This window comes from Nymphalis io, chromosome 24 (assembly GCF_905147045.1).
Source record: "Nymphalis io chromosome 24, ilAglIoxx1.1, whole genome shotgun sequence".
In the NCBI taxonomy this organism is placed as follows: domain Eukaryota; kingdom Metazoa; phylum Arthropoda; class Insecta; order Lepidoptera; family Nymphalidae; genus Nymphalis; species Nymphalis io.
Window position 1 is genome coordinate 1669594 of NC_065911.1, and position 202633 is coordinate 1872226.

Consider the following 202633-nt stretch of genomic DNA (forward strand, 5'->3'; position numbering starts at 1 on the left):
CACAAAGCTCTACCATCAGTAAAAATTCTTTTCAGTAGATTCAAAATTCCTTGTAAAAGACTACTCGAATAAAGTATATTTTGATTTTAATAAGCCACCTAAATAAGTCACTACCGCCCGTAGACATTGGCGCTGTAAGCATTCACCACTTATAGCCTTATATATACTCAAAGCTTCGCTCTCATGTGCTGAGAGCTGATGGGTACCCCAACTTTTTCTAACTCTGATAACGTGTATGCAAAATTTCGTAACGATTGATTGAGTATAATTAAGATACGAAAGCGTAACAAACAAACAAACAAACTTAATTTCGCATTTATTATAGTAATAAGGACGAATTTTTGAAGGGAGATTTTTCTTTTCCATGATATATTTAGTATAATTAATAAGAAACCTGAGAATACTTATTCTTTCATACAAATCACGCGTAGTTCTACGCGCACTTCGTAGAGGCCCTACGTTGCTACGATTCGGAACCGTTGGAGATCTACGATGATTTTTATATAATTTAATGAGTATTTCAATATTATATTTCAATTAGAAATAAATGCATTGAGTGTATTAATATCGGTCTCAATAAATCTTAGACGTGTTGCTTATTGAGGAGATATATAATTAAACCTTAATTATAAAGTATTCTTAATCTTTTGAACGTCAACAAAATGAGGTGTCAGTCACTTAAATTTTATTTACGTGAAATTACGGAATGCGAGACATAAATTATTCAAGTCAAATGAACGAGCTTGCTTGACAGCTCAAAAAAAAAACGTGCGTGCAATGAGTGCGTTGCCATTTCGAAAATAATTCATTGCGTTCCGAAATGAGGTCAGGCTTATCGGCTGAAGTTGCAGCGCTGCGCACGCCGCGCGGCCGTGTGAAGTTGACTCGCACTGCGGCTGCGCGGCTCGCTGTGTGCCGCCCAACTTGCGCCAAAAGCACGACCATCGCATCTCCAATTTAAAAAATAATAAAAAAAAAATAAAAACTCCCCGTACGAGGCGTATTCCATTCCAGAAGATACGGGTTTAAATTAAAATAAACATGGCATGTTGTACGCGTTCGCCGCGACCCTGGCCGATCTAGCGACCATCTCAATATGTGTCTTCGGGATTGGACTTAAGTTTTATGAATAGTGTTAGTTGATTTCTTGTGTGCACTGTGTGGTGAAACGTGTGTTTTATCCCTAATTGATCTTAATGAAAACCCTGTGTAAGTACTATTATTATTTTTTATCTGTTACATGTACATATAAAGACAATTGTATAATTTTATAAATAGTGATTATGACGTTTGTTATTCTGTAGCCAAATTATTTCATCAGAACACAATCGTCGTAGATAGTATCATCATTTGAGAAGAGTGATTAATGCTTAATTGCTTCATCGTTAGTTAAGATCATTTAATTAAACTACTACAGTTGTCATAAGTACAATGAATTTAAATATATTTTTATAAGCTCATCTGTTTGAGTTATCTTAACTTTTATTTATGTCCTTTAAGATATTAAATAAATTTAAAATAAAATGTTCTCATAAGATTAATTTAGGTCAACAAAAAAAAAATACAATAGACTAAATTCATTAAAAAAAAATACGTTTAGAAATTTAGAAAAAATTATTATGTATCAATTGTTATTATTGAAATGAATTAACTCTATTATTATAATTTACTAAGTTAATTAAAACTTAGCTTAGTATGAAATTTTATAAATTCTTTATTCGTTTTATATAAAATAATTTATATAACTAGCAGCCCGCTCCGACGTCGTTCGCGGCTTATATTATTGCAATTTACATAGGGATCTCATATTAAAAAAAAATAGCATGCTATGTTATCTATGTCACTGGTTATATAGCTATGTTACTGGCTGATAATGAAGCTTTCTGTAGGTGAAAGAATTCTTAAACCCGGCTTAGTACGTGTTGAGTTTATCTGTTACAAGCAAACAAAAAAAATCGAATATTATTTCTTTATAATATAATTACAGATATAATCTATATATATCTCGTAACTGTGTAAAGTACTTAGTTTTCTTAGTATAGTTGCGAAAACAGTCATTTATGTTTTTTTTTTACAATCTAATATCTATAAAATAACATATTTTGCAATAAAACCTATTTTTTATAATCTCTCGTATTCCAAATTTAAAATATTTATAAATTATTTTACGTATGGCTCTATGCGAAATAAACGTTCGTTTTTTGAATTCTTATAAAATAAAAAAACTAGTTTTTAATTTAAAGCTTATTTGTGATATTCCATATTCAAATTCAAAATATTAATAAATTATTTTAGTTATATTTCTCATCAGAAATTCTTAACGAAGACCGTATACACACTTTCGAAGTATAGAATTTCGCAAACATTAAGCTATTAGTATCGGCTATCAAACACCTTTCTAATCGTTAACGCCTGAGAGGATTTATCGATTTAATCCAGAGTTACTCTTGTGTAAAGATGCTGTAAAATAATTATAAGAAAAACCTTTCAATATCTATATTAATGAAACTATAATAAAGTCTCTACGTAAAAAAAGTTTAATTTTTTTATTGATATTATTTTTAAACACAAAGGCTGAATTCTTATGGCTGTTGTTTAGGGGTGATTTATTAAAATAATATTGTTTTCTTCTTTCGAATGTGAAACCAATGTTATTTATAAATGCTAAATGGATTTTAGTGAAACTCAGAATGTATTATATGGGTATGTATTGGATCAGAATAATTTATGCTGTCATATAAAAAGTAACAGTTTGTAAGTGTCCCACAGCTGGGCAAAGGGGACGCTACTCCTTTGCAGGGTAGACGGATTTTCGTCAAACACATGCAGGTTTCCTTACGATGTCTCACCGACCACGAGATGAATTACAAACACAAATTAAGCACAAAAGAATACAGTAGTGCTCATTCGGGTTCGACCCCAAAATCTTCGACTAAAATTCCCTTGTAATGTCAAATACGAAGGGTGAAGCTCGTTTTAACAAAACCAGGTCAAACAGTCAGACAAATGATAGAACGTTAGCTATATCGAAAACGACGTTTACTGTTAGCAGTATCATCAAAGGAAATTTACAAAACGTTTCAAATCGATTGTATCTTCAAAGTAGCCGCGCGAGGCCTAGGCGACACTAACGAAGCCAAATAATCATTCGATTTCTTCATATATTTTACTATTTATTCTGAAGAATATGGTTCTTATAACGATATTATGATGATACATATATTTTTTAATTACATGATATAAAAAAATCCCTCTGAGTTTCTTTCGCCGGTTCTTCTCAGGGTGTTTCTTTTCCGAACCGGTTGTAGTTTGACTATCAATAAGCAAGTGTAATGCTTCAATGTTGAATATAGTATTTTAATTTTGATAAGCCTTAAATATATAGAGAAAAAAAATAAAAATAGTATAATAAATAAGTGAAATACCACTCATTACGAGATTCTCTAAACTATCTGTCCGATTGAATTGAAATTTATCACAGTTACTCCGTCCCCGACATAGACGCTCACTGAGAACGGATTTTACGCAAATCCTATCAAAAATATTTTTTTCTGATCTACGCGTGCGAGACCGGGAATGTTACCTAGTATGTATATATTTTCAACGCCATTTTTGTAATCTCGCGGTCGGTTTATCGTCGATCACTCAATCACAATTGTCTTCAAATTGAAGCCGATGCTGGCGACAGTATCGGGAATAAATTGCACTCGATTTATTTTATTTTTCATTTAACCATTAACTACATCCGTTCGACTGAATATCGAAAACTAGCTTGATATTATATCTGATATTTTATCTGTGGTTAATATTATGAAACTGTATTATTTTCTTGATATAATTAGTATGAGAAAGTTTATAATCATTTTATATTGAAAAAAATAAAGATATTTTTTTGATGGAACCTTTTTTTAAATATTTCGTATTCCATATTCAAAACGTTTATATATATTATGTATGTGCCTATCCCATAAAGTTTGCCAACGTGCTTTCCGAGGCACGAGAATGTTAATACTGCTAACATCCAAACTATCATAGAATATCTAAACGGAACAATATTTATTACGTTATTTTTACGTTCATCAACGTATTCGAATCCAGGTGTACCTGATCTATGCCCTTTTAACTCCGCCACTAAACCAACGAGGCGATGTGCTAATAACGCGACACTGTCAAGGGTCCTTCCTCTAATGACAGCGTGACCTTCGCACCTCTCGACTGCTACTCAAAGATACCTTTACAATGTTCTTTATGTGTCATAATTATTAAAACGCAATTTTTAAATATTTATCAACTCAAGTAATCTTATTTAATATGTGTATTATATACAGCTGGAAAAGTGTTTTTAATGAATATGTATAAAACAGATTTGGGCAACCTGATGATATGTGGTCACCATAGCAAAGTAATATTGGGCCACTACACTTAGGAACTATGATGTTATGTCCCTTGTAGGCACAAGTGTATAGTTTCACTGCCTAAGAATAATTCTAAATATTGCTTGCTTGGTGGTTGAATTTACAATGAGTTGGTGGTACTTACCCAGGCGGGTTTGGACGAAGACCACCAAGCATTCTACTATTATACATTCCAGAGTTTAAACGTACATAAAACTTATAGTTTTGTTATATTTATTTAAATTACAATGGACGTTTCCAGCAAATGATTGTTGCAGCTTTTTTATCCGTGTTAAACACTTCCTCTTCCGCCGACACTTATCTCTTTATATATTCTGTTTTTATTGGTATTAACTTTTTAATATCATTGTTTACGTAAGGTTATAGTTCCTCTTTGTAAAGGTTTATAGATGTTTATACCTATTAACCGCCTGCGAGAAATCAAACACCACTAGAAATAAATATCTGTATTAAAAGAAAAGAAAATGATATAACAAAACACCGTATGATTCTAACTGGGGTTTGGTTAATTTTTTGGATTTATGTAATTATAAATTATTTCTTGATAACCATTTAATTTCTATGTTTCAAATTTGAAGGCGTGCTATGATGGTTACATTACATATAAATTAATGAATACGGGATAAACATAATAAATACAGAGTATATTCTAATGAGTTACGTTGTAATTTTTTTTTTAAATCATCTGTCTAGCGTTTACCGGCCTAGTAACGCCAGGATTATTCTTCTAGGGGCGCTTCTTTTAAAAATCTATTAAAATAAAATATTTTTTAAATTTCGATTAATCGCTAATCCTAACGCGGAATCTTAGGTCCATAGATGGTATATGAAGATATATGATAAAATTTCCACAATGTACAAAGTTTAAAGTGGTGTAACCTCAGTTTCGAGTGCCCTTCGCATAATAAGGGCTTGCACGACCTGCTTGATGACTTTATCATTCACCCTGAGCATTAAGCACATAATAAGAGTAAACAGGTTTCTTATAGGTAAGCGTGCTACATCCTAGACTGTGTCGATGCTTAACATCAGGCAAGTCAACGGTCAAACGCTGGCCTATTAATTATAAAAAAAAATATGTGTAATTATTAATAACATATTTTTATATTTAATTAACTCATTATTAGATCCAAAAAAGAGCCGAGATGGCCCAGTAGTTAGAACGCGTGAATCTTAACCGATGATCGTGAGGTCAAGCCCGGGCAAGCACCACTGAATTTTCATGTGCTTAATTTGTGTTTATAATTCATCTCGTGCTTGATGGTGAAGGGAAACATCGTGAGAAAACCTACAAAATTTACTGAAATTCTGCCACATGTGTATTCAACCAACACGCATTGGAGCAGCGTGGTGAAATAAGCTCCAACCTTCTCAACAACAAAAAAAAAGGAGAGGAGGCCTTAGTCCATTCACAGGCTGTTACTGTATTATTAGATCAAGAATATATATTATCTGGTTAAATTAATTTTCATTTAGAGAAGCGTGTCTATACCCGGAAAGCACTCTAATTCTTTTTTTTCTTTATTTAACTCGGGGACTTTTGACTTTTGTCCTACACAGGCACGTCAGTCCCATACTTTAATTCTTGATATGAAACATAAATGCTCTTTCCTGTACCTAAGAACGTGTATGCAAAGTTTCATGGCGATCGGCTTAATAGTTAATACGTAAAAGCGTAACACAAATAAACAAATTAACTGTAGTATTTATAAAATAAGCAAGGATGGAATGCGCAAGAGTGTACATTCATAATTATAATGACCACTATCATAAGAAATTTGATTTAAGGCTGAGTCTAGCGGTGCAGATGCAATAGTGCCAGCGTCTTGGGTACAATGCCACAGGACAATCTTTTAGACGGCGTGGTTTGCTATAAATTTGTAATGCGTATTTTGTTTTTTATTTTAATTTTGTATATTATAAAAATGTCTGTACATAGTTTACTAATAAATATAATAATCTACATCAGAAATTTGATCCAAATTCTTATCAATATCTAAATAAGTGTTTAATTATGATAAGTAAGAAATCCATATATTTATAGATTACGCACACAACAACATTCATGGCTGAAAGCTTTAATGCAATGTAAAGAAAAATTCACAACTTTTAAAGTTACTATTTACTCGTTACTCTAACTTTTTAAATTATCGATGTATATTCACGTCGATAAAAATAGAATTTACGATACCGTGGATAAACTTGCACAATAAAAATGAAATCGAGTTTTTAATATTCTGGCAAAAATAATAGACTGGCAATAGATTTAGAGTAAAATACTGTATATATATACTATAAGGATAAACGTTAAATTGTACAATTTAATTTCAAAGTTACAAAAGCAAAGACAAGGTTAAATGTCCAGAAGTAAAACTTCAAAGAATCACACGCTTCGCTGACAGCGCAGAAAATAGTTCGCGATGATTCTTTAAAACTGTACGTTGCTTTTATATTTAATCAAATATTTCATTTAACCTTATAAATTAAATTATAATTGATCGTTTGTATCAAATAAAATTAAACAAAAGCTGCGTAATCTTACTTATATAAAAGTGTGTTCAGATGTTTATGTAATATAATTGATTGCGGGCTGAGATTAATATTATATATATAATCTTAGCTTTAGATCGATTTCAGATATGTTTCAATCGATAAATCGACCTTTAATCGTCGTCCCAATAAAAAAATTGAACTGTCCCATCATTTCTTAACTATATATCTCCCTTTTCATTAATACGTTCATTTATCGCCATATACCGTTAAAAATTGATGATTCTCTCCTCACATCTAGGCAACCATAGTGTCTAGCTCACATATATTTAAATTAAAAAAATCCCATTAATATCACATTTCACCGACAAGAAGCCTTTGTCCCTTTGGAATGCTGTAATGATTCTGTTTGACCCGTCTTTACGTACCCTAAAGTAACATATTCATTCCCAACTTTTTCATTGGCTCGACCTGGTTCGACCCCATGATCTTATGTTGTATGACCTTATGAGCAATATACAGACGAGCAGACAGCTATATACATAAAAGCTTTTGTTTTAAATGTACAAATTATAATGATTTAAAAAAAAATAGCTGTCATCGAATCGATAGATCAGCAAGCTTAAATGGAAGTTAATATACAAAAATCTCTAATCTATCTACACTTAAACATTCAAAGATATCTTCTTAAAATTGATTTTTATATCAAAATATATTTCAACGGTGTTGCCATATTACAGAGACAGATTTCGATTTGCATTTATAAAGAACGTATAATATATGTTTGCGTTCTAATTGAAAAAAATCTTCAGTTACATCTGCCATCTTGTCCTGATTCCAATCGTGAATGGTGACGATTTGAATGAAAGCGTTCCATTAATCATTTACAAAATAACCACCGCTAGTCTTTTATTTATTTAAAATATAATTTAAATATATTTGATATAATTAAATATATACAATTTAATTTTACATTCAATATACTTATTTAAGACTTTAATCATTAAAAATAAAAATAATTAAGCGAAGCAAATGTTATCTGATATGAACGTTTCCCTTGAAACAGAAAATCTCGGACGATTTCGAAGACTTTAACCAATTGGTGTAGTTCAGGTTCGATCCATGGGCTGTTGAAGTACCCATTGCTAATACTAGTATTATGCTTAACGAGGTTGAACCGCTTGGAAACCTTAAATTGAATACAAGAAAACTTTGAATTTAAATGTTAAATCTATATGAGAATCTATTTCAATTTTTATGCAGCGCTTATAAAACGAATGTTTTCCGTGAATTTATTGAAGCGCTAGATGTCTAGCGCTGTATTTGTATACCACACGTTCCGTTACAAGGTGTTAACATTCCCTATAAATATTGCAAATCACATTGTTATATATGTTTACATAAAACTAACATTGCAAATATAAAAGTGAGATTGCTTGTTTGTTACGTTTTTGTCTTAACTAATCAACTGAGCATTTTTTTTTATAGAATAGGAAGGTGGACGAGCATATGGGCCACCTGATGGTAAGTGGTCACCAAACGCCCTTAGACATTGGCATTGTAAGAAATGTCAACCATCGCTTATAGCCAATGCGCCACCAACCTTGGGAACTAAGATTTTATGTCCCTTGTGCCTGTAACACTGGCTCATAATAATGAAATATTGAATTTCTATATCAGATATATAAAAAAGGATAACTAAACCGGTTCTCCTCACACGTTAACGCACGTTTCAAATGCTTAATAATAATAATAATACCCCGGGACATTATTCACACACGGCCATCTGATCCCAAATTAATAGGAGCTTTTACAATGGAAATCAGACAACTTTTGTACTAAATATACTTTTCTTTTGTAAATATTTATTGATAATTCACGACACTCAACTGTCGGTTAATCAATAAGACTGTAGATTTATAGTCATTATTACTTTGTAATTCACAAGCGATATAAATATAATGTGTATACAAATCATGTATTGTGGCTGAACACTATCTCTAAGCCAACCTCCGGATAGAGGTCATTAAATAAAGCGAATACCATGGAAGAATATAATTAATAGAAAACTTATGACTTATTAATATCAATCATGAAAAGAAATATTTATAAATAATTGATCATTATTGCAAAATGATCTGATGAATGAACGATGATGCAAGCTCTAAGTGTTTTTTGAAATCCAATCAGATTGTAATCGATAATATTAGATGTAATACGAATTATTATTCAATATAACTGAAGTGTATCTGTCATTTTTTTATAATAAAAAACAATAATCTACATTTTTTTATCTGGCAACAAAAACTTTGACAGATGCTCTTCGTGGCGGGAAATTACTTTGAATTCTTTTTACGATCATTGCGTGGTAAAATGTTATTATAAGAATATTTCGTGATATGCGAATAATATAATCATTTCATCGAAATCTCATTTTATATTTTATTTGATTTCTTTCACCCTAAATTAGCCAAGACATTGAAATCTATATTGAGTAATGCGTGGCAATGAAATGTCTTCTTCTTTCTAATGTCAAATCAATAATGACAGTAAGAGCGAAAACAGTGTTTAACTAAGCAGCCAGTTAATACCCTATTGGACTAAAGTCTCTTCTCCTTTTTAGAAGGTTTCGAGCTAATTCAACCAGCAGTATATGTTTATTAATAATAGAAAAATCGCCTATAATTTTACTTTCAAAGTTTCTGTAGTCAACATTCAGTTGCCGAAGTTAGACGACACCATTTTTTCGTGAATAAATAATGAAAATCATAGATTATTCAAGATCTCGACCAATGATAACGAGTCAACTCAATGTCAAATTAGTTTATAGGTCTGTATTCCTTTCGTGGTTGGAATTGCTTAATATTTAATATCTATACATGTTAATGTATGCCGAAACGATTTCGTTGTACATTTAAAAAAAATATATAACCCAATATACCGTATTCATTTTAATGAAGTTAGAAAATATTTCATACTTGTTTATTAATGTAATTCAGTGACCCAATATTACATGTACATGTTTATGTATTCATAACAGATATTTTAATACATAAGTAATACAAGAAAAATTACAAGTCATCGATAAAACATGTAACCCAAATGTCTTTAAACCTTAAAAGTTATGGTCATTCAAGGATTTATAATTTAAAAAAATATAGAGTGTTATTTATAAATATAATATAGCATATATACAGCAACGAAGTATATGCGGCGAGCTCACAATTGCATGCCGTTTACCATTACGTCATACGACTCGGGCTTACCCCCAGGCTAGTCAATAGATGTTTCACATCAAATGTATATAATAACTACTTACATACGTATACTTACATACTTGGTGGTAGGGCTTTGTGTATGGGTTGGTCCCACCCACTAATCACGTATTCTACCACCAAATGTCACCTGAAATTTTATAATTCCAATGAATGAATTTAAATTATGATTCAAGTAAAAAGTAAGTGACAGCCAGATGATGTGAAGATGCGTCCATTAGCTGGGTTCCATAGATTTAGAGGTCTGGAGGCCCTAGGGCAGCGAAGGAGGCCATTATATATTTTCCGAATAAATTTTACAAAATATTTCAGTAGTGTTTTAATAATTTGTAACGGAACAATTTTTTTTTTAAGAAATTCATGATGATATAATATAATACAAATATAATTCATGTTGTTGTTCTACAATATATTAAAAGTGTTTACTCGCTGTGGAGACCCCGGGCTGTAGTCCCAAATGCCCTTCCCTAAATTCAGCCCTGGCTCCGTCTTGGCGCGAAGTTTCCAAATGATGTCAATACGATGGTACTGTCAACACTTAGGATTCCTTTAATGACCATCTCCGATACATTATACTGGTGACCCGGTGTACAGGTGCACCTTTTTTGGTACCAGCCACCGCAGAATGGCTCATAGCTCCGTAGCCGATAAAACTTGCTTATGTATTCTATATAGAAATAAATAATTGCATTCATTCATTCATTCATTTCTTCGAACTCGAAATTCGACTTCGAAATTTCCTTCCCATCAAGACTAAGATATAACTAGTGCAGACTTTGGTCTTTCCCATAATTGCAGACGTATGTTATTCCGACCTTAACGAAATTCATCTGGATAAACTTGACCGTCTCTTAAATAACTCTTTGCCTTATCTTTATCTTCTGTCTTCGTAAGTTCGATCATATTTCTCAGTATCGTGATAAATTAATATGGTTTACTATTCGGCAACGTAGAAACTTCCGATTACTTCTCTTTTCTCTATTCTCTTTGACCCTCTCTCTCCTGATTATTTGAAAGTGAGGTTCAAATTTTTGTGCGATAATCACAATCGTCAGCTGCGCTCTAACGATTCTTGCCTTCTTTCTGTTTTCATACTGGTTTCGTTTCTAATTCTTACTTCGTTCAAGCTGTCCGATTATGGAACAAAGTACCTGAGCACATAAGAAAAGCCGCCTCAAGACTCGTCTCCGTGAGCATTTTTGTCAGAAAGTTCCTAGTTCTCTTCATCTTTGACATCTATAATGCATTACATGCATACATACCGCTTTCACGAATTTCTGCTTAGCCTAAAGGTAGACTGGTAGAGAATGCTTTTAGGCATTAAGTCCGCCTTTTGTCCTACTACATCATGGTGGTCAAAAAAGTATTTAAATCAAATAAAAATAATTTATATTTATAAATTTAAACCTTGAATCTTGATTAATGGGCATTTATATGATGTAGAATTGATTACGTTTGACTGTTTGTACAACTATATTCGAAACACGATTAAAATACGGATACCACACCCTACAAATGTCAACGGACCGTCACACTCGAACAACCGGTCGTATTCTAATGAAATTGGTTTTGATACAGTTATATAGCGAAATAGGAAATAAAATAGTTTTTCTATTGCTTTAATTTAAAAAAAAAAGATATCTTTACATACGTAAACATCTTAGTTTCCAAGGTTGGCGCATTGGCGATGTTCGGACTGGTTAATATTTTTATAGCACCATTATTTATGGGCGGCAGTGACCATTTACTTTCGCCTAATTATTTTATAAAAAAAAAACATACTATTAATTTCTACCAATTACTCCCTACGGGAACTAAGTGTGAAGGGGATGTACAATATGTAAGCGTTAATGAGCCATACATTGTACTGTACAACGAATTCGCTACAAATGGGACGATTTATCGGATCTGTTCTGGATGGACATCTATTTCGTGTAATTGGATTAAACCCAGTTACATTTGTAACATAATTTTGCCTCATTATCAGCTACTACCGTCCCAACTTCGTACTGGTAGAATTCATCCAAAGTTACCCCCTATTTCTTCTCCCTTAAAGTTCATCTATTTCGTGTAATTGGATTATACCCAGTTGCATTTGTAAAATATTTTGCGTCATTATCAGCTACTACCGTCCCAACTTCGTACTGGTAGAATTCATACAAAGTTACTCCCTATTTCTTCTCCCTTAAAGTTCGAAATTTCCAAATATATTTTCTTCACGGATACTTATAAACATTTCACGTGCATAGTTTTGACACGTGACCTGATTCAATATGTTACCTTGGACATTTTAACTTTCTGAAATGAAATATACACCAGACGAAATACTTATATTAATTCGCGAGTTATAAAATACATTCTACAATTGGCGTTCACACGAAGATATAGTTTCTTTATTTTTCTCTGTTCTGTATTTCTTTCCAGCCTGGTAGTGATTTTTGCTAATCAACAAGCAATTGTAATGCGTCTATATTGAATAATGATATCAGTCCCGGGTTCACGCTGGTGCAATAAGGGTCAGAATCGGATATCGGTATATAATTCAAAAATAACGCCAGATCATATAAATATCAATAAAACATTTGTAGTTTTATTCTGTAATATAATATCTATAAAATCTAAGTGTAAAAGGTTCTATTTAAAACGTCTGTGAGTGATATTTATTTATATCCCAAGCTATAATAATCATTCATTATATTAAAAGTCCATTCTGAAATTTATATTTACGTAGGCGTTGAGTGGTGTTCGCATTTTTTCCTTGCACCCTTTGTCATTCGGTCTCATTAATATTAACGAACATTAACATATTTAAAAAAAAAAACAATTATCTTATTATTTTTAAAATTAGAATGTTCGTTCGTTTTCATACTGATTGCCGTTTTTTAACCATAATTTAGTTCTTATTTAAATAAAAGAATCTTAACAAAAATATTAATATTGTGATATTAATATGTGATTGTGTGACTTGATCAGCTCACACTCGTTGTGTAATTACGCATAAATAATGATTTCAGTCATTGCGAATGTGTCACAAAACGAGCCTCTATTCCCATACATAGACGGCCTGAAAATGTCAAACTGCTGATCTAAGGCAGTTTCAGAAGTAAGTTAAGAGCTTATTCCACCACGTTGCTCTAATGGAAATTGGTGGCAAACAAATGGCAGATATTGATCAATCCCAAGTTTCCGTCAACGACGAGCACACAACATAAATTAAGCACAATAATTCAGTGGTGCTTGGCCATACTTTTTACTGGTGGTAGTGGTAGTGGCTTTGGCCACTCATCAGATATTCTACCGGAAAACAGCAGTATTTTTTTTCAATTAGTATTGATGTGCTCCAGTTTGAAGGGTGAGTGTAATTACAAGCATAAGGGACATAACATCTCAGTTCCCAAGGTTGGTGGCGCATTGGTGATGTAAGCGATGGTTAACATTTCTTACATTGCCAATGTCTATAGGCGTTGGTGACCACTTACCATCAGGTGGCCCAAATGCTCGTCTGCCTTTCTATTCTATAAAAAAAATCTAGATTTTGAAATACAATCTACATAAGTAGACAAATAATATCAATTGTCTTACTAGTCTTAAAAGTAATTTTTATTATATTAAAATAGGTAGACTGTTTGCAAATTGGTCACCTAATAATAAGTGGTTACAAACGCCCTGACACATTGGCACCGTCGGTGCTATCAACCTTGAGTACTAAGATGTCACGTCCCTTGTGTTTGTAATTACACTAGCACACTCACCCTTCCAACGAAACCAAACCGCAATATTATTTATATCGCTGTTTGATAGTGGAATATAATACCATGAATTACCACTAATAATCCGGAAATCACACATATATATTACAGTTTTCTAATAAAAATTGAAATGGTGAACGGTTATTCTATTAAACAACACATATAATAACATTTTATTTCAATAAAAATTTAAAAAAGTTTTCATATGATATACAAGAAAAAAAAACTATCCATAATCCGTAAACGAAATCCGTTTACACGCTCATCATTTTAAAGTGTGAAATACCGTAAAACCCAATTACAGCGCTCTTTGGATTAACGCTATTTGTTTTGTGTTAAATTCCGCGGTTTTAATATTATTACGTAGACTCATATAGAGTAATAATATCAAGGATATTACGGAGTACGATAACTCGTTCTTCAGTTAATTATTTATAGTACAAAAGATGAGAAGAGTACCGAATCTTCTGGTTTAATATTATTTAATAATTGAATTCACCTTCATTAGAACTAAGGTAGTTTTTGTGGTAGCAACTTCGATCACCGAATCTTAACCGAAGGTGGGTTTAAATATTTTTTTTATAGAATAGCTAACCTTGGGAACTAAGATGTTATGTCCCTTGTGCCTGTAATTACACTGGCTCACTCACCCTTTAAACCAGTGTAATTACAGGCACAAGGGACATAAAATCTTTGTTCCCAAGGTTGGTGGCGCATTGGCTATAAGCGATGGTTGACATTTCTTACAATGCCAATGTCTAAGGGCGTTTGGTGACCACTTACCATCAGGTAAAAAAAAAAAGAACAATACCAAGTACTGCTGTTTTGCGGTAGAATATCTGATGAGCGGGTGGTACTTATCCAAACGAGCTTGCACAAAGCTCTACCACCAGGAAAGTAGTCGTAGTAGTTAGTAATAAATAAAATTATAATTAATTACACCATTTAGTTTAGTTCCATTAACTGATTTGTTAACCTTTCAATAATTTGTTGATAACGATCAATGATGCGTCATGATAGTCCAGTGGAAAAGAGTTACTACCGATTCCTACCGGTTCGTTGTAGAATCTACATCCCGAACATGTGGTAGATTTACGACAAATTAAACAAAAACCGTTTTAAAGTGCTTATAATGCCAACTTTAATAAATTAAATGCAGAATAATAAAACATGTATATACTGTGGCCAGATCTTCGATACATTTCAAAATTTTTAAGTTTGATTATTCCATGATATGGAAGATACTCGCTGCCCAAATCATGATATGGTCTGGGCAGTTCAATAAATGTTCTCAATAAATAAGGTTTCTTATACTGTGGATTATAATAATGATAAAATGCTGTTAGTGTTCGTTCATACATGATATATAAATATCATTTTAAATGATTATTACATGTAATTTTTTTGACTGTTTTTTTATCTTTTAGACGGCGTGTTTTTGCTTTAAATTAGTCGTGTGTATTTGTTCTTTTTAGTTTAATTTTGTATTTTATAAAAATGTCTGTACATAAATATTAATTTCTTAATTTGGATTGTTAAAAAACTAACTACAGAGTTTCTCGGCGGTTCTTCTCGGTAGAATCTACATTCCGAAACGTTGGTAGCTTTATTTTAATATTAAAATTGTGAAATGACGATTCCAAAGTGCTTGTGATAGCATACATGAATAAAATATATTTTGAATTTGACCATAATTACACTCAAACAATTTGAGGCGCTGATTGTAGACGACAGATTTAGCAATTATCATGAGAATACCAATACGCTGGGTTTAATAAATTGAATTTTGTCATTTTCACATAATTGATTAAAGGTAAGTGACTTGTGACTGAATAACTATCGATCCCAGGAACATTTACTGAACGGCTGTAACCTCACAAACCAATAACCCCTGACCTATTTGCTCATTCAATTGAAGTTACTCTATATGTTGGCATTGTTGATAGAAACGCAATCGAATATCTTATAAACATACAGACAATCAACACGTTTTATTGTAATTAACAGAAATAATTTTAATAAATATAAAATAAATGTTTCGTTGTATATTTGTCCTCTATGCTATGACTAAGATTTCATTGTTCTTCTTTGAATATAAACGCTATATTTACACACTACCAGTGCATACAAAATATTAAGAAGCTACGATGCTTTTCTGTAAGAATATACCTCATATTCATCTTCATGGCGGGCCGGTTGGCGTGGTTGGTAGATACTTGCCTTGTACGCCGAAGATTGTGGGTTCGATTTGTTGTGTTGTTTGTGTGTTGTGGGTTCCCCGGGACAGACATTTGTGTGCATGAACATGTCTGTTTTTTTTTTTTATATGCTCCGGGATGGCAAATGACTCTACTTCACCTGATGGTAAGTGGTAGTAGAGTCCAAACGCGACGACGGCCAGTACAGTCGGGAAGAATGTTCTGTACTAGCCGTCCCCGCCTTGCCGGCCCGCAAGATGCCTCTTCACGCCTCGTTTGAAGCACCCCGGGTTGTAAGAGGAGGGGAACACGTGAGCTGGTAAGGAATTCCATTCTTTGGTAGTGCGGCAAAGAAAGGAGTTGCCAAATTTCTTTGTGCGCGATGGAATTGATGTCACAGTTAGGCGGTGACATCGAGAACCAGCTCGCGTGGACTTAAGAAGGAAGGGGGAAGCAGGAATTAGAGAGAATAATTCCTCAGAGCACTCGCCGTGATACAGACGATAGAAAGCGCTCAGTGCTGCTATCTCGCGACGCAAATGTAAAGGTTCAAGGGTGTTTGTGACCTTTACGTCGCCAATAATGCATACTGCACGTCACTGCAACCGGTTCAAGGCCTCCATTAGGTACTTAGCGGAGCCATCCCAAAGGTGCGAGCAATATTCAACGCAAGACCGTACCTGTGTCTTGTATAACAGGCACAGTTGTTGTGGCGTGAAAAAACGCCGCACCTTGTTCAGAACTCCGAGTTTTCGTGAAGCTGTTTTTATAATAGCCTCTATGTAATCCCTTGGACTAAGGTCGCAGCGAACGTCCATCCCCAGCATGGCGATTTTGCTTTGTATCATCAGCGGTGTGCCACAGAGGGAGGGATGAGGGTAAAATGGTGACTTTTTCGCTGTGAGAGCGCACACCTGTGTTTTCTTGGCATTAAACTCAACAAGATTATCAGAACCCCATTTGGCGATGAGCTCTAATGTCCTATCGAGTTCAATGACAAGATTCTCCCGCCTCTCCTCAGTTTCCGCCCGCCCAGCCACTGCGTGTCCGTGGTATCCACCATGCACTGTACTATCATCTGCATAGCAATGTATGTTCCCAAGAGAGAGCATAGCAATGTATGTTCCCAAGAGAGAGATCATTGATATGCAAAAGAAAGAGTGTGGGAGATAGCACAGATCCCTGGGGGACCCCAGCATTCACTACATAGAATTGTGAAGCGCAACCATCTACTAAAACACGAAGGCTACGCTTGTGTAGGAAGCTGGCAATCCAGGTGCATAGCTGAGCAAGCAGACCATATGCCGGTAGCTTGGAGAGAAGACTTCTGTGCCAGACCCTGTCGAAAGCCTTGGAGATATCGAGGCTGACAGCCAACCATTCTCCATGCTTGTCGATAGCTTCACCCCAGAGGTGCGTTACGTACGCTAGAAGATCACCTGTGGACCGTTTTGGTCGAGACCCGTACTGACGATCATTAATTAGACAGTGATCTTCTAGGTAATGGATCAGTTGGTTGTTTAAAATCCGTTCCATCACCTTACAAAGTACTGAGGTGATAGCTATTGGCCGATAATTTGCCGGGTCAGACCGATCCCCTTTTTTGGGAACCGCTTGCACATTAGCTCTTCTCCAAGCCTCCGGCACACATCCCGAAGAGAGAGAAAGTTGGAACAGGCGCGTTAACACAGGAGACAGCTCCGCCGCGCACTTTTTCAGCACAATGGCTGGTATTCCATCGGGACCGCTAGCTTTCCGTATATCGAATGATTGCAGCTCCGCACGCACATCACGTTGCCTGATTTTGATGTCAGGCATCGTGTGGCCACATGAAGGTATTGTTGGTGGCTGCGCACTACAATCATCAATCACAGAGTTGTCGGCAAAGAGTTTAGCCAGGACGTCAGCTTTCTCCTGCGGACTGTGAGCTAGCGATCCGTCCGGATTTCTGAGCGGTGGCAGCGAAGGTTGGCAGAAATTGTTTTACACAGACTTGGTCAGACGCCAGAAGCTACGGGAGCCCCTAGGATGCGAAATAAGGTCATGACCAATCTGTACAATGCGCTGTGCATTCGCTCTCGTGTATGCCTTCCTACAGGACTTGGAATTTTTATTGTAGTTTGCTTTCAGTGAGTCAATGTTAGATGCCCCGCTAATGCAGCCGTTGATCCACGCGCGATATGCCGCCTGCTTAGATGACACAGCGTCGGCACATTCACGAGTGAACCAACGGTTACGCGTGCCCCTATTGATGAGATCTGAGCTAGGAATGTAGTATTCCATTCCTAACATGATTTCATCAGCAACAGCAGCGGCACTAGCTGTCGGGTCATTCCCACTGAAGCAACGTTCCTTCCAAGGGACTGACGCATAGTAATCGCGCATACCGTCCCAATCTGCCGACTTATAGTGCCAAACGCGACGTTTGCATACCGCTGATGGCGGCAGCTTGGCCTGTGGCACTTTGGTAGATATAAGGCCGTGATCCGAAGAACCAAGTGGAGCTTGAACCACAACCTGATATTCCACCGGGTGAGAAGTCAGCAGAAGATCGAGTAGAGAAGGCGCTTGCCCATCAATGTCTGGGATCCTGGTGGGCTGATCAACCAGTTGGGTCAAGTCGTGTGTGAGAGCAAAAGCATGAGCAGTTCTTCCAGCATGGTCAGTTTTGAGGGATTTCAAACATGATTCATGGTGAGCATTAAAATCCCCCAAAAACACCAATTCCGCGTTAGGAAACTGCTCTTGCGCAGCATCTGCCACCGGACTAAGATGGTCAAATAATCGGCTTGTCTCCAAGTCACCATTGTGGGATCTGTAGAGGCACACGTAGACTCGACTCTGACGAACCAGGTCCACACGTACCACCAACATGGAGAAGGAGGGGTCCTCCAAGCAGCGCAATCGGTGACAACAAACATCCGCCCTGACGAACAAGCATACTCCGGCTTTCGCTTTAAAAGATTCTTCAAGCATGTAGCCGGGATAGTTAAGGTAGCTGGTGTCGGCAGGGCGGAGTATTTGCGTCTCCGTGAGAAACAACATTGCTGGCCGTGCTGTCTCGAGATGGTGGTGGACAGCGTTGAGGTTAGCGTGGAGTCCTCGGATGTTAGAGAACTCGACCTCAAACAGCGTGGGTATGGTGGAGGTGTGCACCGCTGAACGACCGTTATTTCTTATTTGCGCTACCATTTGGAAAAATAAGGAAAAGAGACGTGAAGCGAGCGACGTATTTCCACGATAGGGATGGGCAAAGTATGGAGGCGTGTTTTCCCAAATGTTTGCCAAAAAGGAAAATATACTGATCCGCCGGACGGAAGGGCCCCCGAACCCCCCCGGAAGTGGCCGCCGGGACCCCACCTTCCGGTCACCAACCGGCACGACGGTCCACCCCGAGATTATGCGTGGCCTGGTGGGGCAGCCTCGCGAGCTGGTTAGGCACGCTCGGGCCCCTGTACTATGCCACGGGCGGCCAGCGGAACAGCCGTTTCTTCAGGTCTCCCTGTCCGGCAGGTCAATACAGTTTCCCCAGCCGTCTCCACCGGACCAACACCCATCGCGGCAATACTCGCTCGGGCACTGGCTTTTTTTTTTTATAGAATAGGAAGGTGGACGAACATATGGGCCACCTGATGGTAAGTGGTCACCAAACGCCCTTAGACATTGGCATTCTAAGAAATGTCAACCATCGCTTATAGCCAATGCGCCACCAACCTTGGGAACTAAAATTTTATGTCCCTTGTGCCTGTAATTACACTGGCTCACTCACCCTTCAAACCGGAACACAACAATATCAAGTATTGCTGTTTTGCGGTAGAATATCTGATGAGTGGGTGGTACCTACCCAGACGAGCTTGCACAAAGCCCTACCACCAGTACGCTGTACGCTGGCTGACCTCGAAACGCGGCTGCAAGCCACTTCACGAGTTTTTCACCATGCGTACGGTGGTAACAAGCCAGGCGGATATTAGCATCCTACCACCGAAATGTTATTTGTCCTGAGTCTGGATGTAATAATCTACATAAGTATGTATTTACAAAAGAAAAGTAGTATACGTAGTATATCAGTTGTCTGGTTTTCATAGTACGAGCTCTGCTTGGTTTGGGATCAGATGGCCGTGTGTGAATAATGTCCCAGGATGTTATTATTATTACTTTAATCTAACTTGTTAAATGCTTAAAATCGTCTAACAGTGATATTTTATTTCGACCCGCGTAACCCTTAAATATCAGATTTATTATAGTCATTTTTTTATTTATGTACAAGCCTTAAAATAATAAAAAATAATAATTCAAAATAGTAACTGTACAAATGGTGACCGCGTGGAATGGTGGTAAGAATATTAGCAGCTTTCCTCTTGGAATCGCAATTCCTATTCTCTGGCGAAAAATGAACTAGGCCTCCTGTCACCAGTAGAGTCAAAATAAAAATAAAAACAAACAGTATACAAGAGTACAGTGAGTACTCTCATTATCTTATTGTACCAGAATTCCAACACAACCGGAAAGATTCTTAGTTTTTTTTCCATAATTATAAGTTTCTTCATGATGTTCTGAGCGAAATATTAACACATTTTTTCCACTTGAAAAGACCAGTGGTGCTTAACAGTCTTTGAACCCGCGACCTTGAAATCGATGTGATCTATCTCTGGGCCATCACAGTTCAGTTAATGAACCGAATAATTAAACCTATGTTAAATCTTCTTTAAGAAAATGCGATATTATAATAAAAATGCTATAAATATATCTTGCGACTACTTAACGAGAATCGATTTACAAATATTTATTATTTACTAACCATAAAATTGAGTTGTGATAGTAGCTAAAGCAAGTGACTTAACAAAAATTCCGGGTTCCCTCTTACTCGGAATGTGCGAATTCATATCGTGCTTGATTAAGCGCGAGGAAACCTGCAAGCATCGAATTACCGCCGCGTATAGATATTTTATAAATTTTAAACAACTCATAGATCATTAATGTGCGACCAACCTTGCTAAGTAAAATGTCCCTTGTGCCTATATTTACACTGACTCACTCCCAACCGGATCACAACAAATACTAAGTATTGCAGTCTGTTGGTAAAACTTTAAAATGAGTGAATTATTAATTACGCATTCCCTCACTCAAGTTTTAATTATTTAAATGGATTAGAAGTTTAATTACGTCAATAAATAAATATCCACTAATGACGTCCGGAACACATAAATATCTCGAATCCATTTACTTATTATATTACTCGACTATAAATACATTAGTAATAAATATGTATGTAGAGATGTTGTGTTTAATAAAAATGTTACTAAGATATATATACACAAATGAGTCGTGATGGCCCAGTGGTTAGAACAATAATCTTAACTGATGATTCCGAGTTCAAACCTGCTCAATTTGTGTTTGTAGTTAAATTTTGATGAAGGAAAACAGTCAGCCATATTCAATGTCGATTTTCGCAGCATATAGTATATTAACTATTAATAGCTCAACGGTTGTTCATAATCTGTATAAATTACTATTAACTAAAATCCTTTTTAAGAAAAAAGCCGAGATGGCCCAGTGGTTAGAACGCGTGAATCTTATCCGATGATCGTGGGTTCAAACCCGGGCAAGCACCACTGTATTTTCATGTGCTTAATTTTTTTTTTTTTATAGAATAGGAAGGCGGACGAGCATATGGGCCACCTGATGGTAAGTGGTCACCAACGCTCTTAGACATTGGCATTGTAAGAAATGTCAACCATCGCTTACATATCCAATGCGCCACCAACCTTGGGAACTAAGATTTTATGTCCCTTGTGCCTGTAATTACACTGGCTCACTCACCCTTCAAACCGGAACACAACAATATCAAGTATTGCTGTTTTGCGGTAGAATATCGGATGAGTGGGTGGTACCTACCCAGACGAGCTTGCACAAAGCCCTACCACCAGTAAACAAGAGTACAGTTAATTTGTGATTATAATTCATCTCGTGCTTAACGGTGAAGGAAAACATCGTGAGGAAACCTGCATGTGTCTAATTTCATTGAAATTCTGGCACATGTGTATTCTACCAAACCGCATTGGAGCAGCGTGGTGGAATAAGCTCCACAACCTTCTCCTCAAAAGGGAGAGGAGGCCTTAGCCCAGCAGTGGGACATTAACAGGCTGTTACTGTTACTGTTACTGTTACTTTTTAAGATACGATTTAAAGAAATATAATGTTATCGTAATAGCGACGTTACATAGAGAAACGTTAGCATCGAATTTGACCTCGAAATTTTACTCTATTGCAAATAATCTTTTCACTTTTAAAGGTTTATTTTCATTTTTTTAGTTTTCGTCACAGAAATATTTTAATTGGCGCATTATGTGCTTCCGTCTGAATGTCTTAGTTAAAACATTTGCTTTATATAAATCTTAGTTAAAACGTTCCCAGTTAAAATGTCATTAGTTCCAGCAGTAATCATTTCATACTGAAAACTTTGTTATTCTTATCAACTACTACATTCAGCCCGTTTAAAGGGGTTTAGAAATAAGGTACCCTGTGTGATTTCCTATATATCTGTCACCGTGTATGCAAAATTAAATGTTGATCGATCGAGTAATTGACACGTAAAAGCGTAAATAACAAACGTATATCACCATAAGTTGATCCAAGTGACCACTTCATGACTCGGAATGTGTGCCAGTTGACTTCCTTGAACCACCACGAGGAAATCTTAATGCCTCTGATTTGGATGGTATTTGGCTAGTCTTACCATAATCTGGTCATTTCTATTATAGATCGCCATTTAGAGTTGTCGCGATTTGTGCCCTATGTGTGTAACTATGGGTACATATTTTCCGCGTTTGAATGTCTGTATGTATATACGTTGATATACGTACGTGTGAGTAAACTCACAAGCATTGTCCGTTATATATCAGGCCAAAAGGTCTAGATTATTATTAGAGATTACTTTGAACAAAGATACTAAAGGCCGTAAAACTAAATTAAAATTAGCGAGAGGTACAGAATTTTATGTACAATATGGCTCAACTAGGGCACGTAAGCATCCTATACAAATCCTGTGTCTTATTTTCTGGTCGATTCGGATTTCCCATTATACTTATAGTTTGTCCTAAATGCCTAGGTGTAGACTAGTAACATGTTTAAAATATGCATGTGACTTGCAATTATGTATGAACTTTAACCGTTCGAAGTCAGGACGCCCAGCTAGTCTCATATATGTGTCAAGGAATAAAGAATATACTTGTGTTTATGCAGACTTGTGACATGATTACCTCGATTGGAATAAGTGAGGACGATACCATCGTCAGATACCGTCAAGTACCGACTTAAAGCCTTAAAATGTTTTAAACAATCAATTCGTTTCATGCTTTATATATACATTGCACAGCTTTAGCAAGAATAGTGTGCTGATAATAAAATTACTTAGCCCAGTGATATAAAAATCGACAATTCATTTTAAAATTTGCAGTTTCAATCTGCTTTGCTTAACCAAGGTCACTGGCTAACACTCCACGTGCCTTAACCGCAGGGCCATGTTAAAGAATTTAATGTCCATGAAATAAATCCATAACTGGACGCTATCCAGACACGAGGATAGATTTTTGTAATGGATATAGAAAAACATTATTATTTTACGAGTAAATATAATGAAAAAGGCTAAGAGTATGTTTCTTGTCAGCTCGGTAGAAACTTCATTCTGAACCAGTGGTAGCTTGTCAAATGTCAATTCCTAAGTGCTCGCACGAGCTTACTTGAATAGAGTAGATTTTGATTTTAAGAATTTACTTTAAATTTTCGTTCCATTTTCATCCGTTATAAAGTACCCTTATATACTGTATAAAATAACGAACACGTGTATATTGTACGATAGTAGATATTTCATATAAATCAAAACAAATCAATATCTTCTCAAAATCGGAATATTTGAAATTCAAGATCATTTGTATATATAACAGAGTCATCCCATTATTTACTATTCGAAGCATTCATGTTGTCTAATTGTCTATCTTGATCAAAAAAGCCGATGGCCTAGTGGCTAGAACGCGTGAATCTTAACCGATGATCGTCGGTTCAAACCCGGGTAAGCAACACTAAATTTGCATGTGCTTAATTTGTGTTTATCATTCATCTCGTGCTTGACGGTGAAGGAAAACATCGTGAGGAAACCTGCATGTGTCTAACTTCATTGAAATTCTGCCACATGTTTTCTACGAACCCGCATTGGAGCACCGTGGTGGAATAAGCTATAAACCTTCTCCTCAAAAGAGAGAGGAGGCCTTAGCCCAGCAGTGGGACATTAGAGACGGACAGACAGGCTGTTTCTTACTTTTTCTATCTTTATCACGTTATCAATTAATAATGTAACTTATGTAACTTCTTATCATATAAATAAATATTTATATGATAAGTTATAATAAAAGAAGTTACATAAATTATATGTCTTATTTAAGAAGGTTGTCATATTCGTTAGCATTCGACATATTATTGCGCTTTTTAATTTCGATTTGTAATAGGCAAATAATATTAAAGAAAGAACAAACGTTACATCTTAAAGCTGATAATTGGCTGAACAATACCGATGAACTTGCCAAATGACCAAATATCGTGTCACAATGTTTACAAACCAGTATCAATGACACGTATATTAGATTATTCATTATCGAATCGTCATATTAATACTACTATAAAACTGTTGTGTTTCTTTATTTAATATCGAAATCTACCAGTACGATCACAAGGATTTTTTCCTTATATAACCCATTTATAAAGACCGATTGTAGTGTAACACCACACTTCGATCCGCGATGGCGATACAATAATGCTTAACGCAGGCGAAACCGCGAGAACCAATTACCATATTATGGAATTTTATTATGACTAACAATAACGATACAATTTTTATTAATCTGTCTATCTGCCTTAAAGTTGTCTTAATTGAAAGGTAATTAATTGGTCTTGATTTTTTTAACACATTACACATTAAGTGGAGCATTACCTCTCCATGTATATGTTACATATCAGTGTTGTTTTCATTAAAGATCTAAAATAAATATATATATAATGAACGGAACTATATGTCGGTCGTAATGATAGTAAAATTATTGCGTTTAGATAAAATTAAAAGCAAAATCACGAAGCATCCCAATAGCAATGCAATTCAATAACATTTAATTCAAGACCTTCTCCATACAGTTTCTCATAAAAATAATTCCTGAATTGTATAAATTTGATATATTAATCATAATATCAGTTAACTCTCCCTGATGTAACCATCAACTGATAATAAAGCGCCCATACATTATCATTTATCTTCACTATGCATAAAATTTGAAGACATAATACCTCGACCGATATATATTTAACGCGCATCGGAGAATCGCACTTAAAGCTCTATGAATAGCGATCGTAATTCTATCAAAATCAACTTCATATTGTACGCCGTACAAAGAACAATTATAGATCACTGCAGCGCATGCGCAAGATCTATTATTGCATTTCAAATAGGTCATGTACTAGGTACATAAAATGTAATTGTTAGAGTGTATTTTATTTTTATCTCTTTAATATAAACTAGCAAACCGTCCCGGGTCCTCACCTTCGTTAAGTGGGATTTTCAAATTTGTTTCACGGATTATTTACTAGCTTATAGATTAAATACAAGGTGATACAAGTCCATGTGGAAGAAAGTGGAACTAGGTAAGCACATACGCGATGGACCTACCAGCAGTACATTAAAAATGCAAAAATAATAATGGAATGCTGAAAAATCAAATGAAAAATGGAGTGCAGCTACGAGCTCTCTGTAAAAAGTGACTAAGGAGATCAAAATTATAATTTTCGGTTTTACCGGTCCTCGGTTTAAAGTTTCACTTAATTAAACAACCGCGTTTCCGCCCACGCGTGAAGAAGCCCACGTTTTTATTTGATTGATTTGAGTTGAAGCGAGAAGTGATAGCGTAACAAACAAATAAATAAACAACCTCACTTTTACATTTATAATATTAACAAGGTTCCACGTAATTTTAATTTAAATGATAAAATCAACCGAAAAGGACTTTCTTCGATTTTTAGTTAAGGTCACACATTACAATATATAACTTCCAAATGAGATAATATAAGAAGTAAAAATTTAATTTTAGAATAGAAGGTACATCAGTGTAAAAAAAGTTTAACTCGGAAGAAGCAACTAATAATATTAAACTTAGTTTCAGGCTTGGTTTGTTAGTTTAAGCAAATGTGTAAAAAGCTGAAGCTTATGAAAACCGAACGAATTTTTATTTAAAGTGCATCGCTTGCTTTAAGCGCTGCTTTGGGATTAATATGTTTTGTTAGTTTACTCAAATCGGAGTTGGAAACTCAAGTCGTAAGTTTCAACATTAAATAATTTTCTTAACAAAATTAATGGCTTAAAGTTGATGTCATATCAAATATCAAACATTACCCAGAATTGACTGGTAGGTAGAACTTTCTAGAATAAACGTCAATGTGTTTTGTTTTGTAGTCAAGCTGACCTACAGTATGAGATTAAACCAAAAGATTAAGCCAAGGAACAAAATTCAATTAAAATATCCTTATTCAATAATAAAACATTACACTTACCTACTGGTAGTTAAGCCTTCCGCCGCAAAAGAAAACTTGAGAGATGAAGTGAACCAAAATATTTGGTGACACAATAGATTTATCTAAAGAAAAAAATAACTTGGAGGCGATAATTTCTTTTCCAATGAAAGATATCTATTTCTCTAATATGATACTTTTTTATTGAAACCACTAAGGGAGGCTGACAAATGAGCGACCTGATGGCAAGTGCTCAACACCGCCTTTAGACATTGGCACTGTAAATAATATTATCCACCCAATTGTCAATGCGCCACCAACCTTGCTATCTAAGATGTTATGACCCTTTTGCCGGAACACAATAATAGTAAGTATTGCTGTTTGGCCGTATGATAGGGCACCTACCCTGACGAGCATGCACAGGGGCCTACCACCATGTAAAAGACATTCAGCCCATTCACCGGTTTGCCGGGCCTACAGGTGCAAATAAAAAAGTACCATAAATAAATATCTGCGAAGACATACCATTGTATTGATAAGTGATTATCACTAATCCAAGAAACCGCTGACGATACACGCTCGCCGGATAACTTGGCCTCGGAAATTCTAATCCCTTTTGTGAAGATCTTTGGATTAGACTTCGTATTCGTTATTCAGCTTAATCATTGTATTTGCTTAACTTAATTTCTGTCAGTTTATATAATGGTCTAACTTTTTATGTAATATAAGGCCACCTGGTGGTAAGTGTAAGTAAGGTAAGTGTAAGTAACATCTGCCCCGAATAATTTAAAATACTTCATGGCGACCACGACCGCTCTGACAAGAGTGACACGACGAAGAAGAAGAATAGACATTGGCACCGTAAGAAATATTTACCATTCAAAACCATATAAGGAGTAGTAAAGCACCACCAACTTTGAGAGCTATGAAGTTATATCCCTTGTGACTGTAATTAAACTGGCTCACTCACCCTTACGACCTTAACACAACAATACTACACATTGCTGTTTGGCAGTAAAATATATCATGAGTGGGTAATACCTCGCCTCTCCTCAGTGGTAGACACAAATCCCACCAAGTTGATAAAAAAACATGACACGGAACAGTAGTGACAATGTGTTTTTAAAAGACGAGATCAGAAACATCCTGTATATGCCCCATTGCTGGGCTAAGGCCTCCTCTCCCTTTTTGAGAAGAAGGTATGGAGCTTATTTCACCACGCTGCTCCAATGCGGGTTGGTGAAATACTCATGTGGCAGAATTTCAGTGAAATTAGACTCGTGCAGGTTACTTCGCGATAATTTCCTTCACCGTAGAAGAAAGACATAAAGAAACCTTTAAAGAATAAAAGTAACCTATTTGATTTTATAATTTTTTTATTTATTAATCAACAAGTAAATCAAAATAAATGATCATTAATTCAAATAATAATAATAATGTCCTCCAGACCGATTTCGGCCACGGCGGCCAATCTCAAGAGAGATTAGCCAACTACGCAGGAGATATTATATATATTTATATGCGCACAAGTGTGTGCAAACACAGGTGCACTCTCTATTCCCTAACTCTCATAATCCCATAGGACAGTAATCCGAACACGATCGGAAAGAGTTCAGGCGCAGGACCAACGGCTTTACGTGCTTTCCGAGGCACAGGAGTGTACTACGGCACTTCCAACTTCCAGACTCCGGACTGCTACTGAGAATTTTCTGACAGAAAATCTCAAAAACTTTTTATTTTCCTGACCTAGGATTGAACCCAGGACCTCTGGGTCTGCGGTCTTGCATCAAGCCACTAGACCAACGAGGCAGTTTAAAATAATAAACTAAAGCTATGTATAGCCTATGACGAAGTTAATTGTTTGTTCGTAGCACCTTAACTTCGCGCCAAAAAGCTATGCCGAGCCTTTATGCCGGGCCCACTAGGTGTTGAAGATTTTTTGATAATAGAATAAAACACAATACTACTGATTGTGTGTCGAGAGGGGCAGGTGCAAGATATGAAAATATTAGCCCATCTCCTGCCTTAGATTTCATCTAGCTTCTTCCAAATTTCCTCAAACTCAGTGGTTTGGTCAGACAGTCACAGTTACTTTTGCATTAATAATATTAGTATACATATAGACTCTAGTAGTTGTTTTTGCTCATATTCTGCGCGATCGCGGTATACTGATTAAGTTGAAACTTTGCGCAGCTGTTGTTTCCGTTTCAGTGAAGGCTTCGGATATGAGAAGTGATAGTGACGTATAATGGTTAGCGAACCAGTCGTATGCGATAACTGAATTGCAACAAATGCTGAACATTAGACAGTATATAAAACTTTCTACACAGTATATAAAATTTTAGTTACATATTAAATTTATTTAAATTATTTATTTATATGAGTTGAGCAGTTCTGTGCTCTCGAAAGTTGGCAAGACTGTTTGATTATTATGCTGTTCACCAAATTTCCGGATTTAACAAACAACGCATTAGCTTAAAAGGCTATTTGATTATATTGCATTATAAATCGTTTTCTGGCGGAACGTAACGTTATTGAAACAGGACATAGAAATCAAATTATAAACTGCATAATATTTTAACTTTTTAATTCACTTAAGATATGCAACTCATTACGATTTATGTTTAATAGAATTACAGTCGAATCAATATGTTTGTTTTGTTTCTATTATTTTTAATGAAAAATAGACATCTTTTGTTACCAACTAACAAAAATAATGACTTTTAAATCCATTAATTGATTTCATCCTTAAATTCGCCAGTTGTGGTGGTAGGGCTTTTTTGCAAGCACGTCTGGGTACCACGCATTCATCAGATATTCCACAGCTACGCAGCAATATTTAATATTATTGCATTCCATCCAGTTTGAAGGCTGAGTGAGCCAGTATAACTACATGCAACTAATTGATATAAGATCTTAGTTGGAAGCTTGGTGGCGGTGACCACTTACCATTAGGTGGTCTATTTCCACGTCCAAACACTCATTGTGTTCTCCTATAATTAAATGTACAGAAATTTTGTATCTCGAAACATTTTACTTTCTTAAATATAAGTATTTATATATCACATAAAACTTAAAATAAATAACTGGTTCATCAATGTGTGCGTAGTGACTCACAGAGACACACACAGAAAGTTTCAGCAATTATTGATATCGTTCGTAGAAAAGGCCAAAATGTATGGAAACTTCAACGGCATTTGATTTTTGGCGTGATCAACAATTGACGCATTATTTTGAATAATTTAGACGAAGGCGAAGTTAGAAAACATCGCATGGGCTTCGTCTATTCTTAAAATTATTCACTAGTGGTAGGGCAAGCCCGTCTGGGTAGGTTTTGATCTCATCAGATATTCTACCGCAAAACAGCAGTACTTTTTATAGTTGTGTTTCGGTTTGAAGGGTGAATGAGCCAGTGTAATTACAGGCACAAGGGACATAACATCTTAGTTCCCAAGATTGGTGGCGCATTGGCGATGTAAGCGATGTTACATCTTACAATGTCATTGTCTATGGGCATTGGTGACCACTTACCATCAGGTGTCCCATACGCTCGTCCGCCAACTTATAGTATAAAAAAATCTGTTATAAAAAACTTACTCTCACATAATTTTAATTGCATATACAATAAAGTTAATTTGAAAATATTAACAAATTTACTTATTCAAGTATTCAATTTAGATAAGTTAGTCCAGTTTCCATTAGTGGTCTAGTCTTCGATAGCTTTATGTAAATCCATGACATCATTGATTGCGTCAACACTTAGCGGTCCAGCTGTCTCAGCGATGACGAAGCATAGTCTCCGAATTAAGTGCTATTAACTGGTCGCTTTGATCATGTCTCTGTCTAGGGCAATCGTTTTACATTTATATATTACTTTACTTTATACTTTATTGTACACCACAAAGAGAAAATAAAAATACAAAACATGGATATAGGCCTAAATAAAAGTAGCATACAATTTTGGCGACCTTATTGCTACATAGCGATCTCTTCCAGGTAACCAACAGTGTAAGTAATAACTCATAGGATATGAGGTAGGTGGCGCTGTAGTAATAAATAATATAATTTTAATTTATGATTAAAACAAACTAATATATAGATGCCGTGGAGTACCGGCTTAGAATGGTACTCCCCCAATCTCATCCCGTGGGTGTCGTAAGAGGCGACTGAGGGACGGGGAAAAGGGGGGATGGGCAGCAGCGTCCCCCCTCCCATAAACATCTTACCCCCCTACTGCGCTCGCCAACACGCCTGCCCAGCGCGGCGAGTATGGGCAAACCCCTCCCTTAATGGCAGATGCGCCCAAAAAAAAGGCCCCCAGTTACCGGCAAGCCCGCTAGGCCCGACCAAGGTAGCGGTCGCGGTATCGGCAGGGCAGGGGGTGCTCAGAATCACCGGTTCACGGCAGGCTACCGTATAAAACGACTGCACATGGCAACGTATAATGGACGCTCGATGAGGCTGGACTATCACCTCGCCGAATTAGAAGTAGAGTTAAGTCATATAAACTGGCATATACTGGGGTTATCTGAAGTCCGAAGACAGGGGGAGGACACGATAACTCTAGAGTCCGGTAACTTACTCTACTTCCGCGAAGGTGATAACCTCTCCCAGGGTGGTGTCGGTTTTCTAGTCAAAAAGGATCTCATTAGCAGCATTGTGGAAATCAGTAGTATGTCGAACCGGGTAGCGTACCTTGTCCTAAAACTTTCCGACAGGTACTCCCTGAAGGTCGTACAGGTATATGCGCCAACTTCGACATACTCTGATGATGTGGTCGAAGCGATGTACGAGGACATCGCAAAGGCCCTCAACGACACCTCGAAGGCCCACTACAATGTTGTTATGGGAGACTTTAATGCTAAAGTGGGAGTACAAGATAGCGGTGAATCGAAAGTCGGACCTTACGGCTTGGGCTGCAGAAATCACAGGGGGCAAATGCTGGTAAATTTTCTCGAAGCGCAGGGGCTTTTTTTGATGAATTCTTTCTTTCAAAAGAAGCCTCAGGGAGGACCTGGCGAAGCCCCGATAACATATCTCTAAATATCAACTTAAAAGCCGAAAGATCGAGAATGATGAGGTCTACTCTCCGACCTACCATGCTCCAAGCTGCTCAAGGCTCCGAAAAGTTCCAAATGGAACTTCAAAATCAATTCACCGCGTTTGAAACCATAAGCAGCATTGATGAGAGAACCGACACGCTGGTCAAAATACTGCAAAACACATCCCGCAAGTGTTTTCCGCCACAGAGAAGAGACAACGCACCAAAACTCTCTGCTGAGACACTCGAGCTCATGAGAAAACGACGAGAACTACCATCGTTTTTGTCAGATAAGGCCTTAAATCGAATAATAAAAACGCTGACGCGACGCGATCTCCGACGCTCCAATACCCGTGCTCGAAGCGATGTACGAGGACATCGCAAAGGCCCTCAACGACACCTCGAAGGCCCACTACAACGTTGTTATGGGAGACTTTAATGCTAAAGTGGGAGTACAAGATAGCGGTGAATCGAAAGTCGGACCTTACGGCTTGGGCTGCAGAAATCACAGGGGGCAAATGCTGGTAAATTTTCTCGAAGCGCAGGGGCTTTTTTTGATGAATTCTTTCTTTCAAAAGAAGCCTCAGGGAGGACCTGGCGAAGCCCCGATAACATATCTCTAAATATCAACTTAAAAGCCGAAAGATCGAGAATGATGAGGTCTACTCTCCGACCTACCATGCTCCAAGCTGCTCAAGGCTCCGAAAAGTTCCAAATGGAACTTCAAAATCAATTCACCGCGTTTGAAACCATAAGCAGCATTGATGAGAGAACCGACACGCTGGTCAAAATACTGCAAAACACATCCCGCAAGTGTTTTCCGCCACAGAGAAGAGACAACGCACCAAAACTCTCTGCTGAGACACTCGAGCTCATGAGAAAACGACGAGAACTACCATCGTTTTTGTCAGATAAGGCCTTAAATCGAATAATAAAAACGCTGACGCGACGCGATCTCCGACGCTCCAATACCCGTGCCATCAAGGCTGCGATTGAGCAAAATCGGGGATCGAAAGTGTTCGCTCGCAAGTTTGGGAGGCCGCGGCTGACAAAACTTAAAACTGAAAATGGTGGGGTCGTTACCTCTAGGCCTGAGAATGTCGGAGAAGTAGAGAGGTTTTATGGGCAGTTGTTCTCTTCAAGATCGGATAAACCCGTGGGAATCAGTATTGATGACCAGCGCGCCCCTCTTATGCGCCATTACTCCGAGGAGATCCCGGTCGTTGACCAAGGCGAGATTAGGGCGGCTCTAGAACAGCTTAAAAACAACAAAGCTCCGGGAGATGACGGAATCACAACAGAGTTGCTTAAGGTAAGCGGGACTCCGGTCCTGAAAGAGCTAGCAAGCCTCTTTAACTCCGTCATCCAACATGGCAAGACCCCGGAAACGTGGAGCGGGAGTGAGGTGGTACTGTTTTTCAAGAAAGGTGATAAAACCCTCTTGAAAAACTACAGACCAGTCACGTGTATAAGCTGTTCTCAAGAGTCGTCACGAACCGTCTCGCCAGACGACTTGACGAGTTCCAGCCCCCAGAGCAAGCCGGCTTTCGATCAGGCTACAGCACCGTGGACCACATCCATACTGTGTTCGGCAGACTGTGCAGAAGACCGAAGAGTACAATCAGCCGCTGTGTATGGCATTTGTGGATTACGAGAAAGCCTTCGACTCCATCGAAACCTGGGGTGCTCGACTCATTACAGAGATGTCATATCGATTGGAGATATATCGAGGTACTGAGATGTCTGTACAACGCCGCTACAATGACTGTCCACATCCAGGACTGTAAGACGAAGGCGATCCAACTGCGCAGAGGGGTGAGACAGGTCGATGTAATATCCCCGAAACTGTTCACCAACGCGTTGGAAGACGTTTTCAAAACGCTGGATTGGACTAGGTATGGAGTCAATGTAAACGGCGAGTACATCTCACACCTTCGATTTGCCGACGATATCGTCATCATAGCAGAGTCGCTGGAACAACTCACCGAAATGCTGCGTAGCCTAGGCGAGTCTTCCCGGTGTGTCGGTCTCGGTATAAACTTGGACAAGACCAAGGTCATGTTCAATAGGCATGTCGTGCCGGGACCGATATACGTCGAGGGGAAACCTCTCGAAGTTGTTAGTGAATATACCTACCTAGGACAGATAATACAAGTCGGTAGGAACAACTTCGAGAAGGAAGCCGATCGAAGAATTCGCTTGGGATGGGCAGCATTTGGCAACCTTCGTCAAGTCCTCAAGTCGTCTATACCGCAATGTTTGAAGACGAAAGTCTTCAACCAATGCGTCTTACCTGCCATGACATACGGTGCCGAAACGTGGACACTAACTGCGGGACTAGTCCACAAATTCAAAGTCGCTCAGCGTGCTATGGAGCGAGCTATGCTCGGAGTATCTTTGAAGGATAAGATCAGAAATGAGATTATCCGGAAAAGAACCGGAGTCACCGACATAGCTTGCAAAATTAGCAGGCTGAAGTGGCAGTGGGCTGGTCACGTATGTCGTAGGACCGATGGCCGTTGGAGCAGACGAGTCCTAGAGTGGAGACCGCGAATCGGCAAGCGCAGCGTAGGGCGCCCTCCAGCCATGTGGACCGACGACCTTAAGAAGGTGGCGGGCACAAATTGGATGCGGAAGGCGGAGAACAGGGAGCTTTGGCGCACCTTGGGAGATACCTATGTTCAGCAGTGGACAACGATTGGCTGTTGATTTTTTTTTGATTTGAATATATAAATGTAAATATAAAATACAATACATACTATATATCAATAAATAAATTATATTATCAATACATATAAAATTACAAGTATACAATATAAATACATACTATAAACAATAAGAACGATAATTTAATTATATACAAGCATTTCTAATTTCAGTTGTCTGGAAGAGGTCGCTCTTTCAGCGATAAGACCGTCTTTTGTACATTCATAGTTTTTTGTTTGTGTTTCTAACTGTATATTTCTGTAACTCTTTTGGTGTACAATAAAGCATATTCTATTCTATTCTATATATTGTCACGATATATAAATATTATGTAGATAATGAATATTGTTTTTTTAGAAGTGTCATAATTTATGTAAACTAGTAAAGTAATTGATTTTGATAATAACAAACTTTGAGAATGAAATGTTACTTTTCGATTCGGTATAAGCCGTTATGGCGCAGAGGTTAGAAGAGCAGAATTTTAACTAATAGTTCCGAGTTCAACCCGGGCAAGCATCACTGAGTTTTCATACGGTTTTTATTTATAATTTATCTGTTGCTCGGCGGCGAAGGAAAATATCCTGAATGGGTCTTGCTTCTGTCTAATTTCACTGCCAGGGCTTAAACCCGCGATCATCGGGTAAATTCACGCGTTCCTCCATCTCGGCGCTCATTTTCATTTACAAAATTAATTATTAGTTTTAATTCTAAAATATATTAATTAACATGTGCTTTTAATTAATAGTGATAATAAATTACAAAAAATATTAAATATATATAATAATGTGATATTTACCGGCGTAGAACACGAATCAACATCCAACAATGTAGCACATAATTAAATCTTTTAAATTATTTTACACAGGACGTAGTTATCATATAAATTGACACTATTTTTTTCTTTGTTACAGGGGACCAAGCCGATTGAAAGCAGCGACATTCTATGAAAAATAATCCTATATTTAAATTTTTATCTAAAATTTAACATAAACAAATATAATATAATATCTATGCCTTAAGTTTCAGACATCCTATCGTATTAATTCTAAATATTTACGTAACGTATAATTCTACAATAGATAGGTTCTGTAATTTGTGTCAAAATAAATAACGTGTGGATTGAATATTGAATATTCGTATGATAACGTCGTATAGTCGTATGTCGGGAGTGGACACTCTGGTTCAACAGAGTGATATTACACAGGTAAGTCCCATTTTATTTACTATATTAAACAGCAATTGAATTACAAAATTTACTGGTTGACGATGACGACAATGAAGAGCCGGTTGGCGTGGTTGGTAGAACACTTGCCTTTCACGCCGAAGGTTGTGGGTTCGATTCCCACCCAGGACAGACATTTGTGTGCATGAACATGTCTGTTTGTCCTGAGTCTGGGTGTAATTATCTATATAAGTATGTATTTACAAAAAAGAAAAGTAGTATATCAGTTGTCTGGTTTCCATAGCACAAGCTTTATACAAGCTTAATTTGGGATCATATGGCCGTGTGTGAAAAATGTCCCAGGATATTATTATTATTATTACTGGTGGAAGGGCTTTGTGCAAGCTCGTCTGGCTAGGTACCACCCATTCATCAGATATTCTACCGTAAAACAGCAGTATTTGGTATTGTTGTGTTCCGGTTTGAAGGATGAGTGAGCCAGTGTACAGGCACAAGTGATATAAAATCTTAGGTCCCAAGGTTGGTGGCGTATTGGCGATGTAAGCGGTGGTTAACATTTCTTACAGTGCCAATTTCTAAGGGCGCTGGTGACCACTTACCATCATCCTTATTCTATATAAAAAAAAAGAATACGATCAAAGAATCAAGATGGCCCAGTGGTTAGAACGCGTGAATTTAATCGGTGATCGCGGGTTCAAACCCAGGCAAGAAATTTGTGTTTATATCATCTCGTGCTCTGTAATGGAAAACATCGTGAGGAAACCTGTATGTGTCTAATTTCACTTAAATTCTGTCATATGTGTATCAACTACACCACATTGGACTAGCGTGGTGCCTTAGGCCAGCAGTGAGACACTTACTGTTAGTTTACTTTTTTTACTTTTAATGTGATCATGATCAATAATAGCCCAGTTACATTTAGATAAAATAATGTCCTAACATTGTCATCCTTAGGGTTAATAATTTTATTTCAAATTTAAATGGCACCAAATAAGAAGTATACCTTCCCACACAAGAAAATATTTTTCCAAAACATTTCATAAACAACGGAGTTATAAGGTAAAAAAACACTGAATTAGGAAACTCCTCCGTTTTTTAAGTCTCTTAAAAATAGGACGGAATAAATAATCTGCTTCTTTTGAAGTCGGCTGAATATAAAGGCCAGAGCTTTCAATTACCACTTAACCCGAAACGATAAAAGATAAAATCCGAGATTGACCTCCAGTTGCTTAGTGGTAAGGAAACTTGAATCTTAACCGATGATAACAGAAAAGAAGCGTCAGCGTATTTATGTTTATGATCATCATCTCGTGCTACTAACCAGCATAGAAACAGTGTCGTAGAATAAGTACCAAACATTTTCTAGGAGGCCTTAACTTGCAACGGGACCCTAGCTATGGTCACATTACATAAGTTTAATCCTTTCAAATACTTTATACTTATTTATATTGTAGTGTGAATGTCCCACAGCTGGGCTTAGACCTCTTCTTATAAGAACGTTTGAAAGATAACTATTGTTACAATATATCAACTGACAACTCTCACGAAGCAAGTCACACTGGTGGTAGAGCTTTGTGCAAGCTCGTCTAGGTAGGTACCACCCACTCATCAGATATTCTACCGCAAAACAGCAGTACTTGGTATTGTTGTGTTCCGGTTTTAAGGGTGAGTGAGCCAGTGTAATTACAGGCACAAGGGACATAACATCTTAGTTCCCAAGGTTGGTGGCGTATTGGTGATGTAAGCGATGTTTATCATTTCTTACATGCCAATGTCTATGGGTGTTGGTGACCATTTACCATCAGGTCGCCCACATCTTCGTCTCATATCGCTCGTCCGCCTTCCTACACTATTAAAAAAAGTCTTTATTTAATTTGCCCGTTACACGGACTTAGTGTGCAGAAGATGTCATTATTTATCGGTCATGTAGAAAATACAATAAAAACTTTAAAAAAAAAGAAATATCTTAATCCTAAATTATAATAATTATTATTCTTTTTACCTTTATATATGCTACTAATTTTGTGTTCATATTTTAATTTTTTATTAGAATGTATTTTTTATAGAATTATCCTAATAGCTGTTTGACATTTTTGTTTAATTTTCACTCATATTAATTAATTGTTAATTATATGTCGTAATTTACACTTCTTGTTTTCATTTGCTCGCATTTAAATTACGTACTTTCGAAAACTTTATTGGTCGAAGTTTTATCCTTATTTTTTTATATAAATACGTTATTTTGTAGTATTTGTTTCATAAATAAAATATAATAAATATTTAATAATAGACTAATTTGCGTAATGAGAAAAATAAAAGGTTTAAGTATATGTAGAAAAATTAAATAAAAGCCCGTAAGAAATCGAGACGGGCAGCTTGTTAGACTTTCTATGACCCACAGGGACAGCAGTTACGCTCAACGTAGCTAGTACATAATCCGCTAATTAACATGACATTTTAAAATACTTTCTTTTATATCCAACAACTTTCGTATTATACTTTAATTATGAAATACAAGTCCACAGTTGTATGAAAAGCCGGCGGCCACGATTTTTCTATAGTAAACTAAATTTTTCCAAGTAAAAATTAAATTTCGTAACATGTTCTCCTAAATCCTTTCATCACAACGTAGATTGTGAAATGAATTTTAAACAAAAATCTGCATTTTTATTGATACGTATTATATGATCTACTGGACCTGTAAAGTTAGATAGAATTTATAATGAACGGGAGTCGGGACACGTCGCTACGTGTCCCGACTTAGCACTGGTACATAGGGGTCTCGTCACGGTAGCATGCGAAAGCGATCCCGTGGCGCTCCTAGTTAAGCCGGAAAGGGTACCGCTGATTTTTTAGTGGGTATTCCGATGTTCGTGGCGCACTCTGCGCCTTGGACACCGGCAAGCCCCACATACCCTGCCACTGTTCCCGGGGGAGAAACGCGTAAAGCGTTTTTCCAGTGTTAAAAAAAAGGAACATAGGGGTTCATATGAAATGTAAACTACATTGAGACAAACATACAAAAACATTTGGAAATAAGGATGTATATCTATCTATAGTTACTGGCTCACACACCCTTCACACCGAAACACAACAATACTAAATAATGCTGTTTGGAGATAGAATATGTGAGCGTAAGACAGAACCTACCCAGACGGGCTTGCACAAAGCTCTGCCGCAAAGTAAGAATTTGTTAAATATATAAATAATTAGTTTTCGCTCGCGGCTTCACGTGGTAATGGATGGGCAGGTTTTAGGTATAAAAAGTAGCCTATATTCCTTCCTCGGGGTTCAATCTTGCTTCATACCAAATTTCATCAAAATGGGTTCATTGGAAAACGTAACAGACACAGTTACGTTCGAATTTATAATATTAGTAAAGATGTTTCTAAGAAATTACTGGTGGTAGAGTTTTGTGCAAGCTCGTCTGTGTAGGTACCACCCACTCATCAGATATTCTACCGCAAAACATCAGTACTTGGTATTGTTGTGTTCCGGTTTGAAGGGTGAGTGTGCCAGTGTAATTACAGGCACAACGGACATAACATCTTAGTTCCCAAGGTTGGTGGCGCATTGTTGATGTAAGCGATGGTTAATATTTCTTACATGCCATTGTCTATGGGCGTTGGTGACCACTTACCATCAGGTGGCCCATATGGTCGTTCGCCTTCCTATTCTATAAAAAAAAATGACCATAATAGTAGTGAATTCACAGATCAATAAGCTTCGACTTAAACATACCAAGCGATGTTTGAACGCGAAGGTTTTCAATTCACTGAACACCAATCATGTTTTCATAATAAATCCTTTGATATAATAAATGTATCTTCAAACGGAATACGTTTTATTAAAATGTAATTTATATATTATATTATAGCCGAAATGGCCCAGTGATTATAACGCGTGAATCTTAACCGATGATCGTAGGTTAAAATAAAGTTTAAAAAATAAGGCCCGTCTTCGTACGGATAAGATTAAATTAAAGTAAAATTCATACGACGTAACTTTTTAAATTTTTTATTTGTTCCAAATTTTAAACGATCAATCATTTATTTAAAATCCGTTCTTTGTGAGCGTCAACGTCGTGAAAGGAAAAACTGTGCTAAATTTTCTTGTCGATCGAATCATCAATCAAAGAAATAATATTTATATATAGATTACTTGCACCGCGCTCTGGCGTTGCTTGAATATTATTTACACATTATATATATAATAAATATTACGTTTTTGAAACCGTATAAAAACTCAAAACGAATTACTGCCAGCCTCATATAAATTTATAACCAAATGTAGCCTATAGATTGTTCTATGTAGCTTTCAATAGCTTTGAAAGTACTTGTACGGCTTAAAAACGATAAGACTAGGTATATAAACGTGAACCGTATACCACATAAGATTTGAACATGCTCAACCCACATCGACCCACCCGAAATCGGTATCATTCTATAGGCTATTCCAATAAAAGGATTGAAAAACAAAAAACAACTTTGACATTTAATTGCTCGAGATCTTGAATAATCTATGACAATGTTCTTCATTATGGATTCTTGGAAATATGGCGTCGTGCATGTCGGCGAAGTTATCGTAACTTTCAAAGTAAATATAAAGCAGTTAAGCGGAATAGTGTTGTATTACAAATATTGAGCAGTGAATCAATTATTATATAATAAAATAATAAATATAAATAAATAATAAAATTATTATATAATAATAATTGATTGATACTGTTTTAGTGCATAATATAAATCTATTACAAATCGCATGAAATATGTAAATTTATGAATTGTTTATATTTATTCATACTTTGAAAAGAAAAGACTGTAGGAGCGGCTTCACGTGGGCGGATTTCCTGCTAAAAATATTGCTACTGACCACGAAACCCTTAGATAACCCTGCATTGCGCAGTGAGATATAGAAGAACTTGAAGTTAGTATTCGTAGATGTTCGTACAGTATACATATATATAATTGTATATGATTATTACATGTTAAAGCCTAGATGGCCCAGTGGTTAGAACGCGTGAATCTAAACCGATGATCTTGGGTTCAAACCCAGGCAAGCACCACTGAATTTTCATGTGCTTAATTTGTGTTTATAATTCATCTCGTGCTTAACGGCGAAGGAAAATATCATGAGGATACCTGCATGTGTCAAATTTCACTAAAATTCTGCGTGCATTCGACCAACCCACATTGGGGCAGCGTGGTGGGATAAGATCCAAACCTTTTACTCGAAAAAAAAAAGGAGAAGAGGCCTTAGCCCAGCAGTGGGATATTCACAGGCTGTTACTGTTACTATACTGTATGACATGTCTCATTTTTTTTGATTGATAAAAAGGAGTACTACAGAGTCCTTTGCCGGTTCTTTTCCGTCGAATCCACATTCCAATCCTGTGGCTATATATTAAAAAATCGTAAAATGGCGAATAAAGTATTTGTGAGAGCCTCGAATAAAGTATATTTAGAGTTTGTGTTTATCTTCCACATTCAAATATGCCGGCACACCCCGTACGACAATGCGTGCGCCCATGTGTCCCAACGGGATTTCACGTGACGTCACAAAGCTCACACACGGAACTTTGACGATAGCATCGTAAAACTACACTCCATTTATCAAAATATACTACGTAGCTTAGAAGCAACACGGAAATAAACAATTAATCATACTAACATTTTTTTTCTCGCTGGAAAAACACATTTATGTGTTTCCCCCACATGAGGTGGGGGGGTATATGGGACTCATCGGCGCTGAAGGCGCCGGAAGACCTACTAAAAAACCAGCGGTACCCATTCCGTCTTGTCGGGGGAAGTCACGGGATCGCTTGCGCATACTACCGTGCCGTAATCATACCAACATATAATAGACTAAGAAAAGTAAGTAAAAAGTGCTTGCCCGGGTTTGAACCCACGATCATCGGTTAAGATTCACGCGTTCTAACCACTAGGCCATCTCGGCTTTTTTTCTGTGTCCATGCTTAACTCAAATACATAATGGGTATAAGATTCGGTGAAACAATTCAACGAACAAAACTTTTCACATAATATATTAGTAGCTGTACATATTGAAAGCTAAAAATACATCGCGTGTCGAAACACAAAGTTTACTCCGATATGCTACTTACTACTTAATACAAATAGTAACGTTAGTACATAAAATTAAGCCTTCGTTCATATATCATTTTTTTTATAGAATAGGGAGGCGGACGAACTTATGGGCCACCTGATGGTAAGTGGTCACCAACGCCCATAGACATCGGCATTGTAAGAAATATTAACCATCGCTTACATCACCAATGCGCCACCTACCTTGGGAACTAAGATGTTATGTCCCTTGTGCCTGTAATTACACTGGCTCACTCACCCTTCAAACCGGAACACAACAATATCGAGTACTGCTGTTTTGCGGTAGAATATCTGATGGGTGGGTGGTACCCAGATGAGCTTGCACAAAGCCCTACCACCAGTAACATTTAAAAAGGTTGTATTTTGTGTAATGACGTAATTTAAAATATAGTCACGGGCACAAAAAAAATCCACCCCTTAAAAATAATTGAACTAATAATGACTTTTAAAGAACTTGTATGATGTTTTGTAGTTCAAGGTCCTTTAGAAAAGTCAAATCAAAAAGTAACAAAAAAATGGGTAACGATTATAAAAGGTTGCTAGGCTACCAGGCCGTACCTCCTTGGCGCATAAGATGAGTGAAAAATAACTTTATATTAAATCTGGGTATAAATCTCGAGATGATGTTTGTTTTCTGCCAATTTGTTTTGATAAATTGTGTATACAAATGTAATATCATAATTTATAGGTAGATTTTGTGAATTTTTTTTTTAATCTAAAATCTGTTTAAATTTTCACTATTTTTGGATGCCCAAGATTAATAAATGTCGTCAAAAACATAATATTATATGCGTGGGATGTGTCGCGTTGAAAGCGCACCCGCAAATTGTACGTAATTTATTATACAATAACATTTGCATACCATCTTATGGTTGTTGTGGCGGGAAATTAATCATTGTAACATCAAAAATGAACCTACAACTTTCCAAATAAATAATTTGAATTTGAAAAAAAAACACCAACGTTATACTGAATGAGACCAATACACAAACCGTATGTACCCCGTCTCCGCAGGCGGAAACGAGGTCCCGGCTTGACGTCTCGTCGACGGACATGACGACCGCAGGCGTTCCGCATAGCGCCTCCATTCGACGTCGTAAACGAATGTGCATCCTCATAGATTACACAATGAGGGTGTGTTACTTCTCTGAGTTTTAGAACTCGGTCACCGAAACGGCCGTTTATTTTTTATACGAATGACGCGAATGGTTTGACGATATATAAATGTTACGGTTCTTTTAAGTAAGTACCTAAGCGACTTCATGAGTGAGCTTCCCCGGTTCTAATAATAATTAGTTATCAATAGGCCGGTGGACATGGTTGGTAGATACTTGCCGTTCATGCCGAAGGTTGTGGGTTCGATTCCCACCCAGGACAGACATTTGTGTTCATGAACATGTCTGTTTGTCTTGAGTCTGGGAGTAATTACCTATACAAGTATGTATTTACAAAATAAAAGTAGTATATGTAGTATATCAGTTGTCTGGTTTCCATAATACAAGCTCTGCTTAGTTTGAGATCGGATGGCCGTGTGTGAATAATGTCCCAGGATATTATTATTATTATTATATAGATGATATTTCATATATTATGCCCCTTGTGTGATTTTGAGATGTTGAGGGTCGGTGGCCTTTACTTTTATTGTTGGCCGTGGCCTAAGAGAGAAGGGATTTGACAGTCGCTCTGAGTCTTATTTGGCGCAAAGGTTATCCATTGCCGTACGGCGTGGAAAAGCGGTCTGTGTTATGGACAGCTTGAGTCGGGTAGGGATCAGGGGGAACTTTTTGCAATTTTAATATGTGAATTTAATGATATTAGTATGTTAAACATATATTAGCAATAATACCTATTTCATTAATTGCGCAGGAGATATTATAGTGCACAAGTGTGTGCGCAAACACAGGTGCACTCTCTATTCCCTTACTCTCATAATCCGATGGGACGGTAATCCGTCCAAACCAACGGCTTTACGTGCTTTCCGAGGCACGGGAGTGTACACAATTCCAACTTCCACTTCCTTTCTGACAGAAAAACTCAATAACTTTTTTTTTTATTGACCCGACCTGCCAATTGGACTCAGGACTTCCGGGTCTGCGGCCTTACGTCAAGCCATTAGACCAACACGGTAGTCAAGAGCAGAGGCCGTAGCAATAATATTGATTGTTTTGAAATATAGTAACAGCCTCCTCTCCTTTTTTGAGGAGAAAGTTTCGAACTTATTCCACCACGCTGCTCCAATGCGGGTTGATGAAAAACACCTCACGATGTTTTTCTTCTCCGTCAAGCAGGAAATAATTGTAAACACAAATTAAGCACATGAAAATTCAGTGGTGCTTTTTTTGGCTTGAACCCACGATCATCGGGTAAGATTCACGCGTTCTAACCACTGGACCTTCTCGGCTTTGAAAAGTCGAACTTGTAACTCCAAGCTTCCCACTTGACTAAGTCCTTAAAAGTACCTTGGATAACTTTTTTTTTTAAATGGAATAATCGTTAATACTTAAATGGTTTTAGCATTGCCCATTAATACATTAAAATTTCATGTTACAGTACAGTACAGTAACAGCCTGTTAATGTCTCACTGCTGGCCTAAGGCCTCCTCTCTCTTTTGAGGAGAAGGTTTGAGCTTATTCCACCACGATGCTCCAATGCGGGTTGGTGCATGTGGCATAATTTCAATGAAATAAGACACATACAGGTTTCCTTACGATGTTTTCCGTCAACATTAAAATCGCACGTTAAGAAAATATTAATAAAACATTGTCAATAATAGATTAAACATTGAATATTTATTTATTTATCAATAAGCAGTATAACCTAATCTCGTTATTTACATAGTCGATAAAAGGCAACGTGATATTTGTTGATTTTCTTGGAGGATGTCTTATATAAAATAATAAATCAATACTACAATGATGCTAGAACTACACAACTTACTTCAACCACCGGTTTGAAGAGTGAGTGAGCCAGTGCAATTACAGACACAAGGGACATAACATCTTATTTCCCATGGTTGGTGGCGCATTGGCGATGTAAGCGATGGATAACATTTCTTACAATGCCAATGTATATGGGCGTTGGTGACCACTTACCAATAGGTGGCCCATATGTTCGTCCACCTAGATATACAAAAAAAACAACTGTGTTTTATTTCGGTTATATATCCTTTTGAAGATAAGCTAAATAAATACGTTAATAATAACAAATATAACATATAATAGTGAAGTTTATGAGGTAGCATTTCTTCTTACATATTTTTCCTTAAGCTACTCGTACAAATCGCGTCTGCTGGCCCAGATTCCTACGTCTCTAGGACGACACTTGTCTCGCTTTATTGCGTTTCTCATGAATTGTTGTAGATTAATTCAATTATTTGCGTTTTTATTTCTTTATTACGACATCGGAATGTTTTATTTAATTTATTCTACTGTTGGATGTTTTTGTCTCGTCCTCTTTCTTGGTTAACGTCTGCTTAATGAAGTGTGTTCTTATCTATCTATTCGACTATTATGACTATTTGGGATGACGTTATCTTGACTGAATATATCTAGATTTAACAACGAAATATAATATAATTGCCGTTCTGGCTGATTCAACAAAACCCAAGACCGCTTCTAACCGATTAACTTGTTGTAGTGTACAAAACAACGACGATATTCAACAAGTACTCTTCTACATTTTAGAACTGTTATTTGTGAGTATTATTAGTTTAATAAAATTATTTTGTCTGTTCTAGCTACCTATCTCTATCTATCTACCAAAAAGTTAATAGAAAGAAAGAAAGAAAATAGTAAACAGTTATTTAGAATGGGTGGCAAAGAGCTACATTGCTATTCTATAAAAAATAACTTCGTATTAAACTTGTGAAATGTTGAAACTAACGGTGATATGCTATTTTGATGCGCGTATCCTTTAAGTGTTATGATTATTAAAGTTAATATCGCATATCACTATATAAGTGTTCACGATCGTGTCTTTCTGTAATTTTCGAATTTATTCTTACAAAATTTTGGATTTTGTAAGAATAAATAAAGTCATAAATGCCACACAGAGTCCAAGAATCTATTTGTAAGAATCGATTCTGATATGAACTGACATCAAATGCTATTAAACTTATGACGTCATAATGCCGTCATAACGAACGATAATATTTTAGTGAAATTATAGTTGTTTTTTTGGATTCATTTAGTGCTTTAACTGATTTTAGAAAAGAGAGTCCTTGATTTACGGTAAAATTGATATATATTTTTATAATAGTGTCACTGACGTTATCTTCATCATAAAAGAAAACAAAGCCTCCTTTAAAATATTTCTCAAACATACAAAAAGTCTCCGATCTTCAAAAAACTCTGGTCTCAATTGCAAAGTGTAAACGAATATTTTTTTTATAATCTCAGTCTATTGCGTATGAAGCAAAGATTCGTATTAATTCGACGAAACTTGAAATATGTTTACACTAATCTGGCGCCGGCATTTTATAAATATTGCAACAGGTCGCGCCGGAAACACGGAATTACAAAGTTTATTGGTTTCACTTGTAATCGTCTGCATTTATTTACCTCGCCTTGGCTCATTTAAAATGACCTGAACTATTACTGAGCTGGAATCAACTGACCTACTTTTTTTAATTTTTCCGGTTTTTCCTACTCATTGATCATCAGGTGACGCATCTGCAAGCCCTCCGTTGTTCGTAATGGGTGGTTGTAATCACTTTGCATCAGATGAGCCTCAAGTACGCTTGCTCTTACATAAAAAAACAACTTACACGAGTATACATATAATAAGTATGTAAAGCCGAATAAATACCATAATACCATGTATATAAAATGTATATATAAAAACTTTACAGCTTAATATAAAACGTAAATGTATTAATTAGCGAAGTTAAAAACATCGTATGCAAATTTTACTATTTAGTTTATTTATTATAACTTCTCAATATAATCGTATTATACAAATACTCAAAGCGTAAAACACCCTTATGGTTGCGGGAAATCAACCAACCAGAAACAGCATTTCCAATGATCCCTCATGATGTCACACAGACGGCCGCAATGCAAGTCTGAATAAATTTTCTTGCAGTGTTTATTAAAAGCGCCGACCATAAATAAATGAGAGTATACATTATATTGAATCGATTTGACAAACCATTTAAATAATATAAATATTTAAATAAAGAATAGAAGAAGATCAAAGCCGAAAGAAAAGAATTGTAAGGCGTCAGAAAGTGATAAACGACATTGACTATAACAATTATAGCAATTAAAGGTTACATGTGTCAAAATAGCGTGTCAGTGTGAGTCGATTTAAAACATTTCACAAGGGAGATACATAGCGAGTTCATATCACTGCTGATACTTATGAATATTATTGAGTTCTTTTTGAGTATTACATTTATAATTAATCGTGAGGAAATGAATGAATGTTTCAAGTGAAAATATGTCCTATTTGTATCCACCAATCCACATTGAAGTGGCGTGGTGTAATAAGGTCTTATTACCTCCTACCTCCTCTCCCTTTGAGAAGAAGGTTTGGAGCTTATTTAACGCTGCTCCAATGCGGGTTGGTGGAATACACATGTGGCAGAATTTCAGTGAAATTTGACATGCAGGTTTCCTCAAAATGTTTTCCTTCATCGTCAAGCACGAGATGAATTAACACAAATTAAGCACATGGAAATTCAGTGGTGCTTGCCCGGGTTTGAATTAACTTTAATTCAGTTTCACACAATCTATTGGGCTAAAAATTTACACACATTTAACGCTGATGATCATAAAATCAAGTACTTACAATGAATTTTGTTATTTTATAATAATTCATGGATTTAATAAAAGTTATTAAAAACATAATTATCTTTTAACTTCATGTTGTATTAATGTATATAACATAGTAAATCGATTTTGATGTAATTTGATAGAAGCAAGCTTGAAGGAAGAATATAGGCTTTTTTTACCTAATCCTAATCCCTCCACCTAACAAACGAGCGAAGCTATTTTAATATAAAAAAAAACAAATACTATTTGATTACATACACTTCAGTTTAATTTAGAAATTGAAAAAAATGGTTATGTATTTTTTTAAGGAGAAACTTAATCGTACATATGTAATTCAATAATTTATTACATATAATTAACTAAAGTAAGTAATATAAGATTAAGGAAGAGAAGTTTTTTAATTAGTTATTCTTTTGTTTACATTATACATTGAAAACGGATAGATATTTTGCAAGCTCGGGACGTGTTTGATGCCAACAGCGCTATCGTTTCGATTGCTCTCAAACATAACCCGGTCGATGGCTCTTCTAATTAGTTGCATAGGGGATTAGGTTGAACTTAGTTATGTCAGTTACATATATAGCTATCAAATATATGATTTTGACGTCAAATGCAAGCCAATATTTATATTGGAAGTAAATACCCTATATTGATCAAATTTTTTTAATCCTGAAATGTGATTGTGCTGCTGGTAATAAGCGTGTAGCCACATTAAAATAACATTAATTTAAATTAAAGAAAAGATACTAATACAAATAAAAAAAAACAATATAAAATTTCGGGTTCAAACCCGATAACACTACCGAGTTATCATTAAGCTTTATTTGTGCTTATAATTTATTTCGCGATGATGGAACATCGTAAAGAAACTTGCATGTTTCAGATAATATTCTGACACATGTTCGCAGACAAAAAAGTTCGAATCAAGAGAGGAAACCTTAGCCCAGCAGAGGGACATGTACTATTTATTCCTTTATTCGTGACTAATTTCTGACCGGCCAACTTAAATTGCACGTATTGTAAAATATTTCACTCATCTTTTAAATTTGCAAACAGCTACTCAAATTATAGTTGAGCTGTAGATTAATATACGAATGTATCGCGTGATACCTAGATGAGACTGCAAGAAATAATACGTATGGCGTTATACATAAACAAAAGCTTATCTTGGAGGCAACTAGTGCATGGAGGCAACGGTTACAAAGCCATTAAGCAAACTAGTGACTCATTTACTGCCTTAGAAGTATTTTAATAAATAAGGAATGCTTATTACACACTTTACAATATATCTACAACTAGTTACTGGTGGTAGGACTTTGACTGGTGGTAGGACGGAGAGAGCATATGGGCCACCTGATGGTAAGTGATCACTAAAGTCTATAGACACTGGCATTGTAAGAAATGATAATCATCGCTAATGCGCCACTAACCTTTACCTTAGGAATTAAGATGTTATGTCCCTTGTGCCTGTAGTTACACTGGCTCACTAACCCTTCAAACTGGAACACAACAATATCAAGTACTGCTTATGTAGAATATCTGATGAGTGGGTGGTGTCTACCCAGACGAGCTTGCACAAAGCCCTACCACCAGTGAAATTTGCTATTATAATGGTAGTGAGATTTATTATATACCTTATTAACTATACATGTATTTATATCATCAACACAATTATTTTGATAGAAACAATGACAAACATTTTATAAACGCTCAAAGTAAATATAAAATTGCACCGCCGAGTTTCCGATTTTAAAAAGTCAATACATCCTTCCTCTGTTCGATTCTGCACTAAAATATCCGGCATTCGTTGGTAAATTTTACATTTACCAACAAATAGATTTAGAGTTCATATTAAAAATGCGAAAGAGCGAGATTTATTGAGTGGTTAGAACTCGTGAATCTTAAACGGTGATCGCTGGTTCAAAACCGGCAAGCACCAATGAATTTTTATTTGCTTAATTTATGTTTATAAGTCTTCTCGGGTAAGGTGGTGAAGGACAACATCGTGAGGAAATCTACATCTGTCTAATTTAACCGAAATTCTACCACATGTGTAGAGGAGGCCTTAGCCCGGCAGTGGGACATTATTATCTCTTATTTACAATTGAATGATACTGAAAGTTCTCTGTGATTCTGTTGTCAAAGCGTATGTATTTTTTTTATTATTATTTTATTTATTTGGACAAGCCAACAGTACTCACGAAAAATGATGTGTAAAATATAAAGCTGACGTCGTCTGACCCTCGAAATCTCACTCTTATACGTCTTATGCTCGAAGTTACCATGTTCCGTACTATGTTCCGAGCTCTAAGAAGTTTATACCTAAAAATAAATTAAAAAATTAAAACAAAATCACATTATGTGTAAAACACTTTAAACACTTACTGTATATAAAAGAATTGTGTATAATAGATATTTACATAATAATAATAGTATGAAGTATTCATTTTCTCTCTCGTATTGCGATATTTAAAGCAGTAAAGATTCACTATTATCATAAAAGATGATTACAATCCCGTAGTTCATATCTGTCTAGACGTACTATGCATTCAATAACCCATGCTCAATATTTATAAATCACATTACAAGAAAAAAGTTTCTGCTATTACAACGAATTTTACAAAAAATTGAGTCAAACACATGTCGTTCAACATAACATACGTGAAACGTCGTAAGTCGGCTTAGGTGATATGCTATTTTGATGCTTTTGGTAGTTCACTCACCTTTCTAACCGGAACACAATCATATATAAGAAGAAAGGTCCTGATGTGACTGATTTCGGCCATGGCGACCAATCTCAAGAGAGATTAGCTAACTGCGCAGGAGATATTATAGCGCACAAGTTTGTACGCAGACACAGGTGCACTCTCCTTTCCCTAGCTCTCATAATCCGATGGAATGGCAATCTGACACGATCCGAAAGAGTTCAGGCGCAGGACCAACGGCTTTAAGTGCTTTTCGAGGCACGGGAGAGTACACACATCCAACTTCCAGAATCCGGGCTGCTATTGAGAATCTTCTAACGGAAAAACCCAATATTTTTTATTGGCCCGACCTGGGAATTGAACCCAGGATCTCCGGGTCAACGGCCTTATATCTAGCCACTAGACCAACGAGGCAGTCATGCACATGCTTGTACTATTTGCCACAGTTTTTGATTAAACGACAAACAATCACTCATTAGACATGTACTTAGTAGTAATAAGAGTTATCTTATTCGCACAACCAGCAATGCTTAGTATTGTTGTGTTCCTGTTTGAGATGTGAACCAGTGAACTACAGGCACAAGGGACATAACATCTTCGTTCCCAAAGTTGGTGGCGCATTGGCGATGTTACGGATGGTTAAAATTTCTTACAATGCCAATGTCTATGGGCGTTGGTGACCACTTATCATCAGGCGAACCACTTGTCAGTCCGTCTAACTACTACAATAAAAGAACAAAATAAAGCTGCAAGCAATCTTTAGTAAATATTTTGTAGACTTACATTCCTGTTTGAAATATGGAGCTCAGTATACCTAACAAACGGTAACAACATCTTACAAATCAAATCTCTCCGAATACATCATTCAAATAATTATTTATATCCCAAATATGAGTTTAAGACAACATTTAAAACTGATTTGTAACATCTGTTACGAAGTTCCGCGTTATGATTCACAGAGTCTGGTATTACACCGTTTCTGGTAAATATATTTTTAGAGATCATTCAAATATCTTAATAAATAACGAGCACTGATTGGCTGATTAAACTAAAAATAACGTAATGACCAATCATTGCTTATTAAATTCGTTTCCGAAACACAATGAGTGTTTTGCTCATTTTAATGATGCCTTTTTTATAAGCTATTTTAAAAATACTAGTCGGTAATCTCCTCTCAAGGGACAAGTTTGAAGTTTATTCCACCACGCTGCGTTAGAAGGGGTTGGTGGAAACACATGTGCCAATTTACTTTTCGTGATTAATAAACACAAGTTGAGCTAAAGGTGAATTATAAGCACAATATGCTAATCATTGGTGTTTGACCGGGTTTGAATCCACAATCTTCGGTTATGAAGCTACTCAGCCATCACGACTTAGCAATATATACACAATAAATAGCAAAATTAAGTATGAATTTGCTAAATATATAATAATAATACGTAATTTAAGCATGCCTCAAAATATTTTTTTTAATCGAGATGGCAGTCATGGAGGCTCAAGGAACTAAGTTATTAAATCTCTTATGTTTGTAATTACATTGTCTCACTCACAAAATAGAAAAATGGCAACACAGAGTTTTGATGATTTTTATTCAATCTCAACTCACTAAAGTTATTATTGTTTAAAGTGATAGTTTTTATTTTATTTCATTTATAAAAATTTTATATAGTTTCAGACCAAACCATATTCAATTTCATTACACCTCTTCTACGATTTCTGTAATGAATCACAGCTATGGATTCTCTCTATATACAGAAACGCAATCGAGCTTGCATACTGCATAAGTGCTGCGTTATTCCTCTCGTAAAATGGTCATAAAAATAACATAAAGAACTACTGCAGTTAGTGCACTCGTGGATAATAAAAAACTCGACACTAACCTACTTACAACTCCGTACTCCGTACGCTCGAATATTATCACTCTTTATATACATGGCATCGGCCTTGAGTACAATGACATGAACGATGATTAAATATGCACGGGGATCTTTAGGGTCAGTTATATGAGAATTGATAGTTCTTGTTTCATAACAATATTTTAATGTTTACATCTCTTGGCGCGCCTAGGAAGTAAGACCTCTTATGCCGTGACCGCCAACGGCATAAGGCTCTCTACATCCCTGTGTTTGCGCGTCTACTGTATTCTTCGTTGCTTTTATGTTATTATAACAATCGAGACTGCCTGTTTGGTCTAGTTGCTAAATATAATGCCGCAGATCCCAAGGTCCTGGATTAAAACCAGACCGATGCCTTCACATCTGCGGGAAGTCCCGTGACGGCCACGTTTTTTTTTCATATTTATGAACTTGTATAAAAAAGTCTGGGTAGGTACCACGCATTCATCAGATATTTTTTTTTTTTTTATAGAATAGGAAGGAGGACGAGCATATGGGCCACCTGATGGTAAGTGGTCACCAAACGCCCTTAGACATTGGCATTGTAAGAAATGTCAACCATCGCTTATAGCCAATGCGCCACCAACCTTGGAAACTAAGATTTTATGTCCCTTGTGCCTGTAATTACACTGGCTCACTCACCCTTCAAACCGGAACACAACAATATCAAGTATTGCTGTTTTGCGGTAGAATATCTGATGAGTGGGTGGTACCTACCCAGACGAGCTTGCACAAAGCCCTACCACCAGTAAATATTCTACCGCAAAAAAGCAGTACTTAGTACTGTTGTGTTCCGGTTTAAAAAGTGAGTTAGCCAGTGTTATTACAGGCTCAAGGCACATAACATCTTAGTTTCCAAGGTTGGTGGCGCATTGGCAATGTAAGCGGTGGTTAACATTTCTTACAATTCTATTGGTGACCACTTACTATTAAGTGGCCCATATGCTCGTCCGCCTACCTATTCTATAAAAAAACAGATTTATTTTCCTTAAACTATGTATGAACTTATATCTTCAAAAATTTGCTTCATATAAGAACCCAAAATAATAAAAGTGAGATGGGACCCTCTTGGAGCTGTACTGAACCCAAGAATAATCATTGAATTCGGTTCATAAGCAAAAATGTTATCAAAGAACATAATTCAAAATATATATACAGACGCACTGAGAACCTCCTCCTTTGAAGTCGGTTAAAAGATCATTTCAATGTTCATTTAATTTCGTTTCGACGTAACAGGTGCAGACTAGAATTACTAATACTCGCATATTATTCAGAGTTGCGGAACTTCGACGCTAGATTGTTTTAGCATACGCATAAGGATTTATACATTTTCAGCTTATACGGATGCGAATATTGCTATAGTGTAAACCAAGCTCAGAGAAAAGCATCGCGTTGATCTGGTGACACTAGCCTATTGGTTATTTTATTTGAAGCTGTTGTTTTGTTATTTATTTATTTATAAAGGTTCTTCAACGAAGGATACACTCTTACGAGGACATTACATCGTGGGATAATGTTTTAAAATATGTGTGATCCTTCAATTAAAGGAGACCACAGCAAGCACATAAATAATGACTAAACTGAAATTTAAAAAATCTAAAAAGAAATGTTAGATAGCGGTACTCAATAAATAAACACAGGAACTATAAAAAGGTAAACAATGGTTAAACTAAGTTGTGCAAATGTGAGTTAAGTACTAAAAATTAAAATTAAAATAACGAATAATAATAAAACTTAAAAATTAAAAATTAAAAACTCAAAAAAAAAAATCAAAACAAAACAATATGTATTGAGAAACAATTTTTTGAGATATTTTTTAAACTTGGACAACTCTGAGGTATATGTATCTAAGTCACTGTGCTGTTTAGAGAGCGCATTATATAGTCTGCAGTTCCTTGATTATTAAATTCTTGTGGATTTTCTCTTTTATGTTTGACATTCTTGACTATAATATTACACATTTTTCTGCTTAGATTATATCTCAATATTGTTCAAATTAACATTTAATTAATTTCAATTAAAGTTATTATCAATACTGAGTACAATAAATTTCAATTTGATTTCTATTTAATTATCATACAATAATTATTACTATCATAATATGTTATTTACTAATTATTAGAAAATTTAATTAAATTATATATTGTCTTTTGAAAATGTCTGTGAAGGTCGATTGGTGGAGTTTATAATTGATTTTTTTAACTAAATCTTGATGAGAGCTTTCAATTTTTATTAATTAAATTATGTCAAAAATATCTAGCTATAACCGCTAAGCGAACCTAAAGAAAACCATGAACAATCTTCCAACAAAATAGCAAGTTTCGTCAGAATACTGACGTCACTAATCAACAATAGAATGACGCATAAAACTTCAGTGTATTTACACTGCTTCCTACAGTGAAATTCTATGTAACTCGACCGAGTGTTGAAGCGATGACGTGGCTTGAAAATTAAATTTATAAATGTTTTTACAAGAAAATACTGGCAATATTTAATATCCCTTTACATTAAAATATTTAGTATGTAACTTATAAAATTGCTGCTAATTTAACTAACCTATCTGTCGGTATAGAAAATACCTTATAAAGCTGTACATCCTTTCGTTGTTAATCAGGTTTTTTATCTAGAAATTATCAGTAGCAGAAATTGATAGTGCTTACACTTTCATTTACCTCGGATACACTTTTCGGTAATACTGGATTGCCATCCAATCTAATTATAAGGATATTAGGGTGTACCTGTACTTTGCACTCACACTTGAATTGTCCCGGCTACGGAAACCCCGTAGCCAGGACACGGACAGTGGATAATATACTATAAACAACGATTTAACCCTGAGTAGAGAGTAGCCGGTACTGAATAATTAACCTATGACAGCACTAAGGCCAAAGGCAAATACGCGTAAGGTTAAGAACTTAGTTCATTAAGCTTTTGCACTACGCTTTTGTGGATACACAAAAAGAGGTGTCAGGTTTAGTAAAAATTCCACAGCACTAAACCACTGCCGGTTTGTAAATAAGTAACAAAAATTCAAAGCAAATGAAGGCTTGCAAAGACGCTTGCCCGGGATAAAGACGACAATCTTTAGTCAAAAATCACCTGCTAGCAATAAAAATAGGGGTATTATAAGTTTAACGTGTGTATCTGTCTGCCCAGCCCTGGCATCGTAGTTCCCTTACGAACGGACCGATTTTGATACGGTTTTTTCTCTTTGAGACCTGATGTTATCGAGTTGGTTCATATATATAATAAAGTTAAAGGACCAACAAACACATTTGATTTTTAATTTTTTTGAGATTTTTTTTGTGTCTATTTATGTAAATTATTAATTTACTTTTAGTTATAAAAGGCATTATTCATCTACAATCGTATTAAAGTTTATTAAGATAAACAATGAAGGTTATATATGTGGTAATAAATAGTGGACATACGTCATCAGTTAATGTAATTCTGTAGTTAGTAGGCGGTCACCAGGCTGTATGACTCATTGCACTAGATTTTATAGATTTTCATCGAATATTACTTACCACCCACGCTTTTATCGAACTTTATTTTTCATTCTCGTATATTTTATGTATATTTTAATGTGTGTTATTTATGATTATCTTACTACTACACTAATATTATGAATGCGATACTCTGTCTATCTGTTATTTGACGGCTACACTTACACTAATTTTGATGAAGTTTGATATGAGGCAAGCTTGAGCCCCGAGGACGAACATACTTTTTTTACCTAATACCACGAGAAGGACGCCTCCCCTCCTAATATACGGGGGAAGCCGCTGTTTACTATTAATTTATATAACTAGAATTATTCTAAACGATTCATTGCCGATACCTTATACAATGTAAACATTTTGAAGGTAATAGGTAAGCTTTAACATCGTAGTTCCCAAGATTGGTGGCGCATTGGAGGAATGATTAATATTTGTAACGGTCAATGTCTATGGGTGGGGGTGACCATAAACCACCAGGTGGCCCATTTATAAGTGCCTAACTAAATTATAAAAAAATAACTACTTACAGCCGGTTATTCTTGGTATAATTATAAAATAATTTAATCTTGTAGAATTATGATTTTAAAACTAAAGACCCTATTTGAAAAAGAATAAAGTATAGTTTGTTTTGAACAATCAAAGTCTACGCTTGAACAAGGGCGTTACAATTACATAGCAACGAATACTGTGAACTATGTAAAGCAAAACAATTGAAACATACATTTAAATATATTAAAACGTATAAAAATTGGACACAACAGATTGTGCAATCTACTCAATTTTATTGTTGTATTCTAAAAGCTAATTTGAACGTTCAAACATTCAGGTTTCACAATGGAATCCAGTGGGTGGATGTATCACAAATGTATCCATTTGTTTGAGTACATCCGGTTTACATGGATTGAAAGCTCATCGTAAATATTATTTAAACAGACCATCGAAAAGATATGATTATTTATAACATATAACATAAAGCATTTTTATTGCAAATAGATGTTCAAATTTAACGATGATCAAAATTTATTCGACTGTCTTAGATGTTTGTTTAAGATATTGTGTCGACATGTGTCTTAGTATTATTTTATCGTGCTAGAATACTTGAGATCCCTGATTCGATGAAATAGAAAGAAAACTAAGTAACACAAGCCCTTAGGCCTTCAAGAGACCGACCTAGGGGCCAGCTAGGGTACAGCTAAGGTTCTTGTAGCGGGGTCCATAAGTCCAGACCCAAAAATGATATAATTTTACTCTAGCCTACGATCTCTATGTCCGAGTCTGATAGAATAAATGATCAGTTCAATTATGTAAAAGTTAAAAATTACCCCAGAATCACTACCTAAAATAAAATTATTCATTTATTTTTAATTCATTTCAAATATCAAAACATATGAAATAAATTTGTCATGAATTAATTTAACAAAAATCGATTAATAATATTTTTTTAATTATTAACAATTATTTCGCTCTTTCTGTCATTATATGTCAAATCACATTCGAAAGAAGACACGGCATTTAAAAAATATCCGCTACGCAACATTTATAAGTAAGACCGTTTATCACCGATGAAATTTCTAATTATCTTTTAACATTTAATTCACAGCACTATCTTTTATTTCTTCTTAATAGCTTTTGGTTCTGCAGTTTTTAAACATTATCTTATGTTATTTCAATTAATCCCGTCTGACTCTATGACGTTTATGAAGAAGCGCGGCACATGTTCCCGCCAAAAAGTGACAGTGCGATAAACAGATAATAAATCACATTTCTTCTATTTCTGTAATATATGACGTGGACACAAGGGCATTAAACCTCTTGTCTTGCCATAACTAATAAGAAAAAAAACATTTTTCTGATTACTTCCTTAATTATTTAAAACTATTTAATATAAAACATTTAAGAGTTAAGTGCATAGTATGATGAAGAGTTAAGATTATACTTATTTTTATATTATTATGTCTAACAGAATATTACTTAGGCGTAGTAATTATTAAGATTGTTTCCATCTAAAAACACCTGTCTAGTCCATTAGTAATCCTGAAGCTCGAGGATCCCTTCGGGATGTAAAACATCAAGGTAGAATTTTTTATTAGTTACTAATATGTAATGTCCCTTATGTCTTAGTATTTATTCTGGCTCACTCACCCTTCAAATCGGAACACAATAAAAAAATATTACTATTTGGTGCTAGAATATGTGATGGTACCTACCCAGACGGACTTGCACAAGTCTCTACCATCAAGAGCATAATTAGTAAGCATATCGACACGACCGGAAAGGATATCGACACGACGGCAATCCGACACGACCGGAAAGAGTTCAGGCGCAGGACCAACGGCTTTACGGGCTTTCCGAGGCATGGGAATATACACACTTCCGACTTCCAGACTTCGGGCTGCTACTGATAATTTTCTGCCAGAAAAACCCAATAACTTTTCTTTTTTTTATTGGTCCGACCTGGCAATTGAACCCAGGACCTCCGGGTCTGCGGCTTTACATCAAGCCATCAAGCAACGAGGCAGTCAGATAAAAGATGTAGGTATTTTAAATGATCTTAGATGATAAAAATCTTTATAATTTCTGTTTATTTTATTTTCTTTTGGTACCTATACAATAAGCATATTGGTACAACAGAAATAAATTAATTAATATTATAAATATTCATTTATTTAACTCAATCAAATGGTTTAATAAATTAGTTTTAGCTTGTAACACCTTAAATATTATTTTATGAAAATACAGCGAGCAAAAAACTAATAAGATTATATTAGATTATCTTGTATAATTTATTTTTAAGATAAGAAAAATAGTTGGTAGTTTCTGATACATATTTATTTGTGAAACAACACCACATAACAACTAATTTTTATTTTATACCAGTAAAAAAATTATCACTAAATATCGCGTCAGCCGTCAAGTGTTCCCAGCAAACGAACCTTAGACACGCAAGAGCTAATAATTAAAGTTTTCGGGCAAAAATAGATGTCCTATTCAGGGCAACACTTGTTTTAAAATATCGAACGTTAGAAGTTTAAATTAACTGGACAAGTGATGTATGTTTGTTGACTTTGTTACTGGTGGTAGGTACCACCCACTCATTTATTTCATTGCCAAATATAAATACTGTGGTGGTAGGTGCTGTGGTGTAGGTGGTTCTTTTTTGAAGGTCGTGCCAGAGTTGCGTATAACGAACAGCCTTTCTTGTGATTCAAGGTTGCTTTAACCAATCTCCACTCTCCGCTGCGAACTTTGGATCTTAGTCCAGCAGCGGCGTACGCCCGATAGTCTGTGAGACCAAACGGGTGCCCCGTAGAGGGTCACAGATCGCTAGACACCGGCATAGAGACGGCGAACTTCCTCCCTCGGTCTCCCGAGATTAGGCAGCAGTCTGTGCATGGCACCCGCTACCTTCTCGATCCGGGGGACTAGGCGCTCGAAGTGCTCCTCGAAGCCTCAGCGACCATCCAGTGTGAGGCCCAGGTATTTCATGTACCTGGTCACCTGGACGTATGAGCCACCAACGCGGACGTGCGAGTCAGGCGGTTCCCTGCTCCTTGGCAGTTTATGGAACCATAGCGCCTCCGTCTTATGGGACGTGATCCGAAGGACCAACTCGCAGATCTTTTCGACGACAGTATTCACCCCAAGCTCGGAGAGCTCTTTGGTTCTCTCAAAATTCTCCCCCGTTGCCAGCACCAACGTGTCGTCTGATATGCAGACGATGCTGACACCTTCAGGGAGAGTGACGCGCAGGACTGCATCATACGCGAGATTCCACAATAGAGGCCCTAAAACTGACCCCTGTGGGACACCACAGCAAACCTCCCTCCGGGTCCTCGTACCGTCTTGCTCCATATACGAAACGTATCTGTCGCGCAAGTAGCCACCGATGATCACCTGCAGGTAAGGAGGTACACGATGGTGTATGAGTGCCTTCCTAATAGCGTCCCAGGGCAACATGTTGAATGCGTTGATGATATCGAGACTTATCGCCAACGCCACGCCATCCCGGGCCACCGCCTGCTCCGACAGAGTCCGGACGCGCAAGATTGTGTCAATAGTTGAGCGGCCCTGTCGGAAGCCGAACTGACACTCAGCCAGGTCGGGGCCGACACGCGACAGATGCTCACACAGACGAGAAGCGATAATTCGCTCAAAAAGCTTGCCAGCCTCATCGAGTAGGCATATAGGACGGTACGCAGAGAGAGATTCTGCAGCCCTGCCATTCTTCTTCAAGAGAATCAAATTCGCCTCCTTCCAGACCTTGGGGAACGTGGCAGTACGGAAGCAGCTGTCAAACAGCCGCCTCAGCCGACTCCCCAATGAAGCCGAAACTAACACCAGCGCCCGCCCCGGAATCCCGTCGGGCCGGGTGCGGTGTTGCGAGTCCGCATGCGATCAATCGCGCGGTTTAGCTCCTGCTCAGTCACTCCCAGCTCGTCGGACCAGGCCGGTAATGACAGGGAGGCCGGGATAGACTAGGTACTAGCTTAACCCACATTAGGTACAGTTCTAGTATCACTAATTTGTATGATTGATGAGTGCAAAATTAATGGCATTCCGTTTACAGCGCCGGCCATTTGAGCATTGATTAATGACGTTTTGCAAATAAAGCGGGAAATCAAAGTTAACCTTATAAGCTACTATTTATAACAATTATTATACAACTAAGATTACTTAACGATTTTTATGAAATGAATAAACATACATAATATTTACTTATTGATCGAATAAGTTCGGATACTATTTTGCTATAGCTCTTGTCAGGAATATGTCAAATTAAAAAAAAAAACAAATTGTTTATGATCTCGTCCCAATATATTTGATAAGATGACAGTCCACCACAAGGTTACGTGAGAGTAAGGTTCGCAACCGTACGATAATTACCGTACAAGAACGATAATTTCATATCTACGTCGGATGGTACACTATTACGGTACGTAGATTGTACGATAATTTCCATTATGATGCAAAATTTGATAATTACACAACAATCAATAACAATTACAATTGTTGATGTTGTTTACTACTGATTTAGAGTATAATTAAGTGATTTTAAATATATTATTGTGATTTTTTTATCTATTATAATAATTATTCCGTTGTACGATAATTTTACGGCCCTGGTACGATAACTGCCTGGCTTTAGGGTGTGAACCCTGGTGGTAGAGCTTTGTACAAGATCGTTTGGGTAGGTACCACCCACTCATCAGATATTCTACCGCAAAACAGCAGTACTTGGTATTGTCGTATTCCAGTTTGAAGGGTGAGTGGACCAGTGTAATTACAGGCACAAGGGACATAACAAATTAGTTCCCAAGGCTGGTGGCGCATTGGTGATGTAAGCGATGATTAACATTTCTTACAATGCCAATGTCTATGGGCGTTGGTGACTTACCATCATGTGGCCTATATGCTTGTCCGCCTTCCTATTCTATAAAACAATCTATGTCAGTTAGCTCAATGACAATTAACACGAAACTATAGATACACGCCAGAAAAGTTATCTTTTCAATTTTTTAAATATGTTTTAGTATGTTTTTATACAGTTATCTTAATAATTTTATAGATATTGCCTTTAGTTCAAACTTTATAATCAAAATATAAATACTTTTATCATTTTACAGGATTTAATTAAATTTGGAGACTATGATTTTTATTCATGCATATGAAGTTAAATCGCTACATATTATAAAACAAAGATTCGTCGCGTATGTCTGTCTGAACGTGATAAATTCAAAAACATAACTCATAATAGGCCGAAAAGTATGACGATAATTTTTGAAGATAACGTAAACAATTTTGCCGACCGGTAGCATCCCGTTTAAATATCAAATTTCATTATGCGTGGACTTATTCATATATTTACATATTTAGTAATTCTCTAGACTGACAACACAATTTTACTTTATCGTAAATATTTTTAAGAACACGATTCGTGATAAACGTTAATAAATAAAAATAAAAAATCTAGTGTCACTTACATTTCGTAATTTGATATGTGCAATATAGTGTACTACAATACTTAGATATTCCCTTTTTAAAAGAGATTTTCATACAGTTGACATTTATTGTCACTAGATGGCGCCATTTTAATTCATAACGAAGTCAACGTCAACGCAACGATATTGAATAAGTAAAAAACTCGCGCTTAGCGGACTGTATTACTTTGTTAATAATTTAGGAGATCATCCAACAATCATTCATTCCGTGTAAATACGCGGAACTAACAATCGTTACTTTTGTTTTCTGATGCATAATAAAAGGCTTTTATATAAAAAGTTAAATTTAGTGACAGTTCAAGCATAAATTGCTGACACAATCCGACAAAACCGGAGAGAGTTCAATCTCAAGACTAACGGCTTGCGTGTTTTCCGAGGCACGGAAATGTTAACTCTGACAACTACAATCTTCGGGCTGCTGCAGTTTGATTGGCCTGACCTGGGGATGAACTTATACCTCGAGATCTTCTTTACGAGCTACAGAGCCCAAAAAGGCATTGAAAAAAATATGTATGACCTGAAAATGCTTTGTTCTTTTCGTTAAAAAACGTTGAATACATCGAGAAATCTTTTATCAACGTTAACAATGAGGCCCTTGCGTAACAGTCAGTAGCAATATACAGATCGCGACTGAATACTTCATTAAAAAACTTCGAAGTACGTTGTTATGAAGTGATTTAATCTTACAAAAGCACTTTCCCGGCTCACGTCGTATAAGTACAGCGCTACACTTACGTATCAAAAGAAAAAAACGTGGAGCATTTGTTGAGTATCATGGAGAATAAAGAATAATTTTATTGTTGTATTTTTAATTAGCATTCATTTGTTATATTATTGTCGGTAAATAGTAATTACAGAGTTTCTTTCCGGTTCTTCTCAGTAGTCTAACTGTCCAGTTGTAACTTTTAAAATATAATGTAAATTAACTATGCAAAAGTTCATAATTAATAATCATTTACATATTTGGTACTTGTTTTAAAAAACAAAATCACATAAATACATTACAAGGGAAAAGTACAATAGCTTTACTAGTGATTAGAATTAAATATTAAGACAATTGAATTTTAGGGAGCAAAGCTATAAAATAATTAACTTTAAATATATATACTTATATATACTTATAGAACCCAATAAAAAACATGTTGACGTCATACTGCTGGGCAAAGGTTTTTCTCTTCCAGACTTAAAACTTATGTGGGATAAGCATACTGCATGTAGCTGGATACAAATGCGACAGATTTTTTCAAAAGGTTTGTTTTTATTCGCCATTGAGGACCAGATAATAAACACAAATTGAATATTCATCCGCTCACCGGAGATGAAACCGCAATCTTCGATAAAAATTCACATGTTCAACTGAACCAAATCGGCTTTAGTATATCTATCTGACCATAAAACAGTGATCACGTCAAGGTTGTGAGATCTAAAATAAACATTACAAATACATATTTTATGAAGAGTAATAATAATTAGAGTGCTATGTTTAATACACTTCATTTTATGAACCGTATTTAAATACTTCGAGACGTTGTCTCGATTCTCGGCAATTTATCCGTAAAAGCATCGTAAAATGAACATAATCTTTGTCGACTTACCATCGAACTGTCGACCGATTCTGTAAAGAAAAACTCGACGTAAAATTTTATCGTGAAATGTCATAAAGTGATGTCAGACATTGACGACTATAACTACATAGTGGCTATATAAAGCAGCAGATCCAGGGTCCTGTGGTCAATACCCAGGTCGGATCAATAGTTACTGCATTACTGCATTTTTCCGCCGAAGATTCTCAATAGTTTGAAAATTGGAACTGTGTGCATTCCTATACCTCGGAAAGCACGTTTAGCCGTTGGTCCAGCGCGGGAATTCTTTCCGGTCGTAACTTAGTGCTGTCCCATCGGATTATAAGAGTGAGGGAATAAAGAGTGCATCTGTGTATAATATATCCTGCCCAGTTGACTTATCTCCCCCGAGATTTCCGCCGTGGCCGAAATCGGAGAGGAACATACCAAAGATTCAATGGCAACAACTAGCTTCTTTCTCGCGATCGTGATTTAGATTTTTAATTTTGATTTATCATTTTATATTCTTATTTTAAGTCTTCAATGTAAATAATTGTCAATAAAATGATATTATAATTTATACCAATATTATAAATGTGGAAGTAGCTGTGTGTCTGTATGTCTGTGTGTTACGTGTTCACGACTAAACCAATGAATAGATTTGGATGATATTTTATATAAAACAAGCTTGAGCCCCAAGGTTCCAGGCCTATATCCTTCGCCTGGAACCAGGTGTTTGGTTTTACACCTATCCGGACAAAAACTAGTTAGTTATAGATTATAAATATTTAAAGAGTACACGCATTCAAGTTGCGTATTAAGTCGATTTTTAAAGCGAGAACCACCCACTCATCAGATATTCTACCGCAAAACCGCAGTACTTGGTATTGTTGTGTTCCGGTTTGAAGGGTGAGTGAGCCAGTGTAGGTACAGGCATAAGGGACATAACATCTTAGTTCCCAAGGTTGGTGGCGCATTGGCGATGTAAGCGATGGTTAACATTTCTTACAATATGTGACCATTTACCATCAGGTGGCCCATATGATCGTCCACCTTCCTATTCTATAAAAAAAAAATTCGACGCTTTTTATTCGTCTCTGTTTAAGTTGCGTAATTTCAAACATTTATTCTAAGCAGAAAATTATACAGAAAATCTAACTTTGGAGATAAACATTGTTTATAAAATAAATTAAATGGCGTTGGCTGTCCGTTTTGCCGGTTCTTCTCGGACTTAGCGGAACCGGAAATAGATTTAAATTTAATATATTCCCCTTGTAAAAGCCTACTTGAATAAAATACTTTTTCATTTTGTCGTGCATTCTTGCATTATCAGGATTACGGTAATCGATGTTAGGCGATCGAATTATCAAATAAATTAACCTAAAAACTAAGTTCAAATACGAAATGATGGCTACGTAATGCCTTCGTTACATACATTCGTTATTTAAATAAAATTGCGACAATAATTCACACGTACAATCTTTTTCAGATCAAGATGAATGCCACAGATGGTGGTGGCGAAGATGTGGCTGCGACTCCAACCACTCCAGTTGCAAACCCGACGCCAGATGCCGGCCCCCTTATACCGGTACCCGTAGCTCCTCGCAAGCCTGCTCGACGAGGGCCGAAGGTGCAGCAAGAGAGACCGAAAAGAGCTCTCTTCTGCCTTACCCTCAAGAATCCGCTAAGAAAATTGTGCATAGATATCGTAGAATGGAAGTATCCTTTATAAGTATTTTATAAAACATGACAACAAAATTAATTGCTTAAAAACCATGCAAGTATAATAACAAGTAAGTTCCACTGCACATAGATATATTAGCATTGTAAGAAATACTAACCAACCCTTATATTGCTAATGCGCGACCAACCTTGTAAACTAATTTGTTATGTCCCTCGTGCCTGTATTTACTCGCCATACTCGGTGCAGTTACAAATTAAAATATAACTGTTAGAAAATATTAAGTCACCTTAACAGTAATATATTGTACTAGAGCTTTACCCGCAGCTTCACTCGCGTTATAATTACGAATTGCTGAATAACAATTCCATAGCTCGTTCTTTCTTTCAAGTCTCAAGTTTCAACTTTCAAGTTTATAACGAGAAAGAACCCCGTTTATCACTTAGGGGTTCAATTTTCAAAAACCCTTTCTTATTGCTGTGTAAAAAGAACCCGTAATCAAATTATCATGACGCTAACCTCAGTAGTTTCGGCTGTGCATTGATATATAAGTTAGTCAGTCACTTATTCTCTTATATATATAGATTACAATATAATAATTTACAATATCTCATAGAAAACGACTTTAGGAAAGTTTCCGATAATAGAAAGTTAGACAATGTCGAACTTTCGACTTTAGTAGGTTCTCCATTTGACAACAGCTGTGGCCTACATTCATATTATTTCAATGTTATTGAAAAATTGCATTACCTGGCCCGATGGCGCAAAGCCAAATCCATCCGAGCGTGATTAGACCGTTCACTTCAGCCATAGTTCCGGGTTGGCAAAAAGTATCGAAGGTCGTCATCAGGATTCGAGAGAATTCCTATTCATGTATTATGCATATTTTCGAAAACACTACTTCGTAAAATATATATTGTGAAAATATTTTTAGGTTTATATTTCAAATTATTTACTTTTGTTTACAAAAATTAACAAACTTTGGTTATTTTAGCAACTACTACGAATTGTATAGTAAATAAACAATTAAAAGACCATATATTTTAGCATTAATAGCCCAATTAATATATATTTATATCAAGTCCGCTGATATTATGTATGTATTATGGCACAAAGTCTATTTATTTACATTATATTTGAAGATTGCTATCCAATTTTAATGTCCTGACCAAAGGCTTACTTCCCTGTAAAGAAATTCGAACTATCCGATTCTGCTACCATAACCTCATGCTGTGTTAAGATAAGCTGTTAACACTTTTTAATAACATACAAACTTAGTGACAATTTTCATGTGCTTAATTTGTGTTTATAATTCCTCTTGTGCTTAACGGTGAAGAAAAACATCGTGAGGAAACGTGCATGTGTCTAATTTCATTGAAATTCTGCCACATGTGTATTCTACCAATCCGCATTGGAGCAGCGTGGTGGAATAAACTCCAAACCTTCTCCTCAAAGGGAGAGGAGGCCTTAGCCCAGTAGTGGGACAATAGGCTGTTACTACTTAGTGATGGTGGAATAACTTTAAATGCCTAAATTTTGGATATGATACAAATGTTCCATTGACTGATATGAAGTGAAATATCAATTTAAAACGAAGCACATTATCTGAAAATCGATTGTGATGACTTAGTTTATTTCATAATACATATATAACATGTAGTCAGGTGTATATTTCCCTCGTTGATAGTTTTATGCCAGACTATGCCAATCAGTTGCCAGTGCTTTGTTCCTCACGTGCCAACCAATCATCGCGAAGGTTTACACGTCTTTAGATGTTCAAATTGCTTATTTATTTTTAAAACTACATTTTACATATACATTATTATGTAATTTCAAACGTCATGTACACAAACGCTATTCATCACCGGCTTGAATCTATTTTAGTATCGTAACCTAATTGTAAATTGAACTCCCTAAATTTGCCGCATTTCGTGATAAAAATAACTCGTATAACCTCTATGGAATCCGTTATTCGGTTATTATTATGAAGATTCATTATTGCTCACAACTTTTCCATTGATATTTCATTCTGATCTATTGCCCGTCCCATACAAACTAAAGTGTGTTATTACTTCCTGCTATCAATTCTTATTTATTCTTTTCTACTAAACTTTTGCCATATAAATAAATAATTGCGAGTTTCGTAATAAATAATTGCGAGTTTCGTAATCGTTTAGATTGATCATAAATCATCGCACAACTGGCTGAACATTCCACTAAAATGTAATTTTACGTAACACATAAAACATTACTTTGTTACTGATGTATTTCAGTTGATCTTTGATTAATTATCTGTGCCAGATAAATCAAAGGGGTGTCAGTTTTCGAACGAATACTCTGTCAGGTTTATGGGAACTTTTAAGTATCTTTTCTTGTTCTCGTTTTTCTTTAAGCATTTGTTAGGATTTTTTTTAAAAGATGGCTTTTTACAATTTAAAATTAATAGAACTAGAGCTTTGTGCAAGCCCGTGTGGGTAGGTACCACCCACTCATCAGATATTCTACCGCGAAATATCAATACTTAGTATTGTTGCGTTCCGTTTGAAGGGTGAGTGAGCCAGTGTAACTAGAATCAGTGGCATATTGGCGATGTAAATAACGGTTAATATTTCTTACGCCACCAATATCTATGTGCGATGGCGACCACTTACCACAAGGTGGTCCATTTGGACGGGGAAAACTGCCATATTGGGCCTATTTTATAAAAAATAATAGCTTTTATTTTTTTATGTTAAACTCTAAAATATACTTTTCCTTTGTTTATATAATTACCTTAATCTTAAACTATTGCCATATCAGCATTTTACTCTAATTTTACTTTTAAATTCCGAGAAGGAGTTCGTAAATGAAACCATTTCCCTATTTAAAATTTAAGTCCTTAGTCTTGTAGAAGTTAATCGTATGCAGCATATATTGCGATAAACTGTTTGAAATAAAGTTCCGCTTTAAAAAAACAAAACCATTTAATTATTTCAGTTTTTATAACGATTGCGTGTCGAAACTCCCGCACTATATAAATATACTAAAACCCTCGAGTCAAGTTAACATGTTAAAGAACAACGCCCTTTAATTTAAAAATAAACAAAACAACGTAAAACGTATAAAAAATACTGGCAGCGAGCCAAATAACGCCACGTATGTATGAATGAATGGCACAAGCATTTGGAAATTGCCCTTCAGGAAATACCGCAAGTAGGTATTCGCTATTGAGCTGTCGAAATATTTGGAAAACACACTTTATTGATCACAATAAAGACAGAAAGAACAATGACATCAATGCAGTAGATAAAAAAATAGCTTTGTATTTGGAATCGTTTTTCGTTGTATTTGGAATTTATTTTTGAATTCGTTGGAAACGTTTCCTATAAAAAACGCCACATTACTTTCAAGTGCTATTAAACTCTATAGATATACATAACAACGTTAGATATAATACTTATGTTAAAAAGTAGAAGTAATAAATTTTAATGTTTGTTAATTTTAATATCTTTAATATAATATGCTTATGAGATCTTACAAATTTAATTAAAACAAAATATCAGATATTGTTAATTTGGTTGACAGACGTTCAGTTCTCTTTTTTTATATAAGCGCGGAAAAATTATGTTTTTAACTTTATTACCAAATTATAACAATAACGTTCTGAAACCGTTTATATTTTCATGAAATGAAATACAATATAGAAATATGTAATTATTAAACATATAAAGTGAAATACATAAATAAGTATTTCTAACATAAGTAATAACAATAAATTATTTGTGAAGAATTATTTTATTATAACAAAATTGTTTAAATACCTTGATAATGTTTAACAAGCTTACATTAATTGAACTGGTCACGGAATTAAGCGCTTAACGCGATTACTGAGAAATGCTTGTGATTTAACGTTTTTATTGAACATTAAGAATGAAAATTACATTAAATACTCGCTATAATTCCCCCTTATGAATAAAAGTCTTTTGTAGTAAAGGCTTAAGGATGATTTCGTTAAGAGTGGAGACAATAGCGCACAAACCAGCGACTTTTACATCGCTAGGCGACCCGTAAACTGTCACACTATTAATGATAGAATTACATTCGTTTCAACACATATCTGTCAATGAAAAAAATCTATACGATCTTATCATTTACATGCATATCTTGAAATAGGTTCTGAGATTCGCAATCCGTATTATAAAAAATGTTACAATCTAAGATACGTATTACAAATTAAGATACGGAATGAATTTGAATATTTAATATTTTTTTTACGTGGTGATGACTATTTGCCAGACAGCCTAACTATTTTATAAAAAAAAAGCTACAAGTTTTGAAACAAAGTTTTATTTTCTGACAAGATTAACTCCAATAAATAAAAATTTCTTTGACTCATATATCAGACCGTTCGAATGGATGATACTTACAACGATTTTCGCGAACTGTATAGCGTTGGCCGTCTATACTCCGTATCCTGCAAGCGATTCAAACTACACGAACTGGGTCCTGGTAAGTTATTAATAAATATTAAATTTTTTTTTTTTTTTTTATAGAATAGGAAGGTGGACGAGCATATGGGCCACCTGATGGTAAGTGGTCACCAAACGCCCTTAGACATTGGCATTCTAAGAAATGTCAACCATCGCTTATAGACAATGCGCCACCAACCTTGGGAACTAAGATTTTATGTCCCTTGTGCCTGTAATTACACTGGCTCACTCACCCTTCAAACCGGAACACAACAATATATATAATATATATAAATTTATATAATAAATTTCCGTATATATCTTGAATTGTCTTTATAATTTTCAAATGATTTTAGATTATATATTTTAGATTTTACCACAATAGCATTATTATTTGCGCTAGTTTGAATTATGTAATTAAGAATCTCATTAGCTTCCAATATTGATAAAGCAATTGTCATCTATTGTATTTGGATTCATTAATATAGTAATTAACATTTGTTTTGTTATTACAAAACAGTATTATATCAGAAATAACTATATAATATCTATTGTTAAAATATTTAATTATAAATCCATTTAGTTTATTTGTGTAGTGAAACGTGTTTTTTATTTGATTTTATTTGTGTGTGTGTGTGAATTTTTTTTTTTTATTGTTACAGGAAAAAATCGAATACATATTTCTCGTCATATTCACGGGGGAATGTGTAATGAAGATCATTGCGTACGGCTTCGTCATGCACCCTGGCTCATATCTTCGGAATGGCTGGAATTTGCTCGACTTCACAATCGTTGTTATTGGGTAAATATTATTTGAAAACGTACGTAAACCGCTTTGAAACTTAAATAAAGTTTCATGATTGTTCAATATAATGTTTGTTTAAACGATTTTAACTTTAAGTATCATTTATTACGTGTTTATTTATGAAAAACTAAATTGTTATGTACTATTTTAAAAATGTCTGATAGATACTTTATAAATTCGGCTCGCCTATATAATCAATCAGTTCAAAATTTTGATTTTACCGAGAGCCGGCAAGAATCTCTGTTTGTTCTTTTTTTCAGAAATGAAATAACATCAGTCACATAAAATGAAGTTTTTATATCGTGTATGAAAATCTAATACTTGCTCTAAGCTATTTTATTCTTTTATTTATCTTGTATAGCATTTTATTTATTAAATATGTTTTGACATGACAGTTAAATTTATTTATTGAGGAAGTTAAAAGTATCGGTGGGACGTTATTATGAAAACGAATACTTTGTTCAAGTAAAGACGTATCGACATTGCGGAGCCGAAAACTTTGTAGGTATTATAAATTCTATGCTTCTCGTTTTTATACAATGTTTGTCACAATTTTTTGCAACTGTAATGCCTACTTTATTGAATCATCCAAAAGGAAGACTCGAACTACAAAATTATAAATGTATAAAACAGGTTTTGTTTCTTAAGAATCATAATGAATCAGAATGATGAGCAATATATTGCGAAATTCTTCAATTTCCTTTGAATTTATAAATAACAAACAAAAGCTATATATATTTAAGATAGATTCTTATGCAAGCTTCGAAGTCTATTCATATCTGGCAGCCTATTTTTTTTAAGAGATCATTTGACATAGATGAAAAATTTTGTGACAGTTTTACGAAGTAGTGGCCCAATTACGCTTGAAGTGGAAAAATTTAAATTTGACTATCACGTTTATTTCGCGAGAGTAATTTTTATAACAATAATGAAGAAAATTTGCTTGTACACCTTAAACTTCGCGATGTATATTATCCATTTTATATTTTTATGTTATAGCGTACCGTTTTCGGGTCTTGTCTTTTTTTTGTACACACCATTCTAAAGTTTCATCACAATCGGATGAATAGCTTAGGATAGGATAGGTAACAAACATAAAGACATTGATTTTCAATTATAATAATTTTTTTCCGAATTATTTCAATGCGTGAGCTTAATTCTGTCATAATAGTAAAAAAAGCTGTATTCGCAATCAATAACCGAACATAATATATACGTACATGTATTGCAAAAGCTTAAGTGTTTGAAGCTTGTTAAATAATCTATATACATATGAAATACTGGTTTAATCCGGTTTGGTTTTGCGTGAAGTTTCGAAACATATGTATATTTAATTCTTATTATTGTATACAATGGCATACAATTTTTACTTAGTAAGTTGCTTATATTAAAAAAATGTACATTTTTTTTTTTCTTTTTTAAATTATACACCAGCATATGCCTGCGGTTTATCCCGTGCTATTGGGGGGTCAGGTGTAAAACCGTAACACACAGACAGAGTTATAATCGCATTTAGTTGGTCATTACTATTTGTTGGTTTTCATACAAAATAAACACTTAATCCATAATAGATTATTATTTGTTTTTTTTTTTTATTATAGAATATGACGAGTGGACGAGCATATGGGCCACCTGATGGTAAGTGATCACCAAACGCCCTTAGACATTGGCATTGTAAGAAATGTCAATTTGTAAGAAAAAGTAACTATCGAGTTTCCAGAAACTCAATAGACTTCGAACCGAGGATGCGTTTATTTTATCTAGTAGTTATCACACGACTTCCCAAAAACTGATTGTAATATGGCGAGTATATAACAATTGTGTAAAAAACACAGTAACACTGGACATTGGTTGTGACGGGCTCTCATCGTTTATGAAAAAGTGTGATGTATCTTTTAGTTTATAAAGTTGATTAGTTTTAAAAAATAATTAGTTACAAATTTTTGTTTTTTTTTTTTTTTTATTTGAATATTTCTCATATCTGATTTTTATTAAAATTTGTATATAAATTTGTTACGTCTTTTCGTAATTGTGGTTGGGAATGGCGTGTTCTCCTGTAATTGGTTGGTACATAATCAGTTATAAGTAAATATAAAGCACGTTTTAGATGTATGTTACGTACAACTGTTGGAGATCCCAATAAATAAATAATATTGTCATGATTTGTATGTTTTGTTTTTTTACCATAACTTTTAAATGACTGAATATTAAGATTGACCTATAATCATTTATTCATTCAGGGCAGTCGTGTTTAATTTTAAAGGTAAAAATTGTTCGTTGTTTATTTGGTGTATGATGTAGAAAGGCATCAGCGACGAACTAAAAGAATAAGAGCTTAACTCAAATATTCCTGGTGTAGTAAAAGCTGTTGTGTTACAACTACTAAATACAACATGGAAAATGATTATTTATATAATCACAAAACAAAATGATAAATATTACTAACAAAAACGAATGCGTGACCCTCACTTGTTATCTTTTGTAGCATCTGAGTATCATATTCTATCGCTTCGTGTCTTTGTGTATACATCGCTCTCTTTTGCTCCACTGAAGGCATTGAAATATATAGCTCCCTTTCTCCCTATGTCTTATGTTTAGCATATAACATGACGCCTCCTTAAAATTCGCGTTCACTTGTCAATTATTATCGAATCGCCACCTAAGAAATTTCTCTCTGTTCGTACTTTCATGTCGACTTTCTTGGGAAGGATAGTTGCAGTGGTTTCCCCTTGCCTTCTGCTCCAATCCTTTTGGAGAATATTTGTATCCCCAGGCTGCTGAAGCCTCTTCTGTCAGGTTACCCAGCCAGGTCTTAGTGGTTATACCGCCACAGCTCGGTCGCCAGGGCCTCGTCAGTTATCTGGCAGGGGGCACCACGGGCAGGCGAGGTTGGCGTTTGGGGTCGACTAGATGGTATTGTCGTTCTCCCCCTAACCCTCCAATTCATAATACTTCATGGCGACCACGACCACTCTGAGAAAAGTGTCACGACGAACAAGAAAAAAAAACATTATAATAAGCTTTTGTTTACTCTGTTTTTGTGTTTCAATAAATATATTGTATCTGCATTTTAAATCAAATCAACATAACCGAATGAATTCAAAATTTTGCGCTCTAGTGTTTTTTTTTCAAAATTTTGCACTCTAATATATGCAGTTACTTGTTTTACTATGTACTTTTAATGACGTCAGTCGAAATATTGTCGCATTGGATATTGAAAACTTTAACATTAAAATCAGTAAGCAAATTGAATATAGACAATAACAATTTTGAACTAAAATACGAGTTTGGACTATTTACACATTTTTTTTTCTTTCAGTATGGTGAGCACAGTACTATCTAGTATCTTCAAAGATGCGTTCGACGTGAAAGCGCTGCGAGCGTTTCGTGTTTTAAGACCGCTGAGACTGGTGTCGGGAGTCCCTAGTGAGTACTTATAGCTGTTGACACAGAAACGTGCTTAGTAATGTATGTTTTGGAGATGTTTTTAAGGCAACCATTGAATGTCGCATTCATTACATAAAAAGGCCCAACTATGTTTGAATAGACTATCTTAATATAGAATAATTCCTCTTCTTGCATATGAGAAAATGATGGTAAGTGGTCACAGTCTAGTCTAGTCTCAGGTCACGTCTAGAAACATTGACAATGCACATAAAAAACTACTAGTCACAATACACTGACACTGCCTGACTGCCTTCCTATTATTCGAATCCGTTATATCCGTTTATTTGAAGAGCTTACTCACCTATTACCTCAATAAAACTCTCCATACAAACAAACATTTTACATTTTCCACATAGGAACAATAAATAAAGGTGTACCTGAATACGTTGATAAATTCTGAAACCGTCACCCACTTAACAAACTTCACAGAACATAAAAATTGATGCTCCAACAAAAATAACATCCTTATAAAAAATAATTACACGATATTGGATACAAAATGATTTAACAGTTACAGTTTTACAAATTGATTTATAACGATCGTTAAATAATTTATCGGGTTAATAACCGGATCAGCTTCGTGCATATTGATCCCTTCCGTGTCTCCGAGCAGGTGACATGATTGAATTGTAATGGATTATGCAGATGTGTCTATTTCAATTTTGAGTATAAAGTGTGATAAGGGTTATGCTACTCTGGACTAGGCGGAAAGGGTCCTGCATAATTATATGAACTTTACGTCATTAAAAAATAATGGCTGCTATAAATATCTTTCAGCTTCATTTTAATTACAATGCTTTTTCTTCTATATTAATAGTGTCATCTCATTTTACTTTTTATTAGCGTTTGACATCCAATAGAGCTTACTATTTTTATTTTGTATTACACTACCCTAAATAATGATCATCTATAACCAGGGATTCGCTGGCTTCTTACTACGTATTCTAAATGTCGAACTAAGTTAGAGTTAACGAAATCAAACAAAAAAAAGTGTTTTTTTTTTTTATTTAGTCCAGATTAACTGCTTATATTGTTTCGACGAGTCTGTCTAGGATATTTCCTATCCATTTAAATAATAAGTTATCCAGAGTAGAAGAACGAGGAACATAATACCATAGATGCTATAGTTGGCGGTATATTAACAGTGTATGAAGTAGCTTACTTTTGGCAATGCCTGTGATATAGGCAAAGAAGATCACTTATCAAAACCCACACACTCCAAAATAAATTAAAAAGAACCGGCTTAGAGGGACTGTACTGTATTATAAATAAGCAACTTCCTTTCAGGCTTACAAATCGTGTTGAATTCCATCTTGAAGGCGATGGTACCGTTACTCCACATCGCGTTGCTGGTTATCTTCGTCATAATTATATATGCCATCATCGGTCTCGAGTTGTTCTCAGGCAAGATGCATAAAACGTGTTACAACAGACTAACAGGTTACGTTTTAATGTTTTTAATTGTATATATTGTAAGTTAGATTAATGGCTTTTTGAGCCTGTTTTAGCAGCCTTTTAGTAACTGTCTATTTTGAGGTCCTGTCAAGTCTTTTACCTGAAAAAGACTTACTGTTTTTAGTGGATCTTTTCCAAAAAACATAGTGTTTTTTTATAAATACATTATTTAAAATTTCTTCTAACACAAGCAGAAAAAACACTATATTTTCACTGCTGACTACTAAATGGTTTTTCCTCTGAGTATAATATATAGACATACAATCACACAAGACATGAAGTCCTTTCGGGAATTTCTTCTTCCTTAGTTCGAATAAGCACGTAATTTTATTGGCCCAATTCTCTACCCGTGTAATGCCAATAGACAATATATAAATATTTGATTACTGGTCTTACTTACTTTAATGGGGTTTCCCATTTAGGCTTACAGATATATGATATTTCGGATGTACCCGCAATAATAAGTTTACGCTACGTTCTTACTTTTATATAATTGGCTTCGCTGCAGACAGTTACGTTTTTTATATGAAAATATTACATTTACAGTTTAGATTAGTAATGATTATATATGCATATAGTTACAGTTAACAACCTGTGAATGTCCCACTGCTGGGCTAAGGCCTCCTCTCCCTTGTTGAAGAGTAGGTTTAGAACTTATTCCACCATGCTGCTCCAATGCGGTTGGTGAAATACACATGTAGCAGAGTTTCCTGGCGATGTTTTCCTTCGCCGTCAAGCACGAGATGAATTATAATCAAAATTAAGCATATGAAAAATTAGTGGTGCTTGCCCGGGTTTGAACCCACAATCATCGGTTAAGATTCACGCGTTCTTACCACTGGGCTATTTCGCCGACCATATATGCATAATTTAAAGGTAAAAGATGAGAGAATAACGAAGATTCCGGATCAAGTCTATGCAAATACCATTAATTTTTCACGCGGTCAATTTATAATTAATCTCGTGCTCAATAAATTCATTAAATATTGAAAATAAACCTGTGTTTTTAACAACACGTAGTTAAGCAGCGTTGTAGAAAAACCTCAACCAGCAAATGGATATTCTCTTGTCTTAGCTTCTATATAGAAGTGTATTTTTTATCGGTTGTTTTCGTACTGTAAGTTAAAGCTATATATGTTTGTCAATCCAGATGAGATTATGGATAATCCGCATCCATGTGACGTGGACAACGGTTTCAACTGTTCCATGATTGGCGATGATATGGAGTGCAAAGAAGGTTGGATCGGTCCCAACTTTGGTATCACGAATTTCGACAACTTCGGCCTGTCTATGCTCACAGTCTTCCAATGCATAACTTTAGAGGGCTGGACAGATGTCATGTACAATGTAAGTCTGCTGCTGCTATTATTTTATTTGTTTTTTTTTTAACATTTTAAAAGAATCTGTCAGTATACCAAATTGACAAATACTATATTTTTAACTGACTCAAGCTAAAAAAATTAGAACAATATTATCTAAGCCTCTTTTGCTTGTCTCAAACACCATCAAGTGCTGCTTAGCACTTGGTTGAGCAGTACATTTTACACCAGTATAATTAGAGAAATGACATATTCATTTATAGAAATTTATTGAGTAGAGCGAAAAACCTCTGGTAAATAAAAAAATAAATAATATTTTTTAAGACCCATGAAATCATTATATTGTTCTTATTTCACACTATTAATTATAAAACTGGTATTCCAAGTTCTTGGTGATATAAAAACTCTTTTTCAGATACAAGACGCGATGGGGAACAGCTGGGAATGGATATACTTTGTATCGATGGTCATATTGGGAGCATTTTTCGTTATGAACCTAATTCTCGGTGTGTTGTCTGGGTGAGTATTTCACTAATAAGATTATTTTTAGTTAGTATCACACGAACGTGTAATGCTTTAATTGTTTTAGAAATAAATTAAAAAGTAATAATTAAATTAACGTAAATAATAGAAACTGGTTCACGCTTCTGCTGATCCAAGAGCTGGTGCTTATATAGCCCAAAAGCTGAGTCTAGCAGTGCAGAGAGGCAATAGTGCCAGGGTTTTGGGTACAATGCCACAGGACAATCTTTTAGACGGCGTGTTTTTGCTTTAAATTTGTAATGTGTATTTTGTTCTTTTTATTTTTATTTTGTATTTTAAAAAATGTCTTTATATAAACATGTAAAATATTATTTTCATCGAATAGAAACGTGTTGAATTTCCAATTAACGTATGCCAACTACACTGTTTTTATACTAACAACCCGCCTCGGCTTAGCACGGGTACATGATGCAAAATTTATTTACGGATATAAAATCCGTTCTTAGTGAGGGTCTACGTCGCGAAAATGTTTCAGTCAGTTGTATTTCGCTTATATATATTATATTTAGATCTCATATTTGTAATATATTTATGAAAGCGACACCTAGTACTATAGACAGGATATTGATTGGGCATTCTGACATTTTAATTACTTTTCGTTATTGGAGTCAGCTTCCACAAACAATTATCTTTTGATGTTATATTATAAAATATAAACAAATATCTAAATTTAATTTCAGAGAGTTCTCCAAAGAAAGAGAGAAAGCGAAAAACCGAGGAGATTTTCAGAAGTTAAGAGAGAAACAGCAGTTAGAAGAAGATCTTAAAGGTTATCTAGACTGGATCACGCAGGCTGAATACCTTGAGCCACTCGCAGATCAACACGATACTGTAGACCAGAAGAGAGATTATGTCATTGGCAACTTAATAGGTAAACATATAATAATATTGATTTATAATCGCTATAAATATTTATACATATATCTGACATACAGAACATTGACTAAACAGGTGAATCGAGAACAATACAATTTGATTAATGCAACGTAGGGGAGAGGATAATTAGGGGATGAAAGCTTATATGACACTTTTAAGTATTTTTTGTTAACATTTTTTATACGTATAGTAGGCAGACTGATGTATGTATAGTATAGGTAAACAGATGCACGTGATGGTAACTGGTCAACGCCGTTAAAGGACATTGGCGCCTAAAACATTAACCATTCCTTAAATTGCCAATGCGCGACCAACCTTGGGAACTAAGATTTTATGTCCTATTAACCATTCTTTACTTACATCGCCAATGCGCCACCAACCTTGGGAATTAAGATGTTATGTCCCTCGTGTCTGAAGTTTCACTTGCTCACCTAACCTTCCAACTGGAACTCATCAATACTGAGTATTGCTATTTGGCGATAATCCATGCGATGAATTTAAAAAAATAATATAGCAAAGTTATAAAATTGAAAATTTAATGTTTCCGTAACGGCTGTTTTTATTATGTTCATTAATGCTACACAATATTTTTAGGTCAGAACCAAGCAGAAAACGATTCAACGGACCACTTAGGTATAGAACCGGTCGAGCAACAGAAAATTTCTATAGGTAAATTGTGGAAGAAAGACTTTGATAAGGCGAACCGTCGCATGAAGCGAGCGTGTCGGCGCGCAGTTAAGTCGCAGACCTTCTACTGGCTCATCATTGTACTCGTGTTTCTAAACACCGTCGTGCTGGCCAGCGAGCACTACCAGTGAGCATCTCTCCATATCGTGAAATTGTCAGGTTTAAATCAAAATTAAGAGAAACAATTCGTTTGAGTTTATTACAAAATCCATCCATGTTTGTTTTCAAAATCGCGTGATTTTGGACTGTCTTATATTATTTGTTTACAGACAGCCAACATGGCTCGATCACTTTCAAGAATATGGAAACGCGATGTTCGTAGCACTTTTTACATTGGAGATGTTGGTCAAAATGTACAGTTTAGGCTTACAGGTGAGATCCTTACTACCTTACTAAGTATGTAATAAGTTAATTTATACCTTGTACCTCGGAACTTTTTCGTTCAGGGCTACTTCGTGTCACTATTCAATCGGTTTGATTGCTTCGTGGTGGTGGGATCCATCAGCGAGATGGTGCTGACGAAGAGCGAGCTGATGCCACCGCTCGGCGTGTCGGTGTTGCGCTGCGTGCGCTTGCTGCGCGTCTTCAAAGTTACCAAGTATGTGCTTGCAAAATGATAGATATACATATTCTTAAGCTTACATTTTTACCAATCACAGTTTTTATCTTTAGAATAACAAATATTTACTAAAGCGAATAAACATAGGTATTTGTTGTTGAACAGTACTAATATCAATATATCGACTTAACTAACCTAAGCGTTGCATTATTAGTAATGGCTTCGATGTCTTTTAGGTACTGGCGTTCACTGTCTAACCTGGTTGCGTCTCTGCTCAACTCAATCCAGTCCATCGCGTCCCTACTGTTGCTACTTTTCCTCTTCATCATGATCTTTGCGTTGTTAGGCATGCAGGTAAAATGTTCTAACATATATTGCATTTTAAAACTTTTACACTACAATACAAATTGCAGTTATAAAATCTAGATATTTAATTTGCTGATTTGAAAATTAACGGTTTGTTTTGGTTAAAACATCACAAAAGTATAAATCATATGACAAGTTTTAGGTTTTTACAAAGAGTTATAGGTAGAAGGTTCCATCGATTCATACTATTGCTTAATAAAAAAACGGATTTGAATTATTATTTATTGCAGGTTTTTGGTGGCAAGTTTAACTACGACCCAGTGGAGGAGAAAGATCGACACAACTTCGATTGCTTCTGGCAAGCGTTGCTTACGGTTTTTCAGGTAATAACAAGCCTTTCAACATACCTAATAAGTTCATCTTATTCCTTTATTTATTTATTTATTTGACCAATTAATACATGAAAAAGTTTTGAATAGCTACCATAAATGTAAAATTAAAAAACATATTCATCATACTTCTAAAATGCCATAATTTATTTCCAGTGATCAATCTTACAATCTGATCCTTACATATATTTATCGTAAGTATATTAGCTATCTAAATACAAATGTTTTTTCTTTACCAGATCTTAACAGGTGAAGATTGGAACGCGGTAATGTACGAAGGGATCAAGGCATATGGTGGAGTCGGTACATTCGGCATACTTGCCTGTATCTACTTCATCATACTCTTTATTTGCGGCAACTGTATCCTTATATATCTACTTTGTTATATATATACACTATCAATTTCATAATCGTTTACTCACATCGTATTTAAAAAAAACTCTATTAAAGATTTTTAGCACCTTTTAGTATTACAAAAATTAATTTAGTCTATATCGTAAGTAAGTTATAAAAATTATAGTTTTCTGAACCGCAAAACAGACATTCTACTAAACGTGTTCTTGGCCATCGCTGTTGATAACTTAGCTGACGCAGAATCTTTGACCAACATTGAAAAAGAAGAAGGTGTAAGTATTAGTTACAATAACTTAATATAACGAGACTTGTACCGTTAATTGAAATAGTATTAATCAAATGTATTCTAATACATCTTAAATTTGCTATTGTAAAATGTAGCAGGGTGCAGAAGAGAAAGAAGAAGATCAAGGTGAAGTAGAAGGCGCGCTTGCAGATACTGATGATGAGTATATTCACGACGACGATGCCTACACAACTGACAAGTATTCCTCAAAAACTGATATTAATCTAATATTTAATTTAAAAAAAAAGATAAAGGTTTTAATAAATAATTTAAAATAATGACATAGCGTAAGATTAATTATTTATAAAAGACTACTTTGCAGTTCTGATAGAGACTACGAAGAAACAGGATCGGAAGGTGAGCCACAAGAAGAAATAGATGTAGATGCAGAAGATGCTGTAATTGATGAAGAGAGTGATGAAAGAATCGAAGAAGAACAAGAAGGTGAAGAAATTGAGAATCATCAGAGAAACCACATAGGTAATATATGTAATATAACAACTTTAATTAATATTGTTCATAAGCTATTTTGTTTTAAAGTCGAAAGTTCATAGCGACTTATACTTAATGATAGTTTGTTATCAAATTGTATTGTTAAAAAGCTACATTGTAATAATTAAAATGAGGAATAAATAATTTACAATTTATCTCAAGTAACAATAAAGAAAAAAAAAAATTACGTAAATCGATAATGTATTACCCAATGCGTTATCTAAAAGTACAACAAGTGATTTGAACCTAGGATTCGAATCAAATAAACCTGTAAGAATCGAAGAGTTTATTGTTACAAAATTAAATCACCACAAAATTGGCGAGAAGCGTGACGTTAATCAAATCGACATAGTGAACACAGAGTTCGAGGACGAGCCGCGCTTGAAACGAAAGCCGACGACGTCCTCGGCGCGGCCGCGGCGCCTGTCGGAGGTCGACATCCGGGACTCGGCCAAGCCGATCCCCGATGCTACCTCCTTCTTCATATTTTCCAAAGATAACAGGTTAGGGACCGCGGGGGAACGACGCTTTCGATTAGATGTTACTTATCTGCCTCTTTATTTTTATTTTTTTGGCTCTCATGACCACCGCCATTATGTCTATATATCTTAATATTCATTTTATCTTACATGATTGGTGAGTCATTAGAGTCAAATCTTTTTAATATATATATGCCTTTGTCTTAAACGACTTTAATAATTTGAGCTGTTTATGTTATTTATGTAATTAATTTTATTCACACACTTATTAGCTAATCACTTACGTTTATTATATTATAAATTAGGCGTTTTGATATCACAGAAAGGACACACTTAAAATATTTCGGCATGAACACATTGATATAATTTAAATTTAAAAGGTAAACGGTTAAATTTTAAGATAAATATAAGTAGCTAGAAAGTTTTATCAGAGGAATATTGTATATTTCTATCTCACAAAGATGGTGGCGAGTTAGAAGAGGAGGGAACGCTTGTAACCGCTAGACCACGGCGGATATCTGAACTGAATATGCCAAATCAGACGCCGCCAATACCGAACGCTAGTAGTTTCTTCGTATTCTCACCAACGAACAGGTGATTGGTGATTCGGTACCCGTGTCTCATTGTTATCTTATTGGCGTACTGTTTTCAGCATTCATTTATATTTACTTTTACATTCATCATTGTTTACGTCTTAATTGAGTTCATCTGCCATTTTGTTTTTGGTTTGAAATGCACGAGAAATGTACTTCGAAATTTTCAAAATTATTTATAATCGAAATTCTTTTACAATGAGACGTCAGGGTACCTTAAAGTTTCTGATGTTAGCGGCTAGGTTTGTCAGTAGACGTCAGTTAGTGGAGCATGAATATAGACAATGAAAAGTTCATTGAGATAGTTTAGATGAAACTTAGCTGTTTAATTATTTATTTCTAAAATATGCCGAAAAATCTAGAGCATGCTTATTTTTATATTTCAAAGCAGCTTCCAAAATAGCATGCGCGTTAACATGTGTTGTTTTTTTTCAATAGTATATTTATTTATTTTGCATGATTTAGCATAGTGTTATTTTTTATTAAGTCTTAACTAAAGTTTTATTATGCGCTGTAAATGTGTGTCTTAATATATATATATATATATATATATATATATATATATATATATATATATATATATATATATATATATATATATATCTTAATGTTTCCTAAATTTTCGTTTATGCTCTACATCATTCAAACATATTTATAAATATAATTGAACTACGCAAAATTATGTTTTGTCAATTGTTTTGTATAATTTGATTATTGTGTATTAATGTTTGTAATATTCTATTTGCCAATAAGTTTGACAATGAAGTTTTTAAGTCTCTCGTCGTATTTAGATTTCGAGTGTTCTGCTATAAGATGTCAGCATCTTCGACATTTGGGAACATAATCCTGGTGTGCATCATGCTGTCCTCTGCCATGTTGGCAGCAGAGGATCCTTTAGACGCTGCCCAAAAAGGGTTTAGGAATTGGGTAATGTATTAAAATTAACCTAATTATTTTATCAGTTGAATTTAAATTTAGTACAGAAATCTTTAATTTCTCAAGATAATTATAATTGTGATAACGATAACAGTAAGCGTCACAAAAATACACCATACAGCATACGAGTATGTAAGCAATTTTATATGATATAAAAATTTCATATTTTTCTAGTTACTGAGTCAGTTCGACATATTCTTCACTGGCATCTTCACGCTCGAGCTGTTCTTGAAGCTAGTGACATACGGCCTCATTTTGCACGAGGGTGCCTTCCTGCGTTCCGCCTTCAACGTACTCGACATGCTTGTTGTTTGCGTCTCTCTAATCTCTATGAGCTTTAAGTACGAAAATCATTTGACTTTTTTATTTCCGATATATAATTACCTAGATTCGCTAATTTTTAGTACATTTTTAATTCATTATAAGCCAATTTTAGGCCAATTATATTATTGAATTGCTTATTCTTCTATTATTTATTATACAAAAAAAACTTAAATTTTCTCACTGGTAATATAAATTAAGTCCCAATAAAAATATTAACATTTTATTAACCGAGATGGCCTAGTGGTTAGAACGCATAATCATACCCGATGATCGTGGGTTAAAACCCGGGTAAGCACCACTGAATTTTCATGTGCTTAATTTATGTCATGAGACATGTCAGTGTCTAATTTCATTGAAATTATGCCACATGTGTATTCTACCAACCCGAACTAGAGCAGTTTAATGGAGTAAGCTCCAAACCTTCTCCTCAAAAGGGAGAAGAGGCCTTAGCCCAGCAGTGGGACATTAACAGGCTGTTACTGAGAAGAATAGTACATAAACAATAACTTATTTTATTGTATTATTAAGACTTATTTGTATTTTAGGTCTGGAAGTATATCCGTGGTGAAAATATTGCGAGTATTCAGGGTGCTGAGGCCTCTAAGAGCCATTAACAGGGCCAAGGGCCTTAAGGTCAGTAATTGATTTACTAAAATAAACATGTCCATTTATCTTCTTATAAACTAACGTTTAAAATGATAAAAAAGTTATGATATGAAACATTTATTAAAGATTTAAATTATCATTGTATTCAATTTTTCCCTGATTATAGCACGTTGTTCAGTGCGTGATCGTTGCAATCAAAACGATTGGAAACATTTTGTTGGTAACGTCCTTGCTTCAATTCATGTTCGCGGTCATGGGAGTGCAAATGTTCAAGGTAGGGGGCACTTCCATCAGTTTTATGTCAAGACAGCACTGTAAACCCCTCGGGCAATACGACTATGTGTGCCACCGGTTGGAGTGAAACACGAATCACAGTCTTTACTTATCTTTAAATCTATTACACCTTTGGGTATTAAAACAATTTCAAAATTACTTATTTTTTCTTAGTCTTATTAATTCTACTTCTTCCTCACTACTCATTTCTCATGATTTTGTTGTCTTCCTTCCTATATATACTTACGCTTTGCTTTTCGCTTTATTTTCTTCGTGTGCTGTTTTATGTTTTAACTTAAAAAGCTTTTATTATACATTATATATTTATTTTTGACACAAACATGTATCTACAACTCACTCTTTTTATTTTTCTGACATTTCTTCATCTCTTTCTACTTTCAAACTATCACAATAAAACACAAACGAAACAAACATATTGTACACAAGATTCGGTCCGAGAAATCGTGACCAAAAACTAACAGCATGATCTTCTTTAGATATTAACTAATATCTAGGCTATGGATTAAATGACGACACGTCAATGTTTTTCATACAATGTCACTAACATACTATAGCATGAGTAGCTAATGCCTTGGACCCAAAGGTGTAGGTGTTACATAAAATCCAAATCATTTAGAAGACTAATATGAACCTTCGTTACATAGATAACCCCCCCTACCTTGGCGTTTACTTGTCTTCAATCCCCATTCGAAAATGTTTAACAAGATTCGATTGTCTTTAACAATTTATGTAGATTTAAATCAGTTCCCATCATCCTCATGTTAAAATGTCCTATAAAAAAGACTGTTTGCTTTTCCCCTCATGTTCCGATGCTGCCTGGTTACCGGACAATTATGGACATACTTCCCTTGGTAACGTATATACCCACGCAACTAACTCGCACTTAATCCTTCATTGAAATTCTAGTATGTGGTGAAATGTGTGATAGTAGCGATTAAGACAATAGGAAATATAATGTTAGTTACGTATTTGTTACAATTTATGTTCGCTGTCGTCGGTGTACAGTTGTTTAAGGTGAGCACTTTAAAGCATTTAATATAAAATACTAATGGTTGTTTTGGAAGACGTAATAGTATTAACTCGAACTGCAAGTTAAAATATTATAAATATATCTAAGTTTAATAAATGCAAAAAAAAAAACAAATAACATAATAAAAAATACTTACATATATAGAATATAAGTGCATCATGAGAAATGGGTTATTATGCTAACGCTACAGTAATATAAATAACTGCTTCGAAGCGTGGAAGATATAAATACCCACTTTTCATTCGAACATATTTTTATCTAATCACGAAGTTTGTTGCAGGGTAAATTTTTTAGATGTAACGATATTTCGAAAATGACAAAAGATGAGTGTCAGTAAGTAAAATTTCACAATATTCTATATTTCTGTTATATTATTCTAATGTTAGAATAAAATTTCAATTAATATTTCTTTGCAGAGGAACTTATTTAGTATTCGAAAATCGTAATTACGTAGTTAGAGATAGAGAATGGAAAAGAAATGACTTTCATTTTGATAATGTTATGAAAGGGATGCTCACCCTTTTCACTGTATCCACTTTTGAAGGATGGCCAGGGTAAGTAAATAAAGTTATCGTTAGAAGCTTTTTAATTATGTCGAATACATAATCAAAAGGCCGCCTATGCTTAAAAATTAAATCATTTTCACAATTATATAAAACTGAAGTTACTTTATTGAATTTTTAAACGTACTAATCTCAAGATCTGACATAGAGAACTAAAACTATATAAATATGGATTCCAGTAAATAAAATTTGCTATCGTAGCTCGGCAATAATGTACAGTACATAAAACATTTTTGTTGAATTTACTTATCTAATATGGGTACAAAATAATCATTACTCAAATTTGAATCTTAAAGTTCTTAATGTACTCGCATATTTCATAATATGTAACCGTAACCGTAACAGCCTGTGAATGTCCCACTGCTGGGCTAAAGGCCTCCTCTCCTCTTTTTGAGGAGAAGGTTTAGAGCTTATTCCACCACGCTGCTCCAATGCGGGTTGGTAGAATTCACATGTGGCAGAACTTCAGTGAAATTAGACACATGCAGGTTTCCTCACGATGTTTTCCTTCACCGTAAAGCACGAGATGAATTATAATCACAAATTAAGCACATGAAAATTCAGTGGTGCTTGCCCGGGTTTGAACCCACGATCATCGGTTAAGATTCACGCGTTCTTACCACAGGGCCATCTCGGCTTGTAGTATCTTCATCATATTATGTATTTGGTTGTAAATGTCATTGGTAACATTCGTACACAATGTTTTAACCTTTTGTTTTTAAGATTATAAATCGTTTTAAATTTCCAGGTTATTGTATGTATCTATAGATTCGAATGCAGAGGATCGTGGTCCCATTACTAACTTCCGTCCAATTGTTGCAGCATATTATATTATTTACATTATTATAATTGCCTTCTTTATGGTAAGCATTTCTTTTGAAATAATTAACCTAATAATTAACATAAAAATTATTCATTTTCTTCTTATTTTAAATTGTCTCAATTGATAATACTATCATTAATATTGACCAACATTAGAGGCTTGCACTCTAATATCGTGCCAGTCCGCTACCACTTTGAGACTAAGAAACCCCACCTCTTGTTTCTTACGGAGACGCAGATTGGTTGTCCGTCCGACGTATCGTATCTTTCCTACCCAGGGAATACCCTGGAGAACAATTTTAAATCACGAGGAGGCGTGTGCGTTTACGTTCGGAATGACATCTGCTTTCGGCGCCTCCGACGATTTGAAGACACCACATTTTCGGTACTTTGGGCTTTGGTGGACACGGGTATGGTGAAAATCCTGTATTCCTGTATCTACCAATGGCACAGCGGGAATCAGGAAACAACAAGGCTCACAGAATACCTCAGTGTAGCGGCTGACGCGGCTCAACATTTGTACCCCACTGCCAAATTAGTGTTTCTGGAGGATTTTAATGCCCACCACAGGGATGGCCTTATCAGCAAGCTTCCTGCATATGGCCTGCCTGTTAGATTTTGTGCGTGGATTTCAGACTTCCTGAGGAACCGATCGTTACGAGAGGTGGTTGAGGCCACTCGTCGGATCAAATGGCTATAAATGCCGGTGTTCCCCAGGGGTCAGTGCTCTCGGCGACCCTATTTCTGCTGCACATCAATGATCTGCTGATGCCCGGTGTACATGGGTACACAGATGACTGCACAGTTGTCGAGAGCTACAGGTCCAACGCGCGAGCTAGTTAGGCCCTAATTTAGGCTCAGAGAGAGGCCATAGTTGAGCGCCTGAGCGTGACCCTTAAGGCCGTGTCTGATTGCGGCGATGCCAATTTGGTCATGTTCAATGCAACCAAGATGCAGGCGTGTTTGTTTTCCGCCAAAAAGAGGGAATTTCAGCTACTTACCTCTTTCCGAAATGTGACTGTACCTATGACTGACCACCTTAACCTTCTTGGCGTTACTCTCACGTCGACTCTAAATTTCGGGTCTTTTATTGAGTCCAAAGCCCAAATAGCCGCCCGAAAGCTTGATATCCTCTCCAAGGTGAGAGTTATTTTACTCCAGAACAATTGCTCAGCTTACACAAAGCACAAGTGAGTTCTTGTATGGAGTACTGCTCTTACCTTTGGGACGGCTCTACTAAGCACCACCTACGGGCCCTAGAGTTGATTGAGAAGCGTGCAAGGAGGCTGATAAGAGACGACACATTGATCGATTCTAGACTGCAAAGTCTCGAACATGGACGTGTGGTGGGCATCACTTTCAGTCTTCTATCGGATACATTTCGGAGATTGTGCGCAGGAATTACATGAACTAATTCCTTCCTTTCCTTTTACTATCGAACGGCCAGGCAAACGCGACCAAACCGCCATAGGTACACATTGGAACTTCCCCGCCTACGTACGAAGCGCTTCAAAACCACATTTATTATTCGCACTGCGAAACTGTGGAATCCTTTGCCTGAGTCCATATTTCCTGATAGGTACAATGTTGGTGTCTTCAAATCCAGAGTAAACGGGTTCCTTTTAGGCAGGCGTGCTACATCCTAGACCGTGACTATGCTTAAGATCAGGCAAGTCAACGGTCAAGCGCTTGTCTATTATGTGTAAAAAAAAAAAACAAAAGCTAATTTAGATCGATAGCTATAAATATAATCGAAAATACTCAAAAATTAGCTGACAAAATGTAAAGCTGTTATAGAAGATCCTCTAAGATGAATATTAAATAAATTGAAGTATTTATTGTGATGAAAATTATACATAAAAATCATGTAAAGAATTAAAATTAGGAAAGTATAAATATTTCCAATTTGGTAACAGTAAATCTCTAATTATATTTTTGGATATTTGTTTAGGTAAATATATTCGTCGGTTTCGTCATAGTGACATTCCAAAATGAGGGTGAGCAGGAATACAAGAACTGTGAACTAGACAAGAACCAAAGAAATTGTATAGAATTCGCCTTAAAAGCTAAACCTATTAGAAGGTAAGTCAACTTCTATTTCCAATATACAAAACCAATCCAGTTAAGGCAGCTGTTTCCTACGGAATAAAGTAACAGAAGTGCTATTTTCAAAGTCTAGCAAACGCATGAAAAGATAAGGTAACAAAGTTAAGAAAGCATAAATTGGTGTTTACGGGAATTAATATTTACCAAAGTTTTTACATGATGGCATATTTGTATTAATAAATTTCTACTTCATAGATATATACCAAAGCACCGAATCCAGTACAAAGTGTGGTGGTTCGTCACCTCTCAACCATTTGAATACGCGATCTTCGTTCTCATTATGATAAACACTATCACCCTCGCCATGAAGTACCATAACCAGCCCCACGAGTATAGCAAGGCCCTCGATATGCTCAACATGATATTCACTGCGGTCTTCGCTCTTGAATTTATCTTCAAATTAGCTGCATTTCGGTTTAAGGTTAGATTTGGTTTTTATATTTGTCACTAGTTTTTTATTGTTACAGCTATACTTGTTCAATTTAGAACACTGAAAAGCATTAGTATTATAAAGAAAATACTAAGGAATGAACTAATTAATTAAAAGAGAATTCTAAATATTTTTGTCATAAAAAATAATAAAAGTAGTTTGTTTAATATTCGGGTTGACTTTGTTTATATTGTCATAATGAATGAGATATCACTGATAAAGCTAATTTGATATTAATGATAAAAATGTATGAAAGAAATACGTATGGTTAACTTAAACATACAATCTTCATAAGCGTAGCAAATAAATAATTGGGTTTCTTAATTGATATTTTGGAAAATTCATCACAAAACATTATAAATTTGTCAGATAAGCTATATACCATTTCTGAGCGACGTGTAACCGTTGAGTACCTATTAGTATTTTAAAGACTGTTCTATGATTATGTTGTAGAACTATTTCGGAGACGCATGGAACACGTTCGACTTCATCATCGTTTTAGGTAGCATCATCGATATCGTCGTATCACAAGTAAATGAACTCAAAAATCAGGTAATGTTCACTTTGTACGCTATACGCAATACAATCTGTTATTAGTTAACCACTTTCACTTATAATGTTTAAATTAAAATGGTCATCATTTGCATGATAATTAGTGTTTTTAGGAAAATCGAAAATATCAATGGAGAATTTTATCAATTTAGAACGAAGAGCCATAGAACCATTTGTAACTTGAACTTACGCATAGAGTAAGTGCCGTCAAAGCATAATGTGTAGGTTTCCTCACGATGTTTTATTTCACCACTGAGCACGAGATAAACGTTGATTTAGTTCAATAGAAATTTAGTTTGACTAGGTTCTCCCGTCTCTATGTCTAGTATTCTAACATAAAGCACAAACGAGCAGAAAAACTTTAAAAATTAATCAATAACCAAATTTCAAGCTCCTGCTTAAAACAATTGATAAATAAAACTTATTATACTGTACAGGATTACGTAAATGATAGAAGATAAATACAGCATATATAACTACTGAGTTTCGTGACGGTTCTTCTCCGTAGAATCTACATTCCGAACCGGTAGTAGCTTTATGTTAAAATTAAAACAGAATAAAGTACAGTAACAACCTGTGAATGTCCCACTGCTGGGCTAAGGCCTCCTCTCCGTTTTTAAGGAGAAGGTTTGAAGCTTATTCCATCACGCTGCTCCAATGTGGGTTGGTGGAATACACATGTGGCAGAATTTAAGTGAAATTCGACATATGCAGGTTTCCTCACGATGTTTTCCTTCACCATCAAGCACGAGATGAATTATAAAAATAAATTAAGCACATGAAAATTCAGTGGTACTTGCCCGGGTTTGAACCCACGATCATCGGTTAAGATTCACGCGTTCTTACCATTTGTAGTCGAGAATAAAGTAAACTTATAGAATCTGCATGTATTGATAAAATTCTTATACACTCGAATATTTTCATATCTCCACGAACACAATTTGAATGTCCAAGTCTTTTGGAATGACCATTTTAAGTTAGACAATGTAGTTACTGTCCCGAGCATGGACGACATAGATGTTGTAATAACAGCAAGCAGCGGCATTTCGTATAGTATATATGTATATGTAGATGATTGAAGCAATCATATTTATTGCAGGGAAGTGGGTTGCAAAGAACACACGTTGTTAAGGTAAGTGCACGCTTTTGCGAAATACATAGTTTTTATCACAGACATAGAAAATAATAACATAGAATATATAATTATTATATAAAGTAGAGTTATTATATTTCAAATGTTTTTAGAAAATAAATAATATAATAAACTAGAATTTAAACATTCACCAATTAAAAATTATAAAGTTGATATAATAGATATTACTAATCAAATAGCTTTAGATGTTGTCCAGCCGATAATAATAATTATTATAAGATTAGCTTTTGATGTTGAGTATCTACGTATGGGACAGTAACCTGCAAATAGACTTTTCAAAGTAAATATAAAATAAAGTTCATAGAAATAGCAAAAGGCACTAAGTGCACTTCACGATTACACATATTTTTGAGTTAGATCTAGTGTCATATGATATATATAATATAATAGATTAAACAATACACATTCCAAAATTTTAATGTCACAAGTTGTATATACACTATAGAGATGAAATATAGTTGGAACATTTTGATAAATTACTGAATTTACAAGGCATATGTAGTAGGATGGATAAATTAAAGACATACAGAAAGACTTTTAAATACACCTCTAAAAGACATTTATTCTTTACCTCAATTATGGAATACCAAATAAACTCATTTTAGTACACTCACATATATATATTAACTAGAAATTAATTACTCTACAAAACTGACATAAATTGTAAATTATTGATATATTATATTTCTGCTTCTGGAAATTCTTGTAAGCTATGACGTAAGACACAACATTAGCCTTCCGGTCTTTTAAGTATCATTTCTATAGCAACACGTAAATCTCTAATAAATACTTCAAATGATTCAAGTATGTTTTAGATTTCAGACGATACACGTACACTATACATTACGCACGATAATACATGCATCCTTAAATTATTAAAACTACCATCCAAAGGTTCAAATTAAAATTAATCTCGCAGGAAAGTTCGATCCCATCTATAAACTTCTTCCGCTTGTTTCGTGTGATGAGACTCGTCAAGCTGTTGTCTCGCGGGGAAGGCATTCGCACGTTACTCTGGACTTTCATCAAATCATTCCAAGCACTGCCATATGTTGCTCTGTTGATCTTGATGCTATTCTTCATTTACGCAGTGGTCGGGATGCAAGTAAGTTTATTCAATAATCAAAACTAACATTCAACCTAATATTTTGTTAATACTATTATTTTCTACCTTTGATCAAATGTTCTTTCAGGTATTTGGGAAAATTGCAATAGACGACGATACACCTATTACACGAAACAACCACTTCCAGACATTTCCGCAAGCCATATTAGTTTTGTTTCGATCAGCTACCGGTTTGTACCTATCTATTTTTTTGTTTTGATTCTCATTCATTTTATTCAATTCAAATCATAAGCCCAGATAATCTAGTAACTACAAACTACCAAAGGAATATATCACGAGGAAATCTGAATTAATCGGAAGTAATTCTGCCAGAATTCATAAGCTTTCGGACAGTGATGCAGGCTTTTAGTTCCAAGCCGTCTTCTATATCAAATAAGAGTAGGGCCTCCTCTTACCCAGCAATGGAATATTGGCAGTTTTTTGCCTGTAATTTAGTTACTTAAATTAAACAACAATTTTGTTGTTCACAGAATATTACGTGATTTGATTATTCAATTGTTGTTTTACTACCGAGTAAGTTCGTACTATATTTCATCCTTTATAATGTTTTTATACAACCAGGTGAAGCTTGGCAAGATATAATGATGGGAGTATCCCCGGAGCCTGAAGTGCGCTGTGATCGTAACTATGATGAGGAGGGTGAGGAAGACAGTAGCGGTTCCTGTGGCAGCGTACTCGCATTTCCCTACTTCATCTCATTTTATGTGCTTTGCTCCTTCCTCGTGAGTACATTTATTTTGACTTTATATGTTCATTTTATTTTAAAATTTGCTGTAAGTAGGTACAAGTTTCACTCTTGCTGTAATATTTTTCTCTTACATTCTCAATTACTCGAGTAAAAGTCTTTCGATTTACAATTACTAATTACGATCTTAGTTTAGTTTATCTTTATCAGAATTTATTTCATGTTGCTTAAATATTTTGTATATTATAAGCAAGTATTATGTTTGTTATGTATGTATGTTATAGTAAAATTATAATACAATCATCCTTACTAATATTATATAACTTTTAACTACTCTTCTAACTACCGATTATCAATAAATTAGTAGTCCGAGGTACAGACAAGAATAAAGAAAACTCCTTACACGCTGTCGAAACATCGGGCGGAAGCTAGTACATTATATATTAATATTTACTGGTTACTATTTACTTTCTTCTTATTCGTCAATAATTTGAATAATTATTAATTTAATTTCAGATTATTAATTTGTTCGTCGCCGTTATCATGGATAATTTTGACTATTTAACCAGAGACTGGTCGATATTGGGACCACACCACTTAGATGAATTTATAAGGTACTTAACAAATTATCATGTGAATAAGTAAATTAAGTATTATTCTTGATTTTTAATTATTTTTTATTTGTTCACAGGTTATGGAGTGAATACGATCCAGATGCTAAAGGAAGAATAAAACATTTAGATGTAGTAACATTATTAAGGAAAATAAGTCCGCCTTTAGGTGAGCAGTATGACATTATTTTTATGCAATTTCTAGGAAAATAATTTCATCCAAAAAAAACTCAATATTAAAAAAATTGCCTGAATATACGTCTCAAATAAAAACAACAATTTCTAACGTCCAATGCCAAAAAAATTGAAATTGACAATTTGTAGCTATACGTAGCCTAATATAAAAATAATCATTAAAAACGGTTCTTAAACATACCAAAAATATATAAACAGACGAATTGAAAACCTCCTCTTTTTTAAAACAGATTTCAAATACTGACAATGTTTGTCTTCATATATTATTCAACTTAGATAAACGTGTATCATTTTTGAAATATCAAACGATGAGCTCGTGAAACTTTACTGTACTTTATTTATCAGAATGAATTGAAATTTAGGCCCATCTTTTTTTTATAATATAGGTAGGCGGACGAGCATATGGGCCACCCGATGGTAACTGGTCATCAACGCCCATAGACATTGGCATTGTAAGAAACGTTAACCATCGCTTACATCACCAATGCGCCACCAACCTTGGGAACTAAGGTGTTATGCCCCTCGTGCCTGTAATTACACTGGATCACTCACCCTTCAAACCGGAGCACAACAATACTAAGTACTGCTGTTTTGCGGTAGTATATCTGATGAGTGGGTGGTACCTACCCAGACTAGCTTACACAAAACCCGACCACCAGTAAATGCATTACTATCATTGACTGCGACTTTTATCCTTTCAGGTTTCGGCAAATTGTGCCCTCATCGTGTGGCGTGCAAGCGTCTGGTTTCCATGAACATGCCGCTTAACTCAGACGGAACAGTTCTCTTCAACGCCACACTCTTCGCTGTCGTGCGAACCTCACTTAAGATCAAAACTGATGGTTGATACTACATCTGATTTAGCTTCACCTTAGTATAATTTAGTAGTTTAAAGATTTGGCGAATGAATTGCTTTCCTACTAGTTGAGGAATTATTTTTATCAATGTTTTATATTCGACATTGATTTTTGTCAGTCTTTTTCACACTGTATTATTATTGCGTAATTTTCTTTAAGAATAAATAACTGAGTGTCCAAATATTCAATCATCAGAAAAACTTGTAAAGAAAAGAACCCTTCTAATAATAAATGCTAATTACTGATATTCTAAACAGGCAATATAGATGACTGCAACACGGAACTTCGTGCAGTTATCAAGAAAATCTGGAAGCGAACCTCTCCTAAGCTTCTCGACCAGGTAGTACCACCTCCTGGAGACCCTAACGAGATCACTGTTGGAAAGTTCTACGCTACCTTCCTTATACAGGACTACTTCAGAAGGTAGGAGATTGTAGCTAAACTACTAAAATCTGTTTGAAGATTTTATTATATAATTAATAATATGAAAATATAATATGATACCAATTAAATTTCCGATAGGAAATGTTGATACTTATATACTTTAACTCAAGAATACCGAATAATGTTAAATTATATTATAAATGTTGGCTTACGTTCTTTGTTTCTTTGCTAACAGAAACAGATAATACGTCAATAAATAATTGTTGAAAGGATAAAGAGATTGTCAAAGTATTCCTTGTAATAAAAACTATAACTTATTTTATTATTTATATTAACTTGTTGTTTATTTATATTAAGTTCGGTTAAACACTGACACGATGTTTTTGTTCCATAGGAATCACGCGTAAGTAACATCTAAGGAAAAGTATGTTGTTTAGGAGAGAGAATGTATCCCTTAGTGTTTTACTCTTGAAAAGATCAAATATAGATAATATTGATAGTTTTATATATGTATATTATAAACAGAATCTAGCAGGAGACAGTATAGTTGTTTTCGGTCCCGCATGGTCCTACGAAGACAATAATATACCATGATATTAAACGGTTTGACGAAATTTTCCAAGTACCCACATCACAATCTAATCATGTTACGACATTAGCATGCCATTTACACACATTTACAAACAAACGAACCACATAATTGTTTTGCCCAACCTCGAATTCTTTTTAAATGTTGTGTTTTTGTGTTTTTTTTTTTTCGAAGTAACTTAAAAACGTGAAGAGATGTATCAAAATTTAGTTCTCCGTTACACTTTGTACATGTCTAGCCTTACTGTATTAGTCTTAAAGAATTGGAAGTAGATTTATGATGAATTAGATGTTTATTGACTTTAAAAATCCAAAAATCTCAACAAATTTAGTCTAGATAAGAATTTAGCTGCACTAGTTGGCAAAATATTACTATTTACATGTTTACCGTGGCCTAAGTCTGAACTTGTGACATTATCGACATTTTCTAAAGCTAGGTCTTATTAAATAGAATAGTGTACATTTTATCCAAGTAATATCTACCATTGCTCATTTGCTAATGTTCATAACGCATTATGTCACAAGTACCGACCTAGAATGATAGCACCATTTCATTTGAATGTTCTTAACAAAGGTTCAAAAAGCGTAAGGAGCAAGAGATGAGACAGAGTGACGAGCAGAGTCACCAAATGACATTGCAAGCTGGCTTGAGAACCCTGCACGAAGCTGGACCGGAACTAAAGCGAGCTATATCGGGAACTCTTGACGAAATTGTTGCTGATAATGATATTCCAATGCATAGGGTGAGTAATTTCAAATAGCTGCTGTTCTTGGTATACACGTATTAAGTTAGGAGAATCATATTTCTGGTTTATTTTCTTAATAATAACAATTCTTTGGATTAGAGAACATTGACTAATCATTTATCACTAAAATATTCGTACTGTCTGTAATTTTTAATATTTAAAATAATTTACACTTCGAAATATTTTCATATTCCGAATATGTATGCTATTTCTTCAATTTTATGATCTTAAATTGCAGAGAAACCATTCGTTATTTGGTGGAGTGTGGTCAAGTATACGCAGGCATGGTCCCAACCGGCAGTTCCATAGACACAGGAAACATGGAGAAGCCCCTCCCGGTATGATATTTAAATCATAGTGTATTGTTATTCATGTATTTCATATTGATACTTATAATTACACATCTTGATTTCAGTAGAAGGAGTAGGTAACCATTTGAGTTCGATGATGCAGCGTGAATACGGAATGGCTGCCGTGCCACTGGCACCCAACCTGTAAGTACATTCTTAATTAAAATGTATGAAACTGCCTTTAAACTGAACGATTTATATATATTGCAGAGCTAACGGACAGCCAAAGGAACAAATACCTTTGAGACCTCTCATATTCAACGGGGAGTCGGAGAAGATATACCAGGTGCTCGAGTGAGTATACATTTTAAGATACTTCGTCAAAGCAGCTATTTTAGTTTAGTGTAATAATTAATTAATAAAATTCGACGTATTTAATAGTGAATAAATGTATCGCTTATCACATTGCAGAGCGACAACAAACGATCTAAAGAACGCTATTTACAAAGGTAGCTAAACGCGTGATTGAGTGATTTTAATTTATCAATTTTGAATCCCTTCATCACCTACTAACAGATTACCAGCGTGTCACTAACACTAACGTATATTGTCCATCCACGCCGCCGGATCGCGTCGACGCGTAGCAACCAAAAGTCGAACTACCCGGAGATGCTCGGACAGATAGGTCTCGCGTTCGGATGCGTCAACTATCTCTCGACGCCGGAGACGGCCGGAGCCAAGTCGACCTCGCCGTCGAGGCAGAAGATCCACCCGGAAGGGGAAAGCAAGCTCACCCTGCCCCGCAAGGCGTCCCCCGAGGAGCGCACGCCGTCGCCCGGCGAGACCATAGCGCCGAAGATCTCGCTGCTGCTGGCGCGCGAGTGCACGCCGGCGGAGTCGCGGCCGATGACGCTGTACGGGTACAACGCGGCGGCGCGCCTGCCCTTCGCGTTCTCGCACGCGCGCGCGCGCCGCAGCCTGCGCGCCGCGCCCGCGCCCGCGCCGCCAGGTCGGATGGTGCGCAGCGCCTCCTCGGGCGCGCGAGCCCCGCTTGTAGCCCCGCCGCACCCAGGTCCGCACGACGCATGCGGGAAGCTTCCTTCACGGAGCCGAATACTCTTGTCACGAATATACATAAACTCTTGTGTTTTCCGATAGATCGAGTTTAGATCGATGCGAATGTATGAAAATGAAGGAAGCTTTCTCATCGGTATGACGAGCATCATGCACTGAATAATAACTTATGACGCTTTTCAGACAAGAGTGGAAACGAAGTTGCTAAATGGTATAGATACCTACACTGTTTTTATTGCGAGACGAAACCGTCTTCACGATGTTAATTTATCGTAAAAGTCATTGCATCTTTAAATAACACCTTTACACCGACCGAGCACAATTTTATAATGACACTACAAGTTCGAATTCGAATCGATAAACTAAAATGTTATATGATATGTATAAAAACCAGAAAAAAGAATGGACAACAAAATTTCAATAAACTATTTGATTGTAATGGCATGAAAACGAATGTATCATTTGAACGGCTGAATAGTTTTGCATTTAGTATAGTTGAAAAACAATAGAAGCTTTTAGATAACATTAAAAAACTAACAGAATATTCAACGCATTCATTAAAACTTGCACGATCTGTAAGAAATCATAAATTTTCACGAGAGCTAAGTGATAATTAGTTTGTTAAGTTAAAAGTAGATAACGCAACCGCTTCAGAATTACAAAAACATCAAGCTAGCTTTACGAGTTCGAAATTTAGCAATTAGAAATATTACATACGTCACTGTAAATACTTAAAATGAACTAGTTGTAGAGAACAGTCCGTTAGAAATATTAAATACCCATTACAGCAATCAATTTAAGGAAATTGAAAATTATTTTCATAATAACTTTTATCACTAGTATCCATAACAAATTTTATATAAAATGTATTTTAATAATTAAACATTTTAGAATTCTACCTAGAGAGTAAAGAATAGTCAGGATGTTAAGTCAATGTTAATAAGCGAATGATATTTATAATACCAAAACAATCTCTGATTATAATAAATGTAATCCAGGAGGCGATAGTTCCGGACGCGGCGTGGTATCGCTACCCGGAAGCCCTCGGAACAGCTCATCAGTGCCCGTTGTTGGTTCCGCGGAGAGCCTGGTCACGAGGGTAAGACTGATAAGTTTTTAAAAAAGTAGTGGTACCTACTCACTCATCAGCTATTCTATACTAGCAATGCTTAGTAATGTTGCGTTCCGGTTTGAAGTGTGAGTGCGCCAGTGTAACCACAGGCACAAGGAATCTTAGTTTCCAAGGTTGATGGATTGGTGTTGTAAGGAATGATTAATATTTCTTACACCGCCAATATCTATTGGCGATGGTAACCAATTAATATCAGGTTGCATATTTGCCCGTTCGCCTACCTATAACTTAAAAAAAGTTAATCAAATAATGAATTCTTACATAAAAATTATGTCTTGGCCGAATTTCGGCAACAATAGCCTAACTGCACAAGCGTATGCTCAAACGGGTGCACTTTCTATTCCTTCCCTCTCATATTCCTATGAAATCAATACAATACGGCCGGAAAGAACTCTGGTGTAGAATCAATCTCTCAACCGAGGATATCCAAAATACATGATACCTATTTTTTCTACAGGTACTGGCTGAACAAGGCTTAGGCGTTTACTGTGATCCAGAATTCGTAAGAAATACTTCAAGAGAAATGCAGGAGGCACTTGATATGACCCAAGAACAAATGGATAGGTAATAAGCAAAATGGTAAAATATTAGTTGGTTAATGTTTGGTAAGGCTCTGTGTAAGCCCGTTTGGGTGGGTACCGGACTCACATATTCTACCGCCAAACATCAATTTAGTATTGTTATGTTACGATTTGAAGTATGAGTGAGCCAGTGTAATTACAGGCACAAGGGACATAACATCTTAGTTCCCAAGGTTGGTGGCGCATTGGCGATGTAAGCGATGGTTAACATTTTTTACAATGTCAATGTCAATTTACGTTGGTGACCACATACCATCAGGTGGCCCATATGCTCGTACACATACAATAAAAAAAACTTATGAAAAATATCAAGATGAGATCATAGACAATTTTTAGTACTTTTTATATTTTCTAACACAATATACCATGATCATACTAACAATCTCCTTTCAATCAACAGAGCGGCGCACCAACTAATGATTCAAGAGAGAAATATAAAGCAAGTTCAAAACCAACAAGCCCAAGTGGTAAGCATCTCATAGTAATTCTAAGGTTAATTTCACCACCAATTCAAAGACAAATTTAAATATCTTTACGCAAAAAATATGCCCAAAATTGTTATCCGTATGCTTTATCCAAATCAGACAATTATATAATGGTGAAATCAACTTTATATTGATAGTAGAATATATATGCGATGTGAAGAGAGGGTATGATGAATTTATAGGGTAACTTTTGGGGTGTTGTAGGGCGAGATCCTAGCCCGTCAGTACCATCCCTACCACCAGCCAGCCATGCCGCCGCCCACCAAGCGGTTATAGCACCAACACAAAATGGCGTCCAGAAAGGCGTCGACAAATGTCATCCGCAGCATAGAAGAAAACGAAAACGCAAGCCGGTGCTTGTTTAGACAATTTAAAAACATACCTTGCGTTATTAATTTTACACTATGAACAAAAAAAAATATATGCTCAATTGTTTCTCTTATACCTTCGTGTCATAGACCTTAGCCTTTTTGGCAATTAAAGTAGATACTTGAAAAGAAGGATCAATACTAGGTATATACTGAATTTCTTCAATTGTGACTAACGCGATTAAAAGTGAGATCTGTAGTTCAGTAGGTATTTTATAGCAAAATATAGATACTAAGAGCCTGGTATAATATTAGTGTAAGGTTATTGGGTATTGCTCTTTTTACCATGATCATAATAATTATAGCTTACGGCTTAACTAAAGTATTCGCTGGATTTAATATTTGGTACTGAGGACAATTCTGGAATGGAAATTTTGGAATGAATATTAAAACAAAGAAAAAACCTAATGTTATTATAGAAATATTTTTTTTAAAAAAAATATTTTTGTCATAACCAACTGTATGAAATATATATGAACCAAAATTTTAAATTAAATAACAACTATTTTAGATTTATACTCAGATCTGCAATTGTTCGCTAGTATTATATAAGTCGAGTATATATTATATACTTTTCAGCCGAATCGTAGCCATTTCGTTATTGAATTATTCGACTTAATACTAAAACAGTAAGAACAAGGCAATAACAGCTTACGCATTACGCAACGTCGTCATAGCTGGTAGCTAGTCGATATCAAAAAACGTAAAACGAAGTGTTATTTTTTTTAAAAAAAAGTTTGTTCGAGCTTTAAGTTTATTTTAAAATGTATAAAATTGTGTGCAACCATGAAATAAAACAAGTATTTATAAACGTAATCCCACTACGTAGTTCATAAGCAGAAATTTTTATTTGAATAATTGTGTGAAAATCTTAAATCTTTTTCACCTCTGTTTTGAATAACCTGACTGATTAAACAGTTAATTTGTGACAATTATTTTACCTACGGGTAAATTTGTGTACCGACTAAAGAAAAAATTCAACACAATTTTTGCATTTTTACTCACGTATCTTTAATGAACCAGATTGACAATATTGCACTTAAAGACTTGACAAACTTTATAACTTAGTAATTCAATTCGGATTAAATTGTTAAAATATTATAAATCGATCCCAAAATAACGGGAGTTAAAATTACTTTTAAATAATTATTCTGTAAGTTTTATATCATAAAATCACATATTAACCCGTGATCAGAATTCAACAGATAATTTAATAAAACTAAAATAGAACGTCATCAACTTTCATAATCAAAGGAATTGAAATACTTTTAACACAGTATTTTATCGCACGTAATACATTGTAACGAACCGTATTTCGTAAAAGACAGTAGAGAAATAAATAATGTTTATTATTTATCATTATGATACATTATAATATAAGATAGCATTTATAACTAAAATATTTTTCAATGAGGTTATGATGCGAGATATGAAATGAATATGAAAAAAAACAAAAATCAAGATTATTTATTAATAAAAAATAACATTCTAAACTTGATTCAATCTTCCCCGAGGCTCAGTGAGATTTAAAAAAAAGAAAGGACAGTTTTGTACAGCACATCATATATTAGAATAAGAATTTCCCTAGTAAGTGCCCTTTACTCTCGATGTATTTGTAGAATAGTGTCTGAAACCTTATCCATTCAACCATAAGCCACATTCCTCTAGAATTAAGAAATAAAAACGATATGTAAAACTGACTAAAATAATTCAAAGTTTTACTCTACTTTTTTAATCTGTGGTAAACATTTTTAAATAATATAATTAAGTTCCCACAATATGTGGAGACTTAAAATTTTTCAGTATTCTCTTGTGCAAAAAAAGTAAAATGTTTAATAAATAATTTCTTACTGTCTTCTCTTGACTGTTTTCTGTAACTAATTTTTAAACTACTTCACCTTACTACTTACTACCTTATTAAAAATCAATGCAAGGAAAAAATAAAAAAAATATTACTCCTAAAATAAAACAATTGTTATAAAAGTAAAATCAAACTTATATTATTTCACAAGTGCCAATATTGTTTTATCTTAATTTATATGAAATTGTACTTTTTTAATAAATGCACAATATTTTCAAAATTTTTTTCTACCTGCCTGTCGTCTCTATGTTAAACTTGTTAAAGATAAAATTTGAAACATGTGTTGATCATCTGTTCCTACTAGTTTTTTTTTTAATGAAAGGTATGTTTACGCTTTATAATCAACTTTATAAATAAAAAATTGTCATCATTACAATGTTGGAAGAAAAATGTAAATAATGTACAAATTATGAAATCTGTATTGAAATTTTGGTCTTTTTAAGTATGTTTTTTATATTCTAGCTTTGTGGCTAGTTATAATGGAATTTTGATTGTATATAATTATGTAAATAAAAAAATATTGTAATTAAATATATTTAAACCATCATTAATTGAATTTAAAACATTATTAATTATCTATATTTATTGTTTAAAAAACATTGTAAAATTGTTTTCATATAAATAAACTTGAAAAAAGTAAAATGTTGTTTTTATTTATTTCTACAAGGTAGTTATGTACCACGAAGAATATTCCCAATAAGAAATTAACTCTGCATCGTTGCATTTTATCGTTGGGTTACTGGAAAACATAACTAAGCAAATAAATTTCTGGGAATATAACATTTTAGTTTAGAGGGTGGGAAATATGTACTTTAATAATTAATTAAACTGAGCATCCAAATCTGTTCAGACGTGTTTAATTCACTTCTTAGTAATTTAATAAAATATATTTTTTTTAAATACAATTTGGCTCGTCGGATACTTGACTGGCGCTGCGGACAGGATCGCCTTAATTATAGCGCATTCGCGTAAATATTCGAGTATCAAAATTTACTTGGATTGGATTGGAACTCTCTCTTTTTAACTGTTATCTGGTTTTCGTATAAAATCTGTGAAATCGGAATAAAGTTTTACGTATCATATTTGTTATTATATAGGTATTTTATCTCACACATGAATTTTTGTGAATAATATTAAGAAAAAAAAACATTTAAAATATAAAAATCATTTAAAATGTAAAAGGTAATTATAGTGATTTTTACTTCAATAAATAGACCACGATATTAATTATTAAAAATGTCTACTAACGATTATCTTGAGCAAATAGTTCTCATCCCGACTGAAATACTTAAATTAATTCCACTGTTTGGCGGAGACAAACGTCAATTAAATATTTTTATTAAAAATTGCGAATACGTAATTAATAAATATGTAGGGGGTCCGACACAAAATATGTATGCTATGCATTCGATAATGAACCAATTAAAAAACAATGCGCCGGCCCTTATCAGTGAGCTTGAGGATATTGCGACATGCGACGAATTCAAGGAATTATTAACGTTACACTTTGGGGATCCGCGCAACGAGGAATGCATTGCTATCGAACTTGAATCTATGAAAATTAGGCACGGTGAATCGTGCCTAGGATTTAATAATAGAGTATAGGCTGTTCGTACAATTTTAATATCGAAAGTAAATTTAATTACGGATTCTAATCTTTTTCTAAAGACTTCTGAGTAAAATTATCATCTATAATAACACTTCGCAAAATGTTTTCGCTTAAAGAAAAAAAAAGCCGAGATGGCCTAGTGGTTATAACACGTGAATCTTAACCGATGATCGTGAGTTCAAGCCCAGGCAAGCACCACTGAATTTTCAGGTGCTTAATTTGTGTTTATAATTCATCTCGTGCTTGACGGTGAAGGAAAACATCATAATAATGTCAATCATACCCTTTCTGAATATATTGGTTAAAACAATTATTAATGGATAAGAATAGAAACCCTGGCCCTAGAAATAGGGCTTGTGTATAATCCCGGCTATACAAACTAAAAGACGTTTATTGGAACCTACGAGACACAACTCCGACAAAGAGGAAGAGCAATCGTCTTCGGTGACTTCAATATAGAATCTGAAGACTGAAAAAGAAGTAAAACAATATAAAACACTTATGGATGATGCCGGATATGAAATACTAAACAAAGTAAAGATGACTTTTTGCACTAAACACTCAACAACAAGGAAATCTATCATAGATCATATATGCAGTAATTTAAAAAACAACTATTTCCACATGACACTAATTAACTCCTCGATGTCTGACCACAAACAAATTTATCTGGAGTTAAAAGAGTTCAAACTTCCACCCAAGATACATTCTAAATTTGAAACTATCGACTACTCCAAACTACATACAAATCAGACTCGGAGTTTACACGCCTAGAAAAAGTTATTAAAGAAACAATAAGAAGGTGTAAAACAACAAAAAAAAAATATTAAACCTACCGCAGAAAGATTGGATCAACAAGAATGTAATCATCAAAATCAACCAAAGAAACTGCTTGTGGAATGAACTCAAACAAAGACCATATGACAAAAAGCTAGAGGAAGATTTTATAAAACAAAAAGATGATACAGCTAAAATGTTCCAAGATACAAAATATGCGTAATATCTTAAGGAATTTAATAAGTGTAATAACAAACCTGGAAGAACATGGAAATTGATACATAAACTAGCCAATAACAAAATCGAACAAAGTTGCGCAACTCCTAAACTCATAATACACTCAAAGCAAATCACAAACCCCCATGATGTCTGCGGAGCTTTCAATCAATACTTCTCTACAATAGGCTCTATACTAGCAAATCAAATCCCAAAAAGATTTCACCTTGATTATTCACCTACTTTGTCCCACATGAAAGAAACCAAAGAACTTATCACCTTTGAACCATGCAACCACATTGAAATTGACCATATAATCCGTAATCTCAATTCTAACTCTAGTGCAGGTTTGGACGGGATAACCACTAAACTTATCAAATCTTTAAGAATTCTTATACTAAATCGTCTGACATCTTGCTCGGAATATAAGATATCTGGGATTGAGACTGGATGGCAATTTGACGTGGAAAACTCACATAGAACAAATCAAAGAAAAATTTTCTTCATGCATTGGTCCCATTCGTAATGTTGTTCGTTGTATTCCACGACTACGCTATAACATCTATAACTTCCTCGTTAAACCACATCTTTTATACATGGTTGATCTATTACAAAAGGGCGAAATCCCAGTATCTCTAAAAATTGCCAAAATCACTCCTATCTATAAGTCTGGCTCTAAATCTGACCCTAGTAACTACAGGCCAATATCAGTATTACCAGTATTTTCCAAAATTCTAGAAAAAGTTATTTATAAGCGTCTCGAGACATACTTGGACTCGACCAAATTTTTAAATGATAACCAGTATGATTTCAGACCAAAACTTAATACTCTTGGGGCAACAATCAATCTAGTTACCAAAATAAGATCAAATATCGACAATAAGAAAGTTGCCCTGGGAGTATTTATTGATTTACAAAAGGCCTTTAACACTGTGAGCCATGGACTTTTATTGAAAAAACTAGAAGCTGTAGGTGTTGGGGGCAAAGAACTGGGAATGCTGGAATCATATCTCACAAATAGATCCCAAGTAGTCAAAATCAAGATTTTTTTTTTTTTATATTCGCCGGGAGGGCAAATGACTCTACTCCACCTGATGGTAAGTGGTAGTAGAGTCCAAACGGGACGACGGCCAGTACAGACGGGAAAAACGTTCTGCACTAGCCGCCTTCGCCTTGCCGGCCCGCAAGATGCCTCTTCACGACTCGTTTGAAGGAACCCGGTTTGTAAGAGGAGGGGAACACGTGAGCTGGTAAGGAATTCCATTTTTTGGAAGTGCGACAAAGAAAGGAGTTGCCAAATTTCTTTGTTCGCGATGGAATTGATGTCACAGTTAGGCGGTGACATCGAGAACCAGCTCGCGTGGACTTAAGAAGGAAGGGGGAAGCAGGAATTAGAGAGAATAATTCCTCAGAGCACTCGCCGTGATACAGTCGATAGAAAGCGCTCACTACTGCTATCTCACGACGCAATTGTAAAGGTTCAAGGGTGTTTGTGACCTTTACGTCACCAATAATGCGTACGGCACGTCGCTGCAACCGGTCCAAGGCCTCAAGTAGGTACTTAGCGGAGCCATCCCAAAGGTGCGAGCAATATTCCACGCAAGACCGTACCTGTGTTTTGTACAGCAGGCACAGTTGTTGTGGCGTGAAAAAGCGCCGCACCTTATTCAGAACTCCGAGTTTCCGTGAAGCTGTTTTTATAACAGCCTCGATGTAATCCCTTGGACTAAGGTCGCAGCGAACGTCAATCCCCAGCATGGCGATTTTGCTTTGCATCACCAGCGGAGTACCACAGAGGAAGGGAAGAGGGAAAAATGTTGACTTTTTCGCCGTGAGAGCGCATACCTGTGTTTTCTTGGCATTAAACTCAACAAGATTATCAGAGCCCCATTTGGCGATGAGCTCTAACGTCCTATCGAGTTCAATGACAAGATTCTTCCGCCTCTCCTCAATTTCCGCTCGCCCAGCCACTGCGCGTCCGTGGTATCCACCATGCACTGTACTATCGTCTGCATAGCAATGTATGTTCCCAAGAGAGAGCATATCATTGATATGCAAAAGAAAGAGTGTGGGAGATAGCACAGATCCCTGGGGGACCCCAGCATTCACTACATAGAATTGTGAAGCGCAACCATCTACTAAAACACGAAGGCTACGCTTGTGTAGGAAGCTGGCAATCCAGGTGCATAGCTGAGCAGGCAGACCATATGCCGGTAGCTTGGAGAGAAGACTTCTGTGCCAGACCCTGTCGAAAGCCTTGGAGATATCGAGGCTGACAGCCAACGATTCTCCATGCTTGTCGATAGCTTCACCCCAGAGGTGCGTTACGTACGCTAGAAGATCACCTGTGGACCGTTTTGGTCGAAACCCGTACTGACGATCATTAATCAGACAGTGATCTTCTAGGTAATGGATCAGTTGGTTGTTTAAAATCCGTTCCATCACCTTACAAAGTACTGAGGTGATAGCTATTGGCCGATAATTTGCCGGGTCAGACCGATCCCCTTTTTTGGGAACCGCTTGCACATTAGCTCTTCTCCAAGCCTCCGGCACACTTCCCGAAGAGAGAGAAAGTTGGAACAGGCGCGTTAACACAGGAGACAGCTCCGCTGCGCACTTCTTCAGCACTATGGCTGGTATTCCATCGGGACCGCTAGCTTTCCGTACATCAAGTGATTGCAGCTCCGCACGCACATCACGTTGCCTGATTTTAATGTCAGGCATCGTATGGCCACATGCAGGTATTGTAGGTGGCAGTGCACTACAATCATCGATGACGGAATTGTCGGCAAAGAGTTTAGCCAGGAGATCAGCTTGCTCTTGCGGACTGTGAGCTAGCGATCCGTCCGGATTTCTGAGCGGTGGCAGCGAAGGTTGGCAGAAATTGTTTTGCACAGACTTGGTCAAACGCCAGAAGCTACGGGAGCCCCTAGGATGCGAAACAAGGTCATGACCAATCTGTACAATGCGCTGTGCATCCGCTCTCGTGTATGCCTTTCTACAGGACTTGGAATTTTTATTATAGTTTGCTTTCAGTGAGTCAATGTTAGATGCCCCGCTAATACAGCCGTTGATCCACTTGCGATATGCCGCCTGCTTAGATGATACAGCATCGGCACATTCACGAGTGAACCAACGGTTACGCGTACTCCTACTGACGAGATCTGAGCTAGGAATGAGCTAGAATGTCCAAAGTACACCTGAAGACATAACATGCGGCGTCCCCTAGGGATCCATATTGGGCCCTTACTTTTTTTTATTTATATCAATAATTTAAATGACATATATATGGATTACATGGTCATATAACACAATACGCCGACGATACTTGCTTATTCTATTTTGGAAACACAGTAGGTGTTAAATATTAACACCTACTACAAAAATTTATACAGACACTAAAATTATGAATATTAAACAATTATATATTTACAATATTTACATATTAATACACAAACTACTAAAAAGTTCTCTCCATACTGACTTATCATTCACATTTAAACACGAAGTAACAAAGCGAAGTTGTCGCCGAGCTAGTTGGTTGGTACTCCCAAAGACTCGAACAAACTACGGTAAAAAAAATGATTACATTCGAAGGTTATAACAAATTACCTCCAATAATTAAAAATTGGAACTCAATGCAACTGTTTAAATCTAAATATAGCACAACATTTTTTTTTTTTTTATAGAATAGGAAGGTGGACGAGCATATGGGCCACCTGATGGTAAGTGGTCACCAAACGCCCTTAGACATTGGCATTGTAAGAAATGTCAACCATCGCTTATAGCCAATGCGCCACCAACCTTGGGAACTAAGATTTTATGTCCCTTGTGCCTGTAATTACACTGGCTCACTCACCCTTCAAACCGGAACACAACAATATCAAGTATTGCTGTTTTGCGGTAGAATATCTGATGAGTGGGTGGTACCTACCCAGACGGGCTTGCACAAAGCCCTACCACCAGTACCACCACCATGTTATAAAGACCTATTTTTAATTATGTACACACCTACTACCAACTTATTGTTTACCACTTTAATTACTATTTTCTTTTGTTTATACTCGTAACGATACTACATATTTTTTTATAATTAGATTAATATTATATAACATACATAATATTGTATTACTCTCAAAAAATTATTGATATTACAAGAACGACGAACTACCTACATAATATTTTCTTTAAATTGTAAACATTTCTCATGTAAGTGACTGTATTGTCTTTTTTGAGGAATAAATGTCTATAAACTGAAAATAGACAACGACTGACCCCATATATAGACAGACGGAAGTAAAATTGAAATAAAAGTTGGAGCAGAAAAGACGCATGCGATCGCTAGATTAATAAGCTCCAAACCTTCTCATCAAAAAAAAGAGGAGAGGAGGCCTTTAGCCCAGCAGTGGGACATTCACAGGCTGTTACGGTTACGGTTACGGATCGCTAGATTGGAAGACTGCTGCTCGGTCTTCCAAGCAGAACTCATTGCCATTTTAACAAGCTTAAAACTACATAAAAGACCAAGATCACGAGTAATGAAGGTAAATATTTTATTTGACTCAAAATCCGCACTGACAGCCATAGCAGACCCTGAAAATCTCCACCCTACTGTACATGACATTCAAAATACCTTGAGAGAACTGGCGGAATTGGGCGGAGCGGTTAATTTTCATTGGGTAAGAGCGTATATCGGAATAACAGGTAATGAAAGAGCCAATGAACAGGCTAAATATGAGGCATTACACAAAAAAAGCAAAACTGTATATGATCGCATCCACTTCTCCTCAGTGAAATGGCACATCAGGCAGGACAATCACTAATTGGCAGTCAATCTATATAACCAGCTCGACGGGCAAGAAGACGAAATTATTTTTCGAAGATGTAAGGGAGGTCCACAAAATCTTAAGGAAACTAAAACTGGACAAGGTGGCCCAGCTGTTTACAGAGCATGGTGGATTCGCACATTACTTAAATAAGTACAATTTAACATCAAACCCTAATTGCGACTGTGACGATGCCAGCCCTGAGACGGTGGAACACCTTGTTTGTGACTGCCCTAAATTTATTTAAAGTAGATATAAATTAGAATGTCAAATAGGAATAAAAATAAAGCTAGACAACTTAAAAAAATTGTACAAAACGATGAATATAGTGCGGTTTGTGGATTTCGCCCTAAGCATAGTGAACAAAAAAACAAAAACAATAAAACAAACATCAAAAACAAATCCATTAGAACTGTATACAAAATTATAATTATAGCGAAATGTACTCAGATATTACATATTGTAAGTAATTGTAAATAGGTAACTGCATTATCAAATAGAAGTAAGTTAGTTGTAGGCTTAATAGTAGTGTGTGTTTTACATTGTATATATTAGGTCCTTACACTGTGACACTTTGATCTGAAATATCTCCTCTTTGGTTAAGAATTCCAAATTCAAATTTATAAATTCATTTAGCTGGTACATTTGAGTTTTGAAAACAGTCATTCATTTGTTTTTTCCTCGTTATTTTTTTCTTTGGCGTCGCTTATTACTGCATAATGAAAAACATGAAATATCGGTATATTTACGAGTACGAGTTCTACCGTGGCACCAGTGCTGCAGAAACTGCTGGAAGGATTAATGATGTGTACGGCTCCAGTGTCGCAAAAGAAAGCACGGTACGTTTTTGGTTTCAACGTTTTCGTTCTGGAAATTTCGACCTTCAGAACCAACCCCGTGGACTACCGGAGACCAAAGTGAAACCGAAAATGAAGAATTGAAGGCTATTGTGAAAGCGGATCCATCACAAAGCAATTCGGAGATAGCTGCAGGCTTCGGAGTAAGTGATAAAACTTTATTAATCCACTTGAAGCAAATCGGGAAAGTAAAAAAACTTGAACGATGGGTACCTCATGAATTGAGTGAATCGAACTTGCAAAGACGCGTCGACTGCTGCGTTACTTTGCTCAACCGACACGATAATGAAGGGATTTTAAATCGAATCTTTACTTGTGATGAAAAGTGGATACTGTACGATAATCGGAAGCGCTCATCGCAATGGCTGAACCCTGGAGACCCAGCCAAATCCTGCCCTAAACGAAAATTGACTCAAAAAAGTTACTTGTGAGTGTTTGGTGGACTAGCGCCGGTGTCGTTTTCTACAGCTTTCTAAAATCTGGCCAAACGATTACGGCAGATATCTATTGTTAGCAACTGCAAACCATGAAGGAAGAACTAGCTGCTAAACTGCAACCGAGATTGGTCAATCGCTCTAAGCCACTGCTGCTTCACGACAACGCAAGACCACACACTGCACAACAAACAACCACTGGGTTAGATGAGCTACAATTGGAATGTCTGCGATATCCACCGTACTCCCCGGACCTTGCTCCAACAGATCACCATTTTTTCCGGAATTTGGACAACTTCTTACAAGGAAAAAAATTCAACTCCGATGCGGCAGTCCAAACCGCTTTCAGAGAGTTTATTGATTCTCGCCCCCATGGTTTTTTATTTAGTAAAGGGATCAATGAACTACCTATGAGATGACAAAAGTGCATAACTAACAACGGTGCACACTTTAATTAAATATATTTTACAAAAAAAAATCGACTTTAAATTCCTCCCGTACAAAACGCCGATTTCATATCTAAGGATTATTAGTTTATTTAGTTCATTATTACAGTACAATTAGAGATTTATAGTGGGTATATTTATATTTGGTGAGAGCACCAAATTATATATCGCCATAATTATAGTTAGGAAGTTATTGTAAATAGGTAGCAGTAATGTTTAGCAATTAGTAATGTGAGTAGTATTAACTAAGGTAAAAAGTAAGATAGGGAATATTGTATACACAAGGAACACAATGGCGGAGCGAATAGTTAATACGTAGCAAACACATAAAATGATGTACACATGTACAGCTTTTTATAAAGTAGATAGCTCGCTTATATAGTGCTTAAGCGTACTCTGTCAGTCAACTGTTCGCTACATTAGATAATACTAAAAAAAAAAATTGTACGTAGGACAAAGAAAAGAAATACAAGAGTATAAAAGATTAAATCGTATACAAAGTTGTTGCATGATAATAGCAACAGTGTGGCATAGCTATTAAGGAAAAAAAAAAACAAATTATAGTATTAGAATGATTTAAAATTTAAATCTAAGTTAGGAATTTGTCGCTAGAGAAACAAAAAATTTTAGAAGTCTCCTTACCTGTAGGTAATACAGATTTGAATAAACAATTCCTTAAAGAATACAATAAGCCTAAAACTGAATACTTTATATACTTTGAAAAAGAGGTTTACTCAATCCCTTAGGATCGATAATTAAATTGATAACTGGTAATTTAGACCATGACAATTCCAATCACTATGATTCCCTAATTACACAATTGCATGATAAGGAACTGTTAACTGATAAAATAACTGTATTTTCGAAAATGTGTTAGATTCTTTCATAAGTCGAGATGGCCTAGTGGTTAGAACGCGTGAATTTTAACCGATGATCGTGGGTTCAAGCCCGGGCAAGCACCACTGAATTTTCATGTGCTAAATTTGTGTTTATAATTCATCTCGTGCTTGACGGTGAAGGAAAACATCGTGACCTTCATGTGTCTAATTTCATTGAAATTCTGCCCATACACATGTAGAATACACATTCAACCAACCCGCAATGGAGCAGCGTGGTGGAATAAGCTCCAAACCTTCTTCTCAAAAGGGAGAGCCCAGCAGTGGGACATTAACAGGCTGCTACTGTTACTGTTACTTTCATAAGAAACATTACAGTCAAACATTAAGATGTTAGATGATAAACTCCGAACAGTAGAAGATTTAGTTAAGAAAATAATAACTAAAGAGGTGCATTCTATTCACTATATTCAAGTTGTTATGATGTTTAATATATTTAGCATTAATTTTCGTTCAATATATATAACCTTAAGTGAAATTGAGACTTAATGCAGTCTGTATTGAGTAAAGTTTCTGTTCTACACCAATCCATAGTAAGCTCTACAGAATTGTTAGCTATTTTAAAAACTATTGATAATACAGAAAATCTAATTGTACGAAGCCAGTGTTAGTAATTTAATTAAATTAGAAAGGATTATAGTAGTTAGGGCATTTATGAAAGGAAACCAGATTACATTCATCTTAGAGATTCCATTAACCGACAGTAATATCTATAACTATTTTAAGCTTTATTCATTTCCTAAATTTGATAATACGATCAATTAAACTCTCGCAATTATTCCTAAATTTCCATACCTCATGGTGAAAGGGCTGAAATACCTAACGGTCGTGCAGTCCTGCGAGGAAATTGGAGAAAATCAATTCCTATGCACCGAAGATAATGTCATACCATACACGGAGGAAACTTGCGTAGAGCAATTAATGAAACTTCAAACTAACATATCCAACTGCAATGCTGTGTCCGTAGATATGGAAAGTATTAAGGTTCAAAGAATCAAGGACAATGACTGGGTAGTTTACATAAGGAATGTGATTATTCTGAAGGAAATCTGCGGTGACAATGTAACCCTCAAATCTCCACACGACTCTCTTATATTACACATTGATGAAAATTGTGTAATATTCCTAGAAAACATCCGACTCTATTATCATCGATTCTACGGGAACATCGATACAACGTTAATATTGCTGATCTTCCCATACTGAAATCTTCAACTGTAACTTAGAATAAAATGCTAGATATGAAGGAGATTAACTTCAATGACTTGAAACAGTTAACCCACATGTTAAACGTTCAGAATCTAGAAAGTGAAAGTGTAAAACAGTGAAAATACTGTAGTGAAAATTATTAGCTTACGTTTGGCTTCGGTGTTACTGTACGCAATTCTACTATGTGTTTTAGGATATATTATTTTTAAGCATAAATTAAAATTGTTCACTTTCTCGTGAAATAATCTGAACCCCGTAAACCCTAATTCAAATATTTTCGCGCTTGGGGAGGGAGAAGTTATGCAACCAGTACCACAAAGAATATTCACAATAAGGACCTAAAACTGCATTGTTGCGTTTTATCAATGGGTTACTGGAAAAAATAACTAAGCAAATATATTCGTTAGAATATAACATTTTAGTTTAGACGGTAGGAAATACATATTTTAATAATTAATTAAATTGAGCATCCAAATCTGTTCAGACGTGTTTAATTCACTTCTTAGTTATTATATATATATTTTTTAAATACATTTTGGCTCGTAGGATACTTGACTAGGTACTAAGTATTTTGTTTCTGTTTTAAAAATAGTACCAATTTAAATAATATACATATTAAACTAAAAAAATTTTTTAAGTAGTGATTTTGTAAAATAAATACTTGAATATATTTTCTTATATTTATTTATATTATAACACATTTTTCACATTTACTTATCAATTAATGTCCCTCTTACTCTTTTCTCGGCAACATTCTGCGATGGTGTTTCAGCTTGCCGTTTGTTCATACCCTTCCTTTCCAACTGTTTCTCAATAATCCGTGCATTGTTTGCATAACTGTCTGCCACTTCTCTGGCCTCTATCTCATCTTCCTCCTCGTCAATAGTGGAAACAGTGACCGAACTAAACTTGCCCATATTTTTCGTGTGTTTAGTAACCATAATTTTCTTAGGTTGTGAAAATGCAACCTGTTTAGATATGTCTGCCAGTGATCCTTCAGCTGATTGTACTAACGCACCATTCATTATAAAAACAACATTGTTAGTTTGATCGTGCTTATAAAATAAAGGTATTCCGCATTTCCTACACTTCGATCTGTACTGTCTTTCGATGCCTTTTTCACGTTTTAAGTACACTGTTTCGTCTGGATCTGACGTTATTTTGTGAGCATGCTTGGATCCATCGATAACTCTCGCGCCGTCAGTTGGTCTTAAAGGTAATCTATCTATTGTGCAGTCCAATATAAGGGACATTTGGCCACAAATGCAGTAATAAATATGAAGGGGTTTCGTTTCATTGTATTCTTCTTGATCTTTTGTGTCAGAACACACTATACTTCTTGAAACTACTTTAGGCATCTTTATGTATTTATTGTTATTTACAACTTTGAATTTATATGTTATTATAGCAAATTCAATTAACTATTTGACTTGTCGAATTAGTTCAATTCAATTATATCATTATTGCCCGATTACTTTGTTTTCGTGGAACCTAATCGTAATAATAATAAATAAGAAATGACATTTGACAATTGTCAATAATAACGTCATACGTGCTGTATCGCCAGTACCGTAGACAGAGAAACTAATAGTACAGGCAGGTAGGCCAGTACCTATACTTGTGCTTAACTAGCGTACATACACGATAGAAAAAAATATATCATACATACATGTTTCAGTAATTTTAATTTTAAATATTATATTTAGTTGAGGTTATTTCTAGGTAATCAGAAATACATTAAACTATTTTAAAATTGTTCTTAGTTTTATTGCACAGTTTAAAAAGTAAAATAAGTTACTTTATCGTAAGCCAATTTTGTATTAATAACTTAATGCTTGTTAATAACCATAGCGGATTAAAAAAGTAGTATATTGTCTATGACCGGTATCATATTCTGTCAACTTCACACTGATTGTCTTTTATTCTGCCGATTTGTGTTTCAGCACATGTTCATCGATTTTCGTGGAAATTAGGAAAAGTAAAGTAAATTCCCTAATAAAATGGGCGCTATAGCAAGCAGATATCGTGTATCGAACACGGGACTCACTAGCGTCGATGTGCAAAATATAGAAAATGCCAACAAACGCGAAAATCCCGGAACATTGGATGAATTGCACAAAAAGACCAAAGGTAAGACTTACGAAGGTGTAAAAACATCATATAAGTGTATAAATCGTGTGATAATATATTTTTAGACTTCTATAAAGTCTTATTAATTTCTATTCATTCAGAAATTTATAAAAATCTTTATATAGGCTATCGAATAAAAGTGTGGTTACCTTGTGATGTAATACGCAGATTTTGTTGTATATTAATGACAATATTATTTTAAGATTGTAACACTGTGACCTAAAACATAAATATGTCAAACAAACTACTTCAAAGTAGTTGAATACTCTGGTGTCCTTGTTTGAGCTCTAAAACTGATTGTAGTCTTAACACTGGCATGCCTTGGGTATATTTGTAACTAGATAAGATAATAAAAACATGTTCTACGCTAATTCAATGTATTTTTAACATGTTTTTAGAATTTACAGAAATCATTAATGTATTAAAAAACACATAAATTAAAAGGAGACCCTATAATTGATGATAAATACTTATGTTAAAAAAAGAAAACATGCTTTAAATAATATTATAATAATGAAACAATATTTTGATTACAATATTTATAATACTATCTCAAATAACTGTAAAAATACAAAATGATTCAAATAATTCTCAATACATACATAAAACTTTGTGACCTCTGAAAACAAATACCTCTTACCTAATCCGTCACATGTGAGCGATGCCACAGGTGAAAACTTGTAACTAATATTATAAACAAATTGAAAAGCTATATATAAATACTTGCTATATAGAACTCCCAGTGTATATTATTTATTGTTGTATATCTCAAACTATTTAATGTTTCCTTCTATACATTATATAACCAAAGAGAGCCATGTTAATTAATTTTATAAAAAATATTAAAACCCTACCACTCGTTTCAGATAACTAAAAATGTTTTGTTTAATATTGACTAAGTTTTTAGTTCAGTAAATTAAGATACTAATATAATTTTTCATCTGCAAATCCATAAAAGCCACTAAAGTCATCTAGAAATTTCCATATTCAATTTCCAAATTCAAAGGCTATTTAAATACTATAAACATATGAGTTAAAAACTTTTAATAAATGTAACAAATATTATACACACTAATTTACTACTGAACTTTATAATCATCAAAAAATTTACTTTATAATTTCAAAGGGAATAAGAGAAATTTGTTTGATAAAATGTGTATTGCTTCTTAGCTAGTTCTAAAAAATCTTTTGTAACATTATTAAAATTGGTTTTCTTAACATACTAAGCTTAATTAATTGTTAAATATTATCGTTGCTTAACATTGTTTAATATATACTTGAATTAAATTATGTTCTATTATTTATATATATTTTCAATTCTCGTTTACAGAAGTAATGCCAGTCAACTTCGAGGGAGGCAAGCTAATGGTCAACAAAGCAATGTCTAATCATTTTCAGGTAGATACTAATTTATTTATATTTTATGGCATATCATAAGTTTTTTTACATACAAATACAATGACCTTTGTACGTATATATGTATCAGCTTAGAAACATAAGGCAATTTTTATTTTACAGTAGAACAATAGATCTGTAGTGATAAGTACGTTACCATTATAAAACAAAGTACTCCGCCGTTTCTGTACACTGTATGTCTGAACGCGATAAACTCAATAACTATCAAATGGATTTTAATAGGGTTTTCACCAATAAGCGGAGCAATTCATGAAGAGAGCTTAGGTCTATAATGCACTAAGGTCTTGTATAAATATGTCGGAATAACTTAGTCCGACTGGCCTTACTAGCGTGCGCCGCATAAATCAAGTGCTACGATATAAACGATGTATGTAGCAGTAGCAGGACGGGTACATACATTATATTCCCCATTTTGGTATTCTTATTTATATTATGGCCCATGGGGGCGCAGCAGTTACTTTTAACATTGATGATACCGTGCGGAACAAATAACATACATACACACACATTAAGGTTTAACATAATTCCATTACAGATGTCCCACACCCTGACGATGAGTTCAATGCAGAATGGCTACAAGTTGGGTGCAACATACATTGGAACAAAGCAGATCTCTCCCACCGAAGCGTTTCCTGTCGTCCTGGGTGATGTAGATCCAGCTGGAAATGTCAACTTTAATCTCATACACCAGCTAACACCTGAGATAAGATTAAAAGGAGCCGCTCAGGTATGGACTCTTTTTGAATTTCACTCGGCATTGCTGAGATTATTCTTATGAAATATTTTCTATATTTGTCTTTAAAAATGCTCTGATACTTTTACTATATAAAAATGATAATTATCCTTTATATACTATGCTAGATACTTTTGTCTGTATTAGTATTTCATATTTTTATTGTTATTGTAATTATCAGGCTTGATTTCGATGTTTATTTTTATTTATAAGAAAAATGACACATTGTCAGCAACAAAAGACGTAAGCGATTTATGGATAATTCTTATTTCTAATTAAAAAACAAGTATGTAAAGTCATATTTATATCATAAATTTCAGGTCCAAGAATGCAAGCTAACGGCAACACAGGGTACGTTGGAATATAAAGGTCCCGACTACACATTGGCTCTCGCTGCCGGGAAGCCTGACTGCAGTGAAAAATCCTCAGTGTTCGTAGGACACTACCTTCAGGTAAATATGTAATTATTATTATATATTATAAACTGTCTCATTGGTCTAGGCCCAAAGTCCAAACCTGCCCAGTTCCAATCCAAATCAGCCCAAAGTCTAGAAGTTGAAATATTTACACTCCCTTGCTTCGGAGAACAGGTAAGGCCACGCTGCGTTAGTTCTGCACCTAACCTCCCTCCTGTCATATTCATTTTCTATGTCATATTTGTTTGTAGGATACCGAAGATGGTCTGAAGATAATCACCGTTGAACGTAGAGGGTCGCTTCACGCGATCACCTCGTATTCAACGCATGCTGAGCAACCGTCTTTTTTGTAATAGGACATTGCTGTTCATATATCTTTTTTTTTTTTATAGAATAGGAAGGCGGACGAGTGGTCACCAACGCCTATAGACATTGGCATTGTAAGAAATGTTAACCATCGCTTACATCACCAATGCGCCACCAAGCTTGGGGACTAAAATGTTATGTCCCTTGTGCCTGTAATTACACTGGTTCACTCACCCTTCAAACCGGAACACAACAATACCAAGTACTGCAGTTTTGCGGTAGAATATCTGATGAGTGGGTGGTACCTACCCAGACGGACTCGCACAAAGCTCTACCACCAGTCATATATCATTGTTTTATATTTATTTTTCATTATATTGTTATATAATCTTAGTTTTCTATCTCTTCATTATTCGTTGTTTTACATCTCTGTTAGAAGTGTGAGAACAGCTGTCAATATGGTCCAGTGGTTAACCATTTAACGCGTGAATCTTAAACGATAATACCGGTTTCAAAATCATTCAGGTACCACTTAGTTTTCATGTTTTTAATTTGTGTTTATATAGCATCTCGTACTCGGCGGTGAGACAACTTACGTGTATAACTTGTATATTTTCATTGCAATTCTACCACATATGTACATACCAATCCCCATTAAATTTCTGCAATTAACATTACAAGTTTCTTAATATATTATTTATGCCTAATATTTCAGTCAGTCACCCCACGGCTGGCACTGGGAGCGGAGCTCGTGTATCAGTCAAGTTCACGTATCGCGGGCGGCGAGATAGCTATTGCATCAGCGGCTGCAAGATACACAATGGACGGTACAGTCTCTTTTTTTTTTAATTATTTTAGGAATGTCGATAAGATATCTTCGGTCGTGATCTTGAATTATCTATGATATTATTTATGGATTTTCGAAAAAATTACCTTTTGAAAATTGGTGCTGGATCGGTGAAAATTTTATCGAAACGATGCAATTAAAATTAAAGTGGGTATGAGTAGTTAAGTGCAATAGTGTTGTATCATAAATATAGATATATTAATCAAGAACTGTTTGTAGTACGTAATATGGGAAAGCTATTGAATAATCGCTTTAAAAATGAAAATCTTGTTTAACTTTACTAAATAGCCGTAACCCAGGCAGGCTTGTGTGGCCTACAATCAATAAAGAAAATGCACTTAGACATAAACATTGATTTTCCAATACAAATCTTTAAAATACACAATTTTCATAAAATAGTCCTATATTCATGAATAATGAATTTTTAATTCACAATAACAAACTATTAATTAGATTATTTGCCTTTCACACCGAAGGTTTTTTTTTTATAGAATAGGTAGGCGGACTAGCATATGGGCCACCTGATGGTAAGTGGTCACCAACGCCCGTAGACATAGGCATTGTATTGTCACCAACCTTGGAAACAAAGAAGTTATGTCCCTTGTGCCTGTAATTACACTGGCTTACTCACCCTTCAAACCGGAACACAACAATACCAAGTACTACTGTTTTGCGGTAGAATATCTGGAAGAGTGGGTGGCACCTACCCAGACAAGCTTGCACAAAGCTCTATCACCAGTAATTTGGGTAAGGTTTGTGGGTTTGATTACCACCCAGAACAGACATTTGTGTGCATGACGCATGTCTGTTAGTCCCGAATCTGTGTGTAATTATCTATATAAGTATGTATTCACAAAGAAAAGTAGTATATGTATTATATCAGTTGTCTGGTTTCCATAGTACAAGCTCTGCTTAGTTTGGGTTCAGATGGCCGTGTGTGAATAATGTCCCAGGATATTATTTTTATTATGATTAAGAATACTACAAATACTAACACAAAGCTGCTGATATGTTGGTTTCTTTTTAATTTATGACAATTTCTTTCTTTTTTCAGATTCTGAATTATCAGCAACAATGGGAGCGGCCAGCCTCCACGTGTGCTATTTCAAACAAGCTAGTGAACAGTTACAGGTTTGTATTTAAATCATGCCAGATGGCCCAGTGGTAAGAACGCGTGAATCTTAACCGTTGATCGTGGTTTCAAACCCGGGCAAGCACCACTGAATTTTCATGTGCTTAATTTGTGATTATAATGCATCTCGTGCTTAACGGTGAAAGAAAACATCGTGAGGAAACCTGAATGTGTCTAATTTCACTGAAATTCTGCCACATGTGTATTCCACCAACCCGCATTGGAGCAGCGTGGTGGAATAACCTTCTCCTCAAAAAGAGGAGAGGAGGCCTTTAGCCCTGTGGGACATTCACAGGCTGTTACGGTTACGGTATTAAAATCATATTAAATATGGCCGGCGCACACCTTTGCGGCAACACACCGCGCATTTCGTCGTTGTGACGACACACCTGTTGACGAAACTTAGTTAGTGTATCTGTGGAATGAAAAACAAAATGAAACAGACTTACATATTTTTAGTTTCCTTGATTTAGTTTGAATATTATCATTTATCACGAGTTCTATTAAGATTTATATTATAATTATAAGAATTTAAAACGACAATCAGCATCTCTTTTCTTAAATTTATTTTTAATAAAATAATATATGTAGATTTAATGAAACATTTTAATTTTTTGATTTCAATTAGTTATACCGCTAAAAAAAACAATACTTTGTATTACTGTATTTGAGTTGAATGATGAGTAAGCTAGTGTCATTAAAGACACAAGTGAAGGGGTACTTCTGGCAGTGCCAATGTCTGGCTTAAGGTCTACCTTCCTAAATTAAGTAAATTTATTATAAAACCCATGTTTCAGGTGGTAGCTGAATTAGAAACATCCTTCAGATCAATGGAATCAGTTGGTACAGTCGGCTACCAAGTCACCATACCAAAAGCTGACCTGGTCTTCAGAGGTATGAATATAAAAATTGCTTATTATACACACGGTTTTATCAATTAATGAATAATTAATAGGCATCTTATAAGTAAGCGTGATCCATATTAGGCTGTATCACCACAAACTAGCACTAATATATATTTAAAAAAAAAAAACAAAATTGTTTATTTATTATCTAAGTAAAAGCTTTATCCTCTCTTATAAATGTCTATAATATCACGCAATGCTAGTCTACCACTTGCTAGTCTACTGGTGTAATTTAAGGGTGAATGATCCAGCGCGTATTTGCGGGGCCATTGTTTATAGATGGTTACCACTTACCACCAGGTTGCCCATATGTCCATCTGTATTATTTCATCAAAAAAAAAATATATATATATATATATATATATATATATAGTAATTTTTCTATTTTTTATTACAGGTATGGTAGATTCTAATTGGAATATAGGGGCTGTGTTAGAAAAGAAACTCCAGCCATTACCATTTACATTTGCACTGTCTGGTATGGCGAACCAGGCAAAACAACAATTCAAGTTTGGTTGTGGACTTATCATCGGTTAACATATAATAATTGTGAATGTGATGAGTTCTGTGTTTAGTGATGCTGTGGTAACTCAAGATATTTCAAATGTTGCGTAAGTACAGTATTTGCTTACTGTCAATGTTAAACAGACATTATTGGTTTAAACTTCTCCTAAAATATAGTATATTATTATATGAAGGCACGCAGTCTATGAACGTGATAAATACAGAAATATATTGAAAGGCAAGGATGTCATTAAAGTTGTGATAACCCATTCATTACGTCTACGACTGCTCATAAAAATTTGAGGTATAATTCCTTACATGTCTAGATGACTTACTTAACCTTATCACATGTCTGTATCGAGATCCATAAATTTTATCCCATACTGAGTTCCATATGCCCATCAAGAATATACTGGAAAATTCTATGCAAGAAATTGATGTGCACTTTAGATTAATTATAGATATGCAAAAGACACAAATAAGTGCTTGCATCAAAATATTACAATGCCATCAGATTAAACGATTTTTTTGAGCGTAGCTATGAACGGGTCAAAGAAACACTGCAACGTTAATAACATGTTGCGTTTGTCTTTTCATTCTGTATTTAAAGTTTAAAACCAATTTTGACATAGACCATGTTGTTATAACAAATTTATGAATCCTAAATAAGGTTTGAATAAGTATAATATACAATAAAAGAGAATATAACAGTTGTATAAAAGACCATACTTGTCAATAGCTTTAATTTGTTAATAGTTGCAGCAATTAATATGAATGATATACAGATATATTTGTGGAAAGTATTTTCAAACTGTGGCTTATACAAATACCTGTATTATAGAAAGATATACAAAATATATTTTCTTGAGTTTTTAATCCATTCCGCATCACTAATAAAATTTAGTAAATACTGAATGATAAAGAATAATTGACTTGTGTTGCATATTGAAATTAAAATTAAATGTTTGCAATATTTTTAATATTCTAATGTTGGAATGGTATCCAATGAGTATATAATTTGTTCATTACCATTGTCAGATCAAGCTATAAAACTAGCCATTCTACATAGAAAACACATCCAATAACAGCCAAAATCTCACAGTTGGCTAAAACTCTCCAACCCTAGAAATTAATTATTAAAAAATTTTTTTAATGACAACTATCGAAATTGCATGTGTCTGTGTTAATCTAAATTTGATAATTCAAAATGCTAAGTCAAAACGAACTTATCTTGTGGTTAAATTTCTATATTATATTTAATTGCAGATAAAAAAATCTATGTTGGATAAGTACAATACCAAAGTTATGAAAGATTTAATTTTATCTCTTTATATAAAGCTGCATCTCCACAAATGACAACACTGTCAACATGCATTGGTGACAAATGTTTTTGTTACCGTTTTAAGTTGTTAACAATATTTGTTTCAATGTTTGTGTAACTGTTGATGACTTTCTGTGGAATCAATGATATTATTTCTGATGAAACGCAACATAAGCTTGACTTAAAAGTTTGTTAAACTTTACAAATAACTGGTAAACTATTAACATAAACCAATAGAATCTAATATCACAAATTGATATTTACGTTAATTCTGGAATTGTTTGTATAATTTTTTTCATATTTTATAATAATATTAAATGGCTATTGTTTTGCACCAGAACAGCATTTATGGTGGGACACTCTAGGGACATTTTTAGTATTTAATCTTTCATTTCATTTTAATTAAAGTGAATGCATCATTTAATTGTTGCAGTTATTGTGTCAAAGATAATATATAAAGTATTTATAATGAAAAAAATGTCTCCATTTATATATTTTAATTATATTATATGTTATATGAATAATTTCCAACTATGGACTTTGGGTTACTGTCGAATATTTTTTTTTTAATTTGAAATTACTCGGTATATAAAATACCATTATATTTTAAATTAACTTTGATACATATACTATATGTCAGGATATATAATACTATCTTTATTTTGATAATCTTTCTGATCTATTCTAGGTGAGTATCATTTTATCAACGAGCACTGCAATATATATTGTATTTATGGATTCCTAGAGTGATCTGTCAGTAAGACATTGACGTCCGCAACAAAGCATTAAAATATGAATAGAAATATGTAGTATGAGTGTGTAGATATATGGTGGACTGTATATAAAGCCTGTTGTTAATCTGTTTATTTTAATAGAATTATGTTAATAAATCAAGTGGTCTTTTATTTTCTTTCAACCACATTATTTATTGTTATAAAATAATAATGAATTATTATAAAAAATATATATATAAATTATTATAAAACAAAATAATTGTATTCTAGAACTTTAAAAATGCACATGTAAACAAATGTTACATTGCAAGTAACTTCAAACTAATATAAAACAAAAATACGCGTCTCCGCGGGGTGAGGAGGGTGTCGTTTGAAAGGGGCAACCAACCACCCTTATCAATCCCAAATTCGAGATGAATTTCTAATGCAATCCCCAACAAAGGTACTTAGTGATAAAGGCGAGTCCTAATGACCACTTCATATAATATACTATTATTATATAGCCGGAGAGTTTGTACAGTCAGGAACCACTTAATCAGATTTGAAAGTATTTTTCATTAGATAATCCGTGGTACTTATATGTTATAAAACTTCGCACTACAATCCTTGGGTGTAAATAATGTCTATAATATATATATATATATATATATTATAAGCAAATGAATACAATAGAGTATATGCATGAATTTTTATGACTTAAATTAATCATTTACATATTTATGTAATTCAAAAACTAAACGTCAACCAATGTGGCAATATATTAGGCCCCTTTAACATTGTTTAGCGGGTCATTAATTAAACTGTCTACTTCTTTTGAATGTCAAATCAATAATGAGAGAAAGAGATGAATCTGTGCTTAACTAAACATCCGCTAAGCAACGCTTATAAGTAAGGCCGTTGATTTTTAGTTAAAAATATGGATATTTACTTGTAATGCTAAATATAACGCCGATTTTTATGATCCATATTAAATTTGCGGTGGAAAAAAAATACAAAATCATAAAATACAATATTTACCACATACATACATATTGAACCCAAAGTTTTGTAACACTATTAAGACTTCTGTTTTTAGGAAGTATTGCTTTTAGAACATCAAAACGCAGATGATACTGCGCCTCAACTCAGACAGCCTTGTTGGATAAGGTTTGCTAACCCATCGAATCATGAGAGTCCTGACTCTCATGATCATGATGATTATATTCCCTGGAATAGAGAATACACCTCAGTACACAGTTGTATAGTGTGCATTGAGATTGCCACCGCACAGTCGCCCCAGGAGTTAAAGGTTTCCAAAAAAAAATAAAACAAATATTTTAAATAATCACTTTACTTATATTTTTGCATCATTTTTTTGTACAATTTATTCGTATAAGTATACAATAAATTAAAACATAAAACAAAATAATAACATTCTAGCACTTAAATGTTTAAAAACAATATTTACTGACTTTAAACTAGTCTTGAAATACTGACGACTAAGTCTTGCAAACAATCAACTAAAATAAATTACTTAATGATAAATAAGAAAAAAACCTGTAAACTGACATTCAAGTTATCCATCCGTCAAATTTATTTGTAACTAATAAACGAAACTACGAGATAACTATAAAAACTTAGTTATTTGTTTTATTTCGCTTCATAATTTCTTTTTTTTTCTTTAGCTTGACAATGACCTTTTCTTAAGTATAAGATTATTTCACTACGCGTTATTAGTGCCGGTCTGTGAATTCACATTCATCAGGCCCATGTAAAAACATGAATTTTTTTTACCGTCGATAAGTACATGAAAATTAAGTTGAGCTTACCCGGATTTTAATCGTGACTTTCAATTGGATATTAATTCCAGTCGGCTCTATACCATAAGCAAATGAATACAATAGGGAATATGCATGACTTTTTTATGACCTAAATTAATTACTTACATCTTTATAACGTAGAAAAAACATAAATGAGCTTGAAAACATTCAAAGTGAAATTTAAAACATTTTGAGCCGCTCAAACGCGCGCGCTTTGGATGACGTCACAAGTCGTCCCGTGTTTGTTTACTCTAAGCGTTTCAGTTGCTTCATACATATTTTTAGTTTTAATTGCTATACAGATCATAGAAGAAGCCTTCTTACAGGTATTGTATGGTACCGAAGTGCATCTCTTCGCTCGTAAAATCGAGATTTGATGCAAAATGTGCTGTCATCATAAATGCATCTATCTTCGGTGGATTATGCTTTAACAAAACCACTTTCAGCCATCGTCCTAGATTCACTACAAATATAAATTCACTAGAAATCACCACAGGAATACAGTTTTAAACTATTTTTCTCACACACCACTTATTGAAACACTACGTAAATCTTATGTTATGACGTCTGACGTCACATTTCGTTTCGCCCAATGGTGACGCATTTTTTAAGATCGAATTTCCGGCCTTATTTTTCACTTTTTATACAATATTTTATTTAAATAATAACAAAATAAAACATTTTAATTATAATGTGATATTTGATTAATTTAATTTTTATACATATTCCCTATTATTTATTTATCCCTGCCGCCCTTTATACTGAAATGTATTGAAGACGTTTGTCGGCCTCTGTACTAATATAAGTTACACTAATTCCTAGAGATCATGACATTAATTTATAAAATAATAAAATAAATAATAAATTATATTTACAGAAATCAACAACATAGTAATTAATATATTTCCTGTGAATTCTTTATGTAAAAATATTTTAATTTAAAAAATAAATAATATCGATTACTATCTGCCTGTAATTTTTAATGATCTTGAAATAAACAAACTATTAAACATTTACCTAGAAATCTTTCATACGTACATTTAAAATCTATGTATTAACTTTTTCTATATAATATATTTGTAAGGTATAATCCGCGCGCTACGAGAGTGGAACGGAACCATATTATGGTATAAGAAGATGACAGTTCGCGAATGACGGTGCGTCAGCGAAGGACTAAACAACGAACAGGACAGTAATCGGCATAGCCCAGACATTATTTTAATTGATTATTAAGAGGAGTAAACCCAAGTACACAACTTGGATACCGATATCATTGGTCACCGATATCAAATGACGCGATATGATCGTGATCTTGAATAAAGTATGATATTCTGAATGATATGAAAAAATGTCCGCGAAATTGTAATCGGAAGTTTGAAAGTTAAACTAATGTTATTATAACTAGTTAAGTGAAATAGTGTCGTATTATAAATAATAAATTCACCAAGAACAAGGTAAATTCATCAAGAACTGTAGTGCGTAATACAGCAGAACAATTAGAAAATCGCATGTAATTTGTAATTCTACCGTTTGTTTACCTTTTCTCCTACTACGATTGGAATAGGGTATATGTAGGCTAGTGAGTACTGGGGACTTACGCTAACAACAACAATTGAATTGTTGTTCAGAGGACTACTTTTTATAATATATATGTAATGGATAACAATAAAGTATTATTATTAATTAAGAGTTAAATACCAGCTAATAAATTGGAGAAATCGTTAAAATATTTTAAAAGAAATTTAACGGCAACAAATACTTTAATCAATTTCATTATTGAATATATATATTTAAGGTAATTACCTCATTTTTGTGTTAATCTTAGGGATTTTTTACCTGTGCATATAGAGAACTTTGAATTATCAATACCACATTGACGTATAAAAATTTATTAAATTATTAAAGGTTTTAAATGTCAATTACTTTTCAATGTCACCAATTGGTGACATTGAACCCATCCTGATAGCGCGCGGTTATGTATCGTTTTAAAAATTTACTTTTTGAACTTTTCGCATTGGCAGTGACTTACTATATTAAACGTAATCGTTTCATAATTTTTAATATTAAATCGGACTGAGCGTACTTCTCTATTAACCGTTAAGAATAAATATAGAAATATCATTTTAATTTCTAATAATACTTACTAACGCAGCCATGATTTTATTCCGAGGAGGTACTTCTAGAAAATTCTATAGCCTATTCCAACCACAGGATATAAAAATTAACCACATTGACATTGACGCGATATCATTGGTCGAGATCTGGTATAATCTATGGTATTTATTATGAATTCGCGAATAAATAACGTTTTGAATTTAGAAGTAAAATTAAAGTGGATGTAAGTTAGTGGAATAGTGTTGTATTGTAAATAAATATAAATTCATTGAGAACCCTTTGTTTTGCATAGCATAGTAGAGCTATAAGCAAAACTGCTATATGGCCAGCCATATCTAAATATGAGATTTATTTATCTGTACTCCTTTGATTGGAATAGATTATAGAAATTGATAAAAGTTAGTTTTAAGATCACCCTGCTTCTACGTGACTATGGCGTGTAGGGGTAAGGACGAGTGTCTCATATGGAGCATCTTCAATCGAAAAAGTATCTTCGTGTACTACTTCTTGCAGTACCACAATCAATTGTGTTTTCTACATTTTTATATTCTACTTGTGGTGTTGCAATTACGTTCTTATTTATTGAGAGGTCCATAAATTGCAAAATGGCGCTACTGCTGCCTGATGTTAACATTTATGCATTTATTAGTTGGGATTAATATAGTAATAGAATTATTTAAGGTTACTTTTTGAACTCTAATGTATATCTTTCTCCCTCTAATTCCATTTTACTGACTCATATCAGCACGTTCCTTTAAATATCACCTTCTAGCTCCAGAGCATGTGAATATTATAAATTTTGAGTGACACTTACGCCGAAACACCCCCCCTACCTCGACATTCCAAATACCTGGCCACGCCATACCAATACCATGAGACAATTCAATCACATACAAGTTCAACACTCCCGCTGAATGTCGACGAATGTTTCAAAGAGCGGCACAGATATATTTTGTGTCTCTGTCTTCACACCGTTTTCTCTCTCCTGAGTGTTTATGTAGAGGGGGTCACCACCGCTTGTGATCGGATCGTAGACTTTCACCTTCGACACCATCCGTTCGTCCATACTGTTCTCAACCGTGATAAGCGTCCGCTTGCTCTGAGCTTTGATCTCCGCGCGCGACATCTTCAAATGTTTCAGCTTGTAATGTATTTTCACGTACGACTGAGTTTTGAACTTCTGCCCGCACTCGTTGCACGGGTACGTTTCACCCGAGTGACCTTTGATGTGACGCGTAAGTACCTGCTGATTCTAAAATATAAACAAAAAAACAATTTGATTTAAGATTAAGATACAATCACCAAAGGGATTTACGTAAATCATTCGATAGAATCTATCATGTATTAAAGTAACAACCGATATACGGCGAATGAATGAGGGGGAGGGGGGGCTCACCGCGAACATCTTCCCGCAGACGGGGCAGGTCTTGTCGCGCGGCGGCGCGATGCGCAGGTGCACGGCGCACGCGTGCGCGCGCAGGCGGGCGGGCGTGCGGAACACGCGGCCGCACGCGCACGCGTGGCGGCGCTGCTGCAGGTGCGACCACTCGATGTGCGAGCGCACCTCCGCCTTCGTGAAGTACCACTTCTTGCAGTAGTCGCACTGGAATCTGTGCCCCGACCACCGTCATTCGTGTCTATCTACGTTCTATTTATTGTATCGCAATCAAGTTCTACTTTAATTTTATGTGTACTTTAAATATGTATGTATTTAAAACAAACGGTATATACCAGTGGGTCGTATACATGAGCGTATTAACTATTAGAAAATAGTGATAAAAAGTTTTAGCTACTTTGTTGTGGTTGGTGAAATCAGAAAATTGTAAATCTTTTTGTAATTGTAACGGCCGGTGTTACATGTTTTAACTATTAAGTTACTACTGACTACTAATCGATTGTAAAGTTATATGCAAGTCCGTCCGCGTAGGTGCCACCCACTCATCATATATTCTACCGGTTGAGTGATAATATTTCTTACAGCGCCAGTGTCCATGGGCGGTGACGATCACTTACCATAAGGCCCATTTACTCATCCGGCTACCTATTTTATATAAAAAAAATACAATTCGTGTGTGTGTCGCCGTACTTGCGCACGCGCTCGGTGTGCATGCGCTGCGTGTGTCGCGCGAGCATGGCGCGCGTCGTCAGCACGCGCCCGCACTGCGCGCACGTCGTGTTGGCGCCCGACCTGGGACACCGCCACGTTATACGCTACTAACGCTTCTAGATACTATATTTATTTACAAACTTATTCTATTTCCCTTAACTACTTCAAACATATATAATTTTTACTTCCAAAGTTCAATACAGAAATCCGTTAAAAACCATTATTACCACAGATAATATAGACCAATTATGTGATTTAAGTTCAAGGTCAAAGTTGTTTTTTTTTTTATCTTTACTCCTCCTGTCATTGATAGAAACTATGTGATCACCAAATCTAATACATCATGAATACATGTGCTGATTTACTAATTTAAATAACGGTGTCACAACTCACCCTCTCACTCCCCCCTGCGAAGCGTACGTCCGACCCGTGAAGTTCTCGTTATAGGTACCATCTTCATTCCTATAACCATAGATTACCGTTTACCATCAAACTTTGACTAGCTTTAAATATCCTCAACTTGTGATGAAAATATGTAGAAAAGCCAAGTGTGCAAACGTTTATATCCGGTGGTGACCACTTAACTTCAGGTAGCCCAATGAAAATAATAAAAAAATAATTGATAACTTTTATTGGTAATGATTTGTTATTTATAAAATTTATGATTTGGTCAAAAAATCATAAGCCAAGCCGAGATGGCCCAGTGGTAAGAACGCGTGAATGTAAACCAATGATCGTGGTTTTAAACCCGGGCAAGCACCACTGAATTACCATGTGCTTAATTTGTGATTATAATTTATCTCGTGCTTTACGGTGAAGAAACATCGTGAGAGAACCTGCATGTGTCTAATTGCATTAAAATTCTGCCACATGTGTATTCCACCAACCCGCATTGGAGCAGCGTGGTGGAATAAGCTCCAAACCTTCTTCTCAAAAAGGTAGAAGAGGTCATTAGCCCAGCAGCGGGATATGCACAGGCTGTTACGGTATGAAATTTATTACTGTTTGTATACCTAAATAATACAAATTAAATATATCTATGGGCATATCACACACACAAGAATATTTAACTCAGGCAGACGTTAAACAGTTATTACGTTATGTATGAGCACTCACAGAGGATTCTTCGAATGATGCTGCCTGTAATGTACCCTGAGCACTTCAATGTTCTTGAACGTTCTAGAACAGTGCTTACACACGACTGGCTGGCGGTCCTCGTGTGTCTGCAAGTGTCGTATGAGGTAGGCTTTATTCCTAAATTCACGCCCGCAATGCGAACATATCGCCTTCCTATCTATATTCTTGCGTACTTCTTCATTGTGTGTCCTGGAATTTAATCCTTTGTTTTCTACTAAAACTTACCGGTACTTACCGGATGGGGGACACCCATCCACCCATCCGGGTACCGCTCGATTACTATTTACTGAATTGAACCTTCACACAATAATACGAAATATTGCTGTATTTTGGTATGAGCCGAGAAGGCCCAGTGGTTAGATCGCGTGAACGCTTAACCGATGATCGTGGGTTCAAACCCGAGTAAGCACAACTGAATTTTCATGTGCTTAATTTGTATTTATAATTCATCTCGTGCTTGACGGTGAAGGAAAACATCGTGAGGAAACCTGCATGTGTCTAATATCACTGAAATTCTGCCACATGAGTATTCCACCAACCCGCATTGGAGCAGCGTGGTGGTATATGCTCCAAACCTTCTCCTCAAAAAGAAGAGGAGGATTTAGCCCAGCATTGGGACATTCACAGGCTGTGCATATATATTGGTATGATAAGCAAGCTAGTAATTGCAGGTACAAGGGACATAATATCTTAGCTCCCGTGATTATCAGCGCTTATGAAAGATAGATAATAATGGAACAACGATTTATGAATCTTTGATCAGAGATTTTTTTATGTAATTAGCAGTTGCTACACTTTGTTATATTGTAGCGTTTGTGTTGGCAGCATATGTACAAGGCGTAGACTGAAAAGCAGCCTAGCTGAGACTACGACCTTTTCACCAAATTATGATATTGTTAACTCTTTTTTTATGGTTTTGTACCTTAATTTTATTGTCTTTGTTTCTTTTTGGTAAAAATTTTTATTTATTATTATTATATATACGTAATTCATATGTTAGAAACGTACAATTATTACGTAATTATGTTACGTTTAGTAGCAAATTGGTGACAAGATAAATATTTGTAATTTTTCTTACGCACTACTTCTTGCTGTGTATAAATATTGAAACCGTTTAAAACTACTAGTAATAGTTTACTAGTAATAATATAAGCAAAGAGGCTGGCAGCGGCAGGCGGGCATTCTACCACTGAACCGGTTCCAACAACCCGCATTTGAGCAGCGTGGTGGAATAAACTCCAAACCTTCTCCTCAAAAAGGGAGAGGAGACCTTCAGCCCAGGAGTGGGACATTCACAGGCTGTTACAGCTGGCAGCGGATGGAGACTGCGGAGACTGACTAATTGCGTGCCATTGGAGAGGCCTATGTACAACAGTGGACGACGAAGGGTTGATGATGATGATGGTGACTAGTAATAAAAGTGGTAGTGATATTTATTGTAATATTGTTTTACAAGGACATTTAACTGATGAGGACGTTAAGTACACTAATGTCAAATTTATTATATCTGTCAAGGGCCTACTTAAATAAAATATATGGTGTATTTATCTATATAAGTATGTATTTACAAAAGAAAAATAGTTTGTATAGTATGTTTGAATAGACTATCTTAATCTAGAATAATTACTCTGAATATACGAGATAATTACTTAATTACTAGATAATTACTCTATACGAGAAAAAGATGGTAAGTAGTAACATCGTCCATCGAAAAGTAGTATGTGTAGTATATCAGTTGTCTGGTTTCCATAGTACAAGCTCTGTAGAAGCTTAGTTTGGGATCAGATGGCCGTGTGTGAAAAATGTCCCAGGATATTATTATTATTATTATAAATATATGGTGATTTAATTTTTGTTACACAATAAAATAATTTCTTAATTTCATAAAAGTATATGGTTAGGAGAGTTCAGCTCACCTAACATGGCACCGGTACCAGCCCCGCTCGTAGAACACGCGCTGACACACGGGGCACTCGAGGTGCAGCGGTTTCGTGTGCATCTGTTCCACGTGCCGCTTTAGATACTGCGGCCGTCTGCGGGACGCAACCCACCACATTAGAATAGCAGGTCACTACTTGACCCATTGCGGACCCTATACAGACCTTTAATTAGCACAATACAAATATACTCCATTGGTCAACAAAATACGAAAAACATATCTTTTCCAAACAACCACAAAAAATAGTTGAGGAAGATCAACTAATATTTTGATCTATTTCAATAGATACCCTATATGAATCAGTTCTTCTAGATTCTAGACGCAAGACTGACCGGTACTACGAATCGGTATGGATCTATCCCTAATGGTATAGTTAGAAAGTTCTTTGAAAATAAACATGACTTCTGATATATTTATGAGTATTATAAGATAAATAGTGTGAGAAATAAAAATGTTTGTTTTTTTTTTTATATTTGCCAGGAGGCAAATGACTCTACTCCACCTGACGGTAAGTGGTTTTGTCTTTTCAAGCGATAACACTGGAACACAATGAGCAGACCAGCGTCCGCTCGGCGCGCACGTACTTGAACCCGCGGCCGCAGTGCGCGCACTGGAAGGCGGCGCCGACGTGCTCGCGCATGACGTGCGCCGCCACCGTGTCCTTGTCGCGCAGGCGCAGCGCGCACACGCGGCAGCGGTACCGCCGGTAGTGGCGCAGGCGGTGCCGGTACAGCACGTCCGCGCTCTTCACGCGCGCGCCGCAGATGTCGCACGCGTGGCTGCCGTTCTCCTGCGAGGGACATTACGGTTCGGACACCACTGCGGATCCGATGTACGATTTGAGTGAACCGTACGATAGAAGTGTGTACATATACGAAATAGATTCATGTTTTTTTTTATACATAAAATCGAAATTAATAACAAGACGATTTTTAAGATTCGTTGGCGTTTTTTTTTTCGTACAATATTCTAATATTTTAAGTTCGTTGCTAACTGCCCCGTTGGTCTAGTGGATTGATATAAGGCCGCAGACCCGGAGGTCCTGGGTTCGATTCCCAGGTCGGGCCAATAAAAAGTTATTGGGTTTTTCTGTCAGAAAATTCTCAGTAGCAGTCCGGAGTCTGGAAGTGTGTACACTCCCGTGCCTCTGAAAGCACGTAAAGCCGTTGGTCCTGCGCCTGAACTCTTTCCGGTCGTGTCGGATTGCCGTCCGATTGAATTATGAGAGTTACGGAATAGAGAGTGCACCTGTGTTAGCGCACACACTTGTGCACTATAATATCTCCTGCGTAGTTGGCTAATCTCTCTTGAGATTGGCCGCCGTGGCCGAAATCGGTCTGGAGGACATTATTATTATTATTTTAAGTTCGTTAGTTTGAAGTGCTTGCATTTATTTATTTCCAGACTGTGTCACAAACAGTTTCAATATTACTATGTTTCTTGGTATTCTTTCTAGTTGTGTTACAGTTGCCTTTCTTGAGTCTTGAGATTCCAGTAAGATTCTGGAGTCCTAAACGTGTCTGTATGGTATTTCAGCAGCCTGTCCACGATGAAGTTATATATATTATGTATGTATGTGTATGTGGTATGTATTTACTGGTGGTAGGGCTTTGTGCAAGCTCGTCTGGGTAGGTACCACCCGGTCATCAGATATTCTACCGCAAAACAGCAATACTTGATATTGTTGTGTTCCGGTTTGAAGGGTGAGTGAGCCAGTGTAATTACAGGCACAAGGGACATAAAATCTTAGTTCCCAAGGTTGGTGGCGCATTGGATATGTAAGCGATGGTTGACATTTCTTACAATGCCAATGTCTAAGAGCGTTGGTGACCACTTACCATCAGGTGGCCCATAGGCTCGTCCGCCTTCCTATTCTATAAAAAAAAAAAAAAAATGTAATATTGTCAAAACTTACCGGCGAATGTATTTTCATATGCATTTGGTAAGCGTCCTCGATAACGAACCCGAGCGCGCACGGCTCACACGTGTAGTTCATGTGCTTCCGACTATTAAACAAGTCGTGATGTTCCACGAGTCGCTCGGCCTCATCTATCGTCACTATTTCTATGTGTTTCGTTATATCATCTGAATATGTCTGTTCGTCATCTGAAATTAGACAATTCAACACCACCCTATTAGAGCATGTACGAAATTGACGTTTGCATGGGCAAATAGGTTTGCTTGAGCAAACGCTGCAGTCGCTTATTAACAGATTCAGGATCAAAATAATAATGACAATATATACTTAAGTCTGCTAGCTGCTTTCTATTATTCGTTATTATCCCCCATTTCGATAACTCTTAATAATAAAGACGCATGTTTAAAGAACTGTTATTAATTCAATATAAAAGTGAATTGACAGAATTTTACAGATAAATCAATCAATATTTTTTACTACAATTTAAAAACAAAAACATAAATACTATATAAAAACTTACTTCGTTGTTTGCCTTTGAAAAGTGGTTTAACGTTTGACTCCTTTTTCTGAAAAAAAAAGTTTTAACTTAATGCGTCATAATTACTCATAACATTTAATAAAGCCGGGACTTAATATAAATACAGTAACAGTAACAGTAACAGCCTGTAAATGTCCCACTGCTGGGCTAAGGCCTCCTCTCCCTTTTTTTGAGGAGAAGGTTTGGAGCTTATTCCACCACGCTGCTCCAGTGCGGGTTGGTGGAATACACATGAATTTCAGTGAAATTAGACACATGCAGGTTTCCTCACGATGTTTTCCTTCACCGTAAAGCACGAGATGAATTATAATTACAAATTAAGCACATGAAAAGTCAGTGGTGCTTGCCCGGGCTTGAACCCACGATCATCGGTTAAGATTCACGCGTTCTTACCACTGGGCCATCTCGGCTACAATATAAATACGCATCCCACTATTTAATCCTACTGATTGGCACGGGCTATTGGTGGAGACTTCCTTAGCGACGATTACCAAAACTAACATATGACAGATATCTTCCCCTAGTTGTAACTGCTACCCAACGCCTCCAATGATTTGCCCGCACGATCACCTCATCCTCAACCTCGTAAGTTGCTACTGTCTCTGATCTCCTGGGTAGGACGACACTAAGTACCGGACGAGACATACATCAGGACACGACCCAATGGATGATAATCAAGATTATAATGCCTTAGAGGCCTAGAGATGCCTGAAATGTTTCAGGTTAAAAAGAAATGACCTGGTAGTCAAAGCTACCCGACGCGCCCGGGTATGCCCGGATCCACAATGCCCGTAAGTGGACTGGCTTAGACTTCCACTAGCCGAGTTAAAAAATAAGCGAGTTTACAGTTATTGTGTACTGCTTTTTATTGTAATGTAATAAAAGATCGACAGACATATTTTTTATTTCTAATAAATGCAAAGGAAAAGGTATGCGGACCAATAAATGGTACTGGTGGTAGAGCTTTATGGCAGATTTATCGTTAAAATTTTGTTCGTTAAAGCAGAATACCGAACATAATACGCATTTACTGGTGGTAGGACTTTGTGCAAGCTCGTCTTGGTAGGTACCACCCACTCATCAGATATTCTACCGCAATACAGCAGTACTTGGTATTGTTGTGTTCCGGTTTGAAGAATGAGTGAGCCAGTGTAATTACCGGCACAAGGGACATAACATCTTAGTTCCCAAGATTGGTGGCGCATTGGTGATGTAAGCGATGGTTAATACGATAAGCGATGGTTAATACGATAAGCGATGGCCCATATGCTCGTCCGCTTTCCTTCCTATTCTATATTTAAAAAAAATGGGCCACATTATTGTAAGTCACCATCGTCCATGAACATTGACGCTGTATGAAATATTAACCATCCCTTACATCGTGTATGAGTCATCGTACTTGCGAACTAAGGAGTTATATCACCTGTAGTTACACTGCTCGGACCCTTCAAACCGGAACACAATAATACTTAGTATTGTCGTTTAAATTTCGATTTGAGTTTTGACGGCGGCCAATTTCAAAGTTTAGTCAACTGCGATGGAAGATTTAGAAGTGTGTCTGATTGCGCAAACAAAATCGCACTCTATTCCCTAACGGTAATCGGATGGCAATCCGACCGGAAAGAGGTCAGACTACTAGCTTTACGTACTTTCCGAGGCACGGGAGTGTGACAGTGCCAACTTTCTAACTACGGGCCGTTGAGAATTTCTTAACAGAAAAACTTACTAACTTTTTTATTGGTCCGAACTTCCCAACTAGCTGTTCGACTTACCAAACTGTTAGCATTAAGATCATCACAACGAAGTTATGAAAAATAAACTAATATGGTAAATAAGTACATATTTAATATTAAAATTATGCGATCATTTTTAATATTAATATAATATAAAAATATATATAATATAAAAATATTAATTTTATTAATAAATTTAAAAAATCTTTGATATTTCCAAATTTTTTAAAGTTTTCTCAAAACTACTAAAGTACTTTCTGGAAACTTTTAGGATTGCCATCCGTAGTTCAAACATGAAAATCAATTTTCCTTATATTTATTAGTAATACCTAAATATGGGTTTAATAATGAATTAAATTCCTTCCACGTGATGGGGAGGCAGGTTTTAGCTACCCTATGTCCTTTTCATTACCCCTGACAACGTGGATACACAATTTCATGATGATCGGTTCAGTAGTTAAGACGCGAAAGCGTAACACTCGAAAGTGCGTTTGTCTGTTACGCTTTCGCATTTATAATATTAGTCAGATTTATCGTTAAAATTTTATTCGTTAAAGCAGAATACCAAACATAATACGCATTTACTGGTGGTAGGACTTTGTGCAAGCTCGTCTTGGTAGGTACCACCCACTCATCAGATATTCTACCGTAATACAGCAGTACTTGGTATTGTTGTGTTCCGGTTTGAAGAGTGAGTGAGCCAGTGTAATTACCGGCACAAGGGACATAACATCGTAGTTCCCAAGATTGGTGGCACATTGGCGATGTAAGAGATGGTTAACATTTCTTACAATGCCAATGTCTATGGGCGTTGGTGACCATTTACCATTAGGTACCCCATTTGCTAGTTCACCTACCTATTCTATACAAAAAACACATATTCGACCCTTACCTAACAGCTACCTAATAGTAATCAGGGAGAGGAACATAGGGGAAAACATACCATAGTCTCTTATTTACGTTGATGATGTTCTTCAGATTCGATTACAACCACGGCGGCCATTCACAATGGAGCTAACTTCCCGGAACTAAGTACGCATATGTGTGCAAACACAAGTGCACTCTATTCCCTCGTTCTCAAAATCCGATGGGACGGCCAATGCGACACTAGCGCAAAGATTTGAGGTGCAAGTCCAAAGAATTTACGAGCGGAAGTTATCAGTATTCCAGACTCTTGGCAACTACTGAGAAATTCTCGACATTCAATGACTTTTAGAACCCGGGAACTCAGAAGCTAGCCTATTGGTCTAGTCTGAATCGCGATCGGCGTGTCATGGTAGTATGCGCGAGCGACCCCGTGATATCTCCCGAAGAGACGGACTGGGTACCGCTAGTTTTTTGTGGTTGAGAATATATTTTTTTCGCAAAATCTATTTTACGCTACTGATTCTATTTATGAAATAAATATTTTAAGTAAATTCATATATCTATCTGTCAAATATTAGTTTTTGCAACTCGCTGCTAGGAAATCTAATTATTTATTTACATTACCAACAGTGTTTTGATTACTAAAGAAGATGAAATATATTTCACACCTGTTCTTGTTTTTTTAATAATCATTAACAGTAACTTATATTAAGCAAAGGCTGAGTTATAAAATAGTTGCAATATTTAAAAAATAGTATATCAATACTAACAAAATTACAAACAATTTTTTGACAACAAAACAACTAAAATGTTTATTTATTTGTCTTCATAAATTGTAATTAAAATTTCAAAGGCGTATAATAAATGTATTTTTAAATAATTCACCTTTTTCTTACTCTTCGCAGGCAAGTAGTCATCATCCATTTCATCCTTGCCTTTTCTAACTCTTGAGGTTGTTAATAGTTTTCCATCTTAAACAAAAACTAAAGTTGTAATAATTAAAATTATTTTAATTCTTATATAAATACTCATTTTCGCCCTTTGTGTCAGGCGGTAGTTACCCTATCCTTTTAGCAACCGCTGACAATGTATATGCAAAATTGCATGACGACGATGCTCGGTTGAGTAGTTAAGATGTGAAAGCATAACAAACAAACTCACTTTCGCATTTATAGTATTAGTTATGATCTCATGAACACGATCATTTTTTCTGTGTCAACTTAACTTTTTTTAGCAACGACAAAGACAACAACCCAAAAGGCCTATATAAAAATAATTACACATTACATAGCAAAAAAATTGTAGCTATAAATAACTAATCATATCAGGCCTTAATATAAATGCTTCAATTGTACGGGACATGGAAATATTTCTGTGAGAAAATGTAGCTAGATAAATTAATTTCACCGTTAGTAGAGATACACAAAAAATAAGTTATTAAATGATCATAAATGTAATTTTTGACAATTTTATTTACCTAAGATTATTGCTACATTGTCATTTATATATATTGCAATCTAATTTGAGTCTAATATAAATAAGACTAGACCAAATAATATATAAAAATTACAACAGTAATTACTGTTCTATATATTTTCTATATATTATAAATACAACGAAGAATTAATCATTATCTTGTTTACTTTCAGTTTAAATATATGGAATATAATTTTATCATTTACCGTAATTTTTATAGAATTCACCATTGTAGTATGTAGGATCAAGTTTCATAACCATTTGTTCCGGAACGATTTCATGGTTTTCATACGGATTCTCATCCTGATCTATAGTCTCTAATTTGACGGTCAAATCATTAGTTATTTCTTGCTTAATAGAAACAAAATTTTCTGGACACACACTATCAACCTCCTTGGTATCATTTTCTATTTTTAAATTCACTTCAATATCGATTTCATGTTCTACCGGTTCTTTTTTGATTTGTATATCTGTATACATTTCTGGTGATGGATCCATTTTAAGATAATTTATTTTAAAATGTATCGAATACAAACATTTATTATTTTTTCAAAATATCTTCATTTATCACGAAAACGTTTAAAACATGTTTGTATATAACTTATATGTTTCGTTAATATTATTGTATTTTCGTGTTTACTACTATCTGAAAAATGGAATATTTAACACTTTTTAATATATTTCTTATACGAAACTTGTAATGGTAATGAGATTATCGCCATTCACTAAGTACCGTTCTGTGACAAATTATCAGTAGGCCATGATGTATGTATGGCTTCTATCGCATTTCTACAAAACACTTTTACCACTAATTTACTCAATGTTACTACACTATCACTCATAAAACACTTAAGATTTTTACCTTTTTTTTTAAATTGGACTACTATTTTCCTAAAAAAAGTATAACAAGATCATTATTTTTGGATCGTAACAAATTCGCCGATAGCACGATAATCCAAATTCTGAAGACTGTCAAAACTTGAAAAGTAGAATATAATGTTGCAATAAAATAACTGTACACCGTTTTGTTGCTAGTTGATAAAACAAAAAATTAAATTGTAAACACATTTTCTTTTATTTGTTGTAATAAAAATTGGAATAAACGGGTAATATTAATTTTGAAATAGTGATTTATATAGTAGTTTTAATACGATAATGATAATCATGAAGGATAAGTAATATTTTAATCCCGCTTACCAATAATAAGCACCTATATAACTCTTTTTTAAAGAGTTTTTATTTTATTTTAGGAAGTAGTATTTTTTATTGACTAAAAACCTACTAATTTATGAATTAGAATACGAATTATCTACTCTCTTAAATTCATACGGCTAATTTCAATAGTTTTTAATGGTGATGATGAAATATCATTGAATCAATTTTTTCCTTTATTCAAGAACATGAAATTGACACTTGGCACATTAATAGTTTAAATTTAACGCTGTAGCTATTTCTATAATAAAATTATATGCTAAAACCTGTTTTTTTTCAGATAGGCATTAAAAAATAAAACGATTTCCTTATTTAGTATAGATTTAATAAAATAATAAGGGTTATGGATCATTGCTGTTTTGTTTAATTATTAAAATTTGATAAAAATCAAAATCTGCCGAACCTCTCTTGACTATTCATCTTAGGTCAGTGGTGTTTTCTTTTCCGAAACGATCGTGGTAGTTTTTTATGTTGAATGAATGATGAATCGGTTTAAAAAAATGACGGGTCCATTATAACAATTTCTTTTCTTAGGGTATATAATAATAAAAAAGGCTCATGTACTTCATCCTAAATTTTATTATTACTAAAATGTTACACATAACATTATAAAAAAATTTGACAAATTTTTCGATTTACGCGACTTAAAAAGTTTACATACATACATTATACGATTCGTAATCTCAAAATATAGTGATTTTATACAATGAATAACATTTGGTATTTATCTATCCCCCACTTCATGAGAAGCATTTTTTTAATCAATACTTTTACTGGCCAAGAGAAAAGACATTTTTCATGCAAGAAAAAAATGTATATTATTTGGTATTAGTAAAAAAATGGTAATTAAAAAAATGCTATATATTTTTTTTAACTTAAAATTAAATGTCATTAAACTTGTCCAGTTGAGATAATACTAATCTAAATACTTTTTTGCACCAGCAATTATTATAAAAATATTGACTATAATAATTTGGAAGAATTACTTTATAGTTTCTTCGTATTCGTCTTAAAGGCGAAATGTTAAAACAGCGTAAATTTTTTTGTGGTATTTTAGTATTTTAAATACACTTAAAATATTTAAGGATTTTTTTAAAAGATTATTGTAATAAAAAAAGTTGTGCTTTGTACAATTTGATGCCTTTACTTTTTATTGAAAATATGTAATATAACTATAAATTAATGAAGTATTTAAAAATGCAATTTTAGAAAATTGGCGCGATACACATAAATTTCTTTATCACCTAAACTCGGGTTCATTTACATAATATATAATCTTATATATATTTATATGAATGATCTGAACATTGTATTTGCAACTACCCCTAAGTTATAATACCGATTAACGGTTGTATATCGTTAAATTAAATATATTTTTACATAAAAAAAAAACGAATTCGAGATATGAAAAATTACAATAACATTGAAATTATTCAATTGTCCTCGAATTTTAAAAAGAAAGTTCAGCTCTTAACTCGATTTGATCTTTTGACATTTTTACTATTATTTGTATATATTTTTCAAAATTTAAATTTAAATTTCGAATATGTCACTGCGAACAAAATATATAATAATTTTTTTTTTTTAAATGAAGGACAATTGATCAAAGAATTGAATATTAAGTTATATAACATTATGAAAACAGAAAAAAATCTAACAAAAGTTACGATTATGTGTACTGCGCAAGTGTTGATTTTCTATATATTAGAATATTGAATTTTCTATATATTGAAGATCTGCACATCTCAAGCTTTTAGTGTATTCGTTGGTGATAAATAAGAAGCGAATGTTAGCTGAATGTTACGGAGCTGATACTAAGTATCTATGTACTTCTTTTCACCTCTAATGGTTGGTGACCAGAAGCATTTTCACATTTGGGCCATAAATCAAATTTAAATCACGAATGTCAATAACATATTTTCTCAATAATTCTTCAATAATTAGTTTGCAGTTATATTTTAGTTAATTTTAAATACAATACGATACATAATGATATTATTATTTGAATTAATTCAGTTAATATTAATTATTTTTATCCGAGTATTATTTAACAATTATATAACAGCATAAATTGTAAAATTGTATAAAGCAGTTATTAACTATTTCGATGTAACCGTCAAATCCTTGATACGGAACAACATTTAGTAATAACGGCTTACTGCAAAAACATTAATTGAATAAAATTATAAGCCTTATCAACACAGATTATGTCACGATGATCTTGCAATAGTAGACAATTTTTTCTACGGCAAACATAAGCACTTTAAAAATCCTTAACTGTCCTTTATCATTGCCAATGCGCCACCAACCTTGGGGACTAAGATGTTATGTCCCTAGTGCCTGTAATAATAATACTGTGCTACTTTTTTCTGTTGTATTAATATTTAATATTTTATAATATTGCAAATGCATTTTTATTTCAAACTTTAGCGAAGGAATTCCTAATATTTTTAGACTCCAGTTGTAAACTTAAAGCTTGTTTTATATTATTATGTCTTAAATTATTTCGTTTCAATTAATTCTTGCAGCTAGCCGATGTTTTATACATTTTAATATTTTTATCGAAATGTTACTTACTATTATAAAACATTATCTTAGGTCTATTGAATTCAGTGTTGCCAACAATTCCAAGTGCTTCATTACGGAAATGTAACAAAACTATAAAAATGCGTGTTAATTAAATTAATATTTAAAAAACAAACTATACAATCAAATTAACGTTATTTCGTGGTATAATATAAAAAGTATAAACTTAATGTAAATGACCCGGCCATAAAATATACATAAACATTTTATTTTGTTTTATATATTTTCTATTAGTCATGAGCAATACATTTTGAAAGTTAAAGCTAAAAAGATATTTAAAAAAGTTTGGTCCTTAGTCTATGGTGTAGTGATAATGTGTACAGATTAATAAAAGCATAGAGAAATAGAAAATTGGTCTTTAGTATTACAGTTATAGAGAATATGTGCAAATTATTTCATAGCTGTATTAAAAATGTTATAGCAGTTTTGTGCGTGTAAAAGTTTCTGAAAGACGTAGCAAATGTTATTGAAGGAAGCTGTAAGGTAACAGGTATACATTGAACTTAGCCCGTATCGGTGGGCACAATTTGTATGGACAATCACACTTCACTACTAACTATGTTATGAATTGATCATTTAATTATATATTAACCGTTGAATATCGTCCATGTTACTTTGCATAATAATGTCTTATGATAATGTTTGGTATGTACTTAATTTTTTTTATATTTATCAACTTTATTTCGATAAATTATAGTTTTGACACAACATACAGTCCATTTTTAATAATTATATTCAAAATGTTGGTTAAATATATTTATATTATTTAATTAAAAACATATACATGAAATTATATATTTTCAATATATAATTATTAGATTAATTAATTGCTTTTGATATTTAGTCATCTTTTGTGTTGCCTTTGCTAATTTCGATAAAAAAAAAAAAAATTTTGAAAATACTCAAGTACATAACACAACCAACCATAGAATCTTCATTATTATTATTTTTAAGTATATATAACATAATTCTGCAGTGAAGTGTGACAATACATTACTGTAATACATAATAAATGTCCTTTATTTATCATGTACAGATTAAAAATATGTAACATTCTCACGAGTCACAAAAAGATCTGTCATATTATACAATAAATGTATTCTTCGATCACTTTTTAACCACTTTTATAATTTATTTTATAAATTACACTTGCAACACGATTAATTAGTGGGTTATATTTGGTCACACGTTTAGCTGGCCACGTCGTCGAGGAACTCCACGTATGTGAAAGGGAAGTGACCGACTTTACCGTTCAGCTCGCCTTCCCATTGGCCGTTTATATTCATTTTTGTTACCTGTAAATAAATAAATAAGTTTATTCATTGTATTTTATATACGAAAAGGCCCACAGACCAATCCTCGAGGGTTCACGTTAGCATATGTAAGCGATCCTGTGACGCCCCCCGTATAGACAGAGGGTACCGCTGGTTTTAATTAATAATTAGCTCTGGCGAGACTCACCTCTCATTGATGTCAATGTTAAATATGTAGAGGATGTACAATGTTCATACATTTATTTTAAGTTGGCAATACTGTTTTGCTTTTGTTCCTGTCAATTACTTTCATGAACAACAGTAGGTACTTGAGCCAATTAAAATTACATGTATTGAATTATATTATGATTAATAACAATATTACCAGTAGTATTTTTACTACTGGTAATATTGTTAAAACGCCACCCAATGGTGTGCAAATTTTTTATACCCTCCTACCCCCTAAAACGCAGCCGATTTCGCAAGATAAAACTAGCACCATATAAAACTAATTCCAGTTACCTTGAGTATATCACCCTCCTGCAGTTTTAGCGCTGTCTTATCATACGCGTTGGGAACCCTCGACTGTCTTACACGGGCCAGCGCTGGAAGCGTCCGCTGTAAAAATAAACAATTATAATTATTTATTTATATTAATTTATTTTTATTTATATTAATATTGAAATATTTTATTATTTTGAACCGGTTGGCGTGGTTGATAGATACATGCCTTTCGCGCCGAAGGTTGTGGGTTCGACTCCCACCCAGGAAAGACATTTGTGTACATGAACATGTCGGTTTGTCATTAGTCTGGTTGTAATTATCTATATAAGCATGTATTTACAAAATAAAAGTAGTATATGTAATATATCAGTTGTCTGTTTTCCATATTACAAGCTCTGCTTAGTTTGGGATCAGATGGCCGTGTGTGAATAATGTCCCAGGATATTATTATTAAAAAAATATATATATTAACACTCTTACTCTCTATTATATTGTGATACTTCACACGTGAGTAAATATATAGATACCCAACGCAATTGGGTCTAGATGTTGCAATATAGAAAAAAAAAAAAATTAAATTTTTGAAGTATTCACATTGCCATAAGTCAAAAACCTTTATTCAATATAGAAGCGTTACATTTATTGATTTCATAATCGGAAATAAACACATCAGACCTGAGAAGAACCGGCAATTCGTGGTCGAATTTGAAACGAGCTATTGATTATTGCATTGTTGTTGGTGTATTCCACCAACCCGCACTGGAGGAGTGCGGTGGAATAAGCTCGAAATCTTCTTCTCAAAAAAGGGAGAGGAGGCCTTTAGCCCAGCAGTGGGACATTCACAGGCTGTTACGGTATTGATTCAATAATCTATCTTTCCAATAATATCCCGTCAATTCAATGTCAAAGTCGTTTATTTGTCTTTTATGCTCTTATATCGGCTATTGAATATAATAAAAAAATATTTCTTAACAGCAAACGATGCAGTATTTAGCCTATTGACTACTCTCAAACACATTAATAATAAATTAATGAGAGAAATTATTATCTTTCAATAAGTTTCTAATGCTTCCTCATTTAAATGTAAATAATTTTTACACATTTAAAACTAACTAGTATATATGTATATTTATTACAAAAAATTACAAAATTTCTGAATTTCCATATTAAGTTTTTTAACAATAAGTATATGAAACCTCCTTTTAAGCACACAATGTCTGTATTAGAAGACTTCATACATATTAGTGTACAGAATAAAAAAAAAAAAATAGAAATAATTTAACTACTCTAATAACTGTAATCATAAACCCTAGTGATTGTTCTCTTAAACATATCCATGAGAGACAAGCCTGGTAGTTAACTCAATTGGTGAGGAGTTTGTGTATTAGTTTAGTACCTGCATGTTAGTTCCTTTCTGCGGTTGCTTATTGTTAGGTGGGCTGGGTGGGTCGCCGAACTGATTTATTGCCTCGTTAGGTGGGTATGGCATACCTGCTGGGTCTAGAAGCTGAAAATCATAAGAAATAGAACAATTATTATATGACGTTACAGTAGCATTTTATACATTTAACATCAAAGCCAAAATGGACCAGTGGATAAAATAGTTGTTTTAAAAGATTGCAAAATTGCGAGATTGTCAAATGTATTTATATCGAGTATGGGATAAATTCTAAAGATAACTCCTTTGCCCAGCTGTAGGTCATTCTATGGACTTCAAATTTAGTTCACATCTCTCTTTTAACATGTATTTACAAGTTTACTAGATCTTATAAACTATGTAACTATATACCCTCTGCACATATGGAACAGGTATGGAGCCAGTTCTGCCCTGAGCATTCCTAGCCGTCCACCACTGCTCTTCATCCCGATTGATTACCATCAGCTTCTCTCCGCGACGGAACGGAAGATCGTCTGCATCCTGTAAACATAAAACATCGTTCTAGTAAAAACAATTTCGATGTCTCCATGATAAGCCACTATCAAGCTGCTCAGGATATATAATTATGGTGCACTAGTATATGCCCTTACAAAAAAAAAGTTGGCCTGTTTTATAATTTCGAGAGGAATAATGAATAAGATGTAAAAAGAGACATTAAATAAAGTCTTAAAATGTTGGTTTTTTTTTTGTCCTAAATAACGAAAAGGATTTATTTTATTATTCCTAATTATCCATAAAGACAATATTAAACTTCCAATTGTATCATTCATAAATATAAAAAAAGCGATAAAAAAGATTGTTAGTAGTCATTATAATCAAAAAGTAATTGTTATTTTTTTAAAAAACGTCTTTGTTGTTTGATGTGAACAACGATAATTTACTGATACACGTATAAAAACGCCAGACTAAACAATTGGCAGTCGATTTTGTATATTGAGATTTTGTAAACAAACATTTTTTATAAAAACAGGCCTTTAGGATTGGAGTTCAACATTCTTACATACTACTTATATACAATATATAAAAATATGCTGTAAATTTATACACACCGTTTGACCGATTACCAAAAATATAATATATGACGAGCCGGTTGGCGTGGTTGGTGGATGCTTGCCTTTCACGCCGAAGGTCGTGGGTTCGATTCCCACCCAGGACAGATATTTGAGTGCATGAACATGCCTGTTTGTTATGAGTCTGGGTGTAATTATCTATATAAGTATGTATTTACAGACGAAAAATAAAGAAAAATAGTATATGTAGTATCAGTTGTCTGGTTTCCATAACACAAGCTCTGTACAAGCTTAATTTGGGATCGGATGGCCATGTGTGAAAAAAGTCCCAGGATATTATTGATATTATTATTATATGCATTTTTTGTAATAGTGAAGTATTTCCTATTCTCCTATATTATCCTATTCATCATCTATCTATTTATTTCCTATATTAGTAATAAAAAAGTCGTTACTTGCCGCTAGATGGCTAGATTTAGAGGTTTAAAGTGCCTTGCGACAGCAAAGGGGAACACTCCTAATAGTTGAGTGTTTTATTTATTGCCAACAAATTAATATTCTCTAACAAAGATAACTATGGAGACATTATTATTATTAGATAGAATTATTTGTATTTTACTTTATCTAAATACATATTATATAAACGTCTATCAAAGATATTACATCTTTGAAAGTATGTGTAATGTTATGTTTTTAGAAAGTTTTAATGTGTTTATCTCGTTCTGTCATTATTGATTTGACATTCGAAAGAAAAAGACACAGCATTGTTTAACTGGTAACTCACTAAGTAAGGCCTATAGTGCTAGAGTATTTAAGAATATACAATCTGGGAAAATTTCCAAAAACATAGCAAGAACATTGAATTATTTATTTAGACTATAACAGGAATCATTTTAGAAATATTTGTCGTACCGTACCGTAACAGCCTGTGAATGTCCCACTGCTGGCCTAAAGGCCTCCTCTCCTCAATTTGAGAAGGTTTGGAGCTTATTCCACCACGCTGCTCTAATGCGGGTTGGTGGAATACACATGTGGAAATACATTGTGGAATACCAACCCGCATTGGAGCAGCGTGGTGGAATAAGTTCCAATACCTTCTCCTCAAAAAGAGGAGAGGAGGCCTTTAGTGCAGCAGTGGGACATTCACAGGCTGTTACGGTACGGGAATACACATGTGGCAGAATTTCAGTGAAATTAGACACATGCAGGTTTTCTAACGATGTTTTCCTTCACTAACACTAATTATAATCACAAATTAAGCACATGAAAATTCAGTGGTGCTTGCCCGGGTTTGAATCCACGATCATCGGTTAAGATTCACGCGTTCTTACCACTGGGCCATCTCGGCTCTCATCTTGGCAGAAATATTTAGCAAACTACTAACTCATCGTTGAAACCTATTTTTAAATAATGCGATTTATGATTTAGTCATCGAAACATCACCGAGTTTAATCGTTAAGGGAATCTATTTCTGTAAAAACATTCGGGATCGCTTCCGCCATGAAAACTGGGACGGTAAGATAGCCGTTGGAAAATATTGGGTCGAGATTTTGGGTCGCTACTCACCTAGTCGCTACTGACTGGAATTACTACATATTATAAAACAAAGCCCATCTGTATGTCTGTCTGTTTGACCGAGATAAGCTCATGAACAACCGAACGGATTTTTTTACGGTTTTCACCGATGAACAGAGCGATTCTTGAGGAAGGTTCAGATGTATAATGCATTATATAATGAATATTTTGTGTGATTAGGCTGAAATATGACGATGATTGTTGAAGATATTGGAAAAAATCGTGCCTACTGGAAGCTTTACTGATATATATGATATGTATTATATGTATAATATAAACGTTTATGTAAACGCTTATTCTACCCGTGTAATGCTGGAACGGATAGCTCGTTAATTCATAAAAAATTGAGTATCCAAAGCATATTGAAGACTTGCATGTTTTGAATAAAACGCTTTCACACGTGTATCCACCAACCTCCATTGGAGAAGGATGGAGGATATGCTCTAAGCCTTCTCTTCAAGAGGAGAGGAGACATTAGGCCAGCAGTGGGACATTTTGTTTTACTTTTGTTTACATTGTAGATTATCAAACATATACTGATATTTTGAAATTGACACTAGAGTTGCCAGATATATTTTTTCAAATTGAAATAAAATGTGGGTTACCAGTTCTCACCCGGAACAATTGAAAACATGTTTATACATACATAATAAAGATTGTTTGTTTAAAGCGATACTCACACTGCCATCAAAATCAAATTTGGCGATCACCACCTCGAGGACGTGGTATAGATGAGGTGGGGCTGTGGGTGCTGCTTGTGCGGTCGCTTGCGGCAGGGGCCGTACTAATGGCGTCGTGTCCAAATAGTGCAGTCTATAGAACGCCAATAGCGCTGGCATGTCCGCGAACAGCTGGTTACCGATCCTAAACCTCGTGGTACCATCAGCTGATATGACGCGGTTGATGATGTAGTGTGATACGCGATCGTCTTCCCTGTAACATTCAAGGATTTTTTTTTTATTATTGTAAATATTATGAGAAAAAGACAGTAAAAAAAATAAAAAAGGTTGCAATAGCTGATATTTTTTATATAAGGATATTATTAATATTTATTGGTGATTAACTCCTGACCGATTTCAATCTTTCTCATAGAGAAAAATCAACTTCCAAGGACATTTTATTGGGCAAAAGCGTGTGCGCAATCACAGGTGCACTATCTTGTTCCTCGCTCTAAATCTAATCTAAATATAATGAGACGGCAATCCGGCAATTACGATGAGAGATCAGACGCAGGACCTGCTGAATTATCAGCTAACCTCTAGACCAACGAGGTATATACATACATATATGTGCATGTATGTATTTTACACATGTATTTTATGCATATCCAAAAGTAACAGACTGTAGAATCCCAGTGCTGGGCTAAGGGCTTCTCTCTTTTTTGACGAGAAAGTTTGGTACTTACTTCACCAAGCTGCTCCAATGCGGGTTGATGATTAACATTATAGATTTCAGTTAAATCTATGAATTGAAGCTGTTTAAATTAACTTCTTATGAACTTTAATAGCTTAATTACAATATTCGTTTAGTAAAATATTTATAGGAATATTACCTTGAAATATTAAAAAAACGCAATAGGCAGAATAGAATAACATCCTGAACTTATAATTTAAAAAAAATAAGCGTTAAGCATACCTGACACACAAAACATAATCTCCATGAATAGTTTTGGAATCCCTGACGAGGAAGACTCCGCTTTCAGTCTCATTGAGTAGTAGCTTTGTTGCCTCCGCACGAGACAGCCCGCCAAAGTACCAGCTGAAAGGTTTTTTGAATATTATTGTACTGTTTTGTAAACGGTACTATCGTCCCAGATAAATACAATATACTTCTATAGAAAATAATTACTCATACAATTAACGATTCTGTAAAAGGAATATAATTTTTTTAAACATAAATTATTGCCTATATAGTTTTCCTTAATTCCTTTAGTCATAAAACATCCCCCCCACTAACCGTGACGTCAATTCAACCAAATAAGGAGTCCAGTCATATCATAGAGGTCAATAATTATTAATAACGCCAATGAACTAAAAGTATTTTGTATGACAGTAAAAAAATGTTTACGAGAAAGTACGGAAAATATTATATATATATATATATATATATATATATATATATATATATATAATATATATATATATATATATATATATATATATATCCGTATCATATATATATATATATATATGATACGGTCGTCCGCTAAGTTATCTTTAGTCCAGAATCATATCCTGCTTTGACGAACATTGAAAACTTGGTCGGTTGGGTCATTTCTTTCATTAAATAATCTCGTCGCGCGCGCCAATCAATCTGCATCGTACCGCGTCGTACTTGCAACTAGCTGATCCGCGCGGTTTCACCCATCTTAAGGGATACTGGTCCGCCCTCGTGGGCCGTAGCTCAACAGACTAACAATCAAAGTAAACACAAAATTTCTGTGTCTAGAAAGTTGTTCTGAATGTTCCAAACATTGGTTTCTTTTTTAATGTGAGTAACCGTTAAGAAACGTTTACCCGAAATTATCATAATTTAAGGGGATGCTAAAAATCTCTGTGTCTATACCAATCCTTACAGTAACAGCAACAGCCTGTTAATGCCCCACTGCTGGGCTAAGGCCTACTCTACCTTTTGATGAGAAGGTTGGAGCTACCAATCCTTATTAGTATTATAAATGCGAAAGTAAATTGGTTTTTTACGCTTTCTCGTCTTAACTATTGACCGATCAGTAAAACTTTGCATACATCTTGTCAGGAGTAACTCCAGCCCTCTAACGAGCGGGCGAAGCTGGGGGCGGAAAATATTAATAATTTATATAACAATCTGTATACATCTTACTACTAAGCAGACGCTTGAGAAGGTTAAGGCTTATTCCACGACGCTAATGCAATGCGTATTGTGGTTTTCTCAGGTTGCTTCACCACCGAGCACGAGTTGAATTATAAACACATAGGCACGTATCAACTCAGTGGCGCCTGCCCGAGTTTGAACAGGCGATCTTCGGTTACGTATTAATTTTCAATTGGTATACAGTTTTTTTTTTTGGTCTGTTTATGCTGTTGGCATTTAAAGCCTCGACAGCGTAACTGGGCAGCTGGGCCAGTACTCAAGTTGGTAGGTCATCTTCGCCTTACAAGGGCATTGTAAGAAGAGAAAAACGCATTTACCCTTCTCATACTCATTACACCATCAATGTGCCAACTGAGCAAAATGAGAAGTTATATCCCTTGTGCTTTCAATTACACGGGCTCACACATCCTTCAATTCGAAAGACAGCAATATAATAGATTGCTTTTTAGTTAGAGGTAGAATAACAAGTGAGCGGGTGGTACTCACCCAGATAGAACCACCCACCCCGTAGATCTGCTACTGGTAATGTTTGAATATGTTATTAAACCTAAAAGTCCATGATATTTATTGGCATTATTTATGACTGTTTATTTAAGCTTGCTGTTAACCTGTCTCAGCAAACTAGAGCAGCCATAACACTTTACAGTGCACTGTTTTTGACATAAATACACTAAAATGAATTAGGCTTGCTATTCAAATTCATTCAAGTGAGACAAAACTATATTTTAGACTATTCTTTATAAATATTACTATAATAATAATAATGTCCGCCAGACCGATTTTGACCACGATGGCCAATCTGAAGAGAGATTAGCCAACTGCGCAGGAGTTATTATAGTATACTGTCTCTTCCATCACTCTCATAATCCAATGGGACGGCAATCCAATACGACCGGAAAGAGTTCAGGTGCAGGACCAACATCTTTACGTGCTTTCCAAGGCATGGGGGTGTACACATTCCCAACTTTCAGACTCCGGGCTGCTACTGAGTATATTTTGTCAGAAAAACCCAGTAACTTTTTATTAGCCCGACCTGGGACTTAAACCCATCCGGGTCGGCGGCCTTACATCAAGCCACTAGACCAGTGAAGCAGTCTTTATATATATATAGGCAGGTAAAAGGTACATTACAACTTTAATCAGTAATTGTAGTTATATAAATTATGAAAAATAAAAACTGATGGTGGTATGGTATGAAAAAAATAATTAGATTGTTAAATCCTATAGGATATCTTATTGTAACATAATGTACACATGAATTTTAAAAATAAGATACAATATGGTCAACATAATCAAGAAATCCCATGTAGATATTTCATCAATTTCGATGCAAGTTTTTGAAACGTTTACAAGATTTATACTAATATATCCTTTACCGTATTATGATTAAGGTTCAAACTAATTATTTATAATTTTCCTGATAATCCATTTATACAAATTATTTTCGACTTTTTAATACTAACTTAATAGAAAAATATTATTAAATTTATGTATTTCTCTAAACGAGGAAGGCAAGGAATATATAATAAAAAGAAAGTAAGGTAATTTGACTGAACTGAATCTCTTTCTCTTTTACATTTGTTCAAAGGACAGTAAACCTTTTAATTAGGTCATAGATTATACAACAAGGGTTGATAGGTGTCTTCCTTTAGCTAGGCATTGTTGGCTTTTGCAAGACATATTGCCTGATAATATTACACATAGTGTAACAAAATCTCATGCAGCACTTGTAGAATGACAGAGGCAATTCTGAATATTAAAGTTATGTCTAGCAATAAAATCATTATTAATCTGTGCCATGTTCGCACAACTGAAAACCATTAAACTAAGAGTTAAAATTATAACAAATATCCTTTATTTAGGAGAAATTATGTGGCCTACGTGCACCCCCAATTTTTGCTCTTTACTGCCTGCAATATGAGCAACTGAATATGCAATATTACACATACATATTGTAATATACAATCTATTCCTTGAATTAATTATTATAACTTCCCTTGTATGTGTTATTTAATTTTATAGCAATCAAAAATATAACCAGTTCTTTGCTATGTATATAAATATATAGTAACAATTTAGTTATTCAAATATTTGAGATAAAATTTTCTTTATGTTTACATATTTGGGGTTTTGTTGTCATATTGAATTTTTACTTAAATATATTTCAAAAATATGTTTCGATTTTTATGTAATAAATATAAAAGAATATTATATATAGCTGTTATAAATACTACTTTACTTGTACTTTCTATGCCAGATTATTATATTATAAGTATGTGGTATTTGTATAAAATAATCCATAAATATTAGATAAACATATTTATGTACTATGGTTCAATTGTTCTTATAAGATAACAAATGGCATTCCATATTTACCTGGTCATGTCATTCTGGTCAAACGATACCCCGATCGTAGGGTTCGCCATCCCGCCGTTTTATCACACGATACTAATCACGATACACCATCACGAAAACACCGGAAGTAAAGTTAAGTTCATTACACTGTCGATATCACCGATTGCGGACTCATACATTCAATTTACAATAACCGACAAAGTTCCCTTAAATTCCTCCCACAATCAAACAACACTCCAGCGGCCGCTACTTGGAGTAATTGCAATTTGTTGACATGTATCCTTTGGTAATGTTGTTCACCAAGTTATATTCACATCGAAACACATGTTTTTACAATCGTTGTGCACTGATACCGAGTGACTACACACACACACACCTTTCTAACTAACTTTTGACTTCGATACGCGAAATAAATCTATAATTAGATCATATTATAAATAATGTTCCACGGGTCACACACGCGAAGTTTTAGACTATAGGGCGTAGACAAAATATGTGTTTTTTTATTTTGACGCATAATATTATCCTAATGGGATTTGTTTGTGGTCATTAAAAATCTATGGATTCCGAAAGTAACAATAAGCTTCTGAAAATTTATTTAGTTATTTGGTTAAATACAATTTCGCAAATAATTGTTTCAAATACCATCGGTGTACCGGTAAGATATATTTATCGTCCTTGAAAATAAATAAATGTTTTTGGTTTACTTTAATAAAAGTGTACTCATTGATATAACCGATAATTAAGAACAAAAAAATATATATGTCATTACTTATTTTATTCTTAAAAATTGTTACCTGAAAGCATACAGGGTTAAAATTATTGTCATATACTTATTTTAATAGGGCAAGACAGCTTTCATTACACATCACCTTCGAAATTTTAGTCTATGGTATGTGTCCATTGTTTTTCTACAATGTTATTTTTCTGACTGCTGCTGGTGGACGAAAATTTTATCTCGCTGCGTCGAGTGTGGGTCTGTGCTAGTGTTCGTGTTCGATACAGTGATTTATTTGAAATAGATCACGAAGATGTCGTCACCGAGCGCTGGAAAACGTCGGATGGACACGGACGTCATAAAACTGTATCCTTTGTTATCTTCCATACAAAGCAGTCACTGCGTTGGGCCTCCATGTAAATAAGTAGGTAGCTGAAGGGCCATCAGCTGATTGTCACGATTCAATAGTAAATCGATATAGGCTATTTGTGTATTAACGTTAAACTCAATAGACGTTACTTTTATCCATTTAATCATTTATGCTACTTATATTTTTATTTTAGAAATATGTTTTGAAGGGTTTATCATCTATGGCGCTTTGTGTGGGTCCATTAATCTATATATGTATATAGCAGGTAGATAAAGTACGATACGTTAGCGAACGGTGTTCTTCCGTGTATTTAGATTGTAATATTTCGTAATATGTATGTAGGCCACGGTCTTGATTGCGCATTTTTTTTTACTGTTGCTATTAACATTTAACAAAATAGACGTTTATTTCTTCGAGAGAATACAATTGATATGATATAATAATAATCGATAGATAGTTTTTATTTGTTTTTTTTTCTTGATTACAATGCATAGATTAATTATTATAATTGGTCTATTGTTTATGTATTTATGACGTCATGTGTACAGAAAAAATGCGACAATTACGTGAAATAAATATTCGGTTTGTGGTGGACGTAGTTCATGGTGGTTTTGGTATCCTGCCAAAATACTAGTATCTTCACAAGACACAAATAGCTAAGCATCATAATTCAAATAGATAAACAAATGCTATAATATAATATTAATTCATTCTATACAATCTATCAAAAAGCTAGTTAATTTTTTTTTTTTTTTTTTGTAATATATCCTGATTCAGGAATTACTCATAACCTTTGATAAAATAAATACTCAAAGAAAAAAACAAAAATTCAATTGTGTACCATTAGTTTTATTGTTAATTTTGTTTTAGATAATTCTAGAAACTAGACAATCATTGTATTATACTATATAGTATGACTCATTATAATAAATGTATAGGAAGTGTGAAAATGTATAGTATTTGCACTTTAATGGTGGAAAACATGTACATAAACAGACTTGCCTTTAAAATACCTAGATAAAGTCTATTTTGTCCACCTATAGAATTTTGCTTATAAACATTGGAAATTCTGCTATACACAATGATTAAATTGAATTGTTAGAATTTCAAATATAGCCTTCCCTTTCTTACATGTGGGATTAAAGGGGATAGCAATATTCTTCATTCATATTCCTGTTAAATTAGTTTAGTTTTAACCACCACAAAAACAGCAGTAATCTAAGTCTTATAACCTATGTCTAAGATTCTATAATCCTTTGTTTATTTCATGTACATTGCAATTAAGATTACACAAAGGTAACAAAGATTTGGAATTATTCAATGGGGGAAATGCTGCTAGCATTCTTGCCTCTTTTACACAAAACCATGCCTTGCAAACTATTTGTTTTAAATTATGTTCTTTATATATTTATTGAAGTTCTTATTTTTTAATAATAAATAAACAATTATCTATTAAATAAAAAAAGCATGTAAGTACACTTAAACCTAACTAGTTATTTAATAATCTAATCATTTTCTTTTAATTCTCGTACATAAAAATTTCTAAATTTCTTAATGGTGTTTGATATCCAATTCAAATTTTAAAATTGCAATTTTTAAAAATAATGTTTTTTTTTCTTTTTAACTCAGTATGGCGTTGTATAGTCTGTGTTGTATTTGTATAATTTGTATAGTACATCAGTATTACATAGTTTCCCACAATGTGTCAATTGATTGTTGATAAGACATCTTATCAAAACTCATATTGATATAACATTTAAATTATGAATTTATATTGAAAGATCAAAATGAATATGTATGCATGTTTTTTTTCATTATGTAAACAAGTATCCATAGATGTGTAGTATAAAGGTTATGTGTATAAGGTTCTTTCTATCGCTTTATTTTTCTTCTTTCTAATTTTATGTGTGTGTATTTTCATAAACGATTTTCTAGTATAATTTATTTTCAATATTATTCCTATAGTAAAATATGAATGTTACATATAAATTAAATTACCTTAATGTGAAATAATTGTTATTTTTCTTATTTTAAAATAATGAATACCTTACAATAACGGGATCAGTATTGAAAGTAAACATGAGGTGACAATACTCGGGGGTCTGAACGAGTTCTGTGTGAAATTCTTCGGACCTCCTGGAAGTGAGTATAACTTGAGCATTTTATTTATTTTCCTATATGTATAATACACTATATATTTAGTTTTGTGTTCCACTTTCAACAGTAACAGCCTGTTAATGTCCCACTGCAGGGCTAAGGCCTCCTCTCCCTTTTGAAGAGAAGGCTTGGAGCTTATTCCACCACGCTGCTCCAATGCGGGTTGGTAGAATACACATGTGGCAGAATTTCAATGAAATTAGACACATGCAGATTTCCTCACGATGTTTTCACCGTCAAGCATAAGATGAACTATAAACACCAATTAAGCAAATGAAAATTCAGTGGTGCTTGCACGGATTCGAACCCACGATCATCGGTTAAAATTCACGCGTTCTAACCAATAGGCCATCTCGACTACATTCAAAGTATCGTCGCAAATAATTTAATAAAATCAAAAACATACTTTATTAAATCTAAAGTAGATCTAAGAAGAATCCACAAGAAACTCATTAGCTACTCTTGTTCATCATCCATATGAAAAAATGTATTTTTTTATATGGATGATGACACTTTTTTTTTTAATAGTTTACTTGTGGTAAGGCTTTGTGCAAGCTCGTCTGGGTAGGTACCACCCACTTATCAGATATTCTACCGCAAAACAGCAGTATTTCATATTGTTGTGTTCCGGTTTGAAGGGTGAGTGAGCCTGTGTTATTACAGGCACAAGGTACATAAAATCTTAGTTCCCAAGGTTGGTGGCGCATTAGCTATGTGAACAATGGTTAACATTTCTTAGAATGCCAATGTCTGAGGGCGTTGGTGACCACTTTCCATCAGGTGGCCCATCTGCTCGTCGGCCGATCTAGTCTATAAAAAAAAATTCTAACTACTGATCTTCTTGAGGATTCTTCTTGGTATATTCTACATTCGGAACCGGTGCTAGCTTTACATTTTATTCTGTAAAATGACGATTCGAAACTACTTGATAAAGTCTACTTTCTATGAAGCATATTTTGATTGATTGCTTGTTTGTTATCGGTAAACTCTAAAACTGCTCTCTAAAATTACAAAGCTGCTATATTCAAAAGTAACATAGGGTATATTTTATTTCATTAAAAGTATTTCAATATTTATTTATGCCCTCTCATAGGCAAATAGTATTCCACGAGCCGCGGACACAGCTAGCATTAAATAATTCTATTTGAATTCGACCACATTTAATTGGAAAATAACCGAAACGACGTACCTGGATGGAGGGCACTTAATAGGGATGAAACACTAATGTTTGACCAAGCGACTACAAATAAAGGGGCAGTTGCTTGTTTGCACAGAATACTCCATCATATATATCTATATTTCTATATTAATATTGTAAAGAGATTTTATTTTTTGTATCTTTGTTCGTAATGAATAAACTCAAAAATTACTGAACCGATTTTAAAAATTCTTTCACCCACAAAAAGCTTCACTATCAGCGAGTAAAATAGACCGAAGCTCGTGGTATTTTATTTTCGAAAAAATTAGTGATTCCTACTATATTTGCAATAATGTAACGAAGATTTTCTGACAAAATATCTAAAGATAAATAATAAGATAAATAAATTTGTGTAACGCGGATGAAGACGGGGCGAGCTGGTGAGAGATCCATCGGTTATTTGTAAAATAAGTCTAAGTTTTCGAGTTCGCATTTTCGCATCATTATAATCTTTGGTATTCAAAATCAAAAGTGATACAAAACCGGTACAAATGTTTTTTCAATTTATGCAAAATATAAATACAATAATTTATTATTTATTTATATATTATTTTGACTGCCTCGTTGGTCTAGTGGCTTGATATAAGGCCGCAGACCCGGAGGTCCTGGGTTCAATTCTCAGGTCGGGCCAATGAAAAGTAATTGGATTTTTCTGTCAGAAAATTCTCAGTAGCAGCCTGGAGTCTGGAAGTTGGAAGTTTGTACACCCCCATGCCTCGGAAAGCACGTAAAGCCGTTGGTCCTGCGCCTGAACTCTTTCCAGTCGTGTCGGATTGCCGTCCCATCGGATTATGAGAGCTAGGGAATAGTGAGTGCACCTGTGTTTGCGCACACACTTGTGCACTATAATATCTCCTGCGCAGTTGGCTAATCCCCCTTGAGATTGGCCGCCGTGGCCGAAATCGGTCTGGAGGACATTATTAATATTATTATTAAATACGATTAGTAAAGAAGTTGATTTTTTTATTTGGTCTTAGGGCTTTATTAAACTACTGCTAAACGCTAGCACTACTTTGGTATTATTGTGTTCCTGTTTGTAGGTTCAATGAGTCAGTGTAATGACAGGTACAAGGAACATAACATGTCTTTGGTACAAAGATGCTTCGATCCCTTTTGGTGATGTCGGGAATAATTAATATTTGCTACAGCACCAATATCTATGGGCGTTAGTGACAACTTACCATACGGTGGCATTATTGCCGCTTACTCGATAATGTCGTTTACAGTCGGGTGGTGGCCAGGTTGTGCTGAACTTTTTTTTATTTTAATTTAAGATATATTAATGTATCTTTATTTATAATACAATTTACAATTATTATTCAAGATATTAACCAATGATATCATGACAAATTCAATGTCAAAGTAGTTTATTTGTCTTTTATCCTTGTGATCCTTGTGATCCTTGTGATTGAAATAGCTATACACATACATAATGTTACATAGCGTTTACATAGCGATTTCTTTCATATAATTAATGCCAATAATTATTATTAACCTTTTAACCCCTATCGTAATAGTTATCACAATTTAATTTGCAATAAAGAAAATTATTACGCAATGTTCGCAGCAAATGTATATGTTTTATAGCATATATAAATTTCGTTAAATATAATTTCATCACGCTTACACGTATTTTTCATTATCACATATATAGGCATTCATTACGTTCATTTAAAAACATATATAAAAATGCAAACACGTCTAATCTATTGTTTTATTTATTCAGTAATATAAAAATTATCACCATTGAATTTGAAATAATTAATTTTAAATCGCCGCCTGATGGTAAGCGGTTACCATCGCCCATACACAGGGGCACTGTAAGAAATATTAACCATCCCTTACATGGGGAAACAATATCAGGAACTAAGATGTTACGTCCCTTGTGCTTGTAGTTACGCTGACTCGCTTTAAGCCGGTACACAATAATACTAATTGTAAGTTTTAGGCGCTCTACGCACCAGCTTTGGTCCGTCGACCTATGTCGTCAACATTTTGTCGGCGGGCTAGTTGGCGGTTTCACTCATTGCAAGTCGCAAAGCCGCCGGGCAACTAAACAATTGCGTACGCAAGCCGCCGGCGACCACATGTTGTGGACATGATTATATACATGTAGGCCGCCGGGTTGTCGGCGGGTCGGCGGCTTTGAACTGTAGAGCACCTTACTGTTTGGTGGTAGAATATGTCATAGGTGGTACCTACCTGGGTGGAGACGGGTTTGCACACAGCCCTACCATGAAATGTAACATTTTTATATATAAAAACCTTCATAAATAACTTAAAAATCAACGCCAAAAAGGCATTAGTTATATTCTAAGCTAATAAATTGATTATGATGATAATCTGCATGGTAATTTTCAACAATTTCAAATGACAAATGCGACTCTATTGCTTTGATGACGATCCTGATGTCTACTTTCTCAAACCCTTCACAACTCCTTACTGGTTGCCTCGGATTTTAGGATAACACCTTTGAAAGCCGATGTCTCTTTCAGTATCTCCGTTTTACCCTATGAGTGTTAGCTCATGCCTTCGACTTTCACCATTTAGTTCTAGCAGCGCCATCTAAATTTGATACATTTTGGGGTCTTTTTTATACACAAATATACTCTTTTAGAAAAAAACGTAGTCTACATTTAAGAAATAGTTTACTCCATCGCTTCTCTTCTGTGGCAAATGTCACCAGCCCACTGCCACTTCAGTTTTCTAATTCTTTACTTATGTCTGCTTTCTTAGTTTTCTGAAGCGAACCTTCAGTGATTACAATCATAGCCCTTTCCGCAGCTCGCTGGTTGATCTTGAGTTGGTAATCCATTTGTACCGTCGATATAAAATTGTTATTTTTTTAAGTGATTGTGTTTTTTTCCGTATTGTTTTGCAAACTGCAATGCTGTTCTTTAAATCACACGTGAATCTTGAAAATCGACATACATTGATACGCTATTTTTATACGTGTTTCCTTTAAATGTTACATTATAGCCAATGCTGCACATAACTTACTGACATTTCACGATTGTTTCCTGCGGAGCTCTAAAGGTGCAAGACCAGCTTTACTTGGTACTAGAGTCCATCGCTCGCTAAACAGCTCGGGACGGCCAATGATAATTTCTTGTCAGAACTTTTCAAAACTCAGCTTAGGACACTAGACCATCGAGGCTGTCATAAAACAGCATATATACATATATATATATATAGTAAATAAATAGTCTGTCGATTACCTTTTTATCTGAAAGATAAAGATGTTTATTGTTATTATTAATAGTTTTAGATGTAATCTAAATTTTATAACGAAGTAAAGTAGTGCAGATAATATTCTAAACACGTGTATTTTATTGAATAAAATATTTTATAACGTATAAAAAAGTAATATATTTTTTTCAATTAATTAAACGATTTTTAAAAGTTTTGGACATACGGTACCACAATATTCAATGATGAATTGTCGAATATAAAATATTTATAGGAGAGATTGACTACCTCGTTTGTCTAGTGGTTGGGTATAAGTAAGGTCCTTCAAACCGATTTCGGCCACGGCGGCCAATCTCAACAGAGATTAGCTAACTGCACAGGACATATTATAGTGCACAAGTGTGTGCGCAAACACAGGTGCACTCTCTATTCCCTAACTCTCATAATCCGATGGGACGGCAATCCGACACGACTGGACCAGGCTTTACGTGCTTTCCGAGGCACGGGAGTGCACCCACTACCAACTCTCAGACTCCGGTTTGCTATTGAGATTTTTTTGACAGAAAAACCCAATAATTTTTTACCGGCTTGACCTGGAATTAGAACTCAGGACCGCCGGGTCTGCGGCCTTACATCTATAGATGTACATCGATCCCGAGGTCCTGGTTTCAAAACCCAGGTCGAAATACAATTTACTTAAACCACAAACAATTTAATCACTACGTGTTACATAGCGTTTACATAGTATGAAGAATTATAATTACATCATCAAAACACTAATTGCTGAAATGACAGTTATGGGAAAAGTTCGCTGTGAGGCGTCTTTGTTTACAGTTCATTTTTTTTTGTAATCCGTTGAGAACGATTTCTAGATTCTATTTAAGTGCGTACGCTAAAACCCGCCTAGATGGCGCTAATAAATTCATTCGGTTCACAATCGTCTAGAGATTAGATCATTGATATTGGATTGTGCTTAAGTCAAATTTCATATAACTTGAATACTTCAAGTTCGGACGTAAATAATACGAAACTATCGAGATTTATCGTAAATAAATAATAATAATATATCCTGGGACTTTTATTCACACACGGCCATTTGATCCCAAATTAAGCAGAGCTTGTGCCATGGAAACCAGACAACTGATATACTACATATACTACTTTTCTTTTGTAAATACATACTTATATAGATAATTACACCCAGACTCAGGTCAAACAGACATGTTCATGCACACAAATGTCTGCCCTGGGTGGGAATCGAACCCATAACCTTCGGCGTGAAAGGCAGGTACCAACCACGCCAAACGGCTCGTCAAATCTTTTTTATTGTACGTTACGCTACGTTTATGGAAATTACTTTAGACTTTGAAGTAAATTGATTATAAAATTTTACAACTCAAACTAAATATTTGTGGTGTGAGGGGATAATTATTGAAAATAAGTCAAACTTTGTGGTTTCGGTTAATTTTCTGGCATTTTGACTGTCGAAGTAGAATGTTGTTCTGAATATAAGCGAACACGGCCAAAGTCATAGTGATAGCTGATACTAAATTATGATATATTTGTTAGAGAATAAATAATAGTAATTAAATATAGTCTTAGTTTTAACTTGTGTACGACTAATGGCAACACTGACGGTTACACGACTTATCGTGAGTCAGTAGAGCGGGGTTCGTAATCATTGCATTGAGAACACTCGATCGTGCCGCACGTGCGTACTGACCATGTCGGACGAACAAATTGCACAAAGTCGGCTCGGCTTCTGCAACATATTATTCTATGAATTCCAGCTCCGTACGAAGGTGGCGTATGGCGCGTGCGAGTGCACTTGCCGGACCACTACCCCTTCAAGTCACCGTCCATCGGCTTTATGAACAAAGTCTACCATCCTAACATCGATGAAGTATCGGGCACAGTATGTCTGGATGTCATCAACCAAGCCTGGACAGCTCTATACGGTAAGCGTTTAAGTTAAGCTTATATAAAGATCATACACAACTGCTTAGCTAACTGGAAGATTTCGTTTAAAAAAATGTAGCCTTAGCTTAAAATATATATTTGTGCATTATTTTTTTATGTAAGAAGCAAATGAGCAAATGCATCACCTGATGTGACCTTCGCTCATCACAGTGGCTTTGGTACAAGTGTAAAACATTTCTTACACCCTCGATTCGCCACCAACCACACTTAAGATGCTATGTCTTCTTGTCGAAATATCACAATTGGTTGAACGTGAGTTATAATAACAAATGCAGTTGTAACACAGCAAACTGAAGAAGTCGAGCGGAACATGTATTTTTAATTTAGCACTATAATAGATTATTATAGTTTTATCTGGAGACAGCATATAAACAATATCCTATTCTATGTACACTGAGTTAATAGTCGAGACCTTGAATAAAATCTATGGTAGATAGAAGGGGGGATTTAAATGTCGGTGAAGTTGTTCATCGGAACTTTGGAAGTAAAATTAAAATATAATTGGAATAGTGTTGTATTATAAATAAATAAATATTAATCAAGAACCGTTTGTGATGCATATTAGCAAATTTATTTATTTATTTATTACACCACCAACAAAGTACGAACAGATACATGATAGCACACAGTTCATAAAATAAAATACAAAGAAGTGGTACCTCAATTACAGCTGATAACCGCATGAACAATAAGGCGACATAATACATTATAGCACGAATAAAAGACAAATCAAAATTTCAAGTTAGAAAACAAAAATAAAAAAAACATTGAACAAAAATTTAATAAAGTAATATAAAAATAATAATGTAAACTAATATGGATAATTAAGTATTATTAAAAATCGCATGTAATATGTAAATCTAAGTTTTGCTTACACCTTCGATAGAAAAATATAAAATCGTATTTCGAACACTAGTTCATATTATTATTAAATTTGGCTCGAGGAGTCAAGGGACAAAAATATAAGACCTATATATAACGAATTGTATATATGTATTCTTTATTTAGTAGCAGTTAAGATGACGTTAAGAGACCTCGAAGCAATTATAAATCTAGGTTTTATTCGAACGCTTTTAGTGATTATCACACACTGATTTATTGTTTTTTATTTCAGATTTATCGAATATATTCGAATCGTTCCTACCGCAGCTTCTTACGTATCCAAACCCCATCGATCCACTGAACGGTGACGCAGCTGCCATGTACCTCCACAAACCGGAGGAGTACAAAAAAAAGGTCTCGGGTAAGTCTTGAGTTGAATCTATATGGTCAGTGGGTGCGTACCACACATTCGTCAGGTATTATAACCAAGAAATAAAAATGATTCGAATATTCGAACGCGGTACTCGAACTCGAAAATTTGAACGGAAATTGTGCCACTGTAATAATAAGTACAAGAGGTTCTCTTTGCTTTCAGAAATCATGATTTTCCAATGAATCTTAAATATGTTTTGCAGTGCAAATGACCATAGGACCATGTTTGTTTAGCAGTTGTTTTGTATTCCTTTTATGTATTATAAAAATTAGGGAATGGCTCATAATGTATCTCATGCTCATAGTACATCCAAAATGAAGGTTATTATTTCGTATGTCGTATTAGCGTCATAAAACTCAAATTTTTGGTGATAGTGGTCCCGAACGAATTAGGATTCACAAGCCAACCGACTTACCTCAGATCGTATCTGTAGAAAATTTGCGTAACAGTAACAGTTTTCAGAAAAATGTTAAAACTGAAAACGAAAACAACGGCTCAGTTCTAAACAAACGAAAGTTTCGTAAGTTTTTTTATTCTACCGCAAAACAGCAATACTTGATATTGTTGTGTTCCGGTTTGAAAGGTGAGCGAGCCAGTGTAATTACAGGCACAAGAGACATAAAATCTTAGTTCCCAAGGTTGGTGGCGCATTGGCTATGTAAGAGATGGTTGAGATTTCTTACAATGCCAATGTCTAAGGGCGTATGGTGACCACTTACCATCAGGTGGCCCATACGCTCATCCGCCTTCCTATTCTATATAAAAAAAAAGTGTGGAGTATATTTGACCCCCAACCCCTGGCGGCCGGCCCGCAGACTACGTGCGGCGCTTCGCGACGGAGGAGGCGCTGCTGGAGAAGGACGCCATCACGGGCGCGGGCGCGGTGGCGCGCAACGGCGCCGCGTCCGACACGGAGTCGTCCATGTCCGAGTTCAGCGACGACGAGGCGCACGACATGGAGTTATAACGAACTGTGCGACGTGCGCGCCGCGTGCCGGCCGGGGTACTCTCGTGTTAAGTAGCCATCCGCCGATTGCATTTCGTTCGCTGAATCGAAATGGACTGGTTGTTTTTTTTTCTCAGCGTCTGTGTTGCTAGCGACGAGGGCGCCCTGTTCGTTTTTTTTTTTTTTTTTTGTCGTCTCTCGACCGCTTTGTACGTGATCGCGTGTGGCATGCCAAATTGTTGGGTATATTTTTCGGTCGCGACTGTTTCTCTTTAATATATGGTTGTGCGTTGTGTCTCGGTTCCTCGATCGAGTACAGAGTCGAGATCCGTCTTTCGTTGAATAAATGTAACTTTAAAATATGTGTGAAAATTTTGAAGTTTCTAATTGATATTTAAATCTAATATACATATGAATTTATCTGTGATTGTCAATATACTTTCAACTGTAACGGGGCGCCCGATTGTAAAAGGTTGTTTTACTACCTCAACAATGTTATATATATAAAAAAAATACTTAAAAGGGACAATTTATCCTTAAAAACGTCTTTTTATAAACCTTAGACATATCTTTAGAAATGAGTTTATCGATTGTATTAATTTTTACCTTCTGACATTAGACCGATAAGTTTTAAAGCTAAAATTTTAGTTGTAATTGAATCGAGGTAGTAATATAATCTGTGGTCAAAAAAAAAAACAACACGTCACAGCAATTTTCCAATCGAACAGTGTAAAGCCAGTTATATATTATATAGTATGTGTACTGTGTCCGCTGTCAACTCGTTAATTTCGTTATTTGTATAATGTATGGACCACAAAATGCCAATTTTAGGATTCTAGATCGAAAACTGCTCAGAAAAAAAGTAAATGACAGTGGACACAAAAGTGCTTTAAAATATGTGGAAATTTTTCAATATAATTGTAATTTGTAATCTAAAATTGGTGTGTCAGGAAAGTTTACTCGATAAAATTGTTTATGGCTTGTCTATGAATACAGACGCAAGTCATTATCCGAGAATAGACAAAAAAAAAGTGTTAATCAAACGACCCGCTCTGTATTTCAATATTTTACCCGACTATTTTATTTGATTTTTGATAATTAACAATATTATAACTAACCTTAGCTAAGATTTTTTGATTATATTATGTATAAAGCGATATTTGAAGTCCAATTTAATGGAATAAATTAAAAAAAAAAAAATAACAACGCTTCTTATAATATATGCAATGAATATTTTGATGATAATTAATTTTATGTCATATAGCTATTGTCAGTTCAAATGGACGTATGTTAATATATTTTTTTTTAATTTATGACTTTGACAGATTATTTTAACATACAATGATTACTATGGCAACAAGGAAAGGGCATATGAATATTATATAAGCGAAACAATAATGACAGAAACATTGCTCGATTGGTGTTTAGTTAAATAATGTTGTATACTTTTTGTCATCAATGATTTGACAATAAAAAGAAGAGGACGGCATTGTCTAATTAAACTCCCCGTAAAAATTTATAGGTGAAGCCGTATTTCCTTACTTACGATCCTTTGCAATACCAATAGCGATATGATAAAATTTTAATTTTTATATTACACGGTTAAATTAAGAAGACATTTCAATTTTTTATTATTAATGAAACATTGTGCATATTCATTTCGTATAGATTATAAAATTACAAATGTTATTGTAACTTTTTAAATGTCCGTCGTTATATATAAGAAAAATGCTTAGACATAGTCGGGTTTGTGTTTTTTGTCGTCTTGGTTGATGGCGTGTGTCTTGTAAGTTACGCTTAATGTTAGCGTTATATAAAGAATTGTGTTCAAATTGATGTTATTATCGATTCGAGTAGTTTGAAACGGCTTCGAGAGGAATACGAAGGAAATTTTTAGTAGGGTCTGTGTAATAAAAATACTTTTATAATCTGTGTAATTCGAGAAAGTGCATCGTCTATGCTTCAGAGCTATTGTCTCTATAATTCCTGGATAAGAATGCTTATTATTAAATAAGTTCTCGAATTTTATGATAACGATATTGCTAATGAAATTAACTTTTACACTATTTAACGTAATACTGGCAGCACGACGGATGTGAGTGAGCATGGTAGGGTTTTTGTAAATATCTTTTTAATCTGTCCCCATAGCATAAACCAACTTAAATCGAAAAGCCCGTTGTCGGACTAAAGTCATCACTTTATATCTCATAGGTATTTAATATTTTTTTTTTATTATTATAGTGATAATTTTTAAATAAATGTGTCAATGTCTATATTCTCTGTCCATCTCCCTCACACGTGACTACCGTAGTGTAGTTTACTTTTCGAATGGCAACACTTTGAGATTTGACAGTGACAGTTATTATGTCTACAATAAAATGATATCATTCATCTCATACTGTGATCAAATCCTTTCGACAAAAGGGATATTTTTCGTGAATTTGTCAATATAGAGGTTGAGAAATACAATTGTTAGCAGTTGTTAGTTTAATTTTTGTTTTAATAGTACTCCGCTTTAGCACAATTTATATTCAATTTTCAATGTTGCCTTTTATATCGTTTCAAAAAAAAATACGCCTTTAAACATCATGCCAACAGATGCTAATCAATATACTGTTTTTTTTTTCTTAAAAAATAATGTTCAAATTTCTTTCTCTACAGCATGTTGCTACGTAAAACCTTCTCCTCAACAGGGAGAGGAGGCCTTAGCCCAGCAGTGGGACATTAACAGGCTATTACTGTTACAGCATGTTGCTACGTTACTACAAATAGCCCTCTATGATACTTGTATAAAAAACCTATTATAAATGATCTTAATTTGGAAGTATTTAAACGAACTTGAGAAATGAAATGATATATTACACAAAGTGAAACTGATCAGAGCGAATACTCATAAAGTGATTGACGATTTTTTTTTTTTTTTTTAGTTTTATGCTCGCGTGTTCGCACAGGTGTGGCCGTAACATTAAATATATAATTTCGTTTTCGCTTTTAAATCGTTCTGTCACGAGTTTGTCTTATATAGAAGGCGATGTTTGATGTTATTTTTCTAGCGCATATATTTGACGGCTTTACCAAATAGTTAGCATTTTTTTTTTTTTTAAATATTCGATGACTCGTTAGCAACAACGCTTTTTGTCCTGCCGATGAGTTTTGGACTTGTAATGTTCTTTTTGATTTCGCGTCGTTTTTTTTTTTTTTTTCGAGTTCAAAACAGAATTTCTCTGAAAATACTTTTTTTCGGTATAAATTGATGTTTTATAAATTGATTTCAATACACGTCTTTATCTTATCTATCAACAAGGACATTACAAAAACGAATAAGACACAGATCTCTAAATATGACATTTTGCGATCCTAAAAGTGTTGCAATCGTCTTAATAGTTAAGTCTAGGTTACGTATAGAATATAACATGAAAAAAATATATATATTAATAATATAGACATATATGTATCTTCGAAATGATAACTCAAGCCATAATAATATATTTTGGTATAAGGAGATAAAAAGTTAAATTTTCTTAGTTGTGTAGAAGTTGGGTTAATGGATGTTTTTTTTTTTTAATTTAAAAGTTTCTGGTAGATTTTTTCGAGCTTTCGAGCCCACCCAGCTTTCGGGTTGATCCACATTCAGATTACATCCCTCTGTGACGAGGCGAAGATTTTCAAATGGACTTCCATTGAGACGTGTTTTTACCTGTTGACTATTTTTTTTTTTAATTGTTTTTAACGTCGTTGTAATGTCAGTAATTTGATTGGAAATGCAGTACGAGTACATTTGAAAATGTTAGCCGATGCAATAGTGAAGCGATCCAATCGGTTTCGATGCAAATTTTTCATCGGAACACGTCGCGTCACTACTGTTTCTTGTTTTCATGTTAAACTAGCGCACTAAAATAATTTGATTGGATAATAATTTTTATGGCCGCAATGTGAAATCAGTTATTCATGTAACACAATAAACGTTTATAGTATATTTTTATTTCATTACATGTAATAAACTTACGTTATTTTGAAACTAAATCTGTAATTTTTATTTTTATTTCTTTTTCCTTATTATTCCAGTATTGTTTGTTAATTATATAGATATTGTAAGAAATAACACAGTGAATTTTAAATGATTGCGCACTAAAGCCAAGGACTAAAGGGTAAGCGTTTTTGACTTTTCGTGCACTTAATTCTCGTTTATGGTTTATCTTCGGTGGTGATGGTAAATATTGTGAGAAAACCTGCATGTGTCGAATGAATGTCTTTACTTGCATATCCATTTCCACCAATCCGAATTGCAGCAGCGTGGAATATGCTCATAACCTTGAAATGACGTCAAGTCCAGCGGATAGACATTAAGGGGCTTTTATTTTAATACAATATATATATTGATATTTAGGTGTTACGATTTTGTATCACCAACATTTTTTTGTTAACAAAAAAAAAGTCTAAATATGAGAATCTATTTTCTCAAAACAATTGTTCGTCTATAATCAATTTATGTAAACGCAATTTTAATTTAGAACAAAAAAAACCATTGACTTTAAATAGCTTCAAATTAATAATAAAATTTCCACCAACCCGCATTGGAGCAGCGTGGTGGATAAGCTCCAAACCTTCTCCCCAAAAAGGGAGAGGCCTTAGCCCAGCAGTGCGACATTAACGGGCTGTTACTTAAAACTGTCGTGGGACTATGACATTCCAAATTGTTAAATAACATTTATATTTACTTTGATTTATTTAAAATTCATCCTCGACAATAAGAATAATAGAAGGTATTTATTACTATTTTAATATGGCAATACATCTTACTAAAAAACTTACATGATTGATTCACTTGATTACGATTGTCATAATCAATCGAATTGTCGATAATACGATGGAGTATGAAGATATAAACAATTTTTTTCGTAATGTTGTCAGAAATTAAAAGACAAATTTGATTTATTAACATAAATATTTTAACAATAGACTATACACCACTTTATATCTACACACTCATACTGCATTTTTCTATTCATATTATAATGCTATGAGTATTTCTTACTGACAGATCAGTCTGGGAATCTATAAATACAAAATACATTGTAGTGTCTGATGAAATATTGGTACTTGCCTATATAAGGATCAAGATCTTCAAAGCATACTAATTATCCTTCATTGTTTACATCAAAATAAGGTAACTATTGTATGTACAGATATAATTGTATACATAACTTGTTGCTTTAATGTATGAGATTGCAAAACAAAATAATAGTATTCTAAAACTAAAAATGCACATGTGAACGGAAAAAAACGTTCCGTTTCACGTCACTTCAAATTCGTATGAAAACTAGGCGTCTCGCGGGGTGAGGAATGTGTCGTTTGAAAGAGGCAACCATCTCAACCAAACGACCCTTATCAACCCCAAATTCGAGATGCGAATTTCAAATGCCAACCCAAACATATAATAGTATTTTGTGCAGGCGTGCAAGAATGGAAAACATCATAAATATTTCTATATAAACAAGTGCCAATGAGTGTACATCAGTTGTAGGTAAACGCTTATCCCAAGATGCCATGACATTAGAGTGAGGATTTGCCAGGGTCCAATCGTTAAGTGTTTGATTAAACGATAATTAATTTTCATGGATTTAAGAGGAGGGTCGCGGTGCCCTTCGAACTTTGAACATTAATTAAATATCATATTTTTTTGTCGACAGTACCAAAACTTGTGTCTATGACATCATTAAGTAAGGTCGACGACCGTGGAAACGAACAGCTAGTATTCATTTGATTTTATTATTGAAAATCCATTATTGTCGGTGATAGATGGTTATCTGTAATTGGAAATACTACATAGCTTTTGTAATAAATTATTAGATTAATTCTAATAAAATAATACTATTATCTTATAATGTCATATTATCTAATTTATATATTTGAAAAGATACTATATCAATACAAATGTTAAGCACTGAGGGCATAAAATTTACTTAGTGTGAACAATGGTACGTCTCTTTCTTTCAAATGTAAAATCAATAATGACAGAAAGAGTCAAAATCAGTGTTTAATAAAAAACCACATAGATTAAACAGATAGATCTGTTACATGCCCCCAATAGTCTTTATTGCGGACAGCACAGATAATGTAACTCATCGTCAGTCTTAAGTTATGATAGATCAGTTACAATCAAGTATATTTCTTTAAAAATAATCATTAATTAAAAACATGTGTTTAAAAAGGCACTTTATTTTTTTTCAAATATCTGAAATATTTCCTCAAAAATTGAGTTACATAAAAACAAAAACAATTCTTTGTACATTTTTAAATGATAAATCTTATGTTATAAGGTTCAAAAATTAAATTTATTAAATATATTCTAGAAATAACCGCCTATCAAGATGCAATATTACTTATATTAACAAATCATTATAAAGAAGTTAGAATTGAATATAATATTCAGTGCAGTTTAATGTTTCTCTCCTGGTTTTGATCCTGCCCAGCTGACGATCCGCTTATCATACCAAACATATTCACCTTTGACAGAATCTGAAGCATCCAGAGCTAAAAATAATGGTGCCTGTGCACCCTCGTCAATAGATAATGGGCCTTTATGAGATGACATATCGGTATCCACATAGCCCGGATGTACAGCATTCACTTTTATATCTGAAAATAAAAATATAAAATTTATTGAATATGTTATATTTCCATATGATTTTGTACTTTGACTTTTATCAAACCTAATATTGATCATAAAACTTGTAATAGTGTTTTTATAAATCAGCTGTTACTTATGGTTTCATCTGCATGAAATCATGATTACACATGCCTTTTTCTTAAGCATTATAATAATAAAATGTGCATTGCCCATGGTTTGAAAGCGTAAATCTTAACTCATGATTGCGAGTTCAAACCAGGGCAAGCACCATAATTTTGTTTTTATAATTCATTTTGTGCTTATGCAGTTAAGATAAACATAGAAAACCAGCATGCATCTAATTTTACTAAAGTTTTTCCACATGTTTATCCACCAACTCGCATATATGCAGCATGATGGAATGAAATTCACACCTTCTTCTCAAAGAGACCTATCCACTCTCAGCTGTAGGAAAATTACAGACTTACTTTTCTTTTATGGTTATTTGGTCCACTTTAGAGTTTTAAAGAGATATGTCATAATATAATTACAAACACGAGTATTTCAGAATGATGTAAACTTTGCCAATAAAAAAGCTATCTAACTTAAAAAGAGTTTTACAAATCATATTACTAGTTTCTGAGATTAGTGTCTTTATAATGATAGTATATATAAATAAGATTTAATAGCACTCACCTTTATCATTAAGTAACCTTTGTTGTATCTTAGTTAATGCTGTTAAACCAACTTTGGACACAACATATGATGAATTTCCCCATTCTGTTGCTTGTCTGCCTTGCTTAGCTGCCTCTATATACTGACGCATTAGGTCTGAGAGCTCTGGTATAGTCAAATTAGGGTCTTGGAATCGCTGTCTCAGTTTTTCGCTAGGTATACAGCTTAAATGACCACAAGAACTGGAAATATTCACAACTCTAGCACCATTTCGGAGTAAAGGAAACAGTATTTCGCAAGTAGAAAGAACTGAGAAGTAATTGACTCTCAAGGTTTCTTCGGCCTGAACCTCTACTGGGTCTGGAGCGTTGCTTTTAAAAGCAATCGCAGCATTGTTAACCAAAATATCTATGTTACCATACTTTTCCTTAATGTAATCATGAAAAACTGTTAAGCTTTTTGGATCTGTGATGTCGAGTTGATGGTAATTTGGGTTTAATCCTTCCTTCTGAAGAGCAGCGACGGCGTCAGCCCCGCGTTTCTCGTCTCGCGATGTCAGGTAAACAATGCCGTCAAAACGTTTGCAAAGACCTCGAACTATCGCAAAACCGATTCCTTTGTTAGCTCCAGTAACAATAGCTATTTTTGAACTCATTTTTGATATAATTTTAATGCAAACAAAAATCGGTCTGTCCTATATTTTGTATAATATGAATGATAAATTCAATTATGATAAAACGGTTATCTATTTTAAAGTGTTTATTAAGTACATGAAAGATAATATTACTCAGACTATATAATCTTCCCAGAGAATGTACTTAACGCACTAAACTTAACAGCTATCGAAAAATGCTGAAATTAAGGTAGTTAATATGAAAAACTGAAATGTATGTTATTACTTATGACATGACATTTGATAAGTGGTGTCACAGAATGCTGTTACCTCTAGCTGTGTTGACATAAATTTGAAAAACAATAAAGATTTTGCTTTGTGACATACTTCACAATGAGTTATATTTTAAAACAGATAAAAAAATCCTTATTTTCTCCTTTTCTGGCATCTATCTAAGCTAGTTGAGCGCAAATATGTTCTGCTAATGTCATGCAAAGAGAACACATGAGAACATACGGATTAAAATGGAAGTGTTTTATGATTATGTGTAGAAATGATGTAGTACAACAGTAGATATTTAGAACAATATGATAGTTAAATTAATTAACTAATGGATCAATACGTAAAAATAATTATAATTTATTTTTATTGAATATTTGGTATATATGGATGTAAGAGGGAAGATATTCATACAAATTATATATTATTTAAACTTAGACACTTAAAAAATATCAAAGATTCTTTGCACAATTAGTTTTTTTTTATAATGTTCAAAAGTTATCCGTTTCATTACACACTTAAAATAGCTTAACATTTTTGTTTGTAATTAATTTTCCTTTTACATGTATATCATTGCTTTATTTCATAGTAAGTATAGTAATTTTATAGTAATTTGAAAATTGAGTGAGAATGGAAGTACATTTTTAATAACTTAAATAGATAAAAAAGGGGGAAAGAAAAGCATTCAATTTGTATGTTAATATTTTTATTATTAAGGCACTTACATCAACATTTACTAGGATTTTAAGACTAATATATATATCAATATTAAAAATAACTTTTCATTAATATTCTAAATTTTTACAATTCTAATTAAAATGGACGGTAGCAGTCATATACTTATAATTACATTTACTACAATAGTTCTATTGTCCAATGATATAGATATTATGGTCAAATATATAATTATATATAAGATTATAGAACTAAATATTAAATAACTAGCATAGAATGTTATAATTAATAATAACTAAAAAAACTTTGTCAAATTGTCAAGACAAAGAAATTGCACATTATGCATAGACTTGAAAGTAAATAAGCACTGTTGACATTGTAAGGCTGCCTGTGATGATGAAAGATGTCAATTTAAAACATTCAATTTTAACCTATGTCTCAGTCATTTCAAGCAATTCTTTTACAATATGTATTCTAATGAAAAAAGTGTGATACAAATGTAAAACTACTTAATTTTACACAGGAACCTGTCTTTTAATATTACAATTTATAAATTCAATATATCATTAAAATAATTATAAAATTCAAATTATATGGAATTTTCTTCTGGTGCTTGCCATCTTAGATTAAAAACGTAGTATCCAAATCAACGTTCGGCATTAAGTAAATAAGGTATAACGTCATCGATGCATACATCCCCAACGAAACCAACAAAGAACACATCCTCGATAAACGTTCCGGTAAAACTACGTAGAACGGGTAATTGCAGCAGCAGTGTTGCCACTCTCTCATCATTTTGCTGACAAGCTGTACGTAGAGAACGAAGTACTTTTGACTGGTATTCTTGCAATTTACGCGTTAATATTTCTGGTGCGCCATCTATACAAATAGTTTGTGTACATTTTGGATCAGCAGGCAAAATAGGATAGTGATATTTGAATGAGGATTATAGGTATATAGTTAGCTCACCAGGTGAAAAGAGGCACAGAGCCCGGAGATGCGCATGCTCTCTGTCAGAGACTTGCAGCTGTTCCATGTGGCCGATGAACTGGTGCAAGCGACACAGCATAGCGGTCACTTCAGCGATACGCTCGTCCGAGTAGTCAGATATAGTTATCTGCATTAGAAAAACATTTAAATTATAACTTCCCACAAACTATTTACTATCACCTACATATTTTTGTATAGGTAGCAAATGTATAGATTTTTTGCGAAATTTTGTTATATCTTCATTCTCGGGATTATGTATTGTTTCTATGAAAATAATTAAAAAATAAAATAGTGGAAGAGTAGTCACCTCCGGCAGCGGCAGTTCGGCGAGCGGAGCGGGCGGCGGGCGCTCGTTGCGCTCGCGCAGCTCGGCTTGCAGGTGCGCTGCCAGCGCCGGCAGCAGTGTGCCCAGACCCAGAGCGCCAGACCAACGCGCCAGCCCCAGCACGAACAGCTCCGGCCAGCACTTGCGCATCAGGGTCACCTGGATCTCGAACCTGAGGACGATTCATTTATATTGGAAACTTCGATTATAGATACTGTTAGTGCTTGACAACACGTTTGTATATATCTTCAATAATTTATTGGTTAAAATTTAAAATAATCTACTTTTATTGACGTTAAAAAGATACTAATGATAACGGCGATGTAATGCGACGTACTGATAGCGATGTGTAGTCTATTCCAATGGCAGTAGGAAAGAAGGTAAACATGTAAACAACTTCGACCTTGAATTGACATGACATTCGAATTTGACAGACATTTTAAACAGTAAGTAAGGTAAGTTTTTATACGAAATTTGATATTAATTTTAATAGATATATGTTGTATTAACGGTTTGTTAATAGCTACTCCTATTGTGATTGCAATAGACTATAGGTAGTGTGGTGCGGTGCGGTGCGGTGTGGTGCGGTGTAGTGCGGTGCGGTGCGGTGTGGTGCGGTGCGGTGCGGTGTTGTGCGGTGCGGTGCGGTGCGGTGCGGTGTTGTGCGGTGCGGTGCGGTGTTGTGCGGTGCGGTGCGGTGTTGTGCGGTGCGGTTCGGTGAGGGTACGCACGAGAACGCGGCGGCGTGCGGCAGCGCGAGCAGCCAGCGCGCGCAGGCCGCGAGCAGGCGCGCGGCCGCCTCGCACGCGGCGTGCAGGCGCAGCGTGCCCCCGGCAACCGGCGTACTCAGCGGCAGCTGCAGGCTCTCCGCCGTGCTGAGGATGGGGTCCTCCGACCCTGTAGGCGACGGACGGTTTCACTGTCTACATGTCCGATTATATTACCACAATATTTAAACAATTCTTTTAACTTATTAGCATGTCGTTTTCTAGGAAATGATCACAGTATAAATAAAACATATATAATATCATTGCTTCGTATTCTTTAACAAAATAAAAACATGTAACAGGAATAATTTCAGTATGGAGAAAAACTAGCACCATTAGTAATATAAATGTTTCCTAGGACGACCGACAAGAAATTCGGTAGCTACTCTTTTTCTCACATAAAATGCATTTATATATACACAAAAATAAATTTGACCTATTGTGGAACTCTCATTCTTAATATAAACCCCAAAGACTTTATTAATGGAAACTTGTTGAATTCTTCGACTTAAGACTCAAAGAAATTAAAAACTAATCTCTCAAACCCAGTTTTTTTTTAATGTCTGTTGTAGGTTTGGTGGCGTTCGCTAGGCGCACACCAGGACACACAATTTCCTCACCGACTATTGTTACATTGCTACGGTTCATCAAAAATATAAATATCCATTCTGTCAACTACAGGCTATCTTAAATTTTATATCAGTCGGGATTTTTTTTTATTGAAAAAATAAAATAAAATAATAGTAGAAGTATCAAGTCACCGTCGAGCAGCGCGTCGGCGTGCGCGTGCGCGTGCGCGTGCGCCTGCGCGCTGTGCGGCGCGAGCGGCGCGTGCGGCGCGTGCGGGCCGTCGCCCGCCGCCGCCACGTACGCCGACTGCAGGTACTCGTTTATAACTCCTGGGGGACGGTGCTACTATAAATAGGCTCTTACAACTACTTTTAATAAGTCATTTTATGATAATGAATTAAACTTAACAAAAAAAAGAAAAATTCTGTTTTTTCTATAATAATAATAATAAAGCCTTTATTGCTGTTCGTATTTATACAAATAATTGTAAAAATATTTTTTTCCTTTTCGATGTCCTAAACTTTTTAAGTAAGATAATCTCCTACAGCTTGTCTTCCGACAAAGACCTCATCTAAAGATTTCCATTCTATCCTGCGTTTTGCTTTGATTTGTTTTGTTTTTTCTATAGTCCAGATTAAATATACAAAGAACTAGGATACGGATTAATGGTACCCTACGGTATCTAATCAAAGGAACTATTCTGCCTCTGCTAGCTAACATTTATAGAGAAAATTGAATTTACCGAACTGTCCCATTTTGAATAGGTTCTTGGCGAGTTGAGTCTGCAGCAAGATCTGTTGCCGTCTCGCTCCGTCCACGTCGGACGGTGGGCCAGCTCCGAGGTATGGTGACACTGATGAAAATAATTTAATTGTATCACGATATATGTACGAAAGAGATATTTGGAATAAAAACTACTATGGTAAATTCTGTTAGCAAGAGCATAAAAAAACAACTTTGACTTGAGATGACATCTTTTGAAATATAAATAATCTGTGCTATTCGTGTATATAGTTCATATAAAAGTGGCATTTTAAATGTCAGAGAAATAGTTATCAAGATTTGAATCTTTAAGTAGTGTAATTTTTATTTCTGAATAATTATGCAATTTAGCAATAATTATGCAATTTAGCAATAATTATGCAATTTAGCAATAATTATGCAATTTAGCAATAATTATGCAATATATAAATGTTTAGTTATGTATATTACATTAAATAATTTGTACCTACTCTTATATAATAACGCTGCACCTGCCTTTATAAGCGTTTGGAAAAGAATGTGTTTTTTTTTTTAATATAAATATAAAACACTTGTCCGCTAATCTAAATAAATAAATAAACCATATTTTAAAAGAACAAAACTTTGATTATGTAAATATTTATATACCTGGATTCCCTTTATTGAACGCGGCAGCGGCAGCCGCCAGGGCGAAGTTAATCGTTGGCGCTGCGGGAGAGACGGCTCCGAATGCGTCATTCGGTTCTTCCTTGGGACTTATCTGATATTGAATAAAGTAAATATATATTATTAATATTATTAATGCGAAAGTGTCTGTTTGTTACGCTTTCTCGACTTAAATGAAGTTTGGTTTGAAGCAAGCAATCAAATAATTAACAATTTAATATGAGCCCTGAAATTTGTATTTATAATAATTGATTTCGAGCTCGGAAGGAAAACATCGTGAGGAAACCAGCACTTGCCTGATACAATTCTAGAAAAAAGTGGTGGATTAAAATCCACCGCTCCTTTGGACAGCAATACAGTTATTGGTAATATCTCTCACTTACCTGAGCTGTCTGCGCTTGTCCCGGCAGGCCTAGCAGCTTCGAGTAGACAGCCTGTCGGTCGTGAGCCTCCCTCGCCTCGCCTTTCGATTTATCCACGATGGGCTTCCTCTCGTGTTGAACCGCTGTCATTACAGTGCAAGAATTACTGCTCGTCGAGTGTTTTTATTCACACAATAATATATGGATCAAAATTTTTAATAAAATATGTAACATAATATTCAATTCTCAGTATCAGGGCATAGCAAAAAACATTGATTTAGAAAACATATATGTTCTCTCTTTTTTTTTTCCATCTGAACTACACGCAGTATGTAGAAATATAACTGATATTATTTTTCTTTAAGGAGAAGGTGTTAAATGGACAATAACACAATTTAATCTAGTATCATCTTTCTCTCTAAATCAAGTATAAATATGATAATAGCAAAAATAAATATATAATACATTTTTATATCTCTCATATCATATTTCGTTTGTGACAGAATATAAGAAGCGTTAGATGAAGAAATCATACTAATAAGTTACAATTACATAATGTGTAAATAATAATCTCTAACAGATAGCATTCTAATTGTGGTTAAAACAAGAATGTATGAGGTCATCCGGAGAGTTCTACCACAACATTCATTACATTCTTGTTTTAACCACAATTAGAATGCTATCTGTTAGAGATTATTACTTATATGAGTTGATTGAAAACAAGCAAGCATAAATATTCTAAGAGCAGGTGCTAACGGCTTTGTTGTAAAACAGAAAGGTCACTACGTGATATATCATTATTAAATACTTACAATAATATATCTATAATCCAGCGGTAGAAGGAGATAAAGATAAACAAACCTTTGATTTAGATATTGCTTACAATTTGCTAACTCTATTATTTCACATAATACAAACAGTTCTTGATTAACAGATCTTTCTTTTTAATAAAACATCTAACTTAACTATAAGTAGATGATTCCTTTTAAGTTCCAATAAAAACTTTGGCAAAACACAAAACTTCATTGTTTCTTAAATCCATATTGAATACCATAGATTATTTTAGATCTCAACTAACGATGTCATGTCATCGTAAGCTTTGTGTGTGCTCTAATGTTCATTTCCAAATACTTTCAAAAGTACTTTGAAGTATCAATAATACCGTAACCGTAACAGCCTGTGAATGTCCCACTGCTGGGCTAAAGACCTCCTCTCCTCTTTTTGAGGAGAAGGTTTGGAGCTTATTCCACCACACTGCTCCAATGCGGGTTGGTAGAATTCACATGTGGCAGAATTTCAGTGAAATTCTGCCACATGCAGGTTTCCTCACGATGTTTTCCTTCACCGTAAAGCACGAGATGAATTATAATCACAAATTATCAATAATAGTCAATAGTAAATCAAATTATTCAAATGTCACTTGAATTATATAATAAAAATACACTACAATAGTTTCATAAATATATGGCAACATATAAATTGGGCAAGTTTCAAATCTGCACAAAAATTTCTTTACAGCCTGATATGTATATCAATAAAAGCCAACGACCAAATAAACGCTACTATATAATACCAGTGAACTGTACTAAAATATGTATTTGTTATCGTTAGATATTAAAATAGGAATGGCTGGTACTCACAATCGCTTCTCATACCACAAGCGAGACACTTCTGCAGACGGCAGTACTGACACCGGTTGCGGTGATGTTTTGTTACTTCACAGTTCATGCTGCCTCGGCACTGGTAACCCAGCTTCTTTCTGATTGAACGTTTGAAGAATCCTTTGCAACCTATGAAGTTAAATTTCAATATATATCATAACTTTTTCTAGTTATCAAATTATTATTTTTTATTAAATTGGTTTAAAGAAGTCCACGCTTTTAGATCCAATCATCTAAGCTGGCACAGCTTTTCACCTGTAGACAACCACAGAATTGTCTACCTGAGGCACAAATATTTTTGGTTTTTGTTTTATTAATGATAATTGAAACAGATTTTATTCGGCACACCAAAAGGAAAAAGGAAAGAAATAAAATACATATATATGAAGTAGACAAATTCAATGTAAATTATGTACAACAAAAATATAACATAGCCTGAGTTATATAGTTTAATAGTATATCACGAGCAGGTACACATATAATAATAATAACTGCCTCAAGACTGCCTCGTTGGTCTAGTGGCTTGATGTAAGGCCGCAGACCCGGCCTGAACTCTTTCCAGTCGTGTCGGATTGCTGTCTCATCGGATTATGAAAGTTAGGGAATAGAGAGTAAGCCTCTGTTTGCGCACACACTTGTGCACTGTAATATCTCCTGCGTAGTTGGCTGATCTCTCTTGAGATTGGCCACCGTGGCCGAATCGGTCTAGAGGACATTATTATTATTACAAGCAGGTACACATATAATATGCATGAATTACCTTCGCAGCTAATAGCGCCATAGTGTCTGCCTGAAGCTCTGTCGCCACACACAATACACAACTCCAAGCCCCCAACTTCATTAGCAGCACTATACTTCATTTCCATTTGGTCTTGGGCCTCCATAACCTGAAAATTAAAAATATGTGGAATGCTAAACATATTAAATAGAACTGTTGACAATTTCTATGGCAAATTATCAATAATTTATGGTGACAACTAGAGGTAATTAAAATTGTAAGCTATGTGGGTTGACAACGAAAATATTCCTATTTTACTTTTTGTGGTACAATGCTTTACATACCATGAATGGTTAACATAATAATAAAGAACAGAAATAGGTTTATAAAATGTTCATTTCAAATTATTTATTTAATAAAGAAGCATACTACTGATACATACTGATTTCAAATAAAAATTCCTCGGAAAGTCTGGCAAAAGAAAAATCAGGAATTACATGGAGGCAGTCATTACATATCCAATGTAAAAAATGTTACAATAATTTTTAACACAAACATTCTTTGACTTTTTTTTAACTATATTATTGTAAATTAATTTGTACTTTTGTCATATTTTATTATTATCAACTGCACTTGCACTGAATGCGACCATCGCGATTACGGAAGATAAATAATTCAAGCCTTTCACTTATTAGGGTTGAGCTTTTAGCATTTCCAACTGGTTGTACAGTGTAGAGTGGGCGGAAGAAGTTTACTCTTGAGGAACATTGAGATCATGAAGTTCACTGATGTAGAACTACACTTAAGGCCTACATATACCTCGGATGACAGTTACACTAATTTCTTACCTCCTATAACTAAGATAATTGTATTGAACCCAAGGATTTCTATTGTCTCACTGCATTTATTTTATTACACCAAAAGTATAAACATAGTTTTAAATATTATACATTATTAAAATAATTGTTTACAAAAATAAATAACACGTTACACGTCCATAAGTCGCTTCTAAATTACGGCAGTTTTATGAACACGCAATTCTTAAATGACAATGATAAACAAAGATGGCTGAACTGGCGACAGACAATCTAGAGAGTAGAGACTAGACTAGACGTAGTGATCAGGGTTGCCAGTAGCGCCAGTTTATTTTATTGTGTTAAATCTGATCTGCAAAATTATACAAAATCAAATCTTATTAAAAAAAAGAAAAACAACTTCATAGTCTAAAATTATTAAAAAATTTTGGTATTTCAACTTACCATTTATGTTTATTTTATATTAACATTTTTTGGCGCTAAGTTTCGTTTCGATTAGCAATATAATATAATAGCTTTGACGGTAAGATTTTTGAACTTGAAAAGTGTACTAATTTTTGTAGGTAAATGTGCAAGACAATGTGTTATATTAAACAGGATTTATAAAATAACCATATTATACTCACGTTGCATGAAATTATATAATTCGGTAGATATGAGTGATAAAAATATTTTTTTATCATAAGAAATTGTGTTTAGTCAGTTGTCGATTATTGTTAATATTTACCATTTAATAATAAATTTGATAAAACAGTTATATATATTTTTATAAAATGGCAATCACAAAATTACTGTCATGATCGCATGTCTTTGACTGCTAACAGGTTAAACGTCAAAATTGTCAAATATGTGCGACCTCGTGTGTTTGTGATTGGACCAATTTACAAATAATATAGTTTAATTTATATATTTTACTGTAAATGAATATTGAAAAGGCTTAATACAGTCAATCAACAACATGGCCAACGTGAAGATGCAAAAGATGATCGATAAATTCAGTACTCTCACTGAAAAACCAGTGAAATATTTAACGGTCCAAGACGATATTAAACAAGACATAAGAAACTTGGTTAAATCGCTTTACGACTTTACTAAATCTCAGGAGCAAGGAAATAAATCAAATAAGAATCAAGCCTTAAAAAAAATCATCGTTAACGACTTCGATGAAGAACAAATATGGCAACAAGTAGAAATTCAAAATACCCAATGCTGGGACCAACTTGTATGGGACGTTGCTAATAGTATGTCTATTAAAAATGATTTAACGTTTCCAATTCAGTTTCCTGAAGACTGTGCCCAGGCTGATGACGCTGGTAGTGAGAAGTTATCAGACAATGAAGATGAGCAGTTAGAACCGAAAATTGTCAAAAAAACCAAGGTTAAGTCTAAAAGCAAAGTAAATAAACAGAAGTTGAGTACTAAAACATCTATAGTTGACGATCAGTTTTTTAAATTACAAGATATGGAAAAATTCCTAATGAACGAAGAGAAAATGGAGGTAAAAGGAAAAAAAGGTGACGATGATGATGATGAAGAATCAGTTGATATGTTTGATGATGGAGATAGTGAGGCCTTGGACAATGAAGACGGTAAGGAGATGATGTATTCAGATTTTTTTAATGATGAAAATGGTGAACAAAATGCTGAGAGTTATGATGAGGACTTAGATGAAGGTGATGATGAGGAGTTAGATGAAGGTGATGATGATATGGTTAATAAAAAAAAAGTCAGATTTGCTGAACCAAATTCGGATGACAATGAATCAGATGGTGAATATACAAAGACTCATAAACATAAGAAACCCAAATTTGGTCAGCCAGACTCGGAAGAAAGTGAGTCAGACACAAATGAAGATAGCCAAGTAAATGGACACAAACATGTGGAAGAAAAAAAATCAGAATTTGAGCTGAGACAACAAAGATTAAAAGAACGCATATCGAAATTAGAAGAAAAAACATTAACAGAAGCACCATGGCAGTTAAAGGGAGAAATAGATGCCACAAAACGCCCACAAAATTCTTTGCTTGAAGAAGTTCTTGATTTTGATCTTACAACTCGTCCCCCTCCAACAATTACAGAACAAACTACTGTAACTCTAGAAGGGCTGATTAAACAAAGAGTTAAAGATAAAGCATGGGATGATGTCTCTAGAAAAGAAAAACCAGTTGATGATCAATTACTATTCAAAAAGCCTGAAGTTCTTGATCAGTCTAAGAGTAAGTTAAGCTTGGCTCAAGTTTATGAAACAGAATATCTGAAACAGAAACAAGCATTATCCGGTGAAGTTGAGGATGAAAAAGAACCTGAAAGTCATACTGAGGTTCGTAATGCTATGAACAAATTGTTTTCAAAGCTCGATGCGTTATGTCACTATCATTATACTCCAAAAGCACCACAAGCTGAAGTGAAAATTATCAGCAATACTCCAGCTATTTCTATGGAAGAGGTAGCTCCTGTAGCTGCAAGTGAGGCCGCACTATTAGCTCCAGAAGAAGTTAAAAGAAAACATAAAGGAGATCTAATGAGCAAAGAAGAACGAACACAGACAGATAAAAATAGGGAAAGAAGGAAAAAGAAGAAATTGCAAAGGAAGAAGGGTCAAGTAATGAAAGTAACTGAACACAGAAATACTAAAAAGGGTGTCGAGTCAAATGAGAAATCATTAAAGACGTCTAAAGCCTTCTTCCAGCAGTTACATGATGAAGCAAGTAGTTTAATTAAATCTAAGAAAAATTTAAAAAAATAAAGCATAATAAATTTGATTGTTGTTTTCCCAAAATTTGTGAATATGTATGAAACTAAACTATTAAACTCATGAGCATTTAACTTCTTTGTCTCTCACAGCTCAACTACATTAAGATATTGTGTTTTGCATAATTAAACGTAGTTTCTACACAGAATTACGTAGAATTCACCCAAACAAAACCCATTCCATCTCGTTCAGGCTTTTAGACATTAAGTTTAGCCTTGTCATTAAAAAAGATTGCGTTCTCTATGTCTGTAATCTTACAAAAGTACGATTAGCTAACCGTCGGGTCGCGGAATGCCACAAACGGCGTTGGCGCTCGCGGTGCAGCGTAATTAGCGCGGGAAAAACTCGACGATATGGCGCGAAACGAATCTGTATCGTGCTGAAATACAAAATATTGGATTAGGTATTATATTTTTAAGGGCTTATAAAATTTTGAAATTAGAAAATATATTCTTTATGCCAAGAGAATTTATGTAATGAGATTAATTAGACTAGTATACTCATGAATGTTTATTAAGCGTATAGATTTTAATAAACTTATGCCTAATTTATAAATAACTAATTAAACTTTAAAAGCACTTTTATTATTTATCAATCTGATTTATTGTATAAAAGTTATTTAACTCTTTGAAATAATTTTGATGTATTATATAATCACTTTACCTTAAGTCCGTCCTTGAAAAATATTTTTTTTTTTATATATTGCATACATATTTGCATTTCACAATATGTTTAGAAAAAAGTGGTATGTATTTTATTAGAAAAGTTGCATTACAAAAAATCGAGGAAATGAGATAAAAACTGGCATATCAAAAGTATTTCGTAGCGCTTTGCTCACGTCTATAGCAGTTAGTGCCCGCCTAGGAAGTTACATAACGACGCCGTTACTTTTTAGCTTCAGAGTCCAAAATGCTAAATGCCTATGCAATTCTACATACCTTAAAAATACTCTTGTGGGGTTAGTGTTTATAGAATATTATATACTGCGTCTAGACAGTAAGATTTTACATTACACTAATAAAAACAATTATTCAAAACAAAAATGTGGAAATTGCCCTAAAATATTTTTTCCAGTTTTATTTTAATTAGTTGACTAATAGAAAAATGCCTGGAATGACTTTTTAGAAAATACAAATATGGCGCCTGGGAAAAAGAAATAGCAATTTGTTGCAAGTGCGCTGAATGCGAATGGAGAATATTAGGCTCCTCCGTTCCGTCAATTATTGCATTTATTGGCCGAGACCGAGAGTCGAGACCTAGCAATTTTGCCGAGCCAGTACCCGTTTTGACTGCAATTAGAATTTTCGTTAACTTTTCCACACAACGGACAGATATTTGACTTAGGATTTTGTTTTACTGATATTTTATATTTTAATCCGCATTAACTATGGCCTACATATATACAATGCCAAAATTTAAAATGTTTTGGTGTGACTTTACCTGGAACTAAGACTATTACATATATGAACATATTATCTACAAACTAGTTTTTCGTTTCATTTGATAGGTGTATCTTGCGTCATATCTTGCGATTGAATTGTAAAAGAAGTTCAACTATTTGATCTGAAATTTTAAGCCTAAGACAATATAATATATATTTAGATATCATATATTTTATTTAAAATGGTCATTTAGACAAAAGGTTCATAAAAATAAATAAATTATTTATCTTGATAAGTTACTGCACATGTTTGTCATTTATCACTGTTTGGCATTTAGTACCTGGGCGACTGAATTTCGCTCGGTTGTAATTAGTTAATTCTTTTATGAAAAAATTGCTTACTTTCAGGAAAAACTTGCAAAGATAAACATAATTAAGACTTACTTTCATACTAATAATATAGGTTCATAGGGTCAGGTGCATAATAGAGGTTCTATTATTGATTCCAAAGACATTTTTTTATAAATTGTAATCACCATTAAAAAAAACACGATTTTAATATTTTAAATACATTTTATTTAGGTAGGTAATTTATTAAGTACTTAACTTCTTTATATATACTAAAGTGATTATTTAAGCAGCCTTGGTTTTTATATCAAATTGATTATAAAAGTAAAGTATTTTAAATGCAAGCAATATTTTATTTTCTAAAATATCAAAACCACTCTTAGCGTAACTCGAAAAAGAGACGTGTTTTTATTGCCGCTATTTTATTAAATATTTTTGCAATTTTCATCTTCAATATGACTTATTTATATGATTAATAGAATATTTAATAAAATTTGTGAACATAAGATATATCGTTTAATTAATATTTTAGCGTAGGTAATCATAATAGGAGAAGTGTTATTGCTGTCTCGTTATTATTTCTCCATAAAACCACAAAGAACACATATTTTAGTAAGGAAATGCATAATGTAATCAATTGGTCGCTCAAATATAAAAAAATGTTATCTATTTTTAAAACAGACAAAATCTTGCATTACTTCAAACACTATTAATTTTTTTTTTATTATGATTTTATTGACAACGATCTTTTATTTTAAGTTCTAATTTGTAATTCAAAAGGCGTATTGGAAGATATTCGTTAATATAATTAATTTAACAATGCAGTATGTCGCGGCGGGGCAGGATGCGGCTGTAATCCGCGTCAGCCGCGCACTCGGTCACATGTTTATAATGTACAATTACCGCACCAGAGACAACAGGATAATAGACCTAGGTAAAGACTAGATAGGTCCTGAGACCGGCATCATTTCTTTTAATTAGTATACTAGTGAAAATATATATTTAAGCCGAGCTTAGTGGTTAGAACGCGTGAATCTTAAGCTGATTATCGTGGGTTTCAAATACGGGCAAGCACGAATTTTCATGTGCTTAATTTGTGTTTAATTCATTTCGTGCTTGACGGTGAAGGAAAGCATCGCGAGGAAACTTGCATGTTTCTAATTTGACTGAAGTTCTACCAAATGTGTATTCCACCAACAAGCATTGGAGCATCGTGGTGGAATAAGCTCCAAACTTTCTCCTCAAAAAAAGGAAGGGAGGCCTTAGCCCGGCTGTGGGACATTCACAGGTTGTAACTTTTACTAGAAAAATAATTTTCAAATTTAGATAATACTCAACGTCAATTTATTTATACATATGTTTATTTTAAGAAGGTAGATTAGTCAATATACGCGAAATTTACCACTCACCATAAAGTAAGTAACTTTATGGTGAGTGGTAAATTTCGCGTAAGTGCATTGACATTGTCAATGCACCGCCGACCGTAATAACTAAGATGTTAGAGTAGTACCTCCAATTAAACAGGCTCACGTATTCTTCAAACCAGGAAAAAACAAGACGAAATATGTCTGTAGTGGATTTAACATTTTCCTTATTTTTTTAAAAAAACGTTAATAAATGTTTTTTAACAAAGACGAACTATTCTCAGCTTTAAAAAATATTTTATTAATATGACACTTTATGTTAATTTAATTATAAATATTTTAGTAAAATATAAAGAATAATAATAGACCAAAATTTTGGTCTTGCGTGTTTTTTCAAATTCAGTAATAATCTAACAAAATTGAATTCTGACAGTTATTATTTGTACAGATTAAAAAAGGCAATTCTATATTTTTATTCTGTCTCCACGCAAAGCCACCAATGGTGGGCTGCAGCTAGCAGACAAATAAATTCAGAAGCGCGATAAGCGTGGTATAAATCAGTAGGGAAAAAACAGAACGCGCTGTGTGCTACGGGCTTTATGAGATAGTGGGTTGCGGTCTTTAAGAGATAAGATAAAATTAGGTGAGCTACATGTCTTATTTTAGGGGTAACATTGTATAATTGTAGAGTGTGAAGTAATTCGTATCATCAATAGTTGAGCGCTAAGGGCCTTACTTATAAATGCTATATTTAGCGGATGTTTAGTTTAAGACTTATTTCGCTCTTTCTTACATTATTGTTTTGACATTCGAAAGAAGGAGACAGCATTGTTTAAGTAATCACCCCAAAACAACGCTGTTTAGATGGTGACAGACAGCGATTTGGACGCAAAGAGGAACTAAGGGCTGTAGTCTTGCTGTGACGTAATTAATAAATTTCAATGTATTATTAAATAATAAAAGAAATAAGGAATAAATACATATATTGTTTTTTTTTTTATTTATGTATGCATAGGTTTTATTTTTTAATACTGACAAATTTAGCACTAGTTATACTTATATATATAATAATAAGTTTCTTTCTGTATATTGAACGGGTTCTTGTTAGAAGGGGTTTTCTTCATAAAGAATATGCGGCTACTGAATCTAGCTTCTACGCCAATGTCTTCAATCCTTGTTAATGGCAAATTACAGTTTATCGTGAATTTGGTTTGTGTGACCGTAGCATTATATATAAGTGGCAGCCGACGAGTAAAAATCTTTGCTTTAAAATATACCTTGCAAAGCGAATTTGATAGCGAGTCTGATATTGAATAAAAAAAGCAATTATTGTTAATTGTATATTCAATGTAGGTAATAGCTGAGATAGTGTCACGGTAGCATGCGAAAGCGATTCCGTGGCGCTCCTCGTTAAGACGGAAAGGGAACCGCTGGTTTTTTAGTGGGTATTCTGATGTTCGGGGCGCGCTCGGCGCCACCAACGAGCTTTGGAGTTTTGGACACCAACGAGCCCCACATACCCCCCCAAAGTTCCCGTGAGGGAAATGCGTAACGCGTTTTTCCAGCGTTAAAAAAAAGGCTGAGATTTATTTTTTACCAAAGTTTTCTGGTAAAAAACTATGCTAACACTGACTTTAATGTTATACTAAACTATATGTACGAGTGGTTTGCCTATTTCCTTTTCTGTGCAAATGACAACGTGTATGCTAAATTTTATGAGAATCGGTTGAGCAGTTAAGCCGTGAAAGCTTAACAAACAAACTCACTTTGGCATTTATAATAAGTAACGATAAATACACTTACTAGAATCATGTAAAATACAATTGAAAAGATATCTCATATAATTATGTAATCTACTAAAATTAATTTAATACGGGGTCCTTCAATCGAGGCGTGAAGGCGTCTTGCGGGCCGGTAAGGCGGGGGCGGCTAGTGCAGATCATTCTTCCGACTGTACTGGCCGTCGTCGTGCTTAGACTCCACTGCCACTTACCATCAGGTGGAGTGGAGTCATTTGCCTTCCCAACATTAAAAAAAAAGGCTGATTGTCTTCGGAAACTGCCTAGCCTAGCTAGTCTGTATAAACTTCGACAACTGTTTGGGAGTTGATATGATTTTATGTCAAAAACATTATATATAAGTTAATTAAAACAAAAATACTTTTCGACAATATTATTATTATTATTAAATAACTTTATTACACACTCATAATGAAAAAAAAAAGAAAAGACAAACACAAGTATAAAAAAAGACAAACAAAAGTTCAAGAGAAGCGATGTTATATAAATAAAATTGTGAACCTCAACATGATGCGTGCGTAAATTATTTAAATTTTCAATATCAATGTGATTTTTGTATTTTTTTTTTTATAGTTTTGACTAATCAAAGTTGTTAATAATCTGTGTCTTTGTGTTATTAGCCTGTGGTAACTAATGTATATTAAAAATAACGAACTTTTATTCTTTCTTTAAAAATAATATAAGTATTAATTAAGCGTTTATTGCGATTGAATCGTGTTAGGCAATGTATAAGTCAGCGGTGTGAACAATAAATTTCTTAGTTTGCACTGCGACGCTACATCAAAAGATAATCTCATGCGGAAGGCTTTTAAACAAATAGACATGCCAGACTTTAATTCTTTATATAATAATAGATTAATAAATATAATTATATTTTTATTCAGCCTTTATTATGTCCATAGACGTATATTGTATATATGAATGGAACAGAGAATGGTAATATTTGATATTGAATGTCAGTTTTTTCATAACTCTATAACGATGGCGGTTATTATAAACATAGGCGATTTTATAATTGCTAGATATATTACTTGAGGGTATTCATGATGAGCCTTCTTAAGAATGTATTGTGCCTCTCAACCGCTTAAATACGTGTACATTCTCTTTTTGCTTAACTCATTTCGAACTGTAATACAATTGGGAATTTTAATAGTATAGCTATAAAAATTCTTGATACTAGTATGTTTATTCGGAATCTTAAGCGCATTCTGAATTTATATTAAGTTAATGGCTATTGTAGTTGAAAAATAAGATCAATGCTCAAGAACGAGTAGTCTATCTATATAACTGAGTGAGAAAGGTTGTCGGTATTTTTATAGTGATACACATCAAAACCAAAGTTTCTCCAATTTTAATCCTTTTTGTAATTATTATTCCGTAATCCGTAACAGCCTGTGAATGTCCCACTGCTGGGCTAAAGGCCTCCTCTCCTCTTTTTGAGGAGAAGGTTTGGAGCTTATTCCACCACGCTGCTCCAATGCGGGTTGGTAGAATTCACATGTGGCAGAACTTCAGTGAAATTAGACACATGCAGGTTTCCTCACGATGTTTTCCTTCACCGTAAAGCACGAGATGAATTATAATCACAAATTAAGCACATGAAAATTCAGTAGTGCTTGCCCGGGTTTGAACCCACGATCATCGGTTAAGATTCACGCGTTCTTACCACAGGGCCATCTCGGCTTTTTTTATCATAGCACGTAATTATTATTATATAAAGATAATAAATTATTATTATTATTATGTAATGGTACAACTATGTTTATATAATGTAATGAAAATCCAATAACAATAAGAATATTGGGTATAAATACCTTGCCTTATTTATACTCACCATGAGGTACGGAAGAACGATAAAAGATTGGTATACTGACATGATTTGCTGTGCGTGATGACATGACGTAAACGAAAAGAAAAAATGAGAATACGGCAAGAGAGAGATGAATGGAAGAAACGTACAAATTAATTACAAGTGTTGTTTTGTGGCAAAGGTGGCATACAAACGGACCAGCGTTTGTCTCGAATGATATACACGATCTTCTAACGAATGGATTTTCGTAACCATATTTGCCAGTCAGTGTAATTAACAGTGCAAGGTACATAATATCATCAGTGGTTGGTTGGTGGTGGTACATTGATGTTGTTATGAGTGATAGTTAAAAGTGTGTACTTATCATTTGGTGGTTGATGTGCTCGTCTCTTCTTAAAATGGGGAAAGGCAAAAAATATGATGACGATTACAAATTATCAGATATTAGATTAGATTTAGTTAATTACTCTTAGAAATTCCATATAGAAATTATGTTCCCCTCTCTACTCTAGTATAGTATGACTTTAAGGTTAGATTTCTCCCTCTATAGCCTTCTTAACACTCTGTCTACGATACGCGAGGTTTCATCTAATATAAATTCCTATCCAATATTCACAAATTCCCAAGCTATTTTAATGCTGTGGGCAAATTGCAGTCTCCTTATGCTTTCCGTGTCCCCGCGTTAAATAAAACGCCCCGGAAAATATTTTCAACTTAAGTGGATAGCTTTTGAACGAGTTTTTTTTTTCTAAATGTTCGTGGAAAATAAAGGAGGTTTAAATTATTTAACTTCAATTGTTATAAGAGAAAACTCTAGTTGTATTCGAATGAATATAATGTATGGTCTGTTTCATCGTTTAAAATTGCGAACAACATTGAATATTATGTTAATGTATCTTTGAGCCATTTGCAATTGACTTTGACATTGAAAGTAAAAGTGCAAAAATTTTATGAAGCATATAATAGCACTCGGTCTTAATACTTACACTAATGTCTGGTACAGCTGGATAATTATTTACCCAAAAATCAGTATTGCCATCCAATGGGAAATGCTAGAATTCTTGTTAACATTCCATGGAGTCATGATTTGTACAGCAGTTATTTTTAGTTTCGGTTTATATATGCTCATTAAAGTCCTATGTAGTAATGTATTAAAAATGTCAATGTATATAGTAAAGCAATCTCCTCTCCAATTGAGAAGAAGATTTAGTTTATCCCATTTAATAAATAAAAGCACGTAAATTCAGTGTTGCTTGGTTTTGAGCCCGCAATCTTTGGCTTAGACTTTAGATTGAGGTATTCTAACAAACTGGGCGTCTAGGCTCAATATTTATAAATAAACTTTTATTTCAAGCATTTATCTGGAGGCGATTATGAACTATTTACGATAGGGCGTAAATATACTAGGGATGTTTTAAAGGACAGCTTAATCAGTTGGATACATTTGACCCACACATAATACATATAAGTTAAATAAAAGCTTGTAAAAATAAGTATAGAAATTTTGACCTATTTTTTTTTTGTGTATAATTCATACGGACGCTATATACGCGTTATGTACGAATTCCAAGCTGGCGAACCTGCAGTTTTTGTGGTTAAAGAAACTTTATTCTCATCAAGAAACACATTCATTAAAATGAGAACATAATATTACTACAACAATTGCGAAGCGGCGTGGCAAAGTTATGTATACATGATATTATTAAACGATATAAAAATACAATTTCGAAGATGGTATCTGTGAAAACTTTGCATTATTGTCGATAGACTAGTCTTATCGCAAATACACGGATTAAGTGCAGCTAGGAAGTGGTGTGAGTGAGTGAGAATTTATTATTATTTATTTTATTTTATATTTTAATAAATTTATTTATTTTTAAATACATACATAAATACTACTTTTTATACTATTAAATTTAATAAATTATTTTACATTATTATGTATTTCGTTATATTATGTTATTTTGAACATGTATTTTTAATAGTCTCTTAAACTGATGCATTTTTGCTTCTTTAATATTTTTTGGTAATAAATCGTTTTGCTCCTTCATACAAAATATTTTTCTTGCCATAGTTAATAGTACAAAGTTTTGATAGTTTTATGTTATTAGCGTTTCTTAATTTCATTCTTTGTGATTTTTATTCAATTGTATTTCTGTGTGTATATTTCTATCTTTTTTTTATTAGTATGCAAATAAAGTACTATATAAAAATAATAATAATATAATTGTATATTATAAAAATGTCTATATATATAAAAATAATTACATTTTAAAATTTACAATACTGAAAATCAAAAAAACATTTAGAGCATTGTACTGTTGCGGATAGAGTATTAGACTTTTGTCTAAAACCGTAATGTTTATTATATAAGAAATTTTGAATTCCTTAATATGTTTCTAAGCGATTATATATAATTCTTTCATAAATTTTTGAAAGAATTTGCTTGTTACTAACATAAAATATAATAAAAATAGCCTATGTTACTTCTGGATCTTGAGTTTTATTTCTTGCGAAAAAAATATTAAAGTCGGTTCAGTATTTTCAGAATACATAGGTTACAAACGAATCTTTAAAATATTAGCGAAATAATAAAGAAGTTCGATACAGATTAATTTTATAAATAACCTGATAGTAAGTGGTCATTATTGCCCATAGACATTTATCACTGTATAAAATATTAACAAACCTGTGGGTGAATGTGAATTAATGATGTAATTTCGCCAAATATTAGTCCATTAAAAGTCACACACAGTCAATATAAATGTTTATTTACACACACGAAACACAAAAAGAACGTTTATAGTCAATAAAATACAGTTAAAATGAGCGATAGTAACGTAAGCTAATTGCAAACACAAACACGGGTGTCGCCTCGGTGATCGGAACTCAACTGGCGCGCGAGTACACAGATATGCCTACTGGTCTACTCGCGCGAACGCATCTATGCGCTCGCGCAGGTAGGGCGGCCGGTCAGCCCGGCGACACCATAAGACAAAGGACGACGTCACAACGGAAATAAGGAATGAGTTTGTCCATTGTACCACATGCGATCATCCGTTGTGTCGTCTATCCGATATCTTATGTTGAGTTAAATGTGTCCTGTATGTTTTATGTATATGTGCACGTATGTTGTATGTATGTATGTACCCTTATATCTTTAATGGGCCACCAATCTTGGGAACTAAGATGTTAACTCTTCAAACCGGAACACAATAACATTAAGTATCGCTGTTTTGAATTGAATGTGATGAATTACCTACCCAGGCGGGCTGGTACATAACTACAACGAAAATACATAGATTAATTCATGATATTATCGACTTCTATACAAAATATAATTAGTATATGATATTTAAATGTGTTTCAGTCAATCGTTGACAGGTATACTTTCAGTCTATTATATAGATACCAAATGAAATCAATGTATACAATGTATAGGCGTTTTTTATGCATCAATAAAGTGTACCGGCATTAAAGTTGTCGCGAACTGCCACACACTAAAAGTTACATCGTGTACAGATATCAGAACACGAAAAAAAAGTTTACGAAAAATCATAACGAATTGTGTCGTTTTTATTACAAGAATATTAAATTCAGGTTTGTCATGTCAATAATCTAAATTTAAAGCATGTTTAGGTACTAAAACCTTCTTCGAAAAGTGTCTCTTTTTCTGGTAAAAGTTTTTAGTATATTGGTTTAGGAGTTTTTTCAGTTAGGTAAAAAACCACGTCTCCTCTTTTATGTTGTTTAAGTGATTTGTAAATAATTATCGAATACGATTTCCACGCCATCTATTGTAAATTGATAGTGACGATGTCCTCCTAACCGTTTTCAGTCACGGCGATCAATCGGAGGCTAAAAGATTAGTCAACTACGCGGGACATATTAGTGCACAAATGTATGCGCAATCAAAGGTGCTGTCTCTGTATTCCTTAATTCTCACGAACCGGTGGAATGGCCATCGAACAAGACCAGGAAAGTAGGTGAAGGACCAAAAGCTTGAACCTAGAACTTCGGGATCTACGGTCTTATATCTGGCCACTAGACCAACGAGGCAGTCATAACATGGTACCATAAACTTGAACGTAACTGCAAACAACAGCTTCATAAAGTTTAACTCAAGAAACGCGAACGCCTAGATTACAAACAAAAATATTCATTACTATTTTGTAAGAATAAACACGAAACTAATCGCTGAAAACGGTCGTGAAATGTTAGAAAATGATATGCGATAGTAATTATAACATTTTAAGGATACACGCATCAAAATAGTGTCGCCGTAAGTCGGGGGTCGACATTTCACGTTTGAGTAATGAAACGAGTTCGTTAAGAATATCAATGCAGTTTTTTAATTATTTACAATAAGGAAGTCGTATACATAATACTTGTTTATTTCAATTTTATTTCTTTATGTACAGACATTTTTATAAAATACAAAATTAAAATAAAAAGAACAAAATACAGATTACAAATTTTAAGCAAAAACACTCCGTCTAAAAGATTATCCTGTGGCATTGTACCCATGACTAGCACTATTGCCTCTCTGCACCGCTAGACTTAGCCTTTGGGCTAAATAAGCGCCAGCTCTTGTGTCACCAGAAGTGTGGACCAGTTTCTTAGAAATATCTTTTATGATTTTTTTGTATCGGACGACCATGGACCCGATGTTTCAAAACCCAGACCCGCAAATTCATATCCGTTGGATAAAAGTGAATATTTGCGGCGCTTGGGTATTTAAGCAGCTTCAGCGGCTGCACTGGCTTTACGAAACGTATTCTTGATATGAGATACTGCCAGCGTATCTGTGCAAGTTGCATCCCACACAAGAACAAGTCCCATCGAGCATGGCACTAATGTCGCTCCATATAAGTCGTATACATATATATATGTTGGCAATAAAAAACAACTGAAATCATATGGCAAGATTAAATATTTGATATAATCGATCTTTATTATTTCTATTTGATTTTTTTTTTGCGGTCGGTAATAAATCACATCAAACTGACTTAAATTTCCTTCTGTTAACATTGACTGACATTGCATATGGGCTTTGCTGTAACTCTTGTGCCGTTGTCTACTATTCTATTGTTTAATAAAAAGTATTAATAGATAAGACGCAAGATGGCCATCGTATCTCGCATCGTAATTGTATATTTTTTAGCCAACTTCAAAGAGGAGGTTAGCAATTCGATATATTTTTGAGTATATTTCTTGATTGCTTCGCTGATTGTAAACCGACTTTCGTAATATATTTTTCGATCGGTTGTATTTCGATTATAAATTGAAGATCGTATGTAAATTTTAAAAATATTTATGCTTTGATTTAATTAGAAAAAAAAACCAACACTGAATGTATTTATACCGTTTATTCTTTAATCGGCGCTGTCTAATTTGAGCAGACCGAACCGCAGCGATTTCAGAAGCGCGTACTCATATTATATACATATATTTAATTATATATTAATGTTTTAAAAAAAAATTAATATAAATCTGATTTAAAAAAAATCGGAATCGAATCGAATTATGACAGTGAAAGAATACAAAGTGCATCTGTGTTTGTGCACACAAGGTTCACTATAATATGTATTGCACAGTTGGCTAATCTCCATTGAGATTGGCGAAAGTGGCCGAAACCTGTCAGGAAGACATCATCATCATCTCGACACGACCGATAAGAGTTCAGGAATAAGTTCAACGGCTTTACGTAGATGGTAGAAAATCCCAATAACTTTTTATCGGCCTTTTACAATACTAGCTGCCCACTCTGACTTCTTACCGGACTAAGGAACCCCTTAAAAGCATCTCGTCGTGAAAGTATGATGAATCAGAATAATTTATATAAGTACGTTGTATTCTTTGCGTCTCTTATTACTTTGGCTCACTCGCCTTAACACACCAATACAGTATTGATAGAGTGGATATGAGTGGTACCTAGATTGCTCAGAAGACCAGAATCAAATTTATCTAAATATAAAAACCGAAAAACAATTAAAAGCAAACATTACAAGTTTTAACATAATTACTCATTGCGACGGTAGCAATAATTTCTACTTTCGCAAAATTAATTCACCCAAAGGATATTCAGTATCCATATACGCTGCGCACTTAGCGTTGCACTGAACTAAAGGCTCTGATAATTTATTCGAAGCTGATTAGTGTTAGGGGGTAGGGGGGGATGTAAAGAGCAAGCATATTACGGCCGTAGTTTTGTGGTACAGAGTAGTCGATGACAGAGAATTTTTGAGTACTTTGTAAAAAAGTACAGTGTAAACACTATGTAACGACACTGAAGGGGCCGCGCATTTTATGGCGTTATTGAGAGTTGTCGTTAAATGGAGAGAAGAGAAGTCAATATTATTTTACTATGTATGTATAATATTATTTACAGATCAAGTATAATATTTACAAACAACGAACATTATTATTTGAACCAAATAACAACGCTTATTTAGTTGAGTTTACTATGCCAACAAAAGAACGCACACAGCCGCAGTTCTTACTAATTCGGGCAACTTGGAAAGTACTGTTTACTAACTAATAATGACGTATTATTGACTTTATTGTGTGTGTGTATCGCTACATAGTATAATTGTATGTAAAATACGCTAAACTAACCAAAGTTACATTTAAAGTTACAAAAAGAATTTACACTGTATTTGTTCTTTCGAAGCTTTTCTTTAACTTACTTGGTGATAGGGATTTTTATTAGCTTTTTTTTAGAAAAGGTTGGCGGACGAGTATATGGGCCACCTGATGGTAAGCGGTTACCAATGCCCATAGAGATTGCCAGTGTAAGAAATGTTAACTATCGCTAACATCGCCAATGCACCACCAATCTTAGAAACTAAGATGGTATGTCCCTTGTGCCTGTAATTACAGTCTCAAAGGACTTATCATCTTAGTTCCCAAGATTGAGTGAGGAAGGAGCAAGGTCATGGTCAGTTTCGTCACGGTAGCATGTGCAAGCGATCCCGTGGCGCTCCTTGTTGTGCCTTGGACAACAGCGAGCCCCACATACCTCCCACTGTTCCCGTGAGAGAATCGCGTGATGCGTTTTTCCAGCGTAGAAAAGGAGCAAATAGTTAAGATGTGATAGCGTAATAATTGTCAGAATATAAAGTCTGCTTAGCTAGTACCGCTAAACATAAATTTCATTGTATTGTATTCAAGTTTGAACAGTGAGCGAACCTGTGTAATAGACACGAGTTAGTAACATAATATATTAGTGGCTATGGTTTACGTTGCATTGATCGTATAGCGAATTATTTTTAATAGTGTAATGCCATTGTCTATAAATACATTGATGCAGCCAAGATGGCCTAGTGGTTAGAACGCGTGAATCTTAACCGAAGATCGTGGGTTCAAACCCGGGCACGCTCCAAAGAATTTTCACGTACTTAATTTGTGTTTATAATTCATCTCATACATTGTGTGAAAACCTGCATGTGTCTTATTTCACTGAAATGCCTCATGTGTATTACATCATCCCGCATTGCAGCGTGGTGGAATAAGCTTCGAACCTTGTCCTCAAAAAAGCATAGAGACCTTAGCCTAGCAGTGGGATATTCACAGGCTGTCACTTTATTATACTATATACATCAGATGTCAGATCAGATAGTCGGATGGATATAAAAAATATTCGTATTCGTTATAAAGAAATCTCTCGTTGCAGCTACTCTGCACATAATCACAGAATCGTAAATCTAATATAACACAACTAAGAGACTCAAAATCCAGGGTCGTATATTATATTAGGCCGAGAACAGAGCTCCGGCTAAATTATTCACTTGCTCGTGTGCACTCGGCTTAAATACCGATTTGATTTTCACTCCACGTTTTCTGAACGTATGGGCTGGAATAATAAACTTTATTCTTTAACGAGTGCTAACATATCTAAGTATGTTATGTGATTTTACAATCACATATGTTATATATGAGTATATTATGTTAGTTATTAATAAAATATAAAGCTCGTCTTTATGAAACGAATGCCTTAATATCTTCATGATTCTAATATAAAAAAAAAGTCAACATTTTCCCCTCTTCCCTCCCTCTGTGGTACTCCGCTGGTGATGCAAAGCAAAATCGCCATGCTGGGGATTGACGTTCGCTGCGACCTTAGTCCAAGGGATTACATCGAGGCTGTTATAAAAACAGCTTCACGGAAACTCGGAGTTCTGAACAAGGTGCGGCGCTTTTTCACGCCACAACAACTGTGCCTGCTGTACAAAACACAGGCACGGTTTTGCGTGGAATATTGCTCGCACCTTTGGGATGGCTCCGCTAAGTACCTACTTGAGGCCTTGGACCGGTTGCAGCGACGTGCCGTACGCATTATTGGCGACGTAAAGGTCACAAACACCCTTGAACCTTTACAATTGCGTCGTGAGATAGCAGCACTGAGCGCTTTCTATCGACTGTATCACGGCGAGTTCTCTGAGGAATTATTCTCTCTAATTCCTGCTTCTCCCTTCCTTCTTAAGTCCACGCGAGCTGGTTCTCGATGTCAGCGCCTAACTGTGACATCAATTCCATCGCGAACAAAGAAATTTGGCAACTCCTTTCTTTATCGCACTTCCAAGAAATGGAATTCCTTACCAGCTCACGTGTTCCCCTCCTCTTACAACCCGGGTTCCTTCAAACGAGGCGTGAAGAGGCATCTTGCGGGCCGGCAAGGCGAAAGCGGCTAGTGCAGAACGTTTTTCCCGTCTGTACTGGCCGTCGTCGCGTTTGGACTCTACTACCACTTACCATCAGGTGTAGTAGTCATTTGCCCTCCCGGCGAATATAAAAAAAAATATATATCAAATGTGAGTAAAAAATAAGTATATAAAAGGAATAAAATAATAAATAATAAGTGGATAAAAGGAAGTCAACCAATCCAAATTTCGTATTCCTAGTTTCCGGAGTTCACCGCTAAAAATTGTGGTAAAACTTTAACCAAACAATAAATAACCTGGTAATTAATAGCAGACAAACACCATTTTTTCACGCAGTGGAGACTTTCTGATAGCTCCCGTGGGAGGGAGGAACGGGGTTACGTGGGATTCTTACCCACTACAACCACTGCGATGGCCGTCCTCAGCACGGATCGGAGAGGCTGCGGGATCGTGTTGATATAACGCATCCGAGGCCCCCCTCGTGCTGTGTTCCGCTCGTGGCTCGCTGGAGCTCGTCACAAGGGGCGCCACACTCCTCACTAGTGCGTACAGCAGCACGAGGCCATCCCGGCTGCCGTCCTCCTTAGGACCGTCTGAATTAGGGCAAATAAGGCCCCAACCTAACGCATCAACGGTCCCAGGGTTACGCCCTTTTAAGCAGATTTACGATCTTTTAAGCCTCGGGCGTCGGGGCTGTGGAAGGGCCGGGACGACGCCAACGTCGTTTCTGCCGAGCAGGATCGCCCTTAGCAGACAAAGACCTGGATATACTTGAAGCAGAATTCAGCAGTTTTTTTTATAAGATAAATAGGCAGACGGGAATATGATGAGATAATGAGACGTGAGATAAGAAATATTATCCATCTCTTACATCACCAATCCACCACCAACTTTGGGTATTAAGATGTTATGTTTCTTGTGCTCGTGGTTACACTGGCTCACTAAGTATTGCTGGTTGTCGGTTGAATATATGATGTGGGTGGTAAAAAAAAAACATTTAACAAGATCAGTAGAGGTATTCTTTAACTAACTGTATCGTTTGGGCGTTACAGAGTCTTGACTTAAGTCTTCTAGATAAAAATGTCGGTAAATATGTCATACCTCGGGTTTCACCTCAAAACGGCCTTAATTATTTTTTCTATCATTTTCCATCAGTAAAAAATGAACCAATGTAATGTTATAGTCTTCCATAGAAAACTATTAATAATAATAATAATATCCTGGGACATTCACACACGGCCGTCTGATCCCAAACTAAGCAGAGCTTGTACTATGGAAACCAGACAACTGATATAAATATCTGATATAAATAATAGATAAAATACATACTTATATCGATAATTACACCCAGACTCAGGACAAACAGACATGTTCAGGCACACAAATGTCTGTCCTGGGTGGGAATCGAACCCACAACCTTCGGCGTGAAAGGCAACGTATCTGTTTACCACGCCAACTGGCCCGTCAATTACTTTTTAGATATTGTTACTTTTTAGATATTTTTAATGATAGGCGAAAGAAATATAATTAGAGTTATGTTGATATGGAACCGACATGTGGACATGTGCACAGGCAAATGAGCCTAATGGTAAGTAGTTACTACCATAGACATTGGTGATATAAGAAATGTTAAAATTCTTTAAATCGCTGATACGCCACCACCTTGGGAACTAAGAGGGGTCACTCACCCTTCTAACTGGAAAGCAGCAATACAATAATATTCCTGTTTACAATATAAGATAAATGGATGGTACCTACTAAGACGGGCTGGCAAAAAGCCCCATTAAAATCTAAATTCAGGTAAATATTGTCTTTTTTATAACTACGAAGTTATAATACCGTTACCGTACATCTTTTGTGCGACAGAAATAAAGCTCTACAAAGCCGAAATTAGACGATTGTTTCTTTTCAAAGGATTTGCAATATTTATTGACGGGCACTATAGTTTCAACGAATTTTTGTTCCCTGTAATAAAACCTTAATATTATAATAAAACATTTATGTCAGCTTAAAAATCCCTTCAATTGTTAGTTACAATTTTTTTTATATTCAGTAGAACTACAAATAACGTAGTTTTTTTTTAAACGCTGTATCAGTTGGTAACAGTTTCTGTTACGGAATATATAATAAATACAAGTCAAAAATTTTGCTAACATAATCCATGCGAGTAATTTATTATTATTTAAGTCGTATGTTTGTTTGACGTTATTTATTCTAGAGGACGGAAGGGATATTCTGTTACGACTTAAGCTCTTCATGGACAATATACTTTAATTTTTATCTTTAACTATAGTATCTGGGTGACCGAGCTTCGTTCGGCTATAATAATTTTTTATAATGTTTAAATGTTTTTTTATTTGTCAATAATTGCTATTTCTCTAAAAGACGTGTATTAAGATAAACTTTAATTTGAATTTATATATTTTTATATTC

General features: G+C 34.7%; 9 protein-coding genes across 31 annotated transcripts; 4 read left to right on the forward strand and 5 right to left on the reverse strand.

Annotated features, from left to right (window-relative positions):
• Window positions 1-876: 876 nt before the first annotated feature.
• On the forward strand, window positions 877-101357 carry LOC126777964 (muscle calcium channel subunit alpha-1-like). Of its 17 annotated transcripts, none has more exons than XM_050501297.1 (48): window positions 877-1209; window positions 35331-35623; window positions 64649-64878; window positions 69223-69328; window positions 69951-70090; window positions 73413-73519; window positions 74828-74980; window positions 76146-76342; window positions 76730-76833; window positions 77538-77728; window positions 78328-78547; window positions 78690-78792; window positions 78867-79018; window positions 79216-79333; window positions 79576-79668; window positions 79914-80034; window positions 80215-80300; window positions 80410-80513; window positions 80637-80794; window positions 81747-81879; window positions 82670-82805; window positions 82989-83155; window positions 83684-83771; window positions 83911-84018; window positions 85349-85401; window positions 85485-85622; window positions 86380-86494; window positions 88405-88535; window positions 88755-88980; window positions 89443-89541; window positions 90641-90673; window positions 91614-91799; window positions 91888-91990; window positions 92382-92542; window positions 93022-93119; window positions 93197-93285; window positions 94013-94153; window positions 94426-94591; window positions 94947-94955; window positions 95715-95883; window positions 96125-96224; window positions 96302-96380; window positions 96447-96530; window positions 96821-97248; window positions 98249-98349; window positions 98840-98946; window positions 99364-99430; window positions 99631-101357. In XM_050501297.1, the coding sequence occupies exons 2-48, from the start codon at window positions 35558-35560 to the stop codon at window positions 99811-99813; spliced, it is 6147 nt and encodes a 2048-aa protein (XP_050357254.1). In that variant the 5' UTR covers window positions 877-1209; window positions 35331-35557; the 3' UTR covers window positions 99814-101357. The 17 variants fall into 17 exon arrangements, 16 of the variants coding, with proteins under 16 accessions (XP_050357254.1, XP_050357265.1, XP_050357257.1 ...); XM_050501308.1 differs by having other exon boundaries at window positions 99653-101357; XM_050501300.1 differs by having other exon boundaries at window positions 96305-96380.
• A 12256-nt stretch (window positions 101358-113613) lies between these two features.
• Window positions 113614-114452, reverse strand: LOC126777995 (STING ER exit protein). Its single transcript, XM_050501367.1, has one exon. It carries the CDS (start codon window positions 114303-114305, stop codon window positions 113658-113660), a length of 648 nt encoding a protein of 215 aa, XP_050357324.1. The 5' UTR covers window positions 114306-114452; the 3' UTR covers window positions 113614-113657.
• Window positions 114453-114854: 402 nt separating this feature from the next.
• Window positions 114855-123551, forward strand: LOC126777987 (mitochondrial import receptor subunit TOM40 homolog 1). 2 transcript variants are annotated; one of them, XR_007670114.1, is made up of 9 exons: window positions 114855-115077; window positions 116408-116475; window positions 117029-117220; window positions 117547-117678; window positions 118664-118775; window positions 119850-119926; window positions 120725-120821; window positions 121230-121443; window positions 123346-123551. XR_007670114.1 is itself a non-coding variant. In XM_050501358.1 (8 exons), the coding sequence occupies exons 1-8, from the start codon at window positions 114948-114950 to the stop codon at window positions 121367-121369; spliced, it is 948 nt and encodes a 315-aa protein (XP_050357315.1). In that variant the 5' UTR covers window positions 114855-114947; the 3' UTR covers window positions 121370-123551. The 2 variants fall into 2 exon arrangements, 1 of the variants encoding a protein (XP_050357315.1); XM_050501358.1 differs by having other exon boundaries at window positions 121230-123551.
• Window positions 123552-126940: 3389 nt separating this feature from the next.
• Window positions 126941-139971, reverse strand: LOC126777975 (zinc finger protein 26-like). 3 transcript variants are annotated; one of them, XM_050501333.1, is made up of 12 exons: window positions 139883-139971; window positions 139227-139666; window positions 138430-138515; window positions 134927-134972; window positions 134404-134594; window positions 133073-133278; window positions 132466-132582; window positions 130529-130738; window positions 129806-129874; window positions 129392-129493; window positions 128702-128915; window positions 126941-128557 (listed from the first exon to the last, which is right to left on the reverse strand). In XM_050501333.1, exons 2-12 carry the CDS (start codon window positions 139516-139518, stop codon window positions 128204-128206), a joined length of 1887 nt encoding a protein of 628 aa, XP_050357290.1. In that variant the 5' UTR covers window positions 139519-139666; window positions 139883-139971; the 3' UTR covers window positions 126941-128203. The 3 variants fall into 3 exon arrangements, with proteins under 3 accessions (XP_050357290.1, XP_050357289.1, XP_050357291.1); XM_050501332.1 differs by having other exon boundaries at window positions 139227-139971; XM_050501334.1 differs by lacking the exons at window positions 138430-138515; window positions 139227-139666; window positions 139883-139971 and adding an exon at window positions 137621-137694.
• An 820-nt stretch (window positions 139972-140791) lies between these two features.
• On the reverse strand, window positions 140792-154301 carry LOC126777990 (adapter molecule Crk). The gene is made up of 7 exons (XM_050501362.1): window positions 153825-154301; window positions 150234-150356; window positions 149279-149531; window positions 146365-146493; window positions 145972-146082; window positions 144594-144689; window positions 140792-144113 (listed from the first exon to the last, which is right to left on the reverse strand). The coding sequence occupies exons 1-7, from the start codon at window positions 153872-153874 to the stop codon at window positions 144009-144011; spliced, it is 867 nt and encodes a 288-aa protein (XP_050357319.1). The 5' UTR covers window positions 153875-154301; the 3' UTR covers window positions 140792-144008.
• A 388-nt stretch (window positions 154302-154689) lies between these two features.
• LOC126777996 (ubiquitin-conjugating enzyme E2 H) lies at window positions 154690-169639 on the forward strand. Of its 2 annotated transcripts, XM_050501370.1 has the most exons (6): window positions 154690-154887; window positions 156957-157033; window positions 163226-163393; window positions 164530-164658; window positions 165486-165683; window positions 168278-169639. In XM_050501370.1, exons 1-5 carry the CDS (start codon window positions 154835-154837, stop codon window positions 165635-165637), a joined length of 579 nt encoding a protein of 192 aa, XP_050357327.1. In that variant the 5' UTR covers window positions 154690-154834; the 3' UTR covers window positions 165638-165683; window positions 168278-169639. The 2 variants fall into 2 exon arrangements, with proteins under 2 accessions (XP_050357327.1, XP_050357326.1); XM_050501369.1 differs by having other exon boundaries at window positions 165486-169639.
• A 2176-nt stretch (window positions 169640-171815) lies between these two features.
• On the reverse strand, window positions 171816-173818 carry LOC126777991 (carbonyl reductase [NADPH] 1-like). The gene is made up of 2 exons (XM_050501363.1): window positions 172923-173818; window positions 171816-172255 (listed from the first exon to the last, which is right to left on the reverse strand). The coding sequence occupies exons 1-2, from the start codon at window positions 173554-173556 to the stop codon at window positions 172056-172058; spliced, it is 834 nt and encodes a 277-aa protein (XP_050357320.1). The 5' UTR covers window positions 173557-173818; the 3' UTR covers window positions 171816-172055.
• Window positions 173819-174515: 697 nt separating this feature from the next.
• Window positions 174516-194386, reverse strand: LOC126777982 (nuclear receptor subfamily 2 group C member 2-like). 3 transcript variants are annotated; one of them, XM_050501352.1, is made up of 11 exons: window positions 194227-194386; window positions 181311-181437; window positions 180530-180679; window positions 178911-179032; window positions 178510-178621; window positions 177863-177973; window positions 177312-177449; window positions 176515-176680; window positions 175766-175955; window positions 175438-175585; window positions 174516-175347 (listed from the first exon to the last, which is right to left on the reverse strand). In XM_050501352.1, the coding sequence occupies exons 2-11, from the start codon at window positions 181432-181434 to the stop codon at window positions 175115-175117; spliced, it is 1494 nt and encodes a 497-aa protein (XP_050357309.1). In that variant the 5' UTR covers window positions 181435-181437; window positions 194227-194386; the 3' UTR covers window positions 174516-175114. The 3 variants fall into 3 exon arrangements, with proteins under 3 accessions (XP_050357309.1, XP_050357308.1, XP_050357310.1); XM_050501351.1 differs by lacking the exon at window positions 194227-194386 and adding an exon at window positions 182117-182354; XM_050501353.1 differs by lacking the exon at window positions 194227-194386 and adding an exon at window positions 181711-181764.
• Window positions 182908-184909, forward strand: LOC126777979 (U3 small nucleolar ribonucleoprotein protein MPP10). The gene has a single exon (XM_050501346.1). The coding sequence runs from the start codon at window positions 183042-183044 to the stop codon at window positions 184827-184829; it is 1788 nt and encodes a 595-aa protein (XP_050357303.1). The 5' UTR covers window positions 182908-183041; the 3' UTR covers window positions 184830-184909.
• Window positions 194387-202633: the final 8247 nt, after the last annotated feature.

Bases quoted from the DNA above. Each gene is read 5' to 3' on its own strand.
- LOC126777964 (XM_050501297.1), top strand. From the start codon at position 35,558: ATGATAACGTCGTATAGTCGTATGTCGGGAGTGGACACTCTGGTTCAA. The intron at 84,019-85,348 runs GTAGGGGGCACT...AGTTTGTTGCAG, and splicing joins TGGGAGTGCAAATGTTCAAG to GGTAAATTTTTTAGATGTAA. The intron at 99,431-99,630 runs GTAAGCATCTCA...ATGAATTTATAG, and splicing joins AAAACCAACAAGCCCAAGTG to GGTAACTTTTGGGGTGTTGT.
- LOC126777975 (XM_050501333.1), bottom strand. From the start codon at position 139,518: ATGGATCCATCACCAGAAATGTATACAGATATACAAATCAAAAAAGAA. The intron at 133,279-134,403 runs GTAAGTTTTGAC...TGTCCCTCGCAG, and splicing joins ATATGAAAATACATTCGCCG to GAGAACGGCAGCCACGCGTG. The intron at 129,494-129,805 runs GTGAGTTGTGAC...GCGGTGTCCCAG, and splicing joins TCGCAGGGGGGAGTGAGAGG to GTCGGGCGCCAACACGACGT.
- LOC126777995 (XM_050501367.1), bottom strand. From the start codon at position 114,305: ATGCCTAAAGTAGTTTCAAGAAGTATAGTGTGTTCTGACACAAAAGAT.
- LOC126777996 (XM_050501369.1), top strand. From the start codon at position 154,835: ATGTCGTCACCGAGCGCTGGAAAACGTCGGATGGACACGGACGTCATA. The intron at 154,888-156,956 runs GTATCCTTTGTT...TAACGGGATCAG, and splicing joins GACACGGACGTCATAAAACT to TATTGAAAGTAAACATGAGG. The intron at 164,659-165,485 runs GTAAGTCTTGAG...GCCGGCCCGCAG, and splicing joins GTACAAAAAAAAGGTCTCGG to ACTACGTGCGGCGCTTCGCG.
- LOC126777987 (XM_050501358.1), top strand. From the start codon at position 114,948: ATGGGCGCTATAGCAAGCAGATATCGTGTATCGAACACGGGACTCACT. The intron at 117,679-118,663 runs GTAAATATGTAA...CTAATATTTCAG, and splicing joins TCGTAGGACACTACCTTCAG to TCAGTCACCCCACGGCTGGC. The intron at 118,776-119,849 runs GTACAGTCTCTT...TTCTTTTTTCAG, and splicing joins TGCAAGATACACAATGGACG to ATTCTGAATTATCAGCAACA.
- LOC126777982 (XM_050501352.1), bottom strand. From the start codon at position 181,434: ATGGAGGCCCAAGACCAAATGGAAATGAAGTATAGTGCTGCTAATGAA. The intron at 179,033-180,529 runs GTGAGTACCAGC...CTGTAATGACAG, and splicing joins TTGTGGTATGAGAAGCGATT to CGGTTCAACACGAGAGGAAG. The intron at 177,450-177,862 runs GTAAATTCAATT...ACCGTCCCCCAG, and splicing joins ATTCAAAATGGGACAGTTCG to GAGTTATAAACGAGTACCTG.
- LOC126777990 (XM_050501362.1), bottom strand. From the start codon at position 153,874: ATGGCGAACCCTACGATCGGGGTATCGTTTGACCAGAATGACATGACC. The intron at 150,357-153,824 runs GTAAATATGGAA...AAAACCTTTCAG, and splicing joins GACCAGAATGACATGACCAG to CTGGTACTTTGGCGGGCTGT. The intron at 149,532-150,233 runs GTATGCTTAACG...TGAATGTTACAG, and splicing joins GATTATGTTTTGTGTGTCAG to GGAAGACGATCGCGTATCAC.
- LOC126777991 (XM_050501363.1), bottom strand. From the start codon at position 173,556: ATGAGTTCAAAAATAGCTATTGTTACTGGAGCTAACAAAGGAATCGGT. The intron at 172,256-172,922 runs GTGAGTGCTATT...TTTTATTTTCAG, and splicing joins AAGGTTACTTAATGATAAAG to ATATAAAAGTGAATGCTGTA.
- LOC126777979 (XM_050501346.1), top strand. From the start codon at position 183,042: ATGGCCAACGTGAAGATGCAAAAGATGATCGATAAATTCAGTACTCTC.